Genomic DNA, 288,358 nt, shown 5'->3' with positions numbered 1-288,358 from the left:
ATTGGGCCTCCCCTCTATATGAGCACCCCAGGTTACCAGGGGAAGAAATCTGGATACAAAACTTCAACTTAACCCAGAAAAAAACAACAGGAAAAGAGAGTGAAGTGCAGCCCAGGTCCTTGGCTTGGTGCCCTCTTTCATAACTATTCCCACCACTAGAAGCTCCCAGATGAGAGGCACTGACTTGTAGGTCCACACCCAGGAAGAGTTAAACATAGAGAAGCTTTCTAGCAGCCAGAAAAACAAATTTGCTGCTGTTTTAGCATTTCCATCACTCTCCAGTCTACTCCTCAAGATCACAAACCACCTCCCAGCAATGTGCACTGCAATTATGAATTAGTCTTGATGGCAGAAAGCTTATCTCTAGGCTCCAGACTTGTTTTCCTTGTTTCCCCTCACTCACCCCTCACTTCCACTGTCACTCACTGGCCTGCTCCCTCTCCACTTCCCACAACACAGCAGGGTCCACCTTTGACTGTCCATCAACTCTTCACAATAAGTTTTGAAATGGGATTTCAGTTTCAAAGAATTGATTCTTTATCACCTTTGTAGTATTGCAAGGAATGAGATTTTCAATTGCTGCCTTTTCCTGCACAGCCAATGATGGTGACCAACACCTTTGAATCAGATCTAGTGTTGCATTATTTGTTTTGTCTGGGTTTTTTTCTATCTACTTGCATGGAATTCACCAAACATGAAACAAAGTACTTTTTTTCTTGGTGATTTTTTGAGGGGTTTCTGTTTGTTGGGGTTTTTTAAAATCATATCATTTAAACCGATTTGTGCCAACATCAAAAGCTTTGAACTTTTATCAAGGAGGTTGAGCTGAACAAATAACAGATATTGCTGCCTGAGCTTTGGGAAAAAGCAAGGATGTGGAAGCATCAGGAAAGATTTATGAGAGAGGAGTTCAGTCTCTTTTGAGACAAATCTATACTGAGATTACAACAGCTTTTAAAACAGATGTTTGAGCCAGGAAACCACAGGTGGGGAGAGTCAGATGGCATCTTCTTAGAAAGACTAAAGGACTCTGGAGAGAAGATCTATAAGAGGCAGACTAGTATCCATTACAAACTCTGAAGCAAGCAGCCTTACTGACAGATGACATGCAGGAAAAAAATGGGGAAGATGTAAAAAAAGAAAGGAAATTATCAGATTGTTCTATTCTATTTGTGAGCATGCTTATTTCTTTGTCAAGATGGTGGTCAAACACTGGGACAGGTGTCCAAGAAAGAAAGATGGTTGATGCCCCAAGCCTGTCAGTGCTTAAGGGGCACTTGGACAATAGCCTTAGGAAACATGCTTTAACTTTTGATCACACAAGTTATCCCTTGAGTGGGAATGATTTAAATATAATTTTTTCCTGGATACTAGACAAGGAGACTGTACTTCCAAAGACATGCTGCTGCTTTGAATTAGCATTTGTCTTTGAACTCATGTCCATTTGTAAAGTTAAGGCTTTGGCACCAAGAAGAGCATCAATGCTGTACAAAAGCTGCCTATTTGGGAATGAATTTTTCAGTGACCTTCACAGGACATGGCCGATTTCCATGCCTGCAAGTTATTCTGATAGGAAACTAATATATGCAATTTGAAGACAATGCTGAGGAAACCAGCAGAGACAAAACTCAGAGACCAGTATCAGATGGGCTCAAAGAGACTTTTAATATGGCAGGACACGCTGGGCTATTCTCTCTGTAAAACAATACCATCTGCCTTCTCCCTTTAAAAATTAAAATTCAAATAGAAGCATAATTCTGACTGTTTCAGCCTTTATCAAACTCAACTGTTCAGCACAGCATTAAATAGTATGAAATAAGGACTCTTGGAGGACTGTGCATACTGCATGAAAGCATTCATTAAGTCTGTTATGGTTACTTCTGCTGTCAAGTCAACAATGCACAATCAGTGGTGGCTAAAATTTTAGGCTGGTGTGTTAGACTAACAAATAGCTTTTGAGTCATATAAATTCTGTTTCCTGCTAATGAGGACAAATTATATGTCACCACAGAATTAATTTCTTTCTTTGCACTAAACAAAATAACAGGAAGAAACTTCTTACAGATACAACTTTGTAAAAACTTGTGATTTTTGCCAGAAGCAGCACTTCTCTTTTCAGCATAAGTGCATACAAAGAGGAGGCAAAAGGAAAAAAACATTTGGGTTCAGACTTTTAAGAAAAAGAAAAGAAAAAAAAGATGGAAATTACACCTATACATGATTCTGCAAGTGCCCCACACTGTCAAAAATGTTTGGATTCACATGAAAATGAAGCATCTCTGAAGTTCAGGCTGTACTGAATCCAAACACAAACTTTATGACCAGGACCATCACTAGTTAGGATGGCATCCTACAGTATCACAGACCACCAACCTGAGCTACTAAATTTTATTGAACACTCTTCCAAAAGTTTATAGGCTGCTCCTTGCTGGTTTGCCAAATGCCAACTCAGAGTCATTCAAATCAGCACTACAAAACAACATCCCCAGCTCATTTCTCTCTGACTGTATCAACACCATTTCCTATAAACCACTTGGCATAAAGCACAAAACCTTGTCATAGACCTATTGAATGGTTTGGATTGAAAGGGATCTTGGAGATCATTTATCTAGAAAACATTAGGCATAGGGTATTTAGAGTAGGATTCGGGAATAACACCACTGGCCACACCACCACAGATCACATTAAGAGCATATAACCCCTCATGGAGGACAAAGCTTATGCCTCAGGGTCAAAACAGGAATTACAGAAAAATTCTACAGCTGCTCTACTTCCTCAGGACCACTAAAACAAAAGATTAAATGCTTTGCAGTCCAGACCATGCAGCTGAATCAAGATAAAATAGCCCATAGCTCTGTAGAGCTCTATCCATCCAGTGAGCAAAGAGCCCCAGAAAGCAAGTCCTGTATAGGAGCTACAAGGTGCACAAACTGAACTCATGTCAAAGAAAAGGACTGGTTTTTCAATATAAACAGAGATGCCTGCAATAGATGGTTCAGAAGAAAACACAAATAAGACTCTAAACTTACCTAACCTCATGTTGGACCGGAACAAAGGGGAAAGCTTGCACAAAGCAGCCCAACACCAAGAGCTTCAAATTTCATCCCAAGGCACAAAGAACCCACCTCCTCCAAAACACTTGGAGGCATTTGTTTAGTAATTGCTCCTCAGCCCAGGTGCTCCTGGGAAGTGCAATTCGAGGTCGTTTAATGACAAAACCTGTGCATCTGAGGGAATTACAGACTGTGAGTTCACAGAATTGTGTATTTGTATGCAAGAGAAATCAGTAACCCCTTGATTATAGAAGACTAAATCAAGTGTTGTCAGGTGAAAAGACCTAAATCTTTGGGTCACTGCAAGAGGTTAGATTTCTTCTATAAAGCCACATTAACAGCATCTCAGTTAAGGCAGTTGGGATAGAGTTTTCCTAGGAAAATATTCCATAAACATTGATGTACTCATTGTTATATTTGATAGGAAGATCTAAAGGCTTAAATATTTTGTATTAATTCTGCTAAGATTTTTAACTAAAAGATCTTTTTAACCAATTTTTCCATTTCTCCAGGAGTAAGCCTGACAGTCACAATTGATCCCTGCTTTCCCAGTACCTCACAAGGATGTCATCCCTTTCTTTTTAAACCAAATCCTTTCTAGCATTTCAGAAGACAGAAATAAAATCATCTGCTCTCAGTTTCAGCTATAATAGTTCTGAATAATTTATATGTAGGAAGAGAAGGAGATGTACAGCATATGACTGATCATATTAGTGTAGAACAGCCTGATAAACTGTTTTCCAGAGAAATGTCAGTCTAGTTGCATCTTTATAAATAATACACTGAAAACTGAACAAGAAGCCACTTCCAAAATGTAAATATTTCTAATGAAATAGTTGCATGTAAGAGTAGCTTCCCCTATCTTATTGCATACTTTTTTTTCTTAAAAAGGCAGATAATTATTTGACTATCAAAATCCCTATTAGATTAGGAGAGGGTGCACTGAAGTATAGGCCTGAGAAGCAGGAATTCAGGTCTCATCTATCCATTAACTCTTCTTTCAGAGGCACTGATGGATGGAGGATCTTGCTGAAAGGCAAAAGGCAAGTTCTGTTTCCAGTTCTGCCAAGTGATCCCAGACAAGACACTTGTCCTGTTACAATACTATGGTCTTTGCAATATAACAATCGACTTCTGTGACTTCTTTCTTTTAAGGTCTACAAGACATAAAAATTTGCAAAGTCTAATGAGATCAAAAAGTAAAAGGAACCTTGGTGCTTGTTCTAACGTGAAAGAATTAGTGAATTGCCCAAATAATTAGCTATAATTATACACTCCAGTTAGCAAAACACACAAACTCTCACAAACAAAACCCACAACTCTCAGTCCAATTGGTCTCCTTCCATGCACATTTGTAGGCTGGCATCCACATTTGAACTAGAATTTTCCAGTATATGCCAAATAAAGGCCTTACTAGGAGGTGAGTAGGTCCCTGGGTATGGGAATAGTCCTTTGCTCTTCCAGCACAGCCATACAGAATTAATGAAATGGAACATTCAGAATTTAACAAGCTCAGCAGATGATGCAAATTTCACCCTTTTTCTCTCCACAGTATTCCCTGATTGTATCATTAGCAGAACAGCTCCCACCAGGAAAAAGAAAAAGTGGGTGTGAGTGAGAAAGACTGTATGTACTATACATATACAGAAAAGTACACAGAAAGAAGCTGATGTGAAAAAAAAAAAAATTAGTCAAACGTCTGAAACAAGAACACAAGCAGAACCACTCCATAGGTTGCTGTGTGCCCCTCTGCTCCCTAAAAGGATCAATCATGATGGTGATTGCTGTGTAGATAGTAGGAACATGTTTACATATTTAAAAATCCCTTTCTACCATTGGGTCAGACTCCTGAGAGAGGAAATAGCACAAGAGCCACTTGACCAGTTCTGTGGAAGGTTAAAGCATTGCCTTTTAAATTTAGACTAAAGTGACTGCTCTTCCTTTTCTGGCTGTCCATTCTGAAGCTGCTTGCTGAGAAGTGACAGCGTCCCCACCTCATCCTGGGCCCTACTTACAAAGTGGATTCTGGCAGGGAAAAAAGAGGTGTTCTGCTCCTGTTTGGACAAGGCTGCTGTGTGCTGGTAACCCAGTCCAGTCACAAAGCAGGTTGTGTCAGTGTCACAGCTTAGCCAGTCCCTCCTTAGCACACTGACCATGGAAAAGAGGGCAACATTTTGCTTTCTCTTGTAATAGAAAAAAACAAGTTAAACTTAATAAATCACCAGTAAAAGTGCTTCTCAAATTGATATTCAACTTTTGAGAGACATTTTACATCCAAGGAGGTATTTTCTAATCATCTCTGATACTTTTTATTTTCCAGGCATCCTAGACACTGCTATGAGGAAACAGGTAATTGATTGAGGCCTCAAGATTTAATGTATTCACTGAACCTTGGTCGACTAACAGCTCATATTCATCTCAATAACAATTGAATCAGCAGGTCACACCATGCCACCAGGATAATTACAGACAGAATGTATGAGATTTTTAAAATCCACTATTTTTTGTGTAGCTTTAGTTTATATCAAGCATGAATGACAAGGAAGGTCCAAAAGGTTAAAGCAAATGCTTAGCACAAGAATCAGACAGCTGTGATATTCTGTGATATTCAGAACCAAACCAGCTATGTTTAGGGAGGTAAAACACAGTTATTTTCACTTAGAAGATTGTTTTTTCCAAGGTTTTGGGTTTGGTTTTTTTCCCAAATAACATTTGGCCTTATTCACATCTGAACTTAAAGGCACTTCATTACAATATATAGTGAAACCCAGACTGCAAATATGCATTTAAAAGTATTTATAAAAGCAATCACTTCTACACTCCACAATTTCCACACTTAAATTTGGATCTTATTTCTTCACATTTTGTTAGTTACACAGTAATTTCTGCTTATCCAAGAATGCCCTGCTCAGATGTAATATCGCGCTTTCAGCAAGGCCCTGCTTTTTACCCAATTTTTCACAGCTAAATTCACTGGAGTAGAAGAAGGTCAATAAGCAACTCTCTCAAGAGTCTTAATATATAATCCAATTATTTTATGCATTTTTTTAACTTGACAATGTGAAGGGTTGATAAATTGAGAGTTAGGCAGACACACTGGAAACAGATGTTGGAGGCAAACTCTTCTGGCTCCCTGGTCTCTGGGTCCTGGCCATCAGCCAGATTATGAGACTCCTGCTCATCCATAACAAGAACACTTCATTTAGAAATCATTTACACCCAACTGCATCTCAAGGCTAATGACTCTCCAGGCTAATGTCAGAGTTGGGTACCTACATGATTTTGCTGAATTGTGACCAGCACCAGCTTTGCAGCAGCTCTTGTGGAGCTGCAGGTAAGTTCTGACATTTCCACTGGGAGTTTTGGGAGTGTACAGGTGGGAGAGATGGTGTTACCAGGGCATTAGGAGCAGACAGAGACTTCTAATATTTCCAGGTACTCTTAGGTATCACAGAAAAAGAATTTATCCCTGAAACAATGTTTAACATAGGAGACTTCAGTGTAGGCAGGCAAAATAGTGCTTAGCAACAGGCCGGATGACAGAGCTGTATCCTACAAGAATGTGAATGCTGCCAACAAAGAAGCTGGTAATTCCTCTTGGAATGACCAAGGAATGTGCTACTGGTGTGTTGATGTGGGAAGGCAGGTGTAGTAAGTGGGACAGTATGGGAGGGATTTGGAGATAGACTCAAGGACAGAAGTCACTTGTAATTCAGATTAGATGACAGCAATAGCTGTTTCCACCTGAGAACTATGCACATTCCCATGCCAGTGGAATAAGGGTTGTATAATAAGATGGGATCTATGGTGCTCTGACTGCCATAAAAAGTAAATAAGCCTATTACAAATAATATATCATAAATAATTATTATATACATAAAAATAGAGCAGCAAGGTTAATAACTGGGCAACTGGAAGTCTTTGAAATGCCTGAAAGAAATTATCACATTTAATTAAAGAATACATTTAATACTGATAAATTATTTTCAGACAGGGAAATTTCAGGCCATTATGCTGCAACTTGCTGTTTGAAAGATTCAGGATGTGAATGTGGTTAACTTGGTATCAATAGCCTGGCCCAGTTAATCACTGCTAAAGTAACTGAAGTGTTATTGAAATTACAATCATAACACTTAGGACTCACAGTCAGGCATTACAAGTCCTGTATATTAAAAAGACAGAACAGAAAGACAGTACCTGCTGTCTCAGAGCAGCTTACAGACTGGTTTGTCATGTGAGACAACAGAAGAATGGATACAAACAAGCAGAAGAAAACACACACTGGCAATGCATAAAGCTCATAGCAGAATGCCCTGCAGAGACCCCCCAAGTTTGTTGCTACGTTCACACCAGAAAATAGCAACATGTAAATGAGGTCCTACTGCTTGAGCACCTGCAATAGTCTACACTCACGCAGGCTGAACTGTGTTTTGGTCAGTAGAAGCCAAGGCTCCAGCAGAAGGTAACAGTTCCCATTCCCTGCAGGAAAGAGAGGACCTCGCTCACAAAGTGAAATTCATCTGAACTGCAGCCAGCAGTTCAAACTCAGCCCACCTCCCTTTGATACAAATGCTGCAATTGCTAGCACATGCCCTGGGCTGCCACCAGTAAATGAGTTGAATCATTACGATTTGTTGCTATAATTTCTTTTCCTATGATATTTTAAACAGTTTCAATCCTAAAGGCTGTCCATTCCATCCTTATATTGTAATTTTGGGATGTCTGCTGTAAAATTGTCATGCGATGGAGCACTACAGTGTGTGCTGGTGATTAAACACAAACAAACTCCATGTATGGTTCAAAAGTTCGGCTCCAATTTGAAGGCTCTGGAATAGAAAGCGATAAAAAAGGAGAAAATGAAGGGAGAAAATAGAGGATAAAAAATGCAGTTGAGAAGAGGGAGTAGAAAGTTGAAAATAAGCATAGAAGCTATTTAATTACTATATACAGCACACTTGTCAAATGCTACATTTCTCTGCTTTAACACCTGATCTACAGAGAAAAGCTGTTTGCTGCTCCTTCAGAGGCAATTTGGTCTTGCTTTATTGATTCAGCAGATACCATTGAATCCTCTGCTCTTGACCTCTGCCAAATGTAGCCTAGAGAATTTCACCAGTGGATTACTGCATGGAGCTCAATAACATCTTGTTGAACTGGGGCACAGCTTTTAGGAAGACATCTGTTCCTGACTGGATCCATAGGTGAGTTGTTTCAATTATTAATTTCCCTTGCTTTTAAAAAAAAAAAAGATTTTATTTCCCATTTGAATTTGCCAACCTTTGTTCTAACAGTCACAGGTTTGTACCCTGATGACAGCTCATCTATCAGTTCAGCATTACACAATTCATATGTGCCAACAATCCTGTCTTTGGAAGGACTTTCCTTTAGAGGGAGCAAGAAAAACAACCTTTAATAAAAACTCCTCAGCAAGAAAAACAGCCTTTAATAAAATCTCGTCTGTAACTAAAGAGTGAATCAGAAACTCCAGGGAGAAACGATACAGGGATCAATCAGTAATGGCTCTAGAAGCTAGAATGACAAGCTTGGATGTTACAGCCTGAGAGCCTGCTGCTGATGCAAAACTAGAACACCCTCTCAATGATTTTTGAATGACTCAGTGGTTCACATTGAACTCTGCAAATCATCTCTAAAATGGAATGAAATTTTGGTGCCCAAAATTTGTCTATCTTTATCACCCAGACGGAGGCACTGTAGCAAAATTTACCATAGTTACCTCTTAACGACAGCAAAAGGAGGTTTCAGAGTTGAGCACTGCTGCTGCTTTTAACTCCTCTCCAATATTTGTGGCTACTCAAATATCCTAATATCACTACATCAACACCAGCTGCCCAAAGCAGAGAAGTGCCAGGACCAGGGAAGGGTGCTGGTAGCACTGTTCCCTGTAGCACCAATGAATGAAACTCAGCTGGCTGAGGAAATCAGCTCTGTGATCCTGGTGTAGGGTTAGCCAACCAAAGGCAAAGGGCTTGGCCAAGGAGCATGATATTGCCAAAGCTGGCTTTGCAGAACATGCAGTTTTGACTGAAATGCTCAGTCTTCAGGGATACAAATTACTGTTTCATGTAAATGGACCTTCTGCCAAATTCCAAAGAGGGAAGAGAACAGAGAACTAGCCAGAAGATAACTAAAATCACAATTTTTATAAGTAGTATTAAGTATTCAGGCACACAGTAATACTGGCCAGATGGAGACTTGTATTAAAGCAGCAAAATCTTGCCTCTCTCCTCTAGTATCTCTCCATCTAGATTTTCCCAGTTCTCTGTTAGCAGGTGTTCTGTGTACTTTCCTAAAACCCAAAAGCTGAAATCCATGTACCCATCAATTTACTCACTTTCAGGCTCTACATTATTTTTCTCTTTCTATTACTGTATATAGACACACACATATGCAAACATAGCTATGTCCAGTTTGCATCTGGGCAGGTGCTATTTTAATTGTAGTCAACACAGCACATACATTTCACCACAAAAGAATTATTTCTTGCATTATGTATCTCGCACACATTCCTTATCTTCTCTCCATTTGAGTTATTTCAAGTCCTTTTTTTGTGGCTACCATTGTTTTATGTTATATAGGTGGACATGTGAGGCAAACCAAAGGATTGGAATTGTATCACCATCTGACCCAATGCCAACCAACATTTCCTACATATTCCCCAATTCTGACATTCTCAATCTGAGAGATGTAAATGCACTCATGAGGTGGAACAACACTCTGACCTTGCTCAGAGAGCAGACATAGAAGAAGTGATTTTCAGCCAAAACAGTTTGCTTTTTGCTCTGTGTATCAGGCATGAAATTAAAAATCATCAGAGCCATGTCTTAGTAACTAAGTTTAAGTTTTCTTGCATGCATCTACAACTTTGTCTATGAGAGACCAGCAGGTAGATCACTGAGCACTGGAAGGGTTTGAATCAATATATGCTTCTGACTGACACATGCTCAACCACTGTGAAGCAAACTTCCCTGTCTGTCAGTCCTGGAGCCACTCTGGCAGCCACATTCACACCACCTGAGCTGGGACTGAGGCCCCTAAAGAGCTACAAACCCTACAGTCACATAGTCAGACAGAGTTGAGCAGAAAGTTTCCCTTTCTGCTCAACACAAGGTTTCCCATAGCAGAGCCTCAGATATCTCAATTTTACAATAATTTAATCATGCTGCAACAACAAAATAACACCTTGAGTTCAAGCTGGGTCCCTCCAAGGAGGGACCCTGAACAAAAGAAGCCATAGATTTTATACTCTTACAGTCTGAGCACACAAAAGTCTGGGGTCATCAGCTCCTGTTGTGTCTCTGAGTGTCCAGTCACGGTTGCCAGCCTCTTGCCTGGGGCTCCTGTCACCAGAGCTCAACCTGCAGCTGCACACCAAGCTACCTGCATGGGATGTATTCCTCAACAGCACACAGTACAAAACTACTCTCCACTAAGAGCCTCCTGAAGCTGTACCAAAGCAGCTCAGCAGCTGTCCAGGTTAGTGTGGAAAAACAACATGGGAAAGTCTAATGTCAGAAACTATGAATAGCCAATTACTGCTCTCTCTTCTCTAGAAATCCTCTCCAGAAGGTTTGGTAGACCACACAGGACATGTTCTGGATTGCAAGCAGACTCTTGACTGTCCCTGTGAGGTACACCAAAGGAGACCTCCTGATTACAGCTACCACAAGGCATGTGAAGTTCCCTAGAGGGCCACCTCAGTTAATAAACTGGAGAAAATGCAGCAAGATTTCTTGTCTCTGCATTGTAACCAGAGATCTTGTAACTAGAGAAAGACAGGAAAAGTTTCAGTGCAGGAAGATTTTCTTAGCTGCTTGAGAGCAGTTGCGTGCTGGAACAAGCACTGAGGTCTGGGTGGGAGGAATATCTTTATGCCCTTTTTGAAAGTCTTCAGCCAGAACCATTTGCTTCCCCACAGCAGCTAAGAATGTCATCTTGTGTTACTGTCCTTCAGTTCCAGCTCTACACCTCCTTATTTCAGCCCCATCCATCCCTATTTTCTATGTCTGGTACTTTAATAAGAATTGAACCTACTCACACTTTTCTGATTTTAACTTTAATTTCAGTTTCTGGAGAACAGGTGTCATGAGGAATTAGTACCATTGCATTTAGCAATTCAATTAATGAAATTATATTAAAATTACAGTTGTAATGAGTAAAAAACTATTCAAACCATTAGCAGTGTCAGAACTCCCAAATTTCAGTAAAAATATGCAACCCTGCTGAATTTAATGTTAACTCTCAAGCCTGAGAACAAAATTTGAACTCCTTGCCATCCAATCACATCTCTACTCTTGGTCTAACCAGTTATTAATAATTTCTCTGGTGGTGATGAGGGCTATTTTGCAATTTTATTTCATCAATTTCTAGTAGAGCAAAGAGGACATGTAGTTTGGTTCCATTTTTCATCTCTAAAGACATGCGTAAATTTGAGTTTCTGACATTTAAATAAATCATTTTCTCCCATAGAAATGACAATAAACAAAAGTCAAACTCTTATTGATCTTCATCTCTCATTCGCCACACTGAATCACAGAATTGGCATCCAGAACCTGAGTGTATAATACATATTTTTTAGCATTATAATTGTAGAGGAAAGCCTGAGTTTTGACAGCAAAAAAGCATATGTCACTGCTGCCTGTCAGCATATGTGGACAGCTTGGATAAAGCTCTAGAGGTGTCAGCTGCTCTCCTCTTCTTCTCCCTGACAGCCAGGTAGACCCCACTGCTCTGCAGCTGTAGCATATGTCAATTAGCCAACATCCAAATGCAAATTTTTTCTTATGAGATTTTCCCTGCCCCAGCAAGATGTGACATGACTTCCTGCCAGACCCACTTGTACTCACCTCAGCTTTCCATCTTGCAGAGAGAAAGGCTTGGAACAACTTGAGGACAAGTTGAGGCAATGGAGCAGGCAGGAGAATTGTTGGTAAAGCAATCTGCAAAGGATCACATGTAAGAAAGGGAAATTCTATGTTGGATTGCTCAAAGAGCAGAATTAGAGGAGAAGAATCATTAAGTTCTTCTTAAGAAATTACAGGCAACCCAATCTGCAAAAATAATGACCAACAGAAACAATCCTTTACACACTTAATGACATCTATTATTCTCAAATATAGGACTGTAGATGTGCAGGCTTTGGTGACACCACAAAAAGAGTGAGAATGACAAACATACCCAGCTAAGAGTACAATTTAAGGGAGTAAAACATTCTGGAATTACTAATATCTAATGTAGGATTGGATGTTGAATAAAGTGGTTCAATTTTTCCAGAGACCTTCAGTGAACATAGCAGTCACACATGAATGGATTACAGGAGCTGATTAATTTATGTATTCACTTTGAGATTTTAAAAATATAGATTAAAAACACTTTGAATAAAAATGTAAAATTACATCCCATTACAAAGCCCTAGTAGTGATAAATGAAAGTGGTGGAAAGTGTGTTTTTGAATATTTCTCCACACCCTCACACTCTTTGTACTACATAGGATAAAAATATCTATTTTCTATCTATTTAACTTAGAAATCAATAGAAAAAAAGTGGCCAGGATTAAAAAAAATAATTCTTATTAAAGCTCAGCATTTCCAGAGTACAGAAAATGTTTCACATACAATCAGCTATATTCATTTCAGTAGGAAATTTCCCACTGATAGTTATGGAAGCAAGACTGAATCCTGAATCGTAGAAAACATTTGCATCCTTCACTTTAGTAATTGCTCAAAGTTCTGTTTGACTAAGTGGCCACAAAGAGCCATGAGAATGTGGTGACCAAAGAGCCGATGCCAGGGAGGCCTGGCACAGACACAGGCGACCGCCACCCCTGTGACACACAGCCAGCAAAGCTGCCAGCTGTGTTCCCTCCTCTTCCCCTCAAAACCTGTAAAATCTTTTTAAATACTCAAGAAGTACTGCCTAGTAAGCCAAGGCAGCTGCATAAAGGATAGCTGGAACCAGATTTTTAGCTGCATAAAACAGCTGTGATGAGTCAAAGTCAAGACTCCCCCAGAGGGACAGAGCTTTGTGCAGGGAAGGAAGAAACACCCACAGAGAGCTGCATGGGCACTGTGTGCAACAGCATTCCTGAGCTGAGGGACTCATTCATGCATGTGTCATTTAGCAGCCTAAAATGTGAACAAAGCTTTGCCCACCATCAGAGGCATTGTCCTTTCACAGGGCTTATATTCTGTAAATACTGTGGACCCTCAGTGAGATTTCCAGGACACTATTTTCCTCAAAACTGTTCATAACTTCACCCAGGTATCACCCAGCAATTAGTTTTCTTAAGCAGTTTTATAACGACAGTGCCATGACCTTACTCCAATGAAATTAATTCTATAGCCCTTTTTAACTTAATCCAACAAAAACCTACTCATCTCAACACAGACTCATGAATCATTTTAATATATACATTTATACTAGTACAATTAGTGTTATTAATATAAATGAAATGAGAACCCTAACATTATTTTACACAGAGTAGTGATAGAATTATTAATGCCAGTGAGTATTAGGACAGTATTGAATATTAAATATGCTGTAGGTCATAGGTGTTTTTAAAGTACATGATCAGAGAAAATTTGTTCACTTTAAAAATGTAGGTTCTTTTTGTTTCATTTCATCTAAGTTATTTTTTATCTACACAAGTTAAACACATACATAGAGAATAATTTACACAATATCCCAATATTAAATCCCTCCAGTGAAAATGAAAATCCTTAACAGCAGACATTTCCTTAACCTACTTCTGTACGTGCATGTCTTCACTCAGACACTATCTTTTCTGATGAGAATTAGTGTATATTTTTCTTACTCTGAGAGACCTCCAGCAGAACACTCTGTGTCATTAGAAACATGAAATTATGAGAAGAAAGAGCTGCTTTGTCCTGTATTTAATGCTCACTCAATTAACAGAATGTTGAATTATTTTTCAGCTGTATCCCTTTTCTCTGGAGAAGCTTCACTCAACTTTTCCAGGGTCTCCAAACCTCATGTCTACAAAAGACAAACTATCTTTATCTGGATTTTTCCCCTTATATTTAAGGGACAACCAGTCCTTCTTCACCTGTCCTCCAATCACCACTCTTCATGTAGACCCTTCCTTCTCCAGAAAACCAGCTGAGAGCCACCTCCTGCTTTAACAGCAACAAGAGCAGTAGATTACCAGCAATGAGGAAAGAGGGACCTTCTTTATAGAAGAGGATATTACCAAATAACATCCTCAGCATCTTTATGTTTCAACAAGCACAAGTGCAAATCATTTTCCAAAAAGTGGAAAATCATCATTTATTCTAAACAAAAATTCAAGAAGTATAAAATCACTAATTTCATGAGCTTGAGAAGTTCATAGTATTTTGCCTGGCAAAAAAAGTCTGAAACTAGACACTAAATATTATTAAAAATCCATTTTCACTTCATGTTAATTCCCAAAAAAATGATGGATTTATTTTAATGAGTATCCAGATAAATTATCACTGCATTTTCTGTATAAGATAAATGCTGGTCTTCATTTAAACAAAGTGCAGACCCTAACTGTAGAATCACCACCAGAGCTTCTGGAAATCCATATGGACACCTTTTCTGGTGTGGAAAGACACACACTATTACACTAAAATCAGCAGGGCCAAGAAACTGTTTCTGCATTTGAAACAGCTTTCTGCACAAAGTGTGACATCTTTGTAAGAGATGTGCATAGAATAGACCTTAATCTCAAAGCTTTTGCTGGGAGAAATGAAATTTAAGGAGTGTGATTTCGTTAAACCAAAAAGCAAGTGCAAATATCTAATAAGGGATATACCAGAGGTGCATGAACAGAATGAAGGTTGCCTTGTCAAGTGTTGTAGAAAATGATATCTATGTTTATACTAGAGACAGACACCTCAGGAAAAAAAAAAAAGAGAGAAAGGAGCATTTGATTTCATGAGTAGAAAACATTCATCTGACAGATTAATTATTTTTGAAGCAACAGCAGCAATGAACTGATTAATACATGGAGCTCTCTATCTCCATGCTCATATAAACATCACATTAAATAAATTCCATTTCCCTGAAAAGATTCTGACTTACTGAAAGGTCTTTATGCACTTATAAATGTGTCAACAAGCGACAAGGAGGTAATCGTTTCCAGGAGGTGCTACTGCAATGTATATTTGATAATGAAATTTGCTGGGTAAATTAGCCAAAGAAAAAGTATAAAGGTCTAATGGGCTTAGTCTACCATTCAATGAAGCACACACTGCTGGCTGCAGCAAAGATATGATGGATGCTTTCTGCCATGGAGTATCACAACCAGCAAGGACAGAGATTAATTTATCTGTTTGCAAGGAAGATATTTTTACAAATACATTTGGCCATGAGAACAAAGTCTTTTCTTTGACAAACCAACCCCCATTACCATAGTTACCATTTACCAGAAAAAAAAAAAAATCTATCTTTTGTCTAGATCATTGCAACTTGCCCACTACAGGAATCCTTTAGTGGATATCCACTGAGGGTCACTGATCATTTAAATCAAAGATATCACTACTGTTCTGATCCCTAAACAGATTGTTCAAGTTAGAAAGTGATAAACAGCAAACCACCAGGTCCATTCTGGACATTTGGATGCTTTCAATTTGTACTTAAACTAATATTTTTAGATTTGCAATATAAAGTGAAGATTCAGAGACTTCAGGGAGCTGTTCAGAGGGCACACACTGGGAATTGTATGCCCCAAAAAATTAATATAAATCAAACTCAAAGCTTGTACTCTACCAAAATAACTTAAAATCATTCTTGTTAATAGTTGATTAGCCATACTAGCTAAACAGGGCAATGAGTGCTACTTATTACACTGGAGAGAAGAGCTGCCTGAAAGCAGAAATCAAAATCTCAAAGCTTTAAAAATGCAGAGCACTGGGGAAGCCATTTGACCAGCACTCAGTCATACACTCACATTATAGGATGAGTGGCTTATAAGAAAGGATTCAAGTGTCAGAAATGTGTCATGTGCTATCATGGAATGCAATTCAATACATATATCACTTTTGTCACTTCAGCTCATTGTTTAAGAAAAGGAAAAACCTAGTGGGATGTAGTAAAATGGCAATGGTATATTTATGCAAATGCATCCTTCTCATAAAGCTTCTCATCAAACAAGATGAATTACAGTTCATCCTCAACTTGAGACAAATTATAAAATATCAGAATATTTTACAGTTATGCAAGTATTACCACCTGGAAGAACCCAATCTAAAGGGATGATGTGATGCAGCAGGGAGCTCTGGGACCGGATTTGCTTAAGTAAATACATCCCATATTTCCATAGAGAAAAAATTCACATTGCAGAGTTCTATATTAATATAGAATCATGAAAAAAATTTGTAAGACTTTACTGGTATGCTAATGGACTAGGTCTTCCATATAGGAGCCAGATTCATTTTTCTTCTTATGAAATGCAACAAGTCCTTTCACATTCTTTCTGAAGTGAAAAGAATTAATGTTCATTTTTGGAGGTGTGAGAAATTATGTTTTATCTGTAAATATAATATCTTTACAGATTCTAGTGTGAAATTAATACATTGCTAGTACACAAAATGTGTAATTCATGTACTGATAGCCACTCAGATGTAGCAGCCATGAAAACAGAGGCTTCTGCAAATCATCAGCATACATCTGCAAAACAAGTGTTGGCAATAATCCTCTAAAAGTAGACTATGGGGGGGCGGTTAAGTACCAAATTTTCACTGCCTGTTACCTTTGCAAGTTAAGATGCAAAAATGAAAATTAAACTTAGAAAATAAGACATGTTTTTTTGGTTTGTGTTTGTGTGTTTGTTTATTTAAAATCATTATGCATAAGTAGGAAAAGAATTAGTTGTTTGTCTGAAAGACAAACACCAATACACAATGAATATAATTGGGGCATGAGATCTAGGAGAATAGTAGGGGCATATATTGAAACGATGTAGCTTGTAAGTGGTGCTGAGAGCTGGATTTGGGAAATACAGGGAGCAAATCAGGAGCTAGTGACACAGAACATAGGCAGACCCTCACAAACTCCCATTTCCTTTGAGTCCTTCTCTGTTGTGGACCAGAGTGTGAAGGATCCTCCCCAGCACATCCAGAAGGTCACAGATCTCTGATAAAGTCACTGTGAGCAGATTGCAGGGGACACCATGGAACACATAACATGTACAACAGAAGTTAATAAAAGAAATGCATAAAGTTGTGGATTAGCTTGTCAGTAATTTAAACAATGAAAAGGTAGATATCCTGAACCAAGAAACAAAAAAAATATCCCAAAGAAGCCAGAATCTCTACAACATATTTCCTGAGAGAAAGAACTGAGTGGATTTGAGAGTGTGCATAATAGGTACTCAGTGTCTGATGTAGTGGATATCACAGCCACTGAGTGAAAATGAGGGAACAAAATGCCATGCATCTGCCATGGCTGCAGTGCCAGAGTATAGGGATCACAGCAGGAAACCCAGTGCAAAATGCCTCATTTCTGTAGCTCTTTACAGGGACCTCTTTCACATTTCAAGTCAGTGCCAATGCCCCCCACACAACCAAAATATGGCCTGAAAGACAGTTGACTTTGTTGCCTGAACCTCAGAGTTTTCCCCCAAAGCATTCCTACTCATCCTTATGGGAAAATGCTGTTGGATTTGCAGGACCTTGCAGAGAAGCCACAGGAGACAGAGGCCTCATTCTCCTCTCAATCACCCAGGGCTATACAAAAAGATCCCTCTCCCCACTGAGCCTGATCCCGCCTTGCTCGCCAGCTGCCATTCATTGTTCTAATGGCTTCAAGCAGCCCCAAAGCCCATTAGCCACTCACTGGCAAGAAACTGAACATTTCCAAAGCATCCCAAACGTGCTTCAGCCCTAAGCTGTCAGCACAGCCTCTACAGACACTGGCAGAGAAATGAAGGGAGGAGAGCTTTCCCCAGAAGTGCAGAAGAAGCTGGTAGAAGCTTCAGGGTACTTGTGGCATAAAGATGGACATTAAGTCACCTTCATATGGAGCCACAAATGAGGGTCTGGCTCTTTGCACGGGACTAAAACATGAAAAGAATCTTTTAAAAGGATACAAGAGCAAAGAAACATTTTGTACTAGCTAGTCCTGTTCTCCCTGCTGTGATCTCCACACACTGGCACGCTGGCCTTGACAGATGCAAAGCATTTTTCGCCCTTCACTCTCATTTTGCAGTGGTGGCACAACTACAAGAAGCACAGTGAATCCATTAATCAATAACTCTCAAATATCCAACTCCTCCTCAGTCCAAACAGATGTCCCACAAACTTGTCACTGCATGTCTCAGGGTGCCTTTGTGAAAAAAGTTCTTAAGTTTGTTTTACTTATATTAAATAAAGAATTAGCAGAAGAAGCTACATGTAAGGTTTGAGGAATAAGCAGAACTTGGTATCACAGAATCATAGAATGGTTTAGGTTGGAAGGGACCTTAAAAATCTTCTTCTTCCAACTCCCCTGCCATGGAGAGACACCCTTCCACCAGGCCAGGTTGCTCAGGTCTCTATCAAACTGGTCTTGAACACTCCAAGGGATGGGGTATCCACAATTTCTCTGGGTAACCTGATCCAGTTTGTCACCACCTTCTTAGCAAATAATTTCTTCCTAACATATTATCTAAATCTCCTCTCTGTTAATTTAATTTTTCTTTGCCCTTACAATTCTCATGGGAAAACTGTTCCAGAATTTTACTTAATCAACAACTAAAAATGTCCTTCTAGTTTCCAGATTTAATTGTATTTATGATTGCTTTATGCTCATTTGTCCTTTTGCCAACACTGCTCTTTAGCTTCAGCACTTTTGCTTCCTCAGTCATTTCCCATGCACAAGCTTGCAACTTACTCGTCTCCAAATGCATGACCTTGCACCACACAGCAGTGAATTTCATCTGATTTTCTCTACTCCAGGCCTTAAGTTCATCCACTTCTTCCTAGCTGACAGACTACTCCTGTCGAGAGCTCTTTCATCTGTATATTTCACATGTACACATCTCCTTTTTGGGAAAATTATGTGAACAAAAATACCAAAAATTAGTCAGAAGACCAGTCCTTAAAAATTAAACAGTAGCCTAGTCCTTCAATTAAAATTTTCTAGTGTCTCCAGTAGCTCTCAAACCCTCACATGATTCTTTACTTGCTTTGCAACTTTCTTTGAGTATTATGTGCATGAGTGTGCCCGGGTGTGCAGGAGTGTGCCCGGGTGTGCCCGGGTGTGCAGGAGTGTGCAGGGGTGTGCCCGGGTGTGGAGGAGTGTGCATGAGTGTGCCCGGGTGTGCAGGAGTGTGCCCAGGTGTGCATGAGTGTGCCCCAGTGTGCAGGAGTGTGCCCAGGTGTGCCGGAGTGTGGCCAGGTGTGCCTGAGTGTGCCCAGGTGTGCAGGAGTGTGCACGGGTGTGCAGGAGTGTGCCCGGGTGTGCCCGAGTGTGCCTGAGTGTGCCCGGGTGTACAGGAGTGTGCCCGGGTGTGCAGGAGTGTGCATGAGTGTGCCCAGGTGTGCACGGGTGTGCCTGAGTGTGGCCGGGTGTGCAGGAGTGTGCCCGGGTGTGCCTGAGTGTGCACGGGTGTACAGGAGTGTGCCCGGGTGTGCAGGAGTGTGCACGGGTGTGCATGAGTGTGCATGAGTGTGCCCAGGTGTGCACGGGTGTGCCTGAGTGTGCACGGGTGTGCATGAGTGTGCCCAGGTGTGCACGGGTGTGCCTGAGTGTGCCCGCGTGTGCATGGGTGTGCCCGGGTGTGCCAGAGTGTGCCCGAGTGTGCCCGGGTGTGCCCGGGTGTGCAGGAGTGTGCCCGGGTGTGCCTGAGTGTGCATGAGTGGGCCCAGGTGTGCAGGAGTGTGCCCGGGTGTGCCTGAGTGTGCCCGGGTGTGCAGGAGTGTGCCCAGGTGTGCCTGAGTGTGGCCAGGTGTGCCCGAGTGTGCCCAGGTGTGCACAGGTGTGAATGAGTGTGCACGGGTGTGCAGGAGTGTGCCGGGGTGTGCATGAGTGTGCTCGGGTGTGCAGGAGTGTGCACGGGTGTGCACGGGTGTGCCTGAGTGTGCCCGGGTGTGCCTGAGTGTGCCCGGGTGTACAGGAGTGTGCCCGGGTGTGCAGGAGTGTGCCCGGGTGTGCATGAGTGTGCCCAGGTGTGCACGGGTGTGCCTGAGTGTGGCCGGGTGTGCAGGAGTGTGCCCGGGTGTGCTTGAGTGTGCACGGGGGTGCATGAGTGTGCATGAGTGTGCCCAGGTGTGCACGGGTGTGCCTGAGTGTGCACGGGTGTGCATGAGTGTGCCCAGGTGTGCCCAGGTGTGCAGGAGTGTGCCCAGGTGTGCACGGGTGTGCCTGAGTGTGCACGGGTGTGCATGAGTGTGCCCAGGTGTGCACGGGTGTGCCCGGGTGTGCCTGAGTGTGCCCGGGTGTGCCCGGGTGTGCAGGAGCGTGCCCGGGTGTGCAGGAGTGTGCATGAGTGTGCCCAGGTGTGCACGGGTGTGCCTGAGTGTGCCTGAGTGTGCCCGGGTGTGCCCGGGTGTGCAGGAGCGTGCCCGGGTGTGCAGGAGCGTGCCTGAGTGTGCCCAGGTGTGCACGGGTGTGCCTGAGTGTGCACGGGTGTGCCCGGGTGTGCAGGAGTGTGCCTGGGTGTGCCCGGGTGTGCCTGAGTGTGCACGGGTGTGCCTGAGTGTGCCCGGGTGTGCAGGAGTGTGCACGGGTGTGCCTGAGTGTGCCCAGGTGTGCACGGGTGTGCCTGAGTGTGCACGGGTGTGCCCGGGTGTGCAGGAGTGTGCCTGGGTGTGCCCGGGTGTGCCTGAGTGTGCACGGGTGTGCCCGGGTGTGCAGGAGTGTGCAGGAGTGTGCACGGGTGTGCATGAGTGTGCCCAGGTGTGCACGGGTGTGCCTGAGTGTGCACGGGTGTGCCCGGGTGTGCCTGAGTGTGCCCGGGCGTGCAGGAGTGTGCCCGGTTGTGCCCAGGTGTGCACGAGTGTGCCTGAGTGTGCACGGATGTGCATGAGTGTGCCCAGGTGTGCAGGAGTGTGCACGAGTGTGCCCAGGTGTGCACGGGTGTGCCTGAGTGTGCCCGGGTGTGCAGGAGTGTGCCCAGGTGTGCAGGAGTGTGCCCGGGTGTGCCCAAGGTCAATTTTTCAAGGCAGTGCCCATATTCAGGTCTGTCTCTGTGCTCAGTGCTCTTGCAGTCAGTGCACAGATAAAAGCATCCCTAATCTCCCCAGGAAATGCCAGATCACATACACAACTGCAGTCCTGCTAGAGAAGTCCAATTGCATTTTCCTATATAGAAAATAAGTTATCAACGAGGTCCCTATAGATTTATCCTCAATGTATTCCATCAAATCATTGCTGAGCAGTGGCCAAAAGGACAAGTTACTGAAAGATTGTTTGCAAACGTGCCAGGTGCTGTATATTTTATCCAGCACAGTTCACCTTCATTTCTCATAACCCAAACCTCTATTAGTGGTTAATGTGACACCAGTGCCAATGTTTGGCAAGCTGAACCAAATTCCATCATGAGTATCCCTATTTATCTCAGGAGCCATCCCAGGGCGCAGAACCTCCCCAGTCTGCCCTGTTTTAGACTCATGTTGTACCAAGGTGCAGTATAGTCTACAGCAGCCTGTGGCACAAAGCTCCACCTCTAGCAGTAAGCTCCAAAAAGAACAGAAAGTTCAGTCAGGGAAGGAACAAGACAAAAACGTGATCTCTTCTCCCAGATTCATGACATTCATGGCATTCATGAAAAACTGAGCCAACGAACACAGTTTCACATCGTCATGGTGGCACTGGTGTGCAGGACTCCTGAATTATGCCAGTTTGATTCGTATCCCAAACTTCTCCAGAAGCTGAGGGTAACATGACATAAATTGAAGAGACTGAAAAACTTTCTCTATTCTGCAATTCCCTAAAGCCTATTAGTCTACACTTACTTTGCATCTGGCTTTATTCATAAGATCTAATGATGAAAGCATTCAAACTATATTAGCAGAGTTCTGTGAAAGCTCAGATCATCAGTGCACACAAAAGAACTGTGTGCTTTCACAGACATGTATTGCTTTTAGCAATACATCCTGGTAAGAAGTAAATAAATGTACCACTCCACAAACTGTCCTCTGTGAGGGTGGGCTGCTGCTCCACAGGCAACCCCCAAAACTTGGTTCATTAATTTAAAATGAAAGTCAGATAATTCACATTTTATACTTTAAGAGGAATCAGTTAAAGTCATACAGAATTCATGCTTTGGAAGGGAGCAATGCATTTATGTCACATTGCCTACTACCAAGTCTTTGTAGTAGTACCAAGCAAGAATATAAATGTACAAAAGGAATATCATATTCATTTTGGTAGGTTTAAAAGTGTTCATGCTCCCCTCATGACAGAAGAATTTGTCAGCTCCTGCTAAGAAATATACAGGAACATTTAAGTTGTTTAAAATGAACCTACCACAAAATTATCTAAGGCATGGCTCCCCTCCTTTTCCATCTGCTTACAACAGAAAATAAAAGCTGGCTGTATCTGAAAGAGGAACACAGCTTTAACCTCCACCAGCCTTGGAGGTTTTGACAACCAGCTACTCAGTCAAAACACAGTAAATATTGATTTACATTTCAGATCAAAGATATGAACAAAAGACCAAAGACAGTGAACTTTCACAATACATTGTATAACACAGAAATGTAAGGCATTAGGTCAAGTACTCCAAATCTTCCTCTCGAAATTGGTGACATTTTTTAGTCTTACTTCATATGGAATATCCTAAGACATTAAGCTCCTGAAAGGTTGATGAGAATCCACAGCAGGATGCAGAACAGATGTTATTGATGCTGCCATTAGCGAAAGGTGGGAAGAAATGAAGTCACTACTCATGGGCTTTGGCAGCAGCCAGGCTGACAGGCACTCCCTGGCTGTCCACTCAGCACAGCCCCTGCTGGACACACCACAGCACAGACTTTCCTTTCTGGCTGCTGAGCAGAACAAACACAGAAAGGAGCTTGGACATCTGGGAACTCTGCACTGCAGGAAGAGTTTTAGGAAAGCAGAAACTGGTCAAGATACAAGATAAATGGCCAGGATGTAGAAATGTGGAAACATTATGAAAATAAAAAGAAAAACAAGTGAGATTGGTGTCTTAAGGGAGTTATGAGAGACAGAGGAAGTTGAGATTGTTAGACAGGAGGAACTCAGGACACAAATCTGCATGACATCTGTCTTTGTGAAGACTTTTTTTCAGAGGACAATTTTGTAAAAGCCAAAATTAAGAATGCTGCATGGAATCCAGTGACTCAGTCCAAAGAAATTCATTGAAAACTGCAGATGCTCTTTATTTCTCAAAATTTGTATTTGTATTTGTATTTATATTCCAAATGTGCAAAGAATTTTATTTGAAAGTGCTTGTATTTCTGAAAAAAAAAATTAATTTTAAAAAATTAATTTAAAAGATAACACAACAGGCATTTATATGAAGTGCCTACTATGAGAAACCTTAAACCCTAACAATGTGAACAATAATTGAATGAAAAAGAAGTATCAAAACACTAAACAAAAATCTGACAAGTTGGATGAGCAACATCAAACTATATATTGACTTCTCTTTTTTTTCTTGTCAGTAAATATAAAATCAAAGGTGGAGAGAAAGGAAAATAAGCCCCACAGTTATCAGAACAAATAAAGGCTGTGTTTATCCCATCTCAGCACAAAAGAACACAGGAAATGTCAGAATAGAAGATTCCATTTTGACCCATTGAAAGCAATATCCTTCTTTCTAATATTTTATGCTGCTTCAAAGGAAATACTCCATGGCATTCTTGCTCTCTGTACAAACTATGTGATGGAGAGATGAAGAAATTCCTCTGTGAGTCCAGACAGCCATCCATTTTAACACTGGATCATGATGCTGCTCCTAAAATTCCAATTTTTATTCTTGTCTGGGCAAGTTACTAAAACTTTTTAGGTACTATAAACTATCTGCCTTAAGAAGGTCCCAATAATAGTAAATTACAGCGGTTACATTTTTTGTATATACACACTACATTCAATGGGATAAAGACCATTGGTCCATTTCAGAGGCAAAACTCTGTGCAGCACTGGACTGGTGTGGAGATGGTTTCATTCTGAAAACAGCTTGAAGATTGTTTCACTCCAGACTGAGAACACTTCCCTCCAATTCACAATAGATAATGTGCTGAGTGCATAATACAGAAAATGTACAACGATTTCTTAAGAAATCATTGGCACCTTAATTGTGTTATAAAAATCAATAGTTTATCATTTAATGGATTTACTGGACAGAGAAGAGTGGCTATGCTATTTAAAGTTCCCACCAGTCATCCAGAGGCTGTTTTTCTTTAATCCTATTCAAAAATTCTCTGAATCAAAGAAGCATGACCGAACTACAAAAGGCATTACAAAAAATATCCTTCTACACTGCAAAGCTGAAATTAAACAACCAATAGATTGGCATAGTTTGGGGTTTGTGAAGACTAACTCCTGTAAAGCACAGGAGCAGGTGCAAAGAGAACCTGCAAATGTTTTTTACTCCAGCATAACTTGCCAAACTTAAGCACAGGTTGCTTCAATACTAAGGCAAACCATGGCAGGTTTTCACTTTTCCTGTATGCTTTCCTTGTTATTATATAGCTTTAATGAACTATCCTGAGGGAAAGAAGGGGATTAGCACATACACTGCATAAAGCTGATGGATCTTTCAGTTACAGAAATTCACTGACTTTCTTCAGATGATACCACATTTTTTTAATCTGTAAACAGATACCAGTTGCCTCAAAATAAATCAAACAAAACATAAAAGAGGAATAAATGAATAATTTTTTAACCCTGTGCTAATTGTCTTTCTACATCCATGAATGCTGGCTAACTAGTTAGGCATCCTCATTAAGTACATCTTCATGATTTAAAGTTTTAATTGCCTGCTCTGAACTGAAATGTGGCCAACTGGTCACATGAGTGGATTCCTATAAAGCCAGACAAGACACAAGCAGCCAGTTTCAAGTATTACTCTCTGAGGACTCAATGCTTTCTGGAGTGGCACTACACTCCAACACATTTATTTTACAGAAAGACTACAATTTTTTCCATGCTTTGTCAACAGAATTAGTCTGGTGATGGAGAGTCGTCTCTCAACTCACCACTGTCCAGTGTGGTGTAAAGAACAGAGAGATGCAGATGGAATGTCTCTACAACTTTTCCATCCCTGCTGCAGCTGTGTCTATCCCCTTGTCAGTCCCTTTGACCATGACCCTTCTGGAGTCTCCTTCTGTGTTTGAGCATCACGACTATACGTCAGTGAGAGGAAACTTCGTGAAAGTCTAATCTTGGAAGTAGACACCATAAAAATTGGCCCAACTCTTTTTTTTCATAACTATCCACAACCCTCAAATACAGATTCTTACAGAAAAATCCTTATTCTTGAGGAATAAGGGTTCCTCAAGAACCTTATTGTGGGGCTTTGGAAAATAGGTTGCAAACTGATGCTCAATTTTAACATATTTACCCAAGAAGAGTCTTCTGCAAACTGCTGTTTTTTGAATCAAAGGTGCTACTCCATCCTTCTAATAGCAAAGCCTTAAGATGATGGAGAGATTATATGCCTCTCTCACAGAATTTATTTTGTTCTAGAAGATCAAACAGTCATGCTAATTAATGAATTTCACTTCTTTATTTATTTGAACGGTAATTCCATCAAAAGACCAAGGTACAAATAAAAATGAGAAAAAACTCAGAGCTCGTGTACATGGGTGAAGAAGGAGGAAGCATTCTGTTGGAAATTGTTCAGAGAGCCACAAATAGTTGTGGATATAACGGTGACTAGGCAGTTAAATTACCCTTCCTGATGTAATCTTGTCAAACATACTCCTAGGAAGGTGACTGGCTGAGCAGGAATGTTCAGAGGAAATGCAGAGTGGTCTGGCACTGGGGCAAGCACGCCTTGGCTCCATGGCAGCTGTCACCAAGTGAAGGCTAGGCAGGCAGCAACTCACATCGTGTCTCCCTTCCCTGCACATCAAGAATGGCAAGAAGGAACTGCAGGAAATTTCATAGGATGCCTGGGTATCTTCTTTTTTTTAGTTTAAATAGCATTTATAATATATATAGATCTCAAGACAAAACATAGCATTTTACAAAACGCAGTATGAACTAGAAGGACAAGAGATCTCCAGACCACATGAACTGACAGTCTTAAAAAAGCACAAACCAAACCAATTCAGAAGAGTACTGTACTGAACAGACTGGAAAATGTTCATTAGAGCTGAAATGGAGCTTTACAGAGGGAAGGGAGACTGCCCCAAGTGTGAGCAATGATATGTAATAAGGCTAAGTCAGGAAAGGATGAAGGAAAATACAGAACTATTCCTATGAATATAAACCCAAGCTATGTCAGTGGGGGTCCTTCAAAAATGGCTGGGTTTAATATCACACATCAGATATATAATGCACATTGAATACTCTCCTAAATTAAATCAATTCATTTCCCAGCATGATGCTCCCAACTTCTCAGTATTTTAATTTAAGACAGGAGACCTAACCACACCTTATGCTTGGGTTATTTATGAGAAGAAGGGATGTTCATGTGTTCCATTTTCCTAGTCCAAGACACAACAGAAATCGCTTCACTGAAATATGTTTTAACATGTAAGGGGTGAAGATAAATGTATTTGAGTTCTCACAGTTTTTCCCAAATTATTGCCCAGGCACTTGCTGAACACTCTGTACTAGTAGTTGTACACTGCACAGAGGCTTCAAATATTTAGCCAAAGAAAAGTGCATAACCCAGTAGCTCAGGTACAAACTGCAGCCAACCTACAGGTGCAATCTCAAAGAATTAATCATAGCAAACACCTTGATTGTCTCATCACTATTTTTACAATGATTCCCACATTAGCATAATTCCAAAACAGAATACAGAAGTATGATGTGCTCAGACTATGGATGGACCAAATTTAATGACACAAGATTCCATGTCAGTCTTACGTTACCTGCAATTTTTGGGTCACAAGATAGGAGGTTTTTTCTGTAAATCTGGAAAAAAAAAAAAAACAGGGGAGAGAAATTTCCCTCACAGTATGCCTAAAACCAGTTTCCAGTGGCAGCTGGCAAAGAGTACTTGGGCAGCCCAGTTTTGCCCCCAGAAGGCAGGCAGGTCTTTACACCTTCCACTCACAGATGGCTGCTTCATACCACATTTTGAATTTAGGTTCTTCAGCCCAAATCTCAGTTTTTAACCAGAATTTCTAAACTACTCAGGCCTTAGCATAACTCCTGTCAGAAAGGGTGCAGGGTTTTTAGATACAATACTATGTGTAATTAATTTCAAAACAACTTCAGGGTAAACCATATGTAATGAACTATGTAGTTTCTGGTGGCTACAGAACTCCACAATGGTTTTTTAACCTTTCTTTTCCTATCATCGTCTCTCTTCTGTCCTTGTTCTATTAACTGTTTTCATTTAATAACCTGTAGCTCTGCTTTAGTATTATTGTTTTCCTTATCTCCAATACCTAAGAACTCTAATCAGTGTAATCCAGAGTATGATAAAACAACATTGGATTTCTTTGAAAATCCTAAGGCAAAATGAGAAAGCCAAATACATCCTAAAACTGATTTAACTCATTCCCTTCCTTGGCAAAATCAGGATGGTACCTTCAGGACAAAAAACGAGGATGGTGAGCAGAGCAATGGTGAGCTGAGGACAGCGGGTCCCATGGGGTCTCAGCCCTTCAGTTCATTTATGTCATTATGCCGTGATGGGTTACAAGGTTCTTAAAAATTGCTCTTCATAGAAACATTAAGACACGCTTTGAGGAAGAAAACGGTATTCCAGTTCTTTTCTGTGAAAAGGCTACAAAGTTTCATGAAGAAATGCTGTGATCAAAAAAGCAGTCACTTCAAGGGAAGATCTTCTTTGACTAATATCTCATTATAAAACCCCAGATCAAATTGGTTCCCCATAACCTTGTTCCCAGAGGTTTTTGAAGCCATCGGGAGGTGTTTGCTGGTACTTGTCAGTGATGTTAAACTAATGGGGCTGTCCTCGCTTCCCTCTCACAGGGAAAAATGCCAGACCTCCGAGGCCACTGTAATTCCTTAAAAACCAAGGACTTTGATGTGGCTGCTGTAACTCACCCTTCGTCCCTCAGAAAACAAAACAAAACAAAACAAAAGAGAAAAAAAAAATTGGTAATGCATCCTTAAAGGGGAAAGGACAAATATGTTTCATGAGTTGACATGTCAACGACATTTGCACTGGGCGACACGGCGTCATTTCCCACACGCTTGGGGGCACCTGTGAGGGGCCAGCGCAGGCTCTGCCACAGCCTCGGCCACTTGTGAGTGACTTGGTGCCGGGCCGGGGACCTCGGGCCCGCAGCCCCCACGGGCCACCGGCACCCCCGCACCCCGGAGCCGCCGCCGCCGCTGCTGTCCCCGAGCCGGTACCGGCCCTCAGGGGCCGCGCCGCCATCTTCAACGGCCCCGCCGCCCTCACCCAGGTGAGACCCGGCGGGGCCGGAGCGCCCCGGCTCAGCGGCCCCGGCCCCGATCCTGACCCCGACCCCGATCCCCGATCCCCGTCCCGATCGCAGCCCCGGCTCCGGCGGAGGGGCGGGGGATCCGCGGCCGTGCCGCTGTAGCTGCGCAGCGAAGGGGGAGCCGCAGGTGTCGCGGTCTTGTGTCAAAGCGTTTTGCGGTCCAGTTTTTATAAAGCGAAAGACTCGGTTTTGAGTTATTTTTCCCCTTAATTCTGCGCGTTGTGCATAAAAGCTTCGCCCGATGGAGCGCCAGTAGGCTTGCAATAGCTTATTAATGGTCTTTCTGCTCATTTATTATGGTAACTTGTATTTTGAGAAAATATATGGTGGTGTTACAAACTCAGCTTTAAATATTTAATATGTGGAATTCATTTGTCTGGGAGATACTAAAACCCTTCATCAGTGATGAACTGCTCTCCCTGGCGTGTCCCAGCCACCATAAATCAGCTCTGGCTTTGGGCCTATGATGGTGAGTTATGTGTATGAACAGTCTTGGGTCTAAGCCTGTGTGCCCTGCCAAAAATAGTGTATTCGTGTCATTTTTCAATGCAAATTACTAGTATGTGCAAATTCACTTTATTTTGCTTCACAGATATGACTTTGGAATTAAAAAAAATCTCAAATAAGCATTGCTTTTCCAACACTGGGATATCAAACAGAAGCTTGCATTTTTATACTTACGTAAATAGTGCCTTTTAAGATAAGGAACTAACCATGACTATGAAGGGTTTTAGGTCTGTGTCAGTCTGTCCATCCCTGTCTGTCCTGGATTTAGAGCAGTGCTTAGTACTAATTAGATTAAGAAAGCATGAAGGTCTGTTTGCATTTGCTGTTTGTGAAATACTCTTTTTGCTTGTTACTTTCAAAGGACCAATTGTTGGAATCTGGGACTACATAAACACCAAGTATTATTGAAATACATATGAGAAGCTGTCATAGAATGGAGATATTTTTGCAGAGTCCTGAGTGGCTTGGGTGAATGGAAGGAATATGGGACCCTTTGGACACTGCTACTTTATTGTTGATGTAAGAAGCATGGTAAAACCAGCAATCAAAGTCACTGCACAAACCAAGACATCACAAGGTAAATTCAGATAGGAATCTATTCAAAGATAAATATCTTTCATTGTTGCTTAACTTTATAAATTACTTTCTTGATTATTTGTCATTGACTGATATGTTAGGCCTGTGTTTCCAGTTGGACAAGCATTCATGGTTCATGGTTCAGGGCACTAAAAAAATAATTTTGATCTCTGACTGAAAAATGAGAAAGCTACTAATCTGTGGCATTCTGCAAAGATGTCATATGTTATCTGATAACTATGCAAAAAATTGAGGACTTGCATTTCAAATTGCTGGTGATTTTTTTTCAATAGACCCTCTGGATTTTAAGTACTCTTGAATTTTAGACTTTCTGGAGGGACTGAGAAGAGGGAAGGTGAAAAGAGGAAAAATACTCCAACTATCAATTTCCAGACTGTTCTCTCCTTTAAGAATAGCTTACTATAATTAAAGACAATAATACTTGATGCATAATGGAAGCACTTTTTAACATTGCCCCAGTAATTACGTGACAAATATGTCATTCACTTAATGGTTTTAGTGGCTACCAATCTTAATAGCAAAGGTAATTTCTAGTCTTCATTTGTAGTAATGAAATTTGGGAAGTTATAATTAAGCAATATAGGAGCAAAGATGTATTGCAGTGTCACTTGCAGTATTTTTCCTGCCTGAATGAAAAACAAACTGACATTTTGCTGATTTCACAGAGGTGTTTACAGTGATCAGCTTCGTAGCTGAATGATTTGTCCAAACACAAATGCTTGGAAACTTTGGGTCAGTTTACCTTCCACTGAAGTGGGGAAGAGCCACCTGGTTATGAATTTGGTACCTACCACAGTTTTCTGAGTCTGCATAGAATATGCTCTGCAAATTAGCAGATAAGCTACCTTGTCCATATGAATATCAGTTTAAAACAACTACATTGATGACAAATTTTAAGCCAGAATAGTGGTAGTAGTCCCTGAAAGAGATAAGCTATGTCTTTTTCAGTCTCAGAAGTGAAAACTTTCTGTACAGTGACTTTTAGATCAGAACTCCTCACATTTATTTAGTCCTGATATTTTTCCTGAGATGTAATAAGGCATAACAGAACTGCAGAATATGTGAGGGCTCTGCTAGGTGCATGATTCTTGGCAAGTCTGAAACTGATCTTTGAAGCAAAAGTTAAAGAAAGTGCTTTGACCCAAGGAAAAAGAAGTGTATTCCTTTGCATCTCCTTCACTTAAAATCAATAATAAATAAAAACTGGGCAATGGTGAAATCCTCAGTCCTAAAATGACAATTTGGCAACTTGTAGAAATAAGTCTTACCAAATATAAATTAGTCATCTCTTGCATGGTTTTTGAATAGCTACAATAATTTTGCTTTCTAGAGAATGACATAATAGATAAAATAATTTAAAAATACTCCATGGTATTCCTTCAATTTTATCTTCTAATCCTCTAAGCCTCAGAGTGTGAGTTACAGGGGAGATACACTGGTTGTAAATGTCCTGCAGGAGGGTTTGGCTCCTGTCTCACATTCACTACAGGTCCTTCACACATCTATTATAAATTCAAAACAGTAGATCACTGAGATTAGTTTCATGATGCCCCTACTTCTCACTAAGACATGAACCATACAACTTTGAGTAGTTCTGGCTTGTTTAAAGGCTGTAGATAATAACAAAGATAGGGCTGCAGACAGAAAAATGAGCAGTGATTTCAGAAATAAGTGATCTTTATGTTAAGTGAATATTTAGAGAGAAGGAAAAGTCTAATACACTTGGTTTAGGAGTGCATTCTTCAAAAGGTATTTCTGAAATGTCTCATTCATAATTAAGTAGCTCAATATAAATATTAATGTAGTAATTTTTTAAAAAATGCCAGCAAGTGGAAAATCTGTATAGAAAATAAAGGATAATGCAACTGGTGTTTTAGAAGTGCAGTGACCATATCAGTTAAATTTGATCAAAATACTGATTACAAGTTTTGACGGTCCTGTTACAAATGCTGTGGGGTTTAAATTCATTTTCCTTATAATAAAAAAATTTAAATGACCTAATATTTCTGGCAACAGCATGGGATAAATTTACAATATCTGATTGTTTTTCTGTTTTTATTTTATTTACAGACAACTTTAAGATTCAATTGTTGCTAATTAAAATCAATGTGGATAAATATCAATAGATTTAATCATGTTTTCATAAATGAATGATTATTTACTTTTTCAAATAGAATGCTGCCCTAATCCTTTAGATGGATTCATTCTTCATGAACTCATGCATATTGTCAATGAATTTCTAGTTCATTTGTAGTCATATATGTTTTCTTTTTTTTTTTTTTAACTTTGTTACTTTTTCGTTGTCAGAGCTGAACTGGTCATTATGAGAAGCTGTATTTATAATCACCTGATCAGCATATTGTTTCCATTTGTTAAAAAAAACTGGTTGCAGTCTGAAAAAATATCCAGTAGTTAAAAATAATTTAATTCTTAAGTTGTTTGTACCCAAACTGAACATGAACAGAAGAAAGTATATCAAATAAAAGTGAGGCAGAGTCTTGTGAAAGGATTCTTGTGTGAGTTTAGGAGCACTTTCAGTTCTCAGTGAAGGTGCTTGTTGTCTCTTGTGGCTGATTTCTCCCTGTCTTTGCAGTGACAACTCCCTTTTATGTTCAGGGTCTCTTCACTTTCTGTGGATGCCAGGTGAGCCCCCAGACACTCAGTGTGATCAAAGAGGGACGTCCAGTGTCAGTCCCTTCCCTTTCCACTGTTCCAATTCTGTAACTGCAGACATCTCTTAATTCCCAGTGACTTGAGCAGCCCTCAGATAACTGAAGTGCTTGGTCTGAGTCTTACAGTAATCATCCTCAAAGAAGAGTGCTGAATGTGAAAGAAGATAACTTGTCTCAGAAGTCTCTGCCAAATACCTCTAGATGGAGAGATTTCTGTTGCAGCTGTTCATGTTTCTACTTTTCTATATTGAATGTTAAGCTCCTCTTTAATGGATTTTAATGTTTTCCAGTAGGCACTTGAGAACAGAGAACAATAAAAAAGTGTTAAAGATTATTTTTAAGCATTTTTAAAGAATGAGAAGGTTTTCATTGATTGAAAATTACTAGTTCTACTTGGAATATAAGAAAAGGCAGCCCTGAGTACTTGATGCACAAAAAGAATGTTTTCCAAGACAGTGTCAATATTAATATTATTTTGGTGCTATTTCTTTTGCAGTAGCATTCTGATGCAGTTGATACACATTTCTACTCAGAAAAGTACTTCATAATAATATTCACATATTTTAAAATATGACTGGAGTGTCATTATAGGATCTTTTCATGTCAAATCCTACATAAAGTTGTCTTCTTGTTTTTCAGCATAGCTTGCAAGTGTCTTTACTGATTGAGAAGCTAAAATTGTTTTCTGCCTATGAAAGCTGGAAAAATGTTCAGAAACCACTATCAGGTAAAACAGAAATCATTCTAATTTTTACCCACTCTCACTTCATCTCTGAGAGAGTTCAATTAAAATAGCTTATTCTGAGATGCAAAAAGTCCAGCCACAGGAGTGTTTTGGAGTGTTTCATAATTCAGTATTTTTGTAGAAGTGTTATGAAGTACTGGGTAGCTGTCAGGTCTAGAATGGGCACAACATGAGTTTGCCAATGGCTTTTGTTCTTTACCCTTGTGGGCCAGGGAAGGCACATCTGCTTCCATGCAGTCATGGAAGGAGTCCCAGCTCCTAAGGTGTAGTCAGAAAAGGGGCTTGGTTTAGTCCAGCACAAGCATGTGACAACAGCAGTCACATTATTTGGAGCTTCATTATCCCTTTGACTCCTTCCTGGCCTCTCTTTCCACCACACTCTGCCCTCCCTTTCTCTGCACCAGTCCCATCCCGAGAGAGCAGCCCACCACAACTGCATTTTCCCCACTGGGCCCAGATAAGCTACTTCTGTACCCAAAATTGATATTCCTGATGCTGTTCCCTAGGCTGTCTCAGCTTTCCATGGAATTTCTGATGCCTAGCTGCCACTGGCTTAGCAGGACTGTGCTCCCAGAGATGCTCCATACTCCCCTCCAGTTGATTGTGGAGTTTGGCAGTTTCTTGCCTAACTTCACTGGGGCCCCTTATGAGACCTAACAATCCTCCACAGCACCAAGTAACTTTGTCAGCCAAAGAAGCATCACTGTTTGTTTGCCATTTTCTCATGTCATGTCTGGTATTTTTCCATGTCCTGTTCAGTTTAACCTCAAATCAGGGCCAACTCAAGGGCTGTGCTACTAACAAAATGTATTTGTAAAGATGGAAGAAAAAGCCACTTGTTTAAGATTTGCTGCAAGCACATACAGCTTGGCAGTTAAAAATCTTTCTTAACTTTTTGAGAGCTTGATCCTGTAGTCCTTAAATGAATCAGGTAAGTTGGAAATTGATAATATACCATATTAAAAAAATTCATCCATTATTAGTTTAAAAAATATTTTAAGTGCAATTTATGGAATGCCATTTTGAATTTCCTAAGTTCAGCTACCGGATCAGCCATGTGGCTGGAGCTGCCAGGTGTGTGTGGGCAGAGGAAAATACCTAATTCATATACAGTGCAGAGTTGATGTTCTCTGAAAAACTAATCTGAGGAGCATTTCTTTTGCATGCCACTCTTGCTCATTCTGACTTATAGGCAATTGCTTGGGCAGCTGAGCATAAAGAGAATTGGGGAGTGCAGGCAACTAGAAATGAGAAGGGAATGGCAGAGTTGTAATGATTGATTAGGTCAACCATGCTGCTGAAAAATGCTTAGCAAACTGTAGGCTGAGTGCATCAGATGTCACAAAAAATGTGACATCAAATGGCAAAAATCTAGAAGTGAGTAATTCCCTAAGCAGAGGTGATAAAGCCAACCTCCCCAAGAGCCTGTGTTTGGATTCCTTGAGGTCCAGTAGGCACATGCTCTGTGTCAGGAGTTTTCACCTGACAGGCACATCCGTAATAATCTTTTTCCAGTTGTAATTCTGCTCCCTTATGAAGGCTGTAGCCCTTTTCATGGTGATACTGCCTGGAACAGATCTAGTCCCAGGCTGCTTAAGTTGGCTCAGAAAAGTTAGTAAGTTTTTGCTAGGTCAAATCAGGTTGAAATTTGGTAACTAGTAGAAAAGTTACTGCAAAATATGTAGGCAGAGTCATTCACATATGTAGACAAATGGTGTAAACTTCATTTCCTTTGGAAATCAGACAAAACATCCTATCTGCAACACCCTTTATTTTTTAGCAGCATGTTTTAAAACTCACTTCATTTGGCATATTGTAGAAATAAATCTTATCTAAATATAAATGAGCCATCTCTTGCATGGTTTTTGAATATCTACAATAATTTTGCTTTTTAGAGAGTGATATAATAGAGAAAATAATTTTAAAATACTCCTTCAATTTTATCTTCTAACACTCTAGTAAAGCCAAATATTGACTACATGAATTGATATGTTATAGTAGTCTAGAAGCTGTTATTTATATTCTGCTGTCTGACTGATCAGTAGTACTGACTGTGGTAACAACATGATACAGAGGGATTCTTAGGTTCTCATCTTGACCCTTGACAATTTAGTGCTGAGCATTTGACTAGATGATGTATCCTTAAACCATTTTATCATAGGGGGGCCGGTTTGTTGAAATATTCAGTGCTCAAGGCAAGAACCCAGGAGCAAAATGGAAGATTTTTGGCAACCCGTCAGCTATATCAAAAGTAAGTTTTTAAAGAAATCTATAAAACCTAGAGTATAAACCAGAAAAATGTGAATGAAGCTTAAAATTAGAAGGTAATGAGGGCTTTGACCTGACAGTGGAGTTGTCACTTGCAGTTCTATCATTTTGGCAGACTAAATGACTACTTAAATTACTTCTGTATGCCTGCTTGCAGACTGAGTTGGTCACAGTGTAATTTTACAGTTTAAATATTTAGAAAGTAATTTTGGCACTCTGGTAACCAGTGAATTGAGCTTTGCTCACTGAATCGTGAATCCTGTTTGTCAGCAATATTTGTTCATAAAACACACAAGTAAAGGACATATTTGTGTGGATTATATTTTTGCCATCAAATGTGAGCCAGTCATACTTGCAGTGCCATCTGTATTTTTTGATGTTACTAGCATGGTTGGTTGACAGGAGGAGAATTCTATCAGGATGCTAATGTTTGTTGTTCCTTTCTGTAGGAATACGACAAAGAACTAAAAGGATTTGTTTTTGTACTTGAAGGAAACAGTCTAATCAACAAAATGAAGCTACCAAGGGAAACCAAACAAACTTGTGAGTATCAAAGAATTCAATGTCTGTGATGCTGTTCTGATTATTACTTCAATCTTATATTGGAATGCTAAACATTATTCTCCCTTAGTTCAGATATAATTCAGCATGGAAAAGTTTTTTAACTTTTTAGCAGGTCAATTACAAATAAGTAAATCTTACAGAAATGCCATATTAGAGTAAGTGCTGTAGGGAAGGTCTAACATGTCCTGGTGCTGCCAAGGTCACTTTGTACCTGATCCTGCTACAGACCAATGTCTGATAAATAACCTCTGATTCCATTCAGCAGTTAATAAAGTCAGTAATTCTACTGGCATTAATGAATGGAAACTAGATTATTGTCCCCTTTCTTATTTTACTTTTTAAAGAATTTTTAGTTTTGTATCAAATAAGTGCTAGCAGTACAAGAAATTTATACCCAAATTTCCTCTGTGTTTATGTAAAGAGTGTTTAAGGGTACTGTGGAGTGTTTTCCCAGGATGTCTGTTGCACCACAATAATCCAGAATCCGAGCAGTCTGAAATACACTTCTGCAATACAGAAGTCATCATATGCCTTAAACTCCATGACAGGGTGCTGTACTTTGTAAGGGTTGTAGGAGTGACTTGAGGTGGCTTAGAATTAACTGCTTTCTTTTGAAGAAAAATTGAGATGGTGATTTTAAACAAATGGTATGGGAATCTTCCAGTGTACTTCTAATATAAGACATAACTTTTTTCCAAAAAACACACAAAAAAAAAAGAATACATTTTTTGGGCTGATGACTCTGTAAGGCCTTTAAGTTTAGTCTGATTTTCATAAAAGAAATTGGGTGTTATCTTCATTAAAATTAATATTAATGCAATGTATATTTTTGAAAAAGCAAACTAATTTATTTTCAATGGTCTAATAAACTAATATAGCAAACAGTAAACAATTAAAAGAAAAACAGTTGCTAACTGTTGCTAAATATTAAAATGAGAATTAAGAATTTATTGTGTGGGTAATCATTGCTAAAAATAGTTTGGTTTTAAATTTACTTTAGCTAATGCTACAATACTGCAGTCAGGTTTCCATCTGTTACCATTCTGTTTCCTTCTGTCTTGGTCTCTTCCTCTCTTGAGGTGTATGTACCTCAAGTATTTCATTAATCAAGTATATGGTCTCCCAGTTGCACTGGAACTTTGTATACTCTTCCAAAAGAAAAGCTACTATATATGCAAATCTAATTTGAAGTTTTAAGGTGTCATTTGGCCCTCAAAAGAAGAAAGTTCTGATGTGTCATTCTTTAGAGGAGGAGCCAGTGTTGCTGTTCAGGCTTGTGAAGTCAATGAAAAGCATCCTGTGTCATCCTTGATGGAATATCTAAGAAAACAACATATGGTTCAATTCAGACAGCTTTGTACTGTTTTCCCTTGATAGGAAGCCACCTGAATCTTTTTGTTTGCTCCCTCAGTCAAAATCCGTTGTTATTATTCTAAAAATCAGAAGCCTCCACTGAGAGGCATTGTCATGATCTGAATTGCATTCTCACCCAAGAGTTTTGTTGAAGTTGCTTAGCAAGGTGTAAATTGTCACCAACATGAGTGCAAGTTGAACGCCACTATAAGATAATCTTGATAGGACAGTATTACTTCATTTTAAAATTCTTATGGGATATTTATTGTCTTCATGCTCTTGGAGCACAAAAATTGTAAGCTAAAAGAAAAAAGGTTCCTTTTGCTTTCATGAGAATTCCACCAAAGCCACAGATGGACTTTTAAAACAATACTTTTATTGCAGTTTGAATTGGATTTCTTCAGGTTTTTCTCGTGTTCATATGTTATGTGAACCTTGGGAAATAGTGTTGTAGGAGCATAGCATATGGTACAAAATCGAAATGCTGGATAGTGAAATGTGCATCTGCATGCACACAGCTTTTTTTTTTTTTTTCCTGTTTCTAGTGGGACTGGTGCAGCAATATCTGACACTTCAGATTTTTGTGCCATTGGGAAAAGACTTCGCCACTGAGTTACTGTAAGATGCATAAAATTTCTTTGAATACTTAAAGTGAATTCTTGATTGAGGTCATTAATTGTGGTGGCATATTTTGCATTAAAGCATGGTGACTTGTCAAGTCAATAAAAAGTAATTAAGCTAATGAGATCATTATTTCTTAGATGTTTTAAATACTGACATTCCTTTGAAGACAGAACAAACTCCAAAAAATCCTGAATTAAGATTATGAAAAATCCGAAGAAATGGAGCCAGATTTGTCAAACATATGAAAATACTGGTGCATGAGGACTGCCTGAAAATTCATGAAACTTATTCATTAATCATAAGAGAGAGCCCTTTGGTCCAGGGCAAAAAGAAATACATATTCTAATAACTGGAGGAGAATAACACAACCAAACAAAAAGCTAGAAAAACAAATGGAGTACTCAATTGGTATAATTTGTTCCACACTGTGAAGAAAGAGAGATACAGCAGAAACAGACATTTTATTGGTTAGGTGTGAAATCATTTAATAGAGTTTTAAACTTGGGCAGTTGTCAGGCTTTGGACAACATTTCTCCCTTAGTGACACCATCTGTTTATACTATACATAAACAGCACAACTCACTCAGCTTTATAGCCCATAGAATATCTGAGATTGGACTAAGAAAATAAATATAAACCCATTAGAAGCCCTGCAAGCAAATATGGGTTGAATGATATCAATTAAATTAGCAATTAAATCGTGTAAAGTGAAAGAAGGATTTTATTTTTGTTTGACTTTCTGTAAGTTTGCATTTAAAAGGACAAAACAAACAGGATATGTCATGCAACAGAGGCCAAGCACCAAGTACCAGCTCAAAACCAAGATTTGTTTCTCATGTTCATCGTGTAGGCAGGGGCAGAGATTTAATGACTGGTGCAGGAATTCAGATTTTTTTGTAGAGTCATCTTCAGTTTGATTCTTCTGGGTATTTGCCACCTTCTTAACAAGAACCTCTTTTCTACTTCTACTAATTTCATTTTTCTCATTGCTTGCTTTTTTTGATAACAACGTTTTCTATCACCTCTCCCACCCTTATTTACCTTTTCTCTTTCCAGCTTATATTTAGACTTCACATGTTTTTAATATTTTCTTTCTACTTCCTGTTCTCATCTTTACTGTGTCCCTCTTATAAAAGCAAATATATGTTCCTATTATATTCTTAGGTACTTTTATAGATTTAAATACATGTATATTGTATTTGCTATATATATTTTTTATGTAACATATACTATATTGCTATATAATGCATATAACATAAACCATATTAACTGTATTTTCTCTGGAGCTCCAGTTACTTTGAATGAAGGTGTTTATGTCTTAAAAGTACAATATCAGTTGTTCCCCACTGAGTGCAGCTGTATTAAAAAGTTAATAAAAGTTCTTTAAAAATAGTTTTAATACTGAGTTTTGTATTTGAAATCAACTGTAACTTACTTGTACCCATAAAGTTCTTCAATACTTGCTGAACAGACAATGAATTATTTTATTCTAGATTTAAGATTTAAGATAATCCAGTAAATAATAAATACAAGTCCTTCTTGCCATGTGACTGCTGTTCAGTTCCCTTCTTTCCAGATGTTTTGAAAGAAATCTCTTGCTTGTTTGCAGTGTTGATGGTGTTGTTGCTTTCTGAAGTTTAATGTTCAAAGGTGGTTTCTTACACAACCTGACTACTTAGTGCTGAATCTTTGAGCAGCTTCAAGTGAAAATTGATAGCGTGCCAAGCTATGAAATTTACTTTATGTAAAAATCACTGACAAGTTTTGTAATAGCTGGGCATGAAGCTTTATGTTGCATTTCTTGCTCTCCCATTCTGCAGAGAGATGGAAATAGGAATTTAGTTTGAGCCTCATCTTCTTTTGCATTCTATTCAGTAACTGATTTGGTCAGCAAACAAGAATTTCTTCAAGACCATCCATCACTGCTGGCATCAGCAGAGCTAAACTTTCTAACTTGCTGCTGTCACCAGTCATTAGAGATTCCTGCCATAAATACTGAAATGTGCAAACCATATATTAGCTGGTTTATCTTTTCTTCAGAAGAAATCTTAATAGAATTTTAGATACTTTTTAATGTGGCATGATTAGATGAATACCACCACATTAGCAGTCAATTTATTGATCTGTGTAAAATAGATTGTGGATGAAAAATTTGATGAAGCATAATAAAATCACAACTAAGGTAGAGAGCATGTAATTTATGCAGCTTCTTTGGAGCAAATAATAGCTAAGCTATTAGTAATGCTGAACATAGTTGTCTGCTGCAAATGCAGTAGCCACTTGTTAAATCTTCAGTGTTACAAATTTTGCTACTTTTCTGAAAAAGCAAAGGTAACTCAATGTTTGAAAAAATATTTGCATGTAAAAGAAAACAGCATCTGGCTTGTGTTGTCATTTTTGCTTTAATTCCCAATACATGGACATGTGGGTGTTAGTACTTCTGCTTGGCATTTTGACCAGCACTCAAACATTTATTCTTAAAGAACTGTAATGCCAGTCATGGTCACACTTTGTTTCTGATATGGTTTTTCTTAGTGTTTGGTATCACATGAAATTAGCACATCTTGTAATGAAAAGTTTTACAGCAAATTTTGCTGTAAAACAGTAGAGTAGTTGATGTGCAGAAACAGACCTTGAAATTGTACCATATCATCAAAAAAAAAAAAAATAGAAGGAAACAAAAAGAAAACAAAAAGAGCTGACTGGTCTACTCTAAGAACAAGGATGAGGTGCTCAATTCCTGGTTATGTACTAAAACATTTTGTGGTCTTGTATGAGTCCCTGTGTATTGTTCAATCTTTTTTTCCCCAGTTCAGGCATGGTTCTTGCTCATCCATTGCTGCAGCTCTGAAGTCACACTGCCTCTCTCACTGATGGCCAATTCATGCTGCTTCAAACTTGTTTAAATCTTGGCATGGTAAACAGCTGTAAAACAAATGTGGCACAACTTGTATCTGGGGAAGTCTGAGTTGTGTTAAGAGCTCCCCTCAGCTGTGCCATGAAACCCTGCAGAGCAAACATGCCCATTGTCAGGGGGAGCTGCTGCTGCCCCCCAAGCCCAGACGTGGTGCTCACTATTAATGTGCTGTGGGGCTCTGCTGTGCTGCCCCTTCCTAGAATCACTCAGGACCTTATGGACCATCTTTCCAGCCAGAATGTGCTGAGGATTCACATGATTGCTCATTGACTCTAATGGTACCTATGTCTCCTAATTTCTTAATTCTTCCTGGTGTTCCAACCTCAGCCTTTCAACCTTTGCTCAGCTGGTAAAGCATTTATCAACAGGTTGGCTCAGTTGCTATCCCACTGTTCATAGTCAAACTAGCTTTGTTTGCCACTAGCCTTAGCCAGCTCCAGAAGGCATCAGCTCTTGTTATATTCTGAATTAATGCAAACTCTTTGAGAGTTTCAAACTCTGGAACATACCTGCTAAGTTTTCTGTTGAAGCTAGTTATGTATGAAAAAATCTGTAGGGAAAAAAGTTGGTTAAAATCTTTTCATTCCTGAAGTAGTTGTGCTTGCTGATAAGAAATCTTATTGCAAGGCCTGTGAACAGAACAGTGGAATATATATTTTGGTACCATATTTCCTGTTTTCAAACATTTGTTTCTATAAATATAAGCTTATTACTTTGAGATTTTTAATAACCACAACATAATAGGTTTTACAAGCATAGCTAATTTATTCATAGATACCATAACAGTTTGAATTTATGTGAATTAGATGCTATCATAATCAGTCATCATTTTAGCTATGCAGACAGAGATATCATAAATTATTCATGTTAACCTAAACACCCAGCATGTTTTCAGATACAGAACAATATGAATCTTGGTTAGTCTTGTATAACTTAGACCAACCTCTTAAAATTCAAAGCAGGACATAGATGCTAATTCTATCATGTACATCTGAAATTATTTGAAGATTTTAGATAGAGAATGAAGGTAAACTTTATTGAATAGATTTAGCTGAGAGATTATTTGAAATTCTGGTATTTAGTAGCATGAGACATGTTCCTTGATTTTTGGTGAGGCAGGAGTGAAATACAGAAATATTCTTAGAAGTATTAGGGTATGTTGAATTTCATAATTTACAAAGGAGATTTTAACTCATATATTTGAAAGTTAAAAAAATTTAATAACTCTCCCAGTCATCACATCTTCTAGAATTTTAGATGGAAGCACTAATAAGTACTAAAGCACTAATTATTTGTATTTTGGTTGGGAGAGGTCAGGATTCACCATTTCTTCATAACTGCTCATATTTTGAAAGATTTTCATTCTAGCAACCAGATTTGATGATTCTTGTTTTGTGCCTGCCACTTGTGTTACTCCTTCTTTATGGATACTGGTTAAGGGCACTTTGTGGGATTTTTTTCTTAATGCTCTCCAGAAAAAAACACTATCAACAGGAAATTCCAGTATACAGTACAACTTGTTCTCTAGGTCTGGGTGACATGGTAGTCTACCAGATCCCTTATTTTGTAGAGATTTGATGATTTTCAATGTAACTACTTCTGTTTTTATGGGGGCAGGATACGTTGTTCTGGACTGCAGATCATCAGGCAGCCACTTCAGTAACGTAGTATCTCCTAGCAGGCCAATTTACAAATAGCACATAAAATGAAATGTATGTGAAGTACAGTGTGCCTCTGAATAAGGAAATTTGAGAATCTGAAAGCATGGCAAATCAGCTGACAATTGGTATTACTTTGTTTTTTGTCTTTAAAATGGAGGTGATGATGATAATGATGTGACCATTTAATGTTTAGGAAGCACATGCCTTTATGGAGAAAATGGCACTACAGTTGTTAAGTACTAATGTACTAATAGTGAAGCATTAGCAGAGAATTCTCTCTGGATTTTGACCAGGATACAAAGAGATTTCTGTTAGTTATAAATTGCATGGGAGCTTAGCAACATCGATGAAATACCTGCTTTCATGTTTGGTAAACTTCCAGGTTACATCATTTATAAAGAGAAGAACACTTTCATTTGAAGACCAAGTGATCCTGACAAATGAAGCATCCCTTCAATAGTTCAGTATTGTTTTTTCCTAAGTTCATTTTTGGCCTTGAATTGAACATTAACAAATGGTTATAAATTATTATCCATTTATCCATACAGAAGCAAAGTGAATAGGCAATCTGAGCAGATGAGTCTATCTGTGCTCTTGGGTAGTTGCTACCATTCACTTGCAATCTCACTATAGTTACCATTGTGAGCAAAATAGTCAATCAAATTTGAAGATGTAAAATAAAATTGAAAATTGAATTGGAAGGTAATTTTACTTTCAAATGGCTTGCAAATGTAGATGTTAAGTGTGAAATGAATGCAGTTAATGACCATAGCTGGAAGAGTTGTGCACCTGCTGATCACAGGAATATTATTATAAATGAGGTTGATTTTCTTGTTGACCACCTCATTTTTCTCAACATGGTCTCATTATTTTTCTATTACATCTGACCCTTAGATATAAATACTCAAGCACAGACATAATAAAAATACATTAACTCCCATATAGATTTTTTTTAAATTCATCTTTGAAAATCAAGATGTGTGCTGCAGATGCTTCTTGCTATTGTAGGTTTAACATAAGTTCTACTCTTGGATAGCAGGAAAAAAAGTTGTGTGCCACCAAAAGTACTCTGGACACATTTTGTAACTGAGAGATCTGGTGTTCTATCTCCCATTGTCTGAATTATTTCAGAAAAGAGTTTCTCCAGACCCTTTCTTTATTTTTATTTTCCAATAAGCAATGTAATTGAAAAGTCTGAAAGTTACACTAACTCTTAAATAATTATCTTCCTTCTCCTGGGAAATAAATTATTTTATATAATTTTAAGGCCATTTTCTTTTTTTTCATTTACTCGTTTGAATATTTCATCTACTTCTGCCTGTGGAATATATAAGTATTTTTATTATTTTAAATGTATTTACAAAAATAAAGTACACTTCTTTAGGAGTGATTATATCTGAGCATCTCAGTTTTGCCCCTTCCTTATGGCACATCTATTGCCTAAAAAGTCTTACTTTAGACTTATATGACAGAGTCTGATATTAATGTATGTCTTTTGATCTAAACAAATGTATTCAGTGTTACATTCTGGAATGTAACTGAGTTGTAAATTTACCAGTGGCCCTTCCATAACCAAAGTTCTTATTTTTTTTTTCATGAACGAGAGAGATAAACCTATTCGTATAAAAAATAAATAATAAAATTTAAGCATATTGAACTGATAGTATAGAATGAACTTAGGTTTTATTGCCAGTTGTTTGGAAATATGCATGACTTAATTCTAGGCTCTACTGCTCTGTTACAGCCTCATTTAAAGCACCATTCTCTGTTGAGAATTATGCAGTTTGAGGTTTAGCAGGGATGGTATTTTTGTTTCTCAGTACTCAGGTTATTGCAGCTGCCTGGTTTCTCAGCGCAATTGCTCAGCTCTAAATGCAACCAGGAAATCCAGGGAGCCTCAAGCAACCATTGCTCCACTGCTTTGGACTGCTTTGTTGGACTGAACTTTAGCACTTCTGAACATCCAAGATTTAGAGTGAAGAGTTTCTGGAAACTAGATGCATAGGTTTTTCACCAAAGGCTGTATGGGAAGTAAAGTGATGGCTGGAATTATGCCTTAATCAGAAGCTTAGCCATGTGGCTCATTTGTTGGTGATCTTCATGGAATTCTTTCACATCTTGCTTAAACTTCTTCAAAAGTAAGATCAAGCCCAGGTACCAGCACTGTAAGACACGTGGAGGTGTTCTGATGAAATCACTTTTCAAGGACTTGGTATAATTTATCCATTTATAAAAATATGTGCAGCTGATTCTGGAATCTCTCATCTCAAACAATAGCAATAGTGAGGATATAATAGGGGGGTTTTGGCACAGTAGTGGAGTTTCTGCTTGTCAAGTACATGTGATTTATAAAAGGAACTGCCAGTCTTTAAAAATGAAACAGATAATGAGTCTTCCACTTTGTTTTCATTTGCCCACCCATGTTATGAGGATGAATAGATTAAAGGTCAGGTTATCTGCAAGGGAGAGGAAAGAATCAGCAAGTTCTGCAAAGCTGGTGAACAGTTTGCTTTGGATGATGGTCTTAATGACTATGGGGGAACGGGAAGGTGCTTCTGTATTTTTACTGCCTGTACTGGTAGAACCTTTTGATATTTACATACTTGCAGTATATTTTGTACTGTCCTTGCTTAAACTCTCAAACTGGCAAAAATAACTAAAGAAATAATTAAAGTATGTAATTTGCCCCAGAGTTAAGCTGACCTAAGGAAACCTATGAATGTTTTGTTATTCTGCAAGTTTATAATTTCATTATTTAAGCTACGGGTAGTCCTTAGCTAATGAAAAAGTGTTTTCAATAATAAATAAATAAAAAAATCTACAGGACAATGATTATGAGTAATTACTTTTAGCAACACTAAGTAGTGACAAAAAAAAAAGTTGTTTTTTATAAGTGTTTGTCATCTCAGAGGGGCTGCTAATTACAGAGAAATACCCATCTGTTAGAAATAGGCTTGTTCAAGATAATAGGTAAATTAATCATTGTTTCCCCATAGATTAAGCATATTCTCCCAGACTGCAGCCTTTAAAGTGATATCTGTGCTCTGGAGTGTTAAGGGAGGAGTGTTGGGGACTCTCAAGGTTGTGCTGCTGCTGTGGTTTCACCCCAGGAAGCAGCTGAGCCACAGTGGCCCCTCTCCCTCCTGGGGAAGAGAATGCACAAGGCTGAAAGTGCAAAACCTCGTGCCCTGAGATAAAGACTTTTTAATGGGAGGAGCAAAAGCTGCACACGGAACCAGAATCTAAACAAGGCATTAGCTCCTTCCCATGGGCCTGCAGATGTTCAGCCATCTCCAGGAGCTCAGGGCCTCATGCTGTGAAATGGCTGCATGGGAAAACAAGGTAGCTCTGGGCTTCTCCCATTCCTTCTCCTTCCCCACAGCTCTTTCTGCTGATCATGGCTCTGTGTTGTCTGAAACCTCCCCTGGGTCAGGAGGCATCTCCTGTCCTGACTGCCCCCTCCCAGCTCTGCATACATCCCCAGCCTCCTGCCTGGTGAGATGAGGTGAGGAGCAGAAAGGGCTTTGGCTCGGTGTAAGCAGTGCCCAGCAGCAATGAAAACATCCCAGGGTTACCAACACTGCTTCCAGCAAAGCATAGAACTCTCCAAGCTGCCCTCAAGAAATTTAACTGGGTCCCAGCCAAACCCAGTACAGCTGCTAACAAGCCTTCAAGGAAACAGAACATTAAAATTACCCTCTTTATCAGTTTAAAGGAAACCTTTTTTTTTTTTTTTGTGACCATGGCTGTAGTCTAAATTTATTAGAAATGTTGAAATTCAGTGTCCTTGGTATCATTGTGAGATGACCTGAATAGTGAGCAATAAACTTCTGCATTATAATTCACCTTTGAAGATAAGTCCTTGTGAAGTAAAACAGATAGACAATGTATTGTGTTTACCTTTAAGCTGAAAAAAATCTATATGCAGTGACAGAGGCACTTTTAGGAAAAGAAAGCAAATAATGTTTTTCTAGTTAGCAGGCCCCAAGATAAGACAAGCTTAAGGGGCCAAATACTTGTGATTATTAAAGGCTACTGGGTTCTTAGTTCATACAAATTGAATTCTTTCATACTCTGGAGGGCTGTGGAAATCTAGCAAAGAGTGTATACTGTTGAAATGAAATTAGCATGTAAAGTGATTTTATATATGCAGGGATATAACCACAAAGTTTGAATTGGAGAAAGAAATCTCGTTACTCATCTTGTAAAAGAGTTTTTTAATTCCATATTTGTTGTCACTGACATAAAGGTTCTGCACATGAACAGGATTTTTGTGATTTCCCAAAGATACTGGATTATTGAATTGACAAAGATCTGTTCCGTTCTCTCCTGACTTTTCTTTTATAGGATAACTGATTTTGACAATATTAAAAGAAGATTGTATTTGTCAACAGTCCACAAGGAGTTGTCTGTAACCCCTCTGCATGCCAAAATTCCTCTGTTTATGATCAAGCGCAAAATAGTAGGTACCTTGGGAATGTCACCTGGACTGAGGTTGAAAATCTGAAATATTTTGTGAATATTATGAATTTCTTTAAATTATTGCTTGTTTAGAAATCAGCTCCTACTGATTGAAGATACTTGTGTGTGTCCCCTTTACCAGAGGGCTGCAGAATCACTTAGTGCTGCACCTCTTCCATCCTTCTTCTTATATTAGGAATTCATTCTCATTTTACAAAATTACTGCTGTTTGTGATGTTTCTTCACCTCTCCTGTTGATCCAGCCTCTATAAAATCCTCTGTGTCCCTGATACTTCTTCATGATAGTGCTCCTGCTCACATGTCCCTTCTCCTGTAGAGACCTTTGGTGGCATTCACTGGAGGGAGACTGCAGCTGATGGCTGCTTTCACATTCCTCGGGTTCTTCCAAATACAGAACAATCTCTGTGTCAAACTGATGAGAACAAAACAAAAACCATTTTCTTCTCCTCGTTCCCCTCTCCCAGCCACAATATATGGTAATGGCTGACAGGATACAAAGCCTGATGGTTACTGTATAACCATGTAAGGATTGGAGTCTCAAATACTGCTTTCGAAAATAAACCTGATATGAGAATAGTTAGATTTCAAATATTTTAAAATGTATATTTGCATGAAGAGAAGTAGATAAAGTATACTAAGCAGTTGTGAATTTAAGGCTAGACATGAGAGAGAATATTTTACAAAAAACCCTCTGAATTTATAATTTTTTTTGAGATAGGTTAAGTGAAAGCAACTGTGGTAACTTAAAACTGAGAAGTTTTCTGCTTTGTGGGAAGAAGTAGTTGGATTTTTTTAAAATGAATATGTATCAGATCATACCACTGAAGTTGCTGTTAATTCAAAATCTATTGAAATTAAATTATTTTTCTTCAGTATTATTTCAGTTAGTTAGTGTCAGACTAGTGCAGGTATTTCAGGATTAACGTGTGCATTAATGTACACCAAGTTAAATACAAGCAGAAGATGAACTTCAGTTATGAATTTTAATTTAGATTATAAAGCATGAATCAGATATGTCTAGATGGTCTGATCATTTATAATGACAAAATATTTTAATAACATTAATGCTTGACCAACCTTAAAGAGTAGATCTATATTCCTATATCTGAATACATATCTGTCTCCCTTAAATGCTTCTCTGCCTTTTTATCATTGCTTTTGCTTAAAGGAGGGAGCATTCTGCTTTCAGTGATTAGATAGATCCTTTACATGGCTCTGATAGTTCAACTTACTGTATACACAAGGTGATTGCTATTATCTGCATGAGGGGTTGTGAATCAGGATATGTAATAAGTTGTTTGTTCCATCAGCAGAACAGAGTTTGCATTTTCACATGCTAGATTTCGGTATTGTATTCCTACAAATTATTCTATGTTTCAATCTCATCACTAGAAGTATCAGTTATAATTAAATACTGAATTTTTCAGTCCATTGCTTGATGTCTTCAAAACAAGTATTACTTTCCTTCCAAAATTTCAGATTTAAGACCTGTACAGTAATGTATGCATCTTAATTTTTTCTCAAAAATATTTGCTATTTGTCAATTATAATATTTCTACCTTGACTTTATAAGGAAATTAGGCAATGTACAATCATTAATTTTTTGCTTTTCCCTTAAAATTTCAACCATTGATCAGCTAAATTTTACACATGAGTAATCATATAAAATGTATTACAGTTCTGCAAATTAAATGAAAATTGCTGCATTTCTACTCAAGGCCATCTGGTTTATTTGTATAGAAAGTGTGTTAGCCTCAGCTCATGGATTTTACTAAAGAGTATTGTTTCTCTTTTCTAGTGGTGCAATATGTGTATTGACTTGGTAACGTTTACCTATGAAATATTCAGAGGAGCTCTCTTCCAGTCCTTGGATGGAATTACTATTTCAGCCAACTGTAAGCTAAGAAAGGTCTTCACTTTAAAATTCAAGCCTCAAGTTACAGCTGAGGAAGATGGTGTGTTTTAAATTAATGTCTAGTTTTAATCATAACTGTTCATGTTAAATCAAAAGTTTCTTATTCAGCAGATTGGCAATTTGAAGGATTACATGATTTCATAAAAATTAAAGTGGTAGTACAGCACATTAAGTCTGCTAGTGTTGGACTTAGGGCAACGAATTAAATATGTGTGTACTCCTGTGTTTTAAACACTGAATTCCTTAGAAGTATTTTATTGAAAAAATTCCGGCAAGATTTATCAAGTAGAGAGCTTGTTTTAATGAGGGTGTCTTATGCTGATAGAAATCTGATTTTGGCCAAGAACAGAGTATCTGAGAGGAAAGAGAAGTACTGAAAACAGCAGCATTTGCTGTTTGCTTTCCTAATTTTGGATGTTAGCAGCTGACGAAAGATTTCTTTCTGAAATAATGGAGACAAAATTGTAACAAAACATTATATGAAACAGAGCTATGAAACTATAATAAACACCTCAGATCATGTCCAGTTATCCTAATGTGGCCTTGCTTATTGGGAAAGTAATGTTGGTGGTGAGCTGAAAAATAACAGGGTTTTTTTGACCAGATACTGGTCAAGTTTACCAGTCTCCAGACTCGCATCATAATCCTGAATCATCATTTTCCAAGGAGAGAACTTTATTCCTCACTGGTATTTGCAGTAATGCAGGAGAAATTTCAAAAGCACAGCTGGCACTTTCTTATTTTAAAGGCACCCCTAGGAATAACTCAGCTTCTATTTCATTCAAATTTTCATTTTGTGGCTTTTAAGGAACATACCTGAAAAACGTTTCTGATTTCAGAAGGAGGGGTAGTTAACAGTATTGTAAGTGTAGCAAAATGTATCTTCCATTTGGCAACAGTCAACCAATAGGGGAGAGTAGGCAAACCTTGTGATTACTCCTCTGATTTTTTGTTGGTAAGACTGGAAAAAATATTAATTAAAAATTTCTACAGAGAGAATATGGTAAATTCTCAGCAGGAAACTGCAGTTCAAGCTCTCACTGGCATTCATTTAATTTAATTCCATTGGTGCATTGTTTTTTCCCTTCCATTCTAAACAGCTTCTGAAATGTGCTTAAATATTCTAAATGAGTTCCAAAATTCTAAAATGCAGCTAACATAATTAGTCAACAGCTTTAATAAACTGTAAGCATACTAAAATATTACACTTTTAATTACTTCATTATCAATTCTATGATTATTACACAGCTGGTGGGCATTAGTACTTTCTGCATGCTTTTGAATTTCCTTATCTAGGCAAGAATATAGAAATAGAATATAGAATATAGGAATAGAATCAGAATCATGGAATTGTTTAGGTTGGAAAAACCTTTTAAGGTATTTTGAGTCCAACTGTTAAGCCAGCACTGCCAAGGCCACCGCTAAGCCAGCACCCAAGATCCCCACCCACATGGCTTTTAAATACCACCAGGAATGGTGACTCCACCACCCTGGGCAGTCTGTTCCAGGACTTGACAACCCTTTTGATGAAGAAAGTGTTTCTATTATCCAATCTAAACATCTTCTGGCACAACTTGGGGCTCTTTCCTCTTGCTGCTTGTTGCGTGGGAGAAGACACCAGCACCTACCTCTCTACAAGGTCTCCCTTCAGCCTCCTTTTCTCCAGGCTGAGCAACCCCTGTTCCCTCAGCTACTCCTCTAAATTTGTTCTCTAGACCCATCTTAAATTTTCATTACAGCTGAAGGTTTGGCGTAATTAAAATGATTCTATACTTCATACCCAATTAAAGAAAAACAATAGTAAGATTTTTTTATTATTAGTTAAGTTTCATATAACAATTACTCTTTAATAAAGCTTTTCCCCTCTCAGAATGAGTGGACTAGTTAGTTGAGCCCCACTGAATGCAGTGACATTGTATTGAGAGTTGTTGTGCTTTAGCCTTGGCCAGCACCTAAGCACCACACAGCCACTCCCCTCAGTGGGATGGGGGAAAGAAGCAGAAGCATAAAAGTAGGAAAATGTATGGGTTGAGATAAGAACAACTTAATAATGCTAAATTGTTATTACAAGGGGGAAAAAAAGATAAATAAAACCCAAGAAGGACAATTGTTTTTTATTTGCATAATTTGTTTACCACCAGCAGCTCCCCCCAGTCACCTTTCCCTGCAGTTGATGTGCTGAGCACACTGTCCTGTGGTCTGGAATATCCCTTGGGTCAGTTGGGGTCAGCTGTCCTGGCTGTGTCCCCTCCAGCTTCTTGTACCCCCTGCCATCTGCTCCCTGACAGGGCAGCTTGGGGAGCTGAACAACAACTCACACTCCAGTGTGTCATCAGCTCTGCCACATGCCAGATCCAACACACAGCCCTCCACCAGTTCCTGGGACAAAAATTAAATCTTTCCTAGCAGAAACCAGGACAAGGGGTGAGCTCTTTGCTTCAAACTCCTTGGTGTGGTGGAAGAACTGATTTCAAGGTGCAATGAGTGTGTTACTCTTTTCAAGTAGCAAGTATACAGTATGTTTTGAATTTTTAAAATGACAGTAAATGCAAAGGAGAAACCACATATATGGAGAAATTATTTCTGTATGAGATTCTTGAGATAGAAGAGGAAATGCTTCATCTTTTCTGCCTCATGACACTGAAGCACAAAAGCTTAAACTATACCTAGTTTCTTGTTTCCATAGTGATGCAGAACTTATGTATGGGGTTTTATCACTAAGTATTGCCCAACAGTGATAAATAATCTACTGGCTTGGCAAAAAAAATAAAAATACTGAAAAAATATGTCCTGCACTGAAATACAGCATGGGACATCTGATTTTTTTTATTTGAATCTCAATACTTGATCCCTTATTTATGTTTCGGGTTTCAGGTTGTGTTTTCATCTTATTTTCCTTGGAAAACAGGCTAATTCATTTGCTTATTATATTCAAGTCTTCTAAAATTTGCAATGAATTTGTATTGTAACATCAGGAATGGTTCTGACATGGATTCCTTTCTTTGCAGAGAGCAGCTTTCATAAACTCAGTCTATATTGGTTATCAAAGGGAAAGCAGAGATAATCAGCTCACATTCTGCTATGCCTGGAGTCACAAGAATACATAAGTTGACAGCTTTTTAGTTTATCATGAAAGCATAATGGAGTCCAAAGTTTGGAATTAAAGCTTGTTAAATTCTTTATTTGCATATATGGGACTTCTTTGCTACTTCAGTCCCACAGATATGAATACCATATTTAGCTGTTCATTTTATCTGAAAATCACTGTATCAGTGTTACAATTAAAGCTGAGCTGTAAAAAAAATTAACAAAATATATTTCATTATTGTTTTGTTTGCTCTCTTGACAATTCAAAGAAATTGATTCTCTATGGCTACTCCAGCCATTAGTGTATATTTCTATAACTGTATTCAAATTTTTTGGCCTAAAAGTATACACAATATAATTTTAAAATTTGCAATAAAAAGTGACCAATTGCAGCAAATTTTTTCAAATTACCATAATCTATCTAGTTTTTATAGCCATATGAACTAAAGTATATGTAATCTACCAAATAATACAAGTCCAATTGAATTCCATAGTGTCATGAAGTAAAGCCCATGTTTTCTGATTCTAGGTACAACCATTGTTACACCTGGGCCATATGAGGCCTCAGATGATATTCCTCCAACCTGCCAGCTCAATTCTGATGTCCCACAAGTTACACAACTGCTGGATCTAAATGAAATTCACAAGACAAAAATGAAATGTAGGGAAAAGGCAGTGCAAGAAACAGGTATTCTGTTGTATTAAAATACTGTGGGTACAATCCATATAGTGTGTGTACAAACAATTGATTGTTTTGTAAATGTCCATGTTTAGAGTTCCAATGTCTTAAAATGAAACCTGACAACTCCTGCACACCTGTAGTGCCTCAAGCACATAGACACATGTCTGTTCTATAGTTTGAGATCTGTGTGGAGCCAGAACAATTCTAATTCAAGCATGAGATTTGTAACAATATTTGAGATGTCATATGAATGTACATTGAAGCATTTTGCAATGAAGTTGTTGCATTTCTTTTTAATGTTCACATCAATGAAACTTTGCTGGCAATATGAGTATGCAGTGTCCTCAGCTGAAAAGGGAAAAGGGAAATCTTTTCTTATTGGTGTATTGTCTTATTTTAATGTTTCTTTAAGCTACAAATAATAAACCATATAATTTAGACTTTAGCAGCATTGCACTGAAGAGACTTATTAAAGAAGCTGGGCAGTCGTGTGCTACAATACAAGCTATTGACTTGGATAAAAGCTAAGAGAAGGCAAAGAAAGGATTAAATTTAAAATTATTGTTACAGCTGAAGGCTAACAGCAGGAGACCTAAAAAGCTTTTGTTCTAGTCTCTGTATTGTTTATCATAGTTATGAATAATCTCAACAGAGAAGCGAATAACAGGGGAGCAAAACTTTGTTATGATCCAGATACTGGTTTAATAAAGAGTGGGGCTTCAGAAAGCTTTAAGCTTGTTAGATAGGAAATCCCATATTTACTTTTTTCTGAAAAACAAAGCAGGTAACATGCAGGAAATATCAGTTTTCAAAGCAAGGGTTTCAGTTTACTGGTTTTATGTCTTGTGGCCACTGTGTTGAAAAATTATGGTCTAGGAACCACTGCATGGGGTAAATGTGGAACATGACATCACATAAAATCTAGCTTTGCTCAATGCAGAGGATTCTACACTGGGGAGGAATGATAACTACAGTTAAGCTTTAAAGGATCAAAATTAAATGAATCAAGGCTGGCAGGTTATCATCACCAGAGATACAGCTCAGTAGAACTTTCAGATTTTAATATGTTTTTAAAAACTAAGTAGCAGGAAATTCAAATTCATAGGAAATGAAAAAGGTATCAAACCTTTAAATCATTTTTGCATTATTATCTGAAATACTTTATACAATATCAGCTAAACCATCTGAGAAAATATCTTACAGACCAAGAAGTGATTCAGGGAGAAGCAGCATGAATGATAATCTCTCACATAAGATATGCTGAAAACATTAAAAATTTACATAAGGGCATTTAAAAAGTAACCAGTGATACAAAGGATGTTCAATAAAAGCTGTTTTTCTTATCTCATGGCACAAAAACAAGACATCATTTGATGTGATGATGCAGTTGAAAATTAAAAACTCATAAAAGAAAATGCCATGTTACACAGAATATGATTAAAATATTGAATCTACTGCTAAAAGAGGCTGGTAAAAAATTGGTATCATTCCAAAATCAGTTGCCAATTTATATAGGTAACAGTAATGTCGTATTTAGCAGCAGTAAAAATGCGAAGAGAAAATTCAATTTTGTACTTCCAAGTATTTCCAACCTTACACTAAGAACTGTGTTGAAGGCAGATGATTTCAAAAGTCCATACTGAATTATCTTGTGCTATTTCTGAACTGTTGGGTTTGGCCTTTGGAACTGAATGTTAGAGAGATTATTGGTCTGTTCTAGACCAGCATTTCCTGTGTTTTTACGTTTAAGTTGCCATGTCTGCTTGAGTAAGATCTGTAAGCCAAGAATCAGTAGAAACTGAATTGTAGATGCAAATGCCAAGATGTGAAATTGCTTAAATAGACTTGGGTTAGACAATTGAGAGCTTTTTAGTAAAGCTGCTGTTTTGCTTTAAAACTGTGTATTGCTTCCTACCTGCAGTAAAGTCAACAGCAGAATTTCACCAAGGCAAAAATATTTCCAGTTCTTATTGTCTTGATTCAAAGTACTGATTATCTCTTTAAAGCAATTTTGTAAAGAGATAGGTCATCATTATAAAACAGCATCATAGAGAAACATAGATTATTTGTGTTCATTATTGGAAATCTGGAGTTGTAAAATTACTCATAAGTTGTGGTGGTCTTCAATCCCACCTTATAAACATAGCATGTGTCCTTCCAGACATGTTTTTTAAATTTCAGATGTTGGTCTACTTGAAATTGGAAGCTTTGGTATGCTTAGGTAAATTTTAATTGGAAAATCTTCCTTTAATCCACTAAACTTTTTTGTTTATTTGATAATCAAAAGGCCAAATTATTTTTAGTATCATCCACTTTTAATTACACATATTATTTCATTATGTCATCAACACACTGTTATGTGTAGATGTAGGTAATTAATTGCAGTCAATTAATGTGGTCATTAAGAGAGATTTTAATGCAAATCAGCTTTTCTAATTGGAGATAACAACATCCCAAGGTAGCCAGTAAAAAAGAAATTGATGTTAAACCAAGACAGGTCATCTGATCTTGTGAAATGGCAGCTGTTAACAGCAACCAAATGTCACATCAGGAAAAGAGTCAGGTAATGGCAGTAAGGAGCTTCTTCTGTGCTTATTAGTACAGTAAATGATGATATTGGTGGCTAATGTATGATCTGTTTTTCATTTCCTTGATGACACTGTAAATAAAGCTGATCTTGAAATAAGGTTATGAAAAATGCTCAGGGGAATCGGCAGAATATTCTGTTTCTACTTTATTGCTTTATGAAGGTGTCAAATCTCTAAAGTGAGATAGCAATTTAATACAAGTTGGAGCATGAAAATATCTTTGGACATTGTAAATATTAAATATAAATTAATGTGAAGATACCATTTTTATCAGTTCTGGAAAGGAGAATTCACTGACAATACTGGAGAATTATAAAAGAAAATAGATAGTAGGTGCAGCTCTACAACCCCGATGATAAAATTAATGTGTAACCATTTTACTGTCCTTCCTTTTTAATTTTTTTGGAGAAAATTCACCTGCATTCCATGTTTACTTTTTGTCTTGAAGACTGGTTGGCAATTTCCATGCTTTAAAAGACTTATAAAAATAAATCTACAGTTTAAGCAGTTAAAAAAAATAAATAGTAATAAATATTTTAGCAGCAATAGAGTGCATTTGCAATATTAGGGCTCAGCCCTGATAATACAGTAGATTCAGTAATTTCAAAAAGCAGGGTACATGTAAATAGTTCTCTGAGCTGTGACTGATACCTTGACAGTCTTGCCTGCATTTTTTGGTGTTATTATTTATTTATTCTGTTATTTATTAATTAGAGTTCTTTTTTCTTCCTGTCAGAAGTAAGGTTTTCATTGAAGTTCTAAAGAAATCCTGCAAACCTTTTTTTTTGTTTATAAATAACCGACTTTTAAATAAATCTTTAAAGCAAGAAGATTAGAATTATGTCTCTATAATAGACCAAAAGTTTCTTGCTGATCTGTTGACACACTTTTATACAATGTGCATTTGCTGTTCCTGTATTTCTAGGGAGTGCACTTTAAAGGCTCATAACTCTTAAATATGTTTAGTATTCATAATTCTTTTATTTGATTCTAAAAAATAAGCTACTTTTTATTGTTTGTAAGTACTGTAATTTTTTTTTAACTCACTCTTAATTTTCTTAACTTAGGTATTTTGGTTAATAGAGGCCAAGGCAACATATGCAACGGTAAAACTCAGGATGTATCACATATTGCATTTGGGTCAAAGATCCTTGGGCCACCTCCATCTTCAAGCAGAAGAACCAATGCAAAGGTAAGAAGGGCTAAATTCCAACGACACCATTGGCCCTTTTGCAAAGGAAGATATTGATAGGGAGAGGAGTTAAACTAAAGGTTTATTTCAGAGGCTGCCTCCAGAGAACTGTGATAGTCCTGGAACACCCAGAGAAGGGCAAGGAAAATGCATGGGTGGCTCCAGCACAGGGCACAGGTTTATGAGCCCACAGGAGAGAAGGCCAAGGGGAAATCTGGTTGCTATTTTCAATGAATGTAGGGCTGTAGAGAAGCCAGACCTCTTCTAAGGGGTGCCCTGAAAGGCCAAGGGCAGCAGGCCCTAATTGCAGGGAGTCCCTGACTAAATACAACAAAGAAGTGGTTCAGTACTGCAACTGAGCCACAAGAGAGTGGAGAATTTCAAAACTTAAATGAAACAGGCTGATTCAGCATCAGATGTAAAGATGCCTCTTTCTACTGAAATTACTCTTATCATTCTTTTCTGAATTTTATTTTTTTCTAGATTGCTGAAATTTCTCTGTGTGTGTGTATGTGTGTGTGTAAATGTTTTGTCTTATGATGGGAGCTATAATGCAGAGCAGAAATTACATTTCAGGATGCTCTGATAGTCAGCCTTACAGTAGCTCCTGTGATGCTGTCAATTGCAATGCCAGGGAAAACACCTGATCCCAGTCTGCCAGCAAGAAATATGCAGGTTTTTGGAATCTGATCAGGACTACAATTTTCAGTTTAACACCAAGAATAAGAGATCCAGCCAACTCTTGTGTAGGAAGTCACTTGAAAGTCAGGTTGTAAAATGATATTCCTTTCTTCAAAGAAAAAAATACTCCTGAGGTCTAGAATAACTATAAGTTTTAGTCTTTTTATTCTGATAGTGAATTCTAATTTTTTCCCTTTTCTTTGCATTGTTCCATTCAGTCAGTGGGAAAAAAAAACTCTGCTTGCTACTTGACTGTAAGGATTGAAGATACCACACTGAATAGAGCCTACCATGAGATTTTGTGAAAAGATAGTGTTAAAAAAAAGATTTGGAAATATATATTTGGGAAAAAAAAAGTGTAATTCATAATCTGTGTTTTACCTTTGAGTATTTTGAAAGCTGTTATATTTTTCATCAAGAAATAATGTCTTTCATCAAGAAATAATGTCTTTCAAGGTAACAAAGACCTTGGGTAGCAAAACATCGTGCCAACTTCAAAATTCAGGAATGCCAACTGAAACCATACCAGAAAATGAGAGATTGGAGCTACCACTGTGGCCATGCAATGATACTTTAGATCAAGGAGGCAAAAGAAGTACTCTCCAAACAATTGCAAATGAATATCAAAATGGTAAGAGCATAAAGCAAAGAATATGTAGGCTTTTCAAACTGCCAAATTTTTGCATGATTGTGCCTTTGAATCTAGGACTTAATTCTTTGTTTTTCTAATCCTTTATCTACTTAATTAATTACTGAAGACATTCATTAAATCATGATTTATTCTCCTGTATGAGGGTGAATAAATGCTCATTTTCTCTGCAGCTCTTTGTATTGTGAGTGATTGAGCCAGGGATCATCACCTGCTGGCAGTACCCACAATTTATACACATGCTCCTTTTTCCTCATGCTGTGAAAATAACTGAGCTGCTACAGTGGTTCTTGATTGTTTTGCAGACTTTTGCAAGCCTGGTTTTTATAATTACTATGGTTTGCCCTTCTTCCATACCTTGTATTAAATTTTTCCTTCCTTGTGACTGCCCTGTTCCTGCTGCCCTGCAAGATTCCCATGCTGTTTAGATGTTTGCATCCCAGTACAATACCCCATGTGGATACAATATGAGTCTTCACAGGCATTTTGTTTCTGCATTGCATTTCAGACCCTGAAATTCAGACTCAGAAAACATCTGCAAGTGGAGAAGCAGATTTTCAGCTCACCTCACCACAAGTACCATCACCAGACAAGGACAGTCATACAAGATTATCTCTAAAAAATGCAACCAAACCCACATGGGAGATAACCAATGGTATGGTACTCATTTTATGTTATTTTACATTTCAGTTCTATGTGGTCTGAAGGAATGTTATAAATTTCAAAGAACCCAAAAGCAGTTCATATAAAAAATAAACATCTGTGTTGTGGGGGATTATGGAAATCAAGCACCCTGCAACAGAATTGCTTTAGAGCATTGATAAAGATTTGCAGGATTAAGCAGAGTACCAGAGCAGTGAATGAATATCAAAAGAAAAATTCCATGCTCTCATGATTAAAGGAAAAGAACTAAAAATAATTTATTCTTTAAATCCCTAATAAATTTAACACTGAAGATTCCAAATATGAAAAGTACAAGAAATTTTACTTGTCCTAGATAAGAGTTTAGAATATTAACTACAGTATCTATGTAATATTGGGAGGGGAGGGAGGAAAGGAGGTTGTTTTGTTTATAGAGTTCAGTGGTGATTCATTTCTTGTTATTCACAGAAAGACACCTCAGCTTACATTTTGAGGTTTTTCCCTTTCTCTGAGTTTTTTCCCTCTCTGACAAAAAACGTGGATTTTTTTTGTCATTCATTGTCAATCAACTTCCTTTACATGAGCCTGGGAATTGCCTTCTTGGGGCAAAGTATCCCTTGTCTCTATGAAAAAGTAGTGTTGCTTTTTATTAGAAGGCATAGTCACCAATTTGAAAAGTGGTTGGGCAATTCAAATGTGCTCAAAATTGACCAATGAGATTTTCCTTCATATTGTGAGTGATTTCCTTTGTGTTTATTCTTTGGGGATATTTAGAAGTGATTATATACTCTGGCAGTTTCAGTAATTCATAATTTTTATTATGGGTTCCATAATTTGACTGAAAGAGATCCAAGATGTTCAGGCAAATAGAGAATTCTCCCAAGAATTTTTTAATTCTTTCCTATTTATCTGAATTTTGGGAACTCTGAGGCAGGAATCACTGTCTTAACTTTTTTTCTTCTAGAGCACCAAAACCTCTGTCTTGTGCCATAATTAAAAAAAAAATCAACACTTGTTATTTTATGAAAATATAGGTGATATAAAAAGAGAGCTTTGGGGCAATAGGCTGGCCTCTCTGAATGTCCTCTCATAAATTCAGAGGCAGAGAACTGAGGAAGAAGGATATGTGTAAACTCTGTTCTTTTGCTGTTTGAATTTCAAGGAATGAAAACTGTTTCTTTATAATCTTAGTTGTGTGTACAGACAGATAAATGCATTATGTGAGTTTGTAAGGTACAGTCCTACAAATTTTTTCCCTGTATTTTCATTGCCTGTCACTGTTGGCACACTCAGTCTGCAGATTTCTGTTTCTTTTCAGTATATGAAGTTATCTCATTTTACATAGATGACTTAATGATTTCTTTATCCATTAGTACTGGATTTATTTTTTCTGAAGAACTTCCTATAAGCAACTTCTTCATCAGCAAAGTCCCCTTCTAGGCTTTGTTCTGGACATCTTCCAAAGTGGGATAAACTTGACCTGAGAGAAGAGAGAAAATGAATAAACAGTGTTTATGCCAATCTTATTTACTCAATGCTGAAGCCTTCATTATAATGTTAGGCTGTGATTAGGAGCTTTAGCATAAGCCTGACTGTGTAGAAGAGCTAATTAGATGTTAAGGTGATCATTCTTGCATTTATGTTGTTTGCTGCAATGTTGTGATTACGTAGTAGTTTGCATATTTTACTCAGAATTATTCATTAGAATTGACATGGGAATTATGAGTTAAAAAGAAATTCTAGTATAGTTTTTGTTGGGGAGGTAAAGAGATTTTGTTTAGTACAAAACTCCCTGTATCTTTCACTTGTGGACTATTGAAAGACTGCTACACTCACTACAGGTTACAGGAGTTCCTGAACTCTTTAAGCAGCATAAAATGTCATCTTCAAATCATAAAGACATTTTTTGCCTGCCCCCTGGATATTTCATTAAGAATAATTACTATGCTGTGTGAATGAATGCTTGGGTTTGACTTATTCCTAACTCAAGTATATTTCTTCAACTCTAGAAATGAACGTAGTTCTTTACAGGGTGGTTTAGACTAAAAAAGCAGGATATTCAGTTAAATATTACATAGATAGTAATCATTTTAAAGTAGTTCTTTATATTTCTGAACTCCTTTTGGTCTGGCTGGCAAGACATTATAATGGTGACTAAAATGTAAGAAATTTTTGGATATCTGAGGCAGAGCCAGAATTAGAAATCGGGAGTTTAAGGCTCTAATTGCCTCATATTCTCTAAACATTTGATAAAAACCCTTGCTCTGGGATTTATTTTGCATGTTTTGATACTACATTCAAAATTGACTTAAAATCTTAAAAAGCAAGTCTTTCATCACATTGTTTCCTTCAGAATTCATTACACAATTTTATCTGTAATGCCCTCTACAAATTAAACAGCAACAACTGCATTGGAAGCTATTCTAGAATGAGAATAGAGGTGAGATAGGTGAGATCGTAGTGTGGGAAGGGGGTTGCTGCTAAGTCAGTAGACAAAAAAATGAAGCTACTCCTCTCTACTCTTTCCCAGTTCTATGTGCATAGGAATTAGTGAATTCTCCTGAAGTGGGTTGTACACTAAGTGTATAACCATACCCTAGAGGGCTCTTCACAGTGGTCTGAGCTATTAGTGCATATTTGTAAACCACAAAGGCAGCATGAGACATGTCAAATCTAATTTTATCATGGGGAAAAGACCTTCTGAATACTGAAGGAGTTTATGTTATGGTTTTTTTGTGTTAGTCTCGGCACCGACAGGGAAACCTAATAAAATGTGTTTAGATTAAACTGGAATGGTTGGTGCCAGACTGGAAAGAAGACTGCACAGTGCTGAGATAAGAAAACAATGCAAAACGTTTCTTAGCTAGGTAATTTTTGAAGATTTTTTTTATTTGTTTGTTTTCGATAAATGCAGCAGGTAAAAATTTTAATATTTTTGCCTTAGGAAAAAGGGTAAACATCATTTTAGACTTAGCAACCAAATAGCTGGGAAAAAGATTCTTCCAATCCTGAAGAGTTGTCTAGTTGAAGTTTGGGGACAAGTAATATTTTTGTGTCATTTCTGTATAGCAAATTCTGGAGTTGTGAACAAGGCATCTCCAGGTCCTAAGACTTTCAAAACAATCTCAGTCTTGATTGGCCAGATTCCTACAAGATAAATAATTGAATAATTGAAAATACTGATTTAGTGTGACAGTTTTTCAATCATGTTAGGTCACAGAATCAGATGGGGAAACAACAGTTCCTGAGTCTTTGTTCTTGAACATTCAAATACTGTGTTCAGCCTCACTTGAAAAGCTCATGAAAATATCCCTCTTCTCATTTCATTTTTACTGGGGAAATGGTAGCTTAATAAAGGTAGCTTATATAGATATAAAAGCATAAAATCTGTGAAATGTTCATGACTGTGTTTTCTCTTATTATTTCAGTTGTTTTATTTGTGTACTACCCTTCGCATGTAATTCCAATTGCCTATAAAATTGTTTTGTCAGAGGAGCATGACACAATCTTGAATGATAGTAGACTGGAGAATTCTGCTCCAACACCCTCCTTTGAAGAACCTGTAGTTATAGATACAGAACTAAAAGTCATTTGGTTTATTCATTGAAGGGTGTTTCCTAAAAGTTTTGAGTAGTCTCACTTATTTCTTGATGCTCTTGACGGAACTAGTCCAAAATACTTATAAAATAAATGGAATCACTTGCATGTTCAGCTTTCAAGGCTTAAAATAATTAAAAGCAGAATCTACTACATTGTTTTAAACCAGAGCAATTGTCTAATAGAATAAGTTTACTTGAAAAGCCTTGGGGGTTCTTACTAAAGATGGTCTTCATGAAGAGATTGAAAAATGCTTTTTTCTGGAACAAGAAGGTGCGAGCCATGGTCATACAAGATACATCAAATCTCAACCTTCCCCTGGTTCCTGGATATTAACTGGAGTTTGGTAGCTTTACTGTCTGTCTTCAGTAAACTGGAAAAATCACAGCAACCCAGTAAGAAGACAGCTGTTTCTCCTGGCATCTCAGTTTTCTTTCTTTTGCCTTTATTTATGGTGATTCAGATTTCCTCCTACCCTCTCACTCCTCCCAAGCTGCTGAATGTGCCTGAAGTGGTAATTCTAACAAAACTAAAAGTAAAATATCACTGTAAAGCACAAAATACCCTTCTAAACTTACTGTCTTCTGTGGTGGCAAGCATTTTATTATTGCAATGCTACTTTATTATTGCATTTTTAGTATTTTTTCATTGAGTTTTTTTAATATGGTTGATGGTAACTTTGTTTTATGGAGCTGGAAAGTTTCAATATCTAGTGAATAATCCACACCACACTACCTTTAATGAAGATAAGGGAGTATTGCATACTTGAGCAATTCTCCTTTTCTTAGATGCTATTTGAGATTGGTTGTAATCAATCAAATTGACATTTTTTTCTATACCATCATTCCAAACAGTAAAATATAAGTTAACAATAAGAACATAAAAATGGTCTTTTCATGTGTATCTGGTGCACTCAATCTTTAAATCCATTTCTGTAGTTTATTGTTTGTTTTAAAATTGTCAGATTAGTTGTGGCTGTATTCAGGGAAACCTGGTGAAACAGATATCTTTATACATTTTTCATGTCACACTTTTTTATCAGAACAGTAGTTTGAAATTGAGATTTAAACCATAAGTTCTGAATGTAAAAGTGTGGAATTTCAGCATTAAAGAAGAAGCAGACTGTAATATTATGAACTTTCCACCAATGTGTGATTATTTTTTAAATGTCAGATGCAAAAAATGCCTTTAGAAAAAGATCAATGGCCATATTAAATAAAAACATGCTTTCCCAGAATAAAATTCAGTCGTGGGTTTCAAATCTTGATGGCTAAACAGTTTCAGGTTTGCAAATGGCAGGTTTTCATGTCCTGTACCAAAGCCTGTATACTTTTTGAGCTCTGTTTAGAAATTTTATTACCTTTGCACTTTGAAAGCAACCTGATCTTTTTTCATTGCATCCTCATCACTTTTATTCTTCTTCAATAGGCAAAATATTTCTGTATTAGAGAAACTTACTTTGCTGTACAACTTTCTGAGAAAATGAGAATGATCATAGTAGCTGACAATTTACATATTTTGGCATTGAAATTGTGTGTTTCAGATACATGGGTGTTTCCAGAGAGGTTCACTGAGAGCATTCAGTGGGATAGGAAGGAGCTCTTTGAAGCTACTGGAAGTTCAGCCTGCTGTAATTTACCCTCAGCCCAGAATGCCTCTGTTGAACCTCCCAAAAGGGAAACAGCTGATCACCAAAGGAGTAAGAAAGAGGTTTTCACATTTTCATCCAAACCTCGATCAGCTCCTTATGGAACATCTCCCAATATATCCCCAGAAAGTTCCATTTCCCCATTGGAGTTGGAGCCCGACAGTAACGGAGAAGATGAGCAAACCAAAACTGAAGATAGCTTTGAAGGAACTGACAGCAGTGAGGAGGTAGGCCACTTTGTGCATGTAACTCTTGATAAAGCACTCCTCATCCTCAAACTCCTAGGATGAGATTCTGTCTTCAAGGCAGACAAAGAGGATAAATCATCTTTTCCCCATATACCAATGGGTAGATTTGTCTCTGTCAGGTTGCTGTGTCTAACCAGATACAGGACTCAGAGCAGGTGTACCCGGTGTAACAAGCTGACAAAAGAAACCTAACCCTGTCAGCCCCTATGCTAACAGAGAGATGCCAGAACTGTGCATCATTACTACAAAAAAAAAAAAAACCAAAAAAAAAACTGCATCATAGATTTGAGTGAGATCCAAGTCCTTTATGGTTGCTCAAGACTTTAGTTAATAAGACTTCATTGTGTTTTTTAAAACTGCAAATGGAGACTGGTTTTGCTCATTGATATTGTTGAAAGTGAATTACAAAATTCCAGCTTTTGAATGTCACTTGATTATTGGTATTTCTGCTGCATATTCTGTCTGAGCATCACCAACTTTAATTCCTTTGTAATGTGGAAATCTTCCAGCAATGAAATTAATGAAAGAAAACAATTTTTTAGTATACCTATCTAATATAATTTGATACTATATAGAAATTTGCTGAATTGTCAATGTATGCAATAATTTCATTATGTCATTACAGTAACTGCTAAAGTTTCTACTTTTATGAACATTCTAATATATTTCACTTCTAACTATAAAATCTGTTTCTTAGCACTTGAACCTGCAGCTCACAACAGAGAAATAAAATGTAACTGAGTTGCATAATAGCAAGATGGGCTGAATTTAACTGTTTTACAAAATAACGGAGGGAATCAAACTATAAATTTCCAAAATGTGTACCATTAATAAAACTGAGGGATTATCTTCTTGAACATACATTTCATGCTGTGTAATCCTGGACTCACTGAAGTCAGTAACAATCTTGGATCCCTTTCATGTGCAGCAGGATTGCACCTCAGCTGTGAGAGGCACTGCAGGTGATACTGCCTGACATCCTCTGTGGGAGCATAGGGCAGAGGAGCAGATCATGAGATGAGCATGAGGCTGCTCTCATCCTTTCTTTCTTGCAAATAAGAACACTGAGGCTAACTAACACTAGATGCACTCCTGCATTATTTCCCTTTTCATCTGTTCCATCCTGCTGATTGCTGTTGAGATGGGGTATGAGTGAACATAATACATTTGATACATGGGATGTTTTGCAGAGACTTTGTTAGAAGCATGGATATAAGGTTAATAAACTAACCTCTAAAATTCTTAAATTGTATTGAAATGGTAATGAATATGATATCCAGTACCATATGACTACCAGAGCAGAGCAAAGTGATCTCAGCAGGAGTTACTGCTTCTACATTTAAGTTGAAGATGCAGCGTGAAAATATGGAATATTAATAATTCAATGGAAAGACACCATCATGGACACATTGCTTAGTTTTGGTTTACAGCTGTAATAAATTCTATTGAAATTATAAATGTCAGGTAAGACACAGGTCTTGGATGTTACCAGCATTCAAAATCTGACCTGACATTTTGAAAAGTGTAATCAGCTTCAGATGTAAGAATATGTTTATGGTGAAGTCAGTGTATTTGCCAGGAAAAGCAGCTGTTTTTCAGAATCTTTGTAAATTTAGAAACAGGACGCAGAGATTAAAGAGAGATTTTGAAGTGTTAAGGTTATGTAAAACTGAACTGTGTAATGATGAGAGGGAACCAACCACTCTTGCTTTGTTTCCTAAATTTAGGATGACAACAGTGAACTCATCCAGAGTGCTGAGAACATTGAGAACAGCCACAGTAGACAAGGAACACCTGATTCAGCAGTTTTTAAAGAGATCCCATTAAATAAGATGTCACAGGGAAATGAATACTGGAAGAATAAGGGACACAGCAAATATAACTTCGAAGAGGCCATCTTATCAAAACCACAGAGTTCTACCATGACAAAAACAGAATCTATTAGCTTTCAGAGAAGTTTAAAGCCTATCCTTTCTCTTTCTCCAATTCAAAGTAAATCCAAATCCTTTAGAGTAATTAGAAATGTATCTGAAGAAACTGAAAGATATGAAGGAGTTTCAGATCAATTCGAAAGATCTGTCAGTAAAACATCTCTCAAGAAAGTTTCAAATGGAAATTCATGTCTGACAGCACAGACTTGTGTAAGTGATTTTTACTTTGAAATTGAATTACTAGATTGTGTAGAGAGCTATATTAGATATACCCATTTGCATGAAGTGATTAATAGTATATCTTCCATTCTGATATATTCTGGCTTCATCATAACTGCATTTGCTATGCTCATTCTGTTGAAAGTTGATTTTGTAGAGGTTTGTGGAACACAAAATCACACTCCAAATATAACAGAAATCACAAAGGTTTGTAGATAAAAAGATGTGTCACTGAGCAACTCACATTTTGGAAATAAATTAGTTAGAAAATAGTTTGGGGCTGAAAGGTTACAGAGGAAAATTGGCAGATTTTAAATTGCTGTGTTAACAAATGCCCACAGCAGGAGTGTTCATTTGGGTACTTCATGGTCTCTCTGTGTCAGCCCTGAGCAATGATGAATGATGTGCCTGGAGCCAGCAGCCAGGCAGCCCTAAATAGCTGGGGAGAGTAACAGGGCAAGGACAGGAAAGGTACCCGGGGTACCTCAGCAGCAGGGCCCCGCATGCTTCCTTCCAGCAGGCCTTAGCTTAGCCTTTTCTTCAGGAAAGGTGGTGAATAACTGGTGCTGGAGGTTTTTTCCCAAAGAATTTGTGTGTTTGCTTTTTGCATCTATATGGCCTTTGCCTTGTGACAGTGAATTTCAAACTTTAATTGCTATTTGTGGGGAAAAAAATGTATCTTCATTTTTTTTAATACATTGTCTCATTCCTGGTGCTTTCTTATTCTTCTCTTTATTATAAAAAAGCAATGATTTTTTTTTTTACTTAATATTCTTTCCTGTGCCACTTCCTAACTCATGGCTGTATATCAGATTCCCTTGCAGGTGTGTCTTTTACAGGTTTAGGAGTGGTATGCTACTGAGTCCCAGGATTGCTGTTTTGTCAATTGTTTTAGATAATTTTACCCAGAGATGTTGAATTGAACTCATGATCATTATTGTAAGCATGGGATTTGTTTTCTAATATCTTGGATATATCTTGAATTTCTTATCATATCATTGGTCCCCAGGTATTGCACACCTCTGGGAAAAAAGAATAGACTCTTCTCTTTTGCAGGGGCTCTCAGCTTTTCTGGGTGTCCTTGATGGGGAAATGCTCATCCTGCCCTGGCACAGATTCCTTTTTGTGAAATGAGTCTCTTTTAGTGTTGGTCAGGGTTTAGGTGTCTCAGTGCTGTGAGGTTGTCTTTCACACTGGGGATTCTGGAAATCTCTTCCTGTATCCTGCAAGTAGTTTATTGGATTGGTGAAGGCCCTGCACTTTTCCTGATAAAAACAGAACATCCTTTTCCATGAAGGTTGTGGAGACTGGTTTCCTTTGGGAAAGAAGGAGATTAGGGGGAAGCAAGGGGAATGAAACACAGCAGTGCAAGTGAAAATCAGAAGCAGTGCTGGGACTTTATTATCATGAGAAGTATCAGTGGCTGCTGATTTTAAAGACTATGAAAAGCAAAAAAAATTAAAAAGCAAAGAAAATCCTTTTAATAGCAGCATATGTTCTATGTATTTATGATCTGGAAAAGACATTAGAATTGCCACTAGTGATGTAGAAAATGTGGAAGAAAGCAATGCATGGGTTCATTTCTATTTGGAAAGAAGATAATGTTTCTGTAATTTTCAGTGATAGGAAAAGCCCCAGTTGATACCAATAATCTGATTCTCTTTTTCTTAGAGATGGCAATATGCAGTGAATGTGTATGATAAAATTTGTTTATATTTTTCATTCCCTTACCCTCCTATTATAGTTTATAGAAATTTAATCCTTCTTTTTTCCAATAGCTACTTACATCTTTGCAATTAAATGTATTCCTTGTTTCCTGATACTTTCAAGTTTTAGAAAATTGTTCCAGTTACAGTTCAATTAGGTTTACTACTTACCATAACCATAACCTATTTGTCCATAATAAATGAAATTATACATGTATTACTTTCCTTAAAGATATTATCTGTGTTTAATGCAGTCATCAACTTTGTCCTGTAGAACACAGCTAAATGTGGCCTCTCTGGGTGGATTGCAGTAGTTGATTACTAATTTAAACAATAAGGTTATTACCATACTGCAGTTGTAACTGTAAATGTATTGCACATATAATTTGTTCCTTGTATTTTTTTCAAGAACAAATCCTATTATTAATGTATAGAAACTCATTAGCTACAGATTTTGTTTTATTGCTACAAAAGATGAGATTAAAGTATCTGGCAGATCTTACACTTGATCAAGTCTTAAAATTTTAGGGAAGCCCTTCCTTGGACTTCTTTGACATTTCTTTTTGTGCTCATACAAGGGACCAGTAAAGGAAAAAAAGTGCTTAACCAAGTCTTCTGCAATTGATTTGCCTGCTGCTTAATATGCTTTAAGGACCTGGTTTCTTGCAATGTTTTATTCATGTTTTAATAGAGTTCTCTATTATTAAGTTCAAATATTTTTAATTAAGAAAGAAGTATAGCCCTCTGGGAAATATTGCAAGCATGTAGATAGCTGGTAATTAAAGTTTTCCACACGTACAACTACATTCAAACAATTCTGAATAAATAATTTGAACCTAGAAGAATGCAAATGTCATTATATATGAAAAAAAATCCTTTAAACAACAGGTTTTAGCAATCTAGCAAAAGTTTTAAGTGCTTAATAAAAATACTTTATTGTAAGGAAAGGATATTCAAATAGACGAGATAAGCTTTTAATTACTAAATGAAATATTAATTTTAGAAAAATTTAGGAGTATTGGAAAATTACTTCTTACATCAAAAGATTCTCCTAAATTACAAAGTTAACTTAATTTCAAATTCAGTTTTCAAATTCTCTCTTTGAAAACCAACAAAGACAATATAAAATTTTTGAAGAGGCTTTTTGGTAGCAGTCATCTAAACTTGAAGAATAAATATTCCAAACTATTTCTCCTTCATTAGTTTATTTTAGGGGATGTTTAACACAGAAAATGGTCATAGCATCTCTTTTCCTTCCTGAGTGTGATATTTTCAGAGTGAGACCATTAGAGGAAAAGAAAACAGAATGACAATTTGAAACAAGCTGGGGAGGGGAACAGCAGATGTTTAGAATTTTGCTGTAATAATTCCACAAATCTATGCATTTTTCTTTATAGATGTAAAGGAAAAAAGCAAGTTTGGGCAATTTTTTGTACTTTTATTAAAAAGAGCATGAGAAAAAAAGTTCTTTCAATAGTTAGTGCTTTTATTCTGCAGAGCACCAGTTCATTCTGTCAGTTTAATGACTGCATACCAATTATATGAAGGAAGAAAGATAAGCCAAAGCTTCTCTTATAATAAATAACTACAGAAGGTTTAAATATAGGAAAATTAACAAGAAATCAGCATGTTCAATAAGATCAATAAAAGTTACAGCAGCTGCAGGTCTGGTAGAAAATCGATGCATTAGAGCAAAGCAGGCTCCCCAAGCACAACAAAGAGCTTTGGGTGAGGTGAACAAATGACTAATAGTCCCTGAGCTAGTAAGAGGCATTCAGAAAGGGTCTGGAGAAAACATCTCACATTATTTTAGGATTAAAAATGGTAGCAGTCATCACAACATTCAGGAATTAAGCTTGGACTTCATTAGCGAGGTTTGTAAAAAAGGAATGGTAACTGTGCAAACTGCTTCTGTCATCTTATGCTTTGTATCTTCTCTCATCTTCTTGTACTTTGTATCTTATATACATAGGAAGAAAGCAAAGGAGGTAAAATTTCACTATGAATTCTGGTGTAAGGTGACTTCTATACCACTCAAAGATACACTAAAACGTTACACACCACCTTTCATAGCAAGAGAAGTTGTCGGTGTTCATGTACTTGTCCTGCTGACTTGTGTGTGTTCTTGAGGTCTTCAGTTACCCAGTGCCTTCTCACAGCAAAAGAGTCTGAGATCCTCCCTTCTGCCACGAATGTGATACATTCCTGGTCTAAAAGCTCCATTCTCTTCACTAGAATCAAAGCTCTGTCCCTCTTTGGGATGGTGTTATACAGGGTCTCACAGCCCACTGGCCAATACTCCAGTGATCTAAATCTATTCAAGTCCTGCTCACTGCCTGGATTCACTTTGCCAGCAGAAATGCTTTGTACTTGCATTTAGAACCAAAAATAAATGTCTCAAGTATTAGACTTGTTCCTTTGTGAGAGAGCAATCTATGTGGACCCTTTAAAAAGGGGAAAGCTTTTCTTAAAGGACGTGTTCTTTAAACAAAGATAGTGCCAGCAGCAGCTTGGGTGACTTTAAACTATTTTATCTTAAGGTTTTGAGTGAGGCTTAAGTATCAACTGCAAAATGGTTAGTATGTGTTTGCAGCTTTTGGCCTGTGGATCAAGTTAGGGTTATATTAACAATTCCACCAGTGGATTTGAAGTGAAAAGACATTGAAGTTTACTTGAAAATTCATGCACTAGCAAACTGCCACAATAACCTTTGAAATTTAGTGTTGACATGGCTTTCCAGAGAAATTTTATGCTGTCCTTGACCAATAACTAAATGTTACATTGATGATGGTGTTGATGATTCTGGGGTAACTGTGGGATTGGCTTTAATTCAAGATTTGCATTTAATAGCTGATGGATTTTTGAACTTCTTAAGGCCTGCTTTTATCTTCTATTTTTAACTGCAGTGCAACTTCAACTTCACCAAACACCCTGGATCAGAACTGCAGTTCATTACAGTGCTTGTGGTGTTCTTCCTTCCTGTAACTGTTTATCAATATGCTTGATCTTCATAGATTAACAGAAATCTGTTAACTAAATTTTTCTAGTAAATATTTTGTTTTTTCTTTCAGTATTGAAGCTTTTTGAAGATTCTCTGAGAGATTCTCCAAGGTCTCTCTGGGTTTCATTCATCTATTCTGTTTGGTGATCCTGTCTAGATTGTTGACTTTTCCATTTTATTTCACAGGAGTACGACAGGAAAAAGTACCAGTCAAATAGACTGAGTCCATCTGAACTACAGATGCTGGCCAACATGAAGAGACAACAAAATGAAGAATTATGGGATGCTGGGATTTCCCAGGGGCTGAGTGCCACACAGATCAATTGCTGCAATGTCAGCCTAAGTATCAGCAGTGATGATGATACAGAAACCTGGAACTCTTGTTTCTCACCAGTAAGTCTAAACTCCCAGTATTTTCTCAGGGGCCTTGAATACTAAATTTTCTTTGAGTAGAGTTGAAATTTAAGGTATCATTACCAAAGGCTCTTAGAACTTATCAAGGAAAACATTTAACCAAGACATAAGCACTTCCAGCATGTTCTCTAGTACCACCATGGAAAAAGAGCAAATCTATTATATATATTCCTTCCTAGAATTCTGAATAATCATGTAGGCTGTGCAGTTCATGGCAATAGTGGCTGACAACCTGCAGGTGTGTGATATAGTACTTAAAAATAGTTCCAAAATGACCAGATATACGAGTCAGCAGCTGCATTACAGTGTGAGTAATGGAAAATAATTGCCTCTTACAATGATAAAGTCTCATTACTGAAAAGCTAAATGTTTAAAGAACTGAAGCAGGAGAAAGCAGCAAAAAGCTGCAGTAGTTCTGAGCACTTAGTCTGTGATCATTATGTGTTTTACACCTTGGATCATTATTTGTCCTGGTACAAAGTGGTACAGAATCACACACAGCTGCACTATGTGACAGTACTGCTATAAGAAGCAGAGTATTTTGTTGCATTCCACCAAAAAGTATTGAATGTATGAAAGCACAGAATAACATTTCTGGAACTATATAAAGGTACTAGCAGGAGCTGCTGTAAAACTAGATAACCTCATACTCCATATATATATCAGGAATATAGCTGTTATTTTATTACAGTTGAGGCAATAATAAACAATGAATGTGGCTTAAGTAAAGCACACAGCATAGCTCTGAGGCAGATCCAATGTTAGGAAACTAAACACAGCTGTGTTGCCCCAATATAAAGTATTGCAGAGTAAATGCTCTAAAATGTTAGGTGCAAATTACCTTCAAGGGCCTACAGGGTCCACATAGAGGGGCCTGGAGCAGCAACTTTCCACAGTGAATGATCAACACAGTGCTGGAACTCTGGAGTACCCTGTTAAATGAAGGCTTCAAATGAGAAGAAATGTATTGATAAGTGGGTAATTGTACAAATAAGAACTTGATTTACCGAGGAGTATTTTGCAGGACATCAGAGAAACATTAGTTGGTATTAACTATTTGATATACATCTTCATTAGGCATTTTGTTAATTTAATATTTCCAACGTGTTTTCTCCCTACTCATTAAATAGGTTCAAATATGGTACAAATCTGCAAGACCAGACAAATGGAACTCAATTAGAGAATAGCAGTCTCATTATTTTTTTAGCAGTTTAATTATAAGGAAATTGATAAGAATATTTAGACACGTCAGGTTTGGTTATTACAAATTACATGACTAAAACAAAATGAACTTTTAAAGTAAAATGTACTGCTGCAGTATTCAGTGAAGCACAATGTGATTGCAAAGACTATTCTTTGATCTTACTGCCTTGATCAACTTCTGTAGCTTCAATCTAAAATAGTGTTTAGATATAACAGGTTAGTAATATAAATTGCAATTTAATATAGTTGTAGTTTTTCATAACAGCCCTTTATTGCTATCTTTCTCTACATAATTCAAGCATAAAAAACAAGATTTTGTCTTTGAGAGAGCTCTTCACATTTCATTTAGCTGACTGAAGAGTTTGGTGTGCCTTACACATTCAGCCTTGTCAGGTTTCTCCTCTGCATTTTGCAAGGTGGACAATTGAGGGTTCAAGATACAATGGCAAGAACCTCATTTCCAAGGAGGGATAACTTAGGAAAGAAACCTAAACTTTCTCAGATAAAGATTCCACTTAGTCCCTCACAAAAACAAAGAAATTCAGCTTTTGAGGTCTTCCATACCCATTTACCTCAGCCTTTGTGGAGAGCAGCACTGGACCAGTAGAGTATCAGTCAGTCTCCAGAATCTCCTGCTGCACTTCATATTTTCCTTGCTGAGATATCAGCCAGAGCACCAGCTATTCATGGATATCATGGAAGTTTTTTGTGTGGACTTGTGTGTTTAACACTACTCAATGTAATTCTGTTCCAACATTTGGAAAAATGCAGAGTATGTATGTGAGGGTGATAATTCACCTTGTAGTCCTTTGGTATCTAAGAAGGCTTTAACAACATTTGTTAATGGAGGTGATTATTTAATCACCCCACATTCTTTTAACACAGAAGCATTTAAAAGAGTAGTTGGGGGAATTGTTGGTATGCTGCTGTTAAATGTCAGTATATTTTGATATTATTACAACATTTCAGAAGGCTTGGGAGTAGCAGTGCGGTGCCAGTATTCAAATGGTTAGCTGAAAGTCTTTAGTCATGCATTCTCTTTCTCTAAGACCTAAAATAATGGAATTATAGAATACTTTCATTTGGAAGGGACCTTTAAAGGTCATCTAATCCATCCCTCCTACCACTGGGCAAGGACACCTTCCACTGAACCCAGCTGCTCAGGTCCCCATCCAACCAGGCCTTGAGCATTTGTAGGGATGGGCAGTCACAGCTTCTCTGGGCAATCTGTTCCAATGCCTCATCACCCTCAATGTGAAGACTTCTTCCTAACATCTGGTCTAAATCTACACTCTTTTAGTTTAAAACTGTTGCCCTTTGTCCTACCTCAACAGGCCCTACTAAAAACTGTCCCCATCTTTCTTGTAAAGCCTCCTGTAGGTTCTGAGTGGCTGCAGTAAGACCTTCCCAGAGCCTTCTCCATGCTGAAAACCCCAACCCTCTCAGCCTCTCTCCACAGGAGACATCTTCCAGTCCTCTGGTAATTTTTGCAGCCCTGCTCTGAGCTCACTCCAGCAGGTCCAAGTCTTTCCTGTGCGGAGGAGTCCAGAGCTGCACTCAGTACCCCAGGTGAGGTCTCAGGGGCAGAGCAGAGGGACAGAATTCCCTCCCTGAACCTGCTCCAATGCTTCCTTTGGATGCAGCCCAGGATACAATTGGCATTCTGGTCTGACAGGTCATGTCTGGTTTTTCAACCCCCAATACTTCCAAATCCTTCTCCACAGAGCTGCTCTCAATCCCTTCATCCCCCAGTACTAGTAAACTCATCATTTTCTCAGCTTCCAGTTTTTATAAAGTGTTTCTTTTATATATACATTTATTCCTTATATATGTTTCTTATGTAAAAACTATATGTGTAGAATAAAAGCAGATTTGTTTTTATGTCTCTGATCTTTAGTACCCCTCATTTGAGTTAAGAGAATTTTCCAATGCTCAATCCTTCCAAAATCAGATGTACAAACTGCAGAAAACTTTATAGATATATATATATATGTATATATGTATATAGATATAGATCTGTAGCCATCTTCCAGTTGCATAAGTAAATGATTTTAGCAGTGCAGTATACAGAAAAGAAATAGAAATAATCCTTATATTGGAATTTCAGAAATTAAGTACAGCTTGAAATTCTCATCATGATTAAACTTTCATGCTTACATGTGTTTCCAGGTTGTATCTTTCTAAATCTTTAAATCAGTAGTATCAATTGCTTTCTCTTATGTTTTTCAAAGATAAATAAGGAGTATTTTCTTACAAATTTTTCTTCATTTTAGACATTTGTATCCTTTAGGTGGAATCTATGGCAACAGCACCACCAGAAGGCAGTTTTTTGTGTATCTTTAATTTTTAAAGACCTTTGATGTTTTGCAAGGCAGGGCAGGGTATAATCATGTTAGATAGTGAATTTATGTATCAAAGTAATATTCTATATATAAACCACATTCTAAGTGATTTTAATTTTTTTCATCACTTAAACATTTTTAGCCTGATTTCCAGAATCATTGAAAAGTGTCATTTTACTGACTTTAATGAATCTGAGAAACCCTTGTCAATGTAAAGGCACATGGATCAATCATATTATTGAGCTGCAGTTAGAACAGATGTCCTTAACAACTACAAAACAGATATACTGAAATTGTGGATTTATATTCTATGATAGTCTACCAACAACTGAATATATGCTGTCAGGAGAAAATGTTGAAATGTAACTGGTTTAGCTGCTGCTGTAAACTATGACAGCCAAAAAGGAATAAAATCACTTTGAATATTATACATTAGCTAGTATAGCCTCAGTTATAAATATGAAAAACTTCTATTTTAAAATGGGTTTACTTTGAAGGAGAATTGTAAACCCTTGTAAAATGTGTGTGGGGCACAGTTTCAATTCAGAAATATGTGTTTGTAGAGCTAAATATTTTTAAATATTTTATTTGACCATGTCTTACCTGAATGTTTTCTTAAGATCTATGAAAATCCATGCTAGATTTGCAACACCATGAAAGGCACAGTTCTGTATATTCCAGAATGTAATGTGAAGTTTATACTCACACATATATACATTATCCAAGAAAATTTGCAAAGCTTACAAAACATTTCTGTTTAAATGCCTTGCATTATCCTAGAGATCTTGTAAGACTTTCTTGCCCTGTCAGAGAATTGGCCCATTCAGCTTCTTGGATAGTTGTTTCCACACTTCAGACACCAATTCAGACACAACACAAACATTTTGGAGAAAGATCTATCAGAGAATTCAGGATATCTTCCTACATATGGTCCCTGTTTCTCATCAGAAATTCAAAGGAGAAGGAAGATTCTCCTAATTGCTCACTGATATATCCTGGAAGCTTGTAAGTGATATAATAGTGATATAATGTTGCATTAGCAGAATCCAAATTCTGCCCACCACTAAAACCTGTCTTTCAAGTTAGGACGACTCACAGAGAAGAAAGATTACTTGTTCCACAAGGAACTTCCTAAATATAAATTCAGTCACAGAAGTCTTGATCTGAAAAATATTTGAAATAGTACTTCCAGGTTCATACCTAATTTCTGGAAGGTCTTTTGGCCTCCTTTGTGAGTCTTCAGAAAAGAAAGCCACTTAACACAGAAATGATCTGGCAGAAGTGAAGTCTGACAGACAAGAGGAGTGTTATTTAAACCCAGAATTATGCCAACTGTGAGCTCAGCTTGACAACCCCTGGAGGGATCTGTTCACATCAAGTCAAATTGCAAAACTGAGGAAGAGTATTCTTTACTATGAAATGAGACTAAAAATTATTTAGACAGATATTCTGGTTCATAGACTGACTAATTCACTCTCTGTCTTGTCTTCATCTTCCACTAGCTATCATCTGGGAATTGCACTATCCACCACCAGGCAGTGAGTCATATTGGGCAGTCATTCATCCTGAACATATATTTTACAAAGTCCCTTTCCATTTTCTGAAACCAGGAGGACATACTCATTTTTATATTAATTTTTGTTTAAAAAATAATTTAATAACACTTTTTATTATTTTAGCATTTAACGTAGTAAATTGAGCAAGTATTGTCAATGTATGCTTACATTTTCACTTCTTTTGCATTTCCTTCAATGATTTGTTTAGAACTCTTTTGAGGTGTGTGATAATGGCAGGGAAAATCTCTTCTGGTAGAACCACACATTCTGGGGGAAAATGTTTTTGTGGATTTTAGAATTCTTTATTTTTACATCAGTTTATAAATATTGATTTTTCTTGGAAATAACTCTTTTTAATGCCATAAACCAAATGTAGTTTGAAACTTTTGAGGCATGTGCTTACAATGGGTAGGTAAGATTTGACTGGGAAATTATCATGTCTTGTATGAATATTCATTCAGTCCACTGTTAGCTATTCATTAACAGCTTAATCCAGGCTTCAAAGCTGCAGTGCCATGGAGAATCATATGTGCTTCAGTAATCTTCATTTGGGGCTGCTAAAATTACTGTTACTGCTTATAACCTGGTCTGCCAGCCCTCTTACCTCGCTCCCTTCATGTTTTTTACTCTTAAAAATGGTTTGTTCTGCACAGATTCTAAAAAGATTTTCTTCCTCGTGCTTTGTACACGTGTTCCATCCAGACTCTTCTGTCATACCAGACTTCACCACCCTCCATCTCTGAAGTCTCCTGACTGTCCCAACACTCTCACAGGCAGCAGAGAAATAACTGTGTGATCACCTCCTTAATTCATATGTATTTCCACCCAGACAAAAATCATCTTTAAAGTTGTACTTGTGTACAGTTACGACCAGAATATCCATTTTTAATTTCACAGATAAGAAAAAAGACTGTAAAATTCTAATATCAGAAACTGCAAATGTATATGCTCATACCAGATCTCTGACATACTTCTAAACAATCCATTCTTTTTGTTTTCCACAGCCTGTCAGTCAGCAGCATCACTATCAGAAAGAAATGAGCCCACTTTCCCATTGCAGCCCACGGTAAGATTCCATTTATAGTCCAGGCAGTAAGGATTCAGTTAGAGTGTTCTGAATATTAAATGTGACACTCTTTGATTTAATCTTCAATCTCTTTTCAATTGCAACCTCCTCTCAGAGGGCTTTATTGCTCATTTTAGTCATTGTCTACAGTATGTCTGAGCTGTCTGGGAACACAGAACTGAATTCTGGATGTTTTGGATGTAGCACTGTGTATTTAAAGTATCTGACACAGGCCTTGCTCCTGCATCTGCTTTGATGTGTGATTCAGCAAATCATCCTCATCTCACATACATGCACTCTCATCTATTTCTTTCTCCCTCTCTGCTTTGAAGGCTTAGAGCCAGAATTCTGTATGTGACTGTAGGTGTCAGGGAATCAATTGATTCCAGAAGATTTTAATGCCACTTATTAAGGAAGGGTTTTTTTCAAAAGATAGCCCAGTTAGGAGGGGGGGTAACAACACTTTGGGAGAGAGCAAAGGGATCCTGTCTACAGCATATTTTGTGTGGCAGGTTTTTAGTTTGATCTGTTTTGTTTGGAATCAGGAACAAAATCCCTGTGAATTCATTGTAAGGTGAGATGACAAGGGGAGAAGGTGGCTAAGGAAAATTAATCACATTGAGATTGTTGAGACAATCAAGATTAATTGTCCAGTTTCAGACCTGCTTTGTACCTGTGAAACTCGAACATCACTTTGTCAATTTTTAACTGCCTGAACAAGAGGTGTACTAATTTTTAAAAGCAGTCCTATTTCATCTTCACTTGGTGTCATTAATGTGGATTTTGCTTGTCCAAGTTTTAACTGGATGATGTATGTGTTGGGGGACAGGGATAGGAGAAGAGGACATTTCAGTTACAACTTCTTTATATTTTACCAACAGTCTGAAATGTTTTCTGACAGCTCACTGTCAGTCAGTTGTGCAGGATAATGTGTTTCTCCTCACACAGATGTTTTCAGCCACTTGTCTCACTTGCTCTCCATATTTTTATGGATTCAAGATCTTCTGATTAGATTTTATGAAGTAAACCATCTGAAATGTTCTGTGCAAGTTCACCCAGTTGCATCAGTTATTGCAAGACACAGCCATATATTTCCAATATATTACTAAAGAATGATCCTGGATTCCTGTCCCCTTTCACATGTAAATCAAGGTACTTCTGTTTGTCTAGAAGACCTCTCTGCCTTGGGTGATGGTTGTCTAAGGAACCATCTCCTTATAAGTTGGATGGATGAATGGATGAAGTGGACAGAGATAATTGACTACAGTCCACAGAGTACAGCAGGAGGTACCTTGAGACAGGACTTGGGACTCTTTATTCCAAAATTGATTTTATAGTTCTGATGACATTAAAATTGCCTATATTTTAGTGCAAGGTACATTGTTTGTCTTCTTTTCCCCATATGTTGGTTAAGTCAGGTTTTATTAAGTTATTTTTATGCATGTGCTAATGCAATTTGGTACTCGGTACGTTTTATATACTGGAAAAACAAATAAACACCTTTATCTGTAAAAAGAAAGTGTTTCATCATATCAAGTTAATATGATCAACAATGAAAACTTGTATTTCCATATAATAAAATTTAAAACAAAATAGTATAATTTATTACTTAGTTCTTATGCTATTTTTATCCAGTACACACAGTAGACTTAAATTTCCCTAGAAATCATTTTTGAGAAATGCAGGTGGTATTCATAAAATACCTGACTTGCAAGTGCCCCATAAATTCAATAACCCTTGTGAACTGCCAGAAAAGTATTATTGGGCTGTAAATACAGAAGATGACAAAATTATGAGGTCAGTTTGCATCATGATATAAAAACTGGAGAGGATGTGACTTGAATACCATTATTCACATCATTACTTTTCATTTATAATGGAAAACTGTAATGTTTTTCACAGAGGATGTGTACCTAAATAAGGAGGAAATAAAATTAATGGTAATTCTATAACTTAGTTCTTAAACTGTTTCTAAAGGGAATTTTAACAAACCCTGTATAAGCAACTAGAAAATGTCTAAAACCTTGTAAGCCTACTATAGCTTTGTAGGGAACACATGGAATATTTGAAATACAGCCCCTTTAGGTGTGTGGGTGTAAATGCTATGGTATGAAGACACTTACATGGTGCATTCACTGAATGAACAAATAGTTTTTTTGTAAAGAGGGGAAAAGAACAGGTCTTGAGAGTAATTTTAGAAGTGTAGTAGTGATATCTTCTGGGAAATGAAGAGACCAATGTGGAAGCTATTGTCCAGTAAATGTAGGTTCTGTCCATAATAAGATAAAAGGACAAGCCAGGAAAGAAAGCCTGTGAAGGCAATTGAAATTCAGTCAATAAAGACACTCATTGTCCATTGGTTCCACTGGGTGAAGGTCATAACTCTGCCAAGAATATTGTTCCTGCCACAGAAACCAGCCCAGCTGGGGCTGCTGTGCAGGGCAGAGAACCAGGGAATGAGAGGAGACAGGGCCAGGACAGTGAGGTGATGTGGCTGCTCCTGCCCTGGCCCTGCAATTCCCACAGCTGGTGGGCTGCTGGCCGAGCTCAGGAATTGCTTTCCTCTCTGCACACAGGGAGCTCTGTCTGTGCTGCTTCTTCTCCAGTGCAAAGACCAAATTTATCTACATAACCAGCATCTCCTCAGTAAGATTTTCTCCTCCAAACTATTTGTGTGTCATAGAAGGTTTGGAAGTTTCACTAAAGGAAATCCTGGAAGACAGTAAGTGTTCTAGAATTTCAGCCATACTGAGCTCCTCTCTGAAAAAGATCACTTGAACCTAATTTATTAGAAGACTTTTATACACTTCTACAGATGTTCTCCAGAATATTTATTTCTGATAAAAGATGATTTTTCTGCCTTAGAGAAAGGTTTCAAATTATTAGAAAAGCCCTATCTTTATAAACATTGCCTCACTAGATCCTGTCTTAGCATCCTACTCAACTCTTCCCAAACCACAAATAAAATTTGTTCCTCTTGTTCAAACAGTTGTTCCACAGAAACTGCACTGAAGCAGGGCACAAATATTTCAACATTTAATTGAGTATCCTTTCACAAGAAGTATATTTTACTTAAATAATTTTGTGCCAAATTTGCATAGCTAAATTTTCAATTAGTTTTTATCGAGATGTTTCTTTTTAGTTTCTTCTGTCTATAACCAGCTGATAAGTTCTGCAGCCTCTGACAAATGATTAAGAGCCATTGACCTCCCTTCAGGTGGGCTTGGTATGAGCTGACTAAAGCAGGTTGTCCTGTCATTGTAACCTGCATTTGTTAAGTTAGACTGATGGGGATGTCATCATTATTCTTCCCTCTACAATCAAAGAAACCCAAAAAACTAAACAATGCAATCGACCCAAAGAAAAGTAAATAACATTTTCGTCCCTTTTATGGTAAATGTTATAGATTTGAGATTTGTCACCATAAAATGTTTCACTGACATGGAGAGTGGTGTGTTTGAGGAAGACAATAACTTTTTTTTTAAAAGTTGTTGGTTTTACCTTATGGAAAAAAAAGAACCCAAATCCTCAGTTTCTACTTTATCCAACAATGCAATTTTCTTATTTTTGTAATGATATGCCTGCACAGCACTTCAGGTAATGAATCATGAGATGCATAAACATGTACCTTTCACTAAAAGTATCTTTTAATTATATTCAAACTTGATGACTGGTAAAATTTAGGTATGTTAGTTCTACATATAAATTATAGGAAAATATAATGAACACATCTTTCTGTGCATTCTGAACACTCTATTGGTCTTAGAGAATAAATTATTTCTTTCTCTTTGTTTGGAATTTTCTTCTAGAGAAGTCTTTTTTCAGAACCTATTGTTACCATATATATTGCCATTACCATGGTACCTGACATTTGCATAATTTGCATAATATCAGTGATTCCAGCATAAAAAACACATCAGCTGTAAACTTTCAAATATTGAAAGTATCTTCAGCTTTGAGACTACCATTCAAGTACTCTCATCCATCCCAGATGAAAACTAAACTTTCCAATAGCTGGTGCATGTGTTATTATACCATTGAGAGATTCTGTAAATTAAACTCACCCATGAAATGGTGTAGTAAAAGAGGGATTGCAGCTATAACATTTATTTGCACTACACCAGAACCTCTCCCTCGTGCAGGGTGTGAAATTCAGGCACAAGAGGCCTCTGTATTTCCATGCAGAGGTTTGAATAGCAAAATAACTTAGTTAAGAAGCACATTTAAAGACTGATTTTTTCCAAACAAAGAAGCATAATTATTCTTATGATTCATTATAAGATCATACAATACCATTACTTCTGCAAAACAGACAATATTACATTATGAAGAAGCATAAAATTACACAACAGTTGTCAAAATAAGTGAACAAGAGCAATGTATCACAAAATGTACTTTGGTTTTTATTTTACTTGTTCAGTTACTTACCCACAAAATAAAGTAATTTGCAGTAGATCTTCCAGTCGTTAATCTGAATTAGCAAAGTTCTGCTGCATTTGTCAGGCAATAATGTGCATGAAAAAGAACATGACAAAAGAAGCAAATGGCACAGGAACCATCTAATTGAACAGGTTACATTTTTTTAATCATGATGCTAAAAAGCTTAGCTGCAGAAAGGTTATGGTGAACCAAGCAGCTAACATGTTAAAGCTTGTTAAAATAATCCAAAAATGGCTTTCCCTTGTATGGGAATCTAAGAACATGGAAACGTGACAGCATATGCACTAAGAATTTAAATATAAAACATGGCAAATACTTTCAAATATGTTACATCCATGTCAATGTAAGGTAATGTAAGGTAGTCTATTTCTTCTTCTTCTTCTTCTTCTTCTTCTTCTTCTTCTTCTTCTTCTTCTTCTTCTTCTTCTTCTTCTTTTTAATTTTATTTTTTTAGCTTCAGGATTTAATGGAGAATAATTGTATTGGTTACCTACTTTTCGTGGGTATTCTTGGGGTATTCAAACAAAGGCCATGCTTAGATGTAAAGATGGAGAATAGGCATTAGAAGATTTTACCTCTCAGACATGTGAGATGGAAAGAACAAGATCCCTGTTCCCCGACTGTTACAGTCTCTCCATACTCAGCTGTGGCCCTTTGCCCCTGTGGCTTTTCCCAGGGCATCTCCAGTGCTTATGGATCACAGGTGGCTTTGGTCCAGCCAGCACCTAAATTCTGTCTTATTCCATCTTCTGAAAACTCTGAGAGCCTTGGGAACTGCACAGAAGAGTCAGAAGCTGTTGGTGGCTGGTCATGGAAAAAGGAATTACTTTGATTGCAACAAGACTTCTTAGTCACTAGATTCAGGTGCTTCCTGAACTGGTAGAAGAGTAAAATATAACTTCTTTTAAAAATTTTATTTAATTATTAAAAGTACACAAAAAATAAGCACATCCTACCTAACAGACACTTCATTAAATGAGCAAATCCATTTCATTCACTGATCAATGAGTATCTAATGGTATTACTAGAATTTACTTGCTTAGGTTAGATTAACACAAAGGAATTTTGACACACCTTTGCAAATTTATTATTTCCAATTTATACAGCTGATCTTCAGATAAATGAAACACTAGTAGCAGGGAAGAAAGAGCTAGTGCTTTACTTATATCAGGTGTTAAAACACTGGTTTTCTCTACTAGTGCCATTCATATTGCTAGTGAATATCAAGCCTATGATCTAGCCAGCAAGCTAACATAGTGATCATCTAAAGGTTCACTCTTTAAGTAAAATTAAATGTTCCTTCTATTTAACAGAAGCTATGATAGCAATTTCATGTATTTAACTACAAAACATCGACCAAATAGTAAAATATATTAATTACTAAGCTGTTAAACCTCCAAATTTAGGTCATTTGTATTTTTAGAGGTAGATGACTGTGTATGGTTTTAGTAACCTGCACAAAGTTATGATTTCAAATTTGATAATGAAAGACAAACTGGAAAACATTAACAGGTGAGATTTTCTGCCAATACCAGTCAGCATGATTATAGTGCAGATACCTGTAGTAGCACCTTACTTTATCTAAATATCTTGTTTAGTAAGTAGAATTCACATCTCCTTTGTTATCCTTGAATCCAATCTAGCACCCCTAAGATTGTTCATTTAGAGATTTAAGACTTTAAGAGCATATTCAAGTGTTCCCTGCACAGCTGCACTTGTACTTTTTATGATCTCATGGACAATTAAATTATTTAGCTTTTAAGGAGGTCCCTGCCTCCATTAGAAGTGCAGTGTTTGGCAAAAAGGACTTGGCTGAAGTGGTTTGGAGGAAGGAAAAAGGCATTTTCTAAATATGCTTGTGATTTTCTCCATCTTAGTGCTAGGGAAAAAAAGCAAGTTCCAGTAAGGCGTACAGTAAATGAAGATATTATGTATTAGGGATGGAATGAATCTGTCACTTTGACAGATTGTGAGGCAGAGAACAGATTAACAGATTACTCATAGTCAGAATGCACCTCACTGTGAAAAATGTGCAGGAAATGATAAGTGTTGCTTTGTGCTGATTTAATGATATCTTGAAACTACAGTAGCACTCCAGGAAAATAACACAATTTTAGCTCATGGCTTTTTTTTTTTTTTAAATCATCAATGTATTGCCAGATTGCCCTTAAATAGTTTTGAAAATAGAACTTTCAATTCCTGCAAAGTCATAGCAAAATATTTATGTTATTTTTCAAGATTTTTGTTAAAATATGCATTCAAAACTCTTTGATTTTTATGTCTAAGTATATTCTGTATTCTTTTGGTAGTATATCTTCTGCTTCTGTGAACTCACTCAGTTTTTCATTTAAAAAAACACTGGTTTCCCCACCTGAAACTGAGTAGCACTGAACAGTTATTGATGTATAAATTAATACTGAATTTGCATTAGTTTATGGAATTTTTATGGAAAAACTTACAAATTTTCAAGAATTGTTTAAAGCATTTTAGATACAATTATGGACAACTTAAAGCTCAGGTCACTTCATAATTATTACAGTCATATGTAGTGGCAAGACCTGAAATTATTTTCAAATAATAATGGCATTTTTTACACACATCAAACAAATCTCATTATTAATAGCCTACAAAAGTCAGTGCTTCACTATTGAACCTATTATTGAAGACTTTATTTTTATGGAGGTACTCCTGTTAAAAAATAAACCCAAACCTCCCATTATGATTCAGGACTTACATGTGACAAAGCAGAAACAAAACAACTGTGTGTAGGTAATTTGCCTTAAGTTAATAAAGTTACACATGTGCCTGAAGTTGATGAGATATGGAAATAATTGAAAATTCACATCTTTTAATCTGGAGGAGCCTAACCAGCAACTCATGCTCCAAAAAAGTTGGATCAGGGAATAGATGAGGGAGTCTTACAAAGCCAGGCAGTTTTTTATTAATTTTTCTAAGAACTGAGATAGTGTCTACTAAATTTTCTTAAATAGATATAACTAAAATTAAAAACAGGAGAAAATTAGGTCTCTATCTCAGCAGAACTGGAGCATCCTTTAGATGGGAGCTGGCACTCTGCATTCAGTGCATCATGGTAAGGTATCACACACTTTGAGCATTTGCAGCAGGATTTGCTTCTCATGGTATTAAATACTGCTAATACAGCAGAGGTATGCACTGAGATTTAAGCTGATAGCTACAGAAGATGTCAGGAATTCGTCCTTTTTTTGTTACATTATTTTTCCAGTTGATTCATACATTGACATTTTCTGGCCCTCCACAGTTAGTCAAATCATCCACTGTAAAAACACAGTTCAGCAAATGTGCTCCTCTTACTTCACCCAGGCACAAGCCCATTCTCCTCTCAAGTCTGTAAAAATTCACTGAGTAAAGCAGCTAAATAAGATCTTTTGTGGTTTTAGTGATTGTACCCTTCAGGTGCTGAATAGACTGTCAATTTGATGTGTTCATAATGATACAAAACTAATGCTGGTTTTTCATTCCCTGATTTGATGTAATGGAGCCCTAGCCTTGCACTTTTGCAGTATACTGCAAGGCTGAACAAATATTCCTTTTAATTTTGGTTAGACAAAACCATACTCAAACTTTGAAGCATTTCATTTTTTTAATAAAGTGGATTAAATGATCCCATTGATTTAAGTAATACAAATTAAATGTGATCCAAAAGAAATGCAATAAAGTATGCTATCTCAAGACAGTGCAATATTAAAAATCTTTATACTAAGTGATTTGACATTTTCTCAGTCTCCCAATCCGCAAAAGTATCTGTGAAAAAATCAAAGTATCACAGGTATTCATTAAGATTTCAGTGAAAAAGTTCTGATTCTAAAGATTTCTGTTGATGGTAATAATTTTAATACATTGTCATTGATAACTGCTGCTTAATAAAGCATCATTAATTTTCTCAACAGACTTTGCTGATGGAAGCCTTTTTTCTGCAAAATTTACCATACTGTCATAAAAGTGAAAATTATGTTCATAAAAGTCCAAAAGATTCTTTTGCTTTCCATCACAGTTCAGCTGTCATGTGACATTTCTCTATATGACTACTATCTAAAAGTATTTTAAAGAATTTTTAAATAATATTTTTTTAAGAAAAATGTAAAAAGATTATATAATATTTGCTCTATATTTTGGTATACAGAATAGCTTTCAGAATAATGAAGAATTTTAGTGCAAGCTCTAAAGGTACATGATACTGTTGAGTGTGTGTGGAACCTATTCAGAGCCTTTCTACAATGCAGCTCACCATGTCAAAAGACAATATTTGGCATTCCACACTGTTATCAGGAAGCTCTGGATGGTTTATTGCACATTGATTGTATTGATTACAGCTGGAGGCATTGACAGCATGAATAGAGGGGGTTTAATTAGTCAGAATGTGTGATTAGCTTTTCTGTTTTAATGAGATAAAATAGCTTCTTTAATAAAAAATAAACAGTTTCTATTCACTCAGAATAAAACCACAATAACCAGGAACACAGAGCACAGTCTGTGTTTCTCAGAATATTGCCAGTTGCCTCCATGCTGGTCCTTGACTTTTGTCAAGGTCTAACACGTTTTTCTGGATGCTTTTTTAAAATTCACTGAAAATCTCTGTCCCACACACACACACAAATGCTTTAGTTGCTTCAGCTGCAGAAGCAGCTGCAGGTTTTACTGTGGAAGTTTGGTGTGACTGCTCAGCTGCAGCATCTCTCAGAATTCCTGCTGTAAAGCCTCTCCTCAGAATTGTATCCATCAACTGCCAGCACTTAACCTTCAGCGTAATTTAACCAAGAAGGTTTCAGCACTCGTGAAATTTTTTTTAAATTTCTCTTCATGTTTTTAGGAGGTTAATTTAGACTTTGGCAACTAACTTGCAGAAGTAGTAAACCACTTTTTAATATATATTGTGTAAAATGTTTTATCCTTGAAAGTAATACTAAGTCAACAATGAAACCCTAGTACTGAAATGTTTTAATTACGTGTCTTGGTGGGAGGGGGTTGAACAGCAAAACTAGTTGTTATCCTTGGACATTGAGAGAAAAAACATGATCTGAATCAAAACTGTCTTAATAGAAAATTATAAACTTTCCAACACATCTCTGTTGCTTCTGCCATTGATAAAAACTTCTTTGCCTCCTTCTAGAACCATCAAAATCATTAGATCTTACACTTGCACCTCCTAAAAAAAGTAGTTATTCATCTACTGAGTCAGATAAATCAAAATAAGTATGAATATGAAACTGAACACCTTAATAGAATATTTGACTCCAATAAATGAAGGACAAAATCAAAGATAAAATCACCTGGCTCCTCAAAAAATCATCCCATCTCTGATTTCTCAGACTTAATATTTCATGCAGATCTTCCAGATATGAGACTTCAAACTAAAATTCATCAATATCCTGAGTAATCAAACCTATTAATATAGCACAAATACTGGTTTTAACAACACATTATTAAATATTAACAACATCTTATTTAATTTTAACAACATATTATTACCTTGCTCCCTCATTGTTTTCTCCATGTTTTGCCTCTTTCTTTTCCATCGGAGGTAATTACCTTACCAGCTTTCTTTCCTTCATGCTGACATCCTCTCTGCTTTACAGGTCCTATTTTCTTTAGGAATTCCCTGATACGTGTTTTATATGAAAAACACAAATCTTTAAATGCTTCTGGTTTATGCCAGACTGGTAGAACTGCATATATACTCTAAAGCTTTTCTATTTTGTAACTGTGTTGGTGTGACTAAGATAATTCTCTTCAGAAGTGAGCACTGTCTGTCTCTCTCTTGCACTTTTGTTTCAGCAGTTGTCCCAGCAGAAAGATTCTCTTCTCTGGCTCTCAGACATCACTGCCTTCTGCAAAGGCTGTAGTGACTGTGGAAGGAAAGGCAGCTTGGGAAGCAGAGGTGTTATTTAGCCCTCACAATACTTCCTTACCTGCCCCAAATTTGATGCAATCTCTCTGAGATCACCTTTGCCTTGGCTGGCTTTGTTTCAGTGCAGTTGTAGAGAATCAGGCTGGTGCTGCTGCTTTGTGCTGCCGGCCCCTGCTGTGAGGATGGGCAGAGTCTCGTGGGTTTGGGGCTGATTTTCAGGCAGATCAAACCACACAGGCAAGGGACAGCGATGGAAAATACACTCCACCATGTTACTGAGTACAGCCTGCATTTAATTGTTATTCCTGAAACTTCTGAGGCTTTGGTGTAGACAAAGAGGCTTTGGCTGCATTCAGGGAATGCAGATAAGGTGACAATGACAGACAAGGCTGTGGGCATTGGTTGTACCAACTCCCAGTGGCCTTGGCTGAACAGCAGAAGAGAGGGATTGGCTGGGAGGTCGGCCATGTATGTGAAAATAACATGATGCTATAAGGAAATTTTAAAGTATGTTTTTTACATTTTGACATGATGGAAAATTCAATATCTCTTCCTTTAAATCTGCCATGCTACTTGCTGGGTTTCTACACCAACAGCTCTGTTTCCTGAGGCAGAAAATTGGTTTTTTCCATTTTGACTGCAAACAGATAGCTGGTTGTCCCCAGATTCAACCCAGATTATGCACACATGCCAACAGGAGATGATGTAGAATCAATAACAAGTCAGAAGTAGCAGAAAAACTAAAAAAAAAAAACCAAAGCAGTCAGCATATTTTAGCAATTGTACCAGATGACTGAGCCTTGCCAGATTTCTCTGACAGAAGCAACTTGTACATGAGATTATAGAGGCTTTTCAGAAACTAGAAGTGTGTTACCTATTTCCTTGGTGTTGGACAATCAAGTTGAGACAATTACAGTCTGGAATGTAAAGAAATCTGACAGACTTCTCTGTAAATCTGGAAAAATGTATCCCTTTTAGACAAAGCCATGGATGTTGAAGTTACCTCTCCAGCTCTGGCTCATCTCCCCAGCCTGTAGCACAAGTTCACATGCATGGTGCTTTTGTGCCAGCTGTTGGAACAGCCAGACATAAGATAAATCAGTCCCAAACCAAGTTTAATTTACTCTTTAGAGCTGCACTGCTCCATCAGCATGAAGCAAACATATGGGAATTTATCCCCTTCCATACCTCTTGCCTTGCAGTGAAATAGTTTGGTCAAAAAATTTGGATCTGGTTCTGTCAAAATTAGGTGATTCATTGAGGTCCCTCAAACTCTGTGTTCAAGTGTTGACTTGCAGTTGTTCAGTCAAGTAATGATGATATGGAAGCTTTAATGTGTTACAGCTCTTTACTGCTGGAGAGGATAGATGGGAATTTAAGGAAACTTCAGCTATGCACAGTGTGCAGAGATTTATTTCATACGTGAAAGGAATTACAAGACATGGTCACCTGAACAAAGAATGTCTTTGGACATGGATGTGTCCTTCCAGGGCTATCCTTCTCTGATAGATAGTATATGAGTGACTTTGTCACTGCAATGCAGTTTGCAACAAAAAAAACAGCTGTTCTGTTTTCCTTTATCTGAGCTGCAACATCAAAGACAGTGTTTCATAAAGTGGGGTATGTGAAAGGAACATTGACCTTTGCATGAATGTATGATAGCATGAAAATAATTCTTAGAAGTTATGACACTAGTGTCCAGAACAGACAGAATTTGTCCATAAATAGAAGTGCCCTCTCCTCTATGATGAAGATCCCATCAAAATATTTTTCTTTACAGAAGTAAAATAGAAACAGGACACCTGTGATAAGAGTCCTCTATACTGTCCTGCCAGTAGGTAGAATCATGTTCAGTAACAATTTTTTCTCTATTCCATACAAGATTTTATAATAGGAAATGGATAGAAATATTTAGAATGTTTTCCCCCCCCCCCCCCCCCCATATCAACAACAACATTCAGACTCAATCCAATGTTTCCTCTTCAGAAAACTGTTTGTGGCATCCATTTCTGTCTGAGCTCAGCTCTAACTCACCATCCATGCAGACAGGGAATGTCACACCACATTCTGTGTCACCCAACTGCAGGGGGACCAAGCACTGCCAAGTCAGTGGTAACCAAACCAAACACATCTTGTGATTGTCTTTGAGCCTCTTTCTTTAAAGGGGGTAAGGATTTTTAATCAAATTGACTCCCACAGGCTGCTCATCTGATGGGTCCTGTAGGCTTTCAGAGGATAACTCTGTGTGATACTTGTACACCCTGTGCTGAGACAGCCACACCAGCTGATATCTGAAAAGAAAACCTGACTTAAACCACAGATTTTAATGTGAACAGAAGAGGTTAAAAGGCCTGAATGGAGAAAGCCTTAATATTTAATAATTATATTAACTGTAAAGTTTATTTTTATAATAATAAAATCCAGCTTGATTTTGTTTCAGAATACTTGACAACCTGAGATTTCTTCTGGCTTTTTTTTTTTTTAATAATCAAAAGAATTAGAAAAAAACAGGAACACAAACTGGGTTTTTATAGATGATATTTTGATTTGTATTTTTCAGGGACTTGTTAAATGTGTTCAGTCCCCCTGCCATTCCTGGAAGCCAACAACTAGAAGAGAACACTAAATCTTCAGCAAAACAGAGACCTCCAGGTAGGAATTTATGAAGACAATGAAAAGAACCTGGGCAGAAAGACACTTCTAAATGTTCTTTCTGTAGTGCTGGTACTGCTTTCTCATAGTTTTCTATCCTACCACTTTTTGGTTTTAAGTTCCCTTGTTTATGAATCTCAGCTCAAGGCAGCAGAGTTTTCCATGTAGTATTATTTGCCTTTGCTAGAAGAATAACATGCAGTGCCTGTTTCCTGGTGTTCTGGCTCTATACAGATTAGCTCATAAAAAATGCATTTTATTTGTTAAAAATAAGGAATTTATGCTAATGGAGATGGCAAACCTACGTAAGAACACAAGGACTAAACATTCAGAGGCATGATTATACTTGCATAAGAGATACTTCTCTTATGAAGAAAAATTGCAGATTTAGCTTTAAATGAAATCTTAGAGTGATTTCCTGAGGACTGTTGTCACCAGAGTTAGAGGCTTTTGCTTATTAATGGTGTTTGCTTAGAGAATGGTAAAGACCTTAACTGAAACTGGAAAGTCAACAGCAGAATAAAGAAAATACCTTGTTTTCCTCAAATGCCCTTTTTCTTATCATTTATGTTAGGAAACAGGGTAGAAGGATCATCATCACAGAGTATCACAAAATGGTTTGGGCTGAAGGGGACCTTGGGCTCCAGTTCCAACCCCCCTGCCATGGACAGGGACACCTTCCCTCAGCCAGGTCCAACCTGGCCTTGGACATTTCCATTTTTCTTCAGGTCTCAGGAATTCGCTGGGAGCTCTCATAAATCTGACCCCTCTGTTCTGGCTGTCCAAGGGGTAAAGATGTCTCAGTGATTTACTGTCTAAAATAAATTATGCCCCTCAAATTGGGAACATTTTCATAGACATAGACTTGTAATTGTTGGTGACAGCAAAATACAATTTTTCTGTCAGGAAGGGACCTTGCTTTGAAGAATCAAGTAATATGTTGTGTTAAGGGTCCTAAATAAGCCAAGCAGAATTGAAGAGTCATCCTTGAGCTATAGGCACATTGGATAAAAATTCATGAAAGGTCCCAGAGAATGTTTTTCATTAGTATTATGAAATCCAGGGCTTGTTGCAGTAAATCTGTAATTTTTTAATTGTGTTAGTATCTTTAAAAAGCTTTGAAAAATAAGTATATTTGGGAATTCCTATTTCTCCTGTTCTCCACACTAGAATTTCCAAACTGTTTTGTGAATTGTTCCTAAACTCATTTTTCTTTAAGCTGAAATATTTTACATCATGTGCCTGTGATTGCACATTTGAAGAGAAATTATCTATATACCATAGCTTTTTTTTTTTTTTGCCTTTTATTTTTATACCTTCATTGAGCAAAATTCTGACTCATGTATATGTAGGATGTTTGTAATTTTGATAACTTCATACAGAAATTTTCTGTCTCCAGATACTCAAAAAACCCTGCTGTACTGAAAGGATCATTTCTCCAAGAAATAAGAGAGAGCAACAAAGCCATTCCATGACCTTCCCTCCCCAAACAGGACAGTTTGGATTTTTCTGGGCTACTGGAACCCCTCTCTATGAAAGCAGCAGAGAAGCTGCAGTGCTGTGTGATAAAGGCTGCCAGATTAGATCATCCCCATCAAACATCAGAACCTGGGTATTTTCCTAGATACCTTGGTTTAAAAAAAATGTAATGGACCATGCTAACTAGATGGTTTGGAGTATCATTTTTGAAAGAGGTGCTAGATAAATTGTGTCCTGTGATATATCTTGAGGGCTCTGGGAAAGACATTTTTTCCTTATTCAATTCACTTGAGGTCAGTAATTTGTGTGGCAAAAGAGCTGGTTCATTACTGACAGTTATATACCAGATCTGAACAACAAACTGAATGCTCAAATCCATTCCAGAAAATTCTGCTGCTCTGCTCAGCCTCACCTTTTTTTGATTATTTAATATCACATTAGAAAATTACTTAATTCTCATATTGGGAAGTGTCCCAAGATTATTTACTCTGTGCAGTTTTCCAGTGTTCCAAGTATCACAAAATAACAAAACCATATAAACAGCCCTGAAAATCTGCAATGAGTCATACTCTATTCCAGATAGGAATTTTATCTAAAAGTATCCTTAAATAAAAATAGTATAGCATTAGTAAATTAATAAAGATTGGTCAATTCTTATATTTTAAAGAAATCTTTAAGTTGAGGCTTAACTTTTGGGGGAAAAGTGATTCCTTTCTAAGAAAGGATTTCACTCTGTAGTTCCTTTCTTAACATTTGCACCATCCATTAGTTAAATGGTGAGATGCAATGAGAAGATGTCTTCTATTCAACAGGTTTCCCAATACAATAAGAGGAAAAATTAGACTCATAAATACAATAAATTTCCATAGATTTTTCCATTATTGGGCACTGATGTTTCTGGGGTATATACAATTTTGTTTATCTTGACATAGCAAGAAAATCTCCAAATAAAGTGACAGTGATAAAGCTATAAATGTTCTGGAGCTTACTTTATGGTATCTTGGCCTTAAGACCAAGGGAAAAGGTTATAAAACTCTAGGAACCACACAGTGTTCCTTTTTGGGCCACAGCTGCTGACAGTATTCATATGGTGACCCTGCAGTACATAATTACAGGATAGATTTGAGCACTGTAGTTCAAGGATCACCTTGGAGAAAATACCAGCAGTGTTCTTTCCACCAGACCATCTGCTGACAGCTGATCCAGTGCATTTGACTTCCATCAGAGTCAGAATATGATCCATGTCTCTTAAAGTAAGATTTGCTACAAGGTGTTTTCTAATATTAAAACCTAGAATAAGATAAAAATATATTTCTGTGAAAAGGGAAATTATTTATTTTAGTTCTCCATAATGGTGACTTTGTAAACACTGTTGACATAATCCACATAACACAGTTATCTTTACATTCATTTCTGAGTTCAGAAAAAGCTGCTACATGCCTTCCCTGTTCTTTGTTGTCTGGGTTTAGACATCTTGATCAAGTCTTTTTCCAGAAAAACAATGCCCCCCCTGATTTCAGTGGGACAGCATTTCATTTCATATAACAGGTATTTACAGGTACTAGCTACCTGCAGTCTTCTTTCAGTTCAACAACAAACCACTCATCCCTCTGTAATGTACATCACAGACCTCAGTTTTCACTTAAAATCAAATTATTTTCTCACCTAAAATACCATTTAATTTTTTTATGATTTAAGAACAAAAGCTTTGATTCTGCTTTCACCATGAGATGCAAATTAAACTGCAAAGAAGTTTTTTCATGCAATTCTGAGCAGCTTCAACCCCAAAAGTGTGGGTGGTGGCAATGATGGAAATTTTCTTTGAAAGTGACCTGTTGACCAGTTAATTTGGCTGCAAGCATTTCTTTCCTATCTATGGTCAGGTTGCCCAAAATGTACCACTTGAAACAAGAAAGACAACTTCTAACACAACCATTACATGCTACTGGAGTCTTTTAGAAGATTATCATTTAATTTAATTAGTACTTCTATTCAGGAAGAAGCAAGGAGGTTTTCATATGTCTGCTCAGAACTGAATACTCCATCCTGCCACTGGAAATGTGTTGCAACGCCTAGAAATGCCTTATAATGAATTTGGGGGTCTTGTGAGCTGCTAAAAGAAAGAAGCTTGACTTTAAAAACAAGATAGGTCTAGAAAACTAAGTTCTCCTTTTGGTCACATGAAAATACATGCAGGGAATTGTTGATACAAAGGTATAAATCCAGCTAGTCCTGGTTGCAATATGATTTTGATTTGGTATGAATTCAAGGCACATGGGGAAAGAGGTATAGCTCTGATGAGGCTGAAGAATTTCTTATTCCTAACTCAAATCAGGGAGTATATTGAGTGACCAGTTCCAAGGTAAAGAGGGAGAGACATTTAAGCTTAGAGGAGAAAAGAGAATCATTTTAAAGTGAAGCACAGGCACTGGAAAGCAAAATAATAAAAGGAAGAATGCAGTGGAAATAACAGCATGGTTTCAGGTGAAATTGTGAGGCTGTGTGAGGGAGTGAGGCATGAACACCATTTGCTTGTGTACTGTGATCTGAAATGGAGACAAAACACATTCAGTTCTTCTCCTTCTTTCTGCACTGCATCACTTTTCCCAAGAGCTGTCCAAACAAAATATCCCAGTTGACCTCATTTAGTTCCCCAGGCCTGATGAAGCACCCACAGCAAGAGGGAAACAATTTGGCTTTGCCTTCTTATCTCTTGTTAGGGTAAAGGACAGTTTCTTTCTGATGGTATTTGTTAGATGGTACTGAGGAAACAAAACTGAAATCTCTTCTGAAGGGATGAAGTGCACACTCTTGTATGCATCAAATGCACCAAGTTGCTTTCTGGTCTCCAGATAATGTTCCCCATTTATTGCTGTGTGATCCTGGCTGAAAATAGAGTTGTGAAACCATTGCTGTTTGCATAACAGGCCATTACTTGTCATAGAGCTTTGGGATATGCAAAGCACTCAATATTAGCAGGCTGAGGATGGGATGAACATGATGAAATTCAAGGTACAGATTGCATTCAGCTGTGAATTATCTCCTATCAAAAAGCTGTAGATCATCTGACTTAAATTTAGCTTATATGAAAGACACACAGGTTCAGAAAAGAATCTATAATATATAAAGCATCTGTAAGAAAAGCCTGTAGGGCTTTATCAGTGTATTTTAGACTAAAGATTCATTTCTGTTACCTGAAAGTTTTCTTGCATTTTATATAACTTTAGACAAGTTAGATTTAAAATTTTTATTATCTGGAAGAATCTTTTTTCCTCTATGATATTGAAAGATCTTTTGCACAGATTTACCTATCCTGGATATTCAGGTGACATATTGGATACCAGACATCCAAATTCTTTCATTCTTACAAGCCTTAAGTATGCCCTGACTGTCTCCTTGTTCAAACTAAAAAATTATTAAGAAGGTTATTGAGGAAAATACCACTTAAGAATACTTTTTTCCACCATTAGTAAAGGTACTTTTGGTGAACTGCTCCATTGAACTTTGAAAAGTCCAGGTGTTAAGCAAACTCCAGCTGACCTCATTCCACCTCAAGTTAAGTACAAGTCTTCAGAAATATAATAAAAATGTGAATTGCTGTTATCTTGAAGGCAACAATTCAGAAGTCAGAAGATTATACATTTGAAAGAAAAAATGTCACATCTGATAGAAAGATATTTCCATGTTATTGTTTGAGGGAATAAGAGTGATTTATTCTTACGTTCTCCACTTCACACAGGTGAAGATGACCCCAGTGCTGAAGAAGATGAGGAAGTTTTGACTCTTTTGTATGATCCATTTCTGAACTGTTACTTTGACCCAAATTCTGGGAAATACTACGAATTGGCATAGTCAGAACATGAGAGGGAATTATTTTGTATTCACAGTATCTTCTAACTTCTTGCAAAATCTGACTGAGCCATGTAATTTATTATATAATTTGAAACTTAAATTAAACAATAGTTTTGCAACCAAATTAATATATTTGGCAAACAATGTCCTATTTTTATAGCTTTGTATTAAATTGTAATGCAGTGGAAGATCGCATAGCATAAAAGTTCCTTGTGTCTAAGACAGTTATTTGCTAGTCTAATTTATTTCCAATATTCACAGCTTCCATATGAAAACAAATGAAGCTGAATCAAGAAGGTTGGTGGTGTTTATGTGTAAATCATGGTTTTACTCAAATAAAAAAACTTTACTTGTTTACTGTGTATGTTGTGAGGTGCTGAGGGTATCAGCTGCCATCAGCTGTAACAGCACAGGGCTGAGGAGTGGGGAGGGGTTGGTCCAACACTCCCAAAGTGGAGTCTTGTGTCAGGTAAGGCAGGGAGGTGGGTTTGTGATTCCTGTGGGAAGCTGTGCTTGGAGAGCAGGTCCAACATGTTTGTGTGAGGTTCTCCACTACACCTTGCAATAAAATAATGCAATTCATTTAACACATCTCTGTTGGGTCTCAGTGCAGTTTTCAGTGAGGGCCCTAAGTTCCAACTTGGAGTTTTAAATTTCCTGCATCACTGTGCATTTTGCTTTTATGCTATGTAAAATAACTCTACACAAAGAATACACAACGATCACAGAGAAAGAATACAGATAAAGAGCAGAACATATGTAGCATTTGAAAATGAAATCACTATATAAAATTAATCAAATAGCGTGCATGTATTTTATTTGTTTTATTTATTCATGGATTTATTACTGTGCATGGATACTGTGTAGTGTTCTTTGATGTAAAATCCAGTTAACCTGACCCTGATGTTTCTGGCTGCTGCTCAGCTCCAAGCTGAGCCCAACATTCCCAGCCCCAGAGCAGGAGCAGTGCTGCTTGCCAAGAGCATCCCCCACCCAGCAGGACCCTTGTCTAAAGGGTAAATCAATCACTGAAACACCAGCTGCCAGGTGTAGGAGAAAAGGTGTTGCTTAGGAGTTGTCCATGACACAAGGAGTCCAAGGAGTTTTGTTTTAATGGAGTTGAGTCAGTGGAACAGCTCTGGAGCCCACCAGTCCAGTACAGAACACTTTCCTGAAGGGAATGTGAAAGGCACATGGCAAAAGTGATCTATAGGCATTTCTGATCATTCTTGTTCTAAGTTTCTACTTGATTATATCCACTGCTATCCCACTGTAATTATTTTCAAGCTGACTACTCAGTGAATTTTTAAGAATAATGTATTTGAATGTCATAAAGTGAGCTTAGTAAGCTCAGTGCAAGTGATTTAAAATTATATGCCTGTAAATTATATGTAATTGTAGATTCCAGTTAATGAATATCCTAGAATCAATTGAAAATGCAGTTGTTAATAGTGGCTTGGCATAAGATCAGATTGTGTATTTGGCTCTGTGGCAGGTACAAACATATCATCACAAATTGATTCAAGCAAGAGTAGCACTGAAATCCACAGGAAGACAGATACTGCACTGAGATAATTTACTTACCCTGCCTTAGCCAGAAAGATTTGTACTGTTCTTGCTAATGCCATAATCAGTTTAAAAGTTCAATGAAATCATAATTTTGACTTTCAAAAATCAGATGCTGGCTTGTACATACTTGTGCATATCTGGCCATTTTAGCATCATTTAGTGATCAGGACCACACTCCCTCTGTGTGTGGCAAGGGTATTTAAAATATGTCATTAATTTTCTTTCATAGCCACATGTCTCACAGGAGAGGTTGGGTGTTCCAGGGCACCACTGAGTCCAGACTGAGTCCCTGATGTAGCCACTCCCTTGGGAGAACAGACCCCAGCTAAATACTGGCTGCAAACTGGTGTCAGGGGGATTGCCTGCCAGGGCCTGTCTGGGTGGATGTGCTTGTCCTGGCAGTCTCTGACCTGTCACACACAGAAATGCACCACTAGGCATCCAAAGCTTGGGCAAAAGGGAGTCCTTGGTGGCTCCACTCTCTTATCCCTGCCTTTAATGAGCTAAGGAGTCAAGTGAGGACTGACAGTAGGTTCAGGGTGAGTCTGTTGCTCCCAGTTCATAGCCAAGCACAAATAGGATCTGTTTTCTTGTCATTAGCACAGTAGTATTTTACAAGTAAGCAGCTGTAACCTGCTTTTCAGGATCAGCAGTTTGGGATCCTTGCCCTTTGTGTTCTATTTAGCAGCTTTATGTCTCCAGCATCCGTGGGGATTGATTGCCACGAGGCTGTGAACAACACCTCTGCCTTGAGCAGCACCACAGGCTCACAAGGACTCTGAGTTTTGCTCACAATGTTTTTCTTAATCATCATCCTGTGAACCTCAAACTAAAGCACTGCTGACACACAGCAGGGGCTTTGTTGAGCCAATTTGTCAAAGCCAGCAGTTGTGGCAAGTGATGAGGAACACAGAGATTTGCTCTTAGCAGTCATGTGCAATGGTTGAGGTCATGAGAATCACAGTTTTCACTAGAGCATGCTTTCCAACAGGTAAAAGTACCTGGGTCTGGGCATAAAGTTTCATAAATGAAACTGCAGGGATTTATTTCTACAAACCTGGCATCAGTTATGAATTTTGGGAACAGAAATTTTGAAATGCAGTAAATTTTAGTAAGGCTTCATTAATGTTCCTTGGACCTGCATTAAAAATAGAGGAAGTTAGGTTAGTAGAGCTGCAGGAGTCAACAGATCACAAGTCAACAAATTGGTCTCTCAGGCCTTTCTATGTTCCTTACACATGTGAGATGTAACTGATATCTTTGCTTTGTTTCTGCTTGCTAAGAAACAGTCAACCAGCTTGCAGATAGTTCAGAAGTAAGAAGAAATCTTTTAAATTACTTTTATTGCTTTAAAACACAGCCCAGAGCAGTGTGTTTCTATGTTGCTGCAATGATTCTCCTCACCTCTCATTCTTTTTGTCTCAGGTCCATCTGCCATGGTTTTCTCCAAAGTCCAACCAGGTTTCAGCCCTCAGGTGTGTGTGAGAGCAGCAGCACCGAGGTGCAGATCACTAAGCCTGGTACCTTGTGCTGCCACGTGGGCTCCTCCCAGCAGCTCTAAGACTTCACAGTCTTGTACCCAAGTGTTGTCTGTACCTGAGCCTCATTGTGCCAAACAAAGAACACACTCTGTCCTAAGGAGCTTACAGTAAGAATCAATATTGATTTTTCTCCTTTGCTGCCTGGGTTACTAGGTGAGAAAATATGAAAAGTCCTGCTTTATTATTCACATATTCTTCTGCCAAAAAGCATTCTGTTCAGAGACTCAGCCTCTAAACACTAAGTCAAGTGGCAAGGATACATAGGCTGGAAAATCCTAGAAAATAATTTTGCATAATGTCTTTTATATTCAATTTTTTTCCATGGGGTTTTTCTTTTTTTCAAAAAAAACTTTAATTTTTTAGCAATGGGCTACATGTAAAATGACAAGACAATCCAGTCTTTCCTATGTGGTATTGCTGATAATCACTGCTTTTCTCATGGTTACTATAGAAACTTGGCATCCTTATCTGCCACCTTTTTTGGCATCTTGAAAAAAACTATTTAAATTCACTTCCCTGATAAACTGAAAGCTTGGCTTGATTATACCCATGGGAATATGTAAGTGTAACAACAATATTTGTCATTTCTTCTTATTTGGTGTTTAACTTGCTCATTAGCAGCTGCAGAGGCATTTCTGACTGTGATGTTCAGGGATCCTGCTGCAGGCATTGTCAGCAGCACAAATGCAGAGTCCTGGATGAAGCCCAGGAACAGCCACGAGCTCCAAGGGCTCCAGTGCAGCAGCCCAGGGTGCCAAGACCTGAGCAAGATTTTGCCCCTATCACACCACTCTAAAGCAGTTCTGTTTCCAAGTTTGACAGTTTTCAAGCACACAAATGATCTGTGGGCATTAAACTGCATGGTAAGAGTGATTATGAAAGTTCCTGTGGTAAATCAGTGGTGAATCAACAGCCTTGTGATGCTTTTAATCCCTTTCCAAGTATGTGCCATCCAGTCTGCATGGCAGATGAGAGTGGGCTTGGGCTGGGGATGCTGAGGAGCTGGGAGACATTTCTGGAGGTGAGCACAAGGCCAGAGCAAACACCAGGCGTCCCAGCACCAGAATTATGCTTGTAACCAAGGTTGTTTTTCCAGTTCTGTCAAAACGTGGCCCAGACGGGTCCCTCTGCTTACACAGCCCCTGCACTGGTGTCCTTCAAGGTGTCTGCACAGAAATCCCCTCAGCACTGGAAGAGAAAGGAGATGGCAACCCCTGAGCAGCTGTTTTGGCTCCCAGCCCTCAGCACAAGGGTCCAGCGTGGGCTGCAGGGCCAGGACGTTCTGCTAAAGCCAGAGCAGGTGGTGATCATCCCTGCAGCTGGGACATCTTCAGCACATCTCAGGGTTTAATTTGTTATCATGTTCTTTCACCAGGAGTTTTGAAGAACAGACAGGTTTGAAAGATTACAGAAACAGGTTACAAACCAGCAGAAGAAAACTGCTATCAAGAGCCATTAAATAAAATGCAATTTTACTTTTGCATTGTGGCTGGATTGCTCCTGGGGACTAACACTGTGTTCTAATCCCAGTCCTCACAGGTATCCTCACCTGGCCTCTGCCAGAGAAGAGGTTCAGGTATGCCAATGGTGGATTCTCTGCACTGACCCATAGAACAACAGTAAAACACTTTTCATAAAGAAACCCAGCTAGGCTCCCAGTACAAACTGCTAGTGTACTTCAAAAGATGTTTACATTAGTCTGCTTAGGGGGTTCTTTGATGAAAAAGTTTATTATTGGATGATTGTGCACTTTATCTGCATGGGAGACCAAAAAACCTGAGGTCACAGAAATTACTGACGTTGTTTTAGAGCACTGCATATTTATTAGACCATCTGCTGCTGCAGCACTCAAGGCAGAAACCTCCATACAGGCAATCTATTCCCAGCTACTGTTCTACCACCTGATGTGCAAAATATCAAAGCTCTGGATGTATTTATTACAGCACTGAGTAATTTTCTAATGAATACACAAAGCTCAGCAAACATCCCATGCAAGTTTCCTGTACCTTAGGCTGCTGTTTTCTCACTGGGGATTGAGAGGGGCCTCTAGGAGGAATACCATTGTGTCAGTGCTCTGAAATGTTAGTGGGGTGAAACTGAGTCATTTAACTGTGTGCAGGCACATCCTTGCAGGGGCTGCCCATCACAGTGTGAGGACTGAGCAGAGGAAAACAGGGATGGACAGGGACCACGTGAGACAGTCTGGACACCCCTGAAGGGCTCCTGCCATCCCCAACAAACTGCTGCTCCTCTGCAGTGCCTCACGCTTCCCCCAGTGCACCAAGGGTCCCAGGGTGCCCTGTCCCAGTGCTGCCTTCTCTGGGGTGATACCAAAGGGGTCAGAGCCAAACACTTGCTGGGAGACCCCCAGACAGGAGCCCAGGGCATCATGTCCTGAGCAGCAAACAACAGATGATATCATGAAGGATGTGTTTCATAAAGAAACCTTCCCCTCTGCACAGTTAGAGCCAGGCTGGGGCTCTGCACTCAGCCCAGTGCAAAGCATGAAGAATCCTCCACCTCTGCCTGAAACAGCTTCATCCTGCCATGGGTGAGTGCCACAGCAGAGGAGCTGGGGGTGCTGAGGGCCTGGCAGCTCATGGTGCCAGGGATACCTTGCAGTGTCCTTGCTGTGCACTACACCTCATTTAACATCATCTATAAATCCTCATGTGCCAACAGAAGGAAGTGTCTGCCAGTCTGTCAGTCTGTAAAGTGCTCCAAGGACTTTTACTGATATCTCCTGTTATCTTTTACTGGTATCTCCTGTTAACTTCCAGCTCATAAGCAAACCAACCCACAGCAGGTTCTGAGACACCCAGGACAAGAGGGTCAGCTCACATGGATCCATCATCCCACCTCCTGCTCCCACTTCCCCTCCAGAGCCACCTAAGAGCTACACACACACAGACAGAAGGTATTTAAGGTATTTATACCTTCCTCCAAGTGAAACAGGGGGTTTGATATCACTGTGCACTCATCACATTGAAGGTCATCGTGGGAACACTTTGCCACTGTTGCAGGTTAATGATGCATTGTTTAAATGGGAATGAGCTGTCTGTAGTCAAATTTACAGCTGGATTGCAGCACTGAGTGCCAGGCAGAGCCCAGCTGCTGAACCAGGAGCTGCTGCCACTGCCCCACTCCCTGGGACCTGCCTTCCTCCCTGGGCTCTGCTGAGCCCATCCATGTGCACCCTGAGCCCAGAAAATCCTGGTCACACACATTTGTAGGGGTCTGCATAAAGAACCCAGTGAAATAAGGATAAGGGTGCTAATTCACAAATTTGCTTTCCCTTCCTGGTCCTCTGACACCTCCAGCTCTGCAGCCCTCTCAGCAATAAACTCAGTGCCAGGAGATTAAAGTGTACAACTACGTGACACCTTATAAACCACATAAATATGAACTGGCAAGGCCCTGTAACAATGAAGAATTTTGCACAAAATGTTCAGGCACTAATTCAGTCTCAAGGCTCTCTTTCCACTGCAGTGGGTATGCAGTGCCATTATGAAACCTTGACTGAATTATAACCCTTTATTCTTCTAGGGCATCTTTTTTTTTCTATCTTCACAAGGCTTTGTTTTGATCCAATCATGAAAATAAAGAGCATTAGAAATACAAATTCACTTGGTGATAGATTTGTTTTCCCTGGAAAAGCGTGTTATATGCTAGGAAAACACCTATTAACTTGTAGTTTATTTTAAAGCTAATGGATAATTATTATTCTGTGGAAATTTTTTTCCCAGGGAAGAGTTTAGTTTGCTGAATGGTCCCTTTCCATTTGCAGCACCGATGTTTCTTTTCCCCTGCATTAACACATTACCAGATGTTATCAGAACAAATGGCTGTGCTTTTGGCTTTGAATTTTTCTTTCACATTTTTGACAATTGTTTTTTGTATCTTGCATAAATCACTATAACACATGATAAAGTAAAGCAGATTCAATGCCTGTGAATAGTTAAGACACTGTTTCTCCTTTATGCAATAGCCTGTAACTATATTTTAAAGCAGTTAAAATCTTATATCAAGCACATTGGCACATTTGTGTAGCTGGATCACTGAGCACATTCTAACAGCTCTTAAGAGCTCTCTCACAGTGTCAGGTAAATCCTTCTTAACTCATGGTTCATTGACCACAGTGGTTCTGGATGAGCATCTGATGCCAGTCCCCTCTGGGCAGGGGGACACCTGCTGCCACATCACTATGGGCATTCCCAAAGCTCCTCTGGAAAAAGCAATCCAGATGTTGCAGATCATCACTGCTTCCCTAGGGAATCCAAGCTGGAGAGAGGACACTGTTTGCAGTGGCTGGTGAGTGGAACAGCCCATGGCCAAGCAGACAGGAGCACCCTGATCCTGGTGGAAGGAGCTCCTGGAAAAGCTCCAATCATGTGTGGGATGAGGAGCAGGAGCCTCTCATCCCACAAGGGTCATTCCTGGGGGAACAGGAGGTGGCACCCAGCTCTTGGGGACATTTGTGGCTGTAAGCAGCTCGCTGGCACCCAAATCTGCACACCTCCTGTGTACCCCAAACACCAGGACACCCCTTGTGCAGTGCAATCTGCAGTCAGTGTGGGTGGAAGGGGGTTATTCTGCTCCTTTTATGAGCTGATTTATGACTTGTTTACTTGTATGCTTCACCCACACTGCTAATGTTGTAATTAAACCTTGTTAAACTGCTCAGGCCCCCCTCAGGCATGTGTTGTAACACATTTTTCCCCCCCAAAAACCATAATTATTGTGTAGGGGGAGGAAAACCTGGGTGGTGAGGAAGGGTGTCAGGCCAGCTTGCTTGTAATAAATACCTATTTAGCAGGCAGAGGATGTTTAGCCCTAAATCAGATTGTGTATTAAAAGTGGAAATTGCTGAGATTGGTGTTTACCTGTGAAACCAAAATTACTTCATGGAGAAAATAATTATAGATGCAGGGTCTCTAAGAAAGCAGTTTTGAGCCTTTATTAAATAGTTAAAATCAAGATGCTGCTGTGAAGCTCAGCATCAGCACATTGTGTGAGGGTTGGCTGGGAGGGGGCTGTGAGCTGTGTGTTGTACACACCCCACAGAGCTCTATCCCACAGTTTGCAATGTTTTTCTAGGAGATAACAACTCCCATGAAGTAATATTAAAGCAGGTGAAACAGGGCACAAGGGAGGTGTTTTAGTACCAGAAAAGGCTGATGAGTTCAGGGAATTATTAGGGAAAAAATGAACTTTATATTAATAATAGTCATCTATTAGCTGTAACAAGACAGCAAACACCCCAATGAGGGAGCACAGAGGCACAGAGCTCACCATGGCTGCAGTGCCTGTTCCAAAGGAGCCCCTGGCTCTAAAGCAGCTTCAGTTCAGTGCTAGATTTACTCAGGGCCCTCTCTTGTGAAGCAGCTCCAGTTGTCACTGCCAGGAGGGTCTCTCCAGGTGTGGTCCCACAGCTGGGGCTGGGTGGGTGCAGCGGGCAGAGCTGCCATGCCCTGGTCACTGCCTGGCAGCACCAGGGAGGAGCTGGTGGCCAGGTGGCAGCTGGCAGATGGCAGCAGAAAGCCCCAAATGGCTGCAAAGGCTTTTGCAGGGCCAGGGAGCTGCTGACTTGTCAGAACCCAGGACATCCCTCTGGGTGCCCTGGATGGCTGGAGCCCCTGGCCGGGGGCACAGAGACCTTGGCACGAGGCCACAGACACCTGAGCCTTTGATTTTAACCCATGGAAAAAATCACCAACCTTACATGAGGATTCACAAGCCATGAGAGTTTAAGTAGAATGATAGTTTGTCACAAGATAGAAAAAGAGAATTTTAGGGTTTTTAAGGATAAGGGTTCAGAAGCCAAGATGGAGGAATTTGGGTGTGACTTCTTCTTTCTTCTTCCTAGCCTCCATCTTCTGGGTGATGGTGGCACTTTTGGATTGGTTTAGAGTAGGAACTCACTGCCTAACATAGGTGATAGGTATTGGAAAAGTATTGTAAATAATGTACACGTAGTTTTTAGTATAAAAAGATAACACTGCCTCTGGGGTGGTCAGTGTGCCACGGACCAACTCGCTAGACAGGCCTGAGCAGGTCAGAAAAAGAATGTTACAGGTAACAGAGAATAAATAACCTTGAAAACCACAGCCAAAGAATCCTGACTCCTCCTTTGATCTCGGGGCTGGGAAAAAGAGACTTTCTAACACCTCAGGGTCATCTCAAGCACAGAAACCCTGAGACTTACTGTCACCTACAGCTGCTGTGGACACAGAGCCAGGAGCAGGGTGGCCCTTTCCTGGAACTCTCCTCCAGCGCCGCGTTATGAGACGGCTCTTCCAGGAACGCTTCCCTCACGTTGGAGCCTTGCAGCTGAGGCAGGCTGGAAACTCACCAACAACTGCTTGGATCTGGACTATTTTTAGTCAGTCCTGGCCAAAAGGAAAGTCTTTCCTGAAATGGGTGTTCCTCCTGGATGAGTGGATTAGCATGGGATGTGCGAGAGTCACTGGAAGGACACAGAGCCCTGGGTTTGGTCTGAAGCTGGAGCTGCAGTGTCCTGTGTCCATCAGCATTGGGGCAAACAGCAGCTCCCCCCAGCACACATCACTGGTGAGCACCAGCTGGAGGGTCTGCAAAATCAGGTTATTTGGGAAGGAGCTGCTGAGGTATTCAGAACAGCAGCTCACCACAGTGCAGGCAGCCTGAGGGTTTGGGGGTTCATAGGCTGAATATGAGTGTCTTTAGTCTGGATTAACAATTTCCCCTTCCAAGGATGGCAGAGCTGTGGTGAAGGACCCTGGGCAGCCCAAAGGCCTTGACTCTTGCCTTCACCCTGACTCCTCAGGAACTGCACCACTCTCCCTGCAGCTCCTGGATGGATCCTCAGTGACTGTGGGAGGTGGGAACAAAAGGGGGGAAAATAGGTGGATTCTTCTTATGGAGATGCATGAAAAAAAAATCTTTATAATGTTTTTCAGGTAATTAGCCAGTGGTACAAAATGGCACATGGAATCATTCCTTAAAATGAACTACTGCCCTACACAGAAGTTGATGGATATTAAAGCCAAGCAGTTTTCAAGGAAGTACAGACAGAAGTGCAAGGAGTTTTCACCCAGCTTGGCTCAGCTACAGTGTGTGTGTGTGTGTGTGTTCATTAAGGGAGTCATTAGTTCTGTTATCAGTTCTCTTGAGTCAAACACAGGAGTCCAGCCATAAGAATTCTCACCAATGGTGAATTTTTGGATGCTCTAGAAGTGCCATTCATTGATGTGGAACAGCATCATGTACTGCCTCAGTCATGAGGGAATGTCTGTGATGTGTTACACAAATGTCCCTCATGTTTGGCCAGTCTGTATTGAAAAGCTCTGGAGGAATTTGCACTTTTTTACCATTTCAAATTTATTTTTAACATTTCAAATTTTGCACAAATTTTACCATTTCCTTTGGCAGCATCAGCCATTTGCTCTGGGGGGAAACTGGCTGTGAGCTGCATCATGGCTGAACATCCTCTGGAGTAGAGAAAAGGCAAACATAAACTATTGAAATACAGCAGACAGAAGAAAGACTTTTCACCCTCTAAACCCACAATGCTTGAGCTGTTGGTGCATTGTCACCATAAGGGACACTGGCTCAGGGCTCCAGCCTGGGGTTTCACATTCTCAGGCATCTCCTTTGGCAAGTGGGGAAGGCAACTCCAGCCTCTCACTCATCAAATCCCTCAGCCTGCTTGTCTCAACCAAGAGTAAAGGCTAAATAAACACATCTAAACAACTGAAAAGCACGTCAACATCCAACTTCAAAATAAAATGCAGTGAAGTGTGAAATTATACCTTTTATTCCATAAATCTTCAGCAAGTAGCACAGTTCTATAGCTTGTATCACACTTTAATACTGGCAGAATTTAACACACCATGCAAAGCCCCATAAGGTAATTACATTTCATCTCAACAAAGCAACAAAATCCCAGCTCATTCAACCCCCTCCATCTGAGGAGGGATTATAGACAATTCAGCACATGTTGATTTTTCCTGGTGATAAATCCAAAGCAGGTCACCAATGAATGTGAGTGTGGGTTCCCAAGGCAGCTGATTTGCAGGGGAAAATAGAAATGTTATTTGGTGTCCTTCAAGGCAGTGTCACCCTGCTTTCTGAATCTTCCTAAGGTTTATCCCCCACCTAAAAGAAGCTTAAAATGTAAAACTTAACCTTGAACAGACCACGTTGGCACTGGGCAATTGCCCCTGTGCAGGGTATTTACATCCTTCACAGCAGATTCCCATCCAGCTTTTAAAGAGTTATTTAATTTTGCAATAAATGAGGTTGTATGACTGATGATGGAGATGATGATAGAAAGCCAGAAGAAGACACTCACAGCCCCACATCCTGTAACACCAACCTTCAGTCTCCAGAGGTTTGGGCATTCCAGATCCACCGGCCAGGCTGGAAATATTTGTCATCAGAGCATTGCCCTTCTGCCAAACCAAGGGTATCTCTGTGTACAACAAACCACAATTAATTTAACTAATTTATCTATTAACTGCCCTGAAATAAAGCCTCCAAACTTTAATTAGACTTCTGTGATTAAATGCAATTAAAACCCTTAAAGCAAGTCAACAAGGACTGCAGGCACTCTCATTCCCAAAGCCAGCACAAAGCTACAAACACACACAGGAATGGATAACTGAGGGTGAGGACAAAAGCATCTTTCCCCAGGCACAAAGTAACATGACTTTCTATAATCCCTTACTCAGCCTCTGCAACAAGACAAGACCTTGGAAAGGAGACAGGACACAATGGCCTCCTGAGGGATGGGGTGAGAGGCTTAAAAGTCCTAAAAGGGGAGAGGGATGCAATTGCCTGCCATGATGGGTGTTGTTGCATCAGCCCAAATAATGATGATGCCACTCAGCAGCCCTGGCAGTGATGGGGTTCAGTGATGGCACAGACACAAGAGAAATTTGATGGGACACTTTTCTTCTTAATTCATTTCTTGTGGCTTGTTTACTTGCATCTAAACCAGTCTGTGATAAATGTTGCACAGTGATGGGAAACAGTGGGGGTAAGCCATGACAGCTTCCCAGCACTTGGTGCTGTTATATAAAACTCAAGGCAGACAATGCAGAAATTACTTGCACAAGCCTTTCCACTCTTTTTCAGCTGATGCACCTCATGAATGCAGGTCAGTTCCCAGCTCCTTCCAAAAAAACCAAAGATTTGAAGTGGTGCATGCAATTGTGTTGCCATAGTTGAGTCTTGTGCGTGGAGAGGTCAGAGGGAAACCATCACAATTTCCAAGACAGAGGGAATGGCACTGAGCACTGGCAGCACAGAGGATTAAATTGCGCTAAGAATCACCTGAACACAGAGTGGTCTTGGTGGAAGACATAAAATTTGATGGGAAGTTTTTATATCAAAAAGTTCACAACCTTTCTAGGAGGCGATGAGCAGTGGAAGACCAAAATGCAAGGTGAGCACTAGACAGATTGCACAGGGCAAAGAATTTGGTAATTTTATCATCTATTATGATGAAATAGGAAGACAAAACTAGAAAAGGGCAATGAGAAACCAGGAAATGTCATTGAGGTGGGGGACAGCAAGGAGGTGAGCAGCAAGCAAGGAAAAAAATCAGATCTCTAAATATAAACCACATCCCGGTCCCTTGTTCCAGCTGTGGTCATTTCTCTTGCCCTTTAGACTTTTTGAAAAGCTGATACTAAGCTGTAACTTGAACAGCCCCAAATCCTCCCTGCTAATGGCAGCTGTATTCAGAATTATGTTCTGTAGTGAGCTGGAGTAGAAGGAGAGCTGCAATAGGCACCCTGTGGCTCCCCTGCCAGCACAGCTCAGAGTGTGCGCGGCGCCAGGAAAAACCCAGCAGGTGCAGCAGAGCCCCTGAGTTATTTCCTATTCTCTGCCTGGCAGTAAAGACACAGCTACACCGGGTGGTAACTCTTAGCAGATGGTGACTTTTTAAAGTTGATTGCTGTATAAATGATACTTTCTGAGTTTGTTCGTTTTAATTCAGATTCTCAGTAGTGTGTTCAAATGTCAGAGAGCATCATATTTCTATCTTTTATTTCCTTTGTGAGCAGAAATCTTCTTTAAAGAGTCTAGGAATTACAGCTTGGGAGAGAAGATAGACTCCCTCGATGAAAGTGATCTACTTTACAAATGTTACAAAATACTATAAAAACAGGAGATGCAAAAAGCCCCACTGGCTTTGTTCTCAATGGAGAGTTTGAATTTCTATTGCGCTTTTAAAGAGACATTTTGTCTGCACTGTAATGTTTTATTGGATCTGTGAGGTCCTTTAGCAGCACAAAAGCAGGATTTCCTCTGCTGGCAGCACAGGGAGGGTGGGGAAGGGGGCTGGAAGACATCTAATTAATTTACTACTGCAGGTAAATAATAACAGGACAAGTGAACGAGAACCTTATTTACCCCCAGATGCCCTGCAGGCCCAAGCTGGGGTGGCCAGACCCCCCTGTCCTGCTCTGCTGTAACCAACCAGCAGCTCTGGCTGGCCCCATGTGCAGGACTGTCATGTGCTCCTTTTAATATTTGCTTTTCAATGACACAGACACACCAGAACTGGCTACAAACAAACACCCCACTCAGCCAGCACTAAGGTCCATCACCTGATGATGTCAGTACTCTGAAAAAAATGGAGGTGACAAATGGGTGAAGCACCTGTGTGATTTGCACTACTGCCACCCCCTGCCACCACAAGACAGCCCCTGCCCGTGTCCCCAGCTTGGGAGAGATCAGGTGCCACTGTGGCAAACTGGGGACATTCAAAGGGCTCTGGTACAGTCACTCATCTGCCCTCTGCACTGCACCTCCCCTCAGAGTCTTGTCTCAGCCCATTTATTTATTGCACCTCATTGGCAAAAAAAGGAAAGACATCCCCTGGCCAGAGGGAAATGTCCCAATTAAAGAGCAAACGATGCAGTAAAACAGCAGAGCATTCTTGAGAGCCGTGGTAAAAGTGGCCACCTCTTGTCCTCAATTTATGCTGCTCCCATCACCCTGGGCATTATATTTGTGCTGACAAGGATCAGTTTAACCCCTGCCTGCAATCTAATAAAAAGCTGGCATGGTGCAAGCATGCATAATCTTTCTTCAGTGTCCTAGAATGGATGCAATAAAAAACTGCTGCTGCTGCTCGATGGTCACAGCCACTGCCTGGAATAAATAACTCCCTGTCTGAAGCCAGCAATGGGAAGGGCTTTGGACCAGAGGTTTTTCAGACCCTCATCCCTTTATAGAACTTTATAATCATGGGGTTGTTTAGGTCAGAAAAAACTTCCTAAGATCATCAAGTCCAACAGTTCCACCAGCACTGCCCAGTTCACCACTAAACCATGACCCATGAGCCACATCTACACATCTTTTAAATCCCTCCAGTGACTCATCCTCCTCCCTGGTCAGCCTGTTCCAATTCTTGACAACCCTTTTGGTGAATAAATTGCTCCTAATATCCAATCTAGAACTCCCCCATACAGCTTGAGTTCACTTCCTCTTGTCCTGTTGCTCATTACTTGGGAGGAGAGACCGACTCCCATGTGGCAACAACCTCCTTTCAGGGAGCTGTAGGGAGCAGAAATGACCTTCCTGAGTCTCCTTTCCTCTGGGCTGAGCCCCCTAGGTCCAGCTTGGCACCCTAGCACATCTGTGAGTGCAGCACGTGCCCGGTGGCAGTCACCCACCACCCCTCAGCATGTACCAGGGGCAAAGCAAAAGAAAAGTCCCAAAGGCCTTGTGCCATCGACAAACAACAGATTCTTGCCCCTCCCATCATTAACTGAGCAAGCCAGCACAGCAGAGCTGGCATTACGCTCTGCTACCCTTTGTAATGAAATCACTGCCTGGGCGCAAGAAACAAATTCAGCAATATCATACTAATAGGGTTAGAAATTTCCCATGCAAATATTAATAATTTATATCTACATGCTGTTTTTTTAATACTGCCTGCAGTCTGTAGCAAAGGAGTGCTGAGGTCTACCAGCCTCTTGTCTGGAAAGGTGCAGGTGTTACCCTGGAGACAGAGGCCCCCAACACGATTTCACCAGGGGCTCAGATTGGCTTTTGGATTCATGTCCTGGCCTATTTCAAAAGGGAGACAATGCTTAAACAGGAGCACTGCTTGCATGGACCAACGAGCAACAGGAGATGGATGTTGACCCTTGGTGTGCCCAGGCCCCTTCCCACAGGCATCTTTGCAACACCTGCACCAAGAGCCAGGGCTGCTGATGCCCCTGCAGCAGCCCAGGGTGCAACGAGCTGAGGCCCAGCTGCCACAGAACACACCAAGCAGCCACCTGAATCTTGAGATAGCTGGCAGAAAAAGGAGCAACCTTTGGGCTGCAAAGTCAGAGGGATTTAGGGACTGAGGAGATGGGGGAAGGGGAGGACATTTTATTTTAGAGGTAGGGAAGGATTTGTGTTGAATGTCCGTCCTTTTTTTCAGCAGTAAAAATGTCTCTGAAAGGAAGGGCAGTAACTGGGAACCTGCAGGGTTGAAAGAGAAGCTAATTCCCTCAGACAGGCATAATTGCTTCAATTCAGAATGGTAAAAATGTGAAATTAGGAATAATCAATGGCTGTTTATGATCTGTGTCTATACTGTGAATTCAGCTAATACGGAGTAATTACACCGCGCTAATTCCTGGTATTTGTCATCGTTCTGTTGCAGAGGAGTCCTGCAGAACAATAAAAGCAGATTGGCTGTGCTGGGCCCACAGACCAGGGGCTGAGCACGGCACGAGATAATTTCTGTTCAGTATACCAGCGGCTGTGAGTCCCCCGGATCCCTTTCCGTGCAGCAGCGCAGCCGGGGCTGGGCATTGGGATGCGCTGCACAACAGCACCCCCGGCAGCCGGCACACCGATTATCCATCCCTGCCGGCCACGCAGCACCTGCTGCCTCGCCCTCCTGCCCGAGATTGTTATATCAGCCCTCCTGTAAAACTCTGTCCTCACGCAATTCCTCCCATCCGGCAGGAGGGAGCTGTGCCGGATGCTCGGTGACCCGCGGAACCTCGGGGATGTGTCATGGGTTTGCCGGCATGATTCACTCCTTGGCCGCTGGAACAGCGCTCATTATGAGCGCTGCAGAAGGGCCAGAGGAGAGGTGAGCACAGGGCCGGGATTGCTCAGGGCAGGGTGAATAATCCTGCAGCAGCACAGGTGGGAGGTGTGGCTGCAGGGACAGCCCTCGCTCCCTCCCTCAGCCTCGCATGTGGCATGCGGGAGTGCGGGTGGTGTTTAACACAAACACGGGAGGTACAGAGCGTTTCCTTTCCGAGAAGCTACACGTAACACTTGCAGTACTTCTGGAGGAGCAATCTGAAACCATACACCCACTGTGCTTATCAGTGGCCAAACCTTTCCTAAGAGAATTTGTCATCAGTTTGTCCCAGTGAGCTCACTCCTAAAAAGCAGCTTTCCCTGGGCACTGCAGAGCCCAGCCAGGGATCGCAGGGGGAAACCTCCCAGTGCTGAACTTCCACATCCTGGGAGGGACAGTCCTGCAGCCACTTTCTTGGCACCAGTGTCCCAATGCTTCCCACAGTGAGGGTCAATGCACCCAGTGTTGACACATGGAGGGAGGAGAGCAGCTCCTCACCCACCAGCTTGCTCCTGCTGGTCTACCAGAGTGCTGCTGATCAGTGCAGTGAGTTTGCACCATTGATTATTCATTCCCCAGTCTGGCAGCTTTTTGATACCACATCTATTTTTTTTTCTTAATTCCTCTTTTACTATATCATGCAGAACCCCCTGAGGGAGCCTGCAAATAAGGTTTGGTAGATCTAATTTCTCCACACCAGTAAATTATTTGCTGAGTCAAAACTTAGCTGGTGCCCCACTCCCAGCACTCAACACATTCCCTAATGTTAGGTGGGATTTAAAAGCCCATTTTTGCTGTGTGCCACAGTGGATGGGCAAAACCTGGGCTCCCCACACCAGGGTGTGCCACAAGGAAAGCCCACAGCTCCCCATCCTTTCCTGTGGTTTCAGGGAAACATCTTGGATGAAATGTTCAGTTCCAGAGAGCAGAAGCATTTCACACATGATTTCGTTGTTGGAGGCTCGTGGCCCTGCTGATGGTTTTTGGTCACTTCTTCTGCAAGCAGCAGAAATGGCTCCATCTCCATGGAGGATTTGGCCTCAGGTCCCTTGAAACAGGAGGGAAGCTCAGCATGGAACAGCCCTCCCCAGGGTGTTACAGTCCCTGTGCCCTGGGGCTGCTCCTGCAGGGCAGCAAGCAGGGGACACAGCAGGGAGGAGAGCCGGGTGCTCCAGGGCTTGGGGCACTTTGTTATTGAGCTGAGCTGGTTATTGCCAGCAGCTAAACAAACTAATAGGAGAGATATTTCCCCAGAGAGCAAGAAGGTTTTTGATTTAGACTGTGCTGTTTAAACTCAGACTCTCACCACAGCTAGAATTTCCTTCCGAGGGCAATAATTATCCCAATGCAGAGCCCAGGCTTTTCTGTGTGTTTGCTTTTCTGCTCCCTGTCTGGAAGGGCTTGGTTTAGAGGCTGTGATTTCCCCCAGTGTTCAGCACCTCCTACACCTCTTGCCCAGCACTGAGGACCAGAACTGGGGGGAAGCAAAGAAAGGCTCAGGGCACAGCTTTATACAGAGATCACCTTCAGGTATTACACTAATTATCAGGAAGCAGCATTGCTCCCACAGGGGCTCTGCTCCAGCCCTGTGCAAGCTGCAGTCCCAAAGGCAGCACTGTTGCTGCCACCCCCAAAACTCCTCCACTGGTTCTTGGATGAAAATTGCTTTAAAAGCTCCAAGAGAAGATATTTGGTTCTTCTAAGTGGTAAGAATGAAAAAGAAAAAGGAAAGAAGGAATGGAAACACTTTTGTTCTTGGCTGCCAGGTAAATGAAGTGCAACGTTGGAAAAAATAGCCCCTAGTGCTAACTTCACTAGTGGTTTCTTCCTTCAGAACCATAATTACAACAATGATAAACGATTAAAAATAAAACAGCCTAAATCTGTACCTTGAGTTAACACAGGACTCGTTTGAGTTCAGGACTGTTGCTGGATAAATAAATGCTTATTTGGGAAAGGAACCTCCAGCTTCCTGTCAATGACAGGCAAAAAAGCAGAACTCAGGCCCAGCCACACACACGCAGCACAGCTGGGGGGGAAATCTCGACAGATCAGGTTGTTCTGGGTTTACCCAACTTTGGGGAACACCACTCCTGGCTTCATGCCCGCCTGTTCCCATTGCAGCACCCCTGTCAGCCCAGTGTGCTGCTTTGGTGAAAGAGCAGAAAGTCAGGCTGCTGCCCACCCTGGGCGAGGTTTCCCAGAAAGGCAAGAGCCAAAGAGAAGAAAACCTGCTCAGGAAGCGCTGCTGGCCGCAGCAGTGAGTGAGGGCTCTGCTCTCCCTGCCGCGGGGAGCTGCTCCCGGCGCTGCGGGCTGAGCCCAGCCACACCAGGCACGGAGATCAGGAGGTATCAGGCTCGGGGAGGTGCCACGGAGGGCTGGGCAGGCTGGGCAGGTGCCGAGCACATGGAGCCCCAGCTGGCCGGGATGTGCCAGCGCCCCCGGAGCCCGCCGGGACCCTGAGCGGTACGTGGGCTTGGCCCGTCCCGGCCGGGGAGATGCTCTGGAGCATGACTGAATGCTGTGCTTTTCTCGGGACTTGCTGGCAGGTTAGGGGGTTGCCTGAGGAGGGGTTTAGCTGTTCTTCCATCTCGTAGGAGACGGGAGAGGAGGTGAAGGGGAAGCCCCGGGCATCCTTTCCGTGGGCGCAGCTGGGCTGGGGTCATGGGCTGAGCTGAGGAGCTCCCTGTGCCATCCCTGAGCGGGGATGGGCTGGAGGCAGCTCTGTGCTGTGCTCTGGGGGCCAGATCATCGTGGCCATGGGTGAATTTGCAGGGTGTTCGTTCTGCAAAGTGCGGGGCTCGTCCAAGGTCAGGCTGCTGCTCAGGATCGTCTGTTTTCTCCTGCACTGCTGAAAGGGTTGGTGTAGGGACCAGGTCTTGCTGCCCACACAGCACCAGTTACTGAATTACCAGTTACAGAATTACTTCCTTTAAAAACTGAAGGCATCATCTGGAATTTTGAGATGGAAGGGTAGGAGGACACAAGGTACCAAGTGCTTTCTGGTGGAAAGCAGCAAAACACCCCAGATAACTGTGGGCTCATGCCAGGGCCAGTTCTGCCATAAGATTCCCTCTCCAGCCATTTGGTGGATGCAGAAGCTGGCCAAGCATTTTTATAAGCAAGAAAATTTATAAAGCTCTCTAGCAAACAGCACCCTCCTATTGATCAACTCAGCAAAGTTTAGTCAGACTGATTCCTTTTGAGACTGAAAATGGCACTGTAGCATCCTGCATTCTCCTATGGTGATAAACCCTGAACACAGGGTGGATGTGCTCCCACCCTGCCAGTCCCTCCTCTGCACTCTGCATTCAGCTGTGAGGAAAACCCTGGATTTTGGGTGAGTGACTCAGGGGCTGTGGGCATCTGGCAGTCACCCTTTTTGGGGTTGCATCCCCACTCTTCACCGAAATGGTTTTGTTCACAGTCAGGGACCTGTTGGGAGGGAGAGGGACATGTGAGGCTCAAAAGCAGGGGGAAAATAATTTTAAAAAAAATAAAAAAATTTAAAAGGCAGAATTTTATGGGGAAGAAAAGTGAAGTTTTCCTGCAGCACTGAGGGGGAACAGGAACAGTGACCGGGTGCATCCTGGAAGGGCTCCCCGGGAGGGCAGGGATCTGTCTGTCTGTCTGTCTGTGTCTGTCTGTTCCTCAGAAGCAGTGACTCAGCTCCGCCAAGCGGCGCTTCAGGCCAGAGCAGGCTGGGGTGGAGCTTTTTCCTTTTCAACACCGCGAGCCGCTGTCGCAATATTTGTCCAAGAACTTTCTTGTTCCTGAAATGTTTTTTTAAGCAAACAAGTTTGAGGCTTATTAGACAAATAACTGTTTAACACCTATCACAATTCCTTCTTTTCTCCCTCTCCTGCCAGCAGCTCTCTGGCAGATGCCAGAACACAGGTGCCTTTTATTCTGGCATAACTCTAGAAAGAAAAAAAATTATCAGTGCAAACAATTAAAAACTAATATAATAGAAGTCCCAGGACAGGGCCACTCTCTTGTAATGCAATCAGGCTCTAGGAATTTCAGCACCAAGGGACTCCACCCAATAAATTTTATCTAGGATTAAGGTGAAGATAAATAGCCCAAAAAAATATATGACTTCCCTAAAGCACTGGCATTTATTGGTTTATTTTTCCATTTCTCTTCCTCTGCAATGAAATCAATATGTGCAAAGAATAAAAACACAGCTTTGGTGAAGGGGAGGGCTGTGCAATGGGCCCCAGTGAGGCCAATGTTCACTGTAGGACTAGGGACCCAACAGGGAAGGTTCTGCAAACCCAGCAGAGTTTTTCTCCACTCACTGTGTTCAAATCACACCCCAGGTCTGAATCCTCACCAGATCCAGGCTCTGCTCAGGGCACTTGTGGGGAAGACAACAAGCTCCCAAGGCCAATTTTGAAGTCTTCACAACTTGCCAAGGGGGATTGTGTGAACTGGCCCCATTTTCCAACCCCATCATCAGATCAGGCATGGGATGGGGAGCCAGAAATGGGAAGAGGGTCCCTGTGTTTATAAACTTTATGCTGAAAGGAACAAAAGGGAAGAACCTCATGCTGCCCCTCCAGATCCAGCCACAGGCAACATTTGTCCTCTAAAACCTTTAAACTGTCCTTTTTCAGATCTGTGAATCTTATCCCAGCTCAGTGAAATGGGCTTGCTCATGCCAGTTCTGACACAAGCCTTAAAATCCATTTCAGAGTGACTGTGCTGAGGGCTGGGGTGTGGGGAAGGGCTTGTGGCATCACAGACCCCCCTGCCACCTGCCAAGGGGACAGATTCCTGCTCACAGCCAGCCTTCCTCTGAGGGGAACAGCTGCAGAGAGAGGGGAGATGCTGCTGGGAAGCCAGAGTGCCCAGCTGATACACAAACAAAAACACTTGGTCTGGGTACATGGGGGGGCACAAATCCCCCCAAGGCTTCCCCTGAAGTGCAGGTGGGCCAATCTCCCATGGGGAGCTGGGAGCAGCTTTGGCAGACTGTCCTTGCTGCAGTGTCACCGCAGGTCTGGGGACAGCAAGGGGTGTCATGGGGAGGAGTGCCAGGCTCCAGAAACCTCAGCTGAAACTGATGGGGCTGCCTAAAACCCCAGACAGTGATGCTGCAGCCTGCCCCTCAGGGAGCCTCTCCTCGGGACCCTGAGGGGGGACACAGCTCCATCCAGCCCAGGGCTGCTCCACAGCCAGGGTCAATAACACAGCCAGCCCTGGGAGGGGACCCACAGCAGGGCTGGGCAGGAGGAAAAGCTCTTCTCTCCTTCCTCGTGACGCAGCAGCCTGAAATCAACATTCAGCCCAGCCCTGCCACAGCCCGCTGCTCCTATTTACCCTTCAAACAGGAAAAGCAACTCTCAGCACAGCTCACTGACAAATTTTCTGTCAAACATTACTGAAGGGCTGCTTTAGTTGCTCATGAACTCCCTGCACCCATCTCACAGGTGACAATTCAGCACAGGGCTCCAGCATTGCCAGGACAGAGGTTCAGCAGACTGCAGCCCCGCATTTCACAGGTAGGAGTGGTCCCAGCCCCTGGGGAGCCCAGCGTGTGGGGTGGCAGTGCCTGTGCCATTGCTCAGGGTGGCACGGGGACAGAGGACAGAGGGCAGCAGGTGGATTCTCCAGGGTAGGAATAGTTCATGCTCCAAATGACAACCCCTCCCTGTCCACGGGGAGAAGACGCTCCAGGATTTGGCCAGATGGAAATTCCTGGGTTTCAGTCAGGTGTCCACAAAGCTGGTGGCTCCCCTCAGCACAGGGTGCTGCCCTTCTCCCATCTCCTTTGGATTTTAAGGAAGACAAGCTTGTTCCCAGAGACCAGATCACAGCTTCTCCTCAGACAGCATTTTGCAGTGCCCAATATTTGAAATCTGCCTTGCATCATCCCAGAAGAAAATGCAGCACAGCTGTGATTGAAAGTGTCCTCATTGCTACCAGCAGACCAGAAAAGGCTGGTCCAGGGCATGAACGAGGAGCACACGGGGCAGCAGACAGGGGGAGGGTTCAGAGGCTCCAGAAGGAAGCTCAGGCAGTGCAGCTGCTCCAGGATTTAATCAGGGTGGGACCTTCTGCGTGGTAAGAATTTGTATATCTTTGATGACATCCTCACTATTGCAAATGTGACTGAACATAGCAACCACTTTCTCATCTAGAATCTGCCTGGCTTTGGTGGGTCACAGGCACTCTTTAAGGCATTGCCTTCTTTCCTCAGGGTGACCTGTGGCTGTCAGTCCTTCCCAGCTGTGCTCCTGCCCACCACCATGCGGGTAACAAGTAAGGAGGGACACATTTACTTTTCTCTGGTTTTCTATGGTTCTTTATGTCTCCTTCTCATTTAAATGATGCCTTCCAGGCCCAGCAGCCCTGTTCTTCTCCTGCCAGGGACATGGGAAAGGGCCTTTGTGTAAGCATCAGGTTTTTACAAGATTTGTGTCGATTTCAGCCTGTTGTATTTTTCCCAGTGAAACCTTCTGTGACTGGGAAGAGATGGCTACTGAGACGTTCCTGGTTCATAAGAGCCATTCAGCTGCAATAAAAGTACATTTTTCTGCTCTCTTTCCATGCAGGACTGGAACGTTTTGCTCTGATGAGCGCTGCTTTAAAGCCAAATGCCAATCACAGTTGTATCAGCAGCTGCTCTGCTGTAGCTAGTGACTAATTGGGGGATAGCAGCCTTCCCAGCACTGGGAACATAAGAAATATTTGGATTTACACAGCCTTCTGAGTAATTATCAGATTTACTTTAACATAGAGAGAAATATGAATAGTGCCTCCCAGAAGAGCAGAAATGCCTATCTGGGCACCACCACATACTCTGGAGATGGTAATTAAGAGATCAGAATCCATTTGGAGGCTGAGGGATTGTTAGCTGCCTTCCCACACCGTGCAGGCGCTGGCTGTCACCCTGTGCCTGGTATCTGGTGTCAGCATCCCCAGGGACACAAGGATCAAATCCAAAGAACCAGGGGGATGATCCTGTGCTTGCCCCTCCTGCAACTCTCACCCTGCCCCTCTCGCACACCCAGGTGTGATCCGGGCCATGGTGCTGCTCCTCACCCTGCTGGGCACCTGGCTCCTCATGCAGACCTACTTCCAGCACAGCTGGAAAGCCATCAGCCTGCGCAGCTGGCTTGGTGAGGCACCAGGGGCGCCGGAGGGAGGCTGGGAGAGGTTCCATGTGAGCCAGAGCTGGGTACAGCTGCCCTGAGCACTGGGATTTGCAGCCTCTGAACGGGCCTTCAGCCACCAGCTCTGACCAGCAGAGCAGGAGGGGACAGTGTGGTGTGTGTGGTGTGTGGTGTGGTGGGAAGCTGCGCTGGGGTGGGTGGGTCCAGTCATGCCTGCAACCATGGGAAGCCGTTTTAGAGAGCTGGTGCCTCAACAGCTGCTCCTGGCTTGGGGAAAAGCCAGCAGCTCTCCAGGGTGTCTAATCCTCCTCCTTGATACCCACAGGTGCCTCGAAGAAGCCCAGCAGTGAGTATTGCTCTCGACTTCATCACGCAACTCCAGGGTTCAGGGGGATGGTGGAAGCCTGGATCTCCTTCAAGAGCCCCTTCCCTGAGGCAAAAATCTCCCTCACCCAAACACAGGGGATTTTGTTATTGCACACAGCAGTGGGTCTTTGGCAGGCCCCTGCCTTGGCCAAGAATGGGGAAACTGTGGGCAGAAAAGCCCAAAGGTCTTGCCTTGGACACCAGCTCTGAATGCTCCTGGCACACAGAGTGTGTCACATCTGGAGCAGCACCTGGCCTTGGCACCATAAACCTCAAACAAGAAGCTGGTCCCAGCCCCAGGACAAGCCTCCTTCATGGAATAAATTGGTCCAGGTGTTGCCCCCTTGGTGGGCCAGTATATCCCAGTCCAGCCCCTCTCAGCCCCTCAGGGACACAGCCAGTGTCTCCCCATGGGGACCAAGCCATGACCTTCAGCTCCACCCCTCCCTCACAGGTGAGAAGCTGCCCCGGCACAAGTGTGGGAACCAGAAGAGCTGCCCCCAGAATCATTTTGCCTTCAAGATCATCAGTGGTGCTGCAAATGTGGTGGGACCCTCGATCTGCTTTGAAGATTTGGTGTAAGCAACACATGGCAGGGACACGGCAGCCATGGCTGGCCTGGCCTCCAAGAGGACAAGTCTGGTCTCTGCCAAGCACATCAATTACCATCACAGTGTATTTGTGGTTAAAAACAAATTTAAATAGATTTCTTTGCTACCACTTTTGGTTATTTTGCCATCTACAGCCACTTCAGCCCACCACAGTTTCACTGGTGTCAGCAACCCCAGGGCATCCCTGCACTCACTGGTGCTCTCTGCTTTCCTTTCCAGCCTCATGAGCAGCGTGAAAAACAACATTGGCAGAGGCCTGAACATTGCACTGGTGAATGGTGAGTCAGAAGGCACTGACCCCCTTCCCCCCTCTGCCAGGGTCCTTCCTTCCCCAGGAAAGCACAGGCCACTGAAAACCCCTTCCCAGGCACTGAGGCTGAGCCAAAAGCACCTCCATCTGGTGTTGCATGGGGAGCCACAATTATAGCTGCAAGCACTGCCAGTGAGAAGGGAACAAACCCACCTGGGTTGTGCACAACCAGCTCCACAAACTCCTCCAAGCAACAGTGACCATCACAGCAGTCACAACACACTCAGGGAAGAGCAAAGCATTTTGCTCATGGCCAGGCAAGGCCCAGAGCCACCCCAGTGCAAACTCACTGTGCTCTGTTTTCAATTTTAACCTTTCAGGAACAACTGGGAAGCTCCTGAAAACCGATGCCTTTGACATGTACTCTGGAGGTAAGCACAGTCACCCTGCTCCTGGGTGGCTCCCAGCCAGGGCTCACACCAGCACTGCTGGCTGCTGTTCTGTCATGTATTTAATGATAAAGTCAAGTGGGCTTTGACCTGACTTGCCAGTCTGGGTGGTAAAAGCCCAGCTTTCCCTGAGGCCATCAAGCCTAGAGTCCTCACAATGCTTCCATATCCAAGACTGGCTTCTCGCTGCTTTTATAAGCATGTAATAGCCTGGAAAACATGATTTCACTCACCAGAATAAACCAAGGCACTTGAGACTTGTGTAAGGTACTTTCTGAGATCAGGTAGTTCCACCTATGCTGATACTTTGCCACCTGTAACTCAGTTTTTGCATACTGGTGAGCAGCTGCTCATTCCCCTGCCTTTCACAGCAGGATAAATGAGGGAGCTCAGGGAGACAGGGCCCCCTCAATCATTCCTTGGGTTTGCAACCTACTCTTGGTAACTGGTTTTAAGGAGAATCACCAATTTAATGAGATTTCCAGCCAAGTTTGTGAGATGCTCGGGGAAGAAGGCAGCAGTCAGCTCATGTGCCACTAGATGGGGCCTTGGATTCAAGCATCCCACAGACGCGGGATAATGAGAAATTCCCCCAGTCCAACCAGAGGCACCATGGCAGGGAAGGCGTCTCTGAGGCCAGGCAGGTTCATTTCTTGTGTTGGGAGGTAAATTCACACAGCTGGATTTCAGAATTAGCAAGCAAAGTTTAGGAGGAATTTCCACCCTGCAGTTTTTCCAAAAGGAGGATGTCAGTCCTGAGCACTGCAGGAAAGCCCAGGAGGGAACACAGGATGGGGAATGCATCATTTGGGAGCCCCCCATTCCCCAAATCCTGGGTAGCACCAGCACAGTCAGGTTATTTCCCACCAGCTCAGAGGAGGCTCCCCCAGCTACCATGCAGAAGTACCTCCTAAATCCCTTTTTTCTCTCCCAGATGTTACCAAGCTGCAGACCTTCCTCCAAGGGATCAAGCATGGCACCCTTGTGCTCTTAGCAAGCTACGACGATGCTGCCACAAAGTGAGTTTGCCCACAGAAGCAGCACCAGGCTCCCCAAAAACACACAGCTGGGGGAGCTGGGCATGCTGCTGCCACCAACAGAGAGGGGGAAAGAGGGGACACCCAGCTGGCAGCACAGTGACACACTCTTTCCCTCTTTCAGGATGAATGCCAAAGTGCGGGCATATTTCACGGAGCTGGGCAGCAGCCACGTGGGCACGCTGGGATTCCGGGACAACTGGGTCTTCCTGGGAGCAAAAGGGCTGATGAACAAGAGCCCCTTTGAAAAGGTACCTGGCCCTCCCCTGCTGTGAGCTCTGCAGGCTCCATCCTCTTCATGGCACCCCCCGAGCTGCACCTCACCCACCTGTGTGCAGAGGACAAGGACCAGTGGCATTGTCCCCACACCAAACCCAGCTGCAGCTTTTGCCACCTGGCAAACCTGCAGTGCTCCAACCTCCTCATTCATCTTCTCTCTCTCCTTTTCCTGCAGCACATTAAAAATGATAAAGAGACAAATAAATACGAGGGCTGGCCTGAGCTGTTGGAGATGGAGGGCTGTGCCCCCAGGAAGATGGACTAGCACCAAGCTCCAGCCTGCCATGGAGGGCAGCCTGACCAGTCACACAGGGACACCAGCCCCATCCAGGGGACTGCAGCCTCTCCACTGCCAGGCCACAGAGTCCAGCAGCTGCTGCCTGCTCACAGGAACTCGCTGTTTCACAGCAGGAGCTGTGCAGGGCTTGCAGAAGAGCTGTACAAGTGCCTGCAGAGCTGAGCAGACACTGTGGCCAGGCTGCAGCCAAGCCATCCTCATCTGTGGGTCAGTTTTGGGTATTTTATTTTTCTATCTTTTAACTAAAAAACTTTGTAGAAGTTTCTGTAAATTTCTTAAATGAGATTTCTAATTACGAAACACTACCTTCTCCTTTCCATTTTCAAACATAATCAACACTTTCCCCCGCAGGCAGAGCCTGCCAGGTCCTGTGCCACCAGTTGAGCATCACCATCACCCATCCACAGCCCTGCTCACAGGAGCTCCCCCTCCCCACATGGCACAGGGAAAAGTCATCCCTGGGGATGCTCAGACTTTGGTGGTTTCCCCTTGGAGTCCTTGCCAATGTCTTACAGCCTCCTACAGCCACAATAAGGCCAGAAGTCCACAGGGATAGCATGCAGCCATGTAGGTTCATATTTGCAGACCAAAGTATCAATCCTGGGTGTTATGAACTGGTTTAAACCCAGAAGAGCAAAGAAAACTAAGACTCTGTGTAAAATAGAAGGAATTTTGAAGGTTCAAAATACTCACAAAAACAAGATAAAAACAAACAAGATTAAACGTTGATGCCAAAAAAATGATATATTTTGATTCAATAGTAAGAGAGGCAAAGAGACAGAAAGTTGGGAAAAGTTAGAAAATGCTAGGATTACTTTTAAAAGGACAGGATAGGTCACCACCTCACTGTGCTGCCTTGGTTGCTGCTGAGACTGGGTGGGGGGAGTGGAGCAGGTTGTGCCCTGTTTTTTTCTGCTGTTTGAAGTGTCTCATCTGCCCTCCCCAGCCTCAGGAGCAGCGTGGCTGGAATGTGGCCGCCCGTGCTCGGGATGCAGGAGCCCTGCCTGGTCTCTGCAGCTGAACCTTGGTCTGCTCGTGGAGCTCCCTCCCTGCCACGGGGCACAGGAGCAGGGCAGGGGTTCCACAGCTCCCTCCTGACCTCGGTCCGGGGCTGCAGGATCCTTGGGGGATCTCCCCAAGCAGCCAGTGTCAGCTCCTGGAGGCCTCAGGGTGTGGTGGACACAGGGGAAAGGCAAAGGTCAGGGATTCTGCCCCTCGCTTTCCCCTCCACATTCTGCACCAGTTTTGCCTTCCTTTTTATGGGCTTCAAGACAGGCTACTCACAGTCCATCCCACCCGTAGTTTTCAGGTGTTCAAAAGTGACTATGATAAACAAACATAATGACAGAGCACTTTTTTAAGCCATTCTCTTTTTATCAGGTTCTTACACTGGGTTAAATCCAGGCTAAATCCTCTGTGGCACATCCCCATCAAAGGTCAGGATAATGCCAGGGATGTGCCAACCCTGAGATGGATGGATGGATGGATGGATGGATGGATGGATGGATGGATGGATGGATGGATGGATGGATGGATGGATGGATGATGAGCAGGTTTCTCAGGCAGCTGAAGTTGTGCAGCACAACCAATAGGTGGGAGCCTTTTACCGGCAGAGCCGGAGCCGGCATCGCTCCGGAGGGATTCAACGCGCCCGGGTCAGGCACGCACCGGAGCTGCAGCCCAGCCTGGGGCAGCCGACACCACCTGGAGAGGAAAGATCCCTGCCCGAGGGCGAGCAGGAAAGCCCCACAGTGCTCCTAGAGCAGTCCCCAAGCTCTGCCCAGCACCGAGCAGGTCCTGGGGAGCAGCTGCCCCTGCTCCTGCCCAGAGGCATCAGCCAAGCACGGTCTGTTCCCAACCCCTCCCCGAGCCCGGCACTGCTGGGATCAGATCAGCTGCGCTGGGCTTATCTGCCATCAGAGACAGGGATGAATTTGCATCATGTACAGACTTTAATTTCCAATGATTGTATCTGGTTTTTCTCCATTCTCTGAAGCAGACCGGAAGTTTTGCAAAACATGAGGATGGAGTGTTTCTCCTGGAGCATTTGAAGATTAACAGACTGTCCTGCACAGCCTTCTCTGCTTCCAAGAGCCCCTGCACAGCTCCAAGCAGGCAGTTCACAGGGTTATGGGTGCCCTCGGGTCACCCCAGGGGAGCAGAAGTGAGGAACAAGGCAGGACAAGGCCAGGAAAGGCACAGCCTGCCCTGTGCTGGCCACCTGCAGAATGAAACCTGGATCCAAAACTCAGCACCACCAATCAACTGGTTTTCCCTAAACAAGGAAAAATCCCCACATAAACAATGCAACACCTATAAGAACTTCCAAAGGCAGAACTGAAATAAAACCCCAAAACAGCCACCACAGAGGAATCCCCGAAGAGATGTAGTATTTTATCCCAGCTTATCCTCCCATGCTCTCAGCACACACCTGATGGCACTGAGGGAAACCTGTGCCATAAATCGATCCCTAAATCTGCTGCAACAACAGCAGTTAATCCCAAGAGCTGAATCATCCCTACCCGTGGCACAGCAAGAAATAACACAGACACAACAGCCCTGCCGAGCTGCCAGCATAAATATGCCAACTATTTTAAGCCCCTCAAAGGATCTAGATTCACTCATAAACCAAACTGAAAACAGCCCAAGAGCTGTAAAGGTGGCTCCACAGGGTAAACCAGAGCACAGCATCAACCTCAGCCCCAAAAACAACCAGCCCCATTCAGCTGCAGGAAACTCTTCCTACCCCTTCTCAATGCACATTAGAAATCTGGTTTAAAGCCAAAATCAAAGAGATTTATGTTTCAGCATGCTACAGGCAGTTAAAACTAGCTCTGAATCCATCACAGAGCAGTTACTAAGGTACATCACTATTTTCAAGAAATAGGGAGAGCTAAAAGTGCAATTCCTGTGCAGGAACCTTCAGTAGCAGCCAATGTTTTGAAGAGCCATTCCTGCCAAAGTCCCTGTGTCCTGATAAATAAATCAGAGTTTTTTAAATATCCAGACACTGAGAGGCAGGGAATAAATATGAATTCATGAGTCAAATTGAACTTGCTAATTTCTTTAAAAGGATCTGAAAAGGATACTGGGTGCAGGGACAGCAATCTCCAAATGAAGTTTTGCAGTGCCATGGCATTTTGAAAGCTGCGTTACTGCAGGGACAGGCACCTACCTGGCTGCTCTGCACTGTGCCACATCCCCAGAGTCTTCACCAAACACGAGCCTGAGCCACCCAGACTCCCTTCAGGTCACCTGGGCTCACCTGGACTCACAGGAGACACCAAGGCTGCAGCAGCAAACAGGCAGCCTGGGGTGTTTGTGAGAGCAAAGTTTGCAAAATCCAGGGCTGCAACAGGAGCCAAGAGCCAGGATGCAGACAGGCAGCAGAGGGATAATCTTCCTTTATTTTTTGGGGTCCATTTGGGCAGAGCACCACAGGAGTATCTAGGAAAGATGCCACAGGCAAGGACCTGCGGGTGCCGGGCCGCAGCTGGGCGAATCCGCATCCTGTGACATCTTGCCCTGTCAAGTGCAATTACCGTAATCTTCCACAGCCTCTCAAAATACGGATCCCGGCTTAGAAACCGGGCATCCACAGCATGAAAGCTGCCTTTGTGCCCGGGCAGAGCCTGGGTGCGAGCCAGCCGTTAGGTGCATGAAGAAAATGAGTTCTCCACGTGCTGGAAGAAGGGAGGAAAAGCGAGCTTTCCCACCCGAGCCCGCCACAGCCGGGCTGGATTTCACGCCGGTGTCCCCGCAGCAGCCGCGGAGGGCCCGGGAGCCGCAGGGCCGCCGGTGTCCCCGGCAGTGACGGGGCCGTGACCGCGGGGAGCCGCCGGTGCCGCAGCCGGGCAGGAGCCATCGCACCATGGGGGCCTCGCACGGCAAAAAGGTAAAAAGGGACCGGGGCGGTTCTGCTCGGGCTGCGGCGCTGGGATGGGATGGGATGGATGGAGAAGGCACCCTCGGCTCACGTGGGGCTCCATTCGCCCCGTGCGTGCCCGTGGCAGCCCAGGATTAAGGGACGGACCCGCTCCCACTCGTCAGGGCCGGATTAAGTAATTCCATCTAATGGGCTCAGCCTCGGGGCCTGCCGGGGCTTTCGGGACAACCAGGAGGGGATCAGAGCATGGCAAGCGTGGCTTTAGGGCAGACAAAGTTTGGTTCTCTCGGGAGAAGTGTCAGATTTGTTCTGAATGTCTCCAGCAGCCTCTGGGATGCCTCCTGCAGATGCAGGGCAGAGCAAGCCCTGAGTGTTTCTTGGCCTGGGAAGAATTGGTGCCAGCTCCCTCCCAGGACAGGGAGAGGCTGGGCCGGGTCCCACAGCACCAACCGTGTATCCCTGTCCTCCAAATCCCCTGAGGAGAGAGGTCAAACAGCTCCAAACTGAAACAGTTTTATGGAGTCAGAGCTCTGCAGAGTGGCTGGAGATGGTTGTGCTGAGGATGTTGCATGTCATTTTGCTTCCATGGCTGATGACATCAGTGCCTAGAGATGCATCATCCCCACTCAGTTGCAGTGCCCTGTCTGGAATAAAACTTCCATAGCTCATCTCCCAGCTTTAAGAGAAACATATTTGTGCACCACACTAGGTAAAACTTCCACTGGAATGTGGCTTTCAGAGGTATGGGCACTAAGTGCCTTTCCGAATTTTGCCAACTTCCTGGACTTTCTTCCAAAACCAAAGCTAGACACCCTTGCAGGGCAAGCATGTGAAAAAGCCACCCACTAGCCAGTGGGACCAACACCCAGAAGGAAAATCAGAGCTGAAGTGGGACTAGTAAACATTTCTCTATTTTTCTGGGCTTCTGACAAGTGCCAGGTGCAGGAGGTGCTGCTCCTGGCCAGCCCCTGGCTGCTCCAGCTCCCATCCCAGGTACCAAGGCCAGGCTGGCTCCAGCCCACACAGGAGCCCTGGCTGTTCCCGTGGCTCAGGACCACAACACACCCAGGAGGAGCCATGCTCTGCCCACAGCTAATCCCCAGCCCCTGCTCACGTGGCCCTGACCTTCAGGCCCCAGTACATTTGCAGAGGCATTACTGGAAGCAGGGAAATAAGCTGGTTAGGTCAGGCTTGGCTCAGTGCCACCCAGCTAAGCCCCGCTGCATACAAAGCAGCCCCTGCCAGCCTCCTGACCACCAGACCAGACTGCTTTTGGACAGCTTTCCCCACTGTTCCCTCTCTCTGAAACACCAGGATCTCACCAAGCCCAGCACTGAATGGCCTGGCTTTGAAACGCTGCCGGGAGCTCAGGCTCTGCAGCTTCCTGGCAGCTCCTAAAAGCTGAGGCAGTTTTACTTTCATGGGTACCAAAAGGTCAGAGATGTCTCTCCCATTTCAGCCTCCCAAATGTTGCCTGGCTTGACAAAAGCCTGTGCCACTGCCCAGCTGGCACCAAGCAGGGATGTCTGACTGGCAGCTCCTGCTCCTCTACCCTTGGGCTGATGCTGATGGGAGATGAAAACAAGACAACTCTTTCTGCTGCCTTTCCAGGGTGGGTGTGAACAGCAGGATCCAGCTCTCCTGAAGAGCAGGATGGGTCCAGGTGCCAGGAAACCTCCCCTTCCCCCAGCCCTTGCAGAACCAGGGCTCAGGGACCTGAGGCACATCTCAGGGCACAGGGACCTGCCAGGGCTGAGCCCATCTGTCAGCAACAGCCCAGAAGGACTCACAAGGAGCACAGAGCAGGGCTCAGCCCCCCTGGCCAGCACAGCCTGCATTAGCAGTCTCAGCTGCACCTCTTTTAGGCTTAGTCCAGAGCAGCACTCCAAGGGGATTACAGTAGTGGATTGTGGAGTGCAAGGCAATCCCCAGCTCCACAACAAAGGGACCGGAAAGGCTGCCAGCATGAATCCAGGGACATTTTTACTTTAAAAGGCTGCATCTAGTCCCAAAAACCCTATTCTCATATCACCAGTGTTCTGTGGGCCCAAGCCAACAGCAGGGCTCCAGCAAGACACAGATTTTTGCTGGGGTGCCCTTCTCTTGAAGGGAAGGCAAGGACTTTGCCACAGGCTGGTTCGTGCGTGCTGCAGAGCTGGTGCTGATTGTCTGATGAGCTGGTGATGGTTCCCTGCTGATTCCTCTGCTCTGCAGGGCTTCAGCCCCACTGGTGTGGCTGACATCCCTCTAACCTCAGCAAACATCTTTCAAATAATCTGCTAGCACAGCCTCACCAGCAGCAGATCCCCAGGGTGCCAGGGCAGATGCTCCAGACCCTCTGGCAGTGGAGGAGGTTGTTCCCAGGCACCTGCACCTCTCCACTTCTTTTCTCCATGTTTTCTCAAGGCAGAGTTTGCATAGTGGCTGTTTCCCCAGGGAAAGTTCTCTGTCCCCAAATTCCCAAGAGTGTCAGTTTACACTAATGTCAGATGAGCCTGGATTAGCCCTGCTGCTGAGCAGGGAGCTTTGCTCTGTGGCTGGTTTAGAACAACAAGAGGCAGCACGCCAGTGCCAGGGAGAGAGGCTCTGCTTGTTCAGACAAACCACAGTACCTGGCTGCCCATGCTGAAAACAGGGCTTTGAGAACACCCTTTAAAAGTCCTCCATCTGAGCAGGACAGGACAAGCACTTCTGGGAGCTGCTGGTGGGATTTCCCCACAAGCACAACTTGCCCCACTAGTGAGGGGCAGTCTGGCCAGAAAAGTGTTTTAGCCTGTGCCACAGAAGGACAAAGAGTCCTGAAACAGCCAGCACCTTGTGACACCTCAAGAAGTCCCATGGTCCAGCAGCCCCTCTCAGCTGGGAGGAAATATTTCACCTCTGCTCCATCATGCTGCACAGAGCAGCAGGCACAGTGGGATTTTCCTGGCTCTCCCTGGCAAGTATTTCAGAAAGCTGGTAGCCAGTGTCCCTGCCAGCTCTTTGAAAGTGTCCCTGTGCCTGGGCAGCACAAGATCCCTCTGAGAGGCCCTGCCTGCTCTGACACTGCAGCCCTGGCCGTCCCCCCCTCAGCCAGGGCTGCTCCCCATCAGCAAGAGGGGCTGCAGGTGCCAAGGCCCCTGAGCAGAGCAAATCCCACTGACAGCCACAGAATGCCAAAGGCTGTTTGGTGGCACTGGCCCCAGGAGCAACCCAAACCCCAGATGGCAACCAGGAACCACAATGTGTCAGTGTCCTTGAGCATTGTGCTTCCTGGGGAGAAGGGTTTGCATGTGCTGCCTGCAACAAGCCTTGCTATGGGGGCAGGGATGAGAGCCACAGAGGCACAGCAGGGCAGTCCCACAGTGCCTCAGGAGTGGGGACATTAGTGATAAAAAGCCCATTTCTGGGCAAAAATAACACACACCCAGTAAATAATGGTTCTGCATCATGAGACAGCAAACATCTCTTAAGTTCTCTCACCTGTCTGACACAGCACAGTCCAGATGGGAGAGCTGGGCCAGGGCTAGGCCCAAAACCTCCACAGAAGCCCTCCAAAGTGACTTTATCCTGCCTCTTGCCTTCCTCTTCTTCAACTCTTTAAGGTCCCACAGGTAGTGACACATGGGCACTCTAAGTAGAGACACTGCTCTGGGCTTTTGTACCTTTTACAGTGAATAACATGCTGTAGCATCCCAGCTCTCAGAAGCCAAACTCATTACTCATCCAGTGGGGCTGCTCTAGCTCCTAGAATGAGATCACAGCTTGATTTCTTACTTCTCCATCCCAAGCATGCAGACAGCACCAGTAAACCAGCTCCAACACCTAACATCACCCACTCCCTGCCTCCAAACAGGCTGCCATTCTGGTCCTGAGAGAGCTCAAATGGGCTCAGTGAGACAGGGAGCTCACTTGGACACAGCTAGCCCAGGCAGAAACTCTGCCTTCATGCATGACAAGCAGCACAAGGGTTTGATCCATGGGTAGGGTGCTGGGCAGGACACAGAGGAGTGTGCTGCCAGCCCTCCAGGGCAAGGGCAGAGTTATCCTGCACTGGCTAATGCTGCCTGCAGCACTGGGGCTGCAAGGGAGTCATGGACAGGGCTCTGACTGAAGGGAGGTGCACGATGTGCTCATGTGGAGACCAAGAACAGCAATGCATGGGAAATGCTGCAGCTGCTGGCTCTGGGATGGCTCAGCAGTCCTCAAATAAAAATGGATTAAAGTAATTAAAGGCTTCACTGGTTCAGTCTGCTCCTGGGGGGGCTTAAGTGGCATCTGCTGCTTCCTCCTGAACCCTGCATTAACACGGATGCTTCATGTCTTCCTTTGCTGCCCCCTCCATTTGCAGCCCATGGTGGCATTTTCAGCCTGGCAGGTGGCATCTCATCCCAGACAGCAGCCAAACTTCCTCCCTTTTGGCCCCTTCCTCTGGGCTCTCCTCCACACAGGACCCAGCTGGCACTGTAGGGATCAGACCCCACTCTCCTCTGACCATTTGCTACCAGCACTGCCTGGGGCTGCTGGGGCATTTCTGTCCTTGCTTTTCACAAATTCCATTTTTCCAAGGTAAGAACCAATTCAAGCGACCCTGGGCAGGTAAAGAGCCCAACAAGGGGTGTCATAAGAGCACATTTCTGATGGCAGCCCTATCCTTGGCCCCTAACATATGGTCCCTAGCTGTGAAATGGTGTGATGATGCCAGTGCAGACTGGCAGCCCTAGGACAGCATGACACTATGCCAGAAATAAACACTCTCCCTATTAATCATGTGGCATAAGTCTCACTTTTTGCAAAACAACATTCTTCAAGGCATTTTAGAGTGTCTTAATGGTCTCTGTGCAGCATGACAACAATTCACTCCAAAGCTGTTGGAGCCCTTTTGTGCCAGTGACTGATGTTCTTCCTGTGCAATCAGCAGCATCCCCAGAAATAGTGGAGCAGTCCTTCATATCAGCAGTGGTATCACATCTCCAGCACAGGGCAAGAGTAAGCTCCTGAGACACATCAAAAATGGTTTATCCATTGCAGCAATAACTTTTAACTGCTGCTGACAACACTGAGGTGGGCAATACAGGAATTTCCAGCAGTGAACAGGGCTACAATTTGGCTTTGCCCTGGAATGCAGAGGTGGTGTGTGCTCTGCACTTTGCAAGGGACCAGATTAAAAAGCACTGTACTGAAGTGAGGGTGTCCTTAGGGACCAAGGCAGAACAGCTGGTCCATCGGTGTGGGCTCTGCCCTGCTTGTGCCAAGAGCCTCTTCGTGCCCTTCTCAGTGGGATGTGAGGCTTCACAGTCAGCTCCAGTGCTGACAAATGAGCCTTGTGCAGAGGCTGCTGTGGGGCTGAGCCCTGCCACTGATTGCTCTCATTAATCTGCAGGAAATTTTCTGCTGAGCTCTGGTGTGTCACATTCCACCTCCCCAGCCTGGGAGCAGCCAGGGAGCAGGGTTAGCTCAGCCATGGTGGGAAGTTCCACCAGGCTCCCTGCCCCAGGGCTGGCAGCTCCAGCAAGTCTCTATCCCTATGCTGCTGCCTCCCTGCTTTAGTTGGTTTTTTTTTTCCTTTTTTGTTGACAGTCAGTGAGATGGGACTCGATTTGCCAGCTTTCACACCACAGGAGGGCTGTGCTTGCCTTCTGGGGCCACAAGGATTTGGGAGGGGGAATGACAGTGGTGAAAAAGACAGGCAGGGGTCAGCACAGCACTCATCTGTGTCAAATTGTGTGTTCTTTATGAATAAAATAACACCAAGCACTATTTGAAGCATTTACAATTTTCTACTCCACTAGGCAGCAAAGTGGCCACCTGGCTGGTGCTCCCAGTCACTGGCACAGGAGCTGAGGAGTGTCAGCCTGACCCCAGAGGCAGACCGAGAGCCTGATCCCCTTCTGTAAGCCTAAATTTACAAATTCCTGTGGTCAAAATATCCTTGAGGCTGCTGGCTGCTGTCGTGAGAGTGGCCACATGCATCTGCCCTCAGCTCACTTCAACCCAAGAACTACAAGGCTGCAGACTTGTAGAGGTCAAAAGACCAGTAATGAAATCTTATACCAATAACTTGATATTTCTTAGAGTCCTTTGCAATATGATAGTGAAGTCAGCTATGGCTGTGGCCAGGGACCAGGAGTAACACAAGCCCAGCTTGGTTTGAAAAGCCAGCTCCCTCTGGGCAGGTGTGCATGCAGGGCTGGACACGGGCACAGGACGGGTGGGCTGGGCTGAGGCATGGACTGGATGCTGTGGTGGCTCCCAGACCCCTTCCCATGACAAGGGCAGTGCTGTGGCAGCAGATTTTATAGCTGCTGGCTCAGGAATGCTGGGATGTGCCTGGACACCGACTCCTGGGAGCCTGCCCCTCCCGATTGCAAAACCTGCCAATGCAGCAGTGTCCCACAATGAGCTGGGAGCACAGGAATGTGCACAGTCAAGCTCCCTGCCAAGCAGGAACCCTCCCAAACCCGGCACTGCTCTGTCTCTGCAAGAGACAGGAACCTGCATTTCTCACAACAATCCTGAGAGCAGCTTCATCCTGACCACCACCAGGAAGGCAGAACCAGTCTGCCAGCTCCAGAGGGAGCAGGGTGTCACACTGCCTTTCCTAGCCCTCAAGAAATTTTGGAAATTCATCCAAACTGCAGCGCTTCCTTTGGCCAATGCCTTCAGGGAATTAGCAGCAGTGTGAGGCATTGGGCTGTGCTGCTGATTTTCTCTGTGTTCCTCCTTACCAAAAACACAGTGTCATCCCAGCAAACATGAGCCCCAGCTTGCTGAATCAAATCAGCCTCAGCACCTCACATGGCAGGACTTTGCAGCAAAACAATCGAGCTGACAGATTTTTGTGCTCTGACATCACAGATGGGAAAAAGTCTTACTAATCCTCCAAAGATCCTTCCAGTGGATGACTTCATTGATGTCCCTGGATGAGTCCCAGCTGCTGCAAATGAGCAGAGATAGACCAAAATTCAGCAATAACACAGGAGATTTGGGCAAGATCAGCTCAGATGGCATCTCAGAGTCCAGGGGCATATACAAGATGTTTTCATACAGAGCACTGAAAACAGCAAAAGGTATTTGGAGCTTATCAAAAGTAATGGTAGAAAACAGTTTAGTTAACCTCTAACTCATATGTTTTGTGGCTTCATCACACAGAGAAATGCTGGTTTCGATCTCCCAGCCATCAATGAACCTTGTTCTGGGTCATGACAACTCCTTTAAAAGTCTCTGGGTTTAGCAATAAGACTCTTTTAATCAATGGATGTGGTCATTCATTGCACACTGATGTCAGGAGCTGTCACAGCACCTTAGGGACAAAGTACCTTTCTCTGAGTCCATCTACTCCTAAATAGGCTGAGCAACATCTAACCCTGTTAATGGTGCCTCTCTCCCAAACCAGACCTGTGGGAAGTCACATCAGCTTGAGTGACATTTTGCCCACTTTTATACTTCTTTATCACCCTGATCAGATTGCAACAATTTCTTACCTAATTCATTAGCTCAGACTTTGGCTACAGTGCAATACAAATGCTCTGATACTGCCTCTTAATGGCACCTGTATTGATCTGAACCTGCCTGAAGCCATTCTCATCACCCTCTCCATGGCTGGCACTCTGACCGTGCTGATGGCTCTTTTCCCTGCTTTGTCAGAGCACAGAGTCCAAAATTACTGTCAGCTGTGCTACAAGTAAACACCACAGCAGCACCCGCACATGGGACAAATAACACTGATTAATGGTTTATTCAAATTGGCTGGCTTTAAGCTCCAGTAGGAGCATTGCAGTCCCCTAGTGGGGAGCCAGGGAGGAGGACTGGGGTTAGAGCTGGTGGCTCAAAGCAGCCCTTGCCTGTGATACTGCCTCCAGATATTTGCTGCAGGAGCTCTTTGCTGTGCATCTGAGTCAAGGCCAGGAACAGTCCTGCCAGGACACAGAGGTGCCCAGGATGTTTGGGAGTAACACAGAACAGTGCATGTAAAGCATGGAACTATTTACTATTTATACCTTGTGTTGCTTTCTGAGATTTAACCCACTTAATCACCAGGCTAATTCCAGCTGAAACAGTGGCTGTCCTCACTGACATGGTCAGAGGAGGATGGGGATCCCAGGCAGGAGGAGCTGGCCTGCAGGTCCCTTCAGCAATGTCCCCAGGACTGTCCTGCAGAGGGGCACAGTGTTACTGTCTGATACTAGATTTTATTACTGCTTCTCACTCCTGGCAAGATGCAGTCACACTGCACACAGAAGTGGTTTTCACAAGGAAATAGAAGGGTTTGGGAAATAGCATGCATTTTCTGCCCATTTACTGCAACACAAGCTCCCCATCTGAGCCCTCAGTGTGACAAATTAAAGCCTCTGACTGTAACACCTGTCCCTCAGCTGGCTGGGGACTCAGTGCCATACCCTGCTTTGTCCCATAGGGAGCAGGCAAAAGTCTCCATCACCTGGGCAATCATTAACTTCCCTGGTGAGCTGGGGAGGTGCAAGGAGAAGATGTCCTGCTTTGCAAATACACTAATGGCTCAAGTGGAGATAAGCAGGAGTGTGTTACCAACCAACCTGTGCCAAGAGGTGACAGGGTACCAGAGACCCAGCATGGTCTGACCAGCCTACACATCCCCTGCCTTTGGCTTTGCACCACCAAGGTCACCACCACAGTGCAACCAGCATGACTTCTGAGGCTGTACTGGGATTGCACAGAGTTTGTGCTGGGAGCTGGTGCCCCAGGGTGGGAGGGAAGGCTGGGCTGCACAGGCAGTCCCTAGCACCACCAGCAGCACCTCAGTCCAAATCAAGCATTAACTCAGCAGAGCAAATGTTTAACCAGCCTCCAGGGCCTCCCTACAGCAGGAGGTGAAACACTGTCTGCCTCTGAGTCCAGCCCTGGGTGACTTGAGCAGAACAAAGTTTTGCCTGCAGATTGGGAGCCTGACCTGACTGGCAGTGATGCTGCCATCCCAATCCCTGCTGAGAGTGGAGATTTCATAAAGATCCAGGCAGAGCTTTTGCTCTGTCTCCCACAGCTGCAGCCAGGCTCCTCAGCAGGCACTCACTGTCACTGTCACTGCACTCATATCAGTGGGCAGCACTGCACATCCAGGCAGGGCCAGGGTTGGTGTTGGGAACTGGCTTGACACACCTGGGGTTTTTTAATACACAGGAGACATGTCCACACAAGAAAGTTCCTGGTGCCACAGCAATTGGCTAAAGAGATGACAACCAGCAGCCAACATCACTAACACAAAACTGAGCAGCTAAAAGTCCATCTAATGAACAGCCCTGGTAACAAGAACCTGGCTGTGGGGCTCCTCCAGAACCATTTTCCTGTTCCCAGTACTCATTAATAACCATACAGCCACCCACCAGTGACACTCCAGGTGCAGCATTATTTCCTCTTTACGTGCACATTGAATGAGAAAACCATGTCATTCCCCCAGCATCTCAAGTCCCAAGGGATGAGCCCTCTGTGCCAGAGAGTTGTACCAGAGCTGTTCCAGAGCTGTTCCAGAGCCATGCCAGAACTGCCTGGGTGTGCCAGCTGCTGACTCAGGGACACCCTGGGCTCACTCCTCTGGGGTGATACCCCCAAAGAAGATCCCCCTGCAAACCCCTGCAGCATTCCCAGCCACACAGGGCCACCCCATACACAGGAGATGGGTGATGCTGGAATGAGCTCCCCATGTCACCTTCTCCTAGGACATGGAGCCACTTCCTAAGACACACAGGGCAGCTGGTAAGTGATGCAACTCCTTGTCTGCAGAAGCCACTCCAGATAAATCTCAGCCAGCAATCAACCACCCCCACAAAATAACCTTCAGGGAGCTACAGGGGCAGCACAAAGGCTTTTTGTTAATCTCAAAGGCACAGGAGCACAGGGGGAGATTGCTTACTAATTTAGATAGCAAAGAGAACTGTTCTGCAGGGAGCTCCCAGAAAAAGAGCTTTGCCATGAAAAGTCCCTTGGCTCAGGAGAGCACCCCACAAACCCACTTCCTCCTCCTTTCACAGGAGAGCAGCCCAGATGTGCAAGCTGGTTAGGCACCAAGGTGCATCAGAAATATATCCAGAAAATTTAGCTGGCCTTTTTCTGATTTTACTCAGTTAAAAGCAGATGTTGATGGATCACAGCTCTTTTCCACTCCCACATCCACCAGCCATAATCACACTTCCGTGGGAGCTCAAAACAGGTTTAGATCAATGCTCTTTTCCCCCTTTGACACATCTCCAGTGAACTCACAGACCTGAAACTTGTTCAAAGGTGACCCAAGGGGAAGAGCACAGATGTGTATCCATTTCCTTTTCCATTCAAATTGAGCCAAATGGTATTTTTGGAGTGTGCAATGAGCAGTCAGGCCACGGGATAATGCATGATGTGAGGGGAGTCTGTTGGGCCATGAAGATCTTGTGGGGCACAGATGGGCTGTGAGATCACAGCTGGAACAGAAAAACTGCACAAGCTCCCCACTTAAAGGCTTCTCCTTTGCCACAGCCTTGGTTTAGGTGCAAAAGCTGTGTAGGGTCTTCCAAACCTTGCCTGTGAGTAATCCACAGCTGGACAGGTCAGACTGACTGCACTCACAAGCACACAGACACACCACACACTCTGGAGTAAGGACCAGCCTGCCTCTCCTCTCCTGCATCTGAGGCCCCATGTCAATTAAACTGAACAGCTCCTGGTCAGGAGGTTAAAAATAATAATGATTTTTTTAGTCTCTGGTAGCAAAGGACTGGCAACTTCTCCTATGTTTCATTTCCTGTGATAGAGCAATGCCTGTACAGTCTTTTCTCATTTCTCTCTTGTCTTTTCTTCCAGAAAGAATATTCCCTTCAGTCCAAGGGCCCAAGTGGAAGCAAGAAGCCGGGGAATGGCAGTTCAGGTGAGTGCCAGCAGCCCATGCTGACCCTCAAAGAGCTTTGGAGGCAAACTGGGAGGGGTTGGGGCTTAGGTCACCCCTGGTGCTGCTGAGCCCTTGGCTGGGATGGGGGAAAATGTTGGGATGTGGAGAGGTGCAAACTGTGGAAAGGTGCAAGTGAAAGACCACCCCTGTGTCAGTGAGAACCTGGCTTCTTTCTCCAGTCCTTCACAGGGCCAGGAGTGTCAGGCCAGGACATGGCCTGGGCAATGCAGCCTCGGGTGCCACAGAGTGTGAAGGTGACTGGGCACCCCAGTGGTGTCCCCAGCCTTCCCTATCCCCCTCTTCTGTGTGGAAATGGTTTTGCTTCATCCCTGACCCTCCTGGGCCTGGGACACTAAAACCCACTGAAGAGCCAAAAGGAGTCGCTGGAGTGGTTTAACCCTTTCTTCTCCCCCACCTTTGCAGCCTTTGGTTTCTCAGGCTGTGTCAGTTCAGGGACAGCCAACGTGACACCTTCCAGCCACAGTGATGATGGGGACAAGAAGCCCAGCTCAGGCAGGGGCTGCACCCAGCAGCAGCAGACCTGGGGCAGCAATGCTGTGGCACCACACGAGCTCTGATGCCACCAGGACCCCCGTGGCCCCGTGTAGGGGCTGCTTGTCCCTCTCTCAGCCCTTTCCCCCGGGCCGTGCAGCGCTTGGTGGATGGCAGGGTGTTGCAACATGCCAGGGAATAATCACGATAGCTGGAGCGGTTGCCCTGGTGCCGGCTTGGCTGTTGCAGTGGTTGCTAAAGAGAGTGGGCGTGCGGCTTCCTCTGGGGCGATCTGATTTCTCCAGGAGCGTGGTTAAGGCACGCTGAGGAGAAACCGTCCTCGGTGGAGCAGGGACACGAGCAGGGACACGACCTCTCCTCCAGCAGCAGCGGCTGTGCCGAGCAGCAGCTCGGTGCCCGGGCACGCACAGAGCTCTTTGCTCTGGGGAGGAGAAGGATCAGCGCCTTCACCTGTGCTGGGAAAGCACCTTCGGGCAGCCAAGAGCCAAGGGGAGAAGTTTTCAGGGCGGCACCGAGGAGCGAGCAAGGCCAGCGGCTGCTGCCGGCCGAGCTCGGGAGATCCCGGTGGGTGGCAGGAGCAGCAGGGAGGGACCAGCTGCCACCTCCACGTCACCTTGTGTCCCTGCTGCCACCGCACGGGCCCGGCAGGAGCCTTGGAGCGGCCAAAGGCACACGGGTGACTGCCGGGGCAGGCAGCAGCAGCAGCAGCCGCCTCATGTCGTGGGGAACAGGGCAGCACCTGCCCCCCGGGCTCCCCCGGGCCTCGCTGCGGAAATCAGGTAAGGGCCGGGCCCCGGGGATCCCCGCTTCCCCTGTGCTCCCTTCTGCGGGACGGGCTGCTTCATCCCCTGGGATTGTGTACACAGGTGACTTGGGAGCCTGTTTTCATTTTATTTGAGATATCATGCTACTTTAATACTTCTGGAGCTGGTTGAGAAGCTGCCCTTCTGCTTCTGCCTTTCCATATCTCGCAAGAAGCTCCCTTAGAATGCCCACCTTGCAATTCAAACCTTCCTGGAGAGGCACTGGGCTGGATAGGGGACTAACGCAATCCCTACAAATCAACATGGGAGGATATTTTCTGTGTTTAACGAAATACCTTTGAACTAACTTTAAGCATTCATTACTGATTGATGTGCATCTCTGTCATTGGCGGGCAAATGTGCAGAGCAAATATTTGGTGAGATATTAAAACTAAGTTTATGATTGTCAAGAGGGACTGCTAAGCATCTGCCACTGTCAAACAAAACTAAACCAGTGCTCCACATGCTGCTTGTAGAAGGCATGGGACGTCTTGGTGATTGCTAACAGACTAGGATCCCAGCCTTGCTATCTTTGCTTATCACAGTCCAAGGTAATTAAAGGAAATTATTAACCAGCACACCCAGTCCTGCCTGCCAGCAGAGAGGCACTTGCTGCTGCCTGACGATACAAGCATTTCCAACTGGTAACTTCTACATGCCAGAATGCTGGGCAAGCCTCAGACCTGGTGGGATTTCTCTCTTTTAAACCCATGTGCATGAATGCAAGGTTCAGCAGATGCCCATGGTGACATCCAGAGTCCTTTACCTTTGGGGTGATGGCCGGTGACAATGTGTGAGCAATCTGTGCTCCCTTAGGCAGGTGCAGAGCTGGTGCAAATGGGGACCCAGCCCGGGGGCTGCGGTGCTGGCACGGGGCTCAGCAAGGACAAGCAGGACTCGGGACAAACTGGGGAGACTGGGCACGAACTGGGGAGCCTGGCTACACCAGTGGAGAACACTGGCTGTACTGGAAGGGAGCAGTGGCTGCACAGGTGAGCAGCCCCATCCCCAGCACGTACTCAGCAGAGACACATAGGTAGGAACAGTGGTGACACGTGGCAGCAGTTCTGGGAGTTGCAGAGATGTGTCCCCAAGCCCTGTTTTACATTTCCATTGGGGTTTTCTCTGCTTTCCTGACCTTGTGACCCCGTGGGGTTTATTTCTGACCGTCAAGGCTGAGTGGAGGCAAGGGGACCTGGGGTGTGAGCGCCTGCTGCCCCGAGGCAGCCACTTGATAGCTGGGAACTGCTTCCCACAGCAGCCACATCGAGTTACACTCACCCTATTGCATTATAAATACCAGAATTAGCCCTGCTTAATTATTTAAAACTATAGATTAAAAGCAGACAAAGGCTCTTTGACTCCTTCCCAGAGCACACCTATCATTTATCAGAGGCACGGTCGCCTGGTGACAAGCTCAGGGGAGCGTGCCAGCTCCACTGGTATGAGGTGCTCTGGCACAGCTGGAGCCAGAGGAGAGGAAAATCACAGTGAGTGTGGGAGCTGCTGCCATCTCACCCAGGGAGGGTAATGTTTAACATCTGCCAATCTTTGGGCTCACATTATTACTATTATCATCATTATTATTATCACTATTAACATCATTATTAACATTATCATCCTCCATCTCCAGGGCAGTAAGCCACAGCAGTCATTAGGCTGATGTGAATTACAGGTATTTTGTTCCAGGTTGTTGTAACAGCAGCACACGGATCCCTGGGGTGATAAAGGCACATTCTGTGGGCTCAGCTATGGAGACTCACCCACCACAGGGTGTCCAAGCACTGTGAGCCTCCCCATCAAGCTGCCCCCACATCCAGGTGCCTCCCCCTGCCCTGAACCCCGACCATGCAAAAGGAGCTTCCTCAAGCAAGTGCCCAGCTTTGAGGCCAAACCTCCTGTCCCCCTGGCAGATGATCCTCTGCAATGCAGGTGCACACCTGAAAGCTGCTGTCATCAGACAAAGCTTTGGGGCTTTCAGAAACTGACATAGAATTCTTTCCCATTTTGCCAACCCCAGCTATTCTGTATTTCTAAAATACAGTTAATTAACACTAGAAAAATAATGCAAATTAGCAAGTGCCATCAATTGAAGAATCCAAAACCAATGACAAACTTTCAGCTTCATTCTTTGTAGGACTTAACATATAGCATGACCTTTTCTGCCATTACTCTCTCACAAGAAAAGCTGTAGAGCCAAACTCAAGCTGCACTTCAGACACTGGAAATGCATTGACAGAAAGTTCACACTCTAAAATGAAAAAAAAAGTTAAGTTCTGGTTAACAGAGCAGCATGCAAGAGTTAAAAAGTAACAGAAGCTGGTTTAAAGATCCCACACACCTCCACCTGCACATGCAAACTCTTGTGGGGAGTGGGGACAGGCCCTGCTCCTCTCAGCCTTCCCAAGAGGGGTGAGGGACAGTACTCTCACCCTGAGGAAAGGAGAGTTTCCCAGGGACTGGATGCTGTTGGGGGCTGAGGCTCAGAAAAGGGATGGTTTCCCCCCATAATTGCAGTTAAAAGTGTCAGGAACCCGCATTACCCCCCAGGCTCAGGTTCCTTGTGTAAATAGCTTTAAACTGGCTCTGCTGGCCCACACTGCTGTGTTGGTTTTGCAGCTGCCTGGCTTGCAGGGTGTGTATGACCAGCTGCTGTCAGCAGCCCTTCATTAATCTCTTGGTTCTTTAAAAAAGACTCATTCATTAATAAATCCTGGGCATCCAGAAAACCAGAGGTTCTTGCCTGTAACCACAGTTGTAAGTGATCATTTCTGCTCAGGAAGTGGTCTCTTGATCAGTGGTTTTACAAACCCAGATCCAGGGCTCTGACCCTGGATATCCTGAGATTTTTGCCCAGCCTAATCCCTTCTACCAAGTGACAGGGTCTCACAAAGTTACAGACAGCAATGTCCTCTGAGTGCAGATCCCATTCCCAGAGTAATGCCTTCTGACTGTTTTTACATGGGTGGCATTACACAAAGGCCCATTATCTGCCCAGAAATGGATGCCAATCCAATATTTTTAACAAAAGCAGTTTGGTCATCATCTGGCCCTATTGAGAAAACTCTTCTGAGATGCTCTAGTTCAGTTCTCAAATGACACAGACAGCAGAAATAAAACACTGTGAACCACATTTGCTTTCTAGATTTCAGCTGAAGTTGAACACTGACCTGTGCTGCAGAAGGCAGCACTGACAGCTTTGCAGTTTAAGGATGCAGGTGGAATGGGAAAGGGCTGAGGGATGTGCAGGGGAAAAACAAGATGTCACAGGGGGCAGGATGTCAGGAGACCTTGGCAAAACACACGTCAGGCATTTCACATAGAAACCTGCAAAAATCAGCTGCAGGTTGTCCTGTACAGGTGCAAGTTGACAAGTGCTGGGCAGGACCCCAGATCTCCACTCTGCAGCTTTCTAAATCCAACAGCTATGGATTAACTCAATTTCCAACCTGTTTCGTTTTTCCCTTGTAAAGAACAGCTGTAGCCATGCAGGCAGCCTAAGCAGAGCTGCATCCCTCAGGTTACCTGCCCTTTCCAGGACTGTTAATCCCTTTAACATTCCTGGGGATTATTTCCATCCCACAGGAAGGTGGCCCAGGCTGCCAGCAGCAGTGCACAGCCCTGACACAGAGGGGCTCACATTGCAATCCACCACCAGGCGACAAATTGCTTAATCCTAAATAAATGCTCTGTGAAGGGCATCTCCTCCTTGTGAGGGAAAACCAAAAAGCAGCAGCAGCCAAAGGAAGCATAGCCCAGCTCCAGCTGTGGCCAAACCCTCATGTCCAATGCCTGTCCTTGGGCATGAGCCAGTCCTGTCCCTCCTCCTCTTCCTCCTCTTCTCCAGGAGCAAGCTAAAACCTTTCTCCTTGTTCTGGGGGGCTGCACTAAAGCCATTCAGCACCTCAAGCAGCACACCCTGTTTGACACTCCTAGTAGAGCATATTTGATATAAATTTGTAGCATTTATGCTTTCCAAAGCATTTAGTGCTGCACCAAAGCTGCCTGATATCCTGTTTCCCAAAAAGATTGCGGCTGAACATAATCAGAAGTGGAAACAATTTGTCCCAGGATAGCAAAGTGATGATTTTATTGCAACTCTCCCAGGTACTGGGGGATTTATAATTATTTCCAGGTGGTCTGAGCAGGAATTTGGGCTTTGCTTTAGGTCAGAAGAGAAGATATTAAAATGTCACTTTTCTCCTCCAGTCAGTCCCACACCCTGGGGCAGGAGGGTATCTGGTCTCTGGGACACCTCAAAGATGCTGAAAATTCCCTGTGTGGTCTCCTAGAAAACTAATAGAGACTGGAGGCTCATTTCACACTATGGTTGAGAGAGGAGATAACTCCATGTGTGATGGCCAAGTACCTGCCAGAGGCCCTGGCATCCTCATCCTGGCAGTCTTGCTTTTTACTAAAGAAAAGCAGCTGGAAACACACATTCCCTAGAAAGCTTTGAGCTTCTAGAAATGAGGAAAGGGAAAAATACCTAAAAGCAAGCAAAGACCTGAGTTGTTGAAGCAAACAGAATTACTTTTTATAAGCAACAGTCCAAAGCAGACCCATTTAAAAGGTCACATTGTCTTCCTCAGTGCAGCAGGGGGTATTAACATCCACGTGTGGTTTGGGTTTTTTTTGTATCTTGCAAAGAACAAAATAAAAACGTCCAACACTTTTTGCTGATTTATGATGCTGGCCAGGGAGGTGCCAGGGCAGAGCCTTGTTCATTGATCTGCAGCTGAATCATGCAAAAACAGACATCCTGCTGTAAATCCACTGCAGAGACCTGGCTTGATTTACACCTCCAGCACCATAAATAATGACAAAAAGCAGCCTGATAGCACTCTGTCTCTGTTACATGGACATGCATTACCTCAGGTCTCAGAGATGATAGATCTACTCCCTGACAAACATTTTGCACTGGCTCCTCTTTGCCAACCTGCAGGAGAAAGGATGCCCCATCCTTACCCTCAGCATAACCCCAAGCTGTGCTCCAGACACGCCAGTATTTTTATATTCTCATTTTTCTTTTTCTGCTCAGTGTAAATGAAGACATTCCTTGAATTGTTCAGGCTGAGGGCTTCTGAAGGTTTAAATTCTTGTAGAGAGGCTCAATGCTCCTTCCAGTCCCAGTCAGGGCTTTGACTTTGTCCCCAGGGCAGCAGGACAGACACCCACGGGAAGCCAAACCCTCGAGGTGGGTTTCTGCACACCCCTAGGGACATCTAGCACCATGAAAACCAAGCACAGAGGTACCTGCTGTGTCCTGGCCCCTGTAGTTTATTGAGGCAAATTGCATTCCTCATGAGGACTTTCACATGCTGGTTTAACAGAACCAGCCCAGAAAAGCTTCCAGTCCATTTCAGTTCCTCCCACTCCTTCCTTCCCAGCTTTTCTCTTAATTTGTACTAGTTTAAGGGAAAAGTTTCCTATCTGCCTTCAGGAACAGGTTGATAAATTGCTGTTTCTTTGCAAGCCTCAGTCATGCAATGTTAGATTGCTGCAGTCTGGAAATAACCACATTAGCCCATCCAAAACCTCCAGGCTCACCATGGTGCTCCCTCAAAATGCTGCATAAGACAGAAGGGGGCCCTTTCCTGATGATCCTGAGTGTCTGGGGAAACACCACAAGCCCAGACTGAAGGACTGGATGACACCATTCCATGTGTGTGCATTGCTGGGTGCTGGACCTGGGTGGATGTGGGAAAAGCAGATCTGCCCAAGCAAATCTCCCAGGATCTGGGTGTGGGGGTAGGGAAGAAGAGACTCCCAGTCCTGAGTTGAAAAAGGAAAACCATACATCATGGAGGCAGGGGAAAACAGTATTTAATAAATAGCAGTGCTGCACCAGTGCCCCAAGAGCTTAGCAACAGGACCCAAGAGCTAATTGGTCCAGAGAAAAACACCAAAGTCACTTGAGTTTCAGCCATTTACACACTCAGGTTGGTCCTTCAGGCTTGGTTGGCTGCATAATCCTTCCACGCTCACTACTCACAGCATTGTCCCGTAGCAGAGCACATCAAGTGGATTTGAGATAGACAAATCCAAGAGGGACATGTCCCAGCCCTTCCCTGACAGGCATCAGGATTTGGTACCAACACACAAGCAGCTGTGGGCATCTGTGTCACTCGAGGCAGCTCTGGACTACACAGCAACAGCAGGAAAGGGCAGTGGAATGACAAGGTGACATTGAGCCTGGTCTATTAGCACAGCTTCCAAAAACTGTGTTTCCATTATAAACACCTGGCATTTATTGAAGTTACTCCATGGAGAGACCTTTTTGTTTGAAAAATGAAGACATAGCTTTGCCATTTGAAACAGGAGGTTAACCACATCATTCATGCCAAAAGAAACCTTTGTTTTTGTACCTTCCTTCCTTGTCTTTTCTCTGCCTCTTCTGTGGAGAAAAAAAAAAAAAAAAAAAAAAAAAAAAGAGCGAGAGAAATACAAGAAAAAAATGAAGCCATTTTACCCCAGCGAAAATCTGATATGTTTTCTCATTGTTCCAAACCTGGCTTTCATCTAACAAAAATTAGCCATGAAATTGCACTGCCTTAACCCTTGGCTGTTCTTCAGTCTCTGCATCTCTCTGGAAGGCAAAGCTGAGCTCCCAGTTTCAGCCTGGGGAGTCCAGCCCTGCAAGGGTTTGAGTCAGCCTGGCACTTGCCACCAAACATCAAACCACACCACCTTCCCTTCTGCCAGCAGTGATGTGTGATCCTAGAGAAAATAATGTGATACAAAAAATCACTGGTTGCAGCTTCCAAGCACCCTTTAAATATTCACCGAACTATTCACCCCAATTACACTCCTGTAATGGGCTCTGATTTGTTTGCCTTTGTTCCCAAAGCAGTAGGGCACTGGCCACATTAACATTCAATGAGAAGTTGTTTGATATTGAATCTTTTCTTCAGCAGTATTATTCCTTACACAATTTTGTTTGATTGCAATCCACTTCACATTTTTAAGTGCTTACTGACTGTGAAAGAATGACCTAGCCTACTTTCTCTTGGCTTTTTTTATTGATTTCTCTTTTAAAAATGTTTTGTTCCTTTTATACATGAGATTGAAATAAAAGAAAGAGGCAACATTACTGAACAAGTGTTTTTCTTCCAGCTTTATCAACCCATATAACTTCACAGTGGGCCTCAAAAAATACTGTAATAATGAGACACTTAAAGACTTGAAGCTGCCTACACCCTTTTCCTGGGACATTTTTTGGTTCTTACTGGTAAACTTCCAAATTGTTCAAGTGAATAGTCAGGAATAAATTGCTCTTTCTGAGCACCTGATTAGACCATACACTGAGTAATTGGAGGCAGACCTACTGTGCTCCTCATTTAAAGACACAGCCCACCACATGCAGTTTGTCTTATAACTTGTGCTTTGCACTCACTCTGTATAGGAGTTTTTTGTAAAGAGAAAATGTAAAGGAATTGGAAAACACCAGCAGTGAGCATGCCCTGTGATTTGCCTGAAATCCAAGCTGCCATTCCTTCCAAAACAGTGGGCTCTTGTTCTTACATCCAGAACATACAAATTATTGCAGCATGATCACAGACTGCATGGGCGAAGGATGCTTTTCTTGGCACTGGACTCAATCCTGATTAATAGGTCAGCAGGATATCAGTAAAATCTTTCCTTGAAAAGAGGTTTCAGATACAGCAGGACTTCCTCATGCCAGTGTTTCAGAAGCCCCTTAAATCCCACAGCATCCCCTTGTGCTATGGGACCAACAGCCTCATGCAGAACGCCCAAAGCAGCAGCCCAACACAGTCTACACCCATGGCTGCTTCCAGTTTTACTTAGATCTATCTTGCATTAATTAATCCTTGGCACTAAATTCTGCAGCCACTGAAGTGAGTGGCTGGCAAGTAATTTAAGTGATCTAATTAATATGTGTCTCATCAACAACTCGAAGGGTGTATTTTTTAAAACCTCTAAAAATCCCACAGCAGCACATGGAGGCACGTGCACTCTGACACTGACATGGTGTCAAGCAGCCAGGACAAGCAGCAGCTCCTCTCTTCTGTCTTTCCTGGGGTTCTCACACCAAGCAGGGTGAGACTTCTCATGCAAACACCTCATTTTTTCTTCCAGCATCGATGTACACGGAAATACAGCGGGAGCGACCAGATGGTGGGAATATCCTGACTCACCCAGACTACATAGATGGAAACCCAGACCTCATCAAACCTAAAAAGCTCCTAAATCCTGTAAAAGCCTCAAAGAGCCATCAAGAGCTGCACAGGGAGCTGCTGATGAACCACAAAAGGTAAGGGGAGGTTGCAGCCTGCCACTGGAGCAGCCCAAGAGGTGTTGAGCTGTCAGAGCTCAGGAGCTGAGGCTCAGGTGCCAGTGACAGACTGCAAGCTGGAACAGCAGGATAAATCTCCTCACTTGCAAACACAGCATCCTGTCCTCTTTGTAGGGCTGTATCCTTTCCTCTTTTCTCTGATGTGACCATTTCTTTTACAAAAATTAAGCAGAAGGAAAAGCCCCTCTCTGCCGTCCTGAAGCATTGGCTGGCATGTTTTAGAGTCACAAGCACTGGAAGATGCAGGGCATACCTACAGCCCCTTTTTGGTGTCCCTTGGAGGTTTTCTGGTTTTTCTGTCTCCATCACTGATCTGCCAAGTCCCCAGCAATGTACAACATTCCTGTGCACTTGAAGGTCAGTCCAAAGGCAGGAAGAGGTGCAGGCTGGATGCAGCCATCGAAAGCTGAGGTAGCAGCAGGATGAGATCATCTGCACAAGGCTACTCAGCAACTCCCTAAATATCAAATGGGTAAAGACAGGCTAGAATTCATATTCCTGACTTCCTACCCCATCACCCAATTTAACTCTTTGGGGGTACAGATACAACCTCAGGAAAACCATTCCAATGATCAAGAACCTACAGCTACATCATTCCATTGTGGCAACTGTCTGAACATCAGTGCAATAAAATCATATTTGGCTCAAAGGCTTTTAAGCACAGCAAAAAATCTGCTGGCTTTTTATTGACATTTTCTGAACATTCTGAAACACCTTGACACAATAGCTCTTTGGCTGCCTAATTAAAAGGAGCAGAGCCTCTGTTCTAAAGGACTGCAGCCATCACAAGAACCAGACACGGATATTAATTCAGTGAACAATCAAGCCTGCCAGCAGGGTGCATTAATCAATACTGGCACTGGCTGGGCTTGGGCTTGATTTGATTTTCCCAGAATCAGAAGAATTACAGGGACCTTTCTCAGATGTCACTATACCAGCCAGATATTTTTAAAAGTCTCTGGCTTAAGAGTGACCATCTCCTCCCTAGTGATACTGCCCAGTTTAAAGGGTCACCTACCAGCACTGTCTTTGACCTCACAGAACATTATTCCAGTCTAACCATCATGGAACAAAGGAACAAGGAACCCCTGCAATGGAAGCAGCAGAGAGGAATGGCAGTGAAGGAGGTGCAGACCCTGCAGCACCAGATCACAGTGGCAAACACAAAGTACATCACCTCTTTGTGTTCCAGTTCTGTGCCTGCCACAGTGTCACAGCCACATGTGGCACCTGTACTGGCAGGAGGCAGCTCCAGCACAGGCATCCTGCACCACCTACTCATGTGGCCCCTCTCAAGCATCAGTTTAAACCTGGCTCTGACCTCCCAAGTATTTTGCAGCAAATATGTGAAACAAACCTTACTGCAAAAAGTAATCCACTGTTGCTGGTTTCTTGTCACTCTCAAATCTACCAGTTTTGCTTCCTGCTAAATTTTATCATTGAGGGAGAGAGGGGAGAAGGGGAGAGGGAATTATGACCTGCTCCTGTTTCTGCTTTGGTTGGTTTTTCCCCCTCAAGCAGCAGGGAGAAGCAACTGAAATCAGCAGCTTGTGTAAGAAAATCCTTATCTTACTCAACACCTCTGGGCACTAACACAGGCTGATTAAATCAAATAGTAACAAATCTACACGCAACATTGCAAGCTGTGTCTCCAGCAAGCCAAAGTAGGTTTTCCTTCTCTCAAGCCTTGGGAAAAGCAATTTTGCAGCATCCAAATTGTTCCTGTGGCTGCCTTCACTGATGTTTCTGTGAACCTTGTCCTGTCATTAAGCAAGAAAAAGAAATTACAATAGGAAGTATCATTAAAAGTGGTACTGGAAGGTGCAAGCACTGAGCCTCAGCCATACTGTGACAGTGCAGAGGTTTGCTGCACCTGGAGAGGGCGGTTCCTCTCTCCTGCCTGCCAGTTCAGCTTCTCATGATGTGAGGTACCACCTCAGCACCTGCTGTCCTGCCAAGAAATCCACAGCCCACAGGGTGTGTGTGATACCTCTACTTTCAAACAGCCTTGGCCAAAACCAGCCAGCCTTCTGGTGCTGGTGAGGAGCTTTACATGAACAGCACTCCCCAGCCCAGAGCAACCTGGGCAAGCCCTTAGCACAGGCATGGGGAGGTGCCCTCCTCTCTCAACACAGGCCTGCACCCACTGGAAAACCAAACAATACCCATAACTGCTTCAGGTACGGCAATATCCAAAGTGTGAGGTTTCTGAAATTTGTTCAGGCAACACCTTCTATCTCTTTGCCACACATTTATGCCCTGCCTGCATGGCCCTGCCGTGTCTTCTTTTCTATGATCCCACCCCTTGCAGAACAGGGGTTCACCTGAGATACACCAGGTGGCCAAAGGGGAGTCAGGCACTGTGCCATCAGCAAACCCTCCGGCTCCCAGGAGGAAAGGACACTTCATTTTGGCCTCTTGATCCAAAACGATCCATGTCAGCCCGGGGATCGCCGGCTCTCAGCTCCGAAGCAAAGCTTCGGATGAAGCAAAGCTTCAAATGGGATGCGCGAGGAGGAAGGAGCCGCCAGGACAATTACTGCAGCCCAATGACTACCCCTGCTGGTGGGAAAAAAATCGTCATTATTGCACATGTTCTCAGCGCCGCTGAATCTACACCTGGCACGCTAAAACCAGCAACAGCAGGAGCCTACGGAAGGTCCCTTTTCCACACCCGACACAGAAAGCTGTGGTACCCCAGCACAATGGGATCAGACGAACTTCCAGCACCAAACGGGCCATACACGAAGAGCAACATGTGCCCACCCCAAGCAGGCAGCCCAAGGCACCATCAAACACCCTCAAACCTTGTGGATGGAATTGTAGGTCAGGGCTGGTTCATGGATCTCCCATGGATCTCATGGAACACAGGTCTCCCGTGTTTCCACTTAGGACCAAGACAAGTTTTGGGGTGCCAGGCTGGCAACGGTTACACCCCAGGTGTAGATGCTCTGGCTCTCATTTATCTGCTTTTTATCCACAGAGGTTTGGGCGTGGACAGCAAGCCGGAGCTGCAGCGAGTGCTCGAGCACCGCCGGCGAGACCTGCTCATCAAACAGAAGAAGGAAGAGGAAGAGGCAAAGAAATTGCAGTCTCCTTTTGAAAAAGAGCTATTAAAGAGGCACCAGAGGCTGGATCAGGTAGAGCTGAGCTCTCAGCCATCCTTGGCTTAACCTAAGCACCTGACACAAGGCATAGGGGAGATGGGTGGCCTGAGGCCCAACCCAAGGTAGTGCACTGCTCCCCTCCATAAAATGGGAACCAAAGTACATCTTCCACTGCTGCCCCACACAGCTGCAGCACTCCCATCCTCACACTGGGATCTACCACTTCACCCAGGACCCCATTACACACCACTCACCCTGGGTCTCCTCTAGGTCCCACACAGTGTCCATGGGGTTTTTTTCCCAGTTCAAAGCACCCTAAACTGCATGGGGCAATAATAAGTGGACCCAGCATTAATGAAGCCTTGTATTTTAATGTAGCTGATGCCCTTTTGTCCTTTCATGTGCAAAAAGAATTCTTTCTTACAGCTGGAGAAGGAGCAGGAAAAGCAGGAAGACCATGCACCAGAATTCATAAAAGTCAAGGAAAACCTGAGAAGAACATCAACGGTGACAGGGGATGAGAAAGCAGCATAGCTTCTGCCAAAACCCAACGGGATCCTGCCAAGGCCAACACCTCCACTGAAATCTCTGTACATGGTGGACATTCCCAGCCACAACATTGGGGCTACTTGCAGTTATTAACACTTGCTCCAGTAGAAGGCACAGAAAAGGTTTTCCCAGACTGAGGGAATCACTGTGGGAAAAGTGCAGTATTCGCCAAAGTACTCACACAAGTGGATGCAGAGAGAATGGTGTTATTTTCCCCCCAGACTGTGGGTGCACACTAACCACCAGCTAACTCTTGGTTAACTCTAGAGACACAGTGAATATTTCAAACAGGGAAGTCCATGTAGGATCAGCTTGGGGGACTCCTGCTTCTTTGTGGAGGCAGGTTTGCCAGGCACAAGGGGACAAGAGGGCAGCTGCAGCTCTGGAGAGCCTCCTAGAAACCTGGTAACTAAAAGGGACAATGTGTGTATTACTGAGAACAGCCCAAGTGACCATAATGGCTTTCCCAAGGGTCACTGGCTTTGCACCAGTGTGCCAGTCAAGCTGTGTGTCTCAGCAGCACACCTGTACTATCAGAAATACCAACCTCTGTATGCCCTTACCAGAGCAGCACAGGCATGTGCAGCTGTACTTCACAAGCACATTTAGACAGCATTTCAGCCATTTCAAAGTGGCTTTTTAGGCAGTTCCATGATCAGGCAGAAAACACATTGGGCTGTTCCATCAATTCCCCAGGTGGAAGGCAAATGCTCTGTGCAGAAAGCAAAGGCTGGGTGTTCCCAGCACAGGTGTCCATGGAAGTGTGCAGTGACCAGGCAGCAGATCCCTGTGAATGCAGCAGACAGACAAACAGCTTCTTGCCCCTGCACTTCTGAGCTTCATCCCCTCTCCCAGCAGCTGGACATGTGCTACCATAGGGACCCACCAGAAATGCCTGTGATGGAGAGGGGGTGATGTGGTCACGTCCCACGGGTGCCAGGCTGTCCTGTTAACCACCCTGCATGCAGCTGGTACCTGTGGGCACCAGGGGGTACAGGGCATGTAGGTCTTGATGCAAAACTACTTGTCAGTGCTTCACATCTCCTTTTCCAGAGGTCAGAGCTGCCTCACTGCAGTTGCCACTTTACAAAGCTTCTTCTTGCTGCTGGTATAGCCAAGCTGAGGTGGATGGTGCATCTGCACCATGTTTGGACAGAGCCTGTCATGCTTACAGGGCACCTCTGCCCTGGGATGTCCACATCTAGAGCTAGAAGTGTGTTTTCAGGAATATCTCAGCTTCTTGCTTCTCACACCAACCCTGATACAAAGCCTGAACATCAAAACTCACTGACTGCCCTTGGACACTGGCCCCTGAACAGCCTCAGCAGACCTCGTCAGCTGGGCAGGTAATACCTGGGTAATCAACATTTATTATCCACATCTTCAGTGGATCTGCATGTAACTTAAGGGAAACTGGGCATTTATACATATTTATAAAAAAGTTAGTAATCCATTCTCTAGTCTCCTGGTGCAGTGGGATGTCTCATTTCAGAGGGCTGTTGCTTGACCTGGCAGGTTGAGTAAAACATCTGAGCCACATCACATGTCAAGAGCAGTGATACAGGTATGGAGCTTCTGTGACAGACTGGCCTTAACTCAGCTTCAATCCTTGAGCATCCCATCTCATGGCACTGTCTCTGCTGTAGTTTTTAAGGCCCTTGTTTATGCTTAAACATCACCTAAACATGATTTTATTTCAGAAATCCAGTGCATATTGTCACTATGGGTCAAACAAAATTTGAAAGGATCTAACAGCCTTTCCAACTGTGAAGCTTTTTATACAGGTTATGATTAAAACCATAATAAAGAAGCAGCATCCAGTATTTTTTCACAGGGAAAAAAAAAAGCCAAATTTCTACAAGGATAAAAAACTGTTGCTAAGGATGCTTGTAAATAGCTGTAAAGAGTGCTGCATGATACTCCATAGGTAACATCATTGTAAGTAACTAGCCAGAATTACTGTGCTGAGGTTTTGTGAGGAGTTATGGCACAAATTAAGTTACCTTGATCAAAGAGCTCCAAAAAATTCAGCAAATTAATTTGTAATTTTGCCACGGATGGAAATGCACTCCAGGAGAGGCAATCTGTCGCTCCATATGCACCAGTGAAATCCATGGTATCAGCTCACCCTGGCTGGGACAGGGGCATTTATGCAAGTCCTTGGGTGGGAGCCATCCAGTAAGGTCAGCAGTGAAGAGGCAGAAAGGATTTTGCTGCTCTTCTTAAGTATTCAAATATGGAGGGGAAAAATAAATCAAAGTGTCTCCTTTTGTCCACCAAGCACAGAGAGGGGCTGCACACAACGCAGTCCATTGTGGCTGGGGGTGTCTGGGTCATTTCCAGCAGAGGTCCCAGAGGGTGAGGGAGGGCTGGGTCACACTGTCCTGACTCAGGCTGGGCTGGCAGAGTCACAAGAAATCCTTCCAGCAGTGGAGAGACAGCAGAAAGCTCCGACCCAGCTGCCCACTAAGACCCCACGGGCTGTGAGCTGGGACACAGCTGGGACAGCCAGCACAGGCAGTGCCCTGGGGCACACAGCAGGCAGGGAGAGCTTCAGCCCTGAGCAGAGCTCCAGGCACTTGGGAAATGACCCTTTCACTGCTGAAGTACTGGCTTAAACATCACAACATTTTCCAGCACAGCTCTTCTGACCCCTCTGAACTGAAAACCCCCAGCTGGGCTCAGACACAGAGCCTGCACAGCTTTCACCTATGCTCTTGAGCTTCATGGAACAGCAGTGAGGAGATGGCACCCTAAAAAATCAGTGTAGGTATCACCAGGAAGATTTTGGGCTATCTTTGTGTCTCTATTTCTTTTGCATTAATTTTTTCCCTATGCCTCTAAAGCACATTCCTGAATAAAATTATGTATCCAGAAAGGTACAGATTATCAGAGTATTGATGGAAGACAATTTTTTGCACTGTGTATGTTGCTTATGTGGTATATAGTCTGTATTCTGTGTTGGTGTTTATAAATTCATATAAAACTATATGTCATGCACCTCTGCTGAATTAACTCACTGTTTAATATGGACACTTCTGAAGAAATAAACTAAATGATGATTGTATATTTTGCTCTTTTCCACAAGAAACTGAAAAAGCTCCGAGGATACAAACAGACAACAGCCAAATAAACTAAATGAACATAAAAAACAGTGAAGTCTGACACCAATTCTTTTATTAATGTTGTGTTAACTCACTCATCAATGAGCTCTTTGCATCATCTGCACCCAACACTACATCCCCAGACATCTTCTCAATTTGATGAAAGTATAAGGGCACACGAATTGTGAATCAGGCTTTGTGCACTGAAATTCCAATCTGATTTCTAACTGACTGTGGATGCCCACCTGCCTGGCAGGGTAAAATCCACACAAAGCCAAGGAAACACACCATTGGATTTAATTTAAAAACACATTTTTGAACTGACAAGTAATCCTCACACTAGTGAGCCTATTTAATTATTTTTAAACATTTTTAAAGTTGCTTTAGCAGCAACCAAAGACCACAGGTTTAGGAGATAAGAAAAAGAGATGATGCTTCACATGTGCAGGTCACACATACCATGGTTCCTGACAGCCAGGACTAAACTGAATGCAGTGAAGCAAATGAAAAGGACTTCTCTGTCTCAGCAACATCCTTATCAGCACAGATGCCAACATCCCACTCAGAACAAGGCAGAGGTGGTGCTTGGATGCATTTCTCTGATACCAGGTATCTGCTGGGGTTGCCACACTGGGAGGTGTTCCCTGTGGCACTGGTGTGGCCAGTCAGCTCCTCCGTGGGGGTGAGATCTCCTTCTCCAAACCTGTTCTTCAGGTCAGGTTTACAAAACATCTTCCCACCCCTTTGATGCTGACAACAACAGCTCCCTTGCTACCCTACCATGGCAGGTTGTGTACTTCATTTCCTGGCATAAATCTTTCAAAGCAACGAATCTTCTCTACACCTTTGGTTAGACAAGAGACCAGGGCTCTCATGCAGGACTTTGTAAAATGCTTTATCAACCTTCCCCAGCCCCAGCAGTGAGGTTTCAATGGGCTGTGCCCCAAAACTCCTGACAGTGATCACACACCTCCTTCCATGCATGGATGCCAATGGTAGCTGTTCATTGTGACAGTTGCTCTTCTGTGGAAAAGAGTAAGAACCAATCACTTCTGCTCTTTAAAGATAAAAACCTTTTAGCTATGCTCAAACTGCTCCATTGCCTGGGATTTCTCTTACTGCCAGAGTTTTCAATACCAGCTTTGCTCTTTATCCAGGTCATGCTGAGATCTCTTCTCCTATGCACTCACTCCTGAAGTGCTCCTAGATAATTTGCTGCAGTGAAATTTCCTGTCAAGGAACACTTACATTTTACTGCCTGATTTACTCCTCATGACTGCCTCAGAAATGGGAAGTTCTGGTTTCCTTCCTCAAGCCAGTGGTACCCTCAGACTGGCCCTGGCTGAACACCCCTTCTCAGGAATCACCTCTCCCTTTCCTAGGTATTTCTCCATACTTAGATAATTTCCCAAAATGATCTAAAACTGCCACAGACTGAAACTTCATCAACTTTGTGTTGATGAAAGCATTATATGAAATCTTGAATACGTCATGATACTGGTGAGATCCAGCATAATGAAAATGCAAAATTATCAGCAACATAATAATGAGAGAGTGTTCCAACACACCATGACCAGGTGCTCTTGTGGGTTTTGTTGGTTCTCATCACAGCCAATGAGATCTGGGCATCCACAGGCACTTGGAGCCTGCGTGTGCAGCTCTCCAGCTCAGACCTCACTAACACAGACTGGCAATGACCTACTCAGGCAGCACCTGAGCCTGCCCAAATATAAACCTGCATGAACATCAGGTTGCAAAGAGATTCAGGGACAGGCTTTTTCCAATCTGTCATCCCACACCCTCCCTTCAGGAGAGCCAGACCCACCCGCTGAATTACAAACAGCAGTCAAGAAGCACAAGGCCAAGCACTGCTGGCTCCAGCAGAAGGAAATGTAAGAACAAATGGAAAAACCCCACAGAGCACTTCAGAAGGATGTACTGCCTCCCCACCACTCATGACCCCGAGTCACTGTGGGACAGACACTGTGCAGTACAGAGCAGAAACTGGCACATCCCTAGGACACCCTGTCACTCTGGGAGTGGGATGGAGCCACAAGGCATCTTTAATCACCAGTGATCCCGCACACACTGTCCACTGCCCATGAGCCACTCACTGCATTGCAGCTGGCTGCTCTCATTGACTGCTGCTCCTCGTGGCTGCTGGGCTTGGTTCAACAAACTCAGCTCCAGGCTTAAAATTATCGTTACTCAAAACTACATCCGATATCCCAACATTTGCTTAACTTCCCATGTTAAAGCAAGCCTTCTGTAATGTGAACCCCAGGCGCTGTACCTCGCTCGTTCCCTGACAAAGCAGCTTCCAGCGTGGGTCTGCAGCGGCAGCACAGGCCCATGGATGCACCGTGCCCAAGGGGGATCCTCTGCTGGATTCCTCTCCTCAGGCTCATCCTGCTGTAGCCAGGGTCAGCGGGGTGTGAGGGGTGTGAGTTCCCATCTCCTGCCCAGCAGGGACAGGCTCAGTACAGCCGGAGGTGAGGGAGCACATCCCGTGTCAGGCTCCCTCGGGCCCCCGGCATGCAGGAGCCCCTCAGCCCGGCCCTGCACCCCGAGCTGCGGGAAGGGCTGAGGGCAGTGCCCTGACACAGCTGGGGAAACGCTGAGCACGTCAAAGCTCCAGGCAAAGAGCAGCGCCAGCCCCAAGCGTGCTGCTCTGCACCCGGAGCAGGCTACGAAAACAATAAACCAAAATTTAAAACACCAGGACAAGGGCAGGGTGTCCGTTTGGGGACGGAGCTGGAAGAGCAATCTCCAAGGCGCCAGCTGCCCTTAGCGGATCACAAGCAGCCCCGTTTGGAAGCGCGGAGCCCTCCGAGCGCTGGGATTTTCCTGCCTGCAGAGGTCAGCGCTCCCCGGAACGCCCGCGGCCCGCGGCGCCGGCTCCGGGGACAAGGTCCCCGCACAGGGCTCGGGAGCCGCGGCCCAGGCAGGAGGCAGCAGCCGGACGGCTCCACGGAGGACGCGTGAGACGAGGTACGTGGGGGACTGCACTTGCACGGAGAGAAAGGAATCGCATTTTCCTCCCGCAGGCGCACGGAAGCTGAGGCCGAGGCGGCTCCGGGGCCCAGCCCCGCGTTCCCCGTGACGGCTCCACGGCAGCGCCCGGTCACCCCGGCCGTGGGTGCCCGCCGCGCCGCCCCGGGGCTTTTCTCTCTGCAGCAAGACACCTTGGACTAAAGACCTGAATATCAGAAAAAGCAGGAATTAATAACACATTTGCAGTGTTTTCCAGAGTTTGTATTTGTTAAAGTAATCTGATGCTTGGAAGGGCAGCAGCCTCTTCAGAGGAAAAATCTGATTTGTTTTCTACTCACTACGGCTTTGTTTTTACTAGTGTCCTGCGACCAGTCCCACTAACATGGAGTTAGGGGTTGAGCCCCAAGGACAGAGGCAGCACAGGCAGGGCCCCCAGTGCCTGTGAGCCCTGGGCCAGAAACTCCCATAAACATTAACACATAGCAGTGGGATATTGCAGCATTAACTTTTCATAGAATACTGGGGACAGACTGGGAAAAGAGAAATATTTATGTTTTAAAATATGTCATAAAACCTGCAATTTGAGTTCCTGGAAGTGCCATAAATCTCCACTGTCTATTGCAATGAGGAGTGCCTAAATATTCACACAACCCTTGTGCAGGTGCAACATCTTGGCCAACCTACCAAAACCATACTCGCTGTGCCAACGCCTCCATCAGGCATCCAGTGACACAGGTGCCAGTGCCAGAGGAGCCCTGTCCCTTTGCAGAGCAGCGCAGGCTCTGGGATGGCTCTGCTGGAGACCAGCAAGCATTGTCAGGGCTCAGTGCTCGGCAGCGTGAACCCCGACCTCGGCGGCGAGCGGCAGACAGCCTCCTTCAGCGTGGAGAGGCTCACGGCCCTGCTGGACGGCGGCGTGGAGCAGACACAGATACGGAGGGCAGTGGGTGAGTGACCCTTAGACAAGGCCCTGCTGGGGGCTGGCACAGGCCATGCCTGTGTCCTGCTGCTCTGCTGCTCCATTGCAGCACAGTGGGGTTTGTGCTCCTGGGCATTTGCTTATCCCCCATCTCTTTAAAAAGTGAGAGTGTGGAGCTGGAGTCTTCTCTTCATGTAAATCAATACGACTCCTCCGCAGCCACTCCTGCTGTCTGAAGCTTTTCCTCCTCCCTGCTCCCATCCCCTGTCTCTGGCAAGGCTGGTTAAACTGGAATACAAGAACTGAGGGTCAAGGATCCATGTGTGAGGGCAATGTGTGCAGGGGCTGGTGCTGCTGTGCAGAAATGCACCTCACGTGTGAACCACAGCCAGATCTCATCCTTGGCACGTCGGGCTCATCCAGGTGGGGAATTTTGTGCGTGGGTTGGCTCAACCAGGCTGAGCTGCTCTCAGTCGTGATGGGTGTGCCAAAAAATTACTGTTGCTCAGAAGAAATAGAGGGAAAAAACTCTCACTGTTGTCTCTGTAACTGCATCCATATTATACACTTACCAGAGGGAAAACAGCACAACCACTGGGATTGCCCTCTTCACAGTGCCACTGGAGTTCATAACCTTCCATATGAATAGACTCAAGGTTTTAAGGCAAAATGGACAAGGGGAGTGTTCAAACTGACACAGAAATAGTGACCATGAGTTGTTGTGTAACAGTGCAATGGGCTGGTAACATCCCGAGCAGGATACCCAGCAGGCTCCAGCCATAATCCACCCTCTGGCTAATGCAACTCACCACAGCCTGGGCAAAATGCAGCTCACCACAGCCCTTACTGCTCTCACAGCAGTTGGAGGCCGAGGGATCCTTGGCATCTTCTGCCAGAAGTCACCTCTCCCACCCTGACCAGGGGAGGATGCCTTACCCTGCAGGGTCACCATTTCCACTGAGCCACCATTTCCCTCTGCCAGGCCCACTCAGTTCCCCTTGTGCTTCCCCAAACCCACTGCTTTTCAGAGTTAGCTGTGACTAACTCTGGGAGCCAGAACTGGCAAAACAAAACCTGCCTGCAAGCACCCTGAAAATCATAGCATCAGCATCCATGAGTCCAGTCCTGCCTGCTCTTCCCAAACGTGGCTTGAGGCGCTGCCTCCACTTCCCCAGCCCCAGGAGAACCAACTGTTCTGTGTTGCTTTGCAGTGGAAGCTATCGAATCTGACCCTGTGTTTAGCAGAGAAAATCAGTATTTCCAGACCCAGAATGAGAGGTACGAAGCAGCAGTCAGGAAGGCTGTTCATCTCCAGAAAAAGATGCATGAGATGGGATGGACTGAGAATGGACCTGAATATAAGTACATTTACAGGTGATTTCATTTTTTTTTTCTATGTACAACTAATTTTTTGTTAAAGAATCAGCTTTAGTAAAGGCTGTGAAAGGCTAACAGCTGACAGATTAGGTTTGGATAAAAATGTGCTGCAGGTTTTTACTTCAGCATCACACTTAGGAAAAGGGAAAATGGTGGTATATGACTGGGAACTTCTCAGAGAGCAGCACATGGGTACAGTGTGATAGATCAAGCAGTTCACAACCACAACATGAGATTTCCACTTCAACAATCTCATTACTTGTGCTGCAGCTCTCATTTCACCCCTTAGACATTCTTAAATGTATAACCAGAATTGGAAGTGGTGCTGTTTCAGTTACATTACTGACTTCTAAATAAATTAAAGATTACATTTTGTGTATCTAGAAAACACATATTTTATTAAAGAAAAAAAAAGGAAAAAAACCTCAGATTGTAGGTAAATGAGAATAAAGTACTTTCATAGTCCTTTCCTTTAAAAGTTTTCTTAACACTTTGTGTGGGGTTGAGCTCCACATTTCCATTGCTTGCCCCTCCTTTCCCCTTTGCTCAGTCAGTTCCTGGCTGGCTGTTGCCCAGGGCACGCTGTCTGCTTGGTGGGGTCACATTCCCAGTAGGAAGGTGCAAGTTCAGAAGTGTCACTCTGAAGGGCAATGCCTGTCCCTTACACAGCACTGCTGACACTCAGAGCCATTTTTTGGCATTTCATAGACTCACAGCACAGTTAGGGTTGGAAAGGACATTTAAAGGTCATCTAGTCCATCTAGCCTTGTGCAGTGAGCAATGACATCTTCAGCTAGATCAGGTTGCTCAGAGCCCTGTTCAGCCTGACCTGGAATGTTTACAGGGAGGGGGCATCCACCAGCTCTCTGGGCAACCTGTGCCACTGTTTCACGATGATCATTGAAAATGAGCTCTTCATTATGTCTAGTCCAAATCTACCTTCTTTTAGTTTAAAACCATCACCCCTTGCCCTGTGGTAGCAGGCCCTGCTAAAAAGTTGACCCCATCATATGAAAGATGATCATTTTTTATGCTGAGCTCTTCACCACTTACAGCAAGCAGAACTAATGAAGGGGGAAATGTGCCATCAAGAGCTCTTGGACCTGATCATTATATTCCCATTAAAAAGCAGCTCTCCACTGCTCCCTCAGAACAAAAAACATCCCACCCAGATGTGCTTTTATCAGGCCCCCTGATGCCAAAGGCTGTGTCAGGACCAGCCCTGTGCTGTCCCATTTGCTGGATGAGGAGCAGAGCTGTCTGGCAGGGCAAGCCCTTGCCTCATGGAACTCCAGGTGAGCACCAAGCTCTTATGACAGAACTCTGGCTCCCAGTGCCAGGCACAGTGAATCACTCATACAATTTAAAATCCAGCTTTTCAAATCACAGTAAAGGAACATTATTTCTGGCCATGCTGCCAAGGATTCATTAAGTCATTTTCTGTTAATCAAAGCAATTTTCCTTTAACTTCTTTGTTCATATTTCCCCCCCACACTGTTTCAGCATGATTAATTCTCTCTCAGGGCCAGTATAAAAGAAAGGTCAGAGTCATTTGTTAACAACAGAAGGTATCTATGTGAAAGGAGATGCTCTCTAGAGCACTGCAGTAAAGCAATGTGCTAATAGCCACTCAGCTGCTGAGAACAGCACAGGCCTGTACATGTACCTATATCTGTGAGGTAATTCAACCATGTTCTGAGGAATCCCAGGAAGAGGGATATAGTTATATTCCTCATGTTTTCTTATTATTTCTCACACACTAAAAAAGCTTAAATAAATTTCTCATTTGTACCATGGAAATCACTGTACCCAAGTTCCCATACACAGTTTCTGGAATAGTGCTTTTTAGGATGTGTGCAGATGGTGAAGGACCAGGGGTTACTTGGATGTATTTTCATTTTTCTACAAGAAAATAACATCTGAATTCAGGAAAAATCTCCATGAACCCCAGTATTGTTCACTGACAGCAAACAAACAGCAAAAAGCACAGCAACAAACCCAACATACCCTGGTATTTCTCCAGAATGGGAATGGGAAGGTTCAGGAGATCCAGGTCCCAGATACCTACAAGTGTAATTCAGTATAATATGTCTCACAGTAAACTGCTAGGGTTTGAGGTTTTTCAAGTAGGGTGCTGTTTTGTTCTTTCTTTTTAGTTCAGCTTCAAAATCTGACTTAAATAATCAAGAAAAAAATCCTCTGAAGTAAAATAAAAATATAAATGCTCACAGAGCTGGGTTGTGCTTTTAGCTCAGCATCTGCTACTCAGAACAGATAATTCCTCCAAGACCAAGTGAAAAGAGCAAGCGACACATATGCAAACTCTGTTATGAAAGAGACAAAAGCAGCTTGGAAGGGCACTTTTGTGGGCACCTGCAACACTGTGCTGATGCTGGGTGCTGGGCAAGGTATGACAAGGCAGAAATCAAAAGGCAGCAGGTGGTACTGTCTGGTGACCGCTGCAGTGCCACTGCCTCATTCATCACATGCCTGTAACTTCATCCCCTGAAAAACTGCCCTTGTGCCTTCTCTGCAGGGCACTGTCAGGAGATGTCGCGTTCCTCCTTCACCGCGTCTTCATGAGAAGCATTTCAGTGCTGGGCTCGGACAGACAGATTGCCAAGTGGATTCCTCTTGCCACCCAGCACAAGCTCATTGGGAGCTACGCCCAGACTGAACTGGGACATGGTAAGGCTGCAGGGAAAACAGCTTTTCTCTATGACACAAGCCTGCAGCCCAGATTCCCATGGGAATTTGACTCCACACTGTCCATCCTTTCCTGGGACGGGGGTGGTTGGGTTCATGTTCATGGTTCTCATCAGAAGGGTAACCACAAAACCCTGATAATACCCACAGCCAGCTTCCAGGGATCCTTTGCTCTCTCCATCCCCGTGATGTACCAGGAAATAGATAAATAGATAGATACTTTTTAAATTTCTTTTTTTAAAGGCACTTATCTTCAGGGTTTGGAAACAACAGCAGTTTTTGATACTGCTACTCAGGAGTTTATACTGAACACACCAAAGATCTCTGCCATGAAGTGGTGGCCTGGAGACAGTAAGTACCACACAAAATATCTTGGGTTTTGCCTCCTTCAGTTACTCCATCTGCCCTGGTTAAGTTTGTGTTTGAGGGTCCAGGTGCTAGCAATAAAAGATACATGGACAAGGAAGTAAGAGAAAGGAGGTTGTCCAAGTTCAAAGGCCACAAAGGAGCCACAATCATCTACAAAAACCTTTGTGCTGCAGGCTGAATGACTTCACTCAGGAAAGCTCTTGCCTCTGCAGGAATAAATATTCTCTTCTTTTTAAATAATACTCAGACAACCAAAAACTGCAGGGAGGTCATCAGCATAAAGGATTCAAGCCATCAGACAGTCTCAGCATAAAGGATTCAAGTGTGAAATTCTTTGCTCCCTTCAGGAAGGTATTTCACAGAAAATAACTGGAGTCACTGCAATAGCCACAGCATTTCCCACTCTCACTGCTACATTAGCTCAAACTGTTTATTTTTTCTCATACTGTTACAAAACTGTTAATCCAAGCCTCTTGGGCAGCAACAGAGGCAGAATGATGGTGCAACTTCTGAGAGCTAAGAGCAGGCTGATTGAGGTTGTGCTGACCCATACCTAAGACCCAACACATAACTAGTACTGACCTCTCTTAACTGTTTTCGTGCTGTACCTTGTCTTAAGGGAATGGGGCTGTTTCTCTTCTCACAGTGGGAAGATCAGCAACCCACACAGTGGTCTTTGCTCAGCTGTACATCCATGGGAAGTGCTATGGCATCCATCCCTTCATCGTGCAGATACGCAGCCTTCAGGACCATTCCCTCTGCCCAGGTAAATAACCCCAGACACTGCAGCACTTGTGCAGGTGCTCTGCCTATTTTGCCCTTAAATGTTTTCTAAAACACTGGGCCCAGGGTGAGTTATAATTGCCAAAATCAAGCCAAGAGAGATAGCCAAGGTGCCGTTATCATTAACCCCAACCTTTTGATCTGAAGGGAAATTTAACGTATCTTCAGCCATATCCAGACCAAGCCCTTGACATAAGCAGAAGCCTGGGCTGCTCTGAGCACCTCTGCATTAACACCTCAGTTCTGACCCCAGCCAGCACAGATCCATCTGTCAATGGATCATGGAAACAAACTACTACAAGGCATTCTAATGCCTGTTTCACCCCTCGGGCAAGATCACCCATGCTGGGGAAGAGGCAGAGCTCATCGTGCCCTTCTTTGGAAGTCCCCATCCTGACACAAAATGGGGAGGAAAAAGTTCAAGTGGAAGTAAGCAGGCTGTGTTTTCTCCTGCTGCAGGCATAACTGCAGGAGACATCGGTCCCAAAATGAATTTTGAGCACATTGATAACGGGTACCTCCTGCTGAAGAACGTGCGCGTCCCCAGGGAGAACATGCTGAGCAAGTTTTGTGAGGTACGTGTGGACTCACATCACAAACTTGCTGTCAGACTCTCATTCCACAGCCAGAGAGACAACAGGGACCTGTCTAAATTTGGGACAAAAATCTTCCTTTGAGTGTCAGCAAGTCTCTGAGGTTTTAGCAAGGGCAGAAGGTACCTGAATCCTAAATGAAAGTCAGCATCAAGAATTCCACATTCAGAAGCTGGGGATCATGGGGCAGGCAGAACCTACCTCTGCCACAAACAGTAAGAGTTTGTCTCTTCAAATGGATGTATTTCATCCATCATACATAAAAGCATTGTTTGCATTCAATGAAGGACTTTTATATCCATTTTATTCCATGCATAGCGATTACACGTCCACAACAGTACTGACTAAGGCAGCACCTGACAGCCTCTCTCTACCCTAGGTTCGACCAGACGGCACCTATGTCAGACAGGGGTCCCAGCAGATCAATTATTTCACAATGACGACGGTGCGCATTTCCCTCATTTCGGACGAGGTTCTGATTCCCCTCAAGAAGGCGTGCACCATCGCCATCCGCTACTCCGTGGTTCGCCGCCAGTCCAAGCTAAAGCCTGGGTAATGCCATGCATCCCACTGGGAAGGGAACTGTACCCTGTGTTCCCCCACACCAGTTTGTATTTCTTCTCTTCGTCTTATCTTTCAGCCCATCACTGGCTGATTTCCTGGCCCAGACAGGGCATGATAAACATGCTTCCCCATTATTTACACTAACGAGCTTCAGTCAAAGTACAAGAGAATGTTTACAGTTCTTTCCAAGATAAGTTTCATACTTTGAATAGGTCAGTGGCTCACACAGGCAACTTACTCTTTTGTAACTGGCCTTCCCCTGTAATCCCATAACTGAGCAGAATCCAGACAAAGTGGACAAGTTGCTGAATTGTTATTCCATAGTGCCCTACTAATGAATGTGACATTAAAATGCCTTCCAACATCCAGAAATCTAATATCCAAATTTTAAGCACTGAATTGTATTCAGTGTTGAATCCCCATTATTTTTAAAGAAATAAGTTAATTTGAATGCATTACAAAGACTTCCATTTAAATATCCTTTCAAAAGCAGAAAGATCCTCGTGAAAAAACATGGTTAGGTTCAAACACAAACCAAACAGAAGAGCACAGCAGCTGAACTATTGTAATGTCTAGTTCCATTGACAGAAGTCATAAATGTACCAACCACAGAAGTGATAAAGAACATCCAAAAACAGCTCAGAAAACTTTAAATAATTCAGACTCAAATATTTTTAGGGAAACATTTCTATGCACAGGGCCACAAAGATTCCATTTAAAAAGCCAAAGTTTATCAGGGTGCAGTGCCACTGCCTTTTCTGGAGCACCTAACAACTTGCTGTCCTTGAAGGCCTCACTCTCATCCTCTCCTGCAGTCCCTGTTCCCCTCTGCACTGACTGACCACACAGAGCTTTTTCTACACTGTTAGGCTTTTTTGGGGTTGTTTCTCCAACAACTCTGCAAGCTGGACAGATTTGCTGCCACACTGTCAGCTCAGTCTTGTGCACACACTGCTTCTTGGTAATGAAAAATGCCATTTTCATTCTGCAGCAGGTAAAGTAACCGTAGCTATGCCCATGTCCATACTTTCCCTGTTTCATCAGCTATCTTCCAACAGGGAACAAGAAGCAAAAATCCTTGACTACCAGACTCAGCAAGAGAAACTGCTGCCCCAGCTGGCAGCTGCCTATGCCTTTCATTTCACCAATGACTACCTGCAGGAGCTATTCGACAGGGGGTACAGAGAGATCCAGAGGAAGAACTTTGACATGCTGCCAGAGGTGAGCTGCAGCAGGATTAACTCATACAGAACTTCTGTTCCCTAAATGTTAAAGTATTTTAGGAAATTGGACAAGTATTCCTCTCACCACTAGAGAACTGGAGAAAGGGGAAGCACTAATTGCTCCAATGACGTGTCCCAGATCTGCAACCAGTCAGCAACAGCATTCACTGTACCACCCCAAACTTTTTGTTTTGGGAACCATTGCAGAGTGAAAAGTCCTTGAAAAGCATGTCCAGAACCTTGTTCCAAGTAGCTGGTGGCACAAAGTGTTATTACACAACTTCAGCTCCAGTGCGCACACACGAACATCTGAGCCAAAACCAAAAATGGGACTTTTTAAACAGAACAGAATACTTTGCAATTAGGTGCTTGAAATGAAAACACACTCTGAACAAAGGTGGCCAAAGCCAGAACTGGCTGAGAGAAACCCAAAAATGCATAAACTGACTACAGTGTGCCCAGCAGGAGCATGTACAGCATCCCAGAGAGACACCAAAGGTCAGGCTCAGGGAACTGGGTGCTACCAGCATTCAAAGGGGTACCTGACAGGGATTTCATGCCCAGATACTGCAGAAAATTAAAAAAGGAACTTACTCTGAGGATTCCATTGGTAATACTCTGCTTTTTTTCTCTCTTGTTTTTTAACAGCTCCATGCATTATCTTCAGGTTTTAAAGCCATGATCACTCAGCACTGCACGGCAGGAGTGGAGATCTGTCTCCGGGCCTGTGGGGGCCATGGCTACTCCCTGCTGAGTGGACTGCCTTCCTTGTATACCAAAATACTTGCCTCTTGTATTTATGAAGGGGAAAACACCATTTTGCTCCTGCAAACTGCCAGGTAACAATTCAAATGTGTTCATCTAAAAGCCTGCCCCCTCATTTATTCAGCCTTTACCACTTCTTCTCCAAAACCAGTAAAACCAGCTACTCCTTTCTCACAGCACCATCTAAAAATACAGCTCAGGATATAAACTATTCATGCCTTCAGTCTAACAAGCATGGAAGTGTGTGGGAACTGGATTATCTCTTCTATTTTTGGTTTGGGGACGTATGCAGGTGCTGTTCTGCATAACCTCATTTTCCTCTTTGCCTGGTAGCACAGGAAAGGTATTGCTGTCAAAGCTTTGTGGGTAATTTTTTAAGCAACCAATGTGACCATGGTGCCATGTAATGCAATATTGGTAAAGTGGGGTCATTCAGAGAAAGCAAAGTTGTTGGATACTGAAAGTGGCTGAGTCGTGCTCCAAGAACATCACTTTCCTTGAAACATGCAGACCTCATGATTATCAAGAGTAGATGAAATACTGGGTAAAGAAACTACAGCTGCTTGAACTTTTAATAATGTATGTTTTTACTAGAAGGAGAAAACCAGGGCACTTCCAAGGGTCAGAGCCACCACATAGCTCCGTGCTGCCATGCAGACATTTCTGCACTCATTACTGCTTTTTGCAAGATCAACAGCAAAGTCAAGAGAAATGCTGTAACCTTTTAATTCCAGACCTGGCCAGTCTAGCTCATAGCAGAGGTACCAAAAAACTAAGGGAGTGGGGAATGCTCCTTGTAAACTCTCTGCATGGGTCTCATGTGTTAACATAATGTGACTCTGTGTTGGGGATGACAGAGGGTAAGGCCAAATCACCATAAAAACTCCAGAGCACTGAGACTCAGGTTGCAAAGTTGATAATGTATCTAATCACTACACTGCTGAGACTGCCAATAGGCACAGCAAGTTTCTGCTGAAAAAATTATCATTATGGATTGCTGTACTATTTAATAAGGCAGACAACTCCCCCCGAGACCTGCCACAGATCAGGTTGCTGTGAGTAACATACAAAACAAAAGGTCATTACTTGTTCAAGTCCATTCTGGGCCACTGGATGGGTCACACCTTGCTGCTCCTCACCTGAGCCCACTTTACTTTTTGCATATCTGTTTGCTGCAAGGAGATCACCACCATACCCTGCTCTGACTGTTACCCTCTTCCCAGGTTCCTGATTAAGTGCTTCATGGCAGCCAGTGCTGGCCAGCCTGTGCCACCATCTGTCACTTATCTGGCTGCAGTGAAACATGGGAAGTGTCCAGCCAAGAACAAGTTGGATTTTCTCAGTCCAGATATTTACACTGAGGCCTATCAACACGTGGCAGTCAGGTCAGTACAGAGGATGGGAGACAGAATTTCTGTCTTTGACATCAGAAATGTGTTAAGAGCTCTGCTTCTTCCTTGCTGAAAAGGGAGGTAAAATAAAACAAGTTAAACTAGGATTGGTACCATCTGTTCCTGAAAAAGAAAAGGAAGGCTGCACAGGGTGAACAGCCATGTCAGATGTTCAGTATGAAGCTTTCACACTCAGAAGTTTTTAAGCCATGTGCTACAAACAACTACCTTTCACAGAGCTGGTGGCACTATTAAAGTAAATCCCAGACCACATCACTGAGTTGCCATCCAGTAAAATCTTTATTGGACCCTGAGCAATTCTATTAAAATCTTAACATTTCACATACCTGAGAAAGTGATGTTTGTTTTCAGTTTACACCACAGCAAGAACAGAGCCTCTCATTCTGTCTGTAGCCTTTTAACTACACACATTCAGCAACTCAACATAAATAAAAATTATATCATGAGTGGTCTCAGAATTATGTACACAATTATGGGCTGTATAGGTGCACCTCTGAAAATCAGGGGAAAAGACAACCCTGCTGTCATTGAAACCAGTATAAAAACCAGTGTAAAAACAGCCACTCTTCAAAAAGCTTCCTCAATGAGAACAGGATTTGAATTCCTGTGTAGAAAAGGAGAAACATAATGTGACAGCAGTCCAGTATTACTGTTTGTTTTGCAAACTCTCCTTACACACACATAACCCAAGAAAGGCTCAGCCAAACCCCTGGTAAACTACCCTGGAAGCTGAGAAGGCAGAAATCCTTCAGGACCAGGGTGGTCTGGGTTCTTCCCACAATTTATACTTAGATTTTGCATAATCTAAGTTCACTCATACTGAGTGTAGGTAACTCCAGATATCAGAAATGCCAGTTTGCACTTCAGTCACACATAGCTCCCGAGTGCAAATTCATGCATGTGGGATGCACATACAAGATGCTTTGTGCTTTTTCAATTTTCCAGGCTCACAAGCAGCACAGCAGCAAAACTACAGGACTTGATCCAGTCTGGAGTCAAAAAGCATGATGCATGGAACCAGTGCACAGTGCAGCTGGTGCAGGCTGCAAAGGTTAGCAAAATTTATCTGCTTATCTGATGTTTGTCTTTATGAAACAATATGCAGCAGAAATGGCATGATTAGCTTAAAGCCTCAGGGCTGTTTATTGTTTCCTGTTGGCATCTAAGAGACACCACAAACACTGTCACTGTGGTCTGCATGGTGGAAAAGTTGTATTAAGAAGCAATTCCTTATCTGAAAAATTTGCTGTCTGTATAGGCCAGGTAGAAAAAGACTAGGAGAAATGAAAGGGGGGGAAAAAATACATTCACAGTTATGCTGCCACTACTGGCAGAATCAGACCTCCCATGTCCTGCAACAAAACCCCACCATCTCCAGCCAACACTCATCTTTTTATAAGAATCCAGCATTTCTGGTGCCCAGAGGAGTCTTCCTAAAGCCACTCCACTGAAAGCTGGTGGAGTCACAGCAAAGGATGAAACATGCCTGGAACTTCTTCCATCTGCTGGAAAGACAACTGCAGGGAATAGAGTGAAAACCAGTGATAAGTGCAATGTTAACTACTGCTGAAAGATAAATCAGATTTATAAGAGATGCTTTCAGCTGAAATAGCATTGGGACAGCAGCATTTGTTCCCTAAAACAAGGGTGAATTAATACAGAATTAAGCAGAAAAGAGGGGAGAAAAGCCCTAAATATTAACGAAAACTGAATCTGTTGATAGTGCTGTATCTCCAAAACCAAAATTCCTTTAATATGCAATTAAGTGCAATTCCACTACAGTTATGGTGAAGGCCTTCCCTTCCTCCCGACTTACTTTAACATCATTAACTATTTCTGAAGAGCCTAACATAAGCAGAGGGCTGGCTGTGGTATCATCAGTGCTGCTGGTAGACTCTTCAGAAAACGGGATCTGGGCCCCCAAAGATTCTCAAGTATTTCAGGGACAGGAAAAGTCTCCAAACCTCTTGAATTTTCCCCATAACTTTAAAATTTTGATGTACTGCTGCTTTCTTGGGGCAGTTCTGTATTTACTTCTTATTCCATACCTTCCCTGGAGATTCACCCACACATCTGGCATGGCAGCTCTCTGAACTGACACCTGCCAGCTCTCAGCTGAGTTGCTCAGACACTGGGCAGACTCCACACAGGTTAATTGCTTGAGTGAATTGCTTGAGTGCCCACTCAGGGCCACTCAGCTTCTCAGGCAGGTTCTGCACTCCACACTGGCCTCCACCTCTGCTGCTTCACCGTGGCAGCAGGAAAGGCTGCAGTGCAGGTGTGCCATGCTTACACCTGCAGCTGGAAGGGAACTGAGCAGTGGGGGAGTGAACCCACACAGATCCCAGCACCAGCAACCATCCCCAGCAGTGTCAGTGTAGCCAGAGTCAGCCTAATTAATGCATCTCTCCACCTCTGCTAATATTCTATTGTGGGTCAGACATTCTACTGGTGTGTGACCCCAAAATTACACAAAAGTGGGAGGTAAATTTGGTTGTTCTTCTGTGACAATGGTGTTTCCAGAGCTGAAGCCTTGTAGACACTGATCCCAAAGTACCATGAGCCCAAGGCTTTCAACAGAAGTTTTCTCCTGTTGATGTACAACCAACATTCACTTAAAACACAAGCACATTCCAATGTGTTTCCTTCACATAAACTCTTTGGGATATTGATCAGAACTATTTAGAATAAATATCATCATGATTTCTGAAGCAGTTTTCTGGAGTTTACAAATACCATGGTGCTGACTGTTTACACATTCTGTCTTCTGCTGTCGCTGTAAGCCATGAATGTGAAAGGCCTGGTCACCCAGCAAACAAAGGATACAGACTGGAGAAGTGCCAGGGAAATGAAAAGGTTTTATATTCTTTGCAAGAACATTTGAGTCATTTGGCCTACTAAAGTGTTTGAGGTGCATTCACTGTTGATTGCATTTGTTTTCCAGGCTCACTGCCACTACATTGCAGTGAAAAACTTTGCAGGAAACTGTGGAAAAACTCGAGACCAAGGCTGGCATCCAGAAGATTATGAAACATCTCTGTGACCTCTTTGCACTACATGGGATCTTCTCAAACACAGGGGCCTTCCTGCATGATGGATACACATCTGCAGCTCAAATGGACATGGTCACAGCAGCCTACCTGGACCTCCTGGCTGTCATTCGGTGAGCTGCTTTGGCAGGACACACACAGCTCTCCAGTTTATCCCTGGGCTAGATATAAAAGGGTGCTGCTGTACCTATGGCAACATCTCCACAGTCAATTCATCTCATTCAGTGTTTATTTCCAGTGCCTGGCAGTACTAGAAATTGATTGAAACATCTACTCAGAGCTTGTTTTCGTGGCAAAACAGACCCCAGTGTCCTCTGCAATCTCTAAAGTTCTGTAACATAAAGTCTTAAATTATAAATGAAGAAGTCATGAACACTTTCTACCATCTGCAGTGGAGTGAAAGCAGGAAAATATGTAGTCAGAGCACACTGGCAGGAGGCAGCCACAGCAACCCATCACACATTGCAAAATCTGCTCAAGCCACAGCTAATACAGCCTCCTCTGTTGCCATGGCTGAGCTGCAACTGGTACCCAAACAATCCTGCCTACAGCTACTTCAGATGCATCTGCTCTACACCATTTATTACCAACTCTGTGAATTCTGAGTTAAGGTTTTCACTTACCACAACACTCACAGAGGCTTTTTGACAAAGGGTTCAGCTGTTTGTTTAGAACATAGTAACTTATGGTGCAGAGGAGTTGCTACTGTATCTAAAATTCTACCTAAACCACCTGGAGGGAAACAAGAACACACTATAAGCAACGGCTGAACAGGGCTGAGCCAGAACAGCAAGGGGTTTCAGAACTGATAACAGAATCTGAATTAATTGGTAAGTTTATCATACCATTTTCAGAAGCCTAACATGTTGTCTTTGGAATTCATTGCAATTTCTGTGTTAGTCCATGCCTTGTTAACAGGATTCAAGAATGGAGTATTTACATATTTACAGTTAGTAGAAAGGATATAACCACTCTCTGGTCTGTAGCAAAAACCCAGCCTTTCCCAAACCTTCAGACAGCTCTTCCCCAAAAGGAACTGGAAGATAGAAATGGTGACATTTCAGTAAACCGCTTTGCATCCCAGTACCTCAAGTGTGAGGTACAGCCAGCACAACTTTCTACACCCAGGATGATGGAAGGATGAGGAAAAAGAAACCATTGCCTGCTTAGGAAATGCTGCCTGTGCTCTGGCTCTCCATGCTGTCACACTGGCCCCTGGAAGTAGATGGGCCCTTGGATGGGTCAGGGTTGTTTTGCTGTTACAGATATGAATAGAAGAGCTCAGCACCTCATGATGAGATAGTGGAAATACTGAAAGGTGGATGAAGGTTGAAGATCAGCAAAGCAACTTCACATCAATCTAGTAGGAACCTTATTCCATTTTATAAGACACACAGACAGCATAAGAAAAATGAAAGAAAGACAAAAATCAAAAGAACTGGTAGAGACTACTGAGAAAAAAATCTTTACGTGAGTCCTGAATTAGGAATGGAGCCAGGGTGAAAACCCTGCAAATACCCATTCAGCAGTGCAGACAACCCAGGGCATTATTAGAACATAACAGAATCACAAAATTATTAGGGTTGAAAGGGACCTCTGGAGATCATGTAGTCCAATCTCCCTGCCAAGGCAGGGTCACCTAGAGATGTCTCTGAGGAATCCCAACAAACAGGATTTCCACCCCCCTGGTAAAGACAAGGAGGAAAACTGGCACAAGCTTTCCAGGAGACACCTGGAAACTGCCAAGCTTATCTTTGATTTATTTTCCCATCTTGCAAAGCAGCAGCCTGTCAGTAACAGGAATGTCACTCCTGTGCTCTGTAGGAAGGATGCTGTGCCATTGGTGGATGCTTTTGACTTCACAGACCAGAGCCTGAACTCTGCTCTGGGCAGCTACGACGGGCAGGTTTACCAGCGCCTCTACGAGTGGGCTCAGAAATCACCCACCAACCAGGTAGGGATGAACTACAGCCGGGCAACCTCCACAGCAGCCAGGGCAGAAACTGCTTCTCTTCTAACAAAAGCAATACAGATAAGAGACCAGAGCTTTTAATTCCTCTTTGTATCACATTGTACAGAATAAGCTAAAATAAAAGTCTGTTTACATATTATGGAACAGCAGTAAATGCACGGTATTTTCTATACACTAATGCTTTCTACTAGTGCAAAACTTGGGGTTTTAAATATGTTTAACCAGAAAGAGTATAAGTGTTAAACAATGCAATTTGATTCTTCATGGTCTTTAGCACTTTGCTTTCTCAATTCATTCATACTGTGGAGGAATGTAAAAATTTTGTGTGATGTAAATATGTATTGCTGTGTTTGAAAACTCATTTGGCCTTGAGTGAGATTTTTACTGTGGTAATGGGTATCCCTTTGAAATTCCACAGTTGAACACAAAATTTGCCTTCAGCAAACATTCAAGTCCAAGCATATTTTCTGAGGTTAAATAGTATGCTGTCCCCTTTGGGAGGAGTGTGGTGTGCTGGTTACGAAGGACAGCACATATTATAGGGAAAAAGATCTTGGACATAGTTGAAGCAGCTGCTGGTTTGTTGGTTGTTTTTTAAGTAGTGCAGCTTTATGTATTTCAGAGATTGTTCTTAAGAAAAAAAACCCAGCCTTTTCCTTCTTAATTGCTATTAATTTCCTTTCACATTCTCTTTCTGAACAGATGAGCCCAGCCTACGAGAGGTATTTGAAGCCACTTCTGCACAACACGCTATCGAAATTATGAAGAACATGTTCAAAGTGAAGGGGACACATTTCCTCCTGTTCTTTGTGCAGCAGTACATTTATGAAGCATCAGTAATGACTAATCAGAATTAATAATCAGTTGCTTACTTGCAGTTACAACAAGTATGAAAGATTCTCAGCCAGCCATTTGCAATTAGACAGATGCCGACAGCGCTGAGTGGTACCTGCTGCTGTGAGACAATCTAGTCAGAACGGTCCAGGGTTCACTGTTTTCTATCCTGAAGTGTCTTGACAGCATCAAAATTCTCATTTGACTTTCTTATTCTCTTTCTAAATCCACTATGTGATGACTGAGGAAAAAACAAAACCAACACCACACTGTGAACCCTGTCTCAGTGTGTTGTATCTATATAGTGCCTTCAGAAAACCCAAACCAACCAACTTTACTGAAAAATCCATGGTGAAATCACGATTGTTTGTTTTTAGGAACAAGTTGTTCTCTTTGATCAGAAACTGTATTAGAAAATGCATCTGTTTTGACAATTAAAATAGCTCTTGATTTGCTCAGTACTGGAATATTCCTGCCTAATGAAGATGCAGACAAAGCTGATGCCAGCTCCAGTCTGCAGAATTTACCTTCCCATTAATAGAGCTGCTCATTTCTATAAATCTTGAGCTCCAATAAAGTGTATTATTTGGAATACTGCTTCTCTAATTATTATACTTCATAATTATGGAAAGGGCAAGCTGATCCAGGCCAGTCATTAATTTGCTCATAAATTAAGTGTTGCAAAGAACATCTTGTGATTATAATTCAATGCCAGTTAACACAAATATTTCTTACCACGTGTTGCAAGAAAGAAACAACTTTTCCTGAGCTTCATCAGTTCTGCTTTTCTTCCCTCCTGAGCAAGAATAAAGCTTTCACTGCTGCCTCTTATTACATAAGTCAAAAACCTGCAATGTATGAACAGGAAGAGACAAAATATGACAGAGAAATACCCCCAAGACAGCCTTCAGAACCAGATATGGGATGGAAAGCTCCCACCTACCTGGGACAAGAACTTCATGGGAGAACAGGATCCTCCACTCCATGAAACAGATACAAACTCCCTTACTCCCAGCTGCAATCAAGTTAGATCATAACCAGAAATTCTATTAATAACTATGACAAAGGGACCAGGATAAGTAGAAATGTCTGTATTGAAATTGAGTAAAGCCACAGCATTTGAGTGCCTTGACTTGAACATCACTAGAAAAAGCATTTTGCAGTAAGAATTATATCTATAAAGTCACTACATAAAGTGCTGACAAACCAGGCAAGTCTATTAGCAGCTACAAGTATTTAGGCTCTGTGTTCCCTCCATCCTTACCCCTTTAGTCAGTACAAATATTTGCCATCTTTCTATCAATCTAAAGCAGTTTTCAGAACACAAGTTTTGTCTATAATGAAGACATTTTTATCAACTGAGTAACATAAAAAGGAACAAATTACATCATTAATGGAAGAATCCAGGGCCCTACCAGAACACCCCAAATACTCCACAACACAAAAAAACAGGATTTGGGTGGGAGGTTTTTTGTTTGTTTGGGTTTGGGTTTTTAAGTATGAGAATTCTAAAAGACAAAAAGAAAATACAAAACAGTATTCTGTATTTCACATTTTTATTAGCTTCTTCTGGCAGGCATTACACTTGGGAATAATATTGCACCAGGCATTAAAAATATGAATTCTACCACAGGGACATTTTGCATTTAGAATCCAATATAAATATTTGTAATCATATTTCCATGGCTACAGATAATATTTGGTTGCTTGATTTATATGCATAGAAAGAAACAGTTGTCATAACTGTAAGAAACTGTACTTATCAAGTACTTTTAAAGGGTGGGATTTGTTTTCCTAGAATATTACAATACTGTTTATTGATTTAGAAACTAAATTAGTCTACACAATAGCAGCTTCTCCCCAACTGCATTTTAAAATCTTTTTTGTTTCTTGCTCCCAGTGTCATAGCATTAGATGGATTAGAAACCATTTAAACAAGAGGTAATTTTAGCACTTTGAGTCGAGTCAGAGAATTGTGTTAATGACACAAAATACCCTATTGTACTGATTCTTCGGACTCCCTCTTTCAAACAAAAAGGTGTCTTGACTGAACAGGCACATGCACGGTTTTTTTTTCTGAACTGGACAAAAGAACAGAGCTGCTAGAGAATGAAACTCCTCCAGTCCTCACTGATAAACAATAAATAGTCGTATAAAAAAAGCCCATATTGTTGCTTTAGTCAAAATCCAGACTCTCTTGGGTTCACTGTCCAATGAAGTTGCTAATCACTGAAGTGGCTCCTGTGGAGTCAGAATCAGTCATCTGTTTTCCGTGCCAGTCTGCAGAAAGTCCAGTTATGCTCCACTGTGTTTTCATTGGCACGCTCGCTCATGTGGTGGACCCTGGTGTTCCTGATGGTGAAGCCTTGCTTGGTGATGTACTCCATGAGATGCACTCGCAGCGACACTTCCTGGTGGTAATCACACGGCCCAAAGGTGAAGGACACCTGGCAGTCCCTGGTGTCCATCATGTGCTTGTTCCACTTGGTGAAGTGGTTTGAAATGCCCTCCAGCAGTGCATGGACCTTGGTGGTGATGGTGAGCTGCGTGATGATCACAGCCACCGGGTTGGAGTACTTGGAAAGCTTGCGGGTGCTGGACAGCTCCACCACCTCCTCAAAGGTATCCACAGGATACAGCGGCTTGGGGTCATTGAGACACTGAATCAAGGGTTCAATCTGATAGAAGTCTGCTTCCTTCCGGAGCAGGTCAAACTCCTTGAAGTCCAGTGGCAAAGTGAGCTCTGAGGTCCTTAAAAAGTTAAGAACATAACGGAAAAGTGGTCCATCTCTGTCAATAAAGTAATTGCCCTGAGAGTCCCTGGCAGTGGGGAAGTCTCCCCTGAACATGGCCCCGAGCATTGAGTCAGGATATCTCGTTAGAGTTGTGAGGGAGGTCGTATACATGTGTCCACCCACATTTAGCGTGACTGGATCAGTCATCTAGAAAGAGAGAAATTGCAGAGTTTATCAAGCCCCAACAAGAAGAGTCGATCACCTTGCTGATACACACGGCAAATACTGCTGGAAAACTGGGGGAATCACGCTTCTCCTGTTCAGTGCCTCTAAGGGCTGCTCAAACCTGAACAAATCCAAGCCACCTAGCAACAAGGCACAACTGGCAACTAGACAGGATGATACTTAGCATGCAGAATGGACATTTCCAGAATGCTTTAGAAATCTTAACAACTGAGCTACTGTCGCAGGATCAAGTTTAGCATTCGGGCAGCAAGTTTTTTCCTATTCTACAGATGGGGAAATGAGAACAGAGAAATTTCCTGAAGAACAAGTTAGTCAGAATGAGGCCCAACAATGTTCCTTACTTTCACAATCTGTCTCTCATTCTAGAACAAAACTAAAACAAAAAAAAAAAAAAAAAGGAAAGAAAAAAATCAGCCAAACAAACGTTAAGCCTCTTTTTATCCCTCAAAAGAGGAAGACAATGCAGGTTTAAACATAGGACCAAGAGCTCACAATCAAAATAATCCACGCTTTGGCTCAGATGCTTCATTAAAACAGGCAAGGAGAAAAAGAACTTTCAGCTTTTAACTCTAAAAAGAAATATTTATTAACAAATTAGCGTGCTGCATAGAAGTGGAGAGAAGAGCACAAACCAGTCTGCATCAGATTCCAGATAGCACACGAGGAAGCAAGAGAGAAAGGAACATAAATCCCATCTGGCCATCAACTCTAACAACCAGGACTGCAGCCAGCCAGAGAAAAGTGACATATGCATGGCAGCAGAATGAGAAGGGGAGGAAAATAAGATGTGCTTGTCTGGTTTGAGACAAGGTTTACAAGGAAAAATACTTTTCTTGATAAATAAAATGACAGAAGTCCTTAAAATAATAAGCAAAAGCATAAACTATTTTCAGCTTTTGTGTTAGGAAAATGGTAACAGTGAGCTCAAGGCATTAGTTCAGTCCTGGCTGATTGTCCCCTGCAAATGTGAACCTGGGCACTCCCCACAAAGTGCACAGGAGGTGCTCAGCACTCCAGGGAAGGTGTGTAAGCTGTTGTAAAGCTGTTTTAACAGGTATAGTTTCCCTTCTCTCATGACTGAAGCTCTGGATCTACAGAAGGCAGATCTGGAAGGATTCTTGCTGCAGGACCCTGGAAGCCCAGTTGTGGTGCACAGTGCACACTTGCACTCACCATATATCCCCAGTCTCCATTATCCATCTGTTCACGTGCTTGAGCTGTGGTATTCCAAGTTTAACAGAAGGCTGCTGAAAGGATACACAATTCCTCTCCTCTTATCTCCCTGCAGGAAAAAGCACACACAAACACAGAACAAAACACGGCAGACCATCAGTACCTACAAGAACACCAAGGGGAATGCTTTCCAATCAAAGGCAGGCTCTCTGCCAGGAAAGCATTCAGCTACAAAGTCACATTAGCAGGAGAATCTGCAAACCCTCCTTCTCCCATCACATTACCCACAGGACTGCCTCTGGAGCACACATAACCACTCCACCAGTTGCCTGAACATCCCAGTTTTCTTGAATAACAAGCAATGTGCCTCTGAGGGCAATACATGTTCACAAGCAACCTTTCACCTGGGAAACTGTGAGTACTTTGAAAGACAGATGCCATTTTCCCAATTAAAAAAGTTTATTTAGCCACCTCTGAGGTCACACACGTGATCTGTTAATATTAGTCAACATTCCCATGCTCCAGTTTCAAACTGCTCAGAAAAATAAATCAAGCATGAAAGTCAATGAACACTAAGAATAAAAAAAAACCCTCACTGCAGAATTAATAATTCAGTAGTGGAGAACTGCAACTGATAGCAAGAACATTAATCTACAGACAAAGAGTATGAATGGACTTCCCAGACACCTACTGTCAAAAGCAATCTCTGTAGGGACAAGCCAGAGGACATCTAACATGCTGTCAACACACTCCAACAAAAGCAATTTGAGAAGAGATTCATGCTGTGACTTCCCAGAAGATGCTGAGCTGTTGACTTGCATAACAAGGAGACTGTCCACAGGAGCACAAGGCAAATGCACAGCCAGGCTGTGCAGCTCAAGAAGGGGGAAGTGAATGACCTCAGAGTCCAGTGTTGATGTGCCAAAGGTGGCCTGTCAACCTTGTCAAGCCATGGAAGGACAGGGAAGCCAGTCATCAGTAAGCCTTTATCCCTGCCCAGAGCCTGCCTCTCTGCTAGAACTGCTGAAAATTTAGGTCAGCCCGTTTTAAGTAGGGTAAAGCTTCTCAGCTTTGTTTATTTTTACATCTTAAAAAGACCACACAGTTCCCAAGACTTCTGGTCCCATCCTCTTTACTAACAAACTTCAACATGCAGCCACCCAGCTAAAGGCAGCACAAAGATTTAGCCAAGCCAGAGCCCCATACTGCAAAACTACTCAATGTTCACACTTAATTCCCAGCCAAAAAGGATACCTTGCCCTTCTCATTCCTAGGAAATGAGGTGAGTTTCATTCACTACAGAACAAGGCAGCACATCCCACCTCTCTGTGCCCTGCTGCCCTGCCCAAATCCACAGCCTGGGCAAAACAGTGTCCAGCAGGTCAGGTCCTTGGGACCCAGCAGCACAAGCACAGCCCCAGCTGCCTCTCAGGTGGATTAAAGAGTAAAAAAAACAAAATCAGTATATGAAAATAGTGAGGTCAGACAACAGAAGACTAAGGAATACTAAGATACAGAACAAGTCATACCAGGATCCTATTTTTACAAATTAGAGACAGAGTATGCCTCAAGAGAGGACATTAAAGCACATCCCCCAACAGCAGATAAACCTGGAACACCAGCTCTTTTGCCAACCTCTGTAATTATTTTTGAAACTGCTCACAAATCAAGAAGTCAATTCTTTCAGAGTTTTGCTGTTTGGTTTTTTGTTTAATTTTGTTTTGGGTTTTTGGGGGTTTTTGTGAGGTTTTTTTTTTTGTTTGTTTGTTTGTTTGGGGGCGTTTTTTTGTTTGGTTTGGTTTTGGTTTTTGGGGGGCTCTTTTTTGAATTGTCACTCAAGTACAGTTTGTAAACTTTAAGCAAAAGACCAGACGTTTTAAATTCTAGCAATTGAAGGTATTATTCTGGTCAAGTACAAGATGAGGATAACATGCAGATGCATTAAAATCATACGAGACTGGTACAGGTTTCTGATACTCACTTGAAAGTGAAATGATGCAGCCAGCCAGAAACCTCACCAGTAATCATGACAGAAGAGATCTGCAGTCTTAATAAAATTAACTCAAATTACACATCCAGAATATTTCAAAGGTAGAGATGTCCATCAGTGTTATTTTAACTAGGGAATATGATGTTATTTTGGTCAGCATGTAAGTCCAGTACAGATGAATCAAGACTTCACCAGGGAAAGAAAGAGATGACACTGCAAGCTGGTGCAAAGGCATGATTTAATCTTTGATCACAGCACTGCTGTGTAACACCAGAGTGAAAAATTTACAAGAGCAATTATCTGGAACAAACCTAGCCTTCAACATAGAAGGGGCATGGAGAAATCTCTGTGACCCTTGTGTAGGGACCCAGAACCACAAGGCACACACAGACCTCCCTGGCAAACCAGTGCTGGAGCGAGATGTGCGACACAAAAGGAGATACCAGGAGCCCATCCTAAAAAGCCTGAGTGTGATCCCAGCTCTTCACTACTTCCCTCATCAGCCTGGGAGCTCTGAATTTCCAGACAACTTCACAGGTGAAAGTAGCTTAGTTTGGGTACAACCTGAGCTAAGGACTCACCAACCACACCACAGCAAGGCTAGGGATGGACACCCTCCATGACATGTGCCCTTTCAATGATGCTTTAAATCCTCCTGAATGGGACCCAGTGATCACCAGGGGGTGGGCAGACACTCCATCCATCCCCCAGCACAGGCAGCCTCAAGCCAGCTCTGTCCTTGTGTCACACACCAATGGACTGCACGCAGGGACAAGCTTGCCAACACAGCTACTCCTGTCCAGACAGCAAATTACAGATGACACACAGTCATATCCCAAGGCAGCCTACATTTGATAACCACAAAAGAATATTTAAAGTGAAATTCAGTCAGACAAATTGCTGACACAGTTCAGCCAAATGGGATGTCCCTCTCTGGTGGGAGCAGAAGTGCAGGGACAGTGTCAAACCACAGTCCTGTTGTGGTGACACTGCTCTGCCTGCAGGGAGGGGACACACAGCAGTGACACGGTCACTGGGGCTCCTGCCACAGCCCAGCACAGCCAGAACTGGAATGGCACAGTGAGAAGCAAGAAAAGCACTCAGGTCATCACTTTATACTCAACACACCAAACTGGATACCTGCATTTATAAAATGCTCGCTCTTATTTCATTTGTTATGACTCAGAGGATTACAGGATTGTTTATCAGCAACACTGCTGCAACAGGTAGTGCCACTAACTCCAGCAGGGCTTCTCCCAGAAAACAGCTGCAAACCAGTTTGCAAACTGAAATTCAAAGAAAGCATTTAAGAGTCAGATGAACGTCTGCACCTGTGAAAACACACACACACACACACAGACAGAGACACACTCAGGCCAGGCCAGGCATGCCAGCAGCCCTGCCAGGCATCCACACTGCTGGCACTACAGGCTACCACCACTCCTGGAGAGAGCCCTGCAATGGTGCAACACGCAGTTACTCCAAGGAGGAGCAGAAATACACCAAGCTGTTGTAAGTCAAGAGGCACAGACTACCTGATTTGCTCTGAATGTTTCTCACCTAGTTTTTCAAACAAAAGAATTAAGGGATTTACTTGTGGCAATAATCTTTCATGGGCAGTTTGGTATGAATATTACAGCACAGGCTGTTCAACCTCAAGAGCATCAAAAGTTACTTTTGATTCCTATGTCAATAGAGAGATTGAAGGAATTCTAAGCAATAGCAACTTAAAAAATGAAAAAGAGCAAGGTAAGACTCTGACATACACTTGGCATTTCAGCTACTCACCCCCTTTGTGAGCTCCCTACCTCTCACGCTTAGATCTCAAGATGAGAAGGAACTCCATCCACCAGCACAGTTATGCTGTACCGGGACAAACTCTCTCTTCCCCAGCCAGTCAGAAAATTTGAAAGGCAAGTTCTTCCTGTAAATTACTGGTGACTCACCTGAACTGACAAACACTGAGCAGCACCAGTGCTGACTGTTCTCCACCAAACTACAGTGAGCTGATGGTGTGCAGAGCACCCCGAGTTCCAGCTCTGTGCCACCCTAACCAGGGGAGTGAGGAGGAGGAGCGTTCTCAAAACAACCAGTTATCAAATCTTCTGGCAATTCAGCAGATCAGCTTCACCAAAGAAAGCACCTACTGCCTTCTACACATGTCAAGTCTATCATGACTAATGCAGTTTATTAGAAGTTAACTTAGCTTTTGCTTTCCTTGGGTTGTTTTATACTAATACTCAGTCTTTACCTCAGGCAGGATGGAAAAACGCTCACGCTAGCCACTCAACATTTTCACTCCTTTATGTTTAATTGCTTCACTATAAATTCCAAGCTCCTAAAGTTTCCATCCCTTCCCCAAGGAGCTCTATGACATCCTGTTTTAAGCCCTGATTCCAAACCTGTATTTCAATTGCTTCTTGTTGGAAGAGCCCACATCCCAGTACGACTTTGGTCCTCCTATAAGAGACTCAAAGGAGGACTCTAATACCCAGCCTGGTCCTGCTGAAGCAGCCCAGGGCACTCAGGCTTCCAGGATCTGTGATAATAATTGGGGTTTATCCATGTACTTTCCTAATGTGATATTAACCAGTGCTTTTCCATTGAGGAAACACATCTCTGAACAGTTTTGGCGGCGGGCAGGTGTCAGAAACACGGAGCATCCCTGCACACAGATGGGGTTTAGCACACATACAGACCAAGGAGTGACAGCAACAAGGGACAGAAATCCCCCCTGAAAGCGCAGAGTGGGGTCCAGGGATTCAGCAGGAGCCGGGAAGTGCCCGTTTCCATCCCAGAAGAGCCAACGAGACGGTGATAAAAGAACTCTCCCCCGGATCACCGTGATTCAGCAAAGATGCTGGGAATTAACCCCTTCTACCTCTCTCCCCGCAAGTGACCCGCGAGCCCACGGCCTGACCCCCACCCCACAACAGAGTCCCAGCTCTGCCTCCTCTCCCGCTGGGGAAGCAGGACCCGCTCCCCTCCCGGTCCAGAGCAAACGCCCGGGTCCCGCCGCCTCCCTGCCAGGGCTCACCGCCGGCACCGCCGCTCCCACCGGGCATCCCCCGCGCCCGACCGGGAACGGGACCCGTAACACCGCTCCCATCCCCACGCGAACGCGGGGCCTCCGCTCCCATTGCCCGGCCGGGCACGGCCCCGGGAGCCCGGCACCGGCACCTGCCCCGCTCCCCGCTCCCGCCGTGACGCGCTGCCCTCCGCGGCCGCGGCCCCCGCCCCGCACCGCCCCCCGAGCCAGGGCAGCCCCGGGCCCGGCCCCGCGCCCCCCGCCCGCCCTGGCACTCACGGGCGCAGCTCTCGGCGCTGAGGCGGAGCCCGGCGGCAGCAGCGGCGGGGACCGTGCCCGAGCCCGGAGCGGAGCCGCCGGCGCGGGCGGGGACGGCGCGGGGGAGTGTCCCGGCGGGCCCCGCCCCGGCGGTCGGTGACGGGGCGGGGCGGACGGGCGAGGCCGGGACGCGCGTTCCCGCCGCCCAGGGGCCGCCCGGCGGTTCCGGCCCGTCCCCGCGGGCGCGTCCCCGCGGGGCTGCGCGGGCCCGACCGGGGCCGTGGGCGGGGCGTTCGGGCGCGCGCCACGCGCGGCCCCGCGGGGGTCCCCGCACGGCCCCGGTGCCGGAAGTGGCGCAAGAAGGCCGCGCGCTCCTCGCCGCCGCCCGCGCGCCGCGGAACCTCTCGCGAGAGCCGCGGGGAGGCGGGGCCAGGCGGCCCAGGGCGAGAGGACATGGGCAAGATGGCGGCGGCTGCGGCGACCCTGCGGCACCTGGCGCTGGGTGCCCGCCTCGCCCCGCACGGCAGCGGCGCTCGGGCCCCGCTCCAGCGGCTCCAGCAGCGCAGGGGCCTCCGCCTGTCCGCGCCCGCCGCCATACAGGTAGCGGGGAGGGCTGCCCCCTCAGGGAAGGGTCCAGCCCCGGGGCGGGCGGGCGGTGAGGTGACTTGGCCGCTGGGCTGAGGTGACTCCGGCATGTGGGGAGCGGGTCCCCGCTCAGCCCGCCCGCCGCTGTCTCGCAGGTGACGGTGCGGGACGCGCTGAACCAGGCGCTGGATGAGGAGCTGGAGCGGGACGAGCGCGTCTTCCTGCTGGGCGAGGAGGTGGCACAGTACGATGGCGCCTACAAGGTATGTGGGAGACGCTGGCGGCCCGGGAAGGGGCTTCAGGCGGGCCCTGACTCCTTTCTCCTACCCTGCAGATCTCCAGGGGTCTCTGGAAGAAGTACGGGGACAAAAGGGTGATCGACACCCCGATATCCGAGGTGAGGCTGCCCTCTCTCCTACGCTGGTGATCCTTCCATCAGCTGCTCCCTGGTCCTTATCCCTTGGTTTCCCTCTTTTTCAGATGGGCTTTACAGGAATCGCTGTCGGTGCTGCTATGGTTTGTACATTTGCATTCCTCTACTTCTAGTATTTAAAATGAAACCGTTTGTATGTCAAAAAACATATTTCATGTTTTTATGTCAAAAACCCACATTTCAATACATTTAATAGGCAGGGTTGAGACCAGTGTGTGAATTCATGACATTCAACTTCTCGATGCAAGCGATCGATCAGGTGATCAACTCTGCTGCCAAGACCTGTTACATGTCTGCCGGCTCCATCCCCGTGCCCATCGTGTTCCGCGGCCCCAACGGCGCCTCGGCGGGCGTGGCCGCCCAGCACTCGCAGTGCTTCGCTGCCTGGTACGGCCACTGCCCCGGCCTCAAAGTCGTCAGCCCCTGGAGCTCCGAGGATGCCAAAGGGCTGCTGAAAGCATCCATCCGGGATGACAATCCAGGTGGGCACGAGCAGGTCCTAGCAATGCCTGGCAGTCGATCCTAAGGAATGTCTGGTTTTACCCACAAAACAAAGATTGGTTAAACCCTGAAGCACTCAAGGTTGGCTTACTGCAGTTTTAGGGTATGTGAAAAGACACAGATGGATTCGTGCTTTTCTCTTTCTTTCTGAGGAGAGGCTGTGACAGCCCAGGGCTGGGTTAAGAGATGTTGGCTGTGTCTGGTTTGGAGAGCACTCTGAGCATGCAGAAAGGCTTCTGTGCAAGAGCTGAAATAATCCTGAACCTTTTCACTATGTGATGGGAAACAATACCTGATTTTTCCTTACTAGCTGCCACATAACAGTCCCCTTCCATGCTGACAGTAGACTGATTTTATGCTGCTGCCAGGTGCACAGTTTTAGTTCTAGTTTGGTATCAACGAGGAAACCTGGGAGTATTTACAAATCTATTATAAAGGGGTTAAAAAGGGTAAAGATGAGTTAGGAGAATTATTATATTACATTACATTCCTACATTTATAGTGCCTATGTAACTCAATTTTACAGGTCATGAAATTCAAATTATAAATTCAGAATGTCTTTATTCAAGAGCAGGGCAACCTTTGACTTTATTTTTTCTCAAACAGTAATTAGAAATATGAGACCTTTCTAAAACTAGTGATTGTACTGTCATGTACCAAAAGTAAAATGACTCACCTCATTTCAGAGTCGTTGCAGAAGTTTTTTAAATAATTCATTATTGAAGTAAAAACTTAGATTTACTTCTTTTTTTTTTAATTCTTTCTGCAAACAGTCCTCACTCCCTTGTTGCCTGGGTGGGTTTGCTGTCTTGAGCTGCAGGACTGTTAATGGTCAGTGCAGGCCTGTGCGTGCAGCTGTACACACTAATCCAAGTATGTTTCCTTCTAGTTGTGGTGCTGGAAAGTGAATTACTCTATGGTGTTCCCTTTGAAATGTCTGAACAGGCACAGTCAAAGGAATTTGTTATTCCCATTGGGAAAGCTAAAATAGAAAAGCAAGGTAAGCTGAGAATGCATTTGTTTCCTTATTAATTGACATACTTGGAGTCTTTTCTTAACCTCTCGTCTATTCAGGGTACAGAGAAGTATTTCAAATGTTAAGTATTCAAATGTTCTTTTATCCAGTAGTGTGGTTTCATGTTCTGTTGCCCTTACAAGGAAATACTACCTGATTGTCCATATCTCAGCTTAACCTATACCCTTCCAAAGGATTCCATAAAGGATTTGTTCTGTAGTACAGATTGGGTAGGTGATGGCTGAAACAGTTTTTTCCTCACCTAAGTATGTGATTTTGGTGAAAAATGCAAAAAGAGATCATTGTAGTGTTTCTGCCCACTTTTTCATAATTTACCTCTGAATCATATGAATATTTGAATACGATAATCTGAAAACTCTATTAAATACCTCTTCAGTTCCCTGAATTCAAGGGCAAAATTTGTGTCTTAACATGATCCTTCATCTCTTCATACTGTGTCTGGGCTCAGTATTTCAAATAAATCTAAGAACCTAAAATTTGCAAGTGAATCCTAATGCTACCTTGAAAGGAACCTGAGGTCTAGAAAAGAGCTTGAAATCTCCAGAAGTTTTTTCTAACTCTTGTTTCTGTTGTAGGAACTCATGTTACATTAGTGGCACACTCAAGACCTGTTGGCCATTGTTTGGAAGCAGCTGCTGTACTTTCTAAAGAAGGTGTAGAGTGTGAGGTGAGCGAGGTTTGGGTTACTTTTCTCTTTCCCTGAAGTGGGGGTGGGGAAAAAGTAGCATCTACTTGTTCAAGTTCTGCAAAACTTCGTGTTATTAACTACAAGGGTCTTAATACTTGCAAGTGCCCTAACAGCATGTGCCTTTCATGTTTCTGAGTTAGAAATTATTTATTAAGTCTTGTTTTTGGAGTCAGAACAGCTGGAAGTGCTGAGGGGCCCTGTACCCAGACAGTGTTGGCTGACAGGCTCAGGGCACAGCTCACAGGCTCAGGGCACAGCTCACAGGCTCAGGGCACAGTTCACACGCTCAGGGCACAGGCTCAGCTCACAGCTCACAGGCTCAGGGCACAGCTCACAGGCTCTGGGCACAGGCTCAGGGCACAGCTCACAGGCTCAGGGCACAGGCTCAGCTCACAGGCTCAGGGCATAGCTCACAGGCTCAGGGCACAGTTCACACACTCAGGGCATAGCTCACAGGCTCAGGGCACAGTTCACACACTCAGGGCATAGCTCACAGGCTCAGGGCACAGGCTCAGCTCACAGGCTCTGGGCACAGGCTCAGGGCACAGCTCACAGGCTCAGGGCACAGCCAGGCTCACACTCTGCCTTTCCCCAGGTCATAAACCTGCGAACCATTCGACCGATGGACATAGAGACGGTGGAAGCCAGCGTGGCCAAGACAAACCATCTGGTCACTGTAGAAGGAGGTTGGCCCCAGTTTGGAGTAGGAGCTGAAATCTGTGCCAGGATCATGGAAGGTACTGAGTTTCACAACACACTGATCTCATTCCCTACTCTAAATCCTGATTATTCTTGATGAAGCCAGGCAAAAGCAGAGTTAGAGGTTACATCAGAGGAGTGGAGCTGTCTTACTCTGGAGATTTTCATGGGGTGGGTAACCAAACCCCAGAGTGCATGAACACAAACAAGCCAGAACACTTCATTTCTGGAATATTAGAGCTACAGGAACAAAATTGTTTCAATAGAGTAAGATTCAGAAATTAAATCAAGATAAAGCATAGTACTTGGCAACTTGACACTGTCTTCTGTTTCAGGGCCTGCCTTTAACTACCTGGATGCTCCAGCTGTGCGTGTCACCGGTGCTGATGTCCCCATGCCTTATGCAAAAATCTTAGAGGATAACAGCATACCTCAAGTGAAGGATATAGTATTTGCAGTGAAAAAAGCTTTGAATATATAAGTTGTAAATAGATGTTTTAAAATCCTGCTCTACAAGGCATTCTTGGTGTTGGGCATGTTGTATGCATAATTTCTGTTGTATAAGCTCCATGATCTTTTGTACAGTGGGGAAAGTATAGTGACCTCCCAAACTATTTATATGGGGTTACCCCCCAAGGCACACTTTCTGTCTGCAACCATGTGGTAATGCTTGTTTGTTCAACAGTACAGCTGGGTCAGTGCTGCTGTTTGTGGAGAAACCCTGTTGTAAACTCAGCATGAGGGAAAAATCCTCTGGTTTTGCTTGTCTTGTAAGTACCAGAGGAGCTGTGTTGAACCTGCTGCAGCAGTGATTGAGTGCAGAGCTGCAGAGAGCAGGAGCAGGCCTTGAATGCTGTACAGCTGCAGGAGCCTGTGGTTGCAAGGCTCATTAGAGAGCAATGATCAGGCTGATCACTGAAGCCCAGCCCCTCAGTGCAGCAGTTCACTGCAGCTCTGAGCAGAGGCTGTGGCAGCCCAGGGCTGGGTTAAGAGATGGTGGCTGTGTCTGCTTTGAAGAGCACTCTGCACATGCAGAAAGGCTTCTGTACAAGACCTAAAATAAAGATCCTGAACCTTTCCACTATGTGATGGGAAACAATACCTAATTTTTCCTTACTAGCTGCCACATGACAGTGATTAAAAAAAATGCCCAGATGCTTTGCTTTTACTATTCAAGTTTTTTGTGGTTTTTTGGTTTTTTTTTTTTTAACTTCTCACCTGGGCTGACAACAGCACACTCTTACTATAGCTCTTGCAGTGCAAAATGAGTTTATTCAGCTGCACTGAGCCTAAGCAGCAGGTGTGTGGAGTGTGTATGAAGAGCTGGGACACATTCAGAGCAGCCTGTTGGAGATCCCAGGGAGCTCTGCCAGGCTTCCCTCAGCAGCTTCTGGTACAGAGGGAAAGCTGCCTGGAGGAGCCTGTGCAGCAGGGGCTGCTCTGCCCCTCGGGTAAATGGGGGGAGAGGATCTTCTGTAAGCAGGCAGAAGAGCTTGGGTCCTGTTTCTGCAGAGCCAGGAATACTCCCCAGGGTATTTCCTTTAGCAGAGGTGCTGCTCAGTTCTTGGGAGGTCTGGCTTGGAGGTTGAATCCCACTGGACATACCCACCACATGCTGCTGAAGGAATTCCATTAACATTTTAATAAAAATGAATATCACAGGTTACATGAAACTTTGTACAGACATTCTCTGCATAGTAACAAACACTGATGTACTTGAATTTAAAAAAATGGATTATCTATAATCCTTTAAAGTGCAATTTGTTTAAGGTTTTAAATCAAAGGATCTTGCAATAAAGTTTAAATGATAGAATTAACTTGAAGTAACTTTTCATTTAATTAAATCAACAATAACATCCCAGTGGCCTATAACCTCCCACTTCAACTGCTTCCTCATTTAAAAACACTTTCCCCTAGAGTTGCAAGTAGGATGTCCATTTAAACAAGCTTCATGAGACAGCATTTTAACTCCACCAGCAAAACATGGTGGGAATAAGATTTAATTCTCCAGTTCCCTCACCTGTGCAGTATGTTTCAAGGATTGGATTATGTAAAACAAATTGTTGACTCCATGCAGCAAGAATTAAGATGAGTTACAAGTGCATGAAAAGAGTTGAAAAACTGAGCCAGACTAAAACTACATTCCTGTAATTTGAAAAATAGGGTGGAATGGAGCTAGGAAAAATGCAATGATTTACCATCATCGTGGTCATTCCTATTTCAGATTTTTTGTTCAGCTGTACAGGAGCTGGTGTACCCCTGGAGCTGTAGCTGGAGAACCCAGTTCCTGCAGCCAAGTGAAGACCCAGAGTACTCATCCCAGCAGGGCAGAGCAGCTCGGGCAGGGCAGTGCTGAAACCAGGGAGAGGGGAGCTGCAGCTGCCGTGTGCTGGTGGGTCAGCAGGGGCAGCACAGGAGGGGGAGAGGGAATTGAATCCTGGAGTGACCGGGGGCCTCAGCTGATCCTGGGAGCGCTGTAGTCGCACGTCTGCGTTTTCTTCAGAGTTCCTTTCTGGAAGTTCTGGATGGAGCTGAGCAGGGCTCCTCGGCTGGCGCTGACCTCGGGTCGTGCCGGGGGCACCTCCGCGCTCACCTCTGAGCCCGGGGGCGGAGCTGCTGGCGGCAGGGGCGGCAGGGGTGGGGCTGGGGGTATGGACGATGCTCCTGAGGAGTTGGGGAGAGAAGATGGAGTTTGGTTATGCCAGGCATGTCCTGCCCCAGAGGCCTGAGGCTGCTCGGCTGGACTTGGTCAGTCCTGCACTAGTCCCGTCATCCCTTGAATGCCAGTGGAGTGTGAAGAACAGAACAGATGGAAAATGCCAAAGTGATACAATCCCTCTATCTGCAGGTGAGATATCATGGCATCTGAGATACCTCTGAAATGAAGCCTGAAGGGCCTCAGGACTCAGATGTAAAACATGACTCATGTGTGATCTTGCACCAAGGAAAACGGAGATCACTGAACGGGACTTCCCAGGTTCAGCTTCTCCTGCTTGTCCCTAGTGAGGCAGTTTGTTCTTTGGGACATGAACAGTAACAAAGACTGGAAGCAAAATTTAATTCCTGTTCTTATATAACTCACTTACAATCCTGTGAATGAAGAACCACATCCCTGTAGTATCTGTGATGACCATTTCGCTTGGCCAGATTATACTTCATTTTTAGAGTACTAACTGCAGATAGAGTTTTCTGGAAGTGTTTTACACTTCCAAAGTTCTGTTTGACTTTCTCCAAATATGTTGTAACACATGGTTGTTTTGACAGACTGAATGAATCACAACACTTGTCACACACACCTCCAGCCTGCCTCTCCTGTTCCCACATTTGTACTCTGTCCCTTGCTCTCTCTGCCAGCCACATCCACTTTCTGCTTCTCATCCAAGCTCAGCCTGCACATCCTGACTCCCTGGGAAGCCAGAGCCCACAGTGGAATGTGCAGCAGTGAGGGCCTGCATGGAGCTGTTTCCTGGCAGTTCAGACCCAGGCAAGTGGCCTCCCTCACTCACCCCAGGCACTCTCCCAAGCACCCTGATCTTGTGCAGCCCTGCTGCTGCACACTGCTACACCAGTCAAATAACAATGGGCCATCTTGTCTCATGTTCTGGAACGAGTAGGGACATAAAGACTAATATCCTGGTACTGCTCAGCAGTGACTTTGAACTCCATCATCTAGATCATGAGTTATGCCATAGGAAGACTGAAGAGACAAATGGCACCTATTAACACTTGCTTCCAGTAGCTCTGACCTACAAAGAGGAATATACTGGTAAATGGCAAGAACTGTGATACGGGGCAAGGAAAACAACATGAAGGCAACCAAGAGACTGTTGTTCCTGACGTGAACAAATATCAAGTAGAGGTGAGCAAATATCAAGTAATTATGTAACATTATGCCACTCTGACTCAAAAGGGATTTGATGAAGGATAAAGCTCAACTACAGAAAAAAAGCAGACAAAAGTCCTCTGTGCTCCATTTGTCTGTCAATTCCTCATCAACAATTTGTTTTAGGCTAACAAGTAAAGTAAAAACAGAACTGCTGTTATTAAAACAAGCAGTTATACTAGATGAAAGACATAATTCAAAACTCCTTAATTTTCTATCTGTACCAGTCTTTGAAGAAAGACTTTTCCCATATGAGAGCAAGCTCAAGATGCAGAGTATTCACATAAAGCATCCAATTTTGGCAGTGTACATTAATATGTGCTGTGACTGTAGCACTTCCAGCTCTTCAGGAGAAATTCTCATTGGCACAAAAGCCTTCTGTGAAAACAAAGTGTTGAAGTACATTGAGCTCATCTTCACTCTCTTCCCTTCCAGAGGAAATACTCAAGTCCTAATAGAAACACCAGAGATCAACTGAAACAATTTAACCTGCCTGTTCTACGTGAATCAACTGCTTTCTGAGGTAACCAAAACTTCACACAGTGGCAGCACAAACTGAAACAAATTGCATACTAGGGCCTTCTAACTTATACAAATCTGCTTTTTACATTTGCTAAAGATGTACATCAATTTACTGTTAGAAATACTGACAAACGTTCCCAGCATTAGAGTCCTGTTTCTCTTGTAGATGGATGCCAGGAAAGAAAAACTTGGCACTTGTCCAAAGGAAGAACAAGACCAAGAGCAGTCCAAGTAGCCATTTAGTGGTTGGAGTGGTCAGAGCAGGACCCTGCAGGACTGGTGCACCAACCTAACTCCAAACAGATCATGCAAACTGCTGTGAAAGCACCAAGAGCATCACAAAAGAAATGGCATCAAAGAGATGCAAGAACTGCAGAGAACAAAGACAAGATTTTTGTCTGGAATTGTAAGGTGAGGCTGAAAGAGACCATGCAAGCAGTTGTACAAGATGCAATAGGGAATGACCACGAAAGCAGTGGCCAGGGAATACAAATACAGTGGTAACATGTGTGAAAGAAGGCACATTTGACACACAGAGGGCAAAAAAGACACAAAATGCTTGGATCACTAAGTATTAGTAGGCCAAGATTCCAGGTGTTATCTTCAAATTTTGGTCTGGTTATTTTACAAGAATAGAAAAGACAGGGAAGTAGGGGTAGAGATCACCTTTCTTCCTGGAAAATTGTTAAATTCCTCAGGACTCACTATTATTGAAATTGAGCTGCTGACAACATCACATAGTTGAACTCTTGGGAAACTGCTAACAGAGAATTACAGCTTACACTTGAGCTCTGCTGTGAGACATAAATACACTCAGGGTTCAGAATGGCATCTGACTAGCTATAAGCATTATATATTGAACCTGTTAATTAAGAGCATGATTCAAAAATCTTCAAATCCACTCACTTCAGTTCGGTAATCAACACCAAGCTGTCCTTCCCTTCTTGACACGAGTGGTGCAAAAGAAATCTGAGTTCACACACATGCATTCATACACATTTACATCTACAGGTGAAATTGTTCTGCCCTACAGTGAAATCTTTTCCTGTATTTACTAGAAAAAACATTTGAAACGTGCTTAGCTATCACTAGGCCCTTCCTATACCAATGCTGAAGAACGTTGCCTGCAAACACACATTTTATTCATTCATGCAGTTGTAAGAATAAAACACTCAAACAAGAACTTACCAAGGGTTTTTACAGGGACATTTTTGTTAAAAGAGTGTGTTAAAAGGAATAGGAAGTAAATCAGATGCTGTAAACTTGATGCCTGAATTGAAACAAAAACTTAATTATGAATTTAAAGTGACAGCAATTGTGTAAACAGCATTAAAAACTTGGCTGAGAATGGGATGTGAACAAAGGAAATAATTTTAGTGATAGTTTTTAAAGATGCTGTATTTCATTAAAATATCTGTAAGAACACTCAGATTTTTTTCTTCTATTCCCTCCCAATACTAAGCAACTTCAAGATTTGCATCCAACTTTCCCATTCAGAAACAGAGCATCTTTAAAGAGATAAATCAGCATTAGCTTACTTTTCCGAAAATTCACGTTCAAAATGATGCATGCTCTATTGAAGACAGCAGAGAAAGAGAGAGGACACAAGTTAATCATCCAGTTCTCGTGTCAAAGTAAGAAAAACAGACACTGTTAGCTGAAAGGTTAGTACAGAAGTCAATACATTCTTACTCACTGACAAATATGAGGACAGCAGATTGACTATTTCATATTACATTTACAATACTTCACTCAATTCTGAAAAATGAACCACAATTTTCCATGCTCTAAGCATTATTATACTTGATCAACAAATACAACATCCATGCTTTCAGTTGCACATGCCATAATTCAAGCTCTACAGGATTAAAGTGCATTTAGAGAGATTTAGAAAGAAATCTGCAGGAAGATTAGCCACAGAAGACAAAATCCATTCAGTTCAAGAAACACTTCCTGCTGTATTAACACCTGTATTCACACTTATGGTCAGAGACACTCAGGAAAAGCACTTCCTAAAGCATTCCACCTGTTTTACAGGAAAGTGGGGGGCAGGAAAGATGCACCATAAGGGTGCCAATGAAACACATGTCATACTGAAGGATTCAGAACAACTGGCACAGAAAAAGATTGCTAAGTACAATTCTTTCACTATTCCTGCAGGGAAGTCCAGAGAAGCAAAAGTGACACCCTCCAAATTTGTCTCTATTGAAAGAGATCTTGCTTATCTTATGGGCTTATTTGATTTAGAAAATACTCAGTGAAATTTTAAATAACCCACACCACACTGTTCTGCAGCCCTTCTCATCCTAGCCACTGCTCACAGCCACAAAGAAAATGAACAGATTTTCACAGCAGGAGCAAAGAATTGTGGGGGTAAAAAAAGAACCACACCAGGAGAATGTCAGAAACACAGGATGTTACATTAGAGTCACTTGCATGATCTAACAATGCATTTCTAATGTTCTTTAGCCAAGAAGCTGCAACACCACCAGCCCAAAACATTCACCAGCCCAGCCCAGTGAGAACAGCCCATGAGAGCCAACATCTCCAGAGGCACCTTTCCCCTCATGCTCTCAGTCCTGCAGCTGCAGCTGCCATTACACAGCAGAAGCCAACCATGGTTCTATTCCTCACTCTGGTTTCCATCCACTCTCCCAAGCACTTTGCTGCAAGCCAAGCCTCTCAAGGCCTTTGTTCAGAGACAAAGAACCTCTCAACATGTGAGAACCGCCCTGCAGGAGGTTCCTTCCCCAGGGGCTCCTTCTCCAGGGCGTGCCAGCCTGGAGCCCTTCCCCTTTGCTCAGTGTCTCTCTCTTCACACACCACACTATGCATGACTGCTTGCAGGCCAGCATGAGAGCAAAGATTCTCTTGAGGGCACTTTTCCTCATCAGCCTTAGTTTTGCCATGGTATTGTATCAGCAGGATGCTTTGAGAGGCCCTGGTTCCAACACAGCCATACCAAACCAGACAGACAAACAGACTGAAAGCCTCAATGCCTTTTTGAGAATCATCTCAGCACACTGACACCCACAAGCAGTTTTGGTACAGAGATAAATATCCTTAGTAAGTACAAGGAAATCAGAAGAGAGAAATGCAAGCTACAGATGCATCACTTGTCACAAACAGAGTCCTACCATGGGACCAGTGTGTCTTTCCTCAAGGCAGTAAAAGCAGACTTAGAACAGCTAAAACCACAACACTGCTGGTAAAAAAAAAATCTAGTGTCCTCTCAGAATTAATATCTGAAACTTCTTCTACGAATTCTACTCACAAAAGCATTCCTGAAAATGTGACACTTGGCTTTACACCTCATAAACAGCACCCAGCCATCAGCTCACTAAAGCACGTCCCAGTGTGAGGACAGGCAGGGCCACCAGCACCTTGTGACACAGGGCTGATCCCCACAAGTCACCAGGAGCACACTGGCACAAGATGACCAACAAACGCACTGTGACAATATCCTTTGAGCTGAGACAAGTTTTGAGCACAAACCTGAGCTATTTTGATCCACATCTGCACATAAACCCGGATCCCATGCTTAAAACTTGAGAAAGTTTTCAAGCAAGTTCCTAGAAGTCAGAACATAACTAAACAGTAGTTTTATAGGAGAAAAAATGCTTTCTAAACATCTGTCCATTTTGGAGCCAAGTTTCAGCTACTTCCTTATGGAAGCCCTTACAGAACTGGCAACAAATTCTCCAGATCACAGTCAGTGCGCCCAGAGAAGAGCAGTGTTACTGTGCAACACAGTAACAGTCATTATCTTGCTTAGGGTAACTGGGAGAAGTTAGTTCCTACAATACACACTTCCCATGCCCTCAACTTGAAGGAGAAATTACTAATTTGAATTTCAGCATGACTGATTTGAATTACATCACACAGACTGCAGTGTCCTTTGAAAGACTATCCACAGCAAAGACAAATTTGATTGCATTGCTTTGGTTAATGAGTTGTGCTGTGGAGAAAGTTCCTGGGACTAGAAATCCTGTGGCAGGAGGATATAAAACCTCACCATAAAAAATGGCAATGCCATGGGCTGCTTCCCCTCTGGAAATGTACTCTGTTATTAATATTGGCCAGTGCTCCTCTTCCAGTCATTCAGACTGAAGAATATGCACTACTGCTCAATATTCAGATTCGTAATTAAACTTTCAGAGCATTTCTATTGCCCACTCAAGCAGATTCTTCACCACTTCCCACCCCTGTCTTAAACATTAGCAAAACTCTCTGCACAGCCACCCAGCAAACTGAAAAACAAAACAGGTCAAAAATAATGAAGATACTATTTTTAACCCAAATCATTCTTGTTTCTAGATTTGTTTCTACAAACTCTACTGGGTTATCAATGGAGTGTAGCAGAACTGGGGAGATTTATGAAGCTTAAGCCACCGAATTTGTCACACCTAAAATTCCTGAAAATAAATCACAGCAGTACAGGAATAAAAAGAACAAAGAAACAAGCAGTATTTCAGAGTCAGCAGACCATTAACACCAGAACAAATGCATACTGCACCATGAGGCCCAGAAAATGCCTGGAAATTTGCAATGTGGGTAGGCCTGGAGTAACACAGACTTCAAAGCAAGCAGGTCCACCCTGGGTAAATCATATCATGTGTATCTCAGAAAGGTTATAGTTACAAAAAAAGGTTCTCTGTGACCCTCAAAAGAAAGCATAAGCCCACACTCAGGCTGCCACAAGGTAACTGACATCTCAGTGTTCCATCCTTGAAAACCATCATCTCCTGATCGTCCTTGGGAATAACACCACCACTGAGGGGCAGAGGGGAGTAAAAAACAACATAAAAAAGATAAAAACTGTAATGATTCTTGAACATACCTGCTGTGGAGGGTGGAGTGGGGGATGATGGAGATGTTAAAGGGGAACTGGCCCCAGAGCCTGCTGAATAAAACAACAGTCAAGTAACTACAGCTGTGGCATGGCAGTTCAACACAGACAAGACAGATTGCTGGAGCAGGCCAACTTTATGGACTGAAAATCCAATCCTGCTTCCACATCTTGGGAAATGTACCCACTCATAGCAACAGTGGCTTTACAGTACAGAGTATGAGAGAAGCCCCAAAGGCATAGGAAATGCACTCAATATTTCTCAGTGGGAAACATTTCTGCTGCTTAGGCTGTTGGATAGAGCATACAAATTCTGTTCACCTTAAGAGCTGTGCCAATGCATGGGTGGCACCCCATCTCTCCTAAGAGAGGATTTTCAGTCAGTGCTGTACTCCACAACAAGCTGCTTTTGGACACATTTTAGCCAAGCAAATCAACTCTGGTAATCTGTTTGTTCCATAGTACCAACCACACCTTTTAACTAAATGAAAATTTATCAAAAGCTTTGTTGTTTTAAAATTTGGCACTGAAGCAGCAATTTAGCACATAATTTTCTCATTCATCTTAACACCTTACTATGTAACACAGATCACCAGAGAGTCTCCGTGAAGACTGCATTATTTAATGGCCCAAGTAATGGATGTTGTTGTTATTCAACTCAAATATCAAACAGAATGAAGAGACTGATCATTTTTTTGAGGAATGGGGCACAGAAGAGAGGAGACATTACTTTAAATTTGGCAACTGAAAATATAACATCAACCATATTTTTAAGACCTCCATTTACTTTTTATTAAATACCCAAAACAGTGGTACCAGACTTTGTAAAGTGTTGGTAATCCCAAATCTTTCAGACAGAAGATGACAGGAATAACAGAAAAACTGACACAGCTGTGTAGAAGCAAATTCCCCTCTCTGTAGTTACCTGAGTTATTTGAGTTGCTGTATTTGGCTGAGTGCTCTTCCCCACTTTCATTGGCAGAACGTTTTGACTTCTGTAAAAGGGAGCAGAGGAAATGGAAGATAGGAATGAATAATCACTTTCTATGAAAGGTAAGGATTGAACTGACACACAGATTTGCAACAGCACCCACTGTATCACACAATGCTTTTCAATGCTCAGCATCCCCCTCCCCATACCCAGCACACACTGATGTGGTTACAAGAGCAGCAAGGCTGTTCTGTGCTCAAATATCTCTAGCCAGGCCCCAGGGAACTCCAGTACCCTCTGACCACAAGGGAAAGGAAGGAACTGACACACACACGCCCTCCCAGGAAAGAAGAGGAACACAGACAGTGCTGCAGGCTCCAACACCTCCCCAGGAGTGGGACAGAGCAGAGCAGCTCCTCTGGGTCTGAGCTGCTAACCAAGACTGGTTTGTTCAGCAACCTCAAACAGGCTGCACCAATAAGCAAGTCAGCTACCACTGTAATTTAAACTTTTTAGTAAATCTATTCCTTAGTTAAAGAAGTGAAAACAACCAGGAAGTAGAGCAGAAAAACACAGGAAGGAGTAGAGTCATGTACATATGGCTAAACCTGGGCATAATAAACATTACAAAAAGAAACACATCGTTTTCTGTGGGAGAAACCTATTTAAAGATTGCTTACTTTTCGTGCCAAGATCTTCCTTTTCTTTTTTTCTTCTTCAGAGCCATGATGAGATTGAGCTCTTGTCAGCCTTCTGTGCTGGTGAATCTGCAAAATCAAAGAAAAAACAGAAAAAGACTATAGTAAGATCTCAAATGTTTGAAAACAATGTTTGAGGTACAAGAAAACACATTGTAGTCACTTTGTATGTTTGGATTCCCTTTTTCATTTCTAGTTTTTCCTTTACTGTTTCTGGTAGAGGATGGAGACTTGTACTGAAGTTAAAATGATCCTCTAACTTGGGAGCCACTACCTGGGAAACTGCAACTCTTAAAATAATGAAATGCCATACAGTCAACAGCTGTTATACAACTCCTCATACTGCATTTTTGGGAAAGCAAATCTGCTGGTGAAAACCTTTATTATTCAAAATCACTTTTGAGTAAAAACTCACTTTCTGCATGTAAAAGTGATAAGGGGAAATTCAATGTCTGCAGGAAATAAAGAAATGTAGACATTACCAATTTCTGTTCCTCTGTTAATCGCTTTTCTATGCATTCCTTGGAGATTTTCAATGCCTCTTTTAGCTTAGTGGGAATCTAGTACAGAATGGGGAACAAAATCATAGCACAAAATGTGATAAAGGAAAGCACAACTTCACTGATCAAAATTCACCATTCATCTGATGACATTTCTCATCTAAAGCCCCAAGATGTGACACTACTCCTTTAGTGAAGCAGAAAAGAAGACTCTAGATGAATGTTTTTCTTCTCCAAATCTACCGACAGATCAGCAGGGACAAAGAAAACACCAAACCCTGGCAGTGATACTCTAAAAGCAAGGACAGGATAACTACTTTGAGACTCCAGTCACATCCCCAAATTTCTCTGAGGCTGACAACACAAGACACAGGGCACAAATCCTCCAGGAGAAGCCCCGGGGCAGCTCCCCAGTGGGACCAGATGTGGCCCCTGAAATGCCCCAGTGCTGGAGCTGGCAGCAAGGTGCTGATGGTCTCAGGTAGCAGAACTGGCTCCCAGAGGTGCTGGCAATGGCTGTCCCATGGCATTTCCTCTCACTGCAAGGGACCTGCAGGGCCCAGAGCCTCTGCTCAGACAGAGCATCACCATCAGCCCCACAAATGGGCTCCAGCTCAGCAGCTGCCCCTGAACACCCCTGGGTCACATCGTGCTCCCCTCCAAGGGGTGGCACAACATTCCCAGGGACAGGGTGGCAAAGGAATCCAAACACTGGTGGCAACAGCCACAGAGGAAAATCAAGCCAGATCTCCTCAAGCCCCTCTGTCAATTAATATGTAGCTACCCACATCCTGGCACTTCCACAAATATCAGCAAATCAGTGTTGACTCTACCTTGAACTGTGGTTTCTCAGAGTTTGTTAGCAGGACATCACTGAATAATCTGTGAGTTGATAAAAAAAATTAAAAAGAGGAATATTATTGCCAAGAGACAGGCAAAATCAGAACAAGAATTCTATTAGTACTGTTCACTTAAACCCCTCTTTCTCCTTTTGCTTCTCTGTCCTCAACCCTTGGCCACAGATTTCTAGGTACTGCTTCTTATTTTCTAAGCACTGCTGTAGGATTAGCAGCACCCAACCCTCAGAATGTAGCCACTACTTATGGCTGAGAAAACTGGTTTGTGTGAGCTATTTTGAAAGTGGATAGAACAGGTACAGTTATCAAAGGCAGAGAAAGGTTTCCCCCAAAAGAGAATACCTTTTCCTTAAAAGAATATGGATTTTTTATTAAAAAAACCAAAAACTTCCATGGACCTTATTTTAAATTTCACCAAAACAAAATCATAGCTCTTGTTAAAAAAAAACTTCTCTTAGCAAAACCTTTGTCTTAGAATTAACAAGGAACATGTGAAAGATCAAGTGAACTTAACATTTGAAAATATCTGCATTCTTGCCTGTCCTCTACAAAAGGTAATTAAAGCAAATACTGTAATATTTTTGCTCTCCCCTCTATGGTATCAGCAGAAACACAATAAATGATTAATCCTTTTCCATCCAAAACAAAGACACTAGAGGGCAATGGTAGTCTGAAAATAAACTGGTTAGCCCATTTCTAGATACTTTGTCCTGGAGAACATACTAGAAAATTGTCACAGAGAGACCTCAATCTTGGCTCCAAAATAAATATTTCTGAGTTGCTGTTCACTATGGAAAACTATTACAGGCTTATAGTAGAGAAAATTAATTCACATCTAGAATCAAGTTATTTCAGGAGAATGAACAATCTAGAAATAAAGCAAATTTTAAAATACTTCAAAAATCCATGAAAGTTCATCCTTGTTTACAGGACTTTCTGACCCTTTCAGATTACATGTTCTTATGGCTATAATAAATATATATTTCAATTATAATAATTGCTTTAAATTACATTAATTGGATTGCATAGCTATGTAGAAGACTTTTGTAAAGAGTATTGGTATGAAGGGAATGTAGTATAACATCTTCCATATCAAATGTAGCTGGGCATAGATTGTTTATTCAACATCTTTAAACACCTGTATATTTCTGTATTCACAGAGCTTTCCTATAGTATTTCTACCCTGCTTGCATTGTTCTCTCTACCTCACACCTTAAAAACCAGAGGAGGGGAGGAGAAGAAAGAATTGAAGGCTGCAGTGACTCTTCCCAACCAAGAAATCTGAACCTCAGAGCAGGCTCCAAATGCACTGCAATCTGTGCTGTGAGAGCAGACCCAGATTTAGGTATGGACAATCTGCCACTGAGGGAGCCCCAGCTACAGCATCTCACATTGAGAAATAATGAAAGAACCTCCCACCAGAACTGTGGTTCCATGCTCAGCGTGCTGGTGACATGTCCCAGCGTGGGGACAGCAATTTCCCTGGAATGCTGTGCCCTAACTGCAGGCAGGGTGGCACTGCAGACAGGTGTGGTCCCCACTCAGTGGCACAGTGACAGTGCTCTCTTTCTGCATCCTGGCCTTGCCCCCCTGCACTGCATACTTGAAGGGCAGCCTGTAAGGAAATTTATTCTGTCTATGCTTCAGAGAATCCCCAAGCCAGCCCTGCAAGAAACCAGAGAGAACTCCATTCTACATTTCAGACCCAGAGCAGCTCTAAATGTCACTGCTGAGCAAAGCAAGAGACGTATTTCACTAGTGCTAAGTGAACTGATAGCAGAACCTTCTGAAGTAGGTCTGAAGACAACATGCAAAAAGACTCCTTATTCTAAATCATTTAAATCAATCTGTGCATGATCTCAATCATGCTTGCATTACTTTAATGGCTGGATTAATTCAAATCATGCTAAATAAAGTGCATACATAACACACCGAGAGACAAAGAAACATTAAACACACATATTAACAAGGGATGAGCTCTAGAAAGCTTATCAAGATTCACTTGGGATACATCCCTCAGAAGAAGGAGCAAACCTTTCTAAAGAGGAACAAGAGCAGAAAGTTTCTTCCTCCTGAAATAATTAAAAACATTGCTATGAATATAAAACAAGTCGAACAGGACTTACGGCATCTGTAAGAGCCGTGAGACAGTTGGCATCCCATTCTTCAGAGCTTCACAAGTCAGAATGGACTCCAACACTGACACTGCCAAAGAAAGAACAAGAATGAACACATTTTTGCACAGCAGGACAGCAAATGATTTAAAATGGACGTTTGGAACTGCTTGTGATGCTCCCCTAAGTATTGCATCAAGCAAGCAGTGATGAAGCTCTGTGGCATGTGGTTTTTATTATAGCATTACTATTACACATAGAAGCTTTTCAAGAATGTTAGACATGAGGCAAGGGAATCAAGGCATCTCATTACTTGCTAAACACTGCTTTGTCACTCAGCTAAAAAAGTTTTACTCATGCACCAGATATATTTGATGAAGAGCACATTTTCTATTTGACCAAATTGCTAATTCTTTCTGGCCACAGGGTGCAAAGATCTCAGGCTGCTATTTCACAGCCCTTCAGCTTAGGTAAAGTCTAAGAGTGCACCCAGGCAGCTGTGACTGAGACGTTCTGCACTGCATACTAACCAACAAACACTGATGGAGCAGGGGGGAAGCTCTCCACTGGAATGGTGTCTGGAGGTCTTCCATAGGTCATTTCATACAGTAAGTGTCCAAAGCAATGAACATCAACACCCTCTAAAGTCTGTGGGAGAACAAAAAAAAAAATAAAAGCACAACTCGTTAGTTTTTCACAACTGGTTAACCCAGTGATCTTGCATGTGAAGACAGAAAAGAGGAACCAGTAAGGCAGTTCCTAACCACAACCATTTCCCTGCATAACTGTAGCTCAGATGAAATCTTCACGCTACAAGCTACAGCAGCCTCTGTTGCCTTTCTGTACAAGATGGTACAAATGGGAGAGCAGTGTAGTCATGTCCTGTAAAAAGGTGTGAAGTAGTAAACTCTTCACAAAGCACTTTAGAGATCTACACACCAACAGAAGTCCCAACCAAGCACACTTTCCTGGCTAAGTCAAACAGCAAAGAATGAGATTCATAAAACAACCAACTGTCACTTTACGGGGAAGCAGATAAAAAGATGGGGAAAAATGCATACCAAACAAACCTAGGAGAGTCTCTTTTGCTCCTCCTTAGGTTTGTGTAAGCAGTACATACATGCTGAGCTCCCAGACAACATATTTCCAAGATTTCTGAATCATGTTTAAACAGAAGAGGTTCCTCTTACTGTAAGAGGCTTTGATGGCACTAACAGATTTGGACTAACCATGAACTTGTGATCATTTCTTTGACAACACAGTAGAACTTGTTTAGCAAGGTCAGCAAGCAGCTCTCTCATGATGCTGCACAGAATTTATTACAATGAGAGCCTAAAGGCAGGGAATGATGTTGCTGCAACAGGGCAAATTTGTTTTCATATTTTTGCAGTTAGATAAATATTTTGCTTTGCAAGCCTGCAGTCAAACAGACACCCCTCAAACAAATAAAAATAACCTTTGAATAGCTAGAATCTGCAAGCATCTGATCAATTTTCACAGTCCCCACCAAAGATAAGGCAGATTACTGCTCCCAGCTAAGCACAAGTAAATAGCTGTGCTCACTGTACAGACATGGAAGTGAAACTGTAGTAGACAATATGCAAATTCCTACGAAATACAGACCAGGGTGGAAAGAGATCTTAAAACAATTGCACTTTACCTCTATTTGTGCTAGCACTGTTGTCACAAAAACACTCACCCACATTCCCCCTCTACCAGCTTACCTTTGGCCTCAGCCTCACTCCAGTGTGCTGCCACAGAACTGCTGTGCAGCCAGACAGGGATTTGGGGGAAGCAGAAAAGCAATTTGATGGACCAAAGCTCGGATTAAAAAAAAGGGGCTTCAGAGAGGATTTTTTCATTCTAGTCAGTTCTCCACAAAGGTTGAGAACAAAGATTTGCATAAGAGTCAGATGAATTCCTTGTCTGAACCTTACATTAATTTTCCGAAACTGGGAAAAGTATGATCGATAAAATGATGGCAGTCCCAACAAGGAATTTTCTAGATCCAGTAACTTGCAGGTATCCCCATCCAGCATAACATTGGCAGAGTGAAGATGGCCATAAGGAAATCCCTTCTCATGGAGGAATTTTAATACCTGAAAAAAATTGAATAGAGAAGCACTATCACAAGATGCTCTGATGATCTCAAGATTGTAAAATCATCAACTTAAATGCTCCAATACTAAATACATAATAAATAAGGCCCCCATTTGGAATGCTCACTCAACTTGATCTTCTATCTACATCCTCTTTGGCTGACTATTCATTCCCATTTCACTGGTAGCACTTTTCACAAAACAAATATTTGATGCTGATCCTCAAAGCAGGCTTATGGACATCTCCCAAAGAGATCTGGAAACTAAAATTTAAAATTCTACTGAATATGATAGTTTGAGTAAAAAAAAAAATTAAAAAAACCACTAACAACCACAAATTTATGGTACATGTTTTCCAGGCTATGAGCTACTTCTTTCCCTTTTTACATAAGGAATAGACTATATTATCACCTCTCTCCCATTTAAGCTCCATACATACCAACTGCATTTTTGGGGGGGTCATAAATGGTCTCACACAAATATATCTAAATTCAACTCAGCAGATCTCAATTTACATTTAGCTTTGAAGTCTGCTGCTTATATAAAGCTTGTATACTCAGAAATTTGTCCGTTTTCTGTAGTTAGACCAGTTGGACTCCAAAATAATAAATCAAAAAAGCTAGCAAATAAAGAAAAACAAATTACCTCTAATATTTGCCTTCCATATGTTTTTATTTGCTGAAGTTCAAGACCTTGAATTTTTTTAGGATTGCAATACTTCTTCAGGAATGGGTCTTTTGGCTTTGCCTTTAAAAGAAATACACAAATCAAGTATCATGCCCAGAAAAGTCATTATTTGTCTTAGCTTGTTTAGCAATTGATGGCAAACACTTTATAAAAAACATGCATGGTCATTCCAGCATAAATTGTGCCATTTGACTTGGGGGTAGAGGGAAGATGTTACCTTATAAATAAGGTCCTTTAGTGTCCCTTTTTCACTGAACGGTCTAATAACCAGCGCTGAAGATTCATTGGCAGTGGCAAAAGTGATTTTGTAAATATAGGGATGCTACCAAAAGAAGAAACTGAAGGTAAATTTTAGATGATGATGGATTTTTTTAAAATCATTTGTGTTCAATTCACAAGTAAGAAAAGATCAGTCTGAATTGTATGAAAAGTAGTAATTGTCTGAAAAGTAGTAAATTGGATTCTGTCAGTGGCATGGAATAACTCAAGTTATTCAGTCTTAACCAGGAGTAAATGCAAAGAAAACTTCACAAAGACATTATTCAATTTAACATATAAATTAAAACAAAAAAAAACTATTTCAGCCAGTCTTTCACATGCTTAACATCCTTAAAGAGAGACTCCAGAGACTCCTTTTGTAGTCAAATGCCAGATTTTCAGGCAGAGATGTCTACTGGATTTATAATGCAGCATTTCACAGGAGCTTAAACTGTACGCCCTCCATTGCAGCTCTACTAAGATGCTCCTGCCTCGAGTCCGAAGAACTGAAAAAATAATGATGCTTGTTCCACTGCCTCACCCACTGCTGCCTGAGAATATCCCAGCTCACAGGTTGGCAATCACACCTAAACAGCACTATCCTAACAGCCTGAAGGTGTTGAGGAGATTAAATAAAAGCTCATGATCTCACAGTACTGCACAAGAAGAAAAAAGTCAAATCAACCACAACATTGAATCTCCTGTAATAATCCTGCAGGTTTATTACTTGTGCTGAGAACATCTTGCCTCATAGTATATGAGAAATGTAATTAAATGGTTTGCAAACCTTTAATGAAAGCAACTCTAAAATTACAAACTATGCCAACTAGGCTACATGTGCTTTTCCAAGATCAGTCCTTGACACACACTTTCATGCTAGCACAACTTAAAAATCTTCAGTACTCACAGAACAGGAAGAAAGAAGTTTCACAGCATACTGTAAGTCTCTGTCAGACAAGTATTTATCAGGGCCAAGATCAGCCTGGAAGAAAACAGGAAAAGAACAGCATCGTAATACATGCTGCATTCCATACAGAAAATGTGATCAATGTTCTACCTTGGCAAATTAGGAGACATGTTTGAAGGTATATTTTGAAGAGCAAGCAAGAAAATTACACACACAAAATGAAACCTGAAGAGGCTGAATAAGGCCATACAAACATCCTGACCATAAATAAGTATTACTGCCTCTTTCCTCCCACAGACCTGACATGCATTACTACCACTGAATGAACTTTGCCAACCCTAAATCGGGGGACTGTGTACATTAGGAACTGATAAGGCACCTTCTTCCTCTGCAGCAAGAAAAACTTCCCTCCTCCCACTAAAGCCTGCAGGCTTTAGTGACCTCCATGCTCCAGTGAAGTGTCACAAACAGCTGTTCTCACACAACCAACAGGGTAACACATTTCAGCACAGGAGCAAGAGCAATTCTCATTAAGGGAGCACTTCATGCCCCCCTCACCTATTAGTTTGTCAGTGGAACTAAAGATCTGAGTAGGAAAACCCATGACTTTAAAAAGGTCCATCTCATTATTTTTAGTGAGCACATTTATATTATGACCAACAGCCACATCATTACAAGAAAAGAATCCTGAGGTGCAGGTTTGGGAACAAATGACCAAGCACAGAAACTTCCAAACTGGATTTGCCACCAGAGGAAAGAAATACAAGAAATCCCACACCACACACCTACCTAAGGGCTTCCTCAAAGCCTGAGCTCTTCAATCTCTCTCCCCATCACTCACACATGGTAGTCAAAATCAAACTTTGAGGAAATTGAGAAAGACTTAAGAATGAAATTAAAGCATAGATACCCAGCTTAACACTAGCCGTTCCTTTGGTTGATTCTTAATTTTCATTAGGAAATATTTCTTACGTATTCGCCAACCTAAAAAAAGTAAAGAAAAAAGTGAGCAGGGGCTTTAATTAAACACTGCTAAATCACACAGCTTACAGGCAGGACAAGTCTGTAAGCAAAGACAGTATTGGAACCTCTCCTAGTTGGGGAAACAATCAGAGAAGTTTTCATGCACACATGCCCTTCTTACCTATATCTTTTAATGGTTCAACTACTTCCCACTTTGGCTCTGAGCGGAAGAACATTGAAACATGCTGTAAGGCAATTTCTGGAAAGAAAAAAAAGGAGACAAAGAGGGAGAAAAAGAAGAAAAAAATTAATGTATTTAAGACACTGTATAATGTAATTATCCACATATGAGGTAAGATCCAATGCCAGAAGGAAGCCTTCAGGAATTCAGACTAAAAGTCAGCAAAATCAATTTGAAAGGAAATCAGATAAACACACAGAGGGCATTTGCATTTTTAACTTGGTAACTCAAATCCAGAGAGAAAACAGAGAAAGCACTGCTTGGAAAACTTAGCTTCCCAATCTCCATTCTATCTGTACTGGATCTACATTTCCAAGTCTAAATCACAGCTCAGATTTCCCACACTAGGTGTACACAACATTAGAACATCAAATGTTCCTGCTGCATCTGTAAAAGTGCTTTTATCTCTTTGACATCCATCTATGTTGCTAAGCATAGTTTATGTAAACTCATTAGTTCTGTTTCACTATAGGTTATTGTGCCCTTTTCTGTGCAGGCAGAGGTATTTGGCCAGCTATCATGAGCCTTCATACATTTTGGGGGCCAAGGGGGAGGACACCCATCTGGTTAGTGAATTCTCCCACAGCTGGGAACACAACTGGTTTATTCATGAAGTGACTTGAGGGGAAATCTCAATGAGAAGTGGGGGGAAGAAAGGGAATCATGCCAAGGGAATCATGGCATAGAAATACAGCAAAAAGGTAAGGATGTGATGATCTCTCTGCATTGTATCTTCTTCCTTTAGAAATATGCTAGAAAAAAAAAGTGTAATAAATATCATCTCTCTGCTCCAGTGTTTAGGAAATGACAAACTGATGGTCTCTCTCAAGACCATAGGCAATTGATGTGTGTCACCAGCTTCCCAGCAACTTGCAGGAAAAACAATCTTGATGAAAGTGCTCAAAATTAACACAGAAATCACAACGCCTCCTTGAGAATTTAAACTGCTTGCTCAGCATTAGCCAGACAAACTGCATCCTTAAATAGTCACTAATAATTTACAACTCCTGCACAGTTTATCATATTGGGAAATGTTCTTTGCACTTTGAAGCTGAAGACACAAGAATGTTACATAAAGAGAGAGAAAATAGACAAGTGAAAAGGAAGCAGTGAGTTCCTGCTTCAGTAGGCTCTGCTTCTAAGAAAACAAGCTTTGCATTTTGCAAAGAGTTGGTTTGCCTATGAACTAAATTTGTGGAGTGGGTTTCATCACTAAGAGGAAGTTTTTTCAGTCTGTAAGACAAATATTTGTTGATATCCAATGGCTGAAGCTGAAGTAAGACAAATTCAAAGAAGAAACAGTTAGTAATGAAGAAACTGATCACTGGGATATCATTTTAAGGAATGCATTGACTTTCCAGTATCTGTGGGAAGAGGGTATCTGGCTTAGTCCAGCCTTGAAAAAGTACTCAACCTAGCTCAAACAATTAGTTCTAAATTAGCTCACACCCAAACCAAGGGCAGGAGCTAGACAAGATAACCACAATTTAACAAAACACTAAGCTAACAAACTTATCTCCACCTTACACTCTGACAGAAAAATTATTTCCCAAAAGCATCTCTTTTCATTTATTATGAATTATGAAAAGTAGATGTCACTCTCACCAACCCCCTCCTCCAAGTTCTGCTTATACAGATCTTGACCCTGTTAACTCCTCTGTGAAATAACTCAAATATTTATATTTGACAATCCCAGCAGGATCCATGCACAGAGCTGGAGAAGACTTATCATAAATAATCACATGCACAGTAGGATAATTTTGAAGATTGTTCCCCCCATGCTTCAGTGTAGATCCTGGCCAGCATTCACAGAAGATACACAGCACACACTGAAGTCAAAGTGAAGCACAGTTTTTTATTTTGTACTTACCAGTGTAATTTACAGAATAGCTGTTTGGGTCCAAGAATTTCTTTACCAGTTCACAGTTGGACAGTATGTGATGGGTGGTAATTACATCCAGGTAGGCCTGGAGGCCCTTCTGTCTTTCAGCAATGAATTCACGCTCCATATTTCCAATCAACTTTTTTGGAGGAAGAGGTAGACTTAGAGTTGAGATCTTAAAAAGAGAGGAAAAATTACTAACCTTGCTCTCAAAATAAAGGATATAAAGCTAGCAACCCAGAAAGCAGAAGTTTCTCCGCAGCAAGCTAACTACTGGATAACTCTCTTTGTACTGTGTATGTACAAGCTTTTCTACTTTTCCTAAGCACTGTTATCAGAGTCAGATGACAGCTCACATCCCACTGTGAAGGGATTAGCAAATGGAACAGCACTGAAAATACAAGGAGACAAATTTTTGCTAGTGAGTCATACATTTAAGATCATTACCTGAAACTTTCAGATACTAAATAGCTACAATTTTCAGCCAGGTTCTTTCCATGATGTACTTCTGCCACAGCCCAAAAACAATTCACACCTGATCATTTTTTCTGGATAAGATTTATGCTTTCTTATTTCATCAAGTGCAGATTAGTAACTTTCATCTGCCTCTATGTATCTGTAGGTAATGTTAAGGCCTATTAGTATTTTAAATATGTAATTTCTAATACAGTGCAGATTTCCATTTTATCTTCTGAATTTGTTCCTGTACATTTTTTAAACATCTATACATCCTTCAACCCAGAAATAGCTGCAATCTACCAGGGGATGTACACTAATTGTATTACACTGACACAAGAGATCCAAAACTTAAGGGAAAAAAAATCAGAGAAATCCTTCAAAATAGGACAATGGAAAAAATTCAAAGCCTTGTGTAACTCAGATCAAAGAGATGATCTTTGGTGTTTAGATTCAATTACGTCATGTGAATTGCCAGAGTACATTTTTCGTGCTGTTAACACATCGTTGTCCTGCAGATCAAAGCACCTGCCTTGGGTAAGCTGAATCTCCCTGGGAGTTATCTTTAAGAATTGTGTGTTGCAGGAATCAATTAAACCAGATGCAATAACCTCATTTCTAAAGCAAACAGTTCACCAGGGAGAAGACTGGGACTTCTGGTGTTTGAACAACTTTCATTTTAACTAGTTGAAAAAGCAACAGATTAGTACAACAAACTGGGGCAGAAGGAGCATTCCCTTTCCTTTCTACCTCCTTCATTTGAACACAGGAATTGTCCTCTGCTAACTTTAGTACTTCTCCTACTTCTCGTTTTCTGACTTCAAATTATGGACTGGAAAAGAACTATAACTATGTCTGAATTACAGAAACTATTAATAAAAACCAGGAAAAAACTAAAAGCAACCATATATCACTTACAGCCAGTAATTCAGCAAATTAGTTTTAGCACCAGAGGCAAACAGAACTCTTTTGGCAGACCACTCATTTCAATTAAAAACTGAGTTTCTAAACAAGAACCGTGTCCTTTTCTAGAATTATTCACTTAAAAAGCATGTCAAATCATCACCTTTACCTTCTTGACCTGACAACTAGCTACCATCAGAGAGAAACTGACTCTAATTCACATGTTTTCCAACACTATAATTTGTTTTAAAACTTATAAATCAGACTTCTACTATTTTTCAACAGAAAGTAACATTCAGGCCCAGGTTTTTGCAGCTATCTGCCAAAACACACAGCACAGCACAGCAAGAACACTCCAGCACAGAAGAGCACCTCACTGAGGGCCTGACCTTGCACAGACCTCACATGCTTTCAGACACCACTTCTCAGCTCACCACTGGAGCCAGGATGGGAAGAACCTGGGAATTAACATTCTTATCTTCAAACCACAGCCTGCTCAGGAATGTCTGTTCAAAAGCTGCAATAAAATGCTTCACAAAAGCCAGATATCTTGCTGTGAATTCCAGTACTTCCAGTACCAGCACTTCACTTGACAAAACAGAAGAATGATCTCCACTGATCTCTGTCAAATAAGTCAAGAGGAAGAAATGCAGAACTGACTGGAAGAAGTTTTTCAATCTGGTACAACTGAGAGTTCAGGGAACCTGTCTTGAAATTTTCTGATACAAATAAGAGTTACATATATATATATTTCATTTTTTTCCAAGGTATTTGTCAGGACTGCATTCCCTAGCCTGGACAATTTTTAAATTATCAGTCCTTACTAGAGGTAGTACTAGATTAAGAACATAAAATTTGCATTCCAACTCAATTGCAGCTGTGCTCACACACATCCACACAAACAGACAGAAAGGTCAAGAATGCCACAAGAACTTGGAGAACTTGGGCTTTACACCCAAAAGAAGTTCCATCAGTTCTTCCAGCAGATCTTTAGCTTTGAAGGAAAAAGATTAGGGTTTGGTATCTTCTTATTTGTTTGGAGTTCTGTTTGTTTACTTTAATTTCAATATTCACAAGATAAGAGCCTAAAGAGTTTTGAAACACGTCAAGGGACCTGAATATTTTGATGGAATATTGTTGTTTAGAGTTTTGGATGGAAGCATCTGAGAAATGTTGTGTTGTCTTAATGGATGAGGAAAGTTCAGCTCCAGCATCATAAAGAATAATTTATAAAAAACTCTGAAACAGTGGGAGAAAAGAGCCACTGGAGGGGACCAACTGCTAATGGCCTGCTAATTTAGCCACCCTCTCATATTCTCCCATTAAAGTTAGAGGTACATTTTGGTAATTCTTTTTAATGTTTTCCAGTCATCCAAGCAGCTGACATTTTTGTCCTGGGTCTTAGTTTCTCTTGTTTCAAATTTCCCCTTTGTCCCACTCTGACAGCAAAGTCGCTGTCAGATAATTCTCTGGACCCTCCACTTTTATCATTCACCTCTATTTCAGATAAAAAGGCTTTTCCTTTCGAACTCCATCACACATAACCTATTTACCTTCACTTAATACATTTTCCACATAGGCCTAATTTTGCAGTACCTGTCATTTCTGGATTTTAAGTCATAAAGGTTCATTGCCTTCTCTACTAAAGCTGCCTCATTTGAAAGGTAAATGAGAAGGCAACAAATCCTTTTCATGCCTTAACACATTCTGTTCCCCATGGTTAAGAGCAGCTTGTTAAAGGTGGCTGCAAAGTGAACTCTTCCTTCTCTTTAAAACTTTCACAAATTTTTTTTCTCTGTGATCTCCATCAAAACTATGGTTAGACCACAATGACCCCAAGGTACTCTGATGACCAGTACCATCTCAACTCCTTGTGTTCCCATGGGTGTTTGTCTAATTTTAGATCTTGGATGTCTCTGGTGCAGGAGACACCTCTGATTGCATTTATTCAGCACATCATAGAGAAGGTTTCTAGGTCATGATAAAAGTTCCTACGTGCTACTGCACATTTAACAGAACAATTCCACAAGGCAATAATAGGAATAATTCTGCAAGGCAGCCAGCCTGCATCTGTTGAATTATGACTGATTTGCCCTGACCCACCTGCAGCAGAGGAAGCAGTCACAGTGGGCTCTCAGAGCACACAAATCAACACCCTTGCAGGGTTTTGCTCACCAAGGTTCATCAAGCAGATAGTTGATTTGATTTGGGGAGGAGAGAGGAAGTGGAAGAAGTATTAAGCTCTTGAATTCATGAAAACACTTAACAAGGGAAAAATTTTAAAGTCACAAAAATCTATCCTCAAATTGTGTCGTTCACTTTTTATCCCGTTTGCCCAGTATGGAAATCTCAAGTAAAGAGTTTTTCTCCTGTAGATATTAATCACTGCTGCTTCCCCCCTGTTCCCAAACACACTCACACTTCTGCTTTTTCCCACACAAACTAAAAAGAAAGAATTGTCCTAAAAAGCAGAAGAAAACACACAGTAAGTCCAGTGTCTGACCAAGGAACACTCCTCAGTGACACAGAAAACCATCACATGAGAAGCAGCATCTGGTAGTGCTTTTAGAGGAATATAAATAATGAGACACATAGCACTTCAATGCTGAATTTATAAGGTTGGTATGTGCCTTGGCTTTCTCCAAATCAAAGGAGGAACAAATAAAAACACATAAAACCGGAACAAGTCACAGGACTGAAGGGAAAGATTCAGTATCTGCCAATTTCCTCCACTTCTATATAAATTGATCCTGTTGATGTTAAAAGTCAAATTTTATAAGAGAAAACTTAAGGGTGAATAAGTACACATTCATGTTACATTTGAAGTCACAGTTTCTCTTTACAGCTAGGCAAATCCTTTTATTTTTTCACCACAATATATAAAAATATCACAATTCTGAATATATTCTTCCAATGACATTTTTTATTCATATATGAAGAGTGAAAATTACCTGCAGACTATTATTCAACAAGTCAAAGTCACTATATCGCCTCACAATCTGTAAAATAAAATAAAAAGTTCAGGAAAAATTACTTTTTCCATTAGAATTTTACTCCTCAAAGTCCCATCAGAGAAAATTAATTCCCTTTTACAATCATCTTCTTTTGCAATTTTTCTACACATGCCTAACTGCTGGATTTATGTCACATTGCCAGAGAGCAAAAAAGAGTCTTTAATCACAACTTGATCAGACAGAAAATGCATTTCTAAAAATTATCTTAAAACAGTACTTGTGAGCAAAGTTGTCTGCAAAAAAGGCATTTTTGCCATATTAGATGGAAAAACTTTTCACACTCATCTTCATTACTACTTCTTGGTCTCGTATAAGCAGAGCTGTGATTTTAGCACTGAGAAAGGCGAACTGGAATTTCAGATTTTAAAACTCTGGTTGTACCAACACACAGTAGAAACACATGACAGGCATTTTTCCTGGAATATTCAGAATAGCAGCAGACAACATGCCTTCTGTAGCTGGCAGCAATACTGTTTTTCTCTTAGTTTTGACCAAAAGAATTCAAGCACTTCACGTTCTCAATTTCAAATCAACATTTCTCTTTCCAGCTCAAATTTTAAAAGCTAGGAATAGGCAATTTTCAAACTTTTCCTAAAAAAAGAATCCTGGTTACATGAACTACAACTTAAGAAATTACCTGCCAGCTGTTTTCTGTTGAAACTCCTCTCTGGACACGGATTATGTATTCCTAATAAAAGGAAAAAATCATTAGAAATGAGAACTAATGAGCTGAAGAAAGTTATTAGGCACTTCTTCAAATAAGACAACTAGCATTCAAATGCAGAAAATTCAGTTCCAGCATCTTGGGGAATGTCAGAGCTGGGTTTGCTCAGACCATCCCTAACAGTTGCTCTGTTCTGCTTTCCCAGCAAAGAAGACTGAGGAGAGTTCCAGGAACTTGCACACTTGCGGAGCACTCGAGGGGTTTAATTTAATTTAGTTACAGAAAAAGACAGCAAATTGAAGATGTCACAAACCAAGACACATAACTGTGAAATTAGAACTGGAGTGTCTATTTTCAGAAAGTCAACCTGACATGGTCCTTCCATATTCTTTCCTCTTACCCATTTGAAATCATAATTATGGTATCTTCCTGCAAAACAAGAAGCCCAAATCCTCATAACTAGTAACATATATCCACAGAGCTGATAACATTTAACCAGTGTAATTATCTTTGGAAACTGTGTGACAGAAATCAATTAATGGGACACCTGGAAACCCATATTCACCAGTAATGTGGTTTTTCTTGTTTTGTGGCCATTGCTGCATTTTGGGAAGAGGCTACTTCACATACAGACAAAAAATTGCAGCAACTGCTTATTCATCAAGTCTCAAAGGAACATTGGCCGTTCCTCTGAAAAGCACACCAGTGATGATTCACCATGTGCAGTCATTCATCTTTTCTAGGATTTTGGAAGAAGCTGAGTTATTGCTCAATTCCTTGTAGCACTTGCTCTTTTATCCAGTGATTGTCATTTTCTATTGAGCACCAAGAGAGGCAGAACACAAATTCATTAAACAACCATCAAAGCATCTTATTGCACACAACCACTCTGGTCAACACAGCTCTTCTGGAGACCCTTGTGATAAACAACTTGGGACACACATCTTCTCACAGTAAGATTATATTAAAAAAAAAAAAACAAACATATTTGGGCCACAACTATTTTTCCCCACACTTACTTGAGCATTTTCCCATTCCATCCATATCTGCTTTTGTGGCCTAATGCACGAATGAAGTTTCTTTTTTATGTCACAGGGTTTCCAACTGGAAAGAGCAAACACTCTCCAGGTGTGGCCCTTAGCTCTGTCTGTAAGGAAGAGCCAAGTCCCCATCACAGGCTCTCCATCAGCACACACCATAATGAATTACTGTCCAACTCAGCACTACCCTGTCAATACAACTAAGGAAAAAGCCTAAATGGTCTTCTGAGTTGGTTGAGGGCCTTCTTCCTCAAAGCTGGTAATGAGAATGAAAGTCAAAAAACAGCAATAGTAGAAAGGCCAGGATAAGAAATACAATCCCATTCCCAGTATCTGCCATGGCTACACATAATCAGCAGAGCACAGGATGCTGAGTTCCAGTGAGAAGCTGATACTTCCTATTGCCTCCATGTGGCAACAAGCTTGTCCTGGGATTATAATTAGCACCACTGATATATGTTTCCCATAGGACCAGAGAAGAGCTTTCAACTCTTCAAGTCCAAATGCACAAAAGCCTTTATTTCTCTGCCAAATTCTGGGTTAGTTAGGGAAAAAAAAAAAACTGAATTACAACAATCTTCTTCTGAGACAACCTGATAGTGGGACTGAGACTGTGCCCATAGGAAATAAATGAAAGCATAAGGAAAACAGAGGCACACTCGGGATCATTTCTGTTTAGCAGCATCATCAAATGTAGGAAAACAGGGTGGAAATGCCTTCAGAAAAAGCTAGTAATTACCAGAGTTCACGCCTGCAAACAATTGTAGGCATCAGCAACCAGGCTCAGGGAGTCTATGTTAGCTACACTCATGTAGAAATTCCCATGGCATCTTTCACTCCTACATGAATAGCTCAGAATTTTTCCTATGACTCAGTTTACCAAATAACTTCAAAGGAGCCCTAACAGCTGCTGGTTGGGAAATAAAGGTCTCAGCTTGCAGCAGAGAGATGACCTGCTGCTCTGCTTTGCCCATGGACAGCAAGGTCACTGTCAGCAGCAGCCTCCAACAGGACAGGCCACAAAACCATTCCTAAAACACAAACCACACCTCCACAAAACCATTCCTAAAACACAAACCACACCTCCACAAAACCATTCCTAAAACACAAACCACACCTTCACAAAACCATTCCTAAAACACAAACCACACCTGCACAAAACCATTCCTAAAATTCCCTGGCTCCCTCCGCACAGGTAAGGTTTGTACATCCACTGCTCTTCCTGTCAGTACTGCCAAACCACTTCATGACACAACCTTGAAATTCCTGCAGCAGCTCAAAATACATCTTAAAAGATGCCAAGCAAAGCAGTTTTACCTATGGGATCATTTCCTGGCTGCTCCAATTAGTCAAAAAAAGCTGAAATGGGTGCTGGGAGGAGGAGGATGGGAGCAGGGAAAGATGTGTGACCCCAGTTGCACACTGTCATTTCCTAAAATCTCTTCCTAGTACTACAGAGTTCTGGATAGAGTTTGTGAAAAGGAATATTTTCCAAATAACCACATGGATCAGTGACAACTACACTGCATTTCTCCAATCCTTTGCTGATAACAGTTTCACACTCACTGCGTGGGATTAATGTTATCCTGAACTTACCCATTTTCAGGCAGAGCCAAGATTTAGGTGGTTTGGTTTTTTGGTTTTTTTTTCTCCCCAAAAGTCACCAAGATTAGTCCCTAGTGCTCCAGCACTTATTAAAACATTATCAACAGTAACTCAGAGCTACTCAGCAAAATTTGGTTAACATTCCTGGGTGAAAATTGCAAAGCAAAGCACTCCAAATGTTTAACAATTGCTCTTTATCACCATTCCTGGTTTTTGAAACAGGAAGCAAACAGGAAAGAAGGCTTTTGCAGAGACAAAATCGGAAAAAAAAAAGTGGTGAGTTAAGAGATTCTTATAATAAAATGTAGAGTCTCAACAATATTGGGTAATACATTCTTTTTCCCCAAGCAAATAGTCTCTAAATTTCCAGCTCAGGATAGTCAGTCTCTTTTTCCACAGATTTCTGCTTTATATCTGTTTAATCCAACAGGCTTGAAAAGCCAACCATTATAAAGATCCAGGTCACCTTCAGGTCACATCAACTAAAAGTTTGAAAGAGCTTTATTTTATAAGCATTAAAGAGAGGAAAGCCTAATTAAGCATGAATACAATCCCTGCTTAAGTAGGCTGGATTGGAACAATTTCTAGTAAGAAGCTCTTTTAAATGTTTATTTAGAAAATCTCCCATGTGAAAAGCAGCAACAACATCAGGAGAGCTGCTCAGCCTCAGAGGCCTCTCTGTTACAGGGCCCAGTATTTATTTGCTATTGCTCAACTGCCATTGAGCCCACGTGAGGTAGGAGCAGCAGCAGTGGTTGGTGTCTCCCCTCTTTCTAAACAATTCAGGTGTGTGTGTGTCTGTGCTGCACCATTCACACTCTGTATCCTCCTGTAGTAATGAGTCAGCCATTCAAGAAGTGAAAGCTATGAACTAGGACAACTGCAGGGAAAAATAGGACACACTTCTACATGTAATGAAAACTTAGTGAACATGAAAAGCTTTGGAGAGAGATGAGAAATCAGTGCTCTGCATCACTGTGACCTTCACCAGAAAGGCAAATTACTCACTATTTTTCAGGAAATACTCAGTAGTCAACAAATATATTCTAATTAGGGTTTACTAAAGTACAATATGGAAACTAATATTTTGACTACAATCTTCACAGGACCTACAAATGCAATACTAATTTAGTAAGATCACCAGTGGAAACCGTATGTTTGGAATATTTAAAATTAAGTGTAATGAAAGCGCCATCTTTTGTAAACTCAGGCTGGAGAAGAGGTGGGAGGTAATCGAGTTTACTGACTAAATCCAGGGGAGGAACCGCATTTCTGAAACCTCAAACAAGTGAACTGTGACAGTTCCCTGTGTAATGCCATGTCTATAAGTAACTTCATGTTTGTTTTTTTCCAAAGTGAATGCAGCCTTGAAAAGACTGAATTCCTTGTAAAGCAGATGTGCAAAATCTTTTACAAGCTTTTAAACTAAACCCTACAGTCCTAGAAATATGTGGCTCCATTTTTCCATTTGGAACAATAAAGGAAAAATATAAATGCTTTTTCAATGTTTTTCTAATCTAACAGCCATGAGTGTCAACATTCATCATAGCTTAAAGAAAACTAAAAACCCTGAAAGATTGTTAGGAGAGGGATTTATTTCAGCTGTTCATTTCCAAATGCCTTTAAGACAACAATGTACTGTATCAAAGCTGGCTGTTTCACTACTTCAATTTCAAAATATGAAACACATGAAAAAGGAAAATTACTTCAGAAAAGAATTGAGAAATGTTCAGAAGAACATGTACAACTCACCAGTAGTTTTAGTGCTGAACAGACTTGCAGGTACAGTTCTTAATAAGGAAAATGTCTGATATTCATGGAAGAAAATAGCATCCTATTTTAAGGCTTAGAAAGACACCACTATTAAATGGTGAACACACAGATGAAATATTGCAATATGAGGCAAGTTTAACAGCCAAAATTTATTAAAGCTTTAGTGCTGAAATTGCCTCTGTTTTCAGAACACAACATTTGGCATCAAGATGAGACACTTGCAAATGGCTTAGTATATTGGATGTAATCCTGCTCCTATTAAAGTCAAGGAATGCAACAAAACTTCATTTTCTACAGAAGGGTTGGTACACAGACCTACAAAGGGACTGACTCATGGCTGTGGAAAGGTGCCCAACACACCCCTGGAGTTACACAGTTACTCTCCCTGATGCAGTGCTGGTGGCTGAAGCATAAAGAAGGAGACAAAATGAAACTGACTGGGCTTGCTCTTGTAATTTCAAGTCCCTTAGGTGAGATGCCACTGGAATGCATCTGCAATATGTATTTTTTTGGCTTTCAAAATGAAAAGGACTCCATAAACATCACATTATAGAATTAATTGTATTTAAAGTGCACATTCCAACAAAACTCAGATTGCTTGTAACACACTTAAGCAGAAGAAACAACTTCTGCAAACATAGAAAGGCATCGTTTTCCTCTTCCAATTATGACTGGAAATACACAGAAAGAAAACCTCAGTGAACAATTTCTTTGTTGCAATACAAAACCATGGAGATTATGTTCCAGCTCAGATGAACTAAGTCCAGTAAGATCTCCTGAGCTCTTCTGACTTGAACGAAGCTTGCTGAGCCTGTGAGCCTGTCAGGTAATTTGGCAGTTGGCTCCCTAGCAATCTAAAAACCCATTTATGGGGGGTTGACATACTCTTACTAAGCAAAAAGTGCAAATCCCCAAAAGTCCATAGTAGCTTAATCCCTTCTGAGGTTTCTGGAGAATTCAGGTAAGAACATAGTAGTGTCAGGTTTTGTTTTCAGTTTTGTTTCTTTTAGTTTCACCTTCAGCCTCAGGAAACAGAAACTCAGCCTCTGCCAAGTACAGCCCTTGATTCAATGCTATGAAGTTTACACTTACCCAGTCTGTTGTACTAAATTTAAATTAACAGAAACTGCTTAGAACAATACACAAGCAAACTATTCATTAGACACAAGCTTTGGTCTTCTGTGTGATATTTCACCATGTCTACAGAGCTTTTCCTGAAATTCTTCACCTTTTCCTTAGCTGTTTTTCAGAATACTGGCTATTTTCAGCACCAACAGAAGGTTTACATAATTAGTAGTTCAGTTGCCATGTTAAAGTTGCACCTAAACTCAGCCTAAGCCATCTTCATATGAGTGCTTTCAGAAGCTATGATCTACAGGAAAAAAAATACAAACCCAAGTTTAAAACAACTCTTTCAACACTAAACAACATTTTAAAATCTTAATATATATAATCCTGACAAAAGAATAAAAAAAAATTTCATGGCTGCCTTTGCTTTAGAACAGGCCTAGTTCTCCAAACATTAGTTTGGGATAAAGGATTTTATGGATCTACATCTTTTGAAGATACCACTTTGAGGTGGAATGAAGAACAAAACTGAAAAGCATTCATTTAATGACAATCTACTTTCTTCTAGCTATAATTTAACAAAGTAAAATACAGTTTTCAGACCCCACAAAAACACTTCAACCCTTATTTCTTAGAAAGGCTTCATTTACACACTTCTTCAAAGACAAGGATTTATTTCTGCAGCTTATTTTGAATCAGGGAAGTTCAAATCAGGGACACCATCACCCACCAATAAACAAGCTATTCACACACCAGGGACATAAGATGAAGTATCTGAAATGACAGAATAGTCCACTTACATCAAATAAGAAACCAAGTCTCTGTTAATGGCTTCCTGTATTTTGTTATCCCACACTGGCTCTGTATAAACCATCTGTGCTACACACACTTCAAGCCATCTTTCAGCTATCAACAGGGCTTCTGCAGTAAAACAAACAATTACTAATAGATGTATCTTAGAGACAGATTTTAACTCAAAAGGCACAGTGCTCCAGCATTCTGTTATTAAGAAAAGATCAGAAGAAAACAGCAGAGAATTTTCCTGCACAACTGTTAGGAACAGAATACAGAGATGAAAGAGGGGGCTATCGCACTCCCTCAGACAAGATGACACAAGAAGAGTCTGAATTGCAAAAGTTCTTCCAAGTGATCATTCTAAAAGAATCTTGTGACTTTTTCTTTTCCAAACAGAATCATGCAAACCAAAGGAAAGAACACAAAACACTATTGTCATTTGCACTAAGAAAAAAGCATAATAAGGAAACAAGCTACTAACGAAACATAATCTGGTCTGCTGGGGAGTATTAGGAGTTACACAACTTCTCACGGGACTTGGCACACCCATCCTTCAGCTATTGAATCAGGTAAAAAGCATCACACTTGCCAGGAAATAAACCTCTTTAGCCTGACTTATAAGAAGAAGAGTTGCACCAGTTGAGAGCCACAGCCTGTTGGATTCACAAGACCTCCTAGACAATCTCTCATAGGTAACTTCTGTTCAGAGAAAGACTGGAACGTCAATAAATGTGAGTTCCTCATACAAAAAATAAACCACTTCTTAGGTGTGAATTATTTATATGAAGACTATTTAATAAGACAGTCTGTAAATTAGTTGTGTACTCCATGGTGAACCTGCAGTTATTGTTGTTCAGGTTAAGGGTATGCAACAGATGCAAGGAACCAGGAAGCAATCCACAATGCAGGAATCAGAGCTGTGGAAGGGACATAAGGAAACCTTCTCTCCATTTAAAGCAAGCTTCCAGCTGGAGTACCTGCTGCTGAGCTACCTCTGGCCTCCTCTCCAGCATCCCTGCTCTCAGCTCATTATAGCCAGTCCTCTGATTCATGCTACTGCTAGGTCATATTATAATGAAACCCGGTTTTCAAAGTGGAAAATAACTGCAAACAGAACATTGTAGAATTTGGACTATTGCTGCATGCTCAAAGACAGTTCTTATGGAAGCACTGTGCATGTGTCCTAGGCATCCCAAAAGAATTAATCTGCGACACCCAAGTCACGGCAGGGCTTGTTCTGCTGAGTGCCACCGCTCCGCGGAGCTAAGAAACGGGGCTGGGGCTGCGGGGTCTCTGCGGTTCGCAGCCGCCGCTCGGCCCCACGGCAGGACCCGGAGGCGAACGCAGCCCGCTCACGTGCAACTCCATCACCGCCACCGGAACGCGGCAGGCAGAGCCCATCTCTGCTCCGCGGGCTGCACACCCCGAGGGAAGCAGGAATCACAGGAACCCACAGGCCCGCTCGGAGCGGCCGCGGGGCAGCCGAACCCCTCAGCGGCCGGCCCCGCACAGCCCCCGCACAGCCCCCCGGTCCCTCCCGGGGGTGCTGCCGGCTGTCCCCGGGAGCCCCGCGGGCAGAGAGGGAACGAAGGAGCCCAACGAGCAGCGGCACCGCCGCTTCCCACCGCGGGGCTCCGGGGCGCTGGGAGCCGCGCTGCGGGGTCGCGGCCCCGCTGCCTCCCGCACCGCTCCCCCTCGCCCCCAGCGCACCCCGCAGTGCCCCGCCGCAGCCGCCGCCTCCCGCCACCCCCGGCCCCGCTGCCGCGGGTTCGGCTCAGGCCCCCGCCCAGCCCCGCTCCCGCCGTGCCCCGGCCGGTCCCGCGCACCCCCAGCACCCTCCGGCGCCCCCCGTTACCGGCTCCCTCCATTCCCTCCCCCGCCCCGGCCGCTCCCGCCTGCCCCCGCGGCCCGGCCTGCCCCGCTCACCGTGTGCGAGTGCAGGCTCTGGCTCGCCTCGATCTGCGCTGTCAGCGGCACCGTGTCGTCCAGCAGCACCTTGCCGGCCGGCGGCTTCTCCATGAAGGCCATAGCGGAGCTGGGAGCGGAGAACCGGCGCCGCCAACCCGCTTCCCGGAGCAGCTCCCGGCGCGGCCGCCGCTGTCAACACGGCAGCGCCGCCGCCGCCGCGGGGCCTTAGCGCCGCCGCCCGCCGCTGCCACCGCCCGCCGCAAGGGGGCGCCGCGGCTGCCGCTCCGCGCGGGTCCCGCCCCGGGAGCGCGAGACAGGGAGAGACGGGGGACAGGGAGAGATGGGGACAGGGAGGGATGGGGGACACGGAGAGATGGGGGAAACACAGCGGGATGGGGGACAGGGAGGGATGGGGGACACGGAGAGATGGGGGATACGGCAGGGATGGGGGACAGGACGGGATGGAGGACACGAGGAGGTTCGTCTCCGCGGGGAAAAGGGCTGGAGGGGAGGCCATAAGTGCAGTCGAGTCACCCCGCCACCCAAGCCTCCCGTGCCTGGTGCCCCCGGTAGCACTGACAGCGACAATAGCAGCTGAAGCCCCGGGGGAATCAGCCCTGAGACACTGCTGGTCCTCCCAAAGAGACCAGGAAAATTATAAGGGCACTTGCTGCTCTTTACCTCTCAGGGGGTTTTGTGTTAATAAAATAATCAGAATATCCTGTATATTTTACTCAATTCCTAGAATTTAAGGTTTGATCTTCTGTGGGGTTTTGGTTTCTGGTTTGGTTGTTTTTCAAAATACAGATTTAAAGTTGTTAACAATTGAATTCCTCAACGTGACTTTGATTGCAGCAGCATAAGAAACTTTCTATTTGAATACTGCTTAGTGCTTGAGAACCTACAAGTTGGCCACCTGTCTGCATTTCCACTTTTTACACCATACACAGGAATTACTCTCACTTAAGGTGTTGTAAGACTTCAGAGCTGAAGTTTGTCATACACCTGGAGCAGGTGTCATGAACAGCTTCATCTCTGTGTCTTGCAGCTCCACGATGAGAGGAAAACGGGCTGTGTTGCTGTGGTTCAGCAGCAATCCCAACTCCCCAAACTACTGCTCCTGCAGCGACCCAGGAGGTCAGGCACAGCTCTGATGCGTTGTTAAGAGGCCTTAACAAGACAACTTCCACTTGGAGAGGCAGGGGAAGGAGGGGGCCTGCTTGGATGAAGTGCTTTGTCCAGCAAAAGCCAGTGACAGGCAGTGACCTGAGGCAGAAGGAAAGGAAACTTGAAGTGAAACAGCTCCTTCAGACAAGAGATAAGGAAACCTCTTCCTCATTACTGCTTCCAGATGGCAAACAGGCCAAACTCCAAGCTTTGGAAAGAGAAGGCATGGAGTCAAACACCTGAGACATTACCCCTCCCTCTGCTCCAGTGTGACTAACACCTGGGGTTAGAGTGCAGCACACTCTGGCAGGGCAGCTGTTTCACCAGCAGCTTTCATCACAGGTTGAGGAGAAATTCTCTTTCCTTAGCAGACAACTCCCGAGGTTATTTGCAGTCAAGGAAAGTTTCAAATGCATTTCTGCTGCAGAGAAGACAGGGGGATAACAGACACTTTGCCAGGAAGTTATATGAGCCACCACCTGGAGGGCTGAGTCCTGATGGCCTCAATCCTTCCTAAAGATGTTCCTTAGTATATAACAATCTTATGCCAGTGCTAAAATAATTTAACCCAGATGATTTACTAATGAATTTGCCAGAAGTCTACTCTACCAAGGTACTTTCAGTGGACAAAGGGAAATCCATGTTCACACATTTAAGCAAAGAGAGAGAAGCCATACAGTTAGTACTCAAATCATCTGCCCTTGTTTGTCTTGCCCTCAGGAGCACAAATACAGTAAGTACAAGTTGTGACAATATATTTTTTAAAGCCCCCTTCACTCTCTTTCTGGAAGGCAAGTTTCAGAAGAAACACCAGCTGGAGCTGCCATGCAGATTACAACACAGCTTGCAGTACATGTGTGTAAGCACCTCCACTTCTGTTCTGCTTCTGAACACAGCACTGTCCCCTCCCCGGTGCCTGTTGGCAGTACAGCTCCTTTGTACAGAAGGAACAAGTTTTAACTGAACTTTGCTGGTGTGGTCTGCAATTTTACCAGAAAGAACAGCCTCAGTGTGAGCCCCACCAGTCCAAACTTCCCACTGGGGCAGCACAAAGGCTCGTCTGAATAAGCCACTTTGTCACAGCAAGCGCCTAGTTCACCTTGGCAGAGAAACCCATCGTGGTGAAAAAAGGAAAAGCTCTAATTTTAATGCAGTTCTAGTAAGGTTAAGTTTGTGCACTTTCAGACATTTTGAAAGACTTTTGTTGCAAATTTACTGGTTTTAGTGATGTCACATAAAAAGAGACTCAAAGCTAAGTGTACATTGGGTTCTGGCCTTTATGCTGAAGTTGCACATGATGAACAGCTCTAACTCTCTGGCACCATGACTTTCACCATCCCTTCCATAACAGTTTTCCCACTTTCTCTGACCTGACATGATACAGAAATGTGTGCAACAGAACCCTTCAGTCGTTTCACTTCTGCTGCAGCTGTGACTTCTTCACCAACATACAAAGGAGCTGGAAAACGAATCTCCTGGGAAAGAAATATACATCCTTGACCAGGCATTTTGGTGCCCAGAACTGCAGAAATAAGTCCATTGATCAGAACTCCATGGACAACAGTTCTCCCAAACCTAGACTTCTTTGCAAACTCTTCATTTAAATGCAAAGGATTTGTGTCACCTGTCAAATAAGAAAAAGTAACTACATCATTCTGTGTAAAAGCCTTGCTAAGTTCAGCTTTGTCTCCAACTTTTATGTGTAAGTTCTGAAACACACGATGTCCAAGCAGTGAGTTGATAAACATTGGCTTTGTCAAGGCTCTTTGTTGGAAAATCCCTCCAGAAATTCCATGCCTGAAGGACCACAGCATTTCCAGAACTTCTCCTGCATGCAGCTGAACCAACAACTGCCTTCAGTCCAAGACTAATTCTCTACTGTTGCCAGATAACGCAAGTAGAAACGGAGATGTCTGGTTTGGGGAAAGAAAAAACAAACAAAACTGAACAACTAAAGCCTTTAAAAAACCCATCATCAAATGCTCTCAATGTTGAAAATACTTCAATTTTCCTTTCACATGATAGATTGAAAACTTAGAGTTATGCCTGAGTAGACTTTTGTCCAGCCATGCCTTCAGAAACAAAGAATTCTCAGAACTCATTTTATTAAGCAGCGTCCTCTGGAAAAAAATAAGCTCTGGAAATGCATGTTAAACAAGGTCACTTGACAGTAACCATTAGAAAGGCAGAAAGTGGAGTAGGGAAAATAAAACTTGGACCAAAATGTGGGTCATGAACAGAACTTGCCAGAAATTATTTTCTTGCAGATGTATTAATGACCTCAGGACTTGCCACTGGACTGAAACCATGCAGTTATGAGACACCCACTACTGTCACATTGTACTCATTTTAAGATGAGAACTGCTCAAACACGGGCCCACAGACCTGCACTGGAAGGCACTTAATTCCCAAAGCAAGGCATTTTTGCATCTAGGCCATCTTTCTATGAAAAGGCAGTAGGCTTAGGCAGCCTGCCAAGCTTAGAGCCAGAGCTGACACCTGGAGGAAGGCACCCAGCCCCACAGGGCTTTACCTGCAGCACGTGGAAGGCACATCTCCTGTTCTGGTAGAAGCCCAGCAAGGTTAGAGCACTCCACAGCTTGACAAGGCCACTAGATAAAAAGAAAACAAAATATATTAATAAAATTTGGGGGTTTCTGTTTTTTCCTGCAGCACAGACATCTCAAATAGAAAGTATGTTATGCGAAGTGTAACAAACCCTTAACAGTTTAACAGCAGGAAATTTCACCACAGAGTTCTAGCAGCAAAACTGCATCTTGAAAGATTACTGCAGTGGCTGCAGTCTCTTGTCTTTGACACAGACATTTGTACTGCAACCTCAAGTTCACTTTACCAGAACTGTTCTTGTTCTCAGTGTGCATTAAAGTTCATTCTTCACCCAAATCACCTGGAGTGTCATCACCATCTAGAGTAACCGTTCTCATCTTTACTATAGAAAGAGATTTAAAGTCACTACCTCAGCAATGCTTACTTCTTGTCTTAAAATCATTACAATCATTGTGGTTTAAAGGAGGAATAATGTACTGATGCACAAAGCTACCAAGACTCAGTGATTATCTTCTGCATGCTGTATGCAAATATCTGCAAGTTAGGCTTGATTCTTCACAGGCCATTCTTAGTTTAAGAGTTCTATTTTCTTATGAACAATATTTTCATGGCACAGACTGACTGCACATTACCTGCTAATGACTCTTAATATGGCAGACAGAGTTTTTTCCTCATATGTTAAGACATCAACAGGCAAAGCTGCTCCAACCTATGAAAACAAATGTTATTTAGTAAATATCACTCTAAGTTCTTACCGTGGTTTATAGGCAACTGATTTCACCCCCAGCATGTTAAATCATTAAAGGTGTTATAGTTATGGTCAAATCTCACACAAGTGTTTCAGCTACAACATCACTGGATTTTTAACAGCACCCTTCCTCTCAGAGTTCTTTAGAAACCACTTTTATTTCCACATTACAGCCAGAGAAACACAGACCAAGAGGTGACGTGATCTGCTTAAAGTCAGCCAGCAATAGAGTAAACAGAGCACAAACAATGATGTGGACTTTCCCATCCAAAAGCTATTCCCTTCTCACAGTTCTCTTTTTAAAGCTTCTCTACAGCAAAAGCATCAATACCACAAATTCTAAAAACAATTCTCAAAGAACGGTTTGAGCTGGAAGGGACCTTAGAATTCACCCAGCTCCAGCCCGGCTGCCATGCTCGGAGGTACCCTCCACTAGAGCAGGCTACTCCAAGCCCGGTCCAACCTGACCCTGAGCGCTGCTCGGGATGGCTGCGGGCACCGAACTGAACCGCACAGCTTCAGTGGGAGCGAGTCGGGAGGGCTGGCTGGTAACCGGGTACCGGCGGGTCAAACCCAGCCCATCCACCCCGGCCCGCCTGCTCGGACACTGCTCCGCAGCCTGGGCTGTGCCAGGGGACAGCACCCCGCTCCCGCCAGGCTCTCCCGGCCCAGCCCGGAGCCGCCGGCCGCGGACAGGCCGCAGTCCCGGTGCCGGTCCCACCTCTCCGTGCAGCTCCCTCAGCGCGGTCACCACGAGCTGCTTGAACTGCGCGGCGTTCGGCCGGGCCCCGCCGTCGGGCAGCTCCCTGCGGGAAGGAGAGCACAGGGGTCAGGAGGGGCCAGGAGGGCTCTGAGGGGGGCTCGGGGGTCCCGACTAGGGGATCCCGGTTCGGGGAGATCTCGGTTCGGGAAGATCCCGGTTCGGGAAGATCCCGGTTCGGGGAGATCCCGATTCGGGGAGGTCCTGGCTCGAGGAGTCCCGGCCCGGGGAGTCCCGGCTCCGGGGTCCCGGCTCGGAGGGTCCCGGGGGTGCCGCTCACAGGCGCACGCGCAGATAGTGATGCTCGGCCGCCCGCCGCAGCACGCGCCGCTCAAACGCGGCCGCCGCCATTCCCCGCCCCTGCCGGGCCGCGCGCACCGCTCGCCCGCCCCTTCTACGGCGGCCGCGCGGGGTCATTGTCGCCATGGCAACCACGCGGCGCCTCCGGTGTCGCCGTGGCCCGGCCCAGGCCCGGAGCTGTGCCCGTGACACCGAGCCCCGCGCCAGAACGCGCCGTGGGCGGCCCCCAGCGCAGCCCTGCGGGCGGAGGAGAGCCAGAGCAGTGTCTGAGGCTGAGACGAATCTCTGGGAAGCGGCGGGAACAGACCAAGCGCGGCACACAAGCCTTTAGCTTCGGGAAGGCAAACACGGAGAGCCGCGCCACAAACACACCGCTGCAGGCGGGCACAGAAACGCGGCTGCGCTGGGCCTCCGAGCTAAGGGGCTGCTCCCCAGGCCGCTCCTGGTAAAGCTTACAAACACTGAGGAGACTCTGCTGCCCCAGCCTCAGGTTTGCAGGGACACACAGCTGAAAGGAATTGGAGAAGTGGACAGAACGAGCCTGTCAGCCTATCTTTGCACTCACCAGGCAACAGTTGAGATTATAAAATGACACAGTTTTAGTATCTTGTACCTGCTCTAAAGATTGGCATGAAATGTATCCTTACCACAGAAACAGCAGAAAGGATGGAAGTACGTTTGCTCTGCTGAAATAATTAAACATTATCCTCAAAAGAACTTCACAGAATCGTCCTTCTTTTACCAGAAGGTTTATCCCGGAATTAGCATCAACCCCAGCAGGGTACCACTACAGAGCAGCCCAATGTACATCCAGCATGCCTGAGTCAAGGCCCAGCTCACAGGACACCTTTTGCCTGCACCTTCACACAGCTCAGTCTGTGCAAAGGTCCTCATTATTCCAGCAGAGCTTTCTCAAGCTTAGCACCACAATCTACCTGAGTTCTGCTCCAGGGCTGGCTTTAAAATGGTACATAAACTGTACCAAACGTACCAAACTCTGCCAAACATTCAGAAACAAAACTTCAGCAAAAGCAAATATAATTTCACATGTACCAAAGTAATTTTCAGATTGTTAGTTAGGTTAAAGAAAAGGCAGTTTGCCACATAAAGTTCAGTAGCTGTAAGTGTAGGCTAACAAGATACCTTCAGGAATACCGTGTTTCTCCTGGGAACTGAGAACCAGTTATTGTAGTGCTCAATAAATCAGTTCCACAATAATTTGGCAGACTTATATCAGAGAAGCCAGTTTTACTGGGACCAACACTACCTACAGAAGTTTGTATTACTTTTAAGATATTAGTAAAATTTCATCACCAAGCAGCAAAACTTGGAAGTCAGGTGATGTATAAAATCTCTTTCTGTTACTGCAGTGGGGCAGGTGCTGCAAGAGGAACTCACTCAGGCACTCCCAGTGCATCCAGGGAGCTGCTGGAAGGCTGGGGCTGTGTCAGCTGCAGCGAGTCAATAACGAGCACACACAGGACTGTACAGGAAGGCTGGACACAACAGGTCAGTTTTTTATTAACCAAAAGTGAAGCTGAACCCCAGAGTGGTTTAACTTGTTAAAACCATATGTTTTATATGGCAGATATTTTTCTTTCATGTTCAACACTACAGTGCAAGAATCAAACTTCGCAGCTGTTCATCCTTTGAAAATCAAGTAGTAAAATGAATTAAATTAAGGGTCCCTCAATGAATCAATTTAAAAAAACCCATTTAACTCAAAAGAACAGATCAATTTAAAGAACTGTCTTATTAAATTCTCCCAAGTGAAAGACCTTTAAAAGCACTTGGAGCCTTGAGGTAGTAACTTTATGCAGAATTTAATTCCCCTCCTGCCCCACAGAGGAAAATTAGTAGCACATTATTAGCTCCAGCCAGCTAAGCTGTGTTGAGTGTCTCCTGTGAGGTGACTTTCTCTTGCCTCTTGAAAGAGCAGTGTAGTGCTGCAGAGCACCAGGAGGAAATCCACAGGGAAGGCCTCTTGAAATAAAATTTATGGTTTGAAAAAAGTTGAAATGATCAGCAACGACTGTAACAACAAAAATTATCTGAAGTGAAAAAACCCAACGTGTATTTTGGCAAGACTAGTTTACAAATACAAGTCAAGAACAAGTCTGCTTTCAGCAAAAGAAAGAAAGAATGGAAGTGACATTCAAAGGGGTTTCAAGGTTTTTTTGCCCTCTGTGCAAAATTGCACTTAGTTTTCAAAGTTTTAAGTTCTGCACTTTTGTTTCTAAGGGAGCACTTCCACACTTTTTTGTTCTTTTACATTGTTAAACCTGTGCTGTGACATTAGACAGAAATACCAAGTGCCAGATATTTAATCACTGAAAGCTCCTCTCACTGACTTCACAACAATCACAAGCAGGGAATCACAAACAGGAGATGTCTCCCTCTAAGCCTCGAAAACATGATCCTCTGTACCCACTTTGCTGCTGAGTTGTTTTATTAAAAACTAAATCTCTCTTCAGGGCCTATTTCAGAGACTCAGTGGCAGATTTACTCAACACTGAGTGGTAACAAAACACCTGGGCTTACTCTCATTGCAACAACTGCAATGAACAGAGTGCAAAGGAACGAGCTGAGATACAGGGATGGGGCAGATGGTCACAAACAGGTGCTGTACTTGCTCCCTGGACTCAGTATCAGCACTTGCACATCACCCACTTTTGCTCAGTGCTGGTGCTCTAACCAGATTCCTGGCAATATTGAGTATCTTACTAAAGAAGCTTTCTTTCCACCACCTTCATGCTCCAAAACTGTACAAACAGGTTGGTTAAACCAGACCAAACTAATCAGGCACATTGCACATTATAGCTCTTAAATGGATGAGCCTTCTTAGCAGCTCATTCCCTTTCAGCTCAAAGCCAGCTCCAGCTGCCTCTCTACACCACAGAATGATGCTGCACAGACCCTGGGTGCAGGATGACACTGCCCAGTTTCCATTGCTCCAGGGAGCCCAGAGAAACGTAAAACTTCAAAAGCTTGTTCTTGTTCACATGGGATCCCAATATTTTGATTTTATATTCTTGTCTTTAACTTTCAGAAGCCATCAAATTCTGCCTTCGAGGCAGAAATAGCTCAAGAATCTGACATCAGCCTTGCCTGGGTTTTGGTTAAGCTTTGGAACAACTGCCAGTGTTTGCCTGTGCTGAGGTTACAGCCCTGTCCTGCACAGAACCAAAGGCATTACAGAATCCATCTGTAAGGCAGCCCAACCTGCCAGGCTCCTCTGGATAAAGGAGAGGACATTCTGCCTGGAAGCAGCAAAGGCCAGCTGGTGATTATTCACAGCAAGTTTCTCTTTAGCTCACATGACAGTTTAGGCAGCACAGAAATTCAGGCTGGTTTAGAGACCAGTTCCTGTTTGGTTCACAGGACAGTCATGAGCTGGCTTCAGAAACTCTCTTTGTCATGGAGCCCAAAGTATCTTAAAAGTTTTTTCTGCTATCACTGCAAGGAGCTGATGAGTTGGTTTTCTTTTTTTTTTCCTTCTTTTTTTTTTTTTTTTTTTGGTTGGTTTGGTTTGGGTTTTGTTTGGTTTTTTAAATTCTGTGATGATAACAATTATTTTTGTCTTTGGTGTTAAACCTTGGAAGCATGAGTGAAGAGTACCTGCTGCTTCTTTGGCTGTAACTTATGCCAAAGAAACAGCCCAGGAAAGCAAGTGAAATTCACTGTTCTAAAATACATGCAGTTAGAACAGCCACTAGACATCACGACCAGAACTTTAATAATATGGAAACACCAAGTTCAGTGGTGTCCATTACAAATCATTTGCATTATATAAAAATATGACTGCAATTACAGTAACTGGACAACAGTCATTCAAATTTATCAACTTTCCATCTTACTCATATTGCAGGAAATGGGAGGAGCTCATCCACTATGGGGAAAAAACTGTCCAGAAATCAACTTAGAGTTGCTGCTAAGCATCTCATGCCTTAGAGAAATGTCCACTGTGATAACTAAAAGCAGGAATTCAAGATTAGCATCCTTCCATTCTTGCTTACATGGCCATGAATAAAAAGAGCAAGTTCTGTTACACTAGTATTCACTATTAAAATTTTATAACCCCATAAAACACCAATATGCTTTGCATGAGCTGTGGAAGAATGCAAACTCAAAGGGTCACTAGATTTATTACCTCCAAGTTCAGTGTCTTAATATATATAGTCTGTTTGAACACCATAAAAATGTCCTTCTCGTGGTCTGATTCTTATTTAGATAATACCCTGATAAAATCTCAGCCATATGCCAATTAAGGTCCTTAAAGCTATAGAAACAGAATCTACCTAATAAATGCTGCAAATTTAACAGGTATTTTAGATAAACATCATTAGCTTAGTTATCACCTAAACCAAAAAGACTCCTCAAACACACCAACTGCGTAGTTAGCAAAGACATTTGCTTTACAAAGTCAAATGTTGCCAACTTTTGAAAAGTTTAGCAAATCAACGTAGTATTTGGAAGCATTCAAGTGTCTAATGAAGTTAAAATACTGTGAAATGTTAGGACTAGGGGAAGCTCCTGTAAACAAGTACAGAAGTAGTCTTCATTTAAATTACAAAACATTCACCTCCTTAAAAAGCTTTAAAACTGACCCAGTCAACAACTGCACCCTGGGAAATGTAGCAGTATAAAGGATCTCTGTAAGCAAGAGAAGGTCATATATTGTTATCTCACCACCATAAAATGTACTCAGTGTCAGGAACAAGGAGCAAATTTGGGGAGATGACAATTATGACACTTTCAGGCCATTTGATCTGAACCACTGCACTTTGTTGGACAGCATAGAGTAAACCAATTTTCTTTGCTGCTCAGAAAACACTTAAAATACGTTTTCTGCATCTGGTTGCTAAGCAGACTCTCCCATGTCCCCAGCTCAGTTTACTTGGTTTAAAGAGTTCTCTATATTTATTACCTGCTTGCTTTCAGCAGGTGGACCAAAACTTCAGTGCCATCTTATTCATTGGCTCCATTGATACTTTAACTTCAAACCCAGATGCTACAATTAAAAGCAAATTTGACATTGTGTAAGGAAAGCAATCAGCCCATAAAAGGCTTGTATTCCACAGGCTGCCTCTGCAGAACAGGCAACCTCCCACTAGAGAATGTGAAGGGACAATTTACCCCAACAGTGACACCCAGAAGGAAGGAGGCTCCTATGTCTTGCACACTTTGGGTTTCGTATCAGGCACTTGAACTGTTGGACAGACGCCATTCTGAACCAAGTAAGTGAACATAGGGTTAGAATCATCTTTAATCTAGTTCTAATAATGAAGTATCAGCAGCAAAGTGGAGGCAGGGAGGAGTGAGCAATCCATCTGTGCTGAGACTTGTTTATGGTTTCTAAAATGCCCAAGAAAACAGCAGCAGTAACTGTTCCGTAGTGTCCGTTGTCCTTGTGAGTTGTGTTGCTGATAGGAGGCTTTTCTGTGTCTTGAACTAAGAAGGCATTGAGGTACCCTGTGCCTAATTCCCTGGATCCATCAGGTCCATGCTAGAGCCAAACATTGCCACCAGTTGCTCCTCGTAATGTGTTATATTCCTCTTCATAATGTCCATGCAGGGTCCAAGCAACCTCTCAAATGCTTGCACATCCATGACTGTAATGGAACAGAGATGAAAACAAGACTGTTTGTCAAAAAGGACACCAAATACCAATCTGCTTTTTGAACTCAGAACACAGACCTTCAGTTCAACCCACTTAGGGCTGACACTTCAAAAGAAACCACAGAAACAGAAATCATGTTTCTGATTCCTCTCTGCACTGTTATTTGGTGAAACAACTAATGAAATACAAACCTGATCTCAAGGATAAACACAGAAGGCAAATACACCCCATAGTGGTATTAAAAGATGACCTGAAGACTGTGTGACAAACAAGTACAGGCCACACACACAGAAAACAGAAAATCAGCCATGAGGAAGCAGCAGTGCTTCTCCAGCTTCCACCTGGAGTTCCCCTCCAGCCCATGCTCCCAGCTTCTGGAATCTGATTGCAAGTTACCAAAAGGTTGCTGGGTTTTGAATGGCTGCTCACTCAAGCATGGTCCATGAGACAAGCAAAGAACAGAAAAGGATGACTAGAAACACAGACCACCTGCTTACCTAAACATTTGACCTCCCCAACAGCATAGGCAGAGGCTGCTCTGGGTTTGTTGGTAACAAGTGCAAGCTCTCCAAAGTACTGCCCTCTGTGACACCGGGCAATCTCCACCTCTTGATTGGCTTCTTTACTCGTCATGGTCTGTCAAACAGTGCAGTTGCATTATTTGCACACAGCTCTGTCCCTGTACAAGCCCACAGTTAATAATCCCAGACAGTTTACACCTGTGAAAGCTCCTTGGTTTCAGGCCTTCAAACTAGCAGCTCCCAAGACATGGTAGAACAACTCAACACCAGGTTCAACTGGAAGTAAGAAAAATGTGTGCCAGCCCACAAGTTTTGATACAGGCAGGTATCTACTGCTACAGCTTTGGGAACTGCTGCTGTGTAGCCTAACACAGGCTTTATCATGCACCACATGCTGCTCCCCTGGCTGCTTCAGACTGTACAGAGACCCATGCAAATGCCAACACCTAGTGTGTCACTGAAGACAACAGGCCCCACACTTTGTAATGTGCAATCTTCTACAATCATGGAAGAAAAGTTTCATCTCCACCCTTAAGGCCAGGGAAAGTGTATCAGCATGGGAAGGGATGGGATGGATTGAGCTGCAGGCTCTCTCAGTCTCTGACATGTCAGGTTAGTTTGCAGAGCAGCAGACAGAAGCAAAAGACCTTGGCACTTTAGTAAAATGACTTCTGACTGCTTCAGAACAGGTATGGGATTTTACAACCTACATCACACGAATAACGATGATCAACATCATAAAATAATATATTAAAATAACTCAGGGTGGGCTTTTTCACATCTCTTGTATTAATCAGTCAAATCACGGATTGATTAATACAAAGCCTAATCACTCAATTTGAACTCACCTTGCTTTTAATCAAGATTTTTACTTCTCCAGATTCTACAATGTAAAAACAGTCTGCTTTGTCACCCTGTGAAGAAGAAAAGCTAAAATAAATTCTTTTTTACTTGATTGTGAAAGTATGTATAAATGGTATACATGTATTCACTTTGACCTAGGCCCTCTGCTAGAATTGACAAACACTCAGATTCTTAACATTAAAAGGTGACTGGTTGGGTAATGCAGCAGAGGAGCCCACAGGGAAGGTGCACATCATTCAGTAAGGGGGTAGGAGGAAAGGAAAACACAAAGGAGATTGATGATATATAGCAAAATCACTTAAATGAAAATCTTCTGATCCCAATGGAAATAGGCAATAGCTAGTGAAACTAAGCAGAACCTAGAATTTTCAGAAGCAAATTTTAAATAAACAGAGAATTTATTTAACAGTGACTGTTTCTTTCAGTATGAAGAAGGTGACATTAAACTCTTTATGGCCCTGCTTGAGCAGAGGGGCTGGACAAGGTGACTTCCAGGGGTCCCTTCCAACCTCAACTATTCTGTCATTCTGTGAGAGGTTCTAGAACATTTTTCACATCTCTCTCAACCTCATCATGTTTAAAATCTTCAAGTGATCCCAGTTTACATCTGCTCTGGAGAGCTCCACCAGCACTTTATAATTTTAATTTTATCTGTGACAGGAAGGACATTTCCTCTCTTTGCCCCTGTGGGCCTGGCATATGGCTGGAAATCAGAGTGGAGGTCTGCAAGGTGCCTCCTGCTACAAATCAAAAGCAAAGGGACTAAAGGCTTCAGGGAGACAAAGGCTGGAAAAGGAATTGATAAGGGAATGGGAGCAGCTCACCAGAAAAACCTGAAACAAAGTGAGGAGAGAAAGAAATCTGACATTAAGTCAAGTGGTAAGGAGATAAATGTGAGGGGAAGGATGGAGAGAAATGGTTGTAACTTGAGTATGAAACAAGGCTGGGAGAAGATGATGCAAGATTTAAACATGGAGGTACAGAAGAAATTAGGCCTTTAGCTAAGCTTCCTGGGGATGGTCATAAGCCATCCAGTGCAAACATTTCATTCACCACTGCCAACCATCACAGCATGAAATAATGTTCTATGCTAACTGCTGAAAGAGTAACTGCTGAAAGAGTCTTTTATTTTTTTAAAGAATGGAAACAAAGTGAGTGGGAGACACCCTCATAACACTACTAACAATTTTCAAGTGCTTTAAAGCTTACTGCCCTTAACTGAAGGGTCACATTCCAGAAAGGTAATTAAAATTTTAAATTACTCACAAGGGAAAAGAGGTTCCTGGTATTGATGCAACTGCTTTAATGTCAGAGTTATCATATCTTTTCCAAGCACAGAATTTCATCATCTCTTAGCACTGTACTACCATCACCCAGACCTATCCAAACTATTAATCCTCTTTTTAAGGATAATTACATCCTTGCCCTTAATTCAGTTATTAAAAAAGAATAAAACCAACTGTGTAATTGGATCACTGATGGTATGAATTTCCCATTTTGATTCTGATTTATAAGCTCTGATTTTGCTGAGAATTCAGTTTTCTCAGGGTCTTAAGCAAAAGGAGTTTCAACTTTAAAAATTGAGGGTATTTTTGGAGTGAAGTAATTTGACAGTCATCACCAAACTTGCTTCCTATAGTCAGTTATGTGACATTCAAGATAATTATGACCAACTATTCAAGACACTATCAAGGAATCATATTCTGTCTATACAACAAGAACAACACTGTAACCAAAAACCTGCACTTTCAGGTAAGCCCTTCCTGCATTAACTTCTACTTGAACTGGAGCACTTTTACAACACAGCAACCCACAGCTAAATTTGATGCAAAAGTCCAGTGTCTGTAACAGTGTTCCAAAAAGTTATTTCTATCACAGTCAAAAAAAAAATCCAACAGCTACAGCGTGAGTTCATCCAGCCTCATGTTCTACCACCCTGCCTTGATCTACAGCAGCAGACAAAACATTCCCCAATCACTAAAGGACTCAACTGAAACCAGACCACTGAAATACCTCAGGAAATCACAAGAAAAAACAATGGTTTCAATTAACCCTGACAGTTTCTTAGAGCTAGTGACTCCCTGTTTAATCTGGCCATAGGAGCCTAGGAAAACTCTACATGGGGCATTTCATGGTAAACTGCATAAACATTTAATTTCAGCTTCTGAAGGCACACTCATCTTGAATCCTTGCAAAGACTACTTTAAAAAACATAGATGAGAGAAGAAATACCAAGAAGCTAAAGTAATGGAATAAATTTGCAGCAAAATACATACTGTCCATTCCCCAAACATTCAAGAAGTGGTCAAATAAATTTGAAATATTAAAAGAATAAATGCCAAGTTGGTCCAAGTAATAGAACTCTGCAAGTCAATTCCAAACAGAAAAAACAGAAGCACAGAAAGGAGAATGATAAAAAGAACTATAGATTTCAAGTACCTGAGAAATGATACGTTCCCCATCTTGATACACCTTCTCTCCTATAACATCCACTATCTTCATTCGCTCTGATGCCTGGAACAAAGAGGAAAATTAAAAACAATAATCAGTTGTAGTTTATCTCTATGAACTCTCCTGAATCTCTACAACCCCTCCTGAAATGAACAGACATTTACTAGACACACAAACACACAATTTATAAATATAGCCCCAAAATGACATTGTCATAATACTGCAACACAGGTGTTAAGATTACCATAATCAACAGGGAAATAAAATTTTCTAGTGTCCCATCCCTGTGCTTCTCTGACCACTCAAAAAATACCTGATTTGGTTGGTTTAGAGCAAAGGGGAGGGGGGGAAAAATCACTTTCTTTAAGATTCAGTTGAAATTTGAAGAAAACACTCTGAAAAAATGTTATAAACTTCCTAAGAACAAACTCTAATGACAAATACCAGCAAAACATTTTAAAATATTTTAACCACTATGTACTTAAACATGTGTGTGGGAGGAATTGTGTCCAAGAACTCATTCCTAGAGTGAAGAGGAAGGTGACATGACCAGGACAAGGGTTGTGCACTGGGAGCAAGGGCAGGAGGCAGCACCTGCCATGCCAGGAAACATGACTGACTGAGTCTTCACAAACAGGAAGGGAGAAATGAGTTCTCTCCAGTGTTTCCCACCACCCAAATATATTTAGAACCCCACAAAACAATTTTGTTGCTTCAGAGCAGCACAAAAAAAAAGTCATACCAAGAAAGGAAGAAAATCCTAACAGTTAAAATTCAGCAGATGATTCAGTTGCAATCAATCCATTCATTCCCCAAGTGCACCTTCATCTTGCCTATCTTTGAGAAATCAAATTCTGGTCCATGCATGATTCAACTGCAATGTGTCATGCAAAAAGCCATCCAGTGCTAATGAGTTATTTTGCTGTATCTTTAAATATTTGAGTCATTTCTGTGCTCAAAAAAAGTCACATTGATGGAACCAGTTTAAGCCAGGCACTGAGAGAGAAGGTGTTGGAATTTATCCCTTCCACAGCTACAATGTATGTCCAAAATAACACACAGTAGAGGCTGCTGTTCACACCTAATGATATTTGCAATTTTGTAATCTTCTCCCAAGGGGATTAAGAGCTCAAATACTAAAGATTAATGCTGGAAAGCATTTTTTTATAAGGAAAGTTAAATTATGGTTTAAGGCAGAAACAGACTAATGCAAAAGCAGGTTGGTCAGTTCCAAAAGCCCTCTGACAATACAGGGTGAATCAATGGAAGAGACAATTTCCAAATTGTTCCTAAATTCAGGCACCACACACCCTAACAGGACAGTGTGACTGCATTCCCAAGTCACAGTGCTTCCCTTTAGCAGTTTAACTCCTGAATATAAAGTTAAGCTTAAAGCAAGACTTTACAGCCCCCACCTTTGTATCAAATTTAAAACCATTCCTGGCTGATAAAGGCCAAATTCCCAGTATCCTTACTTCAATAGCACACCCTCACAGGCAACCACAGCCCTGACTACCAAACTGCATTTTGATACCTATTCCCTGAAATACATATTTTTGGTCTGTGGGGGTTTTTTTATATCAAGAACTTTTTAAAAATCAGACTGAGATAAAAATAAGCAAATCGCTATTGTGAATAAAGGATCTGGGGAAAAAACCCTAAAACTGTTTCAGCAATGCTAATTAATTTGTCTAGTGTATGTGATACCAAAGCAGTATTTTGTTCTAAGCAAAAACAACAGATTTCTGATATAGATAGCAGGAACACTGACTGGAGCTGCTGCTAATGCAAGAATTTGATGCAGATGTCTCTGAGAGGTTTTACCTCCAAGGATTTAAGAAGGGGCACAGACTCAATAAATAATTCATACGTCTTCCTCTTCTTTGCGTTGTTTTTCAGTATAATTCTTCTGAATGTCACTCGATCCTGCAAAAACAGCACAGAGAAATTCATTATTCCTCTTCACTGAAATGCTCCCTGTTTGAAGAACTGACAAACATGAACCAGTATTTACAGCAAATGCCAGGGCTGGGAAATCAGCTGCTGAAGTGCTACCACATCCACCACAACGCTGACTACAACAGCTCCTGTTAAGAGCACTTCTGGCAATAACAAATAAAAAATAGGGAGCTGCAAGACCTGGTCCTTCTCAGACAATCACTTAGGGATTCAATTTTTGTTCTATTATATACAGTTTTTCTGGGTTGAGTTTTGGGGTTTTGTTTGCCTGTTTGCTAATATATATATCATGCTTCTGCATCAAATGAAGAAGTTTCGCTCTTCCAGCTGAAGCCAGTGAAAACTGGCATTTCCAGCACTTGTTAAGGCAACTGCAGAACTAAGTCTGATTGGACTCTTCTTTACTTGGGTCACAGATTTCCAGCGTTGAAGCTTTATACTGCTCTCAGCTCAGGAACAGCGTATCAAACGCCAAGGGCGCAAAATCCCCCCGGCCCCGGCGGCGCTGCGCCCCGCGGCCACAGGGCGGCGCTGCGGGGCCGGCGGCTCCGCCAACACCGAGCGGAGCGGAGCGGAGCGGGAGCGCGGCCCGAGCGGCACCGGCACCGCACGGAACCGGGACCGGGCACCGCAGGGCACCGCACGGAACCGGGACCGGCACCGCACGGAACCGGGACCGGGCACCGCAGGGCACCGCACGGAACCGGGACCGGGCACCGCAGGGCACGGCAGGGCACCGGGCTCCTCTCAGCGTCTGCCCCGCCGGGATCCGCCAACAGAGCCACAGCTGCAGGTCACCGTGCGCAGCTGGGACCGTAAGTGTAAAAAAACAAAAAAAGTCTAAGGACAGGGGCAGAAATCTGGTCAGGAAAATGGTACCAAAAAAACCCAAAAAACCCAAAAAAACCCAAAACAACCCCCGCCCCCCCCCAAAAAAAACCAAAAAGTCCCAAACCAAACAAACAAAACAAAACACCACAAAAAAACAACAAAAAAATCCCCCACAGCAACCAAAAAAAAAAAACCCAGAAACATCCTGAGAGCCATTCCTCCGGTTCCCAAAACCATCAGCTGGTACCTAAGCGGCAGCATTTTGAGGTGAAGAGGTATTTTCAAGTAAGTGGACATCTTTAAAGGATGCAGGCTGCAAATAATTATTTAGGTATTTGTATAATAAGGACTAATAGAGGTGATGTAAGTATACGATATATTGTATTATAAGTATATAATATAATTATATACTTATATATATTATATACTATATATTATAAGTATAATGAGGATTATAATAGAGGTGATACCAGTGGAACATTAAAGTTGAAGGATGAGGAAGATGAAAGGCAGGATGGTATTATTGTTATCCAAAGGTAGAAAAACAGATAATAAAGCATAAGGGATTTTTCTGTTTTTAAAGGAATTCTTCAGTGGTAAAAGTGTCTTCAAATGTTTGTGTCTGGAGAAGCAGAAAGACGCAGAAACTGTGGGGGGATTGTAAAAGCATAAAAAAATCAGAATTCACCTGCTTGAGAGTATCAGTGAGGGAGGAGAAGCAGCAGTATTTGAACAAAAAAAAGCTGAGCTCTGAAGGCAGCGTGTGTGACCGTGAGGTTTCCCCCAGACACATTCAGCAGCAAAGGCTGAGGACATTTCCCTCCTCCAGAAGGGACCCACTGTGGTAACTGCTTTGTGCCTGAGCCTTCCAGATTTCTGTTGGCCTAAGCCTGCAATGCAGCAGGAGTAATCCACACTTCCCAAAAGGCAGATAACCAAGAGCTTAAGCAATGACTTCTGCATACTAATAAAAATATGTTTAAATTACATCAGGGACAAAACAGTACAATAAAACACGGCAACAAACAGAGTAACTGGAAGAAGTAACTGAAGTTTGAGATAAAAATGCAACCTTAGTTAATAAAATGTTACAGAACAGATGATTAGCAAGAGGTCCCTGTTCATCTACACCTTGTTAATTAATTGAATATCATCACAGAAAAACTAAATCCAAAATTAACCCAATTTGTGCAGTTCTTTTCAAAGGCAAACTGGAACAAAGAATCATCTTCTCATTTTCTTCCTTTTATGAATGAGCTCAGTTTGTAGCTAGCTGCTTTGTTCTGTCTTCCTTCAGAAATGAGATTCTGACACTACTCCCTGGTTGATTTACCAAACTCTTTTCTTTCACATCACAAATAAAAGGGAAATAGGATCTCCCAGCAAGGCGGGGATGGCAGGAACAGCCACGTGCAGCAGCAGCAGCTTATCAGCCCCACAACCAAGGTCACAACAGCGGCCAGCCCCCAGCGAGGAGCCCGGGGCTCACAACACTTGTGGCTTCAAAGCTCTGCTGATCGCACAATCCACTTATTATGCCAACCCTCAGAGATGAGTAAGAGAGCACTGGGAAAATAACCCCATCCAAATAGTGCAGAGAAAAGAACTAAAAAAGGAAACTAATGGCTGCAGCTTCACATTCAGCACTGCTGGGCTAGAGACAAAGCAACGCCATCATTTAGCTCGAATCTCATAGGTCATGCTGACCTGAGAACCTCTTCCAAGGTAACAGAACCACAGTTTATTGTGAAGGAAAACAAAGCTTTGGGCAGTTTTCTGACCTCTTTAAATTACAAACATCCTCAAGAAGATATTTAACACATTCCCATTCCCCTAAGAGACAAAATGGCAGGAAGGTGAGTTGAAAATAAAGAACATAATTTAGATATGGTGCTTTAATGGCTCCACTGTCCTCTGCAGGATGAAAACAAAACCAGGAGGTTTTTCTTCCCCCCTAACAAAAGCCCCAATTACAGTAAAAGCAAAACTATAAAGGGACAGATAGAACTAGTGATATAGTTTTTATAGACAAGTTGTTCCAGAAAGTCAGCCAAAAAGATTTGCACAATGGATCTGTCCAGCCAGGAGATGAGATAGAAGGTCCTGATAAAATACCTCTGAGCAGAGGAGCCATATCAAGAGGAGCTCTGGACACGGTGAGGTACTGCTTACTGCATAAAAAATCATGACATGAGAGCAACTTCATTTTCTTACCAGTCCCCAAAGGGCTCCTTCTGTTGTGGCAACAATGGTGGCAGCTCTAGGAGTGTTGTACATCAATGCCAGCTCCCCAAAACTGCCGTGGTTATCGTAGCGGCCCACACAGCGAGACTGGTTGTCTTTTGCTACAACAATATCATACAACCCTCTGGAAAACAACAGAACAAACACTTTTTATTAGACAACATCCCAGTACAAACCTTGAGAACAGCTTTTTGCTGTTATACAAATAGTCCTTTTATTGCTGTGTGAGACGGAACTTTTTGAGCTTTCCAACTCAACTGCCTGATTCTCAGCTGCTTCTATCTATACTATTTTCACAATAATTGTCTCCTACTAAAGCATTTCACTCCTGATAGACATGGGCAGGATCTACTTGGTTTCCTCTGCACAATATTTTGTGTTCTGTCAATATTTTGTCTTCTGAACAGTACACTGTTCTGGGCAGGGTGAGAAGCATTTTCATTATCTTTAACAGTGACATTTCACAGCATGTGTGTTACCCAGTGAGGCCTCCGGAGTGACTCAGATCCATCTCTACCCATTTTCCCAGTGCCAGCATTGCTGCAGGACCTCTGGGACACGCTCAATCCAACTGCTCACCTGCTGCTATGGGTTTGTCTCAACTCCAGCTTCAGGGTATGTGTATATCATAACCCCAAGACACTCTAAATCCACTGATACCTAGGCAAGATCTCTGAACAGAAAATGGTAAATGGTATTATAAAATACCAAAAATGGTATTATATATCCCACAACATCACTAGGCACATAAGTAAAAAAGAAAATGAATGACCAGAAATGGTCACTTCCTCAGTAGGTGAGGAAGGAAGGCACATGAGACTGCACAACAACCCTACCAGACACCTTATACTCTACTGCTTACTCACACCTAGGAGAGCAAGAAACCAGCAGCATACTATAAGTAAACCAGAAAAGGATTAGTGTTGATGGAAAGTGTCACTAATTCTTTAATGTCTGATATCTATTTAATGATTCTCTGAGAAGCACCAGAGGCAACAATCTTTAGAGTTTTGGTTTTTTTTTATCTGGAAGAGCCAGATGTGAACACCCTAAGCAAAAGCAACAACTTCTTCCATCCTTCAGCCTGAAAGTGACTTACTAGTGCCATTTATTTCCAAATAACTATAGCCACATAACAACCGTCAGTCAAGCATTCAGCTGTCTTTGGCCCAAGGACTAATCTGGTGATGCAACACTGGGTGACCTTGGCTCAGCTTTATTGAGAAAACTGTTGCTGAGCTGTGAGAGAGTCCATGAACTAAAGCCCTGCAAGATAAGAAGAATAAAAACAGACCCAAGTGTAATTGTTGAGATGGTAATCGTTACGAGCCCAAGGACTCAAGTGAAAAGTACTGACATGAAAAAATATAAAACTCTCAGGCAGGGAAAAAAAAGCAAAAAAGCAGAAGAAGAGGGCAGCTCAGCAAGATTGTGGATCAGTGTGTGCCAAGAGGCAACAGAGGCTGCCCCTCCTGAGTAATGACTGATCAATCAGCACAGACCCTGCAGGTGCCTCCTCAGCAGCAATGAGTGTCCCATGTTCAGCCATGCAATAAATAAATCCCTCTGAGCTGTCCCCTCCTTGCACAGGGCACTGAACTCCTGCTGCACCCTCAGGCTGTGCCTCCCCTGCCTGCTGCCCCTCCGTGCATGGTGAAAGACACTCAGACAACTGGTGAGGAAGTACTGCAAGCAGAAGGCTTTAGGAAAGAAATGCCTGTGCCAGAACACAAAGTCACTGCTCATTTAGACAGAAAGAAACTAATCCTCAGGAATATTTAGGCATTAATTACTTGGGAGTAACAAGACATGCCTACTCATGGAAGAGCTGGAGTCCTCCAAACTTGCACTTGCACACAAGTGGAAACATTGTGGTTCTCGGTAAGGACCAGGACTCTGCTATCCTTTTGCATGAAAAATTAAGTGTGTAGGAGGTGGAGGAAGACTGGAAAGGGAGAAAGGACTGAAAATTCCTAACTGCAGCAGTTATTCCTAATAACCAAATAGCCAACAAAAGAGTTGCAGCTGAATTACTGCTCACAGCAAAGGCTGCCATGGTGTCATTGGACAACACCAATTTAATCTCCTTCACTGTACAACCTTTCTGTCACATACTTTTAACTTGGGAATAAAGCAAAACAAAAACCTAAAAGCCTGAAAACTTACAATACAACTATCTGTTGACAGAAAAAACCTGTTGTGGAGTAACACTGCATCAGTAGAACAGAGACCACAAAAGCATTTACCTGAGTATCCAAGTTAAGGTTCCATTTCACTTCTTCATTTTAGGTTAAAACTCATAGCAGAGAGCTTTTAATAGCCAAGAGGGTAAGAGCCTTGCACAGAAACAAATCAAGATAGGCTGATGGTATCTAACATTTCTGAGAGGCTCCCAAACCGAGTTTAAGGTTCCTCAAAATCAGGAACCACTGCTCTGCACAGATCTCATCTCTGCAGGGCTGGTGGCTCTGGCTCCCACAAGCTCTGATCTGCAGTACCTTGCTCTTATCTGTAACAGCCTGATCTCTCTGGTACATGTGCCAGGAGAAGGAACTCAGCCTGCCAAGCCAAAGACATGGGACTGGATGGAGGGAGAGCAGTTGAGGAAGACAACAGAGTGCAGAAATGGGGCACTAATGGGCTGGTATAGCAGAGGACAGGGAATGGTTGGAATATGTTTGATGCAGCCTTATGTTTTGCAATTTCATTAACCAGAAAGGGGAATGTCCTTAAAATGAACAAGAAGCATTTCAAACAAACAATTTCTAACCTAGAAATTCTTTTGCAATTCAAAAGGCAACAACCTGTCTTGAAGAACTGCTTTGAAAGCATTTCATACAATATTAATGGTGCCATTATTTCAGTGATAAAAAAGTTAACAGTGCACCAAAAAAGCAGTTTGCTAAGATCATGTTCCAACAGACATTCATAAATCACTCAGTAATATTCTGTTAAACATTACAGTTTTGCAGAAGGAAATAAATCCATGCTCTTAATTACTCTTTGGATACGGTTATTCAAAGTAACATTAGCCAGATTGTTTTCCAAAAGGGTAAAAGATACGTAAAATGTCCATGCACACGTGTATGTATTATATGCCTGTTACACATATATGTGATCCCCAAAATTATGATGTGACTTTGCTTGATGGAAGAAATTCCAAAATGGCACCTTAAACTCTGCAAATACAATCAACAGAGGCAGAGCACTCCCATCTCTCTCTGAAGTCAGTCACCAAAACTAATTGAATAAAGTCAAGGTTTTTCCATGGTAACCACTACCATAGATTGTTATTTCCTATATTCTCCTTCCTAAAAACAATGTTCTATCCCTTCCCCTTACCACAGAGCTACTCCTGCTGCTTTTCCCCCTCCTTCAGAAAAAAATTTAACCTGGTCTAGAGACAACATGTAATATGGCTGGTTTTAAGCCGTGCTTATGCTGATAGGCACAAAACCTAAACTGAACAAATAATTCTTCTTCAGAAACTGTCCCATAGTAAACATTCCCTGCCATTTCTAAGAAACTGAAAAAAATAAACATCCTCTACATTTCACAGGCACAGCTGCTCACCGCTCAACGACATAGAAGTTGTCTCCATCATCCCCTTGGTCAATCACATGTTCCTGAGGTTTCACCTTCCTCTCAAACATGGCATCAAGGACCTGAGACAGCTGCTCCTAAAAAACAAGCAGGAGTGGGGGGGAAAAATCAACTATCAGAAAACACACCTTAGTGTTACTGCTGTGTGGGAAATGGATTTATAGAAAATTCTCGAAGGTCAACTTAAAGTCCAACACTGCTGGACAAGGGTGAGCTCATTTCATTTGGTCTGGATAGTGAACTGGAACTTTTGTACACTTTACTGTACAAAAATACAAGTAATACTGATGTTACATGTTGATTTCCACTAGCAGCTCACTCCTTTCCAGCTTATTAATATAAGTTCAATAATGCAGACAACCAGACACAGGCATAGAAGAGCAATTATCTCAAATTTATGTCCAAATGGCTGAATTTTCACATTTCACTGCCAAAGCATACACCTACCTTTGGTATAATCTGACACAGCTTCACTGCAATGGACACACATCAATTCATATCAACAGTACATGTACTTCATTCATTTCACAGAAATGGCACCATGATCTATTCTATTCACCTATCTCTATTAATTAGTAAATTATCTGTACTGTCATCATCTAAGAGCCCCACTCATGATCAGGACTATACTGAACAAGACTCTCACAGACTTATTTCCCTGGATAGTCTGTTGTCTTAGAGCAGCTGCAATTCTAGCCCCAGATGAGACAGGACAGGTACAGATGTGGAGCCCACACAGAAAATGGAATAATGCTGGTCTGCACAGCAGGCTCCAGCTGGATTTCCCTGTTGAGCCATGACTAAACTTCCTTTTTTTTTTCAAGCAGCACAGCCAGGGAAACTGTGAAAGCCAAGAAAGATGACACCATATAAATGCCTTGCCTTGATCCTGACCTGCTTTACCATCTTTGCTATTCCCAAGCCCATAAACAATATACTTTCACTGCATTTTCAATGACCAGATGTTCAAAGTTGAAGACGTAGATCACAGCTGAGTTTCTAAAAATACTCTTCATCAACACACAAGCAAGTCTTCATGCTGCTGATACACTTGAAATATTTACTGCCCTCCTGAAGTTGGGAATTATCACTGCAGCATCTCTTGGCACCACTACACTGAAAATATTCCTTGTCTTTTAAACAGAATCCTATTTTCTTGTCTTTAAAAACTGTGTCTGGACATTTAGATCATATTAACTGTACATAACAAAAAATAAACTCCATTTAAGATTTCCTTGAAATGCTGATAATTACCTGATCTAGGTTTTTGAAGAGCAGGATATCTTTACAAGCTTCCTGCAGTCTGCATCGCTGTTCATCAGTTTTTGGATGAACTACCTTTAAAACAAAGTAGAACAGAACAGTCATGACAACAAAGAAATATGATTACAGACTAAACCTTCAGCATGAAAAAGCAGAGCACAATTTAAGTGTCAAAAGTATACAGTCCTTTTTGTTTGCATAAACAGTATTTGTATATAAACATACAATGCAAGACAGAATGAAAGACACATAAGAAAAATACTATGTTGACAATTAACATATGAAAAATAACAGTGAAGAAAGACAAGAAAGAAGAGGATGCTTTTTCCATTCCATTCCCTTTCCTTCTAACACAGCCACAGTCAAAGGTTGAACATATCAAACAGAGGAAGAAGTGAACAGTTTTCTTCCTGAACTCTGGCTATATTAGTCCCTGTGTAACTACTGCTGGCACACAGGCAGTTTATATCCTATATGATACATCCATCCAATAGGAAGTTATTGAATAAGCATGGCTTTATTCTAACAAAATTACTTAAATAAAAGCTTTGTTGTTTGAGATATTTTGTTACTTCCTTCCATTTATAAACATCAGGTTAAAGGAACCAATATCCACTGTATCATGAAAATGTTTATATATGTGCTTGTTGGGGGTTAATAATGAAAATATATTGAAAAAATTAATTACCTGACATGCACCACATTAACATTTCTTATTTCTGGAATAACAAGGATTCCAAAAAACAGTTATATCAGTAGGCATTTCTAAAAAGTTCTTTTCCAAAGTTAAATAGGTCTCAGATCCTTGCTTTAAAAAAAAACAGAATATTGAATCATCAGCCAAGAAAACTAAGACTTTTGATGGAATAAATGTGTCCAAGTTTACAAACATTTGAATAACCTGACACACTCACAGTCATTTTTTCTTTTTATAGCACATAAAAATTATTTACGAAGTATATTTATTAAGTATCTCTTCTTTTTTAAGAGAAATTACATTAGACTTAGATTTTCATTGCAGAAGTGTAAGCATCCTTGCAATGGAATCTGGAAAGGAACACCAGAAGTCCAGGGAGAAAACACTGATTCTCACCAAGCAGGCTACAAGATTTGCTCACACAAACCCACCTCTGAAGAAATACCATTACAGTATCTGGATTTGCAATTCCTAGAAATTCCCAGCTTTCAAGAACAAGAGAAAAAACAGGTGTCCACAGACTTAAAATATTTCAACCAAGCATTTCTCCTACCCAGGCAGAACTGCTCTGACAAGACAGTAAAAAGCATGTGAGGAATTTTAAGCACCCATGAAGAAACAGCTGTGGTAAAGCTTAACTAATTCTTCTTAACAGCATCGATGATCTAGGAATTGCCTCAACAAGCCTTTAAGAGAATTAAGAAAGGAAAATAGCAAAAATTTTAAAGATGTTAGAGTTAAGCACAGCTCTCAAAGCCTTTGAAGTAAAATTGTATTAAAGCTGTAGTGACTAAAAAAGTCCATGAGACAAAGTGGCTCTGAATTTCAAAGCAATGTCACTTTGCCAGTGTCACCACACCACACTCAGCAAGAAAAGCACAGCTGGTAAGAAAAGGCAATGTACATCTGCCTGTCAGTCTGGAGAGAGACCCATGCATGCAGTGATTCCCTCAATTTACCCTTTGTTCTGTATCTTCTTCCTCTTCATCTGGATTGAAAGCTTCAGCACAAACTTGGAAGAAAAAGAGAGAGGAGGTAAGTAAAAAGAAGTAATTACATGAGAACAGCAAACAAATCAGTTTAAATACTTTTCTTCTATTTTCCTACAGGAAAAACAGAATCACTTTTCATTTTGTCATTATAATGTCAGAGGCTCAAACCCTGTCTGCTCTCTGAGTAGGCACAGCATGGCTGTTGTCAGACTCTCATGTAAAAATTCTGTGACTTACTAAATAATCTTGCCTAGCTAGTACTCAAGCATGGACACAGATTTCCTTTCAACTGGTATCAAAGCATAACAATCTCCATTCAGATTCATTTACAAGCATCATCTCTAAAATGCAGGGGGAAAATACTGCTGCTCCACTGCTTTGTTCTTTGCAGTGCCATGTACAGAGCAAAACACTGAGAAAAAGGAGCACAAGGAAGGATGAGGCACTCACTCCACCTCAACTCTGACTGGCAAGTGAGTATCTATATTTTGGGAGTTTTTTTGATACAGAGAAATCATGTTTTCACAGAAATTAGCCTGGGAACTTAACCATCAGCTTCACCATAGTACAGTCTAGGGAAAAACAGTATTTAGTCCCATCCCCCACAGGTTCCTCTATCTTACTACATTTTAACCAAATTAATGTCAACTGATGATACAAAAACAACTCTAAAATTTACAGTGATTTAAAAGGATGAGAACAGTTGTGGAAAACTACACACTATAGAGCACTGGGACAAGGCTCTGCCAAGCATGTCATTATACCAACAGGATCAACTGAAAGAGAGGCAATAATGCAGAGCTGCTGAAATTTCAAACCCTTTTTGTTCAGTTTTAATTCTTCAGAAAAGGCTTATCTTCAGTTATCTTAGCATTTACACACAGTCTTACAATACTGAACACAGACACCTTGGCTACCAAAAGCCCACAGCACTAGCTCAGATTTTCTTATTAATTCATAGATATTTACAGTTCCTGCATGTCAAAGTGATCTGCACATTCTAAGCACCTGTACTGACAGTCAAGGAAAGTGAGAGTCAGTCCTGTTTTCATCTAGCTGTGCTCTTACTTTAATAAGGGTGGTCTCACTTCTGAGGTTACACATTACTTATAAAATTTTACAAGGAAACATAGACAAGTATTTTCCTTTGTACTTTATCCAGCATCCTGACAATCGTGAAGACTGAATGCCCAGAAGCTCACTGCAATGACATCTAACTGCTGAATGGAGTGAGAAAGTATAAAAATCAGGAATGTCTAGAATTCAGCAACTTGTAAATAATTTGAAAATGCACACATCTATTGACCCTGTCATTGTGCACTCAACAGGACAATAAAAATGCAAAACTCTAGCACAATTTACTAGGAAATATTTGTTTGGGTTTGTGTGTCTTGGTTTTTTTTATTTAGTATTTTTTCTCCCTAACTAAAAGATACAAGTCTTTCCTAGGAAATTGGATTTTAATTCATTTTTTTCCTGGAGAGAACGAGGAGACTCAAATACAACAACAAACATTCCACTTCCCAAACCACAATGTAAAAATGTAATCATATAATCATCAGGCATCAGGCATTTAGGGAGTAAGTATTGCTCATACAATAAATCCATTTAACAATACAGAAACAGTTTATTGACAGTGCACCTACCACACACATGCTTTTAGTTTAACAGAGCCACCCACACTTAGGGCAGACACTCCACAAAGGATAAACAGCATTCTGCCCCAGATGAAAAAAAGCATAGTCCATGCTAGAGTCCAAAGATGACTGGTTTATGGGAAGGTGGATGCCTACAAAGCTACAGAACTTGGACTGATAGGCTGATCCACTTAATATGCAATACAAAGGCACTAACAAAGAGAACATTATTAGCATTTTGGTGTGAAAGCTTCCTCCTCCTTCCATTTTACAGTAAAGATCAAAGTCTATTGTGAAAGCTTTGGATTTTCAAATAAGGAGCAGTAACTAAGAAGAAAGGCTCTGTAGTTTAAACAGTATGGTGAAACTGAAGATATTAACTCTCTTCATTTTTTACAACCAGTGAATCACATAACTCCAAACTGGAGTCCAATTCTCTATTAAGCACAATATTACATACTATAAATGGTCACATATCCATGAATTCAGAGATCACTGTACAACCAGACTATTCTATCATTCAAATTTTAATATTGAACTGTAAATTTGATTTTATTCCCACCTCAGCTACAGGGAAGCTGTTTCTAAGAATGCTGCAGAATTCAGGAAATTTTCTTCAAGAATTCCTTGGGAAAACAAGTTTTTTTATTGCCACAGCTAAAACCAGAGTACCAGAGCAAAACCTTATCTTAAAACACACATCAAAGCAACACAGTCATCTGTAATTTCAGTATGAAATGGCTTTGGTAAAGGTTTGTAAATGTAGATTTCCCCTATTTCATCTAACCCAGTAAGAGTGAAAACAGCTCCCAAAGCCCACCAAGGATACAGACTAGGACTTAGTGCCCTTCCCTTACATATGGAAATCTCTTCTGTAATGCCCATGAATGGGCACCACAGAAATACAATCAAAACATGGCAAAATACCACTTCTTCCCATGCTGTCACATAAAATGCCTTCCCATTATACTTTCCATTCTTCAACCTCCTGCTGGGATTTCTTTTTCCATGCAGAAGAGTAGGCCAGACGTTTTGACTCCAACCTTGGGCAGCTCTGATTGACAGGACTCTATTTACTTGCAGGCAGAGCTGCAACATCTGATGTAACATTTCTGTTGTTGTATGCTTTAAACAGGGGAGAGACACAAAATTCTCAAGCTTAATTAATATTGTGATACTCTGGAAAGCCAACAGAAAGCTTTTCAGCCTACTCATAACAACCAACAGTATTTTCCAAATACTTTAAAACGTGACTAAGGAAAAGAAAAAGCAGCATTACATCAAACCCATTCCATGTTTTATGGTGCAGTATGTCCAGTTTTTCTTCCCGCTATTGTTAATTGGTAAATCACTTGGGGGAATCTGTACTATTGAACATATGACCTGTGTGTCAGTCTTATCTGCAAAATGTTTCATGTTATCTGTGCTGTTTTGCTATTCTGGCTGTAAGGACCCCTGTAACTACCCTAAACTCTGCCAACCCCTGTCAGAAATCCAGGGAATTTCAGGACTCCTGAGGTTATTCATTTGTGCATTACAGTACAGCCAGTCCTAATGAAAAAACATCTGATCTTTCATCATGACAGAGTGAAAACACCCTTGACCCACTATTTGATACATGACTGAATTCACATATTAACTATTAAAGTGTCCAACAAAACACTCTGAGGCAAGCTTGCTCTCACAAGATTCTCCTGGAAAGTGTTGTTTTTCAGACTCATTTTAAAGGCAGTTGGAAGGGATCTCTCTGAAGATCATCCAGTCCAACCTATCCCTCCAAGAGGAGCTATTTGGAATTCTGGGCTACATTGGGGCTGACTGGAAACCTCCCAGGGCTGACTGGAAACCTCCCAGGGCACATCTCTCTGCTAACCTGCTCCAGCACCCACGGGGGAAAAGGTTTTCTGAATGAGCAACCTAAAGCTCACCAGTATCTTCATATAATTTGAAGTGACTTCTGAAATCACACCTTGCCTAGCTGAGATTTTCAGCACAACTCTGCCCTAGAGCAAGTGCTAAGCAAGAATCCATCAGGGGAAGTTACACAGCAGGTGACACATCTACAGCTCTATCAGCTCACACCATGCAGACCAAGCTTCCTTCCAAATCCACCCATACATAGTTCAAATAGCTTTGGAACATAAAAAACAGTTTTCAATTTTATGAAGCTTTGAGATAAAAAGAAATTCAGGCTTTTATCCTACCATCTACATTTAGTCTCTCTTAGCTTCTGCAGCTCTCATGCTGCACCTTCTTTGGCTTTCAAGAACATCTGTTAACACTTCTGAAGGCTCAGAAATGATAGAGCTCCATGGCTGCTTTGTTATGCAGGTGACAGCATCTGAAAGCAACCGAGATCTGTGGAGCTGCAGCAATGACATCAGCAGTGGATGGGTGAGGGGGAAGGGAGGTGGGGAGAGAGGGAGAAGCAGCAAGACAAGTTTGCCAGCACAAACACCACCTTTGTTTATGCAAGTTTTAATCACTCTCAAGATAATATTGTTCTGCAAAATAAGTGTTTTGTCAAGATCAAAGTCCTTGCACTCTATAGAAATCTGTATGCAAAATAACAGTTGAGCTTTTAGCTCTGGCAAGTTAATACAGCCTCCAAGAGAAATGCACACCATCCCTGTACCTGAGAGATCTCTGCTCTTTTCAAAATAACAGCCAAGAGGCTGATGCCTGAACACCTTCAAACACACACAAAAGAAGGAAATTTAAGTTCTATGTTTTATGTAAGGTGAATGTATTATTAATATTTCTGTTGCTATTGAAACAAGTAGCAAATAGATGCCCTGTCATACTCTCTTTTCAATTTTGGATCCCACCTGCAGAGTGAAATCCAATTCACTCTTCCTTACTTATGAGGATGCATCACTTCCAATTGATCCTATCAGACCCATTACTAAAAATCCACTCAGAGCAGTACATGCAGAACCACTTTTCCAGTTACTTATTCAGATGAATAATTTTAAACTATGTTTAAGGCAGTGTTCTTTGCATTTGAGTTTGTCAAAGCTTCAAGCATTTTTTGAGTCTGTCTCTCAAGGACAGATGCATAAGCTGTTCTGGGAGCACCATGCCAGCTGGAAAGATGACCACTGCCAGTGGCTTGTCATTCCCTCTGACAGCTGAGCTGCACTTCAAAACCATGCAGTCAGATGAATTAGGAAGCTTGAACAGCACTTACACACAGGTCTTTGCTGGCACAGCTAAATGTGATTTTCCACACTTGGAAAACAACTTCAAGTTTCCTCTCACTTCTGTTGCTGGTTAGCTCAGAACTTTTTGGTTTAGAAATTGCACTTTGTTTCTCAAGTGAAAGATCTCACCATGTCAAAGCAGACGACAGATTCGTACCTCGATCCAGCAAGTGGGAAACAGAACCTGCAACCATTTGCACCACCTGAGCCATTTTCACATTTATGACAGTTGGAAAGAAAAGCAGCACTGAAACCCAAAGAAAAGTTAATGTGTTCAGGAAAATCAGCCACTTCAGCCTTCAATTCACTAGTGAGAACTGGCTGAAATCAAGGGTAAATTTTTTGTTAAAACCAACATTATCGCATCAGCCCAAAACTCGGATCTTGGGTCTTAAATGACTGGTCTGTCACTTTATGTGCCACATGGCAATCTCCAGATGCAGGATAGCCCCCAAGAATACCACCTCCTCTTAATTCTCATAGAGGTATAACTGAGACATGATTTGCAATTAACCAGGACCTGAGCAAAAACCACCCCATCAACCCTTAGTCAAATACCAAAGCAGAATATTCAAACATGCAACCACTTGCATGACCATATATGTCAAATCAAGTGTCAAATTTTTTTCAGTGGAGAAATATTTAGAAATGATTCATTTCAGGGGGAAAGGAAAAGAATGCATTTTCAGTTCTTGTAACAGCTTCAAATGTCATTTAAAGTTAAAAGGAAAATAAATCAAGTAGGTTCTTCACAGGCAGAGTTCTTCTGTGTTACAGATTAACTCCAAAGGCACTCAGACTCAGCACAGCTGTGCCAAACCAGCTCTGTCCACTCAGGATTACAGGTTCAGGCACACTCCACACTTGGTCCCAAAGGCTGCTCAGGCTGAAAAGCTGCACAGATGACTGTGCCAGGCAAGAAGCCTATGAGACACTGGTGGAGCCTGTAAGGCCCTAAAATCCTCCTGCACTATTTCACCTAGACCTGCAGAAAGCCACTCATGCATGACAGGTTGAAGTGTTCACCTGGCTCTACCCAAAGCATTCCTTACAGCCCAGAGTCCACCTGAAAATGCCCAGCTCTGATGGGGACATCAGCCATGCTCCTCAAGGGCCATTCCTTCAACAGAGCAGCAAAACTGAGGTCCAAGGTAGAGCTTGGAGAAATCCCACTCCAGTTCACCGTTGGATAAACACTTTTACCAAGAGAAGTGCATGATGAGTTACAGTGCTTGCTAACCTTGCCTTTAGAAATCTCTGATAACCATTTCCTCACCATGATTATGTACTTTCCAACAGCATTATCTAAATCAGACTTCTCCAGCTTGTTCTCTTTCCATCAAAACAGAAATGCAACACTTCCGGTGACAATGGCTTGTGACATTGTCACACACTCCCACCTCATACTACTCTTCAGTAACAAGTTCAGAACAGACTGCACAATCAATTATAAATTCCACCTTTTATGATAATGGGGTTTTTATTCTTCACAGGAAATCCAACTTTACATGCACAGACACCTTTTCTCCCAAGATGCCTAAGTACAGGCAACATAATAAGCCCTTTAGAATTATGACAATTGGCTGACAACTATTTCCATAAATGCATTTGCTTTATGTATTCTGAATAATGCAGTTTTCACATATTCTTATTACATTCATACAGATTAATAAAGACCTGATTTAAGTGTTTCTTTAAAAGGCTTTATCATCATATGTACAGTAAAACAACTGAGACAATGCCTTACAGCAGAAAAGCCATTAAAAATACTTTTTTTTCTTCTACTACAGCAGGATTTGGGAAAGTATTTAAAATTACATTTCCCTAGGGGCAAATGAGAACTTTGATGATGAAAGAACTAGAATAATAAACGGAAAGTAAATAATCACAGTCTCTTTTAGATTCGTATCTTTACACACATATAATGAAAGCATTACAAGCAGACAATACTGCTTCAACTAGATTTTAAAGACAAGCATAAAGCACTTTTAACAAGATACAATGTGTTCCTACTTTATTATTATTCCTAGGTAGGCTTTGTTCAGGGTTGGTTTTTTGTTTTGTTTTGATTAACTCCTTCTGCAGCCTGCAGGAAAACCAGCCCCAGCTCAAGTGACTCAGGGACACAGCACCAGACAAACCACAGACCAAAGGCTTCACAGCACCCAGGAATCTGCTCCAGGGATCTGGTAGGAAAAGATTTTCCCTATCATCCTAAGAGGCACATTGTTGGGGGTCTTACTGAACTGCAACAAAACTTCAGAAGACAATCCTCAGTTTGTATATCTTTATTTAAATCCTCCTCCTACTCAGGAGCAATTAAAATGAAATACTTGTGCCAGTGTAGACTAGAGACAGAATTCTCCTAATCACTTCTCCTACTTCTCTGGCATAACCAAATGAATGTGACATTTGCCTTTTTTTTTTTTCCAACTAAACCAACAGCTGTTTATCATTGTATTTGCTTCATATAGTTGCCTATTTAATTATATCAAGGCACAACTTTTACTTTATGCCCTTATGTATCTATGAGTTATGCCAAATGTTTTAGCTTTTCCTTCCACTCTATGCTCACACATTGGAGGGTTGTACTCTCTCACCTCACTGAAGCCACATGCTGCAGGACAATAATGACAAAGTCATGAGGCTGTAATTCCTAGACTATAATTTTTGATAATTGAAAATTTACAGTTTCCAGAGGACCTATGATGAAAGCAGTCTGGTGATAAAACAGGTCTCTCCTGTACAGCTGGAGGAGCCAAGGGACAATATTGACAGATTTCACAGAATCATCTGCTACCTAAGCCACACCTGGGACTCCTGCACTTGGGGCTTCCATGTCTCAGCTCACAAGAAGAGAGCCCAGCATCACATCAGACACTGGTGTGCTCTGGGACTTGCAGTAAGAGATAAGTAAGAAAATTAAAACAACAAAAATCCTTCCATCATGGTAGAAGACTAACAAAAATAAGACAGTTTTCCATGTGGATGCTCATTGCAGTGAACAGCTCTGACACTGACAGTAACTACCAAAAGCAAAATACTGCCCTTTCAATCTTAAAACAGTAATTTACAATTTGCTACTTCTCTTTCCAATTCCCTTTCCTACATTTAAATAGAAAACTAGAATGGAAGCAGGGTATTTTGGAGTTCTACATTATTCCATCTGGTGAAGCCTGGGAAATTCAAATGGAGCAAGCTTTATTCTTGCAAGTCAAGAAATCAGAAGACTGCAATGGATAAACATGCTGCTGACCTTGTTCAAGCCTTCTAAGAGAGCCTTACTGATGAGATAGTCAGCCATAAAAAAGGTCTCCTGGAAAACATGATGCTACTACTATTTCAGAGCACACAGATTCACAATTGTAGAAGAAAGCCTGCTGCTTTAATGATTCTGGTTTAGCCCATCACATAAATTTTAGCACATTTCCAAATGTGTTACGTAAGCAAGGCAGATAGAACCAGGAATTCAGCACCAATAATGCTCACGTGCCTGAAACAGTGATACCTTCTGAGTTAAAAACAGCACAGAGAATGTTCACTTTCCCTTCAGTTTACATCAGAACACCACAAGTTCCAAGAAATGGCTCAAATATATACCTTCCCCCCAAAAAAGGAATGTAGCTTACAGGCTTTTAGTTCCAACTGCAGCTAGAAAAGAGAATTTAGCTGAGGAATAAAAGGAAATAAAAGGAAAAGTGGTTTTCTAGTATAGAAATAAGAAATTTTCTTTCAGTTTACAGATCAAGGCATTTTTTTTGGTTTTATAAATGCAATTCTGCCATATGAACTGCTAAACCTGCAAGAAGGCAAATAGTATTTTAAAATCATCTTGAGAAAAGTGCACTAAAACACTTTTTGCCTTAAAATTTCATTTAGTAATGAAGATTACCTACTTCTTTCTGACATCTCTTGTGATAGAGAACCAAAGCATGCCAACGTGTTAAAAGGCACTTCTGAAATCAATTATATGATATGATTTTCAAAGATTTCTAAAGAATGTCCAAATACGTTAAAAACCACACTACCCTAAATAGAAAAACTAACACCCATTTACCTGTAGCAACCAGAAACAATAAAAAATTAGCATGGCTTGACACAAAAGGATTGTGTGCAGAGGAATGACATGGAAGCCCCAATTCCCCGTGCTTGGAAACTGCTGCTTCCTTTCCTGGCACACTGGAAAAGCAGGAAAGGTGGGAAGTTACTGTTGGAGCCTGTTGAAGAAAAGCCTGGCAGCTCTCCCCATTCCTGTGGGGCTGCTGAGCAACTCCAATGCCCTGGTGAGCACCAGCCACGGCAAAGGTGTGAGCCCTTCACTCATTCATCTCCAGGATCAGCCAACTCTGGACCAGAGGTTCTGGTGTTAAAAACCACCAAGTAAAGCTCCTGAAAGTACATCCCTTTCAAATTTAAATCAAGTCTGTTTAAACTTTTCTGTTCTCCATGGATGGACTATTTGACCTATTCCACATTTAAACTGAAATTACAGCAACCTAAACGTGATTGAGTGTATTAATCAATACAGGAGCATAACATCTGTGACTTTGTCTAAAACTCTATATTAAAATAGGGATGAAGTGCAGCCTTATATATTCACAAGAAAAATGCACATCACATTTGACTCTGAGGTCACTCTAAAGATACACCACAGCACCACATTTTGCATCCAGTATAAAACTGCCTTTTTTTAGCCTGTATTGTGACAGGCATTTTGGGATTTGTGTGTTTGACAAACAAACCATGTTGGAATATTTTCATTTGGGCTTTAATTCCCATGTTAAAAACCATCCTGAGTTCAAAACAAAAAACAAAAACAAAATAAAACACAAAAAAAACCAATTCGCTATCACACAAAAGAGAAAAGTAGAATTCCAACCTATCAAAGGGAGAACTAAATTTCATTTCAATCATCAGCTGAAGGCTGATATTTTCAAAACTATTTATGTATACAAAGATATGGACCAACATTTATGTAGGTTTGATAAAGACCCTTGATGTAAAACAATTAATGTAAGTTAATCACTTGCACCTTTTGCTACTTGAATACTTTGGGAAAACTGATCCAAACTGCATTGCTTGCTTAAAAACGTGCATAGCTAAACTTATGCTCCCAAATCCTAAGGGCTAATTTCAGTTAAAACATTTGACTTTGGACAAACAACTTCTAATTCTTATGTTACACTCTGGCCATGAACTATTATTAAGAAAGCATAAATAAAAAGATGAAGGATTAATTGATTCTACTCCACTGTAGCACTTACTGTATTAAGCAGACTGGATCAGAATTCTTCTGACTAGGAATTGCACTGACTTAAATTTTAAGTACAGATGCTCCCAGTGCTGTATTTCTCTTTATGTCACAAAAAAAATCCTGCAGGATTGTTCACAACACTGTGAAATCCGAGTAATTGTGAAGTCATGACTATTAATTTCCAAAAATAAGCATTTTATTATTCACTGAACGTCAATCACATGCCAGGAATTTTTAAATAAGTCCCAATATTGCAAACAGAGAAAACAAGCTTTTTTTGTTTAACGAATAATGATTCAGACACTTTCTTACAGGAGAGCACCCACACAATTTATCACCACTTTCATCTGTCATCCCACATGCTTGGCTTTTGCTCATATCAACATTTTTTAAAATGAATTCTTTTCACTGTAGTTATGATACTGGTTTTGCAATCATTAGGGCTAGCAAAAATCCACAGAAGCTTCAGGTTGTTGATACAGGAAAACTGTGCCTTTTATAAAAATGTGGATTTTTGAAGTCTCTTATCATTTATCACCTGCCTGAAAATCTATCAGTGGAAGTTATTATGCTATCAGTGTTGTAAGATGGTGAATAATCAATATAGAAATTAATTAAATAGCTTCAAGAGAAGAAACCAGATCATGATTTTCAAGTCAACCTCTGATAATCAGATAAATACACAGAGAGAGAACAGCACAGAGAAAGTCAGTCATCACTCAGTCTTCCTCCCTTGATGATTTCAAGTGCTGAGATTTTTATCAGTGAGGTAGTAGAGAGTATTCTGCAAGAGAAAATACTCAAAACAACCTCCCAAGAGAAGCGTTGCCTCTTGTTTCATTGCTGCCATTTAGATGTCCTAATTTAACAGGGTCCCAAAGCAGTCTTTCTTACCAAATACTAACATGCTGTGTGGCAATAATTAACAGAACAGCTTTATTAGAAAATGATTTTTGTTAAAGCTGTCATTTTAAAACACTAGAAGCTACTAAAAGGAATTTACTATGTGTAATATTATCATATCCTGACATCTCAACTTGCCAGGGTGTGAAGAAAATGCTGTATTGCACTCAAAAGCACAGAGGAATATCAGACTTTAGCAACATATGTACATTATGAGATGATTGCTCATCTTTGGCAGGAGCCAGACTAATGAAGAGTTCAGGGTAAGGAGTCCCCCCCACCATCAAAATAGAGAAAAATCAGTGAGTTGGAAGAGCCAATAGTAAAGGCCTCTTATGGAAGCTGATGTGATGAGAAAAAGCCAGAAAATGTCAGGGAATATTGATTTACACATTATTAAAAAAAAAATAAAAAAAACAACAACAACAACAAAAACAAACTCCACACCACCACACCATAGTGTCCCATCAGATTGCTAGAGACAAGAGAAACATGGAAAGTACTGATTCTAAACCCAGCATCTGCTGGGGACACTGACAATTGGGAACTGTCAGGGTTCCACACAATGCTCATGTTTGTTATACACAGGAAAACAGGATTCAGGAACATTTCAACAAAATTAACCTCTACACACGAAACCTTTTATTCAGCAGCCCCATCTTAGGGGAGGGTTTAGCACCCAGAATTTGATCCTTCTCACTCCACTGAGTCTCTGCTGAAAGCTGCCCCACCAAAGGGACCAACTGAGCCAAGTCTTGTTCATTTGATTCTTTTTTATATTCATATGAAAACAGGCACAGATCCTGACAGTCATGTTACTATTAAGGAAATAACTATTATATATTGCTTCCCTAGATCATATAGCTCAATTATTCTGCTTACAGATACTTAATGTCAAAACTGTAATTTCATTCCACTGGGGCCAAAGGAAGGCTCATGAGGGAGTACAGGCACATGCAAAAGAGAGATTATTACGCCAAGTCACTCAGATAAACTGAAATAATTGTAGAAAAAAGATGAAAACTTTTTGTGACACATGTATAGTATGCGTGTCATTTCGTCAGATTTTCCTATCCCAAGAAGAAATCAGCAAGTCTGCTGGAGAGTGGGTGTTCTGTGGAATTAATCAAAAGTGTCTAGAAATGGCAATACAGAAATCTATCGAAAAACTTGACTTTTCTGAAATATGCTAAAACTAAAAGAGGAGAAACTATGCGCAAGAAAGACTCTAGTGGGCGTCACACTCTTCCTTCCAAAAACACAATTAACTTTTCATTCATATCCTGCCAGGAGCAAAATTCTCCTCAGTGTTCTGTACCAGTTCTTACAGTGGGACAAATATCAATGCTCTCTTCCTCTAGTTTTGAAACAGCTTTGATATAACTGAGAAAGGAGGTATCACTGATTTCTGCCACCTCCCTGCACTGTGTAGTCAGTCTCCAGCCAAGGACACAGACACTGGCATGCTCTGCAGCATTACAGAAAATGAAGGGACCAACATAATTAAGTTTGTCAGAAGCCTCTCTGCTTGGAGGAAGATCAAGAAATGCAATGAAGCAAGTATGAACTTCAACCCAGTCCAGTTCTTGTGAGGAAGGAATCTCTAAGGGATTCAGGCCATTCCACCCAAGGCTGGGCAAAGGGAGTCAGTGAGCAATCCATGGAACACAGGTTTCCCTGGCAGAAGGCTCCGACTCTGCTAACTCAGAGCAGCAGCAAGAGAACTGCTCTGCTGGGTAATCAGCACTGAAATGGCATCACAGCCCATGGCACCCCAAAGCTAGGAGGTTTTCAAATCAGTGAGCTGGTTTTTCCCATTTTAGTTTCTACCACCGAAATAGCTGATGATTTTACAAACAGGATTATTTTAATGAAGTCAGCCACAAGATCAGATACAAATTAGAGCTGACCAACTGTTTGTGTGCACACCACGGATCTCAACACGTTACATGGCCAAACATGCCACACACAAGCCAGCTCTTCACTAGATTAATTTCTAGAGGAACATCAAGCTCTCATTTCTCCTTCTCCCTCCAAGCATTCTGTGGAAAAAGCTGTTTCTCTTCATGAGAACACTACCACTCTGCACTTCTATAAATAATTACATGAACATGATTAGATAAATCCCCCTCTTCCAGGATGACCCTCCTGCACAGTCCATTTTGATTAAGTCTTAAAGAATGACAGTTAAATATTTACAGCACTGGTAGTATTTGCCAAAACAGTTTAGATGTTTCCTAACCAGAAATAAACACCTAAATGAAAATTTAGTAATCATTAGAACAGATTTATTCTATGGGTTTATGTATCTCTAGAATTTTCAATACTGCACCAGGGGAATCATGATCATCCTGTTATCTGTAGGCAACTAATCAGAACCAACCAGTAGAAAACACTTCAAGTTTAATATTAAAAAATTAATAAAGCGACTAAAACCAGATCCTCTAACTGCTATGTTTAAGAGAGCATAATAAACACTTGCTAGCCTCCAAGAACACATCTGCAGTTGAATGGTTTACCAGAACAATTATTAGCCTGTCATAAACTGCATGTAATGTAGACAATCACTTTATCGACTTTCCCTCTAATTAAAATTATATTTTTCTTTTATTTTTCACCTAGTGAACAAGGACAATGCTGTAATTCCCTAGGCAGCCAAACACTTAAAAAGAACAATGCTTGCTTGAATTTACCTCAATATATCCCATGTTAGCTTTTAAATTCTCTGTAAATCTACGATTTTGTGCATGCAAATGTTGATAACAGCAAGCAACTGAGCTCTGCTCTTCACTCCCCTTACAAAAACACACTGCACTGGAAACACAGAATATTGATTGGATTGGCAAGGTTCAACATGGACTAGCTCTTTTGAAGAGAAGACCACAAAATGTAATTACAAAGAAGAATTATGTGCCAGCTTTTCTATGGTTTGTTCTGCTTTACTTTATAAGTTAAGTCCAGAAACATTTAGCTACTATGCTGAGTAATCTGTAAGGCAACACTGGTTTGGTGTTTGCTGTTATTTGTTGGTTTCTAAAGACAAAACCTATCTTACAAAATTTGCAGAATGAAAACTTGCTTAAAACCTAATGCACCAATCACAAGTCAAACCAAATTCAGAGGACCAAACCCAGCAAATCAGTCACTGATTTTCTGCAAGGGATGGTAAAATGTGGCTGCCTATGATGGCAGGGGGCTGAGCTCAGTACCCAGCCTCATTCCTATGCAGTTCTTGACAGAAACAGCAGATATGGAGTGGAATAAACCACCCCAGCAAACAACCCCCACCCCAAACCAGCAGTTTCTCTGCTTTTCCTGCCAAGAGAAGGAAAACTGCATCTCTTTGTGTGCACATGGGTGGTGTTTGCATTGCCTTTGCATTTTAACAAATCCCACACTGATCATGACCTATTCAGTGTATACAGAGAAAACTGATTTTTTTTTTAAATTGTGGAGAGTATTTAACACTGTATTAATATACTCATATCTGTTATTGTCTCCATGACAATTCTAATATGAACTGTAAACTCTGAATATTTCTAGCTCTTCCTGAAGCAGAAGCATTATTAAGCAACTGAAGTCCTCCTTAATCTAATTGCACAAGTTAGCAATTCAATTTTACATTTGCTTTTTAGTTGTTCACATTAACCTTTAGACCCCCTAAATGAGAGAACCTGTTTTTGAACCAAGAGCAGCTCAGTACTGTATGAGCACCAACACTGCATTTCAGTATTGCAAAGTCAAAAACATTACAAATGCTTTCTGATTAAGGCTTAATTTTTTAACTTTAGGAATAACTCAGCCTTTATTTAAATTTAAATCTGAGATGTATTCACTCCTTATTTCTAAGATTTTTCTCCATCAGCAGGTTCCAGGATGGATTAGTACAATTAGCAGAGAAAGTGTCTTAGGCCTCTCCAAATACTCTACAATATATGACTCTCAGTATTTACTATCAGAGCATCAAACTCCACCATCCAAGACAAAATTCTGTCCTGCCTAGATTTCTCATGTAGTCATATCTCAAAACTACAGCACTGTCAATTTTTAAGAGTTATGAAATTCTCATTATACTCAGTAATTTGTTTGTAGTGGCATAAATAAAAAATCATCTTTAATCATATCCAAGCAACCAGTAGGAAAGCAAATGAACTGCATGGGTATAAGGACATTTTGCACATAAACACATATTTATCTTATATATATGTGGTATATAAATAAATGTATTATCAACAATGCTCCACCATAACTAACATACCCAAGAACATGTCAGATCATCCACATGAATTACAAACTGAGTAGACTTGAAGTCAGAACTAGAGAGAAAACACTGAATACATTGGCATTTTCATAAAGATATTTATTTGTTAAAGCAGAATTAAAACTTCCTAGACCAGCTAAATGTTAGTAAAATATTTGAAGACAAAAAAAAGTACCACATGCAAAGCAAGTCACATTGTACCTCAAATGAAAAAACAATGCAATACCTTCTCATCAACACATAACATTTTGTTCATGTGATACTCTTCAAAATCAACTTGCAAAGGAATTTTTTGGGAGTTAGTTTCTCATTAAAGCATTTTATATTGGTTGAGATAGAAAACAAATAAACAAACAAATAAATAAATAAATAAATAAAATCTCTGTCTCTAGAACAAGTGAACAGCCACTAATTCAACAACTATAAATATCAGCTGCACAGTACAAAAAGGGAGCACCTCCCATATTTCTGTTTTCTAACTACTCTAAATGTGTTGACTATTGGCATCTACAGTGAATTAAGAAACAATTCTCATTATTTCAAACAAAAATAATGCAAGAATTATGAGACAAAGGCAATAAGGGAAAGGTAATTTTTAATGTACTTCCTTTAGTCAGATACACATTTCAAAACTATTTCAGATACTTTGAATTCTTAAAAAAGAAACCATACCTGATACTCTTCTGTTGTATCGGTTAACAACTGGAGCTGGAAAAAAAAGAAAAATAAAATTACATATTAGTATTTATTATTACAAATCTAATTAATTAATTGCATAATCATTATATAATTTTAGTACACAAACCCCATACAAATCTCTTTTTAAAATGATCCAGTATAAAGCTTTCATCCATCTACTTGCCAGCCAGTAAGGTTTTATTCAAAATGAAACTTCATATTCCTGAAGGCATTACGTGCTAGGATGGATGGTAAGTAGTTTTGGGTTGGGTTTGGCTTTTTTTACCTAATTCTGAAAAAAAACATACCTCTACACAGATTATCCAATCCTAACCTACCACCAGCGAGCAGCCTCATTTATTTGGTATTATTGCCAAGCATTGCAGCACTTTAGGTCAGCTGTACCTCCTTAAGGTGGATCAAAAGACAAAGAAGTTTTGGCCAACCCATTCTGTTCCCCAGGGAGGGCAGTGCTCCCCAGTCCCTGCAGCCATCCAGCCCTGAGCAAGGCTGCCTCATACCAGGGCACAGGCTCAAGCTGGAGAAGGCTGAGGTGCAGGATCCATTTCTTCCTTGCTCATGCTGTAACTCTACAAGGCACTTGGACTTTGGACTGGGAGGAACTGCCTGAGTTCCACTGTGCACATCCATTTTGGCATTACCTTCAGCAAACAGCACCTTTCCCCCTTTTACAGTAACCAAGGCACCGTCTTTGAGAGTTGCTTTAGTCTCAATAAAAACCAAAACAAAATCAACCTGTAAAGTTTCACCCAGAACAAAACCAAAGCACTCTGTTCTCCTTCACCTCTAACAACCAACAGCATTTTATTCTGACTGCTTCATGTTTTCCCACTTTTCTTCCCTTCAATAGGTAATTCTATTTTTCCTGATACAACCTTTCTATTCCATTCTTTCAGTATTTAAGAATTAGAGGAGCCTTTATACCCCATCAGTGCACATGCATCACAGAGCCAGATTTATTAAACACCCACCACAAAAATCTTAATGACGCCATCATTTCTTAGAAACTTTTGAGTATCTCAGCACCACCAGAATACAGAGAACGATGATTACTTAGCAAAGACAGAAGAGCTCAGCTTCTTTGGAGCACTTACAACCACCCTACATCTATATGAAAACACAAAACTGTGAATAATACAACAAAAAAGAGATCAAAATTATTATTGTGTATTTTTTTGTTAAATAAAGGAAATTAGAAGAGGTTGGAGGGGAAAGGAATAATCAGGCTAATTCCATAGCTTTCAGCTAAATCTATTAACAGAGAGACAATGCTCAGCCTCAAAAGAAGCTCAGGATTAAAAGCAACATTATTATGAATTTTCCAATTTAGATCTAAACTTCAATAATATGACATAATCATTATAAAAATAACACTGACACAGGGTTTCATACATCAAACCTGAAGAGGTTCAAAAACACTGAATAATAAACCTGAGAATTCAAGTAACTTTCTCTCCAAACCTTTCAGCAATTTATGACAGCAGGGACCCTTCCTGCAAATAAGGGCAGGATTTATCTCACTTGCCAAAAGACACCATGGGTGGGAGAAGCTTACCCCACCTTAAGGGGAAATAGGCTTTGGGAATACAGATCCCAAAGGTTTATTAAACAAACTCATGCATCTGAAAATGTTCATATATTTTGCCCTGTTCTTAACTTTTCTTTGTGGGTCTGTCTGTGGCTACCAGTGGTGACACAAAACTGCTCTGGACACTAATTTGCCCTGCAAGAGTACACTCATCTAACTGAGTAACTAAAAAAAATTGGCCAATCTGGACCTAAAGAAACAGGAAAATTCACTACTTTTGTCCTGAAACCCAGTCAAATGCCCAGCTCTCTAAGGTTTTGAAGAATGGGAAGACCGAAACAAATTAGTTCAGTTTCCACTACAAAGTCATTTATTACAAAAGAAAATACTAAATTCAAAATGTAATTTGATATGTTTGCTGTACAAGCACCTCATCAAGGTCGTAACAGTTTTCAGTAAATGATTAACCAGTCTCATGTACAGATTCAGATACTTTTAATCAACACCATTAGTGAGTAAATACATTATTTCAGTTTCTATCTTGAACATACAGAATTTCTTCTCCACCTTATGACTTCTACACCCATTTCTTGCTCATATTTAAGAATAATATTTTCATGTCTTTAAACAGAATTAATATACTCCAGAATACTCTGGTGTACTTTGGGTAACATAGAAAAAAATCCAACAACAATGTCTTCTTTTGGAATCTTGATTATTTTATCCCATAGCAGGGTTCAGTGTCATCAAAACTGCATCAAGTTTTCCAATGTAAAAAATGAGCAAAACACATAACCTTTTAAGGGCAGTTAAGAGACGACTATTATTCTGCCTCCACAAAGCTTTTAAGATTAAAATGATAGTTTGCATCTCTTATACCAGTGACAGTTCTAACATGTATAAAATTCATTTTTATGTGTTGTCAGATGACTATTTTTATACTAAAGAGATAAAAATCTGACCTTTCCTAGTAGAGAAGATTAGTGAGGTTTTTTTTTACCTCTGGCTTACCAATGAAAAGCTCCCTTTGCTTATGACTATTTTCAGTATTGCACAGTCATATTGCCACTCCTATGGCACCCTTGTGTTTTGCCATTAGAAGTACATGAAGGAAAAGCCTGGCATTGAGCACTGCTAAGAGAAACAGCTCCTGAAGGTCCCACGTACACCTACATTGGTCTGTGAACCGATTCCAAAAAATCAGATGGGTGGAAGGGAATAATACATTTACTGTTAACACAGCCAACCTCCTATGCTGAGCACTAAAGGACACCTAATTTAAAGCAATGGTGATGGACACACCAATAACAAATTCCTACTACACCAGAGCAGCCCCCAGAGCACAACCCTGCCTACACTGTGATAAGAATCCAGTGAATCCAGCACATAAATCTGGTACCACTCAGAGATCTGCAATCTACAGAAACAAGATTAAACTGCTGCTTTGAAAGAGGAAACAATTTTTTTTTTTAATTTTTTTAATCTCCAGTTAGAACTCCCCCCTGCCGCACACCCATGGGCCACATTCAGTTTGAACAATGGCCCATGTCTCTGGTAATGATATGAATGCTATTATACTTTAATTGCAAACACTATAATGAGATTAAAAGATTTTGTTGTGAGATGATTGCATTGTAAACTCCCCATTATGTCAAAACCTCAGGTGCAGCAATATTCGAGTTCAAAATGTCTCATACCTTTGGCACAGCTCCTGCTTTTACTTGGCTCATGGGAACCAAGACACAGTAATTGGGTAAACACAACAAAAACTGAGGTAAATTAAACCATTGTAGCAGAAGAGAGCAAAACGGCCCAATTTCCTCCCTGGCAACCAAAGGCAAGTGATTCTGGCACTGGAAAGGCAGATCAAGCTGTGCATTCCACAGTTCTGCCAGAACTGACTCAGGACAATGATCCTACTCCACTGTTCAAGAAAAATCAGGAATGTCTGCTAAACATGTACGTGTTCTCCATACTGTGATGAGGCACAGACTGAAGTAAGCACTAGATAGGAACCCTTAACAGGCTGCTTCAGACTGAAAAACCTCTCTTCCTCAAAGTAAAGGTATGTCATTACATTGATTTAATAGAAAAATATTTTAATAAATTGCATAAATAGATCAATACTGTACATTCCATTACTTAAATTCAAAAATGTGCATTACATCAAACAGCAGCAGTGCCATGCAGTTAGTGGCTACTACTGACTGTACTGCCACTTGCTAGTGGCTCCATTTCACTGGGTTTTCTCACTTGAAAAATTACGGATGTAAATCAGACACTGCGATTTTAAAAATTTTTTTAATACTTTCCATAAGTGACAAAACAGGAATTTCTCCAATATCCTTCAGTTTGCTTTGGCATTGAGATTTACTTTGAAATATCTGATGCTCGATTGTGGCTCACTATGTTTAACTTACAAGAGCCCTGACTATGGTTCTAAGCAGGTATAAAATACAGCCCCATAGGTGAAAAATGGACACAGATATTATTTTTCTTACTGTTTTTAAGCCAAACCAGACCAACAATTACAATATTTGAGGCGAACAAGTGACAGTAAAACCACTCTTTACAACCAGACCTAAAAGCACACTTTTCCTACAGTGCGTGGGCTCCCTTCTCTGTCATTGACTTTGAAAAGTGACTGGTAAAAAAAACCATCAGGCTTTTTTAGATGTACACTACTACCATAACAGGGAAAGCTGTTTCTCTACACTACTCACAAGCCTGAAATGAACAGAAGTACAACCATCGTTCTCCCAGCTACTGCTACCCACTTATTACACATCCTAATATGAATTCTTATAGAAAAAGACAAAACTCAAAAGATCAACTCAGGGTCACAGAAAAAAAAATTCAGGGGCAAACAAAGGACTGGCATCCCAGGCATGACAGTAGAGTACAAGGTGCTACTGCTCTGTACTGGATGTACCTTGAAAACTTACTTCTCTTTCTTCACAAACACTTTGCTTTTCACTATGATCTGTGAACATTTCCTAATATCAACTAGGGTAAAAAAATCACACTGTTTGTGATTTTGAATATGATTTACAGCAGCATACTAAGTTAAGCTTTTGTGCACACAAATATTTAATGCACATCTTCTGTGTAATCTAATCAACAATCTTTGAAGGTTTCCTGATGAAAGATGGAGCAAAGCTCATAGGAGGTGGCATAAACTTAGTATAGCACTCAGAGTTCAAAGAGCATAAGCACAAAATGCCAGCTTCATTACAACCAAGTAGCACAAATCAGTGATTCACAGAGTATTTTCCCATTGGATCATGGCACAAAATCATCCTCTCTGAAGACAGACAAAAAGAGAAACAGAATGTAAACAGTTCTAATTTAACAAGTCAATTAAGTTTATCCAAACAACACATGAGTTGACACTAAAAACCATTAAAGCTGAAATACCAGAAGCAGAGTGGAGTATAAATCTGAGGCATGACTGTCTCTCTGGAATGCTGTATCAAGTTACGATAAGGAAGTGCCAGACTACAGCTGTCAAACTGTTTTTCTACACACCAAGATGTTAATGGACTTACATAAATAGGAACCATCACAACTCTGAGAAAACTCATCGATTCAAGTATCAGCTTTTTTAGGATTCCTGGCAATTAAAAAGTAATACTAGAGCAGAAGGAACTTTCATCATCAGATATGCAACTGTACTTCAATAAATACCAATCTGAACCTTTTTTTTAATAGGTAAGTAAAAAAACAGAGTTCCCTCTGACTGTTACCAGTATAACAGCTGCATATCCATGATTTCCTTCAGGATGTCCTAGCTGGATAGTGGCAAATTCTCACTTCCCCCTTCCACATCTCTCCTTTATAAGGTGGGGACCACAGGTAGGGCTACAAACTACTTAGGATTTTTTCAGAAGCAGCTCTGGAACCCAAGAGATCCCCTCAAAGCTTCTCTCAGAAAAGCAGAACAGACAGAAACAGATGAGAGTTTTACAGACACCCTTTTATTTTCCTTTCTATTCCCTTTATTTTCCCTTCTATTCCTCTGCCTACCCACCCCCACAGAGGAGGATGGAAACTCAGAACCCGGTTAGACAGGCAGGAGAGACCCTGATGGTGTCAGCTGAAGCATGCCAGACATTTGGAGGAAGACAAAAGGTCAGGGAACACTAGGGAAGAAGTGAGTTTTCAGAGAACAAACAGAGGGAACACAGAACATTAAAAAATTAAAAAGTGGAAACCATGATCCACGATTGGGTACACACAGGCTTTGCTTTTCTGTAAAAGACTTTTACATCTATTAAGTTGGAAAACAATAAAAAATATTAGATTGCTATTAAACATTGTTTTCCTGTCAGCTGCTGTAAAAATAACAGAGACATGGACACCTTGTTATTTCTCAGTACTGAAAAACAGCTGTCATCAACAGCAAGAGAACAAAACATAAAAACGAAGTTGCGACACATCCTGGTCTCCAATTTAATTGATTTTAATTTGTATTTAAAAATTACTGACAAAATGGAGAAACGCTGTCTGAAAACCTCATTTTAGAAGAGTCTCTGACCCTTGCTTTCCAAGTTTTTTACAACCCCTCTGACAGAGAGAATGTAGTAACTTCTGAAGGGAAAAGTTGAGTCAACAAGCAAAGCATTTATGTCAGTGAAAAAAAGGTGTTTATGAAGTTAAAACTGTTGTGCTATTTTGAGTTTGCTCTTTTTTGGTTTTCAAGTACAGTAGAAAAATGAATATGCACACTGGAATGGACAGACTTTAAACAGCTGATCAATTCAAGAAAGAAATCATTGCTTGACTAACTGAAAGGAATCTGGGTGAACCTCTGGTTATGATGGCATTTCTTGACTAAGGCTTTCAGTGTTGTTTGTTTTTAAATCAAAGATCCCTGTTTCCAATGTATCCCTATTTCAATATTCCCTTTCCACAACTGAACCTGAGCAGTCATGCATGGTACTGCTTTCATTACATTTCTCAGCAGATATTCATTCTCACAAATAAAGGACCATAACCCTGCTCCCAGAACTCAGGAGTCTGTACAGCCTGACTGAAGCCTAAGCACAGGAGAACAAACACCTTTCAAGCAGCACTTCACATTATCTGACATTGCAATGGCATGACCCACACAGCCCTCTCCTATTTCTTGCTGACATGTCTCAGATCAAGCCAAACAGCACTTTTTTTTATTATTTTTATGAGTGTAATCTATATTATGAAGATCAAAGAGATAGCAACAAGGCATGCACTTGCTTTACAGACATGAAATTAGAAAAACTCCCCCGTGCTGAGGTACAATCTCAGCTAAAAGGACACATTTCACAGTGATTAAAGATATAACCATATGCTGATAGTACAACAGAGATTGTCAGAGACTGAAATGAAAGACTTGGGAATGTTTTCAAGTATTAGAAAGACAAATCTATGCACTGCACAGAGAAAGAAGGATGCTGCAAAAAAAACAGGAAAGTTAAGAAGCAGCTGACAAATCTTCAAAGCACTGTCAGAAGAGGCAAGACACTGGAAGGTACAACAAAGCAAGTGAAAAATGGAAATTTGCTTGGGCTTTAGGAGTAGGCTTAGAGAAGAAGGCATTTCAGAGAGAGGGAAGCTAAGGAGCCACATTAGTAATACCAGAAAATTAATCTTACAAACCAAACATTAAGTAGATGATAAAAAGAAAAGATCCTAAACATATCTGAATGTGACTTTCACTTGGATTGTGAGACAATGGAAAAGCCAGAAAAGGTCAAAGATGAGAATGAGACTGTGGAGAAACAGAAATATCACATCAAGAAGAAGTAACTGCAAGTTTCCTTAAAATAAATGCTTCATACAGAAAAATATATTGGCATCTTATCTAGGGTACCACGAGGCATTTCCCAATCAGTAAGAAACATGGGCAACTCACCTCCAGGACCAGATGCACTGGCAGAGAAAGAAAGCCCCCTCCTTTTCCAAGGTTCCTGACTAACCCTTCCTATTCTACCAGTTCTGCTTTCAAACCTCACCTCTTTATTCAGCAGCCTCCTGATCCACCAGAGATCAGAAATGGATGAGGCAGGAGGATTAATACCTCAGGGCACTAAGGATTTTTGAAACATCATGAAGACAAATTTTGTCTGAAATCTTTTCATTAGAAACTTCAGATGTGCTGTTTAAAGCAACATTCGACTCTGACACAGAGAGCTCTTTTAAAGCAACACTTTCTGTATTTCAACTGGTTTTTACTATGGTTTTGATTTCTAAGGCTCAACTCCACATCCTCATACCTTTTAAAACATCAAATCCCAAAGACTTTTGATTAGATTTTTATTCTGTGCCTGGTTGAAAAGTGCAATCACTGTTACAAACTAACAAAACTTAAACCTCTTTCAGGTTTTTTGGAAAGTTGAGTTCCACCAAACATACTTGGAAGTCCTGGAGATAATTCCTAAATGAGTCATAAAAAACGTCATTTAACTATATCTAGCACATCAGTCTATTTTTATTATTCCCAACTGCGCCGCTTGCATAAATCTCTTTCCACAAAATAATTAACTGTACACAGGTGAATGCAATCTGAGTAAAAAAAAAATAAAAATAAAAACCAAAACCTACACAATAAACCTGAGTCAATTTTTATACATTACACTATTATTAAATTTGCATTCTATCACAGCATAGAGCAATTGTTAAGTACAAGTCTAAGGTGCATAAGTCACTGCTCCAAAGAGAACATTGGAATCAGTCAAGGGAACATGTTTTTCCATTTGTAGAAGCCTAATTAAAAGTCCCACCATTATTCTGAACATTTGAATGCAGTAAACATTGTAAAAACTAACAAGAGCAACAACCTGCTGGGGGCCTCTCACAACAGGTTAGACTCACCACAAAATTCTAAAACTCCTCCCTAAAGGAGAGGGTCCCCACATCAGCAGTCTGGGACATCCCCACCACAGCCAGCTTCAGCAAGGTCCAGACCCAGCTCTGTCTCACCCTGACAGTGCTGTCCTCTCCCAAACCTTGGGCACAACTCTGTTCACGGTCCCAATGTGGTCTAGATTTTAAAAACACTCTAACCAAATTTATATTATCCTCAGAAATAGCAGAGTCAACTTCTCTGAAAGAAGTTTATATCAAATAAATACCATCAATGAAGCCAGGAACTTTTTCTCAACACTCTGGTTAGGAACTTTGAGAGAATTATTAGCCAGGCAATAAAATTATAATAGACAAATATAATCCAAATGCAGATCTGGGGAAAAATCTTCATAAGGTAATAGGGATGAAGTGGAAAATGCCATCACTGGCACAGGCTTCAGTGTTTATACAGCCTCAGGAATAAACAGCTGTAAAATTAAGTCTGAAAAGAGCGGAAGACAAGCATGTGACAGCTCTGGTAATGGCACAAGTGAAGAAGTGCACTGGCTCCAGGTATTTCACACCTCCTGTCACTGCATCTCTATAACCTCTTCCCCCTGTACCCTCCCTCACACACCTCCATTCTGCCCCAGAGGAGAAGACAAATGCAGCTGCAAAGAGGAGAGTTCCAATTCCCACTCCCACAGAAACTCTTCTACTTTCAGTTTCCATATCACACTTACCCTGCTTGTTTTTAAGGCCTTTAACCAATTCCTACAGCCAAGGCTTTACTTTGTGTCTCCTGCACTGCCACAGACGCATAATAAATACTTCAGCAAGTAATACACACTTTCCCAGCTGGATTGCTGCTCTCTCCTCAGTGAACTTTGGGGTTACAGTGCACCACTGATGTTCTTGTCATTCTCTACATTCCCCAGTTTTGTTCTACCCCATCTGTGCAGAATGGACTTTTCCTGATTCACTGCACAGAACACCCCCAAATCCCACACATATTAAATACACACACCTGTATATACATTTTTACAGGCCTTTTCCAGTGAGCAACTCCTCAAATAACTCATAAACATCCTATATTTCAGCTATTATCTGTCCTCTAGGCAGAGACTTATTTTAAGGCACAGTAAATGTTGCATGTATTCCTAATATTTTTCTAGGTACATCTGGCATTTGAGAAAACTTCAAAATGGCATAATTCTGTATTTTTATTTGAATGTATAATGAAGACTTGATTTCCTCCTATATGTAAAGAAATATGATGATGATGCAGATATTCTTGTAGGTAAGCAATGAAAAAGATAGAAAAAAGACAATTTTTGACTGCCTATTAGTTTTCACCAGAAACACAACCTTAATTTTACATTCACTGCATTGTATTTTAAAGAGATTCCATCTGCTCTATCTGTAGTGCACATTAATATTCAGAAGACATCTGCAGTGTGCAGACCAAGCTTTTAATTGGAATCATGTCACAGCTACCATCACACAACACAGAATGTAAATGTTGGCTATCTGCACTCGGCAGCTGCTTGGCAGGCTCAGCATCAAGTCCTGCTGAGACTGATAGTGTCTTTAAATAATGCGGTATCAGGATATAAAAGCTATCTTGAGAAATCAAATATTGACTGTCATATCCATAACTAATATAATTTACTAGCACCCTAAACTACTTATAAGCAAAATATGGTTCATATTCAGCCATCATTTTCAAAGAGAGACAACAAATTGATACAACTGAGCACTCACATCTTTCACTATGATAGATACTTAAGCAAATTTAACTTGTACACAAAAGGGGACAATGACAACTGAACCTCAGTGCAAACAAAATGGTGTAATAAAGCTCAAAACATTTATAAAAATCTAAAACTCAAGCATTGCTAAGGACATAAGAGCACCTGAATAAAAATTCAATTAACAGGTGCACTCGGTGAATTAAGATACTTTCCTACAATGTCAGACTAATTATTCTGGAATGAACAATATAGTTACCTTTTCTTGGAATTAAAAAAAACCCACCCAACCCTGAGTCAACAGCATTATCATCTGCTTCAAATTCTTGCCAAACCATGGTAACACAAAATTACATTTTCCCAGTCACCTGCATATTTTCTGCTTGTACTCTGCTTTAAGTTTCTGACAAATGGAGCAGTGAGCAGCAATCTATAGAGAGAGAACTGTATGTGTGTGCAGGTTTATTTATACACACAAACCAAAGCTCTGTCCAATACAAGCAACTGGTTGTTACTGACAAATTGGTCTCAGGTAAGCTGCAAGAAATTTCAGTCTATCGGTATGTAAGAATGACAAAGGAACTCTAAGAACAGCAACACTTGCTTTTCATGAAATACACATTTCCTTGGGGAATTTATATGCCACCACCTTTGCCACTGTCCTGTAACAAACACAAAGCCAAAATTCAAGACCACAAGCCATAAAGGTACACAGTTATACCACCACAAAAATAATTATGCAAGTAGAGGCAACATTAGAACAGAGTCATCATGATCCAGTGTCCTCCTCTGATAGACTAATTGGATTACTGGATCCTCTTAGCTTCAGAACAGCTCCCAACACAGATAAGGGAGTTAACAGAAGGGGAAGACACAATTGTTTGTGTTCAGGGCATGCATACACTCAATTTGTACGCTCAGTCTCAAGCCTGTACTTGCAGATCTGCCACCATTTGATGAAAGGGTAGAAAAGTAAAAAAACTGAGAAGGCAGAGCTGGGTTTCAGTCCCAAACCTGAGAGCACAACAAACCTATTGCTGACCACTGATTGCAGCAGAACTTCCAATGCGTGTAAATGCCAAGGAAAAAAGGGCTGGGCTGGTCTTAGCCTTTTCCATCAGTGATGTGCAGCTGGTCTGCTTAAGGACTACAACAGAAAAGAAAAATGATCATGGGCAGCTGCAGATGAGATGCAGCCTAAGAAGCTTTTCCTTTCACCTCCGAGTTGTTTAGTCTCAGACAAAATAGGCTGGAGTCACTCTTACAGTCAGGTGTATCTCATGTGACAGTATGAAACAACTGAACTACTTCTACAAAAGAGCAATTTATAAGAAAAATACGGAACAGGAGATTTGAAGCTCAGCAGAAACAAGCAGCAGCCTGGAGAGAGCCTGGTGTGTCATATACCCAGCAGGCATGTTATATCTGCCAGGTCAACCTGAGTTCAGAATTGATTAATTACAGGGATCTAGGTAAAATTTAAGAATAGCATCCTACAGATAAAATAGGCACATAAAAGTCCACAGTTCTTTGCCTGGGTCACTCCATCACCAATGAAGCATTGGTATTTCATTAACAATTCCTGCTGACATTTGAATGATGAAACATACTGTGTTTTTACATAAGACAAAACTGCAATAGGTTGTGCTGTCATCTGATTTGATCTGAATAAAAGAGCACAAGGAATTTCAATCAAGTGTCACTTCAAGCTGATTCAGAGCTTAATCTCACACATCCACATTTAACTGAAGGCAGAAACACACAGTTATGTGCCAGGCAAGGCACACTGGTTGCAGGGTACTCTGGACAGCTTCTGATGCAATGTTGTTATGTCAGGGAGGTGGTCCTTCCCTCCTATCTGATATTTCCAGGGGTCCCCAGGACGAGGTGAGAGATGAGTGAATCTGACTCCATGTTCTTAGAAGGCTAATTTATTATTGTATGATAGTTATTATTGTATGATATTGTATTATTGTATTATATTTATATAAATATATTCTATTAATATTTATAATATTAAAGAATACTAAATACTAAAACTATACTAAAGAATAGAGAAAGGATACAGACAGAAGAGTACAAAGAATGATAATGAAAAACCCGTGACTGATTCCTCAGAGTCCAACACAGCAGATGGTGATTGGTCATTAAGTAAAAACAATTCACATTAAACCAATCAAACATGCACCTGTTGGCAAACAATCTCCAGCCACATTCCAAAGCAGCAGAACAGGGAGAAGCAAATGAGATAATCCTGTTTTTTCTCTGAGGCTTCTCATCTTCCCAGGAGAAGAAATCCCAGCAAAGGGATTTTTCAGAAAATATAACAGTGACACCTCCTACTCAGCTCTGGTATGGTCACACCTGGAGTTCCCTGTCCAGTTCCAGGCTCCCCAGACTCAGGGACATACTGGGCAGAGTCCAGCAAAGGGCCATGAAGAAGATGAGGGGACATGGAGCATGTCTGGTGTGAGGACAGACTGAAAAAGCTGGACTGTCAGCCTAGAGAAGATAAGGCTCAGAGGAGTTCTTATCAATACCTGAAGGGCACTAAGGACAATGGAGGCAGTTTCTCCTCACCGGCACTTGGAGCAGGACAAGAGCCAGTGGCCACAAAGTCAAATCCAGAAAGGGTCCACCTGAACATGATGCACTTTTTTCCTGCCAGGGGGGCCATACACTGGCATAAATTGCCCAGAGAGGTTCTGCAGCTTCCATCCCCTGAGATACTGAAAAGCCACCTGGACGTGGTCCTGGGCAACCACTAAAGGCAGTCCAGCCCCACAAAAGGGGCCAGGCAAGACCTCCAGAGGCACCTTCCAAGCTCAACCATTCTGTAATCCCACAGAGATCCTCAACAGCTTATTAAAATTCATGCTTTGCTTCCAGTTTAACTTCCCATGACCAGAAAGCAAGTAGAAGTAAAATTCATCTGTAGGTAGATGCATCTAGTTTCAGGTACCCTTTTTCCAGGTAGGTAACTACAAATTCTGACACAGCCACTGCACAGATTTTGGGCTGTTGGGGTTTAATTTGTTTGGCTGAGTTTTTTTAAGGGAAGAAAGGTAGGAAGAGCAAGGCTGAGAAATAGCCTGGGTTTCTACAGGTTCTTACTATGGGCACATTCTCCAGAACTGCAAACTGAGCACTTTCTTGGACATTTTTAAAGATGTTCAGTATTGACACTACTGCAATATACCAAACTACTTCTTATTCTAATAATGCCACATAAAAATCAAGGAGCAATCAAGGTTGTCCTCCTGGACAACCCTCAGCAGGAGTATCAGCCAGCTTAGCCAGTGTCACAAAAGGCATCTATTATCACCTGATCAGGAACGACCTTTCTAGGATTTAGCACTTTATCCTGCACAAGTAATCACCTATGAAGGCTCATTCTTGCATGAACAATTTCTAAATCACCTCCTCAAACCAGTCTTTCTCAAACAAACAACAATTTAAAAAGCTGGCTCAATTCTTTGGGAAGTCTGATTTTTACAGTTTTGGTGGATCTATATTAAGTGCTTAAAAAAGACTGATGATGTATTGTTGATCTAGGAAATTACAGAAAATTTATTCAAAGAATTGGTGTTCCCATAAGATGATACATTTAAAAAATTGCAGAAAAAAACCTGTATAATACATCACACATTTTTTAATAACCCAAACCAGAAACCATTGGTCAGTTGCTTATAAGAAGTTCTACATATACTTGGAACTGAATTTCTTTCCAGTTTAAAAAAAAAAGAAAAAGGCAAAACAAAACCCAACACACCAACCCCCCCCCCCCAACCAACTCACAGTTTGTGTCCTTGCTATATACAGGTTTATCTACAGTAGTGATAGAAGAGGTACACTGGATTTACAGGATTTTATGCTGTAATGGGAACTTCAGAGTCACAACACTGGACACACACCAGGTTTTCTGCCTTGCTTTCCCTCATCCCTAAGGTGCAGGATCCTCCATGTGAGCACAACTGACTCTACAATTGATGATCCTTTTCTTGTCTGGTGCTTTATTAGTGACAACAAAATGTGAATTGCACCCAGTGCTTCCACTCCTGTCCAGCAGCCAGCACAGGCTCTGCAGGAGGGTGGCAGCCAGAGGACTGAGGGGTGACACAAACTGATCAGGCAGAATGTACACAAGAGAATGAGAGATTCTACAGAAGCATCATTAACATCTCTGGCAATTTTGTGATATTATGAGCATAGAACATGAAGTACTACTTCATTGCCAGTACAATATATTCATCAGTAATTCAGAAGTGAACCTTGTTTCATTGAGATATAATTTGGTTACAGCTTCTTTTAGTAAATAAAGCATAAATAAATTTGAGTGGATTATAAATATGTATGTTTTAAAATTTAAAACTGTTTAATCTCAAATGTGGTCAATCTTTAGGTTATGGTACACAACCAAATTAGTAAGCAAGAACAACTTCTGTACTGCATCTCAAAATAAAGTGTTTCATAGCTTTTCTTCCTTCAGATTTACGCTTCTAACAACATTATATCAACATTCAACAGTTACTTACAACATATAGCTGTAAAAAGAATCATCTCCATGTGAAAATGTATTTTGACAAGACAGCCCCCCACACACACTTCCAGTAATTGCATCCTGTGCACTTTCACAGGAAGAGGATTTTTGGGAAAGAGGAAGGGTGAAGGCAGACATATGTTCTGTATCCTAAGCAGGGATAATAGTAAAAAATATCCCTGTGTTCTACCCAGACCAGGGAAAACCCTCTTTAGAGAGGCATTTAGGTTGGAAAAGACCTTTAAGATAATTGATTGAGTCCAACCACAAACACAACACATCCACCATTGAGCCAGGTCCCTGAGCACTGTGCCAAATCTGCTCATGGATGCTCACAGTCTCAGCAAGAGGATTAGACAAAGAACATTCATCTGACAATTTTTGGATGCAACGTTAAAAAATTCCTTGACTGAAGTGAGGCACAGCAGGTGGCAAGTGCTGCATGGTTCAGCTTCCAGATGAATTGATTTTTAGGAGCAGAACTTCTAGGATACTCCCCCGAGTCACACAGTGCTTCACAACAAATGGACACACTGCAGATCTTCCAGCTATGGAAAGCTAAGAAAAGCTAAAACCACTAGCAAAATCAGTACACATCATGCAAAGTTAAATTATTTCATAGTGCTATCAAAAAATTGGTAAAACAGTTAATAATTATATGTTTCCAGCAGTAAGAAATTAAAATTACTTCACAGGGATTTAAGAGATGCTCATAAAAATTACAAATCATGTTTGTGGCTTTTTACCATAAAGTTACAGGATCTTAAAATTAGAATTAAAAACATGGTATCTAGGGATGTTTAACACTACAAAAATTGGTCTTTGAATATCCCCACTCTGAATAGGATTCATTTTTAGCATTTTATAACAAAACTACACATGGAATCTTTGCCCCACCCATCCCCAAAGGTGTGAAAAACAGAAGACTAAATATTAATCTATTCTAATAAGCCATCTTTCATAATTTATGAACCTGAGAACCCTGTGAGTCTTACAAATACTTACAAATTTTAATCAGAAACACTGGTAGCATCAAATGTTTGAAAACTGTTTCTGAACAATTACTTTTTTCTGAAAAAAGAAATTTAAAAAGCGGTGACTCAATCTTAGAATTTTCATTCCAGGACTGTACAAGAGAAATCTTTCAGAGAGGGGTACTCCCATGCCCATGAGAACCAGCTCCTTCACTAGAGATGTCCTTGAGGAAGCAATTCTTCCTGAACAATCATAATTAGCACAAGTGCTGCCACAAAAATAAGTGTTTACTGGAGCCTCACCAGGAAAAATAACACAAAAATATTTGTGGCTTTTTTTTTTTTTAATTTCTTCTATGGAACACAGTTTTCTCAATAGGAAGCAGAAAACAATATGCTGTCCCAAGGGAGGAAGAACCAAAATGGAAATGAAGAGCCATTGTGACATCCTGCTTTATAGCACTTTGTCAATATGCAATCACCAAGAATGAGGAAATTGGCACCACAGTCGATTCAAAAATACAGAGGAAAACTACAAAGCAGTTTCTCAGCCCTCACCCAAAACCCACATTTCATTCCCCACTCAAGCTCCACACACGTTTTTACAATGTTCTTCTGCAATGACAACGCTCAGATCCAGAAGGACAGAACAGTGACTGCTGGGAGAACATGTCCTCTCCCTCCACCCTGCCATCCTAACCCTTCCTCACACAACAGCTCAGAGTGGGATTTTGTGACAATTTGCTCAGTTCTACTGGTCAGGCCCCTGATCTCACCATGCCTTCACTAACACCCAAAAAGGAATGCAGGGTTCCAGACTTCTGTAAGATGACCTCACACCAAAAGCTGACATCATGCCAGCCCCTGCAGGCTAGAGACCATTTCTGAACAGAAGCAAAGCTGTTCTGCAAGCCACCAGGAAATAAAAGGAGAGAACAGAGAGTGCCTTAGCATTTCTTACAAAATAAACCCCAAGGTGGTTGTTGGTTTTAAATGACAATAAAAGCAATGCTACAGAAGGAATACCTGCAAGTCCCTACCTCATGCCCTGAAGAGCTGTTCCTAAAGATGATTTCTCCCCTAAAGAATTTCCACATCTATGCACAGAGAGCTGCCACTCTCAATCATTTACCATTTCTACAGAGAAAATAAATGTATGGAAAGGACTAGCAGCAAAACTGCTACTAATAAATGCTGGCCTTTGTTATACATGATTAATTGTGTATTTATGAGACAGAAGCCAAATCCTAGCAGTGTGAAAACTGTAAGAGAGGGTGCTTTCCTCTAAATCTCCTCTCTCTTCTAAGTATCTTTCTCACTACAGCAGAGAACACTGCCATCATCTCCACAATTCTCACAGGTAAAATATCAATGACCACAAAACAGTTGCTTGTTCTGCACAGTGGATTTCTGGAGTTTCTATACAATGGCCCCTCTTTCAGATCCATATTTTTAAAAGGAAAAAAAAAGCTTTTACATTAAAGGATCTCATAAGCACACAACCTTTATTAGTATTACTATCATAGTAAGACTGTGTAGGTCTTTTATGCAAGAGCATTTTGTCCACACTCAGATTTCCCAGATTTCCCCCCAGTTGCTTTTCTAGCCAATGTTTGTTTGATTTATTATTTCCCTTGTCTGTTTCATATTACAGTGAGGTGTAAAGACATGAAAACTGCAGACTGGAGAAGAGTACACACCATTTGCTGTGGAACTGACAGTACCTCAGGAAAAAAATTAAATCTGCATGAATCAAAGAATCTTGATGGATCAAAAACCACCAAATAATTGTTACATATCAAAGAAGTACTGATGCAAAGACAGGCATGGAACACAAAGAACCATAACTAAAGGAATCTACAGGACCATCACAGAGGAAGGAATAACATCCCTCTAGAAAAGGAACCAGCACGTTTTATGAGTTATATTCATTACTGTCTCCCTCTTCTTTCACAAGAAAATATGAATGATCATTCATGAAGCTGAAAACGTTACTGAAGCCAGTGGGAAACATTCATAGCTCATCTTGGCTACATTTCCAGTCTTCATTTGAATAATGAGCAACTGCTCTGTCAGACATTAAGGTTTTTAATGACTGACTGGTGAATAGCTCCAAGTGAGCTTGTTCTCTGCTGTCTCCTCCTCTTCCCTGAGATCTCCATTGTTCTATTTTAGGTAAGAGGGTACAAGAAAATTTCAGTATTAGCACAAGGGGAACACTGACAGAATTGTCTCAGGATTCTAATATTAGTTTATTAAATGAACAAAAAATACCAAAGTTAAATAGAAGCTAATGTTCAGTACAATATCTAATACCGATATACAATCTCTTCCTTTACCTTAATTTTAGAACCAGCTAGAAAAACACCATTTCAAAAGCTTCTTTCAACTTTTCTTATAATAAACTTCATCAACATGGAAACACAGGCTTTTAAGAATTCAGCAATTATTTGTAATGGCTAGTTACCCACTTCATAGTTAGTTATGCTCTTTTAGAAGTTCATACACAGAGAAACTGCAGGATACCAACAGAGCAGAAACAGTCAAGGATTTATCTGTACAGTTATAGCAACTATCTAAAGCTCTTTCTGAAAATAACAAGCTTAAGAGTTATGTGAAAAGTTACTGGTATGCAACAGACTACAAATATGAATTTAAATGAAATTTTAAACAAAGAAAATACTGCATGCTTCCTCACATTTTAGGACATACTGATCACTTAAAGCAGAACAATTATGTCAAGCCACTAACTACAAACTGAAGTAAGAGGGCATCTTTGTCAAGAGATTGTAAGGAATATCTAACAGGAATATTAACAGCTCTGAGGGCAAGACATTACAAATAACTCTAAGTGTACTATGTCAAAACTGCAAGAAACTTAGCTTTGATAATTAGCATAGAAGCTCATCCTTCCTGATGTAAACCAATAGACATTTGGCAATATCCAAGGATATCTGAATTTCAGTCAAACCCATTATAATTCTCTGTTTCTCAGCCAGTCAGCACCTTTTATCCCTTTGCTTCACACTTCTAGTTCATTTACTGTCTCAGGTAAGGATGTATTACAGACACATTCTCATTGAATTTCCTTTGTATGAGGACTGATGAAACATTCCTTCAAGCCCCACTGATCTACAATTGGTGGCTTCCTTAGAACTACATTATTAGTTCAAAAAATTCTTAGTCTAACCTTGTAATACAGTAATTGCAACCTTAAGAACAAATGCTGAAAAGCAATTTTATTGTGATAAACAAATACAGAAACAAAAAGGCCTCCAGGGGAAAAAAAAAGTATTTACATGCTCTGTCCAAACAACTAAAAAGAAGTAAAATCAGTCTTCCTTAATACTTAGTTTATCTTCAAAATTCCCCCATGAGAGCAAGATAAATAGAGGGAGTGAAGTTCCATTAGTACTAACAGCAGCTACTCTATTTAATCCTTCAGATTTAAGTCATGCAGAACTGCCTGTGTAAAAGCAAAGACATGTGCAAGTATAGCAGCTGCACAACAGTAGTCCTTCATATTTAAATTAAACACATTCAAGATACTGTGCTGCCAAAAATTAATATAATTACAAAATTAAATGCAGAGATATATTCCTCTTAAAACACAGATGCATCGCTAATACTTTGCTTTACAATTGACTTCATCTCATTGAAGGAGACCAATGAATAAATAAAACTCTAAAGCTTCTTCTATACCTTCTGGTCACTAGGCTTGTTTGAACATACCTTTCAGAACACAAAGCAGGAATGTGCATTTCTTTTCTTTGTATACCAAATTCAAAGGTTTAATGCAGTCAGATCATAGAATTAAGGTGGAAAAGACCTTTAAGATCACTGAAGCCAACCATTAACCCAGCTTTTTCCTCTACCTCCCTAAAAATCTAGAGACTACTTAAGGAGAGCACAAAACACTTTTGTTATAACCACTATTTTAAAAAAGTAATGTAGAATTAGTAATTATCAGATTATGAGAGTGTTCACTGTGCTACCTAGATTTTAAAATACAGTAGCTACTCTTTGGATTTAATTAATATTGCACATTTGAAGAGAAAGCTACTGTGCTTTATTACCAGTTAATTGACAGTTAAGGATGAAGTAGGTAGGTGAAAGCATTAGTAAAAGCTTTAAAGTACTTTTAAAGTACTTTTAAACTTAAAGATGGTATCTCACAGCAACATGTGCAATACTCCATTAATTGGATTTATATCTGAAAACTTGAACAGTATTTTTCAAAAGGACCACTATTATTCTTATGCTATACTGCAAAAGTTTTAACATCATCCAATTCCTGTAATTCAATAGGTTTCATTGAGTTATTTCAGGGAAACAGCAAGGAGTTATGCCTAACCTGTGAATTGATGTAGGCAGAGCATAAATGCTTTGTGATTGATATAACACAGTGATTTCTGAGGAATTCCACAGGACATCACTTCAAAATAAGAAAGCATAAGCAAATGATACTTAAAAATAAGAAATCAGGCAATCTAAAACAGGTTTAATTTAATACCAAGTGTTTCCATTAGCAATTAAATAGTTAAATATTTCAAAGATGCACTGAACTCTTATTCTGTACCACATTCAAGATCTAACGATGTAAACGAGCATTTCTCCACTCCCTTCTGCTCAGATATTCTACTGATGTCTTAAAGATGACATTTAGCAAATCCTCAAATTTTAATTGAGAAGCTCAGTGCAGAGCTAAAGAATCTTTTCACCTGCCCATCCAGATTCATATGCAACACTTCCCATCACACCAAGAGAGCATACTGAACAGGATTATTTCAAAAGCAAAATACTAAGAAGGGCTCTCTTTTGCTCAGGGAGCAGCTGAAAAGCACATCCTCTTTCCTTCAATATCAAGGCAAAATCCCGAGAAGGAAAAATTTTATTTGCAATAAAATACTTGTAATTAGTTGAAACATCTGAGTTGCTCAAATTAGTATAATCCCAAAAATATTTCAGTGCCACTGTTAGTTATACTTAATACCTCCAAAAACACATAAGTTTGGTGGTTTTATTGTTACAAAAAATGAGACAAAAGAGCAAGTTAATAGTACAGCACTTTGCATCTTTGTGCAACTGCCTCAAGGGACAGGGAAGCAGAGCCTCTGCCTTCCTTCAGGTGTGCTCCTCAACAGGAGCTTCCCAAAGCAGTCATTCAAACAGTGAACAGACCCTTTCTGTGGCGTTAATTTCAGCCTTAACACATCCATTCAGAGCCTGCTTGTTAGAAGTACAAGTATCATGGTCAAGGACACACTTTAAGAATATATGTCTGTCCTTGGTTACATTCTAAGGCTGATTTTTGAAGATCTTGCTTTGCACCTTTCCCAACCCTCCCAACTTCTCAATTTTGCAGTTAAACCCAACAAATAAAGGCTCTGAGGGAAGTGTTGTATCTCTTAAATTCTCTGCCACAGCCCACAGTGGATAAATGTTTCTGGGGACTCCCCCACAACTATCATCATTTTATTTTCACACATGCCTTACAATGCACTCTGCTGAACAGCTACATCCTGATGCCCTTTGATCACATGTACAAAAACAGTTAAAATCAAGGATGGAACTCCGGGGGGGGGGTCAGTCAGGAAACATAAACCTGGAAATAATTTCCTAAGTATCACCTAAGAGTGATCATCCTAGGAGAATAAAAGTTTGGGGTTTTTTTTGTAGCCTAGCTAGTTTCAGTGACTTTTAGCACATGGATGGAGTTCCACTGTGGCATCACTATGGCTACCTGAAGACATTTGCCACAAGGCTTACACCAAAGGCCAGGACCTCCTTCTGACTTGTTTCTGTTACCATATGCACCCAGCACACAAAAAACCCCACATAACTTATCTGAAATGTTATCTCAGTCTGAGTGTGCAGACGCAGCCCAGTGACATACACAGATTTAATACTGGGCCAGACACACACACGAAGAAAAGCACATTACTTCTAAAGATCTCTCCTACTCCCAACATACACAGTAAGGGTAATTATTTAAACTAGGTGTAAGTTTCCTTAACACCGTCATTTACAAAAACAACTGGCCAATTTCATCTTTTTATTTATAAACAGACATGGAAACATGTTTGAAAGATCCATGTGACCTGTCACAGCAAATCAAAGGTAACAAATCATAACCTAGGAAAGCACAGTGAAATTCACCAAAGTCTTTCCTAAATTGCCTAAGATGAAAAACTGCAGTCTTGACAAACAGTATTCTGGTCCATCCAATGAGATTACCTGGCTCTCTCATTGTGTATGCTTTCCCTATCTCCACATCATCTTTAAATACAAAGCAATATAAGCACCCAGGATCTTGTCTTCCACAAGGCCCAAGTACTGTCCTACCTATGACAGTGATCAGGTACCAGAACCTCTAACTTAACATTTTTCATTGACAGAGACACAACATTACAACAGAAACCTAAATAAGACATAGCCATGGTTGACTGTCACTGTTAAACAATGCAAGAAAGAATCATTTCCTTGACCCTCCAGAGGGATCCTCACCTGCTGTCACAGAGAACATGGCTCTGTTCCTGGGAAGCCACAAGGGGGGAACAGCTTGGGTTTTCAGAGAGGAAGCAAAACAGCATTACTGACAGTGGCACTTGCACAAAGGGCTCCACTACAAGAAGTGACAGTGCCCAGCCTTGTTAATTTAATTTTCTCTCTGACTAAGATAGAAAGATGATGAGCAGAAACATGAAGCAAAGGAACCACCCTTCTGCTCTGAACAGCCTCGCTATGGAAAGCGGCATTTGAAAAGCTGTACGCCACCATTACATTTTTATGTTTTTATCTGAAAACATTTAACTTCAGAGGATTCCTCCACCTGCAGCTGCAACATTCAAAAATGAAATTTTACACTTACTTCCCTGAAGACGGTATTTCAAACCCTGTATCTAGTTAAACTGATCACAAAATAGCAAAATCGCACCCAAAGACAGACTTTCTGGTGGAGTGGGGTTTTTGTTTGGTTCTGTTAGTTGGGGGGTTTTTTGTGGTTTGGGTTTGTTTTTTTTTAAGGAAAATATTAAATACAAAGATATTGCACATTTTTAAGAATTACATAGAACTAGCTACTGAAATTTTTCCAACATGGAGTTTAATGTTAATATACATTCTGCAATAAACTCAAACTTCTTTCATATTTAGAGATGTTTGAAAATACTACTGACTTTGTTGCAGGGCAAAAAAATCACTTGTAATTTCCGTAAATCTGTGCTCATATTTGAACATTCCCTTAAATTCAATTCAGTCGCCATCAGTGTCCACACGTTTACCCTTCATTTTTCATCTATTCTTCTTCATGCTCTAAACAGAGCTTCTGTCTCGTAAGAAAAAACATCCAAACCCAGACACTGACTGCAAACTGGTTTTCTATTCGATCTGTCCATTTCACTCTTGTCCCCTCGCACATTCCATGTCCTGTTTGTCTATTTTCATGAGCTTAAGATATGTTTCACTTTGTGAAGTTCCCAGCCTAAAAGCACTGCAAAAAACAGCTGATGTCTCAATGCTTCCTTAATAAAAACAATTATTTGTTTCACAGCTTAATTCTTTCCTGCTCCTCTGAAACTGTTAACCAGGGAGTAGCTGTTAAGAGCACACTGCATCCACAAGGTGACATCAAGTAATTGATCTAAAAGAGGATCCTCTATCAATAAAAGTCAGAAACCTTTACGTTATAGGTCAAGGGCACAAGACCTTCAAACGAGGGCACTGAAAGTTCAGGGGAAGCACGCCTTTTCTCACCTTTCCCTACCCTTTAAGCTACTTTCTAACAATGAGAAAGTATTCAGTCCAAAAATTCTGGGTGTGCCAAGTACCACAATTCACAGGCATTTTAAATAACTTCTCACACTGAGGCTCGATTACAAATACTCTGCGTAGCCTAAAACACACAGTACAATTCTGACAGAATCAAAATTTCAGTATCACAAGTGGCATTTCATTGTCCAGCTCAGGTTAAGTATCTTTCCCATCTTCGAGACTAGCAATATAGACAGCAATATACAAGTGGCTTTGAATTTTAATACGTTGCTAAATAGCCAAAGTTATTTCAGTGCTTTATAACAGCCACTTAAAATACACAACAGCGGCAATAAACTACCCCAGTTTCAGCGAAAAAATCCCAACCACTCTTGTCCACAACGATTTAAAGACAGAAATGTAAAGATAAGTACAGAAGAGGTTGCACAATAACACATGATCTTCCCTATCACATGCTTGGCAGCGCGCTCGCTGCCCGGCGATACCCGGTCAGACCCCGGGGCACTTCGGCCGCCCGGGGCAGCGCCGGACACCCCCGGCACGGGGCTCCGGCCCAAGAGCCGGGGCCATCCGGGGCTCCTGGAGCTCGGCCGGAGCCCACGGGGAGCGGCGGCAGCGGGAGCCGGCGGAGCCTCTCCCCCATTCAATCCCTGCTCGCTGCCCGCCCTGCCCAGCGGCGGCGGCCGCGGCACCGGGCACGGCGGGGAGGCGGCCCCGGGCTGGAGCCCCCGGCAGGACCCGCGCTCCCGGCGCCTCCTCCGCGGCAGCGCCCGCACTTACGCTCGAAGTCGGAGTCGGACTCGTCGTCGCCGCGGTCGGGCTCCTCGTCGCCGTTGGACTCGGTCTGCATGGGCTCCCCGTCGAAGCTGACCACCCTGCGGCCACCGCCCGCCTCCTGGTCGCGGGCATCCCGCAGGCGGGCGAAGTACTCGGCGGCGAAGCCCAGCAGGTCGGACGGCCGGTGCCGCAGCACCTCCACCGTGTAGCCCTGCAGCAGCTCGGTGAGGCCCGGCGGGATCTCGATGCTCATGGTGCCGGACACCCGGGAGGCCGCCTCGCCTCCCTGCCTCCCTGCCTCCCACCCTCCCTCCGTCCGTCCGTCCGCCCCTCCCCGCGTCCGCGGCCGGCGGTGCCGGTGGCGGTAGCGGTGCGGGCTCAGGGCCTCCCAGACGGGCGCGGACCGACTCCCGCCGCTCCGGTCACACGAGCCGCGGGGCGCGGAGGGGAGGGACGGGACGGGGCGGGAGCGGCCCCGCGGCGCAGGCGCGGAGCGGGCGCGGGAGCGGGCGCGGGGCTGCGGCCGCGCGTGCGCGGGGGCGGGGGGGGGGCTCGTGCGTCACGGCGGGGCGCGGCGGGGCCGGGGCGGGAGCGGGCACCGGGCACCGGGCATGGGGAGCGGGGGAGGCTCGGCAGAGACGGGACAGATCACTGGGTGCGT

The 288,358-nt window shown here is 42.0% G+C and overlaps 10 protein-coding genes across 27 annotated transcripts; 5 read left to right on the top strand and 5 right to left on the bottom strand.

Moving 5' to 3' along the window:
* Window positions 1-28,410: 28,410 nt before the first annotated feature.
* Window positions 28,411-96,027, top strand: CFAP20DC (CFAP20 domain containing). The gene is made up of 18 exons (XM_036390934.2): window positions 28,411-28,564; window positions 29,472-29,687; window positions 33,019-33,106; window positions 35,286-35,375; window positions 35,842-35,935; window positions 37,855-37,927; window positions 46,859-46,973; window positions 48,792-48,948; window positions 52,525-52,683; window positions 56,333-56,457; window positions 57,595-57,769; window positions 58,296-58,442; window positions 63,570-63,901; window positions 65,650-66,063; window positions 70,966-71,172; window positions 77,299-77,360; window positions 90,248-90,339; window positions 95,558-96,027. Exons 3-18 carry the CDS (start codon window positions 33,071-33,073, stop codon window positions 95,668-95,670), a joined length of 2,391 nt encoding a protein of 796 aa, XP_036246827.1. The 5' UTR covers window positions 28,411-28,564; window positions 29,472-29,687; window positions 33,019-33,070; the 3' UTR covers window positions 95,671-96,027.
* Window positions 96,028-118,119: 22,092 nt separating this feature from the next.
* FAM3D (FAM3 metabolism regulating signaling molecule D) lies at window positions 118,120-122,582 on the top strand. The gene is made up of 9 exons (XM_036390933.1): window positions 118,120-118,138; window positions 118,891-118,998; window positions 119,318-119,338; window positions 119,813-119,936; window positions 120,189-120,247; window positions 120,600-120,650; window positions 121,603-121,687; window positions 121,830-121,956; window positions 122,160-122,582. Exons 1-9 carry the CDS (start codon window positions 118,126-118,128, stop codon window positions 122,247-122,249), a joined length of 678 nt encoding a protein of 225 aa, XP_036246826.1. The 5' UTR covers window positions 118,120-118,125; the 3' UTR covers window positions 122,250-122,582.
* Window positions 122,583-125,871: 3,289 nt separating this feature from the next.
* FAM107A (family with sequence similarity 107 member A) lies at window positions 125,872-153,484 on the top strand. Of its 2 annotated transcripts, XM_036390930.2 has the most exons (5): window positions 125,872-126,177; window positions 136,957-137,020; window positions 146,458-146,632; window positions 149,658-149,814; window positions 150,208-153,484. In XM_036390930.2, the coding sequence occupies exons 1-5, from the start codon at window positions 126,154-126,156 to the stop codon at window positions 150,313-150,315; spliced, it is 528 nt and encodes a 175-aa protein (XP_036246823.1). In that variant the 5' UTR covers window positions 125,872-126,153; the 3' UTR covers window positions 150,316-153,484. The 2 variants fall into 2 exon arrangements, with proteins under 2 accessions (XP_036246823.1, XP_036246824.1); XM_036390931.2 differs by lacking the exons at window positions 125,872-126,177; window positions 136,957-137,020 and adding an exon at window positions 137,837-138,333.
* Window positions 153,485-156,295: 2,811 nt separating this feature from the next.
* ACOX2 (acyl-CoA oxidase 2) lies at window positions 156,296-173,587 on the top strand. Its single transcript, XM_036390857.1, is given in 16 exon segments — window positions 156,296-156,425; window positions 157,090-157,375; window positions 158,559-158,721; window positions 161,261-161,412; window positions 161,674-161,781; window positions 162,446-162,565; window positions 163,042-163,157; window positions 163,555-163,727; window positions 164,798-164,960; window positions 165,611-165,801; window positions 166,951-167,112; window positions 168,085-168,190; window positions 170,084-170,119; window positions 170,121-170,302; window positions 172,014-172,143; window positions 172,864-173,587. Coding segments are annotated over 15 exon segments (2,025 nt in total). The 5' UTR covers window positions 156,296-156,425; window positions 157,090-157,215; the 3' UTR covers window positions 172,927-173,587.
* A 947-nt stretch (window positions 173,588-174,534) lies between these two features.
* KCTD6 (potassium channel tetramerization domain containing 6) lies at window positions 174,535-182,560 on the bottom strand. Of its 5 annotated transcripts, none has more exons than XM_036390858.2 (3): window positions 182,447-182,560; window positions 177,150-177,258; window positions 174,535-175,937 (listed from the first exon to the last, which is right to left on the bottom strand). In XM_036390858.2, the coding sequence occupies exons 2-3, from the start codon at window positions 177,174-177,176 to the stop codon at window positions 175,251-175,253; spliced, it is 714 nt and encodes a 237-aa protein (XP_036246751.1). In that variant the 5' UTR covers window positions 177,177-177,258; window positions 182,447-182,560; the 3' UTR covers window positions 174,535-175,250. The 5 variants fall into 5 exon arrangements, with proteins under 5 accessions (XP_036246751.1, XP_036246755.1, XP_036246753.1 ...); XM_036390862.2 differs by lacking the exon at window positions 182,447-182,560 and adding an exon at window positions 182,177-182,322 and having other exon boundaries at window positions 174,535-175,746; XM_036390860.1 differs by lacking the exon at window positions 182,447-182,560 and adding an exon at window positions 182,177-182,321.
* Window positions 182,561-182,863: 303 nt separating this feature from the next.
* On the top strand, window positions 182,864-188,184 carry PDHB (pyruvate dehydrogenase E1 subunit beta). The gene is made up of 9 exons (XM_036391330.1): window positions 182,864-183,025; window positions 183,166-183,273; window positions 183,345-183,407; window positions 183,491-183,526; window positions 183,640-183,925; window positions 184,834-184,944; window positions 185,556-185,647; window positions 186,264-186,405; window positions 186,703-188,184. Exons 1-9 carry the CDS (start codon window positions 182,879-182,881, stop codon window positions 186,846-186,848), a joined length of 1,131 nt encoding a protein of 376 aa, XP_036247223.1. The 5' UTR covers window positions 182,864-182,878; the 3' UTR covers window positions 186,849-188,184.
* Window positions 187,995-221,166, bottom strand: PXK (PX domain containing serine/threonine kinase like). Of its 13 annotated transcripts, none has more exons than XR_004981087.2 (20): window positions 221,003-221,166; window positions 212,769-212,819; window positions 212,069-212,116; window positions 207,747-207,933; window positions 205,817-205,894; window positions 205,583-205,656; window positions 204,673-204,747; window positions 203,725-203,829; window positions 203,466-203,567; window positions 202,659-202,820; window positions 201,252-201,369; window positions 200,734-200,812; window positions 198,584-198,632; window positions 197,733-197,810; window positions 197,233-197,319; window positions 196,547-196,616; window positions 195,613-195,675; window positions 192,311-192,345; window positions 191,961-192,042; window positions 189,005-189,031 (listed from the first exon to the last, which is right to left on the bottom strand). XR_004981087.2 is itself a non-coding variant. In XM_036391325.2 (19 exons), exons 1-18 carry the CDS (start codon window positions 221,102-221,104, stop codon window positions 191,987-191,989), a joined length of 1,584 nt encoding a protein of 527 aa, XP_036247218.1. In that variant the 5' UTR covers window positions 221,105-221,165; the 3' UTR covers window positions 188,920-189,031; window positions 191,961-191,986. The 13 variants fall into 13 exon arrangements, 8 of the variants coding, with proteins under 8 accessions (XP_036247216.1, XP_036247217.1, XP_036247218.1 ...); XR_004981091.2 differs by having other exon boundaries at window positions 195,613-195,672; XR_004981088.2 differs by lacking the exon at window positions 189,005-189,031 and adding an exon at window positions 193,910-193,977 and having other exon boundaries at window positions 192,006-192,042.
* Window positions 221,167-222,830: 1,664 nt separating this feature from the next.
* Window positions 222,831-223,965, bottom strand: HTD2 (hydroxyacyl-thioester dehydratase type 2). Its single transcript, XM_054516098.1, has one exon. The coding sequence runs from the start codon at window positions 223,963-223,965 to the stop codon at window positions 223,459-223,461; it is 507 nt and encodes a 168-aa protein (XP_054372073.1). The 3' UTR covers window positions 222,831-223,458.
* RPP14 (ribonuclease P/MRP subunit p14) lies at window positions 223,953-226,582 on the bottom strand. The gene is made up of 5 exons (XM_036391297.2): window positions 226,508-226,582; window positions 226,189-226,273; window positions 225,352-225,428; window positions 224,685-224,763; window positions 223,953-224,064 (listed from the first exon to the last, which is right to left on the bottom strand). Exons 1-5 carry the CDS (start codon window positions 226,576-226,578, stop codon window positions 224,008-224,010), a joined length of 369 nt encoding a protein of 122 aa, XP_036247190.1. The 5' UTR covers window positions 226,579-226,582; the 3' UTR covers window positions 223,953-224,007.
* A 1,431-nt stretch (window positions 226,583-228,013) lies between these two features.
* Window positions 228,014-288,151, bottom strand: PRKAR2A (protein kinase cAMP-dependent type II regulatory subunit alpha). The gene is made up of 11 exons (XM_036390870.1): window positions 287,701-288,151; window positions 263,503-263,538; window positions 247,540-247,592; window positions 245,875-245,958; window positions 244,591-244,697; window positions 240,988-241,141; window positions 237,808-237,909; window positions 235,972-236,046; window positions 233,517-233,582; window positions 232,645-232,783; window positions 228,014-232,139 (listed from the first exon to the last, which is right to left on the bottom strand). Exons 1-11 carry the CDS (start codon window positions 287,948-287,950, stop codon window positions 232,006-232,008), a joined length of 1,200 nt encoding a protein of 399 aa, XP_036246763.1. The 5' UTR covers window positions 287,951-288,151; the 3' UTR covers window positions 228,014-232,005.
* Between the last annotated feature and the right edge of the window lie 207 nt (window positions 288,152-288,358).

Source organism: Molothrus ater, chromosome 11, assembly GCF_012460135.2.
Source record: "Molothrus ater isolate BHLD 08-10-18 breed brown headed cowbird chromosome 11, BPBGC_Mater_1.1, whole genome shotgun sequence".
Classification (NCBI taxonomy): Eukaryota; Metazoa; Chordata; class Aves; order Passeriformes; family Icteridae; genus Molothrus; species Molothrus ater.
This window is presented reverse-complemented; position numbering and strand designations above follow the sequence as displayed.

Coding starts and splice junctions, on each gene's coding strand:
- CFAP20DC (XM_036390934.2), top strand. CDS start 33,071: ATGAAAGCTGGAAAAATGTTCAGAAACCACTATCAG. Junction 52,684..56,332: donor AAAGGCAGTGCAAGAAACAG/GTATTCTGTTGT, acceptor TTCTTAACTTAG/GTATTTTGGTTAATAGAGGC. Junction 57,770..58,295: donor TGCAAATGAATATCAAAATG/GTAAGAGCATAA, acceptor ATTGCATTTCAG/ACCCTGAAATTCAGACTCAG.
- FAM3D (XM_036390933.1), top strand. Junction 118,999..119,317: donor CAGCCTGCGCAGCTGGCTTG/GTGAGGCACCAG, acceptor TGATACCCACAG/GTGCCTCGAAGAAGCCCAGC. Junction 119,937..120,188: donor ATCTGCTTTGAAGATTTGGT/GTAAGCAACACA, acceptor TTTCCTTTCCAG/CCTCATGAGCAGCGTGAAAA.
- FAM107A (XM_036390930.2), top strand. CDS start 126,154: ATGGGGGCCTCGCACGGCAAAAAG. Junction 126,178..136,956: donor GGGCCTCGCACGGCAAAAAG/GTAAAAAGGGAC, acceptor CTTTTCTTCCAG/AAAGAATATTCCCTTCAGTC. Junction 137,021..146,457: donor GCCGGGGAATGGCAGTTCAG/GTGAGTGCCAGC, acceptor TTTTTCTTCCAG/CATCGATGTACACGGAAATA.
- KCTD6 (XM_036390858.2), bottom strand. CDS start 177,176: ATGGATAATGGAGACTGGGGATATATG. Junction 175,938..177,149: donor ATGGAGACTGGGGATATATG/GTGAGTGCAAGT, acceptor CTCTCTTTCTAG/ATGACTGATCCAGTCACGCT.
- PDHB (XM_036391330.1), top strand. CDS start 182,879: ATGGGCAAGATGGCGGCGGCTGCGGCGACCCTGCGGCACCTGGCGCTG. Junction 183,274..183,344: donor AGTACGATGGCGCCTACAAG/GTATGTGGGAGA, acceptor CCTACCCTGCAG/ATCTCCAGGGGTCTCTGGAA. Junction 183,408..183,490: donor TCGACACCCCGATATCCGAG/GTGAGGCTGCCC, acceptor CCTCTTTTTCAG/ATGGGCTTTACAGGAATCGC.
- PXK (XM_036391323.2), bottom strand. CDS start 221,104: ATGGCCTTCATGGAGAAGCCGCCGGCCGGCAAGGTGCTGCTGGACGAC. Junction 212,820..221,002: donor AGAGCCTGCACTCGCACACG/GTGAGCGGGGCA, acceptor TCCTTTTATTAG/GAATACATAATCCGTGTCCA. Junction 195,676..196,546: donor CAGCAACTCAAATAACTCAG/GTAACTACAGAG, acceptor TGTTTTATTCAG/CAGGCTCTGGGGCCAGTTCC.
- HTD2 (XM_054516098.1), bottom strand. CDS start 223,965: ATGCTGTGGTCCTTCAGGCATGGAATTTCTGGAGGGATTTTCCAACAA.
- RPP14 (XM_036391297.2), bottom strand. CDS start 226,578: ATGGCGGCGGCCGCGTTTGAGCGGCGCGTGCTGCGGCGGGCGGCCGAG. Junction 226,274..226,507: donor CACTATCTGCGCGTGCGCCT/GTGAGCGGCACC, acceptor TCCTTCCCGCAG/GGAGCTGCCCGACGGCGGGG. Junction 224,764..225,351: donor ATATTAAGAGTCATTAGCAG/GTAATGTGCAGT, acceptor CTTTTTATCTAG/TGGCCTTGTCAAGCTGTGGA.
- PRKAR2A (XM_036390870.1), bottom strand. CDS start 287,950: ATGAGCATCGAGATCCCGCCGGGCCTCACCGAGCTGCTGCAGGGCTAC. Junction 244,698..245,874: donor TCTTCAAAAACCTAGATCAG/GTAATTATCAGC, acceptor CTTGTTTTTTAG/GAGCAGCTGTCTCAGGTCCT. Junction 241,142..244,590: donor AACTTCTATGTCGTTGAGCG/GTGAGCAGCTGT, acceptor GTTGTTTTCCAG/AGGGTTGTATGATATTGTTG.